The 288358-nt window shown below is 40.1% G+C and overlaps 5 protein-coding genes across 7 annotated transcripts; 1 reads left to right on the top strand and 4 right to left on the bottom strand.

Annotated features, from left to right (window-relative positions):
- Positions 1-91558: 91558 nt before the first annotated feature.
- Positions 91559-207111, bottom strand: DCHS2 (dachsous cadherin-related 2). 3 transcript variants are annotated; one of them, XM_065837872.2, is made up of 20 exons: positions 205175-207111; positions 163403-163594; positions 153134-153365; positions 136313-136549; positions 133906-134925; positions 132291-132478; positions 131716-131815; positions 125342-125499; positions 123921-124761; positions 122749-122988; positions 117602-117736; positions 117148-117357; positions 115050-115907; positions 109371-109481; positions 106556-106767; positions 104899-105050; positions 102117-102247; positions 100326-100612; positions 97272-97410; positions 91559-95265 (listed from the first exon to the last, which is right to left on the bottom strand). In XM_065837872.2, the coding sequence occupies exons 1-20, from the start codon at positions 206993-206995 to the stop codon at positions 92636-92638; spliced, it is 9894 nt and encodes a 3297-aa protein (XP_065693944.2). In that variant the 5' UTR covers positions 206996-207111; the 3' UTR covers positions 91559-92635. The 3 variants fall into 3 exon arrangements, with proteins under 3 accessions (XP_065693944.2, XP_071663874.1, XP_071663875.1); XM_071807773.1 differs by having other exon boundaries at positions 132360-132478; XM_071807774.1 differs by lacking the exons at positions 91559-95265; positions 97272-97410 and adding an exon at positions 97789-97911.
- A 21472-nt stretch (positions 207112-228583) lies between these two features.
- Positions 228584-247026, bottom strand: PLRG1 (pleiotropic regulator 1). Its single transcript, XM_065837094.2, has 15 exons — positions 246884-247026; positions 244532-244638; positions 244159-244301; positions 243030-243083; positions 242295-242388; positions 241863-241944; positions 241565-241666; positions 239277-239369; positions 238787-238936; positions 238567-238668; positions 237952-238054; positions 237251-237359; positions 234827-234966; positions 232431-232624; positions 228584-231443 (listed from the first exon to the last, which is right to left on the bottom strand). Exons 1-15 carry the CDS (start codon positions 246890-246892, stop codon positions 231384-231386), a joined length of 1542 nt encoding a protein of 513 aa, XP_065693166.1. The 5' UTR covers positions 246893-247026; the 3' UTR covers positions 228584-231383.
- Positions 247027-252220: 5194 nt separating this feature from the next.
- Positions 252221-259944, top strand: FGB (fibrinogen beta chain). The gene is made up of 8 exons (XM_065837609.2): positions 252221-252373; positions 253959-254162; positions 255439-255622; positions 256195-256422; positions 257050-257163; positions 257710-257832; positions 258018-258303; positions 259318-259944. Exons 1-8 carry the CDS (start codon positions 252299-252301, stop codon positions 259544-259546), a joined length of 1443 nt encoding a protein of 480 aa, XP_065693681.1. The 5' UTR covers positions 252221-252298; the 3' UTR covers positions 259547-259944.
- A 1843-nt stretch (positions 259945-261787) lies between these two features.
- FGA (fibrinogen alpha chain) lies at positions 261788-268611 on the bottom strand. Its single transcript, XM_065837385.2, has 6 exons — positions 268459-268611; positions 266555-266683; positions 265307-265490; positions 264859-265004; positions 263024-264104; positions 261788-262643 (listed from the first exon to the last, which is right to left on the bottom strand). Exons 1-6 carry the CDS (start codon positions 268507-268509, stop codon positions 261934-261936), a joined length of 2301 nt encoding a protein of 766 aa, XP_065693457.1. The 5' UTR covers positions 268510-268611; the 3' UTR covers positions 261788-261933.
- A 7312-nt stretch (positions 268612-275923) lies between these two features.
- Positions 275924-282186, bottom strand: FGG (fibrinogen gamma chain). The gene is made up of 10 exons (XM_065837888.2): positions 282030-282186; positions 281900-281944; positions 281257-281440; positions 281056-281149; positions 279868-279998; positions 279069-279202; positions 278760-278944; positions 277510-277787; positions 276999-277168; positions 275924-276149 (listed from the first exon to the last, which is right to left on the bottom strand). The coding sequence occupies exons 1-10, from the start codon at positions 282102-282104 to the stop codon at positions 276135-276137; spliced, it is 1311 nt and encodes a 436-aa protein (XP_065693960.2). The 5' UTR covers positions 282105-282186; the 3' UTR covers positions 275924-276134.
- Between the last annotated feature and the right edge of the window lie 6172 nt (positions 282187-288358).

Raw genomic sequence — 288358 nt, 5'->3', positions numbered from 1 at the left:
ACACACTTTCTTCATATTCCCCTGCTAAGTACTTATAGTTGGACTTCTCAATGAATAAGGCAACTAGGAGCTGACCATATTTATACACATATATCTTACTATCTGTATCCATAATCAGGATTTATATGGTCCGGTATATATCACAGAATCACAGAATGTTAGGGATTGGAAGGGACCTCAAAAGTTCATCTAGTTTAATCTCCCTGCTGGAGCAGGAACACCAAGATAAGGTGACAACCAATGGTAGGACAAGGGGTTATGGATTCAAACTGGAACACAGGAGATTCCACTTAAATTTGAGAAGAAACTTCTCAGTGATGGTAACAGAGCACTGGAACAGGCTGCCCAGGGGGGTTGTGGAATCTCCTTCTCCAGAGACATTCAAAACCTGCCTGGACACATTCCTGTGTAGCCTCATCTAGGTGTTCCTGCTCCACTAGGGTGTTTGGACTAGATGATCTTTTGAGGTCCCTTCCAATCCCTAAGATTATGTGGTTCTGTGATTCCTTCCCTCCTTCTCTGCTTCCCTTCTTCCCTTTTTTTTTGTCTTTCCTTCCATCCTCCTGTCCCTTCTCCTCTCTTTGGTCTGTCCTCCATAAATAAGACTGAAGATGACATATCACTCTTATGCTATGGACCAGATCCAAGCATGTGGACAGACAGCTCAAAATTTGGCCAATGTGGTCACTTGATAAACAATGAAAGTTAACTGTCTGCCTGAGTCCTATAAAATGTGGATGTCAGACACTCAGCCATAGGATGACTTGAGTTGTCATTTGAAGTTGTTGCCCAAGTACCTCTTCCTGGTGCTTTTCGTGGAAAGATCTAAGGGAAATGGAAACCGTCCTGGCAGGAACAGGGCCTCTGGGTGCCTCTGAACCCCTCTGCTCCTCTGCCCCCTCCACTCTCATCAACTCTTCTTCTGTGACCCCAGCACAGCCCTACCAGGGCTGGTCACCAACGCCTTCCCAGCTGGAGTTGCTGGTGGCTCCACAACAGGAAGGGCACTGTTAGACATGTATGGAGGGATCTACGTAGTTTTCTTGGCAAGGCAGTTTGAGGACAAAATTTTTGTGTGGTCTTGGAACCTCAGATGTGGATGGTTCCAACTGGATGCTGTTAGGCAAGGGTGTGGCTGAGAAAGATCATTACATACCATTCAATATGCTTTTATTTTAACTGAAATACTGAGCGTTAAAGATTTTTGAATGTGTGGAAGTTCTTCTTGGTAGTCTAGTTGCACTGTGAATTTTCACATCAACAACAAGCAATGTGTTGCTCTCAGAAACCCTCTGGGGATCAGAGGTGGGATTAGTTTGCGCTCTGATCTCCTTTGATTGGTATTTATGACTCAAATGAGGGGGTGCTTTTGAAATAAAGCTCTTAGGTCTCATTTTGTCACAGTGACAGTATTGATAGCTGTCTAGGCATTTGTATTTGCCATATGTTTTTCTCTTTTGCTCTAGCACTAGAGTTTTGAGGGGTCACTGGGTTTGGCACACATGCTTTTTCACTTGACTATGTCTTTGACTATTAGGGATTTCTAAATCCTAAAATAATTTGAAGAGGTACACGTAGGTTCAACTATTAATATTGAAATATTTGGAACAATAATAATAATAATAATAACAACTGGCGATTCCTTTCTTCATGATGTTTTTCTAGTTAATATGACTGGCTTTTCAGGAACCATAGTCCTCAATCCTGTAAAGAGAGGCAGTGCTGGGAAAAGTCCTGTGCAGTTTGGGGTTTTCACCAAGAGGTGGTGCTAACAATTTCCACAGTCAGAATAACATCCTTGTAAAATCTATGTAATCTATTTGCAACCGAAATGAAAGGTTTTATGTGGGTATGTGTGCTTATGCAGTAGTACGGGGTCCTTCTATTTATAAGCTGTGTAATTGTATGTTTAGTCATTTTTCGCTGTAGGAAAGCCACACTATAATGTGTAATTATAACCTTGGTAAGTGTAACACCATTAAAGTTACAATAAGTGGTGTGCACAGCAGAGCAATGATAGAGTGATGACAGAGTGACATGCTATAACCAGCACGGCATAATTAAGAGGAGTCTTCTTGTTCCTGCTGTTAAAAAGGCTGTTCCCTGTACCAGCAAACTTTTCATTCCCTGGGAGAAAGGAAATGGTGCGAAGACTCACAGAAGGTCTATCTGTGTCCTTAGTGGTGACATGTGCTGGACATTTACCCAAAGGCTGTCAAGAACCCAGAGGCATCAGGGTGCTGGAGGGAGCAAAGCCTCAGGAGATCCTGGCAGCCTTTGGGGCAACAGCACTGACCATGCCATGGGTAGACCTTGCTGAGGTGTTCATACAAACCGAGCCCTCCCTGAACACCGAGCACACACCTTATCCTTGGTGGACAGGAGGATGTGCCAGCCAGAGGGCTGTACCAGCACGTCCCTCCAGTGCAGAAAAAAGCCGTTTTCACAACCTGGTCTGGGGCTTGTTGACTGTTGCAGGTGCAGATAGCTGGCCCCCTCTTTGCCCCCCTGTTCTCCCAAAGACCAGAGAAGTAAAGCAGGAGGTGCTCACCAGTGCAGGATGCTGTGGTGGGCGGTGTGGTGGGGGCAGTGGAGGACTCACTGAAGCTCCGTGTCGTGGGGCTGGTGGCTTAGATGGGGAAGCAGCATTGACTGGCGAACTGCTGGAGGCTTCCCTCAAAATTTCCTGTAAGTGGAAACAACTACCAATCTTGTTGCAAAAAACAGCCTCGGGGAACACAAACTTTGCCCAAGGAAGCATAAGCTTTGCCTGACTTCTTTAATAACAGTACCAGCAGCGAATCCCAGGCTCATATCTATGCTGGGCTGTTTCCACTCCTCTGGTACCTGTGAGGTGCTCTTGGCCCAGTCTGAAGTGAGTACCGATTGGCATCACTGAGGAAATGAAAAATCTTAGTGTGGGTATATGGCATAAACTACACCACAAATTGAATTAAACTCTCAGAAAATTCTACCGGAGAGCTGTGGACAGTGTTTTACCAATTAAATCCCAGCCTTGCAAGCACTTTTATATAGGATTGCAGAAGACAGCTTTATGTTCTTATGGCATTTCTGATGGAGGCAAGTCCCAGGGTTGGTTCGGGGTAGCTGGTCCAGTGGTTCTGTTTTTGCTTTGGTAGGAGTACATCGCTAATCTGCAAGCTGTTGACAATCTTCTCAGTGATGCTTTTTTTCCATGTTTGTGTTTTGTATTTTCTGGCTGAGTTAGTCCATATCTTGTAAACTTTCTTATTGTGCTTCATACTCATTGCAATGACATCTACTGTGGAAGGGAGAGAGAAAGCTTATTAACCGCAGGCTCGCCTCCTGCTGCCTGCAGTCAGAGACAGCCTGGGACAACACTTTCAGCAGATGTTTCTGCTTTATAGATCAATGGAAACTTCACAGAGATATTTCCCTCTTCAGTCCAAAAAAAAAGAGCCAAGAAGTCTGAGATCCAGTAACTTTGTGCTGGACATCAAGAATTTTATTTGGTTTGTTATTTTTTTTATACACACACAAACTAGCTACCAGAAAGTTGTCTTTAACATTGCTTTAAATGGCATCTCTTACAGGAATAAAGCTGCTATCAATTTGTGGAGAGTGGTCTTACTGCCTTTGTCTGCGCATGAAGCATCAGTGTGGGCTAGAACCCAGCAGAGATGGGCACACGCAAGATGCAAACCATCAGCCCTTGTCATGGGGTGGTATCTTCTGGTTTTGAGTCTCCATGGACTCTGGAACAAATCCTTATTTCAAAGGACAAAAGAGAAATGTGTTATTATATTCAAACAAAGGGGAGGAAATGCAAATTATCTTCTTGCTTTCTCAAGGAGGGGTTGACTGAGGAAGAAGGGATATAGAGAGGAATGGAAAGGGAAAGCTTAACATCTGTGCCCACTCATGAGTCCACAGGAGTGGGAACACACGACCCCTTTCTCAGCACAACACTTCTGTCTGCTATGGCTTTGGGTGCGGTTACTCCCATGCTACAAATTTCCCTCAAAGCAACTGTAAGCAAGAAATAAACATGTTTACTGTTTTGACCAAGGGGGCTCATATGTGGTTTCAGATCACCCATGTGAAACCAGTGTAACCCTCCAGGACTCCTTTTTGTCTCATACTGTGCTGTTTGTGTAAAGAAAAACAGTTGTGATTGGAGGAACTGTTTCATTTGTGTGTGTGTGTGTGTGCATGTGCTGCCAGAGTGGTGGCATTGGTGGAAAACAAACTTTCATACATTCTGTTCTTGTGTGAAAGAGACATGGATGCCTTTTGGCTCTTCAAATGTCTGTAGGAAACTGCAAATTCTGGGACACATCTTTCAGTGAAAGAAACCTCAACTATGCTGAAACTTCAACTGATATTTCAGTGATGGAAACATCAACTATCCTTTCAAAGTGGACTTAAGTTAGTGGGAGTATTTTTTGTAGCAGCAAGTAAGATAGTAGACTTCCAGTGACTGCCTGCCATAAAGGAGTTGGAGTTTTCCTCTGACTGGATCAGGCCAGATTTGGAGACATATTCCTTTAATGTTTAGGGATTTGCATATTTAGTGGGATTTCTGCATGAAGAAACAGCTGTGCTGTTTGTGGGTATCACCTTTTCTCAGAGGGCATCTCTCTTTTAAATGTATTGTAGCCTTCCCTTAGGGAGAACGGAAAGATGCAAGTAGACTCCAGAAGTATCGGCACTGACTGCGCAATGACAAAGGTTGCCTACAATTCAGTTGACATTTCTGTGTTGGTCAAAAAGCCTTGAGGTCTTGAAGTTTATGACAGCTGATTTTTGGTTTTTAGTGCTCAGCTTTTAAATGCCCACTGTTGTGTAACAGTGGTCAGCTCAACTAGGTCATGGCACAGACTTGTAAATGTGCAGTTCCCTACCTTGTCCTTTCCCAGCTAAGCTTCATTATACTGATGACATTTAGCAGCAGCACTGAGATTAGAAAGGATATGAGAAGCTTATAATTTGCTTGTTAATCAAGGTAACCATGATCATCCAATTTACTTCTGAGGTTCTGGCTACTCCTGTCTTCAAAGAGCAGTCCCATGGGCATCAGGCAGAAGCATCAGGCTGGTCTGTGATGTGGGGAGCCTAAGCTGCTGCAGGTATCCTTTTTGTTCAAAAATATCATAGACACACTTGTCATCTTCCTCCTGCCTTGGTTCTGGACAAACCACTTGCAATCCTGTCCAACTGGGATGGTTATTTCACACACTTGCGGAATTGCCTCTGATTTGCTGTGTGGACAGGTACCTTCAGCATCACGTCCAGTACTCGAGAGCAGCTTTCAGGATGCTGTATTGTGTTTTATATTTGGCTTCTCTTCAAATATTTCTTCATGCACCAGCAAATCCCTGATGCCCCTGAACTCACTTTCTAATAGTATAGGCATTCTCGGTTTCTCATTTCTTTTCAAAAAATATCTGCAGCTGACAGCCCCTATGTCCCTCTTGTTATTCTGTAATTTAGAAGTACCAAATATAGATCTGATTACCACTCTCCCTTCTTTGCCAATAGGTGTTTTATTACATTGATAGCATCGCTTTTCAGTCTGGTACATTAGTATGAAGTGGACCTGCAGCTGTTTGGGACGTCACTGCAATCTGTTTAAAACTCCAGATCACTGGTGCAGTCTGAGGTCATGTACTCTTACATGAAGCATGCCATGTTTAGTACGTATAGGGCACAGAGCAGCCCCTTGTTCAGTGGTGCTGTCTCCTGCTAAGCCTCTCTGCGGGAATTAGTGTTGTTTTGCTCTACGAGGAGACATTCATCCCCTGTATACTCTGTGCCAGGAGGTGGGATTGGGCTCTTCTTCTGCAGGTGAAGATCTAGAAGTGGGTCAGTTTCCAGGGCTGGGGCTTGAGGGGGAGAAGCAGGATAAGCCCCTTGTCCCCATGAAAGTTGGTAACAACAGAGCATCTGAAAGATGCTTCTATCCCTGTCTTATTGGGGAGGAAAGGGCAATTTTCTTTATAACGTGGAGATCAGCTCTCTCTTGCCTTGCCTTGTACTGTATCCTGTGCAGGATGAGAGACAGCTGTTCCCTTCACCAGAGGCCACTGCAATGTCATCCAACTCTCGTCTTTGCACTGTTGTATTTCAGACTATTGCTCTAGAGGCTGTGTTTCTGACTGTGATCTCTCTGCTAGGTTTTCATTTGACATGCAAATGCTCTCCCTTAATAGCAACAACAGCAAAAATCTCTGTTGTTCCCAAGGCAAGTTTGCCATGCTCCTTTTAGCAGTGGCAGTAGGTGGTGTAATGTTCTTCCCAGCTATTGTGAGCCTCTAGTAGATGGAGACATGAAATCGTTGATACTCAAGATATCATGGTCAAAACCTTGTTCTACGTTGCAACATACTGATGTTTTTATTACCATCTGTGAGACCTAAACTCGTGCTCTTAGGAGGACCTCACCAATACCCCGCATGGAAGAGTCCAAGGGCTTCTCAGTGTTTACTCACTGTCTTTGCAGCTCAGGGCTGAACTTTCTCAATACAGTCCTCTGATTAACTGCCTCATAACTTTTAAGGAGATTGGCGTTTTATGGTCCTATATGCACTGCGAGGGCAAAAATCATGGACTCCACACAATCCAATGTGAATTCAAGCGAAGCCGTTTATTGCTTGTTACAATTCTCCTTAAGTATGTTTTTGACCTGTCCACGCATCAGAAGGCTGTATATAATTGGACAATAGCTACCGTTCACGTGCTGCAAACTAACAAGTGATTGGATTTTACAAATCTGCATGAGCTCTAGTGCTAAACAAAAAGTATCTATAAAATTGCTGACTTGCTGACTCTTCTTTTCTTCACTTGCTCACGGCTGCACAAAGTCATGTAAGGCACGTAGGCTGCTCGACTTTTGCTCTCTTGCTGTACACATAGACCTCAGAGGCCTGTTCAGTTCAGTTCCCTACAATGTCCATTAACTTCAAGAAAATCCCTCAAATCTCCCACAATGCACAGACATGCTTTCAGGCCCTCAGGTTGAGTAGCTAGATTAAGAATAAATTTCCTTTTCTTATTCAGTATTTTGAGGGGTGCTTGTCATTTTTGTACCCATCTCTGCTGGTGTACATAGAGTGGTGATGGTCTTAATGCCGGTATCTTTCTGCCTATTTTGCTGTGTTCATTTTTCTCCTAGAAATGTTACTTCTATTACACACAAAGTGTATTTTTATTTTTTTCAGCTTTAGGGCAGTACTCTGCTTTTTTTTTCAGTCTTGTACAGAGCTTCTACCTCTGCTATTTTACCTCTCATCAAAACTTTGTTTATGTAAACCTTTGCACACTTTACACCATCAAAAATGTAATGCACTAATTCAAATCATCAAAGCCATTGGACTTCTAGTCCCCATGGAGAAGAGATATATTCTTCTTTGTTAAATGAGTACAAATGTGTGCTCCATTTCTATAGTGGTACCTGCCAAAACCTTATATCAAGCACAGTAAAAACATTTGGCATCAACTACCTCCCCAAAGACTTCTTCCCATGGAGGGGAAAATTCCATTTTTCTGTGTTACATTCTTTCAATAATGTACATAAATGAAGCTTTTTAAGGTTTGGCTACATTTCTTCTCAGCAAGGACTATACACTCACAGCTTCTTTCTCTCTGCTTCCTTGCTTTTCCTTCCTCGATTTGGGAAGACCTGCATTTTAGCCATTAACACCCTGTTTCCTGTGGTTTTCCTTGTGATGTTAACATTACTCTTTCTGGCACTTGTCTAGTCTAGAGCTTGGACATTCCAAGGAAAGCTTATGATGGATCCAGCCTCTTTTTCCAAATGCTATCTGTCTACTTCCTTTCTGTTACATGCCACTGAAAAGGTATCTCCATGTACAGTTCCTCCTGGATTCAGGCTGTGTGCCTCTTTGACCTGAATGTCTTCAAATGGGGTCTGTGGATCTCTAAGGTGGCCAGAGCATCATGAACTTCAGTCTTGGTGGATGCTGGGATCCCCAAGAGTCATCCTGTGGGACTCCAGTCCCAACCTGACAGCTTGATAGCAGCTCAGATACCTAAACCCACAAACGAGCATTTGCAAAGGGGCAGAGCTGCCAGCTACATCTTAAAAAGTATGGACAAAATAGGACTGAGCATCTTCAACTAGGATTGCGCTCCTGGCTCCATCACTGACAGTTGTTCATCTTTGAATATGACACTGCCTATACCATGGCTCTGCTGCCTTATCCATAAAATGAATGTAACAATCTTAATCCTCTTTGTAAATCACTCTCAGACTCAATACAGAAGAGCTGTGGCACTGCAAAGTTGACTGAAATGGCTGTGTTATTTTTGCTTCTTACAGGCCTGAGCTAACTGAAGCACTAGTTGGACAACAGGAGAAATAACTGGGTCGGGAGCTACATTTATGAACGACGGCAGGGTCATATTACTCACTGCGAATGATTTGTCTGACAAAGACATATAGTTTACATAATTTTCTTAAAACAACATACGGTAAATATTGCAGTCTGCTGAATAATTTGAGAGATGAGTCAATGGGATTTGGTTAAGATCCAATAACTTTTGAATTATTGAATTCCTTACTCCCAGACAGTTACTTGAACAGCGCCAGCTGCCAAGCAAGTAGGTTCCCACTCACTCCAACTGGAAGTTTCTTTCACAAAGTGGGGCTGAGAACTGGCTCAACATGGTCAACAGAAATTTGGCCCTTCAAGGGTCATGGGCTACTTGGCTGCTGTTGCAGATGTTCCCTCATCAAATCTTACCTGTTGCAGTAAAATTTGTTTTGAAAAATGGGGGCTTGTGATAAAACCTTTCTTTTTGCTCTAGATAGCCTAGTGACTCTTGGACTGATCTTTGTGTGATGTTAAAGCTCGAGCATTACACAATAACCTTTGCTCACACGAACATTTCTGCGCACACTGGACTTCTGTGAAAAGCATGCCAGTTAGCCTTCATAGGGCATTATTCTGGATTTAATTTAACACACTTGAAAACTTCCAGACCCTGTGTTTGTTGGTTTCTGGATGCTCCCTGCCTTCTGGTCAAATAAACCTTTGTGGCATAAATAGTGGTCAATAGTATCTGTTTGAATGAAGAGGTTTAATAGTTTCTGCATGTTATTCTTTCATTCATAGTCAGAAAAAAAGCTCCTGTATCTCGTGGGGATGATGACAGCCACTCCTCTCTGCTGGTTCTTTCTTTCACCATTGGATTTTGCAAGATGAATCGGGTCAGTGCACTGAGTGGTCATCTGGTTTCTGCAGGACCTGCTAGAAGGGGCTTAGAAGAGTGCAGTCACTGGGAGGCATGACCTTGCTGAAGGGCTGCTCAAGACATGGCTCTGCATCCTCTTTTGCTTCTTTGGAGAAGCCACTGAAAAGTGGGACTTACTATGTCTTGCCCACCAAAAGCCCCTTTGATCATGATCAGACCTGCCCTTCCCTCCTACTCAACAGATCAGAGCTGTTCTTTCACCTGCCGGGTTGAGTTGCATTGTACAACACTCAGAGCTTGAGGCACATCCACCAAATCTTTTCCTTCACATCAATTTCATTATTATTACCTTCCTATTTGCATTGCCCTTCCAGGCAGCCGGAGAGGCAGAGATGCTGCTCCTTCCCAGAGAAGGACAGGTTGAACTCTCATGATTTCCCTGGACTGGCTGAGTGGGGCCAAGCACATGTGACAGGAGGAGAAAGGAGCATGGGATGAGGAGGAGACTGAACCTCTGAGGGAAAGAACAAAGCAGTCGGATAGCAGGGAAAGAGAGAGAGACTGAAGAAAAATAAAGAAGTTAAGTTTTGGAAGAAAAGGGGGAAACAGCTTCTTAAATGCAACTAGCAAGGGTGAAGACTCTGGTTTCTCCCCCAGATCTCCCATTGGCTGTGTGTATGCTGTGGAAGAAATTCCTTCATGACCCTGGTCTTCAGTTTTTAGACTTTTGTACTATTTTTTACTTCTCCAGGGTAAATAACAGGACACAGTTTATTATCCAGCATTTAAAGTTAGAGAGGACAGGACGCACAGGGAATCATGGGCTCCTTGCACTTTTAATGTCCTACACACTTACTCACAGATTTACAGTGAAAATGATGGCATTCAGTGGTGCCCTGGGCATGAAATACAGCGTCTTAACTCAGCGCTGAAATTACTGCCCTTAAGTGAATGCTAACCATGTGCCCAGACAAAAGGAATGTATTTGCTTGGTCAGTAAGCATCTTTTTATGGTCATTAAAATAATTTTATTTCCATTTTGTCCTCATCAGGCAGATTTTTTTTAGTCAATACTGTGGCTGTCACAGGCTGCGCCATTTTATTCTTCACCATACTCTGTGCTATTGTGCTGGAGATCTTCTTAGTGTTGCTTGAGGACAGACCCAGGCACAGGGCATGGAAAAGCTCAGTTGCGCATGGTCACTGCTTTACTGGCACTGTAGTACCCTCAGCAACCCATTTAGAAAGCTTAGAGCTGATTTTGCATTTTTTGGCCTTGATCTCTGGCACTAAAGTGAATTGGGATAATTCAGAGTTCACACCCAACTCCCGGAGGAGTTGGTTTAAAAATACATGTAATGTGAGTTTTAAAATAAGTTCTTTTGATTGGAAGTATTTGGAAATGTTCCTCTCCACTGGTTTTAAAAGGTGTCATGTTTTTATGAATGCTGAGACATTGATTAATAAAATTCCGAAAGCATTAACTCAATTGAGTAAACTCCAACTTTTCCTTTTTTTATGATTAAGATTCGTGAAAATGAATGCAATAAGAAAAAAAATCCCAGCAGCTCTGTTAAACTGTATCCTCAGCAGTCTCCTTCCTGATAGCCCTACCAGATGTTTTACAATGTTAGACACAGGGCCGTTAGCTCTTCTCTCAGGGGAAGGCCGAGTAAAGCCTTGGCTCAGCACCACGAGACTTCAGCTTGTGACCCGGTATCTCAGGCATGTTGTACACTAGCTTGTACCCTGGCAAGGGGCTGGACGGTTTAGTCTTCCGACTTTTAAGACACCTCAGGGAGAAGCAAGTTTTTGGCTTGCTACCCTTGGTTGCCCTCTTCCAGCCTGTTAGGGGTAGCTTATGGGAGGTGATGCTCAGGTCCACCTTCTCCACTGCATGCCCTGGGGTGGACCTGGGAGTGGTTTGGGAGGATGATGGATGCAGACTCTGGATCTACCCACACACGACCACCTCACATGCAAGGATGGCCATGGCCACCCAGTGTTGGGAGACCCACCAAGGGAGACCCCTTTCTCTTGAGACTGAGATTCTGGTTTTGCTCTTCCCAAGTCTGCCATGAAATACAACCTCTGAATGGTGCAGGAGAGGTTGCAACCCTTTTTTATGTGGAAGAGATGAGGGGGGCTGAGGCCTAGAGAAGGCAGAGGCAGGGGCTGTTCCTGCACCCAGCTGCTGACCGGCTGGCCAGGGAAGGATTTATTGCCCTGGCTGCATTTGGGATGCAGACCACTCAGAACAGCCATCCATCTTACACGTCAGAGAGAGCTGCCATGGGAGATTCATTTGTAAGCTGGCCTACCTTCTTCCTGAAGTTTCTTTCTCCTTTATACTGCAAAGGCTAATATATTGCTCAAATTAAAGCAGGCCTGGGGACTGAAGACAGAGCTGGTTATTGAGTGGAATAGACTGATGAGGAGTGGGTAATATATTTAAAGACTGTGTAGGAGCCACTAGGGATGATATAGTCTGATTTATTTGATTTAGCATAATTTATAGTACACTAGACTATGTTGTGATTCTTTGGGATTTTTATCAGGAAATTTGCATTCAATACTTAAGGATCTCTGGGCAGAAACACTCTTGTTCTTTTATTATTTTGGTTTTAAACATATCATGTACCACAGAAGAATTTATAAGTGTATAAAGGGTTTTAATAAGTTCAGATGGCAAAACAAAAGAAGTTCGAAAGCTAAGATCGGCAAGGGAGGATGATTTCTGCTTCACCCTTTCCCAGGAGCATGGGTGGACTTCGTTAGAAAAAGGCAGTGCTGTATCTACATTAATTCTCCTTTTTTTTTTTGTCTTTAGGACACAGCCAGCCTTGGTACAGTTGCCAATATGCAGAGGCCAGTGGGTCAGCTGGTGTGAATTAGCACTGAGCATCTCTGCATTTACTAAAAACCACAGATCTGATCTGTTGTGTACCTTCTTCCTTTCTGAAATGGTTCCTGATTTTAGGGCTGGAATTTTACCTAGTGAAATAGATAATAGTCCATTTTTTGGATGTTCTAAGCATGATTTTTCCATCACACACACACAAAAAAGTGTTTTGTAAATTAGTCCTCTAATAATTTCGTCCTTTTCAGAGACCATTCCTAAAAGGAAATACTTCAAGTGAAACTGGGGCTGTTGTAAGAGTAGAAGTGGCTTCAGCACAAGACTGGGGCTCTGAGCACATCATCAGGGGAGACTAAATTTTTTTTTTTTTTTTCCTGGGAGTTTAAATCTTCTCCATATACAGAGAAAGAGAGGGGAGAGGTCCCCAGTCTGTGCCCTACTGAGATACTTCGTGATGTACTGGACATCTCAGCAGATGCCACATCCAAAACATCTTAAATGTTCATAAAGGACTCTCAGTCTTAAATCTGTGAAATATCACAGTTTCAGCTGCTCTGCTGGACCTTCCACAGTGTGATTTATTTGTAGGTATGCTCCACATTTTTGAGGTTTCTATCCTGTTAAACCATAGCAGGCTGCAGCCCTCAAGCCTTCAGCCTAAAGGTGTTCAGTTGGGAAGGTTTGAATCCCTGGTGATCTGCAAACTGCAACGCTATTTAAAACCTTTGTTGACAGTCAAGCACATTGAGTGTTTAAAGTTTTAATAGGCTTAGAATTAATTCTGGAGTCAACCAACATCTGCGTACATCCGTAATTTACAAGCGCCTCTTACTTGGTTGGTTTAGTAAATTGCACCTAAGAGTGTTTTTGAAACTTTGGCAGCTCCATGTAGAGTTTCATGATTCATGTGTGCCTTTGCCAGCTGCTTCGGTTCTTTTCTTTTTGTTTCTTTATTTTTTTCTTTGCCCCTTTTCCCTGTTGGAAGACGTTCTTAAATACTTAATTCAGGGCTAGGGTTTGGAATGCACTTTAACACACACCTTTTCTGTGCCAAAACCCTTTACACACTCTATTAAGCACAACTTTTCACATACTAATATACTTATTTGTGAAATGGCTTTCAAAGCCTGTGTAGATGGCAGAAGGCAAAGCACGATGGGCCAAGTCCACTTGTGGAAGAGCTCTGCCCCTTTCTCACAGCTTACACCCCTGCTACATGCGGGCAGGGCTTGCTCCCCTGCAACTTCTCTCTTCTGCAATGCCAGCAGTGCAGGCAGAGCAGCCACATGCCATTTTGAGGAGAAAAGCGATGGGTTGGGAGCTGCAGGAGGGACTGTGGAGGGGAAGGCGTGGGTGGGTGTGCACCAGGAGTAGTGGGTCCCCAAGGTACCAGTGGGTGACTGACTTCTGGCCAGGGACATTTCCTTCAGCTGGGAGGGTCCTATTGAGAAAATACAGGACAGCTGCCTGGAGGCAGCCGGAGAACATGGAACCTTCCAAAAAATCCTCTTCGTGCTTTTGTCCTGGACAGCCCTTAGGAGCCGGGCTGGGAGGCGCTGGGCCACTTTATTGTAAATAGAAGAGTTAGTCTTTGTTGCATGTATGAACCTTTTAGTTTCTGGCAGCTCTTGTCAAAATAATCCTGTTTTCCTCAAAACATGTGAGCATTTCTGGGCTCTCAAGAAAGCTGAGTGCCTGACAAACTCAGCACTTGTCTCTTCAGGCAGCTAGAGGTGGCGGGGGCACAACTGCGACGCTGGCTGCATTAGCGGCTCTCATAACTTCCCTTGTTATTTTTATTGTCTCAGCCTCCAGAGTGCTTTGATTAGGTTGGAATCCTAGCTTTTGTATTTATTTATTTTTTTAAAGAGCAAGTTTCTAGCTCTTGTGGCTGTGGAAAAACTAGCTTGCAAACATGCAATGTATTTTGGATGTGCTAAAATCAGAAAGAGAACAAAGAGACCCCAGCTGGGACTGCAGTTCCAGGACATGTTTTTAAACTCTGGATTTTATCTCTGCCTTGCAATAGCTTCAGTCGCATTATTATCCTTTTAGCAGAGGTGTGAGGCCATGACACAGCTTCCCCAGGGTGACAGTGCAGGGCTGCAAGTCAAGAACTTGTTCGAGGTGTCCTCACAGCGTGCTGCGCTGCTGCTGCCTCACACAGGCATTTCCCAGGAGCTGGGCTGCTGCAGGCATCAGTCACATCAGTGACAGCTGTTGACAGAAGACCAAAAAGTTAGAAAGGGAGTTGTTTGCCTCTCATAGCAACTCAGCTTGCTTTCACTTCATGTTTTCACCCCAAACCTCGTAATGTTGCATTTTCAGTGTAAGTTTTGATACCTTCAGCTTTGTTGTGTGGTAGTCACACGCTTGCAAGACCCGATGTGACTATGAAACTCCATAAAATCTGCCTTTTTCCACCTGCATTTGTCTGAGAGCTCATGTCCTCTCTCCCTCTTAGATGTGACCCCTTTCTGAAAGGGTGGAGCCTTTGGTAAATCTCATGACAATTAACATGAAAAGAGACATTCTGGACAAGTTAAGCTGTAGGAACTGCACTGTGACAAACCAGTCAGATTTGAGTTGCAGAGCCATGAATTGTCAACAGCTTGTGGTCTGCTGACACTTAGATTTGGTTTATGTTATTCCTATGGCAAAATAGGAGTGGCTGATGCTCTTCTACTTACGCTGGTTGTTTTGACTCAGGCAGACTGCTCTTCTGGCTGATAAAAGAGAATTTAAGATGAACGGAGACAGAGTAAGAAGTTGAAAAAGAAACAGTAGAGACAGTCCCATGGTAAAAAATTACTAACTCACAAAGGGTAAATTTGAGCAGGTTTATATTTATCTGTCTGATATTTATCTGTCTGACACATGGTTGATAAAAGAACTGGGGTCTACTCTGTCACTACAAGTATTTTATTATTATTAATAACTATTTGTTAACTCTGGCATCTACAATATGCCAGGCACTGCGCAAAAACCAAGGAAAGCATACTGTCTCCTCAGAGAGCTTATACTAATCTATTCTATTGCAACAATATTTTTTTTAATACTGCATATAAATCATTCTTCTAGCAGTATTTAGTACAGAGGTTTACACTTCCCCATTCATGTTTTCATGGCAAACAAATTTACTCCAGTAAAAACACTATGCAGTTCAATCCAGCTATATTGTATGCAGTTTCTTCCAGGAAAACCATTAGAAACCATCGCTGCAGAGAGGCCCTTAGCACAGTTAACTTTGAAATCTGCCTAAGCATCATTAACTTTAATGGCCCTGAGCACATGCTTCAAACTAAGCATGTGCTGAAGCGCTCTCCTGAATGTGTAAACCTTCGGAGAAATTGAAATTCCCAAGGGTTCCCTATGGATGTGGGTATCACATTGTCACAAGGGGCTGTGCTCAGATGCCTCATCAGGCATCATGACCTGACCCTCCCATTCAGGACCATTTTCCTGTCTAAGGGATACTAAATACTCCATTAATCCCAGGAGCCTTTAGCGATGGTGGACTCTGTTTTGCTGTGTGGAAAAGTGTCATAGTACTGATCCTCATGTAGGAGAAGTGACTCCTAAGAGAGTAGGTGAAATTGTGATGGGCCAATAGCAATGGATAAAGATTAAAAAAAAAAAAATCTTCATGGAGTCTGACTAGAACTAAAACTGTAGTTAAATAAAGGCATATAATGAAATAGAAACAAGAAAAGTGCAAAAAATAAAAATAAAAAAATTATGTGTGCTAAATGAACAGTATTATCCAGCCTACAGGGGAGAATAACTGAAAAAAGATAGCATGAAATAACTGAAAAAATATAATAATGCCTAACGAGGTTCTTTGGGGACTATTTATATAAACTGCATGAACGATTTGATTCAAAAGGGAGTTTTGCCCACATTCAGAATTGTGTCAGTTTTAGTCTTATTTATGTAACACCTGAGGCCAGCTTGCACCCACTGTTGAACTGCCAAGAAGCACTGGCAGTGCCTGATGGTACCTTCCTGCCTCTTCGGGAATCACAAACCAGCACTTGCCTGATGGCAAAGGCCTTTTGATTCTCCAATGGGTTGCTGCCCTAAGATTGCCCCATGTAGCCTGCATCTTTTGTAAGCCTCTGTGGAGTCGGAGCTAGAAACCTTCACAATGCAGAGAAACAGCTGAGTTCGTTTGTTCTGCTACAGGAGTGTGCTGTGGAAAATGGATGTGAAGGACATGGCAGGAGGGACCAAAATCTTTGGGATGCCACAAGCTCCTCACCACATTTCACAGGGCTTCACCCTGAATTTCTGAAGATATACCACTCACTGTAGGGATTTTTTCCATTCCCCTGAAGTACCAGACCTTATATCTTTAGAATAAGTTTGAGTGGACTTTGGCTATTCAGAAGAGGGAACACAGGCAGCAATTAGGAACTGTTCCTTAGGAAACCAGCTATGCTGTGCTGGACATTACTGAGAAATAATCTACAAAAGCCAAGCCATAGCAGAGACTCTCTTTAAGGTTTATGACTGACTATTTTGCTGACTGATGCTTGTGAAATAAGTCAGGTTGGCACAAACAGTTCATGAAAGACTTTATGGAATGCATGAAAACCCTGAGAAGAGAAAGGCTGCTGCAAGACTGTGGGTGGGACACATGGGTGAATAAGTAGATTTTTTTCCCCTCAGATCTGATTGTTTTCATGTAAATATGCACACACATAGTTATAGGTAACACCACTTGTAGAAAAGAGGTGTGTGAGGGCAACCACATTCATTTTTTGTGAATCTGTCTAGAGGCAAAAGGCTTCAGCAAAGTCCTAGAATACCCAAATGGTTACATTATGAATATCCTTTGTTTTTAAGAAAGCTCAGTGAAAATCACCTATTTTTTTTTTTTTTTTAGAACATGCCACCATAAAAAGGAAATCTTCCACACATTAGTCAGTCATGGCATGGTTTTGTAGAATGTTTTAACCTGTGCGACATGAAGAAGAGTGTGGTGCATGTCCTCAAACAGCTCTATGTGTAAAATTTTTTACCAAACAAGCAAGAAAAATGGTTTATTTAGAAGCACTAAATGACAAGACAGAGAACTGGAAACCAATAAGAAAGAAGGGAGCAATAAAATATAGGGCAGCCAAATGACTGTGGCTTGATATATCTTGTCTCAGCTTTTCTTTGATTTTTCCCAAAATAAGTTGGCAGTGACAACAGAAAGGCTGTGAACAATGTAACAATATGATGTACTCGTGCCAAAATGTAAATACAAAAGAAATGTTCTAAAATGCCCTGTATCAAATTATCTACAAGAAGCAGAAAAAGATGCATCACATTTTCAGTTCTTTGGAAACACAAGATAAAATCAAATGCAGAACTTGAGAGCTTATCTTTACATGGGTACAAATTCCTTATTAAAATTTTGATCCCATTTAGAGAATGCAAGTGACAACTTTGATGATGATGTAACAGATGGGGTACCTGAGTGATGAGTAAAAGAAAAAACCCTCCAAAACTCAGAATGTGCCTCACACATCTCTTTCTCAACAACTGAGGATATGAATGAGGATGTATTGACTTTTTAATGAATTTTGAGTTCCACAAATAGAAACCTTTTAGGATCAAGATATTAGGTGAACATGCAATATGACATTTTTATCTGTCTCTCAGATAAGGGTCTTAATGCAAGAGGTTCCAGCCCACTCAGATGGACAATAACTCTTCACTAACCCTGGATTAACACAGGCACTAGAAAGAATATGTAGGGAGGAGAAAGTAGTCTTGAGCCAAAGGCCTACCCTATGTGCCTATATGTTAAGCATAGCAGTATAAAGAGCCTCACCTACCTCTCCTTTCCTAATGCAATCTGTTTTCACAGTAAAACAAATGTCTCATTTGTATTATTTTCTTACAACATATCATAAAATTGTTATATTTTTCAAAAACATTTCCAGTGAAAGCCAATGAATAGGTCTGCAGAGCTTCCTCAGCTCTGAGTCTGTTGAATATGAGTTCAGCCCAGCCGGCCTGGAAAATGTGAAGTTTATTCCCAAATTAATGTCTGGGGACTCATGGCTTAAGCAGTCGGCGTCTGTTCCAGGAAGGCTTAGGGTCACAGTTCTTAAAATTGCTGGGTGCTTCCTAAGTTAGGTGGGTGTACTAGACACTTATTTGAAACATGAGAGGTTGTTTTGTTTTCAGATGGAGGTTGAAAGTTTTACCTTCATTTTATCCCAGCATTGCTCCTCAGTCTTCTCTGGCCTATGGCTAAAGTAACGAGTCAGTTCGCAGGCAAAATCTTTTTTCCCGACAAGACCATGGGCCTTAGTCCCTATTCAAGTACTGTCTTTTGCTCTTGTCAGCCAAAGCATATATTGTAATACTGAAGCAAATGTTTAATGTTTAGTACATAACTCTCTGTGGTCACCCTGTGTTCTTCAACAAAATTCACTTCGCTGCTCTTGTTTTCCTAGGTAAAAGCAAATTAAGGAATCAGATAAATGATTGTATGTGTGTGATGTTGAACTATAAGAGGCAAGTCAAATGCTCTGCTTTTTGCTCATGTAAACTCAATCTGAGGCTTTTAGGAAACAGTGGCTTGACAAAAAGATGAAGTAATCTAAGAATGCTTTGATGGTCCTCTCTTCTACCTCTAGTCCTTAGTTTTTGCAGCCTGATCTTAGTCTTTTAGTGGTTACAATTGTATGAGCAATATGCCTAGGTCAGTCCATAAGATTAAGAAAACATTACCTATAAAATGTATACCTGAGTTATTTTTATTAGTTTCCCAACTCAGCAGAAACTGTTAGATTTTGTACAATGTACTCCCACAGAAAAGGGATATCATGATATGCTCTGATGCACAAGTGTAGGAGGCTGTAATTTACGTGAAATACATTTATTGGGATCATCCAGTTTTACTTTATGAGAAAGCTGATGGTCTTGAAATAACCCTTGCTGACCTTTCTTTTCTTAAGGTCGTATAGATAGACACCTGGCAGAGGCTCATCCCCAGTGAAGCCAATAACATTAACCCTGAGCAGTCCAAATCATGACTGAGTCAACTCATTCTCTTTAGCAAAAAAAAGAGTAAAGCACAATTTCCTAGTTGCCAGTATTTCAAGGACTACATGAAATAATTCTGTTTTCAGTAAATATCAAGGCCAGGCTGATGGCAAGGCCTCCACTCCAAAGACCCTTTGTGCAAATAAAAGCACATTATCTTGGTAAAGTTAATCACTATTTCATTGTGAATAAGGGCCTGGCAGTCTGCTCCTAAATTAAAAACTAGAGCCAAATCCCATTTGTTCTACACCCCCTGTGAGTTATTGCTATAATCTCTAATTGACAATGATTGTATTTTATGAATCTGTGAACAAATATTAATTTAATTTACAGTGTGTCTAGTTTTGTTAAACATCAAAGATGGTAATTTCTAAATGACATCAGCAATAATTCTGCCTTTGTTCAGGGCCATTTCTGCTGCTAGGCTCAGACTCATCACTTCAACAGGCAGCTGCCTACAGGCACCAGATGATGCCCAAGCATCCATCTTCCAGTGAAATGGATGTTTCCCTTTCCCAGGGCGAGGGGGCATCTCATTCCTCACATACCTGGGAGGAAGGTCTCTCTTCTCCTGGAGAGGGGCAGCCTCTGGAGTCACCTGCGCCATGTTGGCTTGAACCACAGTACATGGGGTTGTCCTAAAGGATAAATTCCTTCTAGAGATTCAAGGTAACGTAGGCTATCCCCTAGTCCCAGTGCAGTGCTGCTCCTCCCACTTCCCACAAATCCCTCACTGGGATCAGAGACACTGTTTTCAAATGGGCACCTTGGCTGCCTTTCCACATGTGCTACTGGAGAGGGTGCTTCACCATCCCCAGAATCTCCTTGTGGTACAGGACAGATAACTCAGCCAGCAACAACCATTTTCTCCCAAAGCACTGGGAAGCTGGAACACCCTTCTCTAGTTCTTCATTATTTTCAGCCCCAAACTTGGCTTTTCTGAATCTAACTCAGGACAATAGCCATCCTGCAATGTGTAGGAAGCTCAGAGAAATGCTGTGTGTAGATTCTGAGCTGTTTACCTGAGCAAAAATTAAAATCTCCTTCCTTTTAGGGGACCAAGGATCTGTCAAAGAAACTTCAGGATAACCTCTGTCTATCCCTTGGACACGTTTTATGCTTACAGCACATCATCCTCAGCCCATCTCTTCCCTCTACTTTCTACCTCGTGATGGACCTCCCACTCCTGCAGCTGCAGATACAATCTGAAACTGGTCAGGATGCTATTGCTTGATTTTTGTTCTTCATAAAAAAAGCCACTCGGGAGCACAAGGGACAGAACAAGACAGCACTCAGTGTCACTGGGAAAAGTGTGGGAAAGGAAGAGCCCCTTATGGCATCAAGTTAGGAGCTATGGAGACCCTGGCCAGTAAACTCCGCCCCCTCCCAGCAATGCCTCGCAAGTGTTGCGGTCATCTGCAAGTGGTGATAGAGACAAATCTTCCTCTCCACCTAAGCATCACCTTGCATCAGTGTGTAACTGCACTCAGAACGTTGCCCACACCCAAAGAGGTCTCTTTCTGTGCTGAAAATGTCTGCTGTTACACCCAGAGACTCTGGATGCAGGAAACATGCTGTCAAAATGTAATGGTCCAGCTTATGGCTTGATTGTACATTTTATCAGCTTTGAAAGGCATGACAGCTGGTGTGAACATTTGTATCAGATATCAGCATTCCAAGCTCCAAATATTTCCATGTGACTGGCTTTGGTTAAAGAAGGCACTTTTGCTGAATTTAATTAGATAAAAACACAGTTTTAGAGCAGAAATCACCCCTTCTCCTTAACAAGGAAGATGGCCTGGAGCATTGCTCTGTGCCCAAGAGTCTCCCTAGCACAACTTGCTGGCTGAGAAAACAATATGCTACATCCAGGAAAAATATGAAGGTTATATCTGTGCCTAGAAACTGTCACACTGGTATCTTCATAAATTGTACCGATATAAAAACAAAGTGCATTAATTTAATTACTTGTGTTTTCCTTGGTTAGTGCAAGATGGGTTCTAGGGGGCAATCTGAGGACCTTTTTCCTATCAGACTGTCTTGAAAAGCAGAGGCCTTGAAGCTGATCCCATCTGCACTGCAGAGATATACATACCCACTTTCTGGGCAGACCCATACCCCGAGCATCTTGGTGTGCCAACGCACCACATCCTCCTGCCACAAATCTGCAGGGAGAGCGAGCTTCCCCAGCTCTGTGCTGCTCTGCAGGCTGGTGTTGGGGTGGGAGCGGAGAAGCCCCTGCGCTGCATGGCTGGGAGGATGCTGTGCCTTTGCCAAAGACGCAGATGAGGCTTTAGTACAAGGATAGTAATGGTTTCTAACCTTTCTGCAGATCACAGAGGAGGAAGACTCTTTGCAGCTGTACATCTTAGCAGAAATGCATTTTGAAGAAAAGCAATTGCTTTTGTTTGGCATTTCCAAGAAATACATGCACTTTATATTGTGCACTGATAATGCATCCCATTTTAATGGCTGCAAGCAACTTGTGGTCTCTGGAGAGGTGGTTAACGGCTTATTAAGAGCTTGCTGATCAAACCTGTCTCGTTGTGATCAGCTGTGTGGCATGTTCCCATGGCCATGGGAAAGCCCTGCTCTCTGCTTATATAGTCTCCAAAACTCTCTTCCAGCTTGCAGCTTTAACAAATACCCTTGCCACAAGCATGCCCACTCTATTCGTAAGGGAAAGGGAACAGCAAAAGGACATGGAAATCAGGCTGCAAAAGTTGTCAGCCATTCCTTTTTTAGAGGAGATGAGACCAGAACCTGCAGAGTTTGAGTAATTCTGCCGCTGCACTTGAGTGGGAGACATTTGCAGTGGAGGTATGTATGAACTAAAAGCCACAGCAAAATGCATCTGATGAGGGTCTGGCCCAAACACACGGAGGAAGAGGTAGGACAGATGCCCATTGTCATACTGAGCATCGTGGGAAATGGAAGTCACACCTAAGAACAAGCATCAAAAATAGTCACATTTGTGCGTGGTGACAGGCAGTGAGCTCCCAGACAGAGCTGAATTAAATGGCTGGAGATAACTGGACAAGGAAACACATGGCTGGAAAGATAGCCATCAAATTCCTCTTTCTCCTTTCTCTGGCACTTTGTTCTCACTGCAAAATGTTGACAATGTTTCTTAGACAGGAGGAGTCTAGAAATGGAAAAAGTAAGTGGATAGGCCGTGGTTATGGGTTATTTTCTTTGCCCAACAGGGGAGTATTGTATAACGGAATTTTGTTCAAGTATCAGTTTTATTCTTAAAATAGTTATTATTCTTCATACTCCATATGAAACAAGAGCTAACATACTTCTGGATAACAGGCTTTGAATAACTATTTTAAAAAGTAAAAAATTAAAATTATTATTAATTAAATTTATTTGAAATTAATTTAGACTAAATTAAAATTAAATAGAGTGTAAAAGGAAAGTTAAAACCCCCTTTTTCACTTGTATTTGGGCAAAATAGGCATCTCTGGACCCAGGGATTCTGAGTACAAAATCTGTTCTCTGCTCTCTGACAAATGTGCTTCAAAACTGGAAACAGACAGGTGTATTTTGAGTACAGGGACCAGATTCCTGTATCAGGTGTAATCTAACACTGCTGGCTTGTCATGTTGCTCAGAGTCAGAATGATACCCACTGGGAGATTGAGAGTCTATCTCTAAATGACATGTCCATGAGCTGATGCAAACCTAGGGTCAGCAGCGGCAATGTATAATACAACAACCATCTGTGTGTCTCAGTGCTCCTGTATAAAGACAAGACCACTGTGTTTCAAGAAACATAAAAGTCCTGAAAGGAGAGAGATCCTGTTTTGTTACACTTCAGAAAATTACAAGAACTCTACATCTAAAGCCAAAAACTAAGCGGCTAAATTCCCAGATCAATCTTTCACATTTTATTTTCTGTGGTTTTGTTTGTTGTTTGTGGGTTTATTTTGTTTTTTTTCCTTGCGTGGGGACCGAAATATTATCAAAAAAGCGTCTCTCAAAGTGATTTCGATATGTTCTGCTGTCTTGAGAAAAGATATATAAACCTGAGAAAAATGCTGGAGGGAGGGGACAAAGTAGCTTTGAAAGATTGTGGTTATTCACAGGCAGGTTGTGTAGCAGTGGCAATGTGCTTCATTCTATGCAAGACAGAGGGTTTAAATAGCCCTTTCTCCAAATATATTACCAGTATAGAACCCAGGATGTTGGACCTAATTCAGTTTTCATTCATCCTACCCCAGTTGAAACAACTTTTGGAAATTTAGTGTGAGAACGGTTTTGAAGAATAGGTAAGAAGTTAAAGGATAGATGATGGAGATGGCAGCATCCATGAGAAGAGGATCAGGTGGCCAGAGTACTCCATCATCTTTATGCCTCAGAAAAGTTCGTCTGTTTTTCGCTGAGTTTTGAGTGAAAATGGAATTCTGTGGTATTTTGTTTTCTTTGGGCCACCTTCCCCTGTATATTACCCCAGCAAAATAAACAAGTGCAAGGAGTTATAGCTTTGATTTTTGAGGTGGATATATGTGAAATACATTGAGTCAGGAGGGCTATGCTAACCTTATGTAATGTTGCATGTATGTCACGTAGACAGATGACCATGAACAGGAAAATGCAATCAATCATGCTGGTGCTTTCTTCCTAGCCCTCCTTCATGTGCCTACACCAGAAAACCATTGATATGCACACATGTATAAACAAAAGTTGGCATATTTCTATTGCTTTTGTATTTTTTTTCAGATCCTTCTGTAACACAAGGGGTAATACTTGCCTCTCATTGTTTTAAGTGGCAATAATCCACTTGCTAAGTGGGAAAACTACAAGGCAAAAGGTTTTAATTTAAAATCCCAACACAGAAAACAGATTACTGCAGAAAAAAAAAAAAAAGAAGAAAAAAAACAAACACAAAGTTCTGATATCCAAGTTATTATAAGAAGAACCCTTTTTTTAAAAATTAGTTGCTTGATAAAGTGAGAGGCTAATAGCAGTGACCTTCAATCAAGGTTAATTTAGGCACAGTTTGTGTAGACTGCCCTGGAAAGCTTTACCAGAGTATTTGATTCTTCACCTCTCTATCACTCCTTGCCAATGCAGCTGGCTACATTACAGCCCACTTTGTGCTGTGGAGCCCAGAAGTGGCCAGCTCACCCTCCACGGTGGCTTTAGCACAAGATCCTGAAAAAATTACCTGCCTAAGGAAACCCATCAGCTCTAAAAGGACTAATCACTGATCTAAATGTTTTCAAAATGAGGATCTGCTTCAGCTCCCAAAGTTACTTCCTGATGCATCAATCGTGGTCCAACTAAACTGCATTAAACAAAAACTATTAATGTATATCCTAAAACCACTACTAGAATACAATGATTTGGGTCTAGTTTACTTGGCAAGCTACAGACACAACTTGTCTTTCAGGCATTGTGGATGCACATTTTCTGGAGCTGGGCAGTGTGTGCTGGCACAACAGTATATGAATTCTGGAGATCTGGGAGCACAAGCGGAAGGTTGGTTACACAAGCAGATGCCTCAAGCAGGGCTGCAAAATCGTTTAAATGAAACCAATACTGTGCCACATGAAAGTTTAAACTATTGTTCATGACAATGCTCTTCCATCGGGCAAAGAAATTAAATTATTCCCAAAGACTTCTAAGGAAAAGAAATGAAAGGGTTCCTGTGAAAGAGCTCCCTCCTTAGAAGTTTCTTACTGGTTTCTGTAGCCACTTTGAGCAGCTGTACTGTTATTAAATGACAATGCAATTCCTTTACTGGCCATGGTTTCAACACTTGGGTAGTTGAGGTTGTACAGCTCTGGGATTGTTGGCAAGGTAAGCGGTGAGATGCATTTGCCCATGGGTTATGCACAGTTCTGTGCTGTTGGGACATTGCGCTGTGAGCTCTTTCCACCTCTGTCTCATCTGCATGGACACCAAGCAGCACCATCGCAGGTGCTATTGGTGACACCGTCTTCACCGATTGACACATGCGCCAACCACGTGAATGTCTCTCCTGAACTGAGACTCCTTTATTGTTCATTTAGCTGGATTTTCATAAAATAACCTGCTGCTTAAAATAAATAAATAAACAAATTTTTGAAAGTGTGCTTTAGGTGTAAAAAGCTGGAGTGCTGACTCTACAGCATCTGGTGACTTCTTAATTGCAACCATGCAGCACAGTGCAAGTCCTCTGAGGGAAGAGGTGACTAATAAGCTGCAGAGAGACCCTGAGTTGGTTTGGAAGTAACACTAGATTTCTGCTGTCTTCACTAGTTAACATGATATGTAAATGAGTAACACATGATATGATTTGAAGCCCTTGCTGTCTGTAGGAAACATATGCCAGCATAAGTGCTCCAGAGGAGGTGGTTTTCCTAATGAATGTGTTCTTTGTTTGAGAATGGCAGTGAAGTCCCAGTTTTCTTCTCTCATTTTGTGCAACTTGTCTAAAACAACACTTGTTCCAGGGGATGACAAATGTTTGACATTTGAATGGGATTGGCTCCAGTAGCCTGAATTTGTATTGTCACACCTTGATTTCCACACTGCAAGAAATTCTAACCCTTCTTCAGCTGCTGGAAATGGCCTTTACAGCGTATCTCAGGCCAATAAAATTCTCTAAGTCCACTGATTTGTACCAAAGCTGGAGTTAGCACAGCAGTTGTTGGAAAGAAAATTTAAGGCAGACATTTCAAACAGACGCACCATGAGTTTTACTTATGCACTGGCCTGAGGCAGCTAGGCAAGGAGATTACATTTTGACCCTGCTCAGTGCCTCTCCCCTCCCATGGATTTCTGTGAAGAAGGGCAAATGGTCAGCATCTTGGCATACCAGACCCAGAGTAAGGTATGGGCTAAGAGTAAAGCACACTATTTTTAGACATCAATTTATCAAACTGCTTTATTTAGGCTTTCTGCTGTGTGGCTCGTCTCATTGCAGTGAAAGCTATTGAACGTTCAAGTAGCAAAGCTGGGGAGGTTCTCATCACATCTTCCTGCTGGCTCCACATTTTAATTTATTGTATCTTCCATTTGTCCATGTGCACAGCCTTCTTGTGTTTCTCTTATGTGAAACATTCTCTCCCTCTGGGGAGTGGCTTTTATTGTGAAAACTGGTAGAAGAAGGAGAGAGAGACAGCCTCCAGTCATATCTACCTTGAAGGAGACAGATTGAATTTCATCTTGATTGAGCAAATTTTGAGCAAATTTCCAATTATCTAGAACTTTCTCCAGCAACTTAATCTTTTATGTCATACTCAAGTAGTTAAGAAAAACATACCACAGATCTTAGGGATCCAGTCTAAACAGCAGAAATTTCTGACGATAAAATGTTGCAACAAGATGTTTCCCAGCCAGCTTTAGAAGAAAAATTCTTAGTAAGGAGATTTTTTAAACTCGATTAAAAAGAAATAAAATAAAATTGTCCCCTGCAGAAAAAAAAAAAAAAGTGTTGTCTGTATCTTATATACAATTTTTTCATTTCAGATTAATTTCATTCAGGTGTGCTCCTGGGGAGTAATAATAGCACATCCATGGATTCTCACATTTTTTCAATGTGCTGTGAAAACATCTGCTAGTACTCATCAAACTCCTCTGTGGTTGGTTGTCCCCATTTTACAAGTTGAAGAAATTAGACAGGGAGGTTAAAGGACTTGCCCAGGACCACACAGGGAATCGGATGACAGAGTAGGTATTAGAATCATAATTTCCTGGCTCTACATCCAACTACTTTGTGCCAAGGAAAAGGCCTTTTTTCCTAATGTAACACCTTGGTTATTTGACTTTGCTCTTTCTCTCTCTTACTTCTGCTCCATTACACCTAAAATGCAATTGAAAAAAAATTCTCCCCTTCAGTGTGCAGCTTTGTCTTTAATCTGTGGTGCCAAACAGCTCAAATAAATGTTGTCACCACTCCAGAAAGAGCAAAGAGAGTTTATTTAGCTGATGTGATGGCATAGGTGGGTTTATATTGTGAAAACCTCCCAAATTTTTGGCAGGGAGATAACCTCTGAAGCCCTGATTAAACTCACTCGTGTTAATCAGGCTGGTCTGCCCAGCCTCCCAGGCAGGACAGGTGCAAAGCTGACAAAAAAAAGCACCCTAAAACTACAGTATCCCACTATGGATGTCATCCAAAACACCCACCTCAATTCCTCGTCTTTCTTTTCCCGTAGCCTTGCAGCCAAGCATGCCTCTAAATACGATTATGGTGACAAATGTTGCGATGGGGTAGCAAAAAGGTTGCTATGCCCTTCTAAATTAAGTCCCCGGAGAAGGTGTTTCTTTATGGCCCTGCTTTATGCCATGAAGAAACATTCTTTTCATATTTTACAGGTGATGTTACTTCATTTGATAGAAAGGTTGAAGGGATTTAGTATTAACACATCCTCAAGATTTTTTTTTTTAAATCAGTAACCATTGCTCTTTTATAGATGCATTTTTGATGGAGCAGCTATCACCAGTCCTGGACATCAGGTTTTGCCTTATTCTTGTCTGATTTTGTGCACTCCCTTGTTAGCTGGAGCATCCAGTAATAACTAGAGACTCGTAAATTAGATGTGGTGTGGAACAACCCTCTGGGAGTCACTGCAACTTCATTTGAGAGAGGTTTTGTAATGCAATTCCTGCTTTTTTTTTTTTCTCTCTCATAATGAACATGATGGTTCAGTTCTGGGTTGCATTGGCAAATGGACATAGATTTACAATTATCCAAACCAGCCATGCCACAAAGCTCGTGTCCAGTGTCTGGGCTATTGAGGGTCCAGCCTTGGCCGTGCAGTCCAGCCAAGGTGTTATGTCAGCCCAGCCATCCAGTGCCCACATTTACTATCATTCTCTATCCCTCAGCATAAGCAGAATCCAGCCACCATGGGGAATTTAACTCGTGTGTGGATTCAGTGCTGGTTGTAATGGTGCAGTCCATTTATGCTAACGAAAACAGCTCAACTGAGCAGAGAAACAACTCTGTGGAGACTACAGAGATGGCATCTCTTGCACTGGATTAAGTACTTGGTACATTTACAGCAGGATTTGGAAAGCTTTGATTGAGTTATCTGTAGGTTAAACACATTCACCCATTCTTAAGCTGCCTTAAACGCCTGTTACTGTTTTTCATCTAAATCACGAGCAGCCTCGCAATAGCTGAGCGGTGCAGTTGCTCTTGCATGGAAATGGATTTCTTATAATGCAGAACTCCTTTGTGCTACCTTATCTCTGACCACAAAGCTGGACTGCAACCTTCCTGTGAAATACAGAATCAGTGGTTTTTAAATTTTAAGCTTCCCAACAAGTGATTGCTTAAAAATAGTTTACTGAGTCTTTAAAATGTCACAGATAAGGCGTAATGGTCTGCTGTCCAAGGGCATGGGCTTCTCCATGGGATGGTGTCTAAGCAAACACTAATACTCGCTAATACACATTCACCCATCATTATCTATCAGCAATTGGATGAGGACATTAAAGACTGTAAACGAGATATAAGAATTTATGCCTATCACCATACTAATCTGCAAAGTTTGTGCATACTGCTGTTATAAAGTTGGCAGGAATGGAACATGGGAAATTATATGAGCAGAGATTTGTTACCACTGCATCCAGACCAGCAGAGAAGCTGTTCATTAGTGACATACTTCAGGAAAAATGTGTTCAGTATAACGGAATGGATTAGCTCAGCAATACATATTCAGCAGGGAAGAATTTCAGTAAATAAATAGTTACTTATCTTCTCTTGTACCAGGTGATATGATGTGTATCTTGTTTTTCTGCTGCTGTATCATAATCGTCAAAACAAACATTAAATGAACATGGATTAAGCTGGTTTGGTTTCTAATCACACTTTTTAAGAGGAGTGACTGGCCTTAATGGTCTGTTTATAGAATATTCTCAGGTTTTGTGTTTGCCAGAGGTGTACACAGGCAACGGAGGGGGTATAGTTTGTCTAGATGCCAACTTTTCACAAAAGAAGAGCTTCATAAATCACTTCCCTGAACTGTCAGTGCTGCTAGTAACTCCCTCTGGCGCTATACAGCTGAGGGGTTTATGTTAAGCACAGCACTCCTCTGCAGCCAGAGGAGTCCTGCTTTCATTTATTTTTCTTTCCTAATTACCTACAGTGAGGGAAAGCTAGGCCAATCTGAGGAATTTTTTAAAGAACATTGGATGATCAAAAACTGCATCAGGTCCCTTCAACTAATTGTGCACAGTAGCCTGCATTGCTGCTAGAGTCAGGTTGGCATCACTTACTCCTTCCTGAGCATCATGGTAATGAGCATTCTGTGCTGACTTTAAAAAAAATAAAAAAGTGCTTTTGAAAAAGAAACAAGAGTGTCTGGACCCAAAGTCATATAGCTAACGCAGACATATAGACAATGCACACAAAAGCTTCCCATTGTCAGATGAGAAGAACATGGACCATAAATTCTCTGTCCTTAGCTTACAGCTTACACACAGATGGTTTTGATTACAGCAGATATTGTGTGAAAATTAACTTCAGCTTGTGCCTGAGTGGAGGAGCAATTATAGAAAGGGGTTCAGGAGGTGAAGGCTATTTTAAGACTTCTGTACATAAACCAAAATCTTTGTCTATAGCAAGGTGGCATAGTAGACTTAGAGGTGCAGATTGCATGCACAGAGGGGTTAAGGAAAATATCTAGTTTTGCACAGCCACCTTGTTTGTAGATGTGGCCTTTCAAATAGCTTCTGTTCGTGGTTTTCATCTGCTTCAACCCATTGTTGTGCCAGGTGTCACATGGCACAAAAAATTTCCCTGCTGAATATCAGGCAAGGAAATTAAATGAGATTAAAGTGCTTGTCTCATCTTACATGCTGCTGTTCTTTCCTGCACTGATGTGCAAAGAGAAGATGGTGTAGAGTGGCCCTTTCTCCTGGCCATGGTGAAGAAACCCAGGAGAGGTTTCTCCGTACAGGCAGATGGCAGTGACATTTGCACCCAGCTGATGTACAGGACAGTACGACACATCTCCCCAGAGCTAAAGGGCCTCATTTAGGTACATAAAGGTGCATGCATGTTCCAGGTGGTATTTCAGGGAGCTGGAGCCACCAGGACTTCCCTACCAGCTGCCTGCTCACAGAGGATCATATGTGTGTTGACGTTTGAGGTTGATGGGGGACAGCTGCTCCTACTGCCTTGGTTGCTTCTCCCTTTGCCCCCAAATATTAAATCTACCATGGCTGGGCTTCAGCCACCTCTTCCAACAAGATAACACAAGTTCCCTTGGACTCACCAGGGTGGTTGATAGGATGTGGAGGCCCAGCTGTCTGAGCCGACCACCACTGAGCCACCAGGCACGTTGGGCAGCTCTTTGCCTTCCCCTGTAGAACGTTCGTTTTGGGAACTGCTGCTCAGCATATGTCTCCAGCTGTTGTAGGGAAATCTTCTATAAACCTAAATATGTCGGGGACAGAGAAAAGCATCTCACAGCAGGTTGGTGCTTGCAGCATAGGTAGCTTCCAGCAACCACTCTAGTAGCCCAGAAGAGGAGAGACAGTGCTTCCGTCTTCAGAGAGCATAGTTTCACAGACATCTGAGTTTTATTCTGCCTTTTGTACTTATTTCTACTTTTCCCAGAATTTACAGACAGAGCTATCTTCTATTTAAGATTTGGTATATTCAGATTTATTTAGACACATTTTTCTGCTTTTTGAAACTCCCCAGTTAACCAGTTCAACTTCACTATACTTGAACATTTGCTTTCAATAAGAAAAAATGGTGATTAAATCAGTGGCCTGGCCAAATCTAGTAAGTTTTTTTCTGGCAATACCTTTAATGAGTCACATTTATTAATTTTTTCCCCCTACCTTACTTGTGTAACAGATTTTCAGATATTAACATCAAGAAAGGCAATATTTGGCCTGTCATATAAGAAAAGTAAAAACAAACCAGCACAATTCCTTTTGTAGTTCTGAATCTCATGCTCTCTTAATACCTATGAAAGGACCATTTTGTAAAATATAAATTTGGAGCTAAGTTCTAAAGCATGCTGGTTTATATACGATTATGTACAAGCATGTATGTGCTTATATATACACATGCATTTTTTAATGTGTATATTGTAATCAAATGACCACTGACCCATGCAGTCTTTTTATTTTTGGCAGGTCTTTACTCTCTTTTTTAAACTCTCTCTCTCAGGGGATTGTTCTTTAACGTAATTATGCTGAACTGACAATCTCTTTGTGGTATTTTGAAAAAGAGTCAACATTTTTAAGCCTTCATACATTACAAGTCTGTATTTTTTGGCTTCAAATTAAAATGACATTTGATTGTGTTTTAAAATACTATAGCTAGATAAATCAATTACACCAGAAAATCCAGAAGAAACAAACAATAAAAATAATAACAAATATCAGCTGCCACCTCAGCCCAAGCTCACGTATTATAATTTAAATCTGTATTATGTCAAGCAGATGTATAATTTTAGGAAGGTGGAGGAAGAGGCCGTTACTGATGCAAATGCCAACGAAAACCATAGGCATTTGTCCTGGGAGCGTACAGTTCCCATGGAAGGCAGGAGGGTGAGGGAAGCCCCCCTTGCCCAGCTGGGAGGAGGTCTCTGGGTTTAGCATCTCTGTGTGGCTGGTGCAGGACGCTGGGCACATTGCCCTAGAGGAGGAAGGCGCAGCACAGCGCTGTTGTGAAAGCCAGAAGAGCAGTGCGTATTGCCCGATCGGCTGCATCTCAGCTCTGGTGGGACCACCCTCTGCGCTGAGAAGGTGGTCAGGTTTCCACCACGGCTCTGTCCTTAACTTCTCAGGTAGAGCCAGCAATAGTGTCAATTAGTTCCACTTCTGGTTCTGGTTTTGTGATATTTGCTTCTGCTAATGGAAACTGGATTCACACTATCAATTTATTTCTTATTCTGTGGGCCACCAGCTGGTAATGGTATGACTTGTGTTTACTGCTGACCTAGGCTGGATGCAAAAGAGTGACTTAGACATAAATGGTTCCATCTCCCATTCCCAGACCCTTGAGCCATTATTTCCTTCTGCCCTACCAAGCAATGCGCTGGTTTTAATAAAATATATTGCCATTGATTTTAATATTTATATGCTTGAACCATTTAAAAATCTATTCACATTAGTTTGGCTAGGCAAAAATAGCCCAAAGACAGCACCCACTGCCAACATTTTCTTTGGTTACTGCTACCAAGATTTCCCATTTCATTGGATGACTGAATTACAGAATATTTATTCCTTATTAATTGTGAGCGTAGTGCCATTAAGACTGCCAAGTAACAGTATAGCCAATATAACTCCTACTTACTTTATAAAGACAAACATTAAAGTCATCACTTACTTTGTGGGTAAAAAGGGGAAAAATGCAGGAGCATACCAGATGAACCGCAGACGTTGTGCTCTTCAGCATTTGCCCCAAAATGCCTCATTGCTATAAACACTGTCAGCTGCGAAATCCACCTGGTTACTGTGGATCCTGATGTCCTGGCTGCACAGGGGAGGCAGTGGCTGTGTGTGCCAAAGATAAAATGCTGCTGTGGTGAAGCTGCCTGTGACCCACGATATATGAGGATACACCTCCTGGTCTCATGCCACCAGACTTGTTTATTCCTGTACCTAAAACTACACTTAAAGCCACATCAGGGCCACTTGCTTTTGTGGACTAGACTGTGTTGGTGTCATAGGTTATTTTGACTTTTAAAAATCATGTCTGTCGTACATTTTTCCCCTATGTGGGAGATAGACGTTGGGAAAGCTCGTTCCAGTTGCATATAAAACCAAATGGTTGCACTGGAATTTCTTATGGGACAGAAAGTCTCATGTTCAAGAGAGTCTAAGCAACATGAAGCACAGCATGGTGCTTAAAGAGGAATGGGCAGCCTTTCCTCAGGAACTGTTTTCCAAGGTAGGGTAGCTGGGACTCTGGGACTCTGACAGACAGTAGCTCATCATTAAAATACTGGTTTGCAAAGACAGAGTAAGATGGAATATTTCTCCTTGCTCCCCACCCCAGATTTCCTGGAAAAGGATGAGGAATCTGTAGTGATTGACTGGATGCTTTGGATGCCCTTCTGAGAAGTGCACAGCACACCCTTTCCAGCAGGATGAGCAACAGTGCATTAGCAGAGGGTGCTGCAGCAGGATATTCTGCTGCCTGCTTAGTCTTGGAAAAATGCATATGTCTAGAAATGAGGTCTGAGACTGGGGCTTCAGGGCAGGCAAATGTTGTCCTGGCATGAAGACAAGCCTTTCCATTATCAGCATGCATTTTTCACACATTTGAACTACCTGATCATTTCTCAGTTTAAACAGTGTTCTGCATATTAATTAAAGGAAAAGTGTGTTTTCTCATTTATCTCATTATAAACTTTTACAGAGTGACCATCAGTGAATTGTTGTGTGTACTTTGGCACATATTTCCTTTAAGCTTCAGTAAAACCTACTCACACACATTAACAGTATACACACAGGCATGAATCACTATTAATCTTTCCTCAGGGGAAGGAGTTTATGGGGTCCCAGCTGTACAGGGCTTGATGCTAAGATGCAAGTTCTTGTTCTTGTGGAGCCACCTGCGAATTTCTGAACCCAAAGGGCTGCCTTTGCTCATCAAGGCAATAAAATATACTCTTGTTCTTGCTGGCGTGAGAGGTTTTGAGAATCACAGTCCCGATGACGTAAGGGGTTTCAGCACAGAGTGCGATACTGTGTCCAGCTCCTACAGAGCAAGGGCAGTGAGGTCCTGCCTGTTGACTCCATGTGAGCCAGGCACTGGAAGGAGGCCCTGGGAGGAAAGGGAAGGAGAACCCAGCGGTCACCCAATAGCAGGGATGTTGTTAATGTAAATACATAAATCTTTGTTGCTTAACTGACAGTGGTTTAGCTGGAAAAAGATTCAGACAGCCTGACCCTAAAACACGAGGGTCTGTGGTTGGAGATAAAGGAACCAGGTTTAAGTCATGGTGCTTGTGTGGGATAACATCCACAGCTACCTCAGCACAGCTCTGAAACAGCTGAAGCAGCAGTGAGCCAGCCTTCATTCCTCTGACTCCCCCTGGATGAGAGCATGACCAGCTGGAAGTGGTCATTTACATTCTTTTGCTTCTCTCCTCCCTCCACCCTGAGAAGCCCCTTAATGCTTGTCTGGTAGCACAAATGGCTATAAAAGCTTCTCTATAAAGGGTAACTGAGAAATTCCCTGGACTTTGAGGAAACCAATGTCTGAATGCAGATTTCAGCCCAGCAGGCACCCTGCCCACATAAATGTCTCCTCAACAGACTGATGCATTGGACTGCTTTGCTTGGACAGGCAAGTATCTATGTTATACAACTTCTAAAATGGGATCTACAATTGGTTTTTAAAACACATTTAATAACATGCTGTATGATGAAAAAGTAACAGTTATATGAATTAGCCAGCTTGCTGGCACTAAATGAATACTTCCACTAGACTTTAATAATGTTCTATGGGACAATAACCTCACAGCTGCCTTTTCAAAGTGATTAAAGAAAAAGTGAAGGACATGAAGGTACGGCCATACGTATTCAATGACACTTATTAAACCTGTCTTAGAGCAGCTTCTCTCTGCCTTGGGTTGGGGCAGGTTGCCAGCAGCGGGGAGGCAGCATGGGGGCTTGCTCTTCCCTGTCTGTGGCCCACTGATGGAGCCAGCTGAAATTCAGCAATTGCCTTCCCCCTTGCCTACAAGCCCCAAAACAGGGGAAGCAGCGAGGTGGCTGATCACCAGCTTCGTGCAGTCCCTGCATGTGCTGCCAAAGGAGCCTCAGAGGGAAAATAAGTGTCTCGCATGGAAAAGGGTCCAGTTGCAAATTACCTTGCTCGCAGGATGCAGAAATCTGGGAAGCTTTGTAGCGGGCAGCCCCTCTGGGGCAGAGCTGGTCCTCCTGGAGACTGGCCGACAAAGCCTCATTGTGCCATAAGTGAGGAAGCGAGGACATGGCTGCACTTTGGCTGGGACAGGTCATCTCTCTGGACACATTTGCTTCAGCTGCTTTTGGATGATCCTGGAGCAGAAGGATAAGGCTTTTTAAAATACAGGTCATATAAAAATATTTATGTGGATCTATGTAAGGGGTACTATAAAAAGTGTATTTTTTCAGTGGGTATTTGAAAATAAATCTGCATTTTGTGTAGTTTGCAAGCCTCCATTACGTCAAACATTTGGGGTTTTTTTGCGACTTCTTCCAAGACAGACAATTAAAAATAAGAGAGAGACTAGTGACACAAAGTTGCTATTTAAAAGAAACATTTTGTGACTAAATAAATGGAAAAAATCAGAACCCAACTTCCCTGGGCCAAGGAAAATGGTAATGTGCTTACAATGTATATTGTGCTTACAGTATATATTGTCATAACCGTAATACAAGGTTCCCCCATTAAAGCCAGGCTCATTTATAATGAGTCTTGCCTTTTGCCTAGGTCAGAGGGAGATGGGGAGAACTCTGCTCAGCAGAGAGCAATAACATTACCACAGAGGCAGCAGTTTTTGTGGGGAGAGAAGAAACTAATTTTTAGAGAACTATATCCTTGGAAATGTATATGTAGGTCATCAGGGCCAAAGTAACCTTAGAGGTTTAGCTGAAAAATGTTAGAGAGTAGAAAATTTTGTAAGATGACTTCCAACACCCATGTGGAAATGCTTCTCCATTTCAGAGTAGTGAGTATAAAACCTAAGCACTTCAGACTTTATCACGTCCTGTGGCTCTTATCCAGACGGAGGAGGAGGAAAGGGAAGATGAAGGAAAATGAAACATGAGGAAAGAGTCACCAAGAGCTGAGCAGGGTTTGAAGTGGGTGTCACTGGAGGATCTTCCTTTCTGTTGGTTGTAGTCAGCCTGTTTCTTAAGGGACAGAGGTGCCCTGAGTGGACTCTGGTGGACAAACTGGCTTTATGAACCTCTGTAAGGATTCAGTTTGTTTAATACGGTAATGTTGAAATAATCAGAGGATTCTGCAAGAATTTTTCTGGTGTGAAATGTCACCAAAATTGATCTTATTTTGAGAATTCCACTGTTGTCATTTCCCACTGTGGCTGATGAGAAATGCTTGCGAAACTATGTGCTGCTTAAGAGAGCTTCTCTTTCTCAATCCCTTTGTCAAAGCAAACAAAGCAAAGTCTTCAGACTGGGATTTTTTTTGGGTTGGTTTGGTTTGATTTGGTTTTACACAGACATCTCTGGTGGGCAGAACCTGTCCTAGGTGCAAGAACAGCCTTGGGGCTCCCCAGAGGACTGAGCATCCCAGCGCTAGGCTGTGGCACACAGCTATGGCTGCTGTTGGAGAATGGCTTGGAAATGGGGGACGTGGGTCTGCAGAGCGGTTGTGTGAGCAGAGCCTATTCTGAGGACTTTAGCATAAGTAGCAAAACTAGACCGCAGTGGGAACCGCTGACTGTTTCAGTAAAATCAGCAAAATCACTGAGACCTTGGCAGAGTTTCACAAACAGCTTTCAAGAGCACAAGAACGTAGAATAAGCATAGCTAGCAACTGCAAGTAGGAGGACCATGCAAATGTACTGTTAGAGCTTAAGCCAATTAGTAGGTGACAGGTATGCATAATTATCGTGAACTGTATAAGTATATGCTATTCGGGCTAATAAATCGAACTATGCTTTATCACTCATATTGAGTCGACCTGCGTGTTCCTCTGCCACTCAAAGGATGCCAAAACCATTCTGAGATGTGCAGTGAAACTGCTCTTCCCCGACACTGCGAGGTGCACCTCTCCCTCGCAGGGAAAGCAAAACATAGGAGTGACAGAATGGATCTTACAGGCAAGTCGTTCAGCGTTTATTAACCTCTCAGCTGTGGTGGGGCCATGATAGTGAAAAAGACCAGCTGTTTGGGGGGTTAATAGCAGTTCTTCAATGGATGGTGAATTGTACTGAGTCCTATCATAAACGTTTTCTCACAAGGAACTCATTACCACAAAGCTAAGACTTTTAAGTGAATGTTTAAGTCACTACATAATCATTCTCAATATGATATCAGAAAGTACAATATACATTGTTAATGTTATTCCTGTGCAGTAAAACTCTGTGAAGTGTGTGGCTAAGGTACAAACCCCAACAAAGATGCATTCAGATGAAGAACTCATCTGAAAGTCACCGAAGTCAGATATGCAGTGCTTGGGAATATGCTGGGAAATTGTTTTTACATTCCATGACTGCCATTAGTTTCTGAAATGTGTTGTGCTCTTTTTTCTCTTGTGGTCACAACATTTCAGAAACAAGTGTGAAACAGCAGACAATTAGGTTTTGCCACTTAAAAACTAAAACTGCTCTGTAAGCAATCATGTCTGGGAGGCTGGAAAGGATGGATGGAAGATAAACACTTATAGAGAAATACAGCTCTGCACATTAAAGGTGACAGTTCCTCAGGCTGGTGAAAATTATTTGGGTCAAACAGAGAACGTGCTTTGTAGATCCCATCACCTACCTCACTTCTGTCTGTGCAATGGGACTATAAGTGACAGTGCTGTATGTAGCAATCAGGGTGGTCTGGAGGCTTGTTAAAGTGTCTCTCACATTTTTCTGCATTGCCATGTGAGGAAAAAGGGGCTTAAACCTGGACAGCTTTGGCACAGGATGCTGAAGTCAAGGAGACGGCAGCAAAGCTGTAGGTAGAGAGAGGTTTGCTCACCCACCGTCGCAGCTGGGGTAGACATGGGTGCTGCTGGTTCTGCCGATGATCCCAGGGCAGACAAGGCTCTCTGGCAGCCGCATCCATGAGGCATCCCTCACTGTGATCAGAGACAGCAATTGAAGTTGAAATCTACAGAATTAGGTGTTGCGTCCTCTTTGCTGGTCCGTCTTGAGACCTGTTAGGCTGCCTAGAGCCTGACTGGCCTTTAGAATAGCAAGGAGAAGAATAAGTCAGATTTGTCAATTAGTAATAACGGTTGAACTGCTTTGATCCACAATTCATTGAAGAATAACAGTAAAAGTATAGACAAGTAACTGACTTCTAACATGTAAATGCTACAACCTAAAACTAAATATCAATTTGAAGAGATGGTTTGCACCTAATTACTTTGTAAGTAACATGATACAACATCTCTTAAAGGCCTTGTATAAGACTGAATTTTATTTTAACTGTAATACATAAGGCAAGATTTAACTGCTGGCTTACAAGAACTAATAAGCATCTAAAGGAAGCTATCTTAAAATGTCAATATGAGCCTGGCTGAAAAGAAATGCCTTGTCTCTAGCCATCTGTTACGCACTGGAGTTAAACAGACACACAAGTGTTCTTTCTTGGAAGCCATCTGCACAAATATTGATTGAGTAATTTCATAAAATTTCGATTTAGTAATCTACCAGTTGACGAGGTGATAGTGCACAGTGTAGGTCTGAGTTCCCTGACATTTCTACTGCAGCTAAAACAACATTGATGTGCATTTCTTTTGCCATTAGCATTATTGCAAAAGGAGACACTGGAATCAAGTCCAACATAACCCATTGAGAGACTCTGTAAAATATTTTCCTATTAACATCAGAATAAAAAATAATGTGGTATTCCAGAAAACTGAATGGCACTTGCATTCCATAATCTTCATCAGATCAGCTTGCATGGGGTTTTGTTTTTCCTTTGTGGGGTTTGAGGCTGTTTATATTAATTCCATCCAGTTTTATTTTAATTAGTTTAAAATTCTAGGGGCTCAAGATCATCATGGTGTTTAAAAGACTGGGTTTCAACAGCCGTCAGCAGTGGCTTTTTCATCCCCCAACTATTTAAGAGCTTCAAACTTTTTTCATTTTTCCTCCCTCCAGATACTGCCCCTTGCCACGGTGACTCGTGCCTGCATGATCCCTGTGTGGCAGGCAGCTGCCTGCAGCAAACCAGCGCTGGGGCAGCAGCCGCAGGACATGCACCCGTGGCAGCCCATCCATCCACCATCTCCCTCTGGCCCCACGAACCCTGCAGAGCCCTTGTCCTGCCTCTTGCCATAGAAATGGATTTTTCCAGGGATGAGCTATCCCACTCTGGATCCACGACACTTTCCAGTTTCATCCCTTAGTGCCTTAAAGAGGTACCACATTTCCAAGTGAGTTTTGGAGGTATTTTCCATTCCATCCTCTCATCACCAGTTCCCACAAGACTTCTTCAGTTAGAAAATGGATCTTATCTATGAGTATAGAATCATAGAAACATTTAGGTTGGAAAAGACCTTAAAGATCACTGAGTCCAACTGCAAACCTAACACAAGTCTACCACTAAACCATGTCTGTAAGAGTAGAAGTGACTCGTGAACACTATTTTAGATGTTGTTCCTCTCTTGGGTTCAGAATGTGTTGAATCCTGTGGGCCACTTCACAGCTCATTCATAAGCAGTAGAGATAAGAGCAAGGAGACTGCACCATGGGACTGGTATGATCAGAGAGTTATGTAATCTCAAGCAGAGAAAATGTAGGGGAGACACGACTACCTGTAAAAACTTGTTGCCAAAAGGAGTGGGATGAACTCTTCTCTGTGTCCATTGTAGATCAGACACAAAAGGACGGGTTGTCACTTCAGCAGCGGTGACTTAACAGAGGCATCTTACCAGAAAGAGTAGTGAGTCGTGCAATAAATTGCTCAAGAAATGTTTTCAGCCCTCAGCACCAGGGGATTTAGAGAAAAGTTAGATGAACCATGAAGACATTAGGTATAGGCGACCATGCTTGGGATGGGGAAAGTGCCTCCAGATGCCCTTCCCAGCCCTCCTTGCAGGGGATTCTTGCTGCTGTATGTAATCCCACTTCAGCTGGGCTTGCCAGCCATCCTGCACATGAATGGAAACATCTGTCTGTCTGTCACCCTTATATAGCTGCTGAATACATATTAAGTGAATGCATATGCATACCTACGTAGCATATATTTCACAGTTCAGTTATAAGACAATCTTCAAACTTAAAGCTCCCAAATTGTTCACAAAGGAAACATCTTAGAGTATGAGGTGAAAAGAAATATCACTTGTACGTGCCATGGCTCATACACTATCAGCTGTAAAAGCACTGATCTTCTAGGTTTTAAGCTATAAGGTTTATCACACTGTGGCTTTGTTTAATAGGAAATAAAATGATATGAGGAACAAAATGGGAAAACAAAAAAAAACCCTGCACCACAAACAAACCAAAACCAAAACAAGCAAACAAAATAATCAGTTCAAGTGAAGACTTTGGAAAACATTGTCATTTTATGAATTATTCCAGTGCCGTGCTCATAGCTGAATCTTAGCTGATGGAAAGAAACCCAATCTGCTCTTTATACAAACACCAGAGGAAATCGGAATCTGACCTTGTCTCAACCCTGTTTCACCATTTGCCTCTCCTGGGAATCTGGGATCAGCCCAATGTTATCTGTCGAACAATGCTCCTGTGTCAGCTCCCAGGCCCAGGCATCCAAGCAAAGCTCCTTTGCATAGGAGGGAACGGGAAGCTTATTTTGAGGAGAAATGAGCTGTTCTGAGGACAAACATCCACCCAAATTAAATTAACCATTAGCCTAGAAACAAGATCACACAATCCTCAGCTGAAATGCAGCATTGGGGCCATTCATTCCCCACAAAGTTCTCCTCAGTGCTGTAGGGCATTTTCTCGGGATGAACCTCGGTCTCCAGTGGTTCAGCAGAAGAAATGGGAAGAGAAGCTTTGAGGAGGAAACCTGAAATCATGGGGGTCCTGAGAAACACATGAGGATGCAGCAGTGAAGGGATGAGGTACCAGGATGAAACTCAAAGTGAATTTGAGGTTCATCCACTTGGAGGATTGTCAGTAAGCCACGCCAGGGCTGCACTGTTTTTCTAATTAACCACAATATGAAGCAGAAGCCTGGCTGCCAGGAGCCAAGCTGTTCTAGTCCTGCTTACCCCAGATGCACCATGTAGGGCCCAAATGCAGCTGTTCCAGACTTTCAGAGCCCTTCTACAATCAGGGTCCCATTTCCAGTTGTGATAACTACATTGTACAGCTCTTCAGGAAAAATATTTCAACCTGTCAGCCTCAGTTCAGTGATGTTCTAAATTTATATCACTGACAAATTCATTTATATATATTGAAAAATGAAATGATAAGCAGCTGAGGTTCACCAAGCCATGAGAAAGCAAATGCTCAGCTATGTTGCTTTACTGTAAAATGTTTCACATAATGCATTTTCAATAAAATATTTATAAGTGAAAACACATGATTTCTGTTTTTTCAGTTAATAGAACGAGTGAAATGTTCTCTTAACCCACCTTTTTAGGTCTCTCTTCAGGAAACCTCTGTAGATGGTCACATTAGGATAGCTTTTTCTTTAGTTGAAATTAGAAGAGAAAAAACCACAGTTACCTGTACCATCATCTTAAAAATTAATAAATAAACCCCCCAGTCCATTGGGAGGTAATAATCTTAATATGTGATATGAAACACACTGGCATTTCAACCAAATGGTTAAATGTTAGCAGCCACTTAGGACTGACCTCGCTATTGCAGAGCTCCAGGTGAAATGCTCACAGGGGAGAAAGGTGACTCCAGCAGCCAAAGCATCCTGTGTTTTCCAGCAACCCTGGGTCAGCCTGACTTTACAAGAAATGGCCTTTTGGAAAAGCGGATGACAGTCGGCCTTGTGGCATTTTGCTCACAGCTTGTCCTATGGAGCCTCTGTGGAAACTTCAAGTTTCCGCGTGCTCAGCAGTGCAGCTCCAGTCCCCGACAGATGTTTGCAGCCCTCAGAGGACACGCAATAGGAAACCACGGCAAACGCTGCCCTGAAATGGCATTTTTCCTCGAGACTCATCCTTCACCGCTGCCTCTCCCATGGGGAGGAAGCCTCCGAGGGGAAGAGCACTGACTTACGAAAACTGCTTGGCAAGGGTCCAGTAAGTCTTATTCCCGCTTGTATTAATGAAGCTGTCAGTGGTCTCTCTGTGTCACAGCCTCCTTCAGCCACCTGGGTTTTACTGTGCCCAGGGGAAAGCTCCAAACAGGTGCTGGTGTTTGCTGTGCCCCTCCAGAAATGCACTTCTGTGGTCCTGGGAGACATGTTTGTTGGTCCGTAATGGAGTGTGCTATCCATCCCTTTGATCCAGTAATAAGTATCCCTTTGTCACAGAGGAAACCACCTCTGATCAGATTTTTCATGTGCAAGAAACACTGAATCCACAAAGCAGTAGCTAAAGTCTATGCTCTAATAACTACCATAGCTGCCTTTAAACAGAACTCAAGTCACCAGGGAACGTGGGCTAATTTGCTGTAATTCATTTAATATGTTTAGTCTGAGCGACATAATTTCAGCCCAATAGATGTCTGAGAGATCCCTCATCAATGTTAATTGGGAGAGGGTTATGGCAGTGCCTAAAATACCCCTGGCTGTGGGGTACAGGGCTTTGCTGGCTTCCCCCAGGCAGGGCACAGCCCTCTTTTGGGGCAGCCCTGCAGCACCCCAGCTGGGTGGCTGCCCCCCACTCCTGCTGCTCTCAGACATGCAGTCTTCACTGCCTTGTCTTTTTCCTCCTTTTATTTATTTATTTATTTTTTTTTTAAAGCAAATAAACCAGATTGGTTTAGGTCTGGAAAACCCTACACGGGATCCACCTGAGTCATTGCATGACCCTCATGTACCACTTCATAAGCCACACACCAATTTGCATGCAAGAGCTCGCCGTGTGTTGTTTCCCTCTGAATGCATTGATGGTGGCCTTCAAATATCATTGTACTTCTGGACAACCAGGAAGATCTGGACCTCAGGAGTGAGGAATTTCCTTGTGCAGACAGATGAGTTAAGACAGATACAAGATATCATAACCCTGTCTAATTTATTTTGAAGTATGTACATTCCTGAAGAAGGATATTAGATGGCAATAGCAATGAGAGTTTAATAGCTCACAGATGATGCGCACACACACACTTTGCGAGCTCCAGAAGACAGCTGTAGCTCAGTCCCCAGCTTATGCCCCTCACTCTTTGCTTTCCTCAGCCACTGTTCCAAGTGTGTAAAGATGCTGAGTCCTGTGTCGGTTAAATGAACTTACAGCTGGGTGGATAAAAAATAACTCATTATTATTTTTTTATCTGTTGTTTTGGCTATGTCGTATAACTCCAGACCCTATTCTTTGTGTCTCAGGTATACAAAATTGTCAGTAATGGTGTTCATGAGAACCTGATCCCAGAGTTTCACCTGCTCAGGGTTTACAGAATCAGGGTGGTTTTGAGAAATTTCTATTGTATAAAAAAACTACTAGAAACTCCATTTCATAGGTGTTTACATTGGTTTGACATGGGCTTAGCCCCACTGAATTCAGTGATGCCTTTTTATTAATTCCACCCTTGCTGGGTGAGATCAGCTCAGCCCATTAGATCTCCAGGCAGATATGTAAATCTGTAAATATGTAAATCTGAGAGGTAGTATATAGGCACACCAAGACTCTTTTTTTTTTTTTTTTTTTTGCCATCCACAATAACAATCAAAAAGTCTACAAGCAATCATTACCCTGTTCAAAACTATAGCAGTGGTAGTTGACTTGCTTACAATTGCCTGCCAATATCTAACAGAATGCTACAGCTGCCTCCTCAAGAGCAGGTCGCAGTGCTTTGCTGCAATCCTTCTTGGACACCCACACAGCAGAGAGAAACCCAGCCTTCCCATCCCAGTTGCTTCCCACAACTCCCAGAGACATTACCTTGGTAAGAAGGAGCACACACAAACCTGATCCTGACTGCCATTCCTGAGTGACCTGTGCTGCTAACACAGAAACAAACTACCCTCCCTCCTACCCAACATGCTGGGTCTAATAAATGCTTTGATTACAACTTCATTTAGCATGCATCTCTTATTCTAGGTCCACAAAGGTAATCATATCTGACAAAAAAACAGCCAAAAACCTCAAAATCGAGTCCTGCTGACACTGATCAGACTGACAGAGAAGGCATTAAAAACACAAAACCAAACCCCACAACATTAAAAGCTATCGTAATATACAAAGACAAATATAAAATACTGCTTCCAGACAACCATATTTAGCTTTTAAATTAACAGTGGTGTCACATGGGGTGCTGAGGTGGCGAGGCAACTCACCCACCTTTCTGCATCAGAGCAGGTTTCTCTGTGTTTGCAAAGTGGGAAAGTCCAGCTCCTCTCTGGGTCTGACTCTGTGTAGTAAATTGCATTAAAAAAGATTCCTCCTGAGTGAGTGGAGATTTTGCTTGAGTGAGGACTGCAAGATTTGGGCCAAAGCTTCCCTGGCCCGTCCGCAAATTGCTGAAAAATTTCATGCTGTAGGTGCATAGGAAATTAAAAAGCATTCATACTGATGAACACACAACATACCACGCAAATCATATAAAACCCTTCGACAATGCCTGCATAAGGCCCAGTGCCTGCTCCCCTTCAGCACCCATTTAAATCTTTGGTTTTAAGTCTTACAAACCATCTTCAGTCCTGGAATCCCTTGCTGACAACATAACTCCAAGGGAAGAACTTCAGCGGAATCCAAATTTCAGTCACAGGTATGCACCTTTTTTCCTCTCTCTTTTTTTTTTTTTTCATTTCCTTTTAGACGGTACCTTGTGAAAGGACACCTGGAGTATTGTCACAACAGACATTTCAAAACTTCAAAACTTGCAAAAATTGGACTTTATGCTCAGTGTTCAATAGTTAGAGGTAGAAAGGGTCTGTGCAGCAACATTTTGTAGCAGCTGTTTTCATTCTGCGTCTGGATATAATTACTTTTATGGGAAGAATATACAAGGTTCACACACTTTCAGCATCTTTGTAAGCTTCGTTCATAGTCTATAAACAAACACAAATCTCTGAATTGGGCTCTGTACACATTTCTGGCAAAAATCAGAGATCAATATGTCCATTTCCTTCCTCACTTCAATCAAAAGTACATTTTGAAAGGGCGAGATTCACTATCCTTAGTGAGCATAAAATTAAACTATTAAAAAGACAACTTCCACTCTTTGCTTTAAAAAAAATAGCCAATGCATGAAATAGTTTCCTTTGCTATTTCTTTCAATTCAGTATTCACTCTGTATTTGAAGGGTGCATGTCAGTTAATAGAGACTACAGGTTACATTTTAATTCAGTCTCTGCCATGTCTGAAAAGCTTCTGGGTCCAAAATTCACAGACCTGAATGCACTAGTCTAGGAAGAATGCTCCAGCAAAGAAGGGAGCAAGCAAATGCAGAATTGCAAGCAGAGATTTTCTGGGTCAAAGCTTAAAGCAGCTGTGACTGGAAATTTGACCAAGAATAAGGGGTATCATCACCAACCTTGAAATGTAATAGCAAGAATGTGACATTGTTGTGCTGTTCATTTTTCATAAAATTCCTCATGTGGAAGTATCTGGCATGCTCAAGAGAAACATGGGGATTCTAACTGTGGTTTCCACTCATTTATTAGGTGCCTTTGCTCAGGTGATGTCTAGAGCTGGATCATTTCTTACATCCTCAAGAATGGATGGAACTTACTTGTTGCCAGTAATAATAAATGGATGGGTTTGGTAGCTCATAAAAATAAAGTCAAGCCTGGAGAGGCTGGTGAAGCAGCCTGACAAATCTTTTGAACAGCAAAATGAACATCAGCTCAAGTACTAGGGAGGTGGCTGTTTCAGATTCTGAAAATGCTGACTTTCTCTCTTTTTTTTTGACAGTGACATACAACCAAAAGGTTTTCCTGAGACAGCAAAACAATAAAGGAAATTTTAGGCAGAATATTAGGAAAAATGTCCTAATGGTGAAATCTATTAGTTTGTGGCATACCCACCCCATGGAAATGATAGAGGGAAGCCTAATTGCTTGAACCATTTAAAACTGGATTGAAGAAAACGCTGGAAAATATACGGCGAATGAAGAACTACCTTCCACTGGCAGATCTCTGATTTCTGTAATTCTTCAAAAAAATACCACTGGTGTAATTTTGGGAATGATGGACTGCTGCAGTTTGAGTGCCAAGGCTTCAAAACATCAGACCAGTTGCATCCAAAGGCAACCGGTAAGGCACATGGGCCACATTCGGTTCACGTGGACTTGTCCTGCTCCAATCGTGGGAGTCACTCTGGAGCCGAGACCAGACCCTGCACCTGGGAACTGGGCTAACCAGCAGCATTTGTCAGCCTCCACACGCACTGGGTACCTCCACCTCACCCAGGTGGGTACCACGTACATGGCACGACAGCAGAGAAGTTCAGAGCCTCACGATCAGAGTTGTTAGAGGTTTGAGATGGCTTTTGCTTCTTTTGAAATCTGGGATTTTGGGTTGTGCTTTGATTTGGGTTTAGGCTTTTTAGCTCTATCTGGATCTGAAGGACTTGTACAACTGTTCACCTAATGCACCGGAGGAGGACACCTTTCCTGAACTGGTAATAAAACCTAAGGCTAGCTGGAGCTTCCAGACTGGAGAAACCTCCATTGAAAATGCCCTGCTACTCGTACCCTGAACCTTGGAAAGTCCCGGTGTCCCATGTCAGCAGAAGAATTTTCCCAACTAGCAAAGAGACGAACTCCCCGTGAACACTGGGAAAGAGCAAAGACCACAAAGGAAATGCGCTTCCTGATGGAAAATTTGGGGTTGGGTGCAGATTATATTGGGAAGAAAGCAAACAGTCCAGACAAACTGTGGGTACTGCCATGGCTGTCCTACGCCAATCCGATAGCACAGGTGATGGTTACTGCTGAGGAAACCAACGGAAGAAGGGGAAAAAATGAACCGAGCAATTCCAGAAAACCTACTGTTCATTTTTTTTTTTTTAAAAAAAAAGCATCTTTAAAAAAACTATGACACCCAATCACATTATTGCTTTCACAGACAACCTATATAGCTTATGCAAACCTAGGCCTGTCTGTTCCCCTGTGGAATAAAAATAGGGAATGAGAAAGACAGGCACATTTTATTCTGAAGGTTTCAAGACTGACAGTCAGTTTGGGGTGTCTGCTAGTTTCCAATCCACTAGTTAGTTCTCCACGTCATCTCTGTGACCCATCACTGTCACCCCGAATAACAGTGCCTTCAGCCTGCAAAAAGTGCCTTGGGGTTTTCACTAGCAAAAATGAAGGAAGCACAAAAATATTTTCAATCAGTACTGGAACAAACTTCACATTGCACAGCTGCAGTGTAAGTGCTGTACCCCAGAGACCCTTGAGAATTTGATTAAGGTATATGGAAACTTAACTCATGTTTTATGAACATTTTTGTGATACATTTTTAAAGGGACAGTGTGTATTTCCATCACATGGAAGAAATGAAGGCTGTTATTTTGACAGGAATAATATGTTTCTAACATGCAGCAGTTTGGACAACAGCTGAAGAAGCAGCACAAGAACTGGGGTGTTAGCTGCAGCAGGGAACTCTGTTTGGTGGGAGAGCACCATAAGCCGTGGTAGAAATCACAGTGATTCCATTTTTTATTTTTAAAAAGAATGATCAGGAGGAGCAGAAGAGGTTTAAGGAGGAAGGACATGGCTTCCCAGGCCACCATGAGGAATGGCTGCTTGGCTGGTGGGAGCAAAGACAAGTTCTTGGCAGTGGCACATCCTGCACCCGCTGGCAAAAGCCCATCTGAAAAAATGTGATGTGCTCTGAGACAGATAATAGCACCCAAGAGGGATGTGGTCTGACCCATCTGCCCATAAACTAGCCTTTGGGCTGACATCTTATCAGCATGGGGGGAATAAATTAATAAATGTGCAAACACATAAAAGCACATTGGGATAACTAATAGCAAAGCTGGGTAATGCTTAGCAGAGCACACACTCCTTCAGGCCATACTGTGGGCTGTGAGAACTGCCAGCATGTGCTCCACCAGTCCCAGAAAGCAGGGAGCATGCAAAACCTGCCTTCCTGCAGACTCTGACATTTCTGCAGTCTGTAACCATGGAACTCGCAGGATGATCCAGTAAGGAGTACAGACTCTGTCCTGCCTTGTACCTGACCCCCAGGGAAGGCAGGGGAGCCACTAGGGATTTACACCCCTGGTGACAGCAGGATAAACCCCATTGTTTGCAGAAAGATGGTTATACTGTGGAAGTCCTGCTTTTCTAAAACACCATTATCGCAGTAGGAACCCTCTCCATCTGTTTTTATGTAAATAATTTCAGTGTATGATTTATGTAATAGATTTTGTTTGAATAAGTTTTCACCAGCGAGATGAGGATAAAGATTTTCTTTTATATTACACAGCTGGTTTTACTTCTTCCTAGCATCCGATACTTCTATTATTCCTACACACATTCCTTTACTACAGGAGATTTATTACTTACAGTAATCTTGCGTGGTGTGAATTTCTTATAGCTCATTCATGTGACTACTCTAGACTGGAGATAGAATGAAAATTAAGAGATCTAAATCTGGTAAATATTATGGGATGGCTTGTCAGGAGTCAGGCCTGTTGTCTCTTTCACAGTATCCAACATTTTATGCACATCACTCAAAGAATTAACTAGCTAGTTAATTAAAATAGAGCAGTAGAATCAAATTATTTCATGCATCAAAAGCCCTCAGAGGAATTGAAAATAGTGAGGTTTCAGAGACAAAGGCTGTTTTTATTACACAGCCAGACAAGGACCCTTAAGCCAACAGGTGCTAATGCAAATCATAAATAACAATAAAAATTGCATGAGCAGTTTTGGAAAATGCATTGATGCTGAGCACAAAGCTGCATGGATCTAGCTGAGAAATTGTTTGAGTACAGCAAAATTTTGTTAGGTGACTGAACCAATAGCAAATTTGGCTGGATTTCCTGGGTCATTTGAGTCCAAAGAAGAGAAGATAGGAGAAGGGATATTATGTACATTCAGATAATTTTGTTTTGGCAATTTCAGAATGAAACCTTTTCATGCTTTTGTTTTGAAGCAATGTAACTTCTAGAAATGTTATTTGGTTTAAACAATGAAAGTAGAAATGATCAGAAGAGCAAATAAAACATCTTTGCCATAGTACGTGATATTTCATGTAGTTCAAACCACATGCACATGGTCTGTGACATTTGATCACTTCCTTGGCTGAGCAGCTCTTTGCACATCCCTGTGCAGAGCATCCAAGTTTACTGACAGAAGTTGTACAGGTTCGAGTTGCATATACTGATCATTCTTTGTCTTATACTAAATTACTACCCCTCCATCTAGAGGGATAACCCCGCAATATTTCATTGCCTGACTTAAGAGTCTATTTGGTATGTATCGAAATAATAGCATTTGTAAATGAACTGTGTGAAAGGCAAGGGGGGAAATGTTGAGTAAGCATTGCAGAGCTACAGCAGCAGGACAGGACCATTTAAAACATACTTTAGAGATTAAGCAGTGTAAGCAATTTCTAGGTATCACCTGCATTGATCTCTTTACAAATAAGCAACAGCAGTGAGATAGACAGCTAGAGAGGAAGGCATGACATAGGAATCTCTTTTCATTTCAGTCCCAGACCTGGCTGTGCAAGGGATGAATTAAACAGCGGGAAAGAGAGCGGCTGGGGATAACAAACTAATGCTCTCTTGCTGAAAGATGGAGCCCATGGAGCCTGTCTGTGTCCATTTCACATGTAATGGCAGGGGAGGAAACTGCCACTCACTCCACCCCTGGAAGCCTCTGGACTTGTTGCTGTGTATAACCTTATTGCAGGCCAGGGTAAAAACCTGTCTTCAAAAGCCCTGACCCTACATTGGTCTGGAGAACAAGATCTGGCAGCTTGATCTGATCCTACTCCTACTCACAGGGCACAGGGTCACTGAGCATCATATGGTGTGCAGCTCCCTTTCCACTTTGAGCTATCGTGGAAGCAGTATCAGATCTTACTTAAATCCTCTCCATGTGTGTGGTATGGAGGGGACAGAAAGTGTGGAGCTGACACTGGACCTCAAAAGCCGAGGGCTGAAATAGTCTGAGTAGAAACAGTTTTTCCTCAATTCACTCTTTCGTTTTCTGTGAAAGGATTAAACTACACGCTACTAACCTGGTCCTCATAGAGTAAAAGGTGTAGAGTAAAATAAAATACAAGCAATGTCAGAGAGAAAAAAGAGATGTAGAAATTGTTTCTGGGCAGTGTGTGTAAGCTTTGCCTGATAAAAAGCCTTGCTTGCTACACTGGATTTCTATATAGACATATTGGGTGTGCCTTCAGTTTTCAATGCTTTAAAAAAATGAGCAGGCAATTACTAATACATTTTATCCTGATTAAAAAGTAATAGGATTGCTCTTTTTTTTGTGTATGTGTGAGAGATGGAGCTAAGCTTGCCATTTCTTTTTGTTTTCTGTATTTACAGCCTCTAAAAATGGAGGACTTCGACATCAAAGCAGCCACTGGAGACCAGTGGATCAATGCATATGTGGATTTGCCTAAAGAATTATTGCACTCTTGCCATAAGGCTAGCATCAAGTTATGTTGGACATAAAACAAGGGAAGTAAAATGACTTTGTTAACTTATTGTATATGTTTCATTATTGTACAACTCCCCTGCAGTGGGGAACATTTTTAATCTCAGCTGCTATCAGCTATTACAGTGTAAAGGTGGAAGAAAAATATGCAGGTCTTCCTGAAGTCTCCTTTGAGTTAGGAAAATAAATCAGAGTATGTCTGTTTTTTTAAGAATTTCTTTTGTTCCATGTCTGTCCTCAGTACTACTGTAAGAACACTGTGTTTTCTTCAAACTGTTGTTCTGTCCATCACATTTGTCGCAGTTCTTATTGGTCTGCTTCAGTTCTACAGGCTGGTCAATAACCGTTGACTGCACGTATTCAATAGCTGGTACTCAAAATTCAGCCTATTCTCACTTCATCCTCTAAGCGTTAAGAGCTCCACACTCCAAATCAGAGGGCAGAGGAAGCAAGGTGCTCCTCAAAACAAGATGATATTAATAACTTTCAGTACAAGATTATGTTAATAACTTTCAGTAATAACCTTTTCAAACCTAGGAGCAAGGCAGCATGGGCTGGAGCACCATCTGCTGGCATCCTCTCTGCTGACTACTTGCATCGGGGCACTGCATGTTTTGGTTGCTGCCACACATCCCTGGGCACCATAGCTTATTGCCCCCAGGGGACACAGTGGCCAGACCCAGGCCTGGAGAATCCATCCGATGGCAGCTGCTGCAGTTTGTCTCTGCTGGAGGGGTGAGCACCTCAGCAAAACCAGCTGCTCATTACAGCACGATCGCTTTCCCAAACTCAACATTTTTTGCTTTCTGGGTGCCGCTGACCTTGCCTAAAGCCTTCCCTGAGCAGAGGGGAATAGATTTTTGCAAGGCTGATTGGCTGCCAGGGGAATTAAATATGTTTATTTTTTCTCTGCACATTACCGTAAGTACTCTGCCTGTAAAGCATCCTTTCACTGTCTGTCTTTTCAAGTGTCAGAGGACATTCGCATATGTTCCCTTTCCCCACATTTGCTGCTGCAAGCTCAGTTCACATACAGATTTCTTGCCACAGGCATTCCAGAGAGGACAGAAGAGCCCAGGCAGCTGTGGAGAAATCCTGGCTCGCATGGAGGTCTCCACAACTTGGAGCATCCACAGGCGCCAAAAGCAACTTTTTGCATCGTCATATTTTATATTTAATAGTCACTGGATAAAATACACAAACACTAGAGAGAGTGCAGAGGAGAAACCAGCAAGAATGGTCTCAAAAATGTGACCTCTGAGAAAAGGCCAAGCAAACTGAGGCTGCTCAGGACACCCTTGAGATGCAAAGACCAAGAAATGGGAAAGCATAATAATTACCCCACTGTGCCGCAAGGAGAAGCCATATGTTGTTCTCAGTGTCCCTTGGAATAGGACAAGGTGTAGAGGGTTCAGCTTACCATGAAAAAGGTTCAGATTGGACATTTTGGAGACCTTCCAACAGGACAGATAGTACAGCAATATTTTGAGTTGTGTGTGGGGTCTCTATGGCCACGGCCAAGTAATCCTTTTCTCAAGAATGAAGGAGGTATAACCGACCTTTTTCCAAGTTAGAGAGGTGGATCTTTAAAGTTTTTTGCAGCTGTGTAAGCCTTGGTCTCCTGGGAGGAAACTCATGCATCCCTGGTGCAGCCTTCCCAGGAGGAAACGCATCTGTCCTCTCAGGGGCACAACCTGGGTGTCTGAAGAATAACAGAGAAGCTATGGGTGAAGTTATGGAGCAGATGAAAGTGGTTGTCCAGAATTACACGTTCAAAATTAGACAGAAATAATGCCCACATTCTACTGTAGCTTCTTAAACATTTTTTTTCTCCCATTTTGGAGCTGAAGTTTAGTCCTCCCTAGCACAGTCTTATGAATAGTGTTAATGAAGACCAGGCCAATGTCTAAGCACACTCAGTATCTCCTAACATTTTAGAGCCAGTTGTATTATTATGCATTATTCCTGTATATATTCTCAACCTTATTAGCTAAATCTGGTTAGAGAAAAATCAGGGGCCATTTTAGACCAACAGGCAGACAGAAAACTTGCCATGTTAGAGTAGACAATAAGGACTCTGTCTGTGTAAAATTGAGAATTCCCATGGTCAATGACTATATGTGGGAGGAAGGGGAAAGCAAGGAAATTTTTAAGAAAAGATAGCAGACTAAATGCAAGACTAAGTTTCAAATGTTTCCAAATCTCTGTCACTAGCATCAGTGCACTTAATAGAAATCATGTTAATATGTAAATGTTTTCAATTCAGCTATTATCTTCTCATATTTTATTTGTTTATTTAGTCATGGCATTAACAGTAAAAATATCTTTTTAGTACAGTGCCTTTGGGGATATTGAAGAAAGTTCCTTTATTATTTCAGGCAGCTCCTGAGAATAGTGTACATGTTTTATATAGATGCAGTAGATCAGGAAAAGTATTCCCTCACAAGCCATAGAAATCCAGCATTTTGCACTCCTGCAAAGGGATAACAGAAGAAAATTATGAAAGACACAGATCAGCAAGCTAGGAAAAAATCCTACAGTCAAGCAACACAGAGAGCCACATACTCAAGCCTCTTTTAAATCAGATCTTCCTAATTTGTCTTCTAGAACACAGTATGCAACTCACACAAACTTATGCTCTCACCTTCTTTGGGTATAAGTCTGGAAGAAAAATGTAGAGTTCAGCTCTGGATTTCACTCTCTGTGCAAAACTCCATGTATGCCTGAAATGCCTCAAATGTGTCTCTGGATGAGGGTTGAATTTTATTCTGCATTTTAATGTGCATTTGGTGGTGAGTGAATAAAACTTGTGGAGTTGTACTCTGAACACACGTTTTTAAAGGTGTCATCTATTTGAAACTGACCTGACTGCTGTAGAGGTAGTTTAAGCCAGCTGGTGAGGACCATGAATATGTTGCATGTGGCTGATCTGCTCACACACATCAGAGAATTCATTATACAATTCTACTGATACGTGTACAAGAAAGAAATGGAAGCTTCTCCAAAGTCTTTTATGTACATCTATGTGTAGACAGATACAAACAAAACATGGATGAACTTAGTGATCATCAAAATGGCAGCATGAGAAAGCTCCTTTGTTGTGACTGTACGCAACATTGAGGCATCTTTTTTCAGAATAAGGAAAGACTCTGATCATGAATAACTTACTGAAAGCATACGAGCCGGCTCATTATGCATTTCAGTACCATGAAAGAAGACCAAGTTTTGTGAAAAAAAAAAATCACACTGTGTCTTACCATTATCTGGATCCTGCCAATACACAGGGTACATGGCTGAGTGGAGACAAGCACTGAGTGTAAAATTTGTTACAGAAGCTCGTGCCCTGAGATAGCATTAGTCTCCTAGTTGTCCGGACTACATCAACACTGCAATGAAAACAAACCAAACGCTTAAGAGGCCACAAATGCCACATTCTCTCTGCTGTGTTGATGAAACTTTTAATTACAAAATGAGTGAAGCTAGTTAAACTCCATAAAACTGTTGATTGTGTTGGCCTAACACAATTACAGTCATTGTGGACACATAGCTTTCTGCTAGATCTTTCCCCTTTCTCTTAAGCATATTGCTCCAAAAACATGGAAGAACTGAATTTTGAAACTCCTCAAAACATAGTTTGCATCAGTGGTTTTGTGATGCTAACAGCCAAGATTAATAAACTGTTTAGGTGTGTTGGTATTCTTCACTGGCTACAGAGAGGTATGAAATGAACCCAGTTTCTGGTGTAGCCTTGGGAACCGGAGAAACTGAGTGTATTGGAAGAAATCCATACCTGTGCACTGGAAAAGTGAGAAATCTATCTCTGAAAGCACACTTACAAATTTGCTAGCTGTTGAATGAGATCAATACATAAAATGGATCACATTAATTTTTTGTGCAATTATGTCATCCCTAAAATGTGTTGAGCTCTACATGTCTTGAACTCCAGATTTTACACTTGCTTATGTAATTTTTCTGCATGATTTTGTAGCTGCAGTGTCCATCAGTGAACTCACCTTCAAGTATGCTAATACTGTGAGTCTTAAATTCATAATTTACGAAAATAAAACACTGCAGGAATGTGAAATAAATATGTGTGAATAAAAATACTCCCCAACAGGAGCTGCATGGATTTTAAGGGAGTTACACCAAGAATGCTTCTGACCAATTATTTGATACTAACAGCCACTAGATGCTAAGGAAAGTAACTCATTAATTACTTCTACATGAGTTCTCACAGAAATGTCTGTTGTATTTTATTTCTATTCTGCACAGCTGAGCAAAGAGGGATGCCATGTAGTATACTGTATTACATGTTAGCAAGGCAAGACATTGGCTGTACCAAGCATGGGGAAGGCAGAGCCACTATTATTTTTGAGTCAGCTAAATATGTTTTGATGTTTCTGAAATAAGACAGCAGCACAAACCCTGAGAAAGCCAGGCACCTGACAAAAAGTGATGCTTAGAATCTATTCCAACAGTAATGGCTGAATTTCCACAGGGATAACAGACAAGGCTCCCATAGGCTACATCTACAATAGTCAATTAAGCAGTGCCAGGAAACATACTGTTGTAGCAGTTCCTATCAGTTCTCTGAAACAGTTCCTGGGCATTGTGGAGATAGATTGCTATCTCCACACTGCCCTTGGTGGGCCCATACTTACCAATATGCATCTTACAACAGATGTGTAGTTCTTGCTTTAAGTGCTCCCATAATGATGAAAAGAGCCTGAGATCTGGAGAAGAGGACCTTCTTAGGAGTTCCTCCCATGTTCTCTGCAGTCTTGTGTTGTGGACACCCTTGGAAAAGTGAAATTTTCTGAATCAGAGGGCAAAGACCTAGCTTCCATCAGTGCATCCAGCACTCCTGCCCACTCACCCCACCGTGCCTGGCAGCTTCCTTCAACAAGTTTTTCAGGTGCTGGGGAGTGAGAGCTGCATGTGTCAATGCAATAGGAGCATTACTCATTGAGGCTGTGTCCGCTTCCCTGGAAGCAGCTGGTGACCCTGTCTGAGAAACTGAGAGTGGACAGAAATGCTGTAGCCACTCCTATGGTGAGTGGACAGTGCATAATCCACCATCTTTTCTTGCTCCACTTCTCTGGGGTGAGCTGACAAGCTGTAGGGTGCCCCAGGACTGTATTCGCCTCAGAGCTCCCAGGTAAGGGGTTGTGCCACCTTCTGCTGGGGAGTCAGAGGACACCAGAGGGAGGGTAGCTGCTGATCACTTGGCCACCACCAGCACAAGGCTAAGGACCTCAGTGCCAGAACAAAACTATCTCCAATCACTACATCTGATTCCCCACTTGCTCGCACACATGCTGAATCACAAGTTGCTCCAAGAAGTCAAAAGACAGCACAATAAACAGAGCCAAGAATCAGACCAAATAGGATTGAGATCTCAAAATACCTTAGTTATATGAGTAGCCTATAAAGAGTCTCTTTCAACTGTGGCCTCATACCATCAATGTTTGGTTGTCACAATCAGCATCTTTTGTTTTGCTCCACCATATGTATTGGCTGTGAGTGGCTTTTTTTCTCCCTTAAAAGCAATCAGCACAAGTTGAAGGCATCTCAGGCACCTGCTGAAGTCCAAACAACCATTTAAATTACATGGGGAAGGCTTAGCTACCTCCACACCCCTAGCTAAGTTGTGCTGTTTAGTCCCAGAACCTTCCAAAGCATGGAAACACCAAATGCAGCTGAAAGGCCCCGCCGGGCTAGAAAATAACCAAAACCGCTACCCATTTCCTGTCCATGCAGATTTCTTTTGGTGGCCTCCACTAGTTTCTTTTCAGGTTTAATCACAACTGTAAAGACTATCTGTTTATCCAGCTCAGAACTCAACTAATGGACTGGATGTGCTTAACGACATGGGTGTGGGTCGTGTTCTCCAGACACTCTCTATCAGCCTGAGCATCACAGCTGAGTGGTCAGTCTCTGCCAGACATCAGCATGCTAACATGAGCATGATGATGTAAGTCAAGTAAAACCAATCACATCACATAAGGTCCAGTAAAATCACATGGGAATCAAATACTGGTTTTTTATTCACTTATAAAAGTAATTCAAGGTTAAGCCTGCTTGGTGTCTTTTTTAATCAGTCAGACCTAAGAGGCCCTTTCCTAAAATCAGATTGATTTTTCTTCTTAGGAATTATAGATTTAGATATATATATGTGTACAACTGTATGTTTATATACATATGTTTCATATTTAATGATAGATTGACAGCTATAAATTGTTGCACTTAGTTAAGGTGGTACTTCCGGTCTCCTGGCTCTTCATATCTGCACCTGCTTCATGCTGATTATGTTTCGGGTATATTTACAAACCTCAGTTGGGATTCTGCATGTCATTGAGCTCATTTTCACATTTATTCGATCTCACTGACAGTGCCTATACATTGAGGTTCACAGGACCTTTTGTCTTGCGAACACAGCTAAAACCTGTTGGTTTGTGTGAGGTTTTTTTGTTTCGTTTTGTTTGTTTGTTTTTTCCCCAAGGTCCGTGTTTCTGTGTCACCTGAAGTTCCTAACTGGCTTCATGTTTAAAATATAATTTGACTGTGCAGTTTATTTCTACTGAATACCAGTTTGCCATAGCTCAGGGCCCTTGAAACCCCTGTTAAATCATGGCTTAGCTGCGTTTCTGTTTTCCCAATGCAACTACACAGAATAGCAGTACCTATGGCAAAGCACCCACTGCAGCAGGCAGCTACATGAGGCTAACTGGAGTATTTTAGTGACGAATCTTGGGGCCAGCCCCTCATCAGCTAAATCCACACTCCTTTGTTGGTGCTGTTTTGTAGGAACCTGGTACTATTAGTGTCTCTCCAAGTTCAACGAAACAGCTCATCAATGGGGAACCCACCAGCCCTGCTTTGCAAGTGAAAGGCTCATCATGAAGTCTTTCAATATCAGCAGGCTATTTAAAAATGGAATTTGTGGCACTCTGTAAGAGACTTCTGTAATTTCTATTAGGCTTTCTTTGGAATGGGCTATCTGAGAAAAGAACAGTTTTGGAAAATAAAGGCTTTATCTACTTATTAGCAAGTCAATAAAAGCCATGAAGACTCCAGACTTCTGCTTTGGCTTTATGTGCATTAACAGGCCAAACAACCTAGCTTCATTTGAAACTGGTTTCAAATTACTTGCAGATGGCTGGATGTAGATGAAAGACTGCATAAAGGTGTTCCTTATTCTATTCTCTACTCCCTAGACTATTGGGCTATGTGCTGACACTTGGATGCTTGTTTTACAATATCATTTGACATGTGGGATTTATGTGTCAAAATTTCGTTTAAAGCCAAGAAAATGTCAACTAGCGAGCACAGAGAAGCAGCAAAAGACTGTGCTTTTCAAGATAGAAGTCAGTGAGTTGGACACTGCCAAGTCTCAACCCTGTACCAAGCACACACAGACAAAAATTTGACCCAACTGCCAGCAAACTAAGATTCCTTTGGTGTGTTCTGCTGAGATTCCATTACTGCCTTTATCATTAAGAAAATAATGTAATAAAATGAGACCTTTTCCCTGAATGCATTAATAAAGATAACTTGTTGGTCAAGCTCCAAAACCACTGGAGCCACATTTAATTTACTGCTTTTATGGATTTAGGATTTGGTTTGCTGCTATGTTCAGTCCACTGCAGCAATATAATTGGAAATTGTAATGGCATGCTTAAAAGAAAAGGTTCACAATCTATCACTGAAGCTTTAAAATGCCTTGTGCAGACATCCACAATTAAATGCTACCAAAAATGGGCATTTCACGTGGTTTCACCAGGGCTCACCAGAAGGGAAAAAGAGGAATATCCACATAATCACCAGTATAACTTTATGTACTAGTCACCTTAAAGCAGTTTGGGGAAGAAAACTGCTAAAACAGTTTTTAAGAGCTTGCAACCCCATTCTGCTGCTCCTCCTATTAACAGTGTCTGTGCATTACTTCATGGAATATCAGATGGCATACAGCTTTATTTCCAATCAATAAAAATAATAATGAGTTATGTGAAGGTTTTTTGTTCATGCGTAGTTCAGGGAGTGGAGACTTTGCCATCACCAATACATAAAGCACTGAGAAAACCAGAACACCTGTGGGGCACAGGACCATGGGCCTGTCACATCAAGACAGGGAAAAAGGTGGTACAAAAGCCCTGTATCCCACTAATCTCCGCACAAGAAGAGCCCTGCTTCTTAACGGTTCCAACAGCTGCATTATTTGGGCTTGCTGTTGCATCATGATGCAGGACAAATGGGAAATTGAGTATTTGGTTGTTTGAAATGTCCCTTACCTCTAAAGGATATTATTCTTCAGAGTGAGGTTTGAAAGATTAGACAAAAACTAGGGTGGCTTCAGCTCACAGGCAAAAGATGGGCTCAAGCTATCCTCCAGAGGACATGTGCGTTTCTTTCTTCCCTTCTCCTCCTCCTGGGGCAGCTGGACCCTCCTCTTTCTCCTGCTTAGGCTTTAGGACGTGATAGCAGAAGCCCACTCTCCACAACACTGAGCAGGCTCCTGTTCACATGGCCATGATGTGATCTGGCCCTGGGTGAAAACAAATAAAAGATCCTGATAGAGAGAGAACACCAAACCCACTCACTTCTTTTGGATTAAGATTGTGGGTTTCAGTAAAAAATATCTGACAAATCTTTTAAATTGTCCTAGGAAACATACCTGTCTCTTTACTTTGGGGAGGGAAGGAAGGCATTTGTCATCCTAATTTTACCATGAGGATTGATTAAATGCTTTGTAGGTTGTGCTGGAAGAAGGCATTCTTAACCCAGGTGACAAAAAAGGCCTTATTCAGAAAACGTGGCTTGTACAGAGTCTTACTCTAGCTGTAAAATTAAACACATGTATTGTTTTTTATTTGTGTTCAGGAGTTTCCATTTGTGCAGCTTTTGCCAGAAGACCAAAGAGGTCTGTGACGTGTAATTTACTGCTCAGTGACTTTAAAGATGAATGTTTGGATTCTCATTGATATTTGATTTTTATTGTTCATTTCATTACTGGGGAGGTTTCCACATGTAGCTTTATATAAACTCAGTCTGGTTTTGTGTTCTGTCCTCAGGATATAGCATGTCTTGCTTCACTAAGAGTTTGGAAACAAATGTTCTAGGATTTTTTTGTTTGGTTTGCTCTTCTTCCTCTCTACAGTTCATGCTTATACTTTCTATTAATTCCTTGCTGAGAGTAATTTCTTTATTATTGGGATTTCTGACAGTGATTTTGGGAGCCCTCATCTTTGTGGACCTGATGAGACAGGCTCCCTCTAGCAGCCACACTTCTGCATGTCCTAAAACCTACCTGAAGCCTCCATCATGGGCCCAGCATGGCGAGCAGCAAACGGGTGAGACCCTGAACAGCCTAATCCCACCAGGGCCCTTTCTGCCAGTTCAGCTTTATCACCATACATGTGCCATGAATTCCACTGTGGCCAAAGTGGCTTTTCGGAAACTCTGAGGATGGAAGTCCAAAAAAAGTGCTGAGACACATAAAGTGGGGCTTGAATCAAGTTTAGAAAGTTAATTCCAAGACACTAATCCTGACTGATCATGCTCAGCAAGCAGCTGATGTACCTGGGAGCACCAGGACCTGGATGTCCCATCAATAAGGACTGAGCATGGTCCTCCTGCCCACACCAGGAGCACCCACAAGCTTTGGCAGCTCATCAAGCTTAAGCCAAGTTAAGGCCCACTAATAAGGCCTTTTGGAGGGTCACTCCACTAGCTACCCAAAGGCATGCACAATAGGTGATGTCAGAATAGGCTTTTTCAGCAAATACAGCAGCAAAGCTCTTGGAAGGTGGATAGGGGAGGCAATACCTCTTTGCACGACATCCAAATGGTTGTAATGCTCTGCCAAGGAGCAAACAAATCCACTTCGTTTTCTCCTCCCTGCGGAGGCCTTACAGCTCACCAGGTTGCCCTGACTGTATTTCACCTGGGTGCCTAATCAAACAAACCATTCATGAAATAAGAGCTGACTGAGCAATATTTCAAACCCTGCAAGTCCACATACAATAGAAGTTGTTCTAAAATTATTTGCCAAATTAGATCAAGCGAGCCAGAAGCACTGACTCCGAGCCAGAACCCTCAATGCAAGTTTGAAAGTTGAAATAAAACTTTAAGAGCTCTTGAAAGAACAGATGATGGAAATGGCATTCGCCTTTATTACATAAACGTAATTCATAATCCCAGTGGTAGGAATGCTCATGCCTTTTGATTGATTACAGCGATTTCTTTGTGAAAGCAAAAAGATCTCTGGACCTGAGGACACTACAAAGAGCAAAGGAAACATTCTGTAATCATGGCTTTGACTAAGAAAAGCAATCAGGTATATGATCTACTTTAAGTACCTGCTTAAGTGCTTCTCTGTGCAGGGTTGTGCTTAAGTCAATGTGTTGTTATTTTAAATAACCTTTGTCTCACCTTGTTCTTAATGAACACATTCTGTTTCTGCATCACTTGATATTTAAGAAGAATAGTTTTCCAGAAATGCTAAAAACATTTTCAAAGAGTTATCATTAACGTTTCTTACCTGCCATTTATAAAGCATACAAGAACTCTCTAAAAATTAACCCTGACTTCAGTATGTCTGACATCCTACACAAAAAACATCTTTCTTCCAACACAACAACTGTGAAGACCAGGGCATTTTCAACCAATACTAACCTCTAGTTAATTTTTTCTCATCTTCCTACCCATTGTCTTGTATCATGGAAAGGCTGTTGCAGGCACAAGTACCTGTCTCATTCAGTGGGTATTCCACCACGGCATATGAACTACCACTTATTTATGTCTCTGTTTACAGAAAGTGGGATTTATCTGTTGTGACACACACACAAATAGCACCAAGGGCCAAAAGGACATCTACCAAAGTCTACACTACAATGTAATCACATTGCACCCCTCACTGATCCTTCTCACAGGCACCTGGTGCAGCGCACACAGTCCTTCAGGCCATCATCATTCAGCAAAGCACTTATGCACTCCCGTGACTTTAGGCATATGATTAGTCCCATCTATGTTTACAACAAATAACATACTTACTCTCACTGCCTCTGCAGTGGATAGGGGAGAGGAGAGATATGATTTTAGCGGATCCATATATATTTGGAATAGGTAAAACAGTATCTTATGCCCACATGTTGTGCAGTTCTCTAACATTGCGAACCTCTTGAATTCTTAGAAACAGGTAACTTAGCAACGAGCATATTCCTCTCCAAGAATTAGATGCTCACTAGGCCTGAGATTTTAAAAATACAGAATCCTTTAGTTAGTCTTGTATAAGAAATGCAGTGATTTCTATGCTTAAGTGGATTTTCCTTGAAGTTTCACGTAGAAGAAGAATTCGTCATTGCTCTTTTGGACTTCTAAGTACCTGCAACTAAAGTCTTCAAAACAAAGTGCCATGTAGAAACACAAGCAGAGTGGTTTCAGTGTTATTTCCACGGGCACTAGCAGTAAATCAAACTTAACATTCAGATAACTAAGAGGTTTGCATGACTACAAGCATGTTTTCAGATTTAGTAGTTTATCTCTAGTAGTTGCTCCACGCTTGTTGCTTCGGCTACATTCCCACCCTGGTGATCACAACATGGGGTTGATTGCCAGCATCTGACAGATCACTCTCTGCCAAAAAAAACCAAACCAACAAACAAAAAAACCCCACCAACAAACAACAAAACAAAACAAATAAAATCCACACACTGAAAAAACACCCACAAACACCCAAAAAACCCACCAGCAAACACACAAAAACACACACACAAAAACCCAGGAAGTGCAAGGGGAAGAGAGAAAGGAATATAATTGCTCAAATATGAGCTGTACTAGGAAATTACTTTTTTTCTCAAGTAATATACATTGGAATCTCAAGTAAATGGAGTGTATAATTTTTTGTGAAATGGACAGAGTTAACACAGAAACAAGCACTCAGAAACACAAAACAGCACATGCACATATGCATGTGTGTGTGTGTTTTACTCACACACACAGAGAAACTGTGATTCCTTTTATCCAGTTAATTGTATGTCTTTCCCTAACATCTTACTTTCTGTACTTTCAAAGCCTTATTTTTTAATTAAAAACACTTTTTTTTTTTTTTTATGACAAAGTCACAGCAGACTTGTGGTAGGCTGCTGGAGTGCAGTTACCCAGTTCCACAGCACCAGTCTTTTTACTTTTTGGATGGTAGTCTCAGACTCCAGATGCCAATGTACTGAGGCTAATTTTTTCCATCAGCAACATGTAGCTATTTGGCAGGCTTCTCTAGCATTTTTGCTGGCTGCCTCAGAGTGGTTATATGGCAGTGTTCTCCACATATTGCCTGGGAAACTGATTTACCTGGGTGGTATTTTAATCCATGTTTTGCCTTAACCATATGTTTTATGCAATGGTTTCCTACTAATAAACATGCCTATCTTCTTATTAGATTTCCACAAAGCTATATTTTTATTTGTAGTCGGAATCCTATGCTTAAACGTTCTTTTGCGATTCACAGGCTCTTGTGGTCACAAATCCAGGCTACAAGGATTACTGCACCCCGTGGTTGGAGAGCAGTGGACTTGTGCAATTAATTCTCCTCAGTTCACCATCTAAATTGAGAGAGACAGAGGGGTAATTATTTAAGACTGATCCCAATTTCAAATTGCATTTCTTTGTTTCATCACCAGAATACTTCCCTTCTCAGTGTTACTTCCAGTTGATTAAAACAGTCTATGTGATTCAAAACTTCTAGAACAAACTCATTTCCAGGTGAAAAACTACTGATGTATTTTTTCTAATTAGTTTAGTGAACGTTTATTAAAAAGTGTTCTTTATTGTATGTTTTTCGTTCTTTTTTTTTTTTTTTCTGACCAAAAGTGTTCATGGAATTCTATATGAATTTACTTGCAATTGACTTGTCTTGAAGCTTCATTTTTTTATCCAAAACATGTATTTAACTTCATATGATACCACAAAGCTGATATAAAAAGAAAATACTGGTGCTAACTTCATTTATATACGTACACATACACGGGTATATGTATGCAATAAGGTGCCCAACATCCATAGCTGAAAATACAAAATGCCTAAGCTGACTGACATAAAACTGGAGCTCAGTAAAGGCAAGTAGAGGGCACAGGTCAGTGGGGACTAAGGCAAAGTTGCAAGGAGGATCACGGCTCTCAATGCCCATGTGGCACTGGATGAATGGGAGAGATCTGCACCTAGGGATGCTTAGGTTAGATAGCAAGAAAAATGTTGTCACAACATAGTTACTAATAATTAAACTCTCACAGTCTGTGGAGGATGGAGATACTCAAGCTCAGACCCAAGAAGTGCCTGTTGGAAAAGGAAGTGCCTGTAAGACAAGGAAGGGAGCCAGGAGGCCTGCGTGATTGAATAGGGATCTGTTGGGTATGCTCAAGCAGAAGAGGCGAGTTTACAGGTCATGGAAGCATGGGCTGGCCATTTGGGAGGAATATGAGGCTGCTGTTAGAGGATGTAGGAAGACAGCTAGGATAGCCAAGGCCTCCTTAGAACTACAGTTGGCGAAAGGGGTCAAGGACAGCAAAAAGAACTTTTTCAAATACATAGCAGATAAAACTAATATCAGAGGCAATGTAGGCCCACTGATGAATGGGGTAGGTGCCCTGGTGGCAGAAGATACAGAGAAGGCAGAATTACTGAATGCCTTCTTTGTCTCTGTCTACTCTGCTGGAGGCTGTCCTGGGGAACCCTGTACCCCTGAGACCCTGGATGAAGCCAGGTCAGTGGAGGAGTTTGCTTTAGTTGATGAGGACTGGGTTAAGGAGCAATTAAGCAATCTGGGCATCCATAAATCCATGGGTCTAGATGGGATGCATCCGCTGGTGCTGAGGGAACCAGCTGAACTCCTTGCTAGACCGCTCTCCATCATCTTTGCCAAGTCTTGGGAAACGGGAGAGCTGCCTGAGGATTGGAGGAAAGCAAATGTCACTCCAGTCTTCAAAAAGGGCAAGAAGGAGGACCTGGGTAATTATAGACCAGTCAGCCTCACCTCTGTCCCTGGGAAAGTAATGGAACTGCTTATCCTTGGTGCCATTTCAAGGCATATCAAGGATAAGAGGGTTATTAGGGGCAGTCAGGATGGCTTTATGAAGGGTAAGTCATGCTTGACCAATCTCATAGCCTTTTATGAGAATGTAACAAGGTGGATGGATGATGGCAGAGCGGTGGATGTGGTCTACCTTGACTTCAGTAAAGCCTTTGACACAGTCTCCCACAACATCCTCACAGCTAAGTTGAGGACGTGTGGTCTAGACAATAGAGTAGTGAGGTGGGTTGCAAATTGGCTTAAGGAGAGAAGCCAGAGAGTGGTAGTCAATGGTGCGGAGTCCAGTTGGAGGCCAGTATCTAGTGGAGTGCCTCAGGGGTCAGTACTGGGGCCAATATTATTCAATATATTCATTAATGATTTAGACGAGGGAATTGAGTGTACTATCAGCAAGTTTGCTGATGACACCAAGCTGGGAGGAGTGGCTGGCACGCCAGAAGGCTGTGCTGCCATCCAGCGGGACCTGGACAGGCTGGAGAGTTGGGCGGGGAATAACCTGATGAAATTTAACAAGGGAAAGTGTAGAGTCCTGTATCTGGGCAGGAACAACCCCAGGTTCCAGTATAGGTTGGGAAATTACATATTAGAGAGCAGTGTAGGGGAAAGGGACCTGGGGGTCCTGCTGGACAACGGGATGACCATGAGCCAGCACTGTGCCCTTGTGGCCAGGAAGGCCAATGGCATCCTTGGGTATATTACAAGGGGGGTGGTTAGTAGATCGAGAGAGGTTCTCCTTCCCATCTACTCTGCCCTGGTGAGACCCCATCTGGAATATTGTGTCCAGTTCTGAGCCCCTCAGTTCAAGAAGGACAGGGAACTACTGGAGAGAGTCCAGCGTAGGGCAACAAAGATGATTAAGGGAGTGGAGCACCTCCCTCATGAAGAAAGGCTGAGGGAGCTGGGTCTCTTTAGTTTGGAGAAGAGGAGACTGAGGGGTGACCTTATTAATGGTTATAAATATATAAAGGGTGAGTGCCACGAGGATGGAGCCAGGCTCTTCTCGGTGGCAAACAATGATAGGACAAGGGGTAATGGGATCAAGCTGGAACACAAGAGGTTCCACTTAAATTAGAGAAAAAACTTCTTCTCAGTGAGGGTGACAGAGCACTGGAACAGGCTGCCCAGGGAGGTTGTGAAGTCTCCTTCCCTGGAGACATTCAAAACCCGCCTGGAGATGTTCCTGTGCGACCTCACCTAGGCGTTCCTGCTCCAGCAGGGGGATTGGACTAGATGATCTTTTGAGGTCCCTTCCAATCCCAGACATACTGTGATACTGTGAAAAGGTTTGGGTATGGCTGATGCTGCACAACAATAGGGAAGAGCATCTGGGTGGTCCATGAGCCCACACTCCACGCCCAGCTCTGTGAGCCTGGGATTCCAGGTTTGCTCTCCTGGCTGTCCTCACCTCTTTCTTTCACCAGAATTTGCCTCTCTTGCAAGTGAGAGACAATAGGCCATTGCTTACATCCCCTACAAAGAAAACATCAGGTGCTTTCCAGGGAATGATGAAGTATGTTCTCTCCTCACAGGAAGCCAATGGTGTGCAGCTGTTCAGCTGAAACACTGGACATCTTTCCCACAAGCTGAGTCATGATGATTAAGCCTTCTGGTCTGTACGTTAAACCTTCACATTTTAATTAGGGGTTCATGAGTAGGGCTGTTTTCTTTGGAAGGGGAAGGATGTCATTGTAATTTTTTCCCTCTGGTGCTAACTACTTTCGGGAAAGTCCCCCCATGGAGCTGAATTTGCTTTTGAGTGAGGATAAGCATCCCCTGGAGAACATGTATTCTGGGGAACAAGGTGTCCCGTGGCTGTGGGGTGCGTGATTTGGGGCAGGTGGATAGCCACGGGGTGGTGGGTGGCTCTCCCCACCGCCCATGATGGGAAGTGCTGCCTTTTTACTGCCTGTGCACTGTTCCAAGCAAACAGGAGGTCTCCTGCCTGCCCCTGCAGAAACAGGTAGTTCCATACATCTGTACCCTGCAGGTGCAGAAAGTGTCAGGTAAAAGCACCTGTGACTGGGTATTAACATGCGCTCAGACCCCTCTGTGACCCTACAGAGAGATGGCACTGCTGGGTCAGCTTTACATTCTGTGATGGGCTCTCTCCACATGAGAAACAGGTTCTTCATGTCAGGACTTTCCCTCCTCTGCATTTTTTCTGCAATCCCAGCTGGTTTCAGTGCTGTCAGAGCCTTCACAAGAGCCATGCCTGCCTCCCCTGGAGCTGGTGACAAGCCACATGAATGACCACAAGAACATTTTGTCTCATTACGATGCCTGGAGCCTTCCTCCTCCCCACCCGAAAGCACAGTCTTACCCAGAGCTGGAGAATGGAGATGAAGCATTAAAACACATTTAGCTCTGTGCCAGTGAAAAAAACAAAACAAAACAAAACAAAAACCCCAAAAGTAGAAAGCAATATTTTTTTTTTTGTAGAAAGTGGCAAACAATATTTTTTTTTTGTAGGACTGAGTATATCAGGATTACAAGAAATACCTCTTGAGCTTTCTCTGAAGAGAGAGATTTCATATCCATCCCTGACATGGTAGCCCATAATGTCCATCTCCTCACCAATGTACCACAGTAGGAAATAAGCTGATGACTGGAACAGTCTGCAATTTTTATTTTAAATTCATGGAGGGCAGGTCCTCTTTACGAGACCTGGGGTCTACAGCTTCCTCACAAGGGGATGAGGAAGGGGAGGTGCCAAACTCTTCTCTTTAGTGACCAATGACAAAATCCAAGGGACAGGAGTTGGACTCAATGATCCTTGTGGGTCCCTTCCAACTCAGGACATTCTATGATTCTATGAAGTCTCCCTCTTGCCTTCACAGGTGATTGAATTTAATGTGCTGGACTGTGCCCAAGTGTTGCCAAATCACCTGCAGGTTGCTGCCTCCTTGCTGGAGCTGGAGCCCCTATGGAAGAGTTGGCACTGCCAGGGCTCCCACCTCAAAACCAGGACAGCTGGTCCCTCCATTTATCAGTTTCACAAGGAGCCTGCCACCAGCTTTAGGCACCTACATGCTCCTGCAAATCTGGCTCCTCTGCCAAATACAGCTTCTCCATAAGGGATGAAACATCATTTTCTTCCTTAACAGCAGAGTTCAAGAAACCTCATCCCTGCATCAAATGTGATATTACAAAACCTGGTATGATTTATGAACAATTATATATCATTCTCAGCCTGACCTCCAGGGCTACTTAGCAGTCTCAATTACCATTTAACTCATTTGAGTCACCCCATTCTCCAATACCTTTGCTGCAGATGTATTGTCTTACAGAAGATAAATTTACAGCTGGAGACCCAAGGGTTAAATTGCGTAGGGTGTGAGTGTAAGAGAAAACAATGGAGACCTAAAGAAGCCATGGTTTGATGTGAGCCTTTACCTTGCACTGGTATTCTTGGGTCATCAAGAAATGCATGCTCTGTTGCATGCTCTGTTGATGATGCTATTTGTCCCACCAAGTGTTTCTTCTTGGCCAGTGACAAGTCACAGCCTGTGACATAAATCCCAGTGCTTTTTTATCACTGAGTGCTGCCATGTGAAAGATAAAACTTACTGCTCTCCCCATGTTGCTGTCAGCCCCTTCCTCCTCAGCAGCTTGTCGCATGCCATTCACAGATTACACAGCTTTCATCTATCCAGTAGTGGTCACCTGTCTGCTGTGATTTCACATGCTTATGGCTGTAAATCACAGGGAAGACTCAACACCACTCACCCCCTTGATGCAGCCAACCATCATCCTGTGCCAAAACCACTGAGGGCCACTGGGAGCAGGAAGATCCAGCACTTACAGTGAGCAGCAACACCGGTGTTGCGATGCTGTCATGTTACGTTCAAACTCAAGGCTGCAGCTTCTCATGCTCTTAGCCAGTAAAAGTTTGACAACTGCCTGTGTACCGGCTGGGCTCCAACACCACAGGGCTTCAGCTTTCGAAGAGCAGCAGCAGTAGAAAGGAAATACAAAGATATTTGAGAGAGCAGTGTGACAGGCAGAGGGCTTTGCTCAAGGGTGGCAGTGCCTCATCCTTCATTTTCACTACATTATCTGTCACAGATGTCCGCAGACTACTGCTTCTTGGACTCCTGTAAGATCAGGCTCCCAATAGGAGAGACCAGATGCAGGTCTTTAACTGAGGGAGAGAAATCAATTACCATGATAGATGAGTTGTAGCAGTGGGAGGTGAAGAAAAGAGAAACAGCCAGTGAGCTCCCCTACAGCACACAGCAAGTCCATGTGAAGCAGCTGTAGCTTCCCTTTGGGAGGTATTTCCAGCTACATGAAGCATCCATGGCCAGCAGAGCCAAAGTCTACCACCAGCCAAGCGTGGTTCCAGGAGCATCTCCTGCCTGACTCACAAGCTTCTGAAAATATGGCCTTGAGGAGTTCATACTGGTTTTCATGTAGTTATATGGCTTGATGCTTAGAAAGCAGTCATCCATCAGCAAGGAAAAACAGTAGTGAAGAAAATATTTCTTCCCCTTTGATAAATCTGCTGAATTTCTAAAGAATTGTTTTCATTCATGGGTAAAATTAAAAAATAATAGCACTGAGTGCATCACATCTTAGATGTTCGACTTGAGAGGCTCCAACAGTGTTGGGTCTTCAGAAAGCATTAAGCAGTAACCTTCTGAAAATGAACCTTTTCTCAAGTTATTCAGTATAAGTACCTACGAAATTTTGATGCCTAAAAAACAGTTTACTTTTAAAAATGTTTTTTATAACCCAGGAATATTTCAGCTATAATTTTGATGTACCAATATTCAACCAATCAAATTCTGCTGGATATTTGTACATATAGTAATTGACAAGATCATTACTTTCTTACCTCTTATTAAGCTAATGTCAATATTCAGTTGCTTGCATAGAACAAGACTAATTATTATTTTAGGTATAAAATAGCTTTAAAAATATATTAAAACCCCCTGTTTATCTCCTGTAATTTCTGTCTAGCAGATTTGAAACACAGCACTTTTTCAATATCAAGGAAATTACTATATCTAAGGTGGTTTCTCAGTGCTCAATGAGAAAAAGAGGCCTTTGCAGATATGAAAAGCGGCCCTGGGTTAGATGATGGAGTTTCAATGCCCTTGTTTAATTTGCAATCATACACAAACTTGACAGTAAACAACCTCGGCAAATAATGAACGTTTGATGTAGAGCATTTTTTACTAGGGACAAGGAGAATGAAAGTCAAGATGAATACATTGCTTCAGTTTCACAGACAATGTAAATTAGAAACAGGTTGTATACATTCTGTTTTAGCTTAGAGAATAGTATGTTTTCATTGTCTGAAAAACTAGATTTATTTTCAGTAACACTCAGACCCTATTTTTCTTCCTCCTACTGATCTTCCCCAAATTTTCACAAGTAGGGAGTAGGGTTCTTAAATATGGTAAATTAATTTTGTTACTTAGTTGGCTGTGAGACAACAAACAATAACTTTCTTGCTGTTAATGGATAGCTACAGAAAAGATGCAATGGGTCACCCCAGACAGCTCAGATCAATCTTTTTGCATTTAACATTTGTTTTGAAAATACAACTTTGCAAGTGATTGATGTGAGGAAGAATAGCTACAGACTCTTTTCTGCCATATTGGCTAGAAGTGTCTGTTTAACACCTAACAGATTGATTTCAATGTTTGGTGACTTTGTCAGGGCAGTTTCTCCTGCATACTGGTCCCAGCCTAGATCCAAAGGTACCTAAAAGACACTACAGAGAGAGTGACAGTTTATGGTATTTTCAGGGTTAAGAAAGAAGCGGAAGCCCCACTTCTATTCCTGCTGTCACATCTGACTGTTGAGTGACTTCAGGTCACTTCTCCTTGTCTCCCTGTCCTTTCCCCTCCTGCAGGAGAGAACAAAGAGCATCACCACTCTCCTTGCTCAATGGCTGCCTAGTGCCAGCCCAAGAGGCCTTGCTTGGCCCCTCCATGTCGCACACTAAAGCAACTACACCAGCACATTGCAAGAGAACACAAAAACAAAGATGCAAAATACTCCCTAGATGAGCCAAAGCAGATCAAACCTGCAAAGTAACAACTACGTTCGTAGAATAAGAAAGAAAAGGCTGCAGCATAAGTACCCCCACAGATGTAAAATATGCATGGGAAAGAATACCACAGCTCAGTAAAGCCAGAGGAGAAAAGCCCAGTGGGAAGAGCACAGGAGCAGTAGGGAAGGGCTGACCTGGAAGAGGAGGAGGGTGGGGAGCAAACCCTGGAAAAAGAGAAAAAAGATAAAGAACAGATGGTGGTGAATAAATAAAGCCAGAAACCTACTGAGGATTATAAAACATTTTTATATAAACATCAGTAGAGGAAAGAACACATAAGACTGGTAGAGTAGTATTTATTAACTCACAGTCTATGCATTTTATGGTGCCCATCTGATTGGCAGGTGTATGAGCCCAGTTTCCCATGGAGAAAACTCACTCTTCAGGTGTGCTGCTGCATCTGGAGGGAGGTGTTTTGTAGTTGTTTTAACGTGGGCTTTTGCCTACATCCACAGGCTGTGATTTTGCTCAGAATCCTCCCAAATGCTGTAGGGAAAGAAACTGCCAACAGCAGTTCAATTTGCAGGTAGCACCAGGGGACTCTCTGCCAAGTCTCTGTAAAAAAGGGTGTTTTCCCAGTTCTTCAGGGAGGTGACTGTGGATGCCTCACATGGGACATTCAAGTTAGAGGACTGAATTGTCTGGAAAAAAAAATGTTTGGGGAAAGCTTCAGCTCTCCGATACTGGAAAATATTCTTGTTCTGGATAAAACCAGAGGAAACAGGTCATCCCTGGTATGCCAAACATCTCTACAACTGAGATGATGTGCTAATAGTTGCCTCATCTAATAGTTATTATTTATGAAACTGCAAAAATGTATTTTTCCTGAAGCAACAAAAGTGAGACACATGGAAGGGTAATAAAACCCCAAAGGCTAAATATGAAATGGATAACATTTAATGATAAAGGATAAGTTGCCAAGTTATATCTGACTAAACTGGATACATCCTATTTCTTTTTAGCTATAATCCCCTCTAGCAGGGGGACTGTGCTAGGGGACTATCACAGGGGACCAACAATACCTGTTTAAAATGAGAAAACAGTTTTTGCAGTAAACATAAACTAACTGAGAGGAACTTCATTCACCTCTGCCCCCTCTGAGATGGCAGGGATTTTTCTTGGGCACTGACATTAACTCTTTAATTTGCCTGGGTACATATCCTTAGCATGTGTGACCAGCTTTATTGGATTAATCTATTATTTAAGGAAAGAATGAAATGTCTTTCATTGAATTTACACTTTTCAATTGACCCAGACTTGTGATATTGTATATGCTTTCCTCTATGTCACCCATCAGACATGCTAGGAAAGTCCTGCATGGGGCAGGTGGGAGGTGCAGTCCCATTTAGCCTCACAAACAGCCTCAGCAACTTTCTAAAGCATCTCAACCCCACGGCACGACCGTTCACCACAGGCTGTATTTTCTCAAAGACGGGACATTTTTGCAAGGTTTCTTACATCACGCTGATGTGTGGAATTCCTAGTGCTTTTCCTCAAATGCTGTAGAAAATCTTTCTGCAAATACCAGATCTCTTCCAGGCTTGTGTGCAATTTGGAAATGCTGTACACATCTGTGTGTTTGTCATCTGGAGGTGAGAGGAAGGCATTGCAAAGGCCTCTTTTGGCAATGTCAGGATGTTTTTTGCATCAGTTAACATGGGCTTCCCACAAATAGAGACACTAAACCTTTAGCACCACAGCCACAGCTGCCTTATTTCTTGAAAGTTTTTGACAATAAAACACTAAAGTGTTTGTTAATGTCTGCAGTGCATAAACTGCTGATCTAATGCTTTATGTTTTAAATCAAGTTGACACTTTTATCAGTCTTAATAATTCATTTGTGGTTGTACAGAAATATTCCCAAACATACACATCACCCCAAACAATTAATTCTGAATGCCATGAAGAGAAAGGAAAGCCTTTTCCCACACAGTGCATAATTAAATGGTGAAATGCATTGTCCTTACCTTATGGAAACCAGAAGTTTAAAGGAATTAAAAAATAGATTAGAGCAGTTAACAGAAAACAGGTTAGTGCAGTGCTTTCAAACACAATTTTTGCTCATACAGCTTGCAGCTTACCATGTGTCACGGTGGATAGCAGTGCCCCAGTGGACCATACTGTGCTGGTTCTGGTACTCTTGTCCCAGGCATCTGCTGTTGGCCACAGCTGGGGCAGGATATGAGACAGTTCCTATGACCTTCGCCACCTTCCTTGGGAGATGTGCATGCAGCAAGCCTTCCTGCAGCTGCCTCTGGAGCAAAGCTAGGAGACTCTGGGAAGACATCACCAAGGCGTTTGAGTTGTGTCCTTGGGAGCAGATGCCCTTTGCTCTTTCTTCTGGTGATATGTGTTCCGGCTCCAGTACCATCACACAGTAAGACTGGGCTAAATGTGCACATGGGTGCAAGGAAAACAAGAGTCTTTGCAAAACCAGATACCTTCCACTCTGGGACTATTGATGAATGTTTATGCTCACAGCACTGACTGTTCATTAGCAGAAGTTGTCATTTTTTCATCTGAGATCACTTAGCTGAAGTGTTTTGCCAGTAAATTTTTGGCACCCCTCTTTGCAAGGAATGCCAGACACAGCAAACTGCTCTCTAGTTGCTGCATCTACACTTTAAAATAAATGACAGTTCCATTCTGTTCATTTTTAAAGAGACATTGATGTATCTGGCAGTTCCTTAAGAGATGCCTCTGTGCTCAAACTGAAGCCACATCTGAAGAAATAGCAGGCTGGAGATGCAATATTTCTTTTTGCTCTTCCTCCTTAATCTAAATACCTTCAGCCTGAAATGACAAATACTAGACTTTACCATCTCCTTTATCTCTTTATGTGTAATAAAGAGGAAACATATTTCCAAAAATGACATTTTTATTGTGAAATAACCTATTGCTTTTTAAAATACTGTTTTAATTTTCTCTCTGTTTTCTCAAACTCTTCATAGCCTACTCAAACTAACTTTGAGTTTTCTAATGCTGCCCATAGTTAAAAAATTAATATGAGCACACTGTATTTAAAATTACTAAAATCCACCGGGGTCTTTCCACAATCTCTGACTTGTCTTTCAAGGAGAACCTGGTTGAAAAGAGCAGGAGGGGGAACAACTATAAGGGGACAACCAGTGGTTGACAGGAGGCTTGGAGACAAGTTTTGTGAATGGCAGTTCTGAAGGCAGGGAAGATGGAGTTTTGCTGGGTTTCCTCAAGGAAGCCACTCTCTATGCTTGCTTGATTTCTTCCAGGCCCTTGTGACTGAGCCATCACACAATGCAGTTGCGTGTGCTGGTCTCCAATGTTGCATCTGTGCTGGTGACTCAGAGATTGGAATTCAACCTTTTAATGTAGCTGGGATTTGATTGATCAACACGGTGGAAGACTGAGGCCTAAATAAACTCTAATCCAGCATTCAGAGCTAAGAGCCAGCTGAAGGACTTGAACATAGGCCCAATGTGCTCCCTATATGGGAAAGGCAAGCAGCCACACACTGTATTCCAAACCATCCTGTTAAATGGTCACATACCTATATATCCTACTAGACTCTATGGAAACAAACAAAACCAGAATGAAAATGTAGAAATCTTACAGATCAGTAGATGTACTCTGAGCTTTTGAAAATGAGACCACTTGGGTTAAACTGGGTTAACTTCATAATTTTGGTGGAGCAGGGAGGGAACTTTAGCCTTAAACTCTTTGGTTTATTATTGTATCTAAGCTCTTGTTTACATTTTTGATGATATGGAGCAGACATGCTCAAGAGGGAATATTGTTCTCTGGTGGGGTCTTTACATGGTTTTGTATAACAGAGTAAAGATTTTACTTAGTTTGTTTAAATTGTTCTGTTAACTGGAGAAGGGTGACATTTTTTTGGAAGAAAAGCTTTTCCTCCAAAAAAATGTTTATTTAAGTCAACCAAAATTATTTGTGATTTGGCTGATATTTATTGGCCAAAATAATTAAACTTTCAAACATTTCAGAAGTTTAAATGTTTTGATTTGTCATTAACTTGAACTGTTTTGCTTCCTGTTTTACTAAGGACTTTTTAAAAATAAAAATGCTCTTATTCAGCTCTCCATTAAATCCATTTTTGGTGGTGGTGAGGATTTTACAATGACTTAATTCATTTAATCTTCTTCACTACTTCCTCCAGTTTAGGGAGCTATCTATCAAAACCAAAAGCTTATTGTCTTAGCACCTCTGCCATTCAGGCAGTCAGGGATAACGATTTGTCCTGCTTCCTGCAATTCAAAAATGCCTTCCTAGTGAGACTTGCTGCTTCAAAGCATTAACACTCCTTAATCCAGCTGATCCACAAATGGGGAGTTCTGAGGCAAAGTGACAATGCTCAAAATGTTCAAGGAGCTTATGATCATTGCATGTGCACTATGCTCCAAACCCGGGTGCACAATTTCCTAGGTTTTCCTACAGTTTGGTCTGTTTTTATTTACATGAAACTGTTTGTGTGTTGAGAGCATCTATTATTTCATTAAATATCTCACATGGGAAGTTATTCTTCTTAGTGTCCTCTTGGCTCTACTTCTCATGCCAGAATAGGCAGCCTCTGTCTTGTGAAATGAGGTCATGCTGTTGCCTCCTCCTAGAGCGTCAGTGTTTAAAGTCAGCAGTTACCTTGGAGGTAAAGGCCCTAGTCAGCAGTTTAGAAGGTCAGGCTCACTCTCATAAACCCTTTCTCATGTGACCAAATCTGGATTTGTTGGGTGCTCAGCAGTACAACTTCAGCAGAGGGAAATGACTGGCACTTAACAATGCTGTTATCACTCTCAGGGCTCACCTCTAAACTCGATTTATATTCAACGTATTATTGAATAACGAGTGCCAGAAAAAGATAGAGTTTGCACAGCACTGTGCCAAGTACAAACATGCAAAAGTCTTCACACTACATAATATCTCCTTGATTACTGACGCAAGGCTGAAGGTTCAGCTCACCTTTTTTAGCCAGAAGGTTGTACAGGAAACCTGAGTTAATCCATTAACCACCATGATTCCCAGCTCTTTCCTTGGATTGCCGAATACTCTGACAAATGTTGCCAACATTGTGATAAGACAGAGTGCCATACCGCAGTGGAAACTGTCTGACTGAGCCCCTTTTGTTGTAATACATCCCTTTACTACTTTTCATTCATTGGTCTCTAGGTTAACTGGAACTTAAATTTTCAGGTCATTGATAAAAGGTAGTTTCCTACATTGGTCCAAGATCTGATCCTGTACATTTCATTGAATAGGTCATACAGATTTTACATTCTTCTTGTGTCAAAAACCAACACGTAGCATGAAAAAAACTCAAGCAAAATACCAGGAAACTCACATGGCTACAGCAGTCATTAGCAAGTAAATTCACAGCCTCATGACAGCTCTATCACATTAAATTGACAAGATCTCTTTTCCCTTACATCAAGTCTCTGTCTCAGCCTTTGTGAGCTGGCATTATGTATTTTACTGCAGTTTAATTCCCTCTTGAGTCACACAACAGCTTTTCCAGCATTTTGTTCAGCGAGGCTGACAAGTTCACAGTGATGATTCTACTTGTCTCTGTTTAAACATTGACTCATTATTTATGTTTATACGAATTCCCAAGGGTGTGGGGGACCACTGCATTTAAAATCCAGCCCCTTCTCAGGTAGCTCTTCACGCACTCTTACAATCTAAGTATTGAGACCTATGGCTTAATTTACTTGACTACTGTCTTAATGGAAGGCATTTCACCATTAGCTAGCACAAAAGCACCATTTGCTTGTCTCTTCTATCAGTCAGCTCCAGTATTTGCCTGGCATGAACTTCAGTGCTAAGTCTTTCTGCTTAGCTTCATCCTCTGTGGCTAACCCAGCGGGATTAACAGCTTGAGACATTCAACAGCAAAGCCAGCTGCAAACCCAAGAACCAACTCCCAGCTCCTCATCTTCTTACAGCTACCAGAAGGCAAGACCCTTCTCCAACCATTCTGTGCAGGAGCTCACTGAGAACAAACTCAGCAAGTCCATCTAACTCTGAAGCAGTGTTCTAAAAGCACTCAGGATATTTGCAATGACAGCAACCGCAGCAGGAGGGCTAAGCCTGTGCTTCCTCCATGGAACTTGGGACAAAGTAGTAAACATTCCATCTTCTCACAGGAAGTTTCTCTTCACACTGCTGTTGTTTTGTTCGCCCAAGTTTGAGTGTACTGGATCAAAGGTTCATCTAAACCAGTAAATCTAGTTTTTCCAGAATACGTTCCCAAGATCCAGCCAGTTGCGGCTCAAGGATTTCCTGAGCCAGAAGCAATGTCTTCCTATTAAGACCCCTGGGCAGACTTTTCTTCCTCAAACTTTTGTTGGAACTTTTTAAACTTTGCATACAAACATAGGCATGTATCTTGCAAATTTTCTTGCTTTATATACATTAGTTTAGAGGACACTACATATCATTGATAAGCAAAATGATTATTAGACCAGCTCCTTAATAGGGGCCAAATGGTTACATAAGCAAAATGAATCCAATTAAAAGCCCATTTTTCTCACAACCACAGTCTTCTGAATCACTTATTGTTCAGGCTGAAGTTTTCCATGCCTAAAGAGAAGGTTTTTTTTCTTATCCTCTTCAAGTCAAAGCAAAATCTCTGCAACCTTTTTTAGGTTATGGGAGAGTGATTCTAACCAAACTTTTTCCAGAAGAACTACAGTAAAAACAGATGAAATTCGAAACCTGGCAATGACTGAGTAATCAATGAAAATTAGCGCTCCTGCATGCTTTGAAACGAATTGGCTTAATTTAGCAAAGTTGTGGCTTTTCAAAAACAGTGTATTGCATACTCATGGCTATGATGTTGCCTACAGGTGGACATACTGCAGGGATCAATGACTGCATATACTGATTTCAAAGAGATCCCTATGTTGCTACAGAACCTGTCACTCACTGAAGACACCATGTAGAAGAACAATTCTCTTTTATGGGTATGGTGTTAAAAAATATAATCCAGGGCTTGCTTTCACAAGATCTGAGTTAAGCCAGCCCTTGAACTTCCTTCAACCTCCATCAGGTGTGAGAGAGCCCTGTTCATGCTCAGACTATGGGAACAGGGTAGCAGAGGTAAAAGAGAAGGAATCAATAAACCAGCTATCTTTTCTAAGAGCACTACCGAGTCTGACAGAATCAGCTTCTCACTCATTCCTCCTGGGAAGGAAATCCTTGCAGCAGCTCAGCTTTGTGGGGGAAGGCAGTGGTCCCTTAGCAGGGAGAGACACCCCTGAGATACAAATGGTGGTGACTGGCACCCCATAAGATAGGTCCTACCTCAGATCTCTGATTTCTTGGATGAATGATTTAACTCCTCTGCAGCCAGGGAACAGGATGAGTCCTGGGGGAATGGAGGCAACTGGACATTCCTGCTGTTTCCTGTGTGCTCTGCGGGACACTGACAGTGGCTAGGTCATCTGAGTGTGACCAGTTTCTTTAGGGAGTCAAAAAAGTAGCTAATTGCTTAGCGGCACATCTCCAGAGGTACCCATTGCCTCTGTAAGGAATTCACCGATGGAGGCAAGGCAAGAACATTGGTAGGGCCAAACAATTATAAAATTGATAGGATAGTGACCAAGTTAGGCTATTTGAACTACCCCCTATGCTTTTTGGAGTGAAGATTTCGTTTAGTGGTGGCCACATCTGATTAAAGTTTGCTTGTGCTTGAATCAGTATAAGAAAATGTGGAAGACAACATCCAGCAAAGCAACAAAAAAACCCCAGCTCCAGCTTTACCCAATGATGTTTTTTAAGAGTTCTCCTGAAATATCTCCTTATACCTAGGCACCACTCATTTGCACATCTTTGTTTACTTTACATGAAAAAATGGTTCCCACAATGTCTTAAAAGGTTTCACTTCTGGAATTAACCTTCAAAGAAATTCTTATGAAGCAATATCCGCCATGTCAATTTATAGCTCTTTAAAATAAGAGTACTCTTCTGGGACTAATTTCCTTGGACAACTAATTAGAAGAGCAACCCTTTTTTGACAGAATGTATAAATGTAAGAATAAAGCAAGATAATGCCATTCTGACTCATCTGAATATTGCTGTTGTGCTTTTTTTCCTATTTTTAAAGCCTTCATAGCACTTGGACGATGCATGACAGATTACTACCTTGAATTTACGCACCACCAGGAAACACTATTATCCAGCAGGCAATACTGAAACATAGAACACTAGAAGTTATTTATATGATTTAAACTTACTGTACATTCTTTTTTTTTCTTTCCTCAAGAGCTCATCTGTTCTTCTAGTTTATTATATTTATCTGTTTTGTCCTTCATCAAAGCACACAATGCCAAGTTTTGAGCCCTTTGAGAAAATGAAGGGCACAAAAAAGGTTGGTCAGCTAGTATTCCACAGAATATTATGCAAGAACATCATGCTAGAATCACTTTTAATACTAAAAATACTATAATGGATGACCTGGGGCAGGGTTAGTTATGAAGAAAAGAAAAATTCTTAAATTCTGTAAAATCTTAGGTTATGACTGCTTTACAAACTTGAACCCTTCTGCAAAGGTGCAGCTAAAACTGAATAAAACCTGTTAATATAAATCCAAAGATAAATAATCCATGACACCTCTGATTTATTTCAAAAATGCAGAATTACTTTCAATTAATTTTGGCTGTATTCCAGACCAAAGTATAATAAGCATCCAGTACAAAATAAGCAACAACAAAAAAAATTAATGTTGAATTAATCAACCTCTAATTACCAGTGTAGGAAGGACTGGAATACTCTGAAACATCTCAACATAGGCAAGACAGACCCAAGCCAGACCCAAGAAAAGAGTCAGCTTTGAAATCCTTTGGCAACATAATACAGTTGTTTCTGTTAGAAACCCTAAATTACCTTTTCTTTTCTGGGCTCCCAATCCCACTAGTTGAGTTCTTCATTTTTGTCACTTGCCATAGAAAGACTTTGATCATGTGCTAAATGGTTTTACAGTAAGTGGGTAGGACTGCAAGTTGCAAGATACAGAATAAGGAATTTATCCTCAAGAGTCTCTCTCATTTTGGTGGGTTGCCTTTGATTCTGTAAAGACCGGATTACAACTTTAAAGTCCATCCTAGCAGTGGGTGGATCACCTCAGGAACCCATCAGAGAACAAAGTACATTCCAAAGACAGAAACTGCACGACCTGGCTTAAAACTCTGAGCTGCAATTCAGGGACTTGACCAAAAAAAGAAACCTGACACTTGGGCCAAGCCGTCCGACAACCACAGAATTTGGGAGAGCATTCAGCTTGCTTCCTTTTTAATCTGTTTGCCCAGCCTCCAGTTTTCTCCTTCTAGATCACCAGGTTTGTTCTTCAGCAGCCACTGTCAAATAAAGAGTTATTCCTTGAATCGTATTCTGTTTTGCCTAAACTTTGTGCAAATAACAGGAACCATTTAACATTTATGGGAATGTAACAGAGAAAATAATCTGGCCCTCCATTCCTTAGGGCAGCTCAAATACTGAGGATGCTTTTAAAAGTGTTGACATACTTAAAAACTGAGGAATCAGAAGACAAAAGAAGTGAGAGAAGCATTCAAAATGTCTACAATAAAAGAAAGAGAAGGAAATAAGTTAAATATGCATTTTTCCTTCAGTGAAAGCCAGCAGGGAATTCTTGAAATTCTTCGAGCTACATTGAGCTACATCTTCTAGATCTGAAACTGCACAAGGATTTAAGCACAAGCTTCCAAAGGCATTTCAACCTCTGGCAATTTCTGCTCCCACAGGCAGGCTATGTCTTTTCTTCTTCCTCCTCTATATCTTCTACAGTGTTTTCATTGAAGTTGTTTCTGACTTGTAAACCTGGTTTCTGAGTAGTGAGTTTTGTGATAATCATTAAGTGATAGGTTTATTGTGGAGGGAAGCATGAAATTACTTAATTTTTATGTTGTGAGCACTCTTCCACATATCTAAGAGAATCATCCTGTGTGAGAATTACTGCTAGAGCCCCAGGGAAGAATTGGATTCAACTGTGTTATTCCCAGATGGCTAAATTACGGTTTGATACTTACAGATATCGAAAAGAGGGAAACCTTGTGGGTGATGTCAAGAAGGAGAAAATAAGTCAGGGGGAAGAAAAAGACTGGTACTTCTCTCTCCTGTGCCCTACCACAGAAACGGGCCCTGGAATGAAGGTCATTTAGGGAAGGGAAATGTTTGTACTGTGCTTGTATTGATGCACTCAGATCAAGAGGAACACCCATAGGAAAAAAAAAAAACAATTACTCCACCAAGAATTCATTTAAACAACAACAAAACCTCTTGAGAAATTTCCTGGGAAGGAGATACTACTGTTATATTTAGGGTGTTTCCTCCTAAATTTCCACACAAAACCATCCAGATTTCAGCCACTAGTACATAACATCTGATGATTGATCCAGCCCTTGAGGCACAGATGACAATTTGCAAACTTTCAGCAGCCAGGAATCCACCTCAGAATCCAGCTGGGAGTTTCATTTGCACAGAGGACTCAGACCCCATTCCCTGCAAGCAGGGTGCCACTTTCCCCAAGTGGACTCCTCTTCCCACAAATAAACCATGAATTTCCCCTTTGGAATTGTCCTGCTCTGAAGACATCAATAAGATTAATGACCCTCTTATGTCACAAATAAGAGATATAATTAATTCAATAAAAAAGCCAGGAAGCTCTTCCTTCCTCACTGTCAATGTTAAAAAAAAGAAAAAAGTCTGTGACTGATCATGAGATACTCCCCTTTAAGTAGTGTGTTAAAAGTTCTGTAAATCCTTTTTAGAGGTTTCTAAATGCATTATTTATAAGTTCCTTCCCTCTCCCAGAATTCTTTATAGTTGGAATTGTAGCATTAATAAAGCTTGGCTTTACAGGCAGAGACAGAAATAGGAACAATAAAACTTTAAAACTTACTAAAATATTTTACAAATAAGCTGCTGTAAAATATCAGGCATCTACAGAGCACAATGTGGTGTGAAATTCTCTAAAGACCTTATTGTTGCTTCTTGGAGATGACCTGAATAACTCACAGCATCTTCAGTCAGAAATCGTGCATTTTCCAAATACAGGCTGTGGAACTTTTTCAGACCACATTCTAAAAATGTTACAATCTTTGTATATATCCACTATACATAACTTTCTTACTTCCCCATCCCTAAAATGGAGTGAGATGATTCAGTAATGCAACATTTAATAGAAAAATATGTTTTCAGTCATCTGACCACAGCTCCCTAATTTGAGTTCAATTCCCAAAACAATTTTTGGTAGGAAGAGATATTGTAGGGGGGAAACAGAAGTGGGGAAAGAGAAAAGGAAAAAGAGGTAGATTTGCAAAACTGGAAGCTTAAATAAAATGTGTCTGCCTCTGAATTTTCATGCATTATTTATTAAATGTGATAATCTCAACTGCATTTCAACATACCTTGATTAAAATTCAAACAAAACATTTTTAAATATTTGAATCCCTGGGCAAATTTTGAAACAACTCTATTGATCCAAAATTCACATCAAGAAATGGCAGTTCTAGATAGCCTAATGGATTAAACAGAGCTCTATGAGTTATCGTGCCTTTAAGAGTACTGAAGCCTGTGCCAATACTCACAATCCTGGACACCACAATCGCAGTACATTCTCTTCTGTATTTGCATTCATGTTTTATACAACTTTTTCAAACTCTAGTATTTCTTTTCTCTGTGCAAATCAAGGCAAATTCTGCCTTCATATACAACTGTGTGAAGCACTATTAATTCAAATGTGTTCAATACATCTTTCTGGTTTGTCCTACTGAAGAAACATGAAGAACCTCCAACATTAATTAGGAATGAGAAGCACTATCCAGTTCATTAGTAAGTGAATGGAATGGTGATGTTACTAAAGTCAGAGAACACACACGAGGATGAATACAGCTGAATTAAAAGCTGGGGTATTTTGCATTAAAGAATCAAATAAGAATTGGCTATAAGTGCTTCAGGTCTACGAATATTTAACTGCAATAATTTTTGGTATTTCAACATGCTGAAAAAATAAGATCTGATGAGAGCCACAAAAATTATTCAAGGACTAGAGAAAATGACTCATGGCGGGACAGTAGAAAAGGTCAATATTTTCAATAGGTTAAAAAACAAAACAAAACAAAGCAAACAAACAAACAAAAACAACAAACAAACAAACAAAAAAACCACAACCAAACCCACAACATTTAAATAGATTTGGTTACAGTGAGAAATCATATCAGAAATTCAGGTGCTCCTTAATCTAGAGTAGAACATTGTCTTATAAGAATATCAATAGCTGGAAGGTAAAGTTTGACAAATTCGTATATGAAATTAATCCAAATTCCCTCTTATAAACTGACCAAACTTTATTCAAATCAGGTTTGTTTCTGTCATTGTCCCTATCGGAAAATATTTAACAATCCAGAAAAATCTATCTGTGAAAAACAACCCAGAAAAATCTGTCTCTACCAGTGACCTTGCTCCAGCTCTGTTCTTCCCTTTTTAAAGATCACCCCTTGCTCCCTCTCAGCTAAAGCTCTCCCCACCAGACCTATCCATCTGACAATCTACTCTGCAATAAAGATATAACATTGTCACTCTAGAATTAACTCTTACTTGGCACTGTGTCAAATGTTTTTCTGAAACTGCAATACCTGAATTCCATTGAATTAGTCTATTGAGTTATCACCTCAAAGACTGCGGGGTTTGGGCAAATGAGCTACCCTGACACCCCTGCACAATACTATTGCATCTGTGTGCCATGAAGCTGATTCTAGTCCAACAGAGGTCACCATTTGAGGGTTGTGTAACTCAAACTGCTTTCCCCCTCTTTGCTAGGGAAACCCCAACATGATTTTCTAGTGGCATTCTCTCACCCCTTCCCTGATGAATTATTTAAATGCCATGCCACACCATGCTGTTGGCCATGTTAACTCCACCCACACTCTCTCAAAATCTTGGGCCAAGGACTATTCTTTCCCCTCTGTTTGAGCTCATTAATATCTTTGAGGTACATTTTCACTTTATGCATGGTCTCTTTTCCTTCCCTGCCCTTAACTATTAGCTCTGTTCTGTCATTCATCCCATGGTCAACATCATCACTAGTTTTACTGCAAATTAAGGTTAAAAATGTTTTCACTTGAGCCAGGAGAGATTTTTTTCAGGGGTCCTACTTATTTTCTTGCTTTTTATGAGCAACGAACCCTTGGGAGTTTGCCATCCTTACACTTTCCTTCTTGCAATCCTTACACTTTGTCCCCTTTAAAACACAAACAGTCTCCACTGGACAGTCCATGCCCTGTTTTCTTTGCCCTGAATAATCTTTGCTATCCAAACAGTTCCAGATAACATTCACATCTTTGGCTTGATACAATTCTAAACTTCTTCAGCGTTCAGACTGCTGGGTCCCAATGTCTTCACCACTCTATTTAGGAATGTTTGCTCTTTGAAGTCAGTAATCCAATAATTTAGCTTGCATGACACAGAAGGGAATATGATCAAAGCTATTTCGGGTAGTGTAGCTATGTCAGTATGATGTTCCACTTGAACTAATATACTTTGAATGAGTTAGCTGGAGTTAACCATGTGGCAGTACAGCCTCAGATATTCAAATCAGCCCATTCAGAACTAATTTGGTTCTCTTTGCTGGCTAGATACCGTTGTGTAGACATAATTTTTAGTTACAGACCTATTTCTTTCATTTATCTGAACAAGTTGTGTTTTTTTGTTTGTTTGTTTGTTTTAATTAAACAAAACTAACTTTTGATAGCAGATACAAGCTTGTTTTCTACAGTCAAGTCTTCCATAGTGTATTAATTACTAGTCAAAATAAAAATTAATATAGATCACCTTTTGTCATTTACTGTGTGAATACATGTTTTAGCTCTACATGGTCCTAGCATGATTGGTAATACCTGTTGACCAGCCAGGTATGTATTAACACAGAGAAACATCCCAGCAGTATAATTGCAGAAAATCCTATGTGTCCATATACATCTGTGTCTAAGCCAACCTTAGAGATTACACCAGGCTCTCTAACCAACCAAAACCAGAAAGATCTCTTTGGCTGCCTTCTCCCGGAGTGACAAGAATTCAAAACAGCTTTATTTTTGCTGTCCCTTCCCACTTCTTTACAGCCTACCACATCGGTAATGTACGGTGCTATCGCATCACCTTTTGCCTTCGGTTCTGCTCTCCCTGGACAGCACAGATTTTTTTTTTTTTTTTTTTTTAATACTCATGTTGCAGTTGTAGTTATTATACTTGAGTTTACATCGTGCATGAGCAGTTGAAGCTTCACCATGCTGCAGAGTATCTTGTTAAGAAACACACAGGAACCTCAGTTGTCCCCGTCTAACCTCATTCAATATCATACCTGACCTTTCATCACCCACTGCATCATCTACCTGATCACTATTCTTGGTGGTAACACTTCTTTCTTACCATAACAGAGTAACAGAATAGTTTAGGTCAGAAAGGACCTCTTGAAGTCTAGGATTCAACCTCCTGCTCAGAGCAGTGAGAGCTTCAACTTTATTTCAGTTTGATCAGGGCCTCATTCAGCTTTGCAGACATCCAAATCTCTTGTACATTCCCCTTGTGTCTGTGACTCCTTTCTCCCTTATCTCCTCCCCACTCACCTGATTGTTCTCTTCCATGTAACAGAACCAAGCTTGAGAAATAGTGTCCTCCATGACCTATACACTGTCATCCCCTATCCTTTTTTCCTTCTTGACAGACCAGCAGAAGTCTGTTGAAGGTCATCTAGGCTGCAAGTCTTGAAGCCTCAACCTCTCATGACTATCCTTGACAGACTCCAGCAGTTTATTTTGTTGTAAGACAGAAGGTGAGCAAAGGAAGCTTTTTTGTTTTTCACAGGTTATTTCTCACTGTCAGGTTTTTAACATGTAATTCTGTCCCTGGCAGGCAGCACAACACTGTCTCCTGGACCAGCTGAGCTGGCAGGTACTTAGTTCCTCTTAACAGGGAGTCCTTACTAACAGAGATCTGCTCCATGTCTGTATGTATCTTTGCTCTTCCTTTGAACTGCAGTTTATTCCATCTTCTCTTCTGTGTCAGACTTTCACGTCACTCTCTTTGGTCATTGCTGAGACTCACAACAGCTTAGGAGATACATGCAGTAGAAAAATGTACACACGTTTCAGAAGCATGTAATTAGCAGTCACAGAAAACACCTTAGAATCATAGAATCATTTTGGTTGGAAAAGACCCTTAAAATCATCAAGTCCACCGATTAACCTAGCACTGCCAAGTCCACCTGTAACCCATGTCCCTAAAAACCTCATCTATGTGTCTTTTAAACACCTCCAGATTATTCATAATTACTTTCTCTCTTAAAAAGAATACCCCCAAATCTATATTTTTTCTTATTTATTTGAGGCTTTTTTTTTTAATTAGGCAACTCAGTGGGTGTTGGGTTTGATTGTGTTCTACCAGTCCCCACTATTGCCACAAAGCATCACTGATTCTGCCATAAGATTGTTAAAAAACAAAAGAGCTGTAACAAAGCACTAGCAGCTCTACAAAGGACTAGCAGCTCTACATTCCCCAAAGCACTAGGTAGCAGTCTTAACTAGCACAAGATCTTCCTAAGCAGTTAATGTCTCAAGCAGGCAGATGAAGCGGATGTGCCTTTTACTCAGTCTGTTTTAAAATTCAATTATCAAGATGTCCTCTTTGCTTCATCATTTCATCTTTACACTACTTGCAGTAATCAAATTTCCTTGTTGCTCTTTGTTTCTATGATACAAACATCACAACTTAAGTCACAGAATACGTCATTAAACTGGTTTACATCCAGAAACTGTTGGTAAGAGGAGGCTTGTGTTACTAAACCCTCATTTAGATCTAATTATAATGATGGAACATACCACATTCTTTTAATAGGAAACACTCGCATTTTGGCTTCACACCTTAACTGATTAGGGATCAGAATCCACAATTTTCAGCTATTAAAACTAAGTTACGAGAAACATATGAGGGATAGAAATGGTGGACACTAGAACATTTCAAGATACCGAGGAACATTTCATCAAGATCTGGAGGAAAAGCGGGCGACTTCAAACATATAATTGATCAAGCACAGTGTATGACATTCCGCAACAATGTTACATGTAGTTTTCTGCAATTCTGCTGCCAAAGAACAGAGTAGGCTGCTGAAACTTACCCATCTCTACCCATTGAATGTGTGACCAGCCAATGCCACAAGATGCTCCATTAGTGTGACAGGTGCCAAAATTCAAAGTAAAAAAGCTACATGACTGCAGAGTTCAGCTTAAAATTGAAATAACACATGCACCTCACAAAGAATCCCACAAAAACCCGCAAAATCCCAACAATCCACACCCCCCCCAATCCCAACAAGCCACTCAACAAGCCCCAAAACCTTCCTGGCTATCTTAATGTTTAGAGTTATTTGGATCATTTTGAAGACTAATTCTACCCAGCACTTGACCTCAGGTGAAGTGCTTACAAGACAAATACAAGTAAAGAAATCCTTATCTGAAAGCACAATTATTCTGTACATTCAGCAAAAGCAGTAGCAAATCTGGCAGCAGGCTGTAGTTTACATTAAAGTAGGATGAGGAAACACTAAGTGACCTTCCCCTTACAGACCTTCTCAGGCTTCCCTAAAAGTCTCTTCAAAATAAGTACATAAAGCAAGGCTTGCATCAATCACCATGAAGTGCGGAGGAACCTCCCTTCGAAATCCTCCCCCGCCCCACCCCATGCTGGTTCTACTCTCTTTTCCAATCTCTTGATTTCCCTTCTTTTAATGCTCCTTCCTGCTGGTTTACAGCCCCACACACCAGGGAGCTAGCACTTCGCTGCCAGGGACTCTTGTTACAGTATCAGGGAGGCACACATGTTGTCCATTTCTTCCAGGTGCGTTTTTTATTCAAGTCCCACTGAAATCAGTGGAAGAAGTCTTGGGGTGTTGGATCAGAACCCAGTATTTTCAAACCCTTTGAAACTAAACGAACCCTAAGTTTGTTAAAAGGGAGATGCTGGAAATGAGTCTACACCCAGCTAGATGGGGCTTGAGACAGGAATTTCTGAGGTCAATACAAGCAAGCTTGACTTGCTACTCATTTCTTTCGGTTATGGCACCAGTTACACCATTTTAGAAACTCTTCTGAATTTCCCATTTGAAAGTTTTCAATGAAACGCACAAATAACAGCAAGGTATTCCTCCAGGTTGGACTAGTGAGTGGGCATCATCTAACCCCATCCATTCTCAAATGTCACCTGTATATAACAGCTACTGTTGGCTGAGCAGCTGGCACAATCAACAGCTCAGCTCTCATTTTCTGAGAGCTTTTCACAGTCAGTTAACATGCAGCTTTAGGGAAGGTGATCAGGATTGTTTTAAATACTCTAAGCTTCAAAGAAAGTGTTAAACTTAGTGGACAGGGTGACATGGCCCTGGCTGACAGTTTTAAGTGTAGTCTGTAGTGCAGCAATCCCTTGATTTGAACAGAATATTGAAGAGATTCAAGTTCTCTAACTGTAATGAGATTTTCAACTGATGTTTTGAATCCCATGGTGGATCACTTCAGTCCTTTACCATGACATCTGCATTGCCATGCATATGGTTTGGCACCTAATGCTTCATCTGGCACAGGACTTGTTTGGATCAGTCAAACATTTATACAGTAATGAGGCAGCAACTTTGATTTTTGTGACTATTATCTGCTAAAGGATTTGGTATTTTTTACATAGCTCAAGTAATTCATATGTGTCAAGAAACAGAACCATTTCACACTTCCAGCCTACCCTTACGCCCCTATGTATTCCTCACAGATGCTCTTCTATTAAGTTTTATATATTTCAGAAGAAAAGCATCTGCATTTTATGAGGAATAGCCCTAGCAGCAATGTAGAGTCCAAGTCTAAACCAGAAACTTTTAGATCTTCAGTTTTCCTTTCTATAAGGCCCCCTTTCTTAGGCATCTATGTTTTTTTCCAATGTTTTTAAAATGTTGTATTTATGCCGGAATTTTCAAAGCCACCAAGAGAATTTGGATGCCAGACTGCATCTCTTTTTAATGAAATCTGAACATCCAAATCTATACACATATTGAATACATGTTAGACTTTGTATACGTGCTAGAGAACAGCTAGCAGAGCTAGCAGCTATGCAACACCCAAAAGTATACTCAATTTGATTCTGTAACACCTTAGTTATTCCAACCAGATCATCTACAGGGAACTAAGCCACATATTGGTCTATGGTTGGTTCTGCTGTGCCAGATACTATGAGAAAGAACCTGCAAAGCCACTTCATTTGCAAAGGAAGTAAAATTCTAAATATAAATCTCCCAGCACAGTATATTCAATTGCGAAGTCACAACTGCCTCCTATTCCAATTATCATTTTTACAGGATTTTAGGGAACACCACCTTCCATTCTCAGCCAACCATTGTCAGTTCCCTCCCTGCAAGGATCCCCCTGTGCCCTCACCCCCAGTGGGCTGGTTTTCAAGGAGCAATGTAGTCAGCACGCACTGGAAGGAGGTCTAATCCCAATGGCCATGCACAGTTACTTACACAATACTTACAATGGCCAATTGGATTGCCAATTGGCCTTTGACTCCATGAGCTGTGGAAGTACAAAGCCACATGAGCACAATCAGCAGTCTGGTGTTAGCTAATATTCTAGTCACACTTTTTGTCAGGTCAGCGTTTTTGGCTTACAGGTCTCCGAAAGAGAGAAAAGCTTTGTCAGGAAGCTACATGTTAGTTTAAGAAAACAAGTGACATACAGAGCAGAGAACTGATGGCAACCAAATATAAATGATAGTAGGAACTGGCAGTGCAATGGACTTAGTAACAAGGGTTCATTTTTATCAGAACTATTTTTATCTAAAACTGCTTTAGAAACAAGTCCTGTCTTCAGCTGAAGATAAAGCACAAACTAAACATGGACTTCCATAGGTAACTAGTGGTTTTAGTATCATTTTCGAAAAAAGGTATATATATTTTTATAATCCGTACATGATGGATTCTCTAAAAATATTAAGGTTTTTCCTCTTCGCACAGGAATCTGCTCGAACATCAATTTAATGATACCTACTGGTAGATGGAATTTTGATATCCATTTGGTAGTGATTTACACCAGTGTTTTCAATGCTGCCAATGAGCAAATCCAGAAGGCAGGCAGCCAAAATTCCAGAAGAGACAACTGTCTTTTATTTTATAGCTTATGCCTTTTGAGCTTACTATGAGTTTCCACTAACAAGTTCTGTACCTCCTCCAAAGTGCTAAAACTGGTGTGCAGAACTGCAAAGTAACACAGCCTCTTTGAGGCAAGCTAATATTAAACTCATGGTAAATTATAGAAGCTATACTGTTTTACTTAGGGATAAAAACAGTATAGCTTAAAAGAACTATACACGATTTATTGCAGATGCTTGTTTCAATAGTTGCATTTTTAAGCTTGACTATATAAAAACCAACAATATGTCAGCTAATTTTTGTTTCCCATTTGATACAGAATGAACAAATACAAAAGAAACAAGGAAAAGATTGCTTTAACGCTTAAGAGCAGCACAAAGTATGCATCGGTTATCTCATGCACTTGATAAATAGGATGCAAGTCATACTTAATCCTTCCAGAAAGGCAATGGAAACAAGCTGCATTTGAAGGAGCAAAAAGGGCAGAAATGGATTCAGGGTTTGCTCGCTTTTCAAGCAGAACTATAGGAAGAGGGTGCACATTGGCATGAGGTCAAAATTTATTCTTCCACTGATCACCTGTTCCAAAGACGACCCCTATCAGGATAGCATGTGCTCATGGCTCCTCAGAGCAATAGCTGCCACTTGACCATGACCACCTGAAATGAAAATTACATTAGCTAAAATGTCGACTATACAAAAAAGGTAGTTCTGCATGCCAGGTGTGCCTCCTGAATCTATAACTGAACAGAACTGAACACTACAAAGAACACCTCACATTCTATTAGAAATTACTTTACAAGTCAAGACATGTAAGTCAAAAAAATCAAACAGGCTGTAGATAGCATAATGTTAACAGGTGGAAAATAATCCCTTCCCTTTTGATAAATGTTAGCCTTCTATAATAGAAAAAGTATGTAAAAGTAAGTTTTAAAACATACATTATTTGAGCAATGAATTTATACATGTTGATACCATGGCGTCACATTATAGTCGCTTTTTAGGTACAAAAATTTCTCACTGAAATGCCATTCAAAAATTGATGTTGGCCATTCAGTTGCAAAAACCAAGAAGCCAGAGCAAGTTATTTTGAAAGGTTGTGAATTAATCTTGAAATTTCAAAAACCATGTATGCAGTCTGTAGCAACATAAAATGCAAAATCAAACTCTGCCTTCCTCGGATACATGGCCAAAAAGTTTATCACACAGCCGTGAGATGGCAAATCTAATAGCTCAATTCATTCTGTAATTATGGCCTTAAACTAATACTCCATGTTCAGATATGAACTGGGAATGATTCCTCTCCTTTGCTTTCATCTCCCTAGCACAGGTTTTTGTCTGACTATAAAACTCATCTCTCAGTTTTCTTTTCCAGTAACATTTGCCTGCCCCAATGAATTCCTAAGCTACATCTCGTTTCACACTCCATGGCAGTATGAAGAACAAATGCCAGCTCTAAAAGAATCACTCTCGCATAGCAGCATGGGTACCTGTTGTATGTTAGTACAATGCAGGTGTAGCCTTAGTAACAGGATCTTATTCAAAGACAGTTTATGAGTCCAGAGGTTGCAACCAGAGAGGATCTTGACATATGTGACCAAGAAAATTACAAAAGCTGCTACACACGATGTTGTTCCCACAAGACCACTTGATCTAACAGCATTGTATGCTTTTCCTCCACTTGTTATGACCTGTACAATAAACAACTCTGTACACATCCAATTTGTAACAGATTCCCAGGCACCAATTAGACCCCTCTCTATACACCAGTTCTAATACACGTGATGCAAAAGAACAAAAGACTTGTAAACATACGCTGAAGAGAGAACAGAGTTACTCCACATGTTTTTTCACTGTATTTTATTGATCCGATACAATATACAAGCATACACAGCAGTATAGGCGTGTGTATGCATCTGGATATACATACATGCACAAAATGCCATATGTATGATACATACAACAAACAAGGCCAGATTATCTGGTCTTGCAAGAGATATTCCCAGCACAGGACCAAAGATCAGGGTGGAGGCACACAAACCCTTCAGACCTACAATACTGGCCATCCCTACTGCTGCCTGGGCATGAGGCCAGCTTCTGTAATAGGACAGAAAGACAACAGGTGTTTATTTTAGCTCTAGTAATAGAGAAAATCATTGCTTTTATCTTACCACTGGCTATTCAGTTTTCCGAGGGACCTTATGAGTCATCCATTACTATTCAGATAATCAGGAGTTGCTGGCTTTACACCAGGAGATAAATGAAAGGTGCACAGAAACTGCCAGCTGGGATTCCACAGCATGAAGATAGCTAACGAAGCCCATCAAGGAGCCATTGCAGATGATGAAACTGCACCAGGCCTAAATGGCCATTGGGACCCATGGGCTAAGATGTGGGAAGCCTAGGCAGACACTTGAGAAAGAGCTGGATAGAAATCCTTGCTTTATTCTTTGCCCAGCCCAATTCTGCCGTACTCACATATCCCTCTAGCATCCTCTTCTAATAACAACCACAATCGTGGTCAGAACCCACCAGCATGCTAATAAAGTTTTTCCACAGTAAAGAATTACTACCATTAATTTGTTATTGACATATTTATGAGGAAAAAAACCCCAGTAAAATCTTTCAAGTTGGTTATCAGGCATCTGGCTGTGTGATTTACACAGGAAACCACAGTTGTTGGGAGCTGAAAGAGGAGAAGCCTCATGGCCTTATAGTGTATTCTGGGAAGAACAAAATGGATAGTTAGCACATTTGTGGCTGGTTTATATTTTAACTTTTTCAGCTCATGGCAACAGAAAGAATACTGGTGATACATCTCTGACAGGCACATTTTGCTTGTTAACAATAACAAACTGTATTTTAAGCCATCTTTTTTCTATAAACTACTGACAGTTAGTAACCTACACCTACACCTGAATTTCTTCCTCTGTTACAAGTTCATTGCTTGGATCAATAAGACACATCTCTATCATTCTCCCACCAGACACTACTGGAGAAGCAGTAGGTGTCTGCATGGTAAGTAAAGAGAGAGAGGGAGAAAAACTAGGGGTCATGGTTGGTGGGGGGTATCCAGGACTATGGATAAGGGGAGAATGAGGGTATTTTTTAAATGCTTGCCCTGATATTACATTTGGTATTCGTGGTGGCACTGTCCTTATGCCAGGCTGAGCTACTGATGTTATCAAGGGAGGAGGGAAAACAAGAGATTTCTTCTCTGTAGGGAAGCTGTGAATATGTATATTTTCATCTCTCAGTTTTGCAATATCATTAAACACTGAAGCAAGAGGTTGAAATCGGGGTTCCCAGCTGCGCACACAGTCCCAGTTATAACAACCTCTGATAGTCTCATCAGAGATGCCAAGAGTTGCAAGTGAATCATATCCAGAGTCCTGCTTATCTGACATCAAGACATATTCTCTTGTGAGGTCTGTCATTATGTCTTTCTCTTTTACTCTGATTTTCTTAAGTGTTTGAGACAACATTTTGTTATGCACGTAGGCTGTCTCACAGGCTTCTTCTCTACCTTCTTCTTTAACGGCCTGCTCATTTTCCTTGCTTTGCACTGTAGCCATGACATCTGTTTCTCCAGACGGACAGGTGAGCTGATCAGACTCTCCTGGGATTCCTGAATCTGGCATCCACGAGCCACACTCACTCAGCACCAAGCTGGCACTCTTTCTGCAAGGACGCTCATTGATCCTTTTGATTTCCTCATCCTCTGTAGTTTCTCCTTCGGCAGAACTATGGCTACTGGAGTCTGAATGCCTGCAGAACACATCAGCATCCTTCCCTTCTCCAATTCCTGCTAAGCTCAGCCACTCTGCCATAATACGCATGGGAAGCATACTGCTCTCAGTACTTTGGATTTTCTGGCAGTCCTTATCTTTGCTGGCTGAATTCACATCACTACCTGAGGAAGATACTGCTTCTCTTTTCACACAAGAGTTCATCAGATCTTTCCGCTTGTGCCTCAGAATAAGTGCAAGAAGGCTGACCACAAGCAGCAGGAACACCATCAAGGAGACTGAACTGCTAACCGTCAGGCTGTATGCTGATACCATGGGATAACTCTCAGGAGAATTGGAAACATTTACCAAAACGCTGCATACTGTGAACTTTGACTCAATTTTGGGGCTATGAGCTCTTACCAACAATTCCAGGGTGTCATCGTTCCCTTTGCTGCCATTTTTTTTTCCATGAACAGTACGAGTTAAATAAATACTACCAGTGGTTTGATTCACATAAAAAAATGGAGAAGTTTTTAGCAGGGAGTAATGAACAACTCCATCCACTCCACCATCGCTGTCTGATGCTGTGACTCTGCCAAGCAACTGGCCTGCTTCATTCTTCTCAGGGAGATTAAAGAGATATTGATCTTGTGTAAACACTGGGTCAAATTCATCTCTCCCTTCAATATCTACCTGAACTGTAAGGGTGGCCACTGAGTCACCTTTGTCTTTTGCTTGTATTATGAGACAGTAGCTATTACGACTTTCATAGTCAAACATTTGCTTTGTATGAATATCTCCTGTCAAAGGATCAATGAAAAACATGTCGTGGTCTCCAGGAGCTTCACGATGAGCCAAACATGAAGACTGGATGGAGTAGGTTACGTGGCCATAGGAGCCTTTATCAAAATCCAGTGCATTAACAGTGCACACAAAAGAAAAGGTAGGTATATTTTCACTCACAATGCAGCTCAGGCTGGGAAACAAAAACAGTGGGGCATAATCATTGTCATCTAAGATGGTAACAAGAACAAGTGAAAAAGCCACGTTTTCTACATCAGCTCCTCCATCTGTGGCTTGGATAATCAAAGAGAATTTCATGGTATCCTCATAATCCAGCTTTTTCATCAAATCCACTGATCCTGTTTTCCCATCCAAGTGAAAATGTCCCCTGTCATTTCCAGAAACGATAGCATAAGTGATCTCTGCATTAGTGCCTGCATCACAATCAGTTGCTGAAACTTCAGTGATGTGACTACCTACAGGGACGCTTTCTTTGACACGAATATGGTATTCTGGGCTGCTAAATACTGGAGGATTATCATCAACATCCAGCACAGTTATGAGCACAGTAGCAGTTGAATTTAAGGAGGGTGTTCCACGATCAGAAGCAAGGAGGACCAAACGGTGAGAAGCAGCCACTTCCCTGTCGAGAACACTGCTCAAAACAAGACTGCCAACAAGTTTGTAGGATGTTTCTGACTCCATAACACTTGCTTCCACAGAGAATAAATTCTCAGCATTACCATCAATAATAGTGTATTCAACGTATGTGTTTTCATGTGTCCAGTCATAATCGATGGCTGAAAATGTGAGAATACTCTCTCCAATGGAGGCATCCTCACTCACGCTGAGATTGTACAGCTCCCTGGTGAACAGAGGGGCATAGTTATTTGCATCTTCTACGTGCACCTCTACAGAGGCAACTGCACTCAGAGTGGGACTGCCACCATCCGTGGCTTCTATCAGGAGCTGGATAATGGAAATCCTTTCCAGGTGAGTCACTGGTCCCACAGTGAACACCGAACCTGAAAATAAAACAGAATTAATAAAACCCCACACTCACTAAGACAAGTAAATGTGATTCCAAAAGCTGAATCTAATCTGTCATATTTGAAAATGATTCAAATGTAATGTCCACACACCCCAAAGTAACTCTAAGAAACCATAGTTAATGCTGCAAAGTCTACCCACAATGATGCAGTATCAAATACAGAGACTGCATTCAGATGAGCAAGAACTTCTCTTTCTCATAGCAGGCTGAACATACCAACTGCAGAAAACAAAAGGCAAAATAAAGCTAAGGGAATTTAGGCTCCTTATTAAAGGTGCTATGCTGTGCAAGTTCATTACTGAAAGTCGTTAGTTCTCATGTTTTGCTTGTGCCCTGATTTTGGCTGGGATACAGTTAGTTCTTTTTCCTAGTAGCTGTGTTTTGCATTTAGTGTGATAAGAAGGTTGATAATACACTGATGTTTTGGTTGTTGCCAAACAATGTTTATATCAAGTCAAGGACTTTTAGCCAGAAGGCTGTAGGTGCACAAGAAGCTGGAGGGAGCATAGTTAGGACAGCTGATCCAGGCTGGCCAAAGAGGTGTTCTATACCATATGATGTCACGCTCAGTAAATAAACTGGTGCTGGTCAGGGGGCAAATACTGCTGCTTGGGAAATGACTGGCTATTGGTGTCGTGGGCAGCGAGCAACTGCATTGTGCATTACTTGTTCTGTATAGACTATTGTTTTTATTATGTTATCTTCCTTTGATGTTCTATTAATCTGTTCTTATCTCAACCCATGGGATTTTTTCCTTCCCCCTCTTTCAACTCTCTGCCCTGTCCCACTTGTGGGGTGTGAGTGAGCAGCTGTGTGGTCCTAGTTGCCAGCTGGGGTTAAAGTAGAACAGCTTGCAATCCAGTAACAGCATTATAGGCATGTTTGCTATTTGGACAGGTTTGCCAGTAAGTTATATAAACACGTTTCATTCAAATTGCTTATCTAAACATGGGAGTTGGACCAGATGATTTTTAAAGGTCCCTTCCAGCCCAAACCATTCTGACTCTTATTTTAATAAGCCATCTACTTCTACTTCACTCTTCACAGTGTATAGCTAAGCACCACAGAGTCAACACTGTGTGACAGTTTTCTGACCACAGTTGAAATCAACCGTTAACCACAGACAGGTTGGTGAATACAGAGCAACAAATGGGTAAAACAGAAAACAGCTTTAACTGGATGAGACGTTAATATTTTCAGTGTTTGTAGTTGCCATCACCCAAACAACACAGTGTTCAAAATTTCACCTCTCATAAACACCCAGCAACAGCAAACAAATCATAGGAAGTTGCTCACTGAACAATAGTTGCATATAATTTTTGCAGTATCTAGTAATCTCTGAGGCTGGTATTAGCAAAAATTGTATGTACACATGTGTACAGAGTGACACACACACAGTTTTCAATCTCACAGAGTGCTGGAACATTAGGCCAGAAAATTTAAAATGGTAAATCTCTTAACTATCTAAGAAAATTATGAACTTTGGAAAGAGTGTTCTCAATTTGGAAAACTTTTAAATTCCATTTAGGACTATAGGATAATGTAAGCTCCATAAATAAGCAACCTTACAAACATACTGCCCACGCTGTAGAGAAGCTCCACTATGATAGGTTCAACTTCTACTAAAAAATAATAAGTATAAACTTCAATTGAATGAAACCTAATACATGAGCTGAAATGTTATGAAACAATGCAAAGCATACAGCAACTTCTCTATTAAATCATGCTAGAGAAGTAGCACCTATAGGATGTTGTGACTACCTGCCTTGTGCGTGGTTCAAGAATAAACTGGGAACTCCAGTTTTTCACGCTTTCAGTTCTTCAGTGATAGTGACAGATTTAGCCAAAACATATAGTGGACTTTAGTCACCAAAGATTTCGAGAATTCAAGTGATCACTGTCAACAGGTGAGGAAGTGCAATATGACACTTGAATTTACACTGAAAAAGCTGAAATGAACAACAATGCTTACAGACTCACCATTCTTGTGATCAACAGCAAATCCCTCAGAGGGAGAGAGGATTTTGTAGGAAACCATTCCATTACGCTCAGAATCCCTATCCACAGCAGAAACGGTCAGAACAGTGGAATCCATAGAAATGAGTTCTGGCATGCTCACCTAACATATAAACCATATAAACCAAAATTACAGGTTTGAAAGAGCTTAATAAAAGATTTTTAACATAAAAAATACCATACCTTCATTTATTATAACTGGGGAAAGAGAACGAAAGAACGAAAGAAGAAAAAAACAAAACAAAAAAAAAACCCAAAACAAACAAAACAAAACAAACACACCAAACACAGTTCCCAGCTTTGGAAAAAGTTTCACCTAGTCATTTTTTTCTGGGACAAAACCATAAAGAGTTGAGCTACTGAAAATGATGCATACAATACAGCTGAAATTAATAGTAAAGTTTATACTGTAGTAAAACCCATCTAGTTCTACATCTAGTGGTAGTTCATTATGACAATGAGTTCATGAATCATTGAATCTCTTTTTTCAATGGTATACTAATGGAAGGAATACCTACAATGGACTGCAACTAAAATTGGCTTTTCTCCTTGCTTTCAGAAACACCTTGATTTTCATACACGGAATACAGTCTGCAGTCCCCATCTGGAATATATGATTGAATATTAAAAAAAAACCCAACACATGTATGTTGAAAATTCCAGTACTAGATCACTTAATCATCACTGGATTATTCCTAGAATTCAGTTTTTCAAATGCTCCCTGTTTTCTTCATATAATCTAGGAAACCATGAAAGTCCTTTCCCTTCTTAAGAGTTCCATTATTTGAACTCCAGATACAGTATTTCTGTGACCAAAGTTTCCTTTCACCTTATAAATCCAATTTCAAATGAACAGTATGATGCAGCAGCTACCTTTGTCATAACTTTAAGTGTTAGTTTAAATCACTTTAACAGAAGGATTATATGTATATAATAGCCATATATATATATATGTATATACATGAAAATATACATGAAAAGTATGAACACGAAAACATATGAGAAGATAATAAGAGGGTAAAAACTACACAATTATGAATAGGGAATTACACATATCATCAACTGAAAAGACGCGGTGTATCTTACTGTCCAGGGAACACATCAAAACATCAGGATTGTGGAGAGAGAAGCTCAGCTGTTTACATCAGCAGTCAATAGAGCTATACTGTTTTGCATCAGTTAATGACCCTGCCTGTAATGTCTGCTTTGATCTACAAAAAAATTCCTAGCACTTGCACAAGTAAGTACTGGCCTAAACTATTCTTCAAAATCAGATACATATGAGAGTTGAGGAAATCTTAAGGTGAGGTCTAAAAAATCATTTGAGCATTAACAGTGCTTTTTTTTATCTTCTTCAGAACTTAGATTTAGGAGTTTAAGTGAGCAATTTACACAAATGCTTACAACTCGGGCACCTGAAAGTTTCAAGGGTGCCTACAGTCTGTCTTGTAGTTTTCCAACTGACTAAACTGCTGCACCTGTACACTCTCAGAAGCTGAAATTTCTTTACTAAACCAAATGTTAAGACTTATTTCTTGACTCAACCTGTCTGAGATCTATAAATGAAGCATTATTAAATATAAGCCTTCTGTGGTGACTCATATTTTTGGCTCTGAGTATATCCACCACACACACAAAAGCATCCAGTCAAGCAAATAGCCCAGTTCACAGCATTGCAGAATGGCTGAAGCTGGCAGGCACCTCTGGAGATTATCTTGTCCAACCCTTGCTCAGACCAGGATCACCTAGAGCAGGGTGAGTTTTGAACATCTTCAGGGCTGGAAACTACACCACCTCTCTGGGCAACTTGCCCCAGTGCTCAGTCACTGTTAGAGTTTTTTGAAAAAAGGTTTTCCTGATGTTTAAACAGAATTTCATGTATTTCAGTTTGTGCCCACTGCCTCTTGCCCTGTCACTGGACACCACAGAGGAGAGTCTGGCTCTGTCTTCTTTACTCCCTCCACCAGTATGTACACACATTGGTATGATCCACCCTGAGCCTACTCTTCTCCAGGCTGAACTATGCATGCTCCAGGCTCTCTTGTGCCTCAGCCCAAGTCCTAAGGAAACAATTCCTCTGGGCAGCCTCACCTTTCCTGTGGCAGCCTTATGGAACCTAACTTCACCTTGAGCTCCAGGGTTTATCGCTCTCTGAACCCTAACCCTAACACCAAGCCATTTCATGTGCTGAGCCTTAGCCCAAGCCCCACAGCCTTAGGGCTGATGAAGCCAGGGAAAACCCTTTTAGTTGCCTACCCTTGAGAGCCTTATGTGCCATATGCTCCAGTTCCTTTAATCAACTTAGTGGCCCATGGTTATCTACAGTAGCAAAACTAGCTTTGTTTTAAAACATTGTTGGACAACTTGACTTCAACAGTCTAGCAGTTCAGATGCTTGTCCAGAAGTCTAAAAGCTACAGTCTATATCCTCCTCAGTCTAGTAGAGGACGTTGAGGAGGCCAAAACTTGTATCTCCCACTCCCTAGATGAGTGCCATTGCTATAAGGCATGGTGACACATTACAAACTATATGCATATAACCTACCATGGGGGCATTTGCTACACACCTCTGTGGAGCTGTATGACTGAAAATGAAGAAATTCATGCCATAGTAATGGGTCCAGAATAAATGTACCAATTTGTTTACTATTGTCTCAGAAGAAGGAACTTCCGAATACTACACTCTGCTCTCCAAACCTTGTTTGGATTATATCCAGTAACTCCTAATGATGAATGCATGGTGTATAGAGTGCAACTATCATTCACACCACTTTCCTTCTGAAGTCAGAAACAATAAACATGAAAACCGAACATTCCCTCAGTCTTTTTAGTAGAACTCCTGGGAAGGGGCTGGGGTTTCCCAGAAGAGCCTTGCTCTTTCTGCTCAGCAGTAGTTTGCAGAGACCTTCCTTCTCAGTGCTCAAATGCATTTTTTAGACAAATATAAACAAGCACTCCTACTACTTATCAGCATACATGGAAAGACATCTTGTTTGTTGTCCATTTGCCATGTTCTCACCTGATACAAATCCTGAGTAAACACTGGTGGATTATCATTGATGTCCACAACATGGATAGTGAGTTCTGCTTCTGTTTGATGTAAAGAATCTGAAACTATGATTCTCAGCTTATACACAGCAGTTTCTTCAAAATCTAATGGTTTCACCACTGTGACCACACCCGTGTGCTGATCAATGGCAAATGTCATTCCAGGGCTATTTTCATAAATAAAACCAAATTGTAGTGCTGGCCTGGAGTCCTCATCACTTGCTGACACCTGAGTCACTACAAAACCAGGTACGGCATCTGTAACAATAATTGTCAAAATAAGTCATAGCTAAAAGATGATGTTACAGTTTCTGAAGATTTTGCCAATTTTGTAAAATTTAATCATAAATATATGTAATCTTTCAGTATTAGCTTTTGCTGTATTTTGACTTTGTATTTAAGAACAAGAGCAATATCCAGAAATGCTATGGAAAGAGTAGTGGATTTCTTCAAATGCATCTGCTTTATCACAATTTTAATTCAGGTTTTCTTTAGACTTTCCCAGATTCAATGTAGCCATAACTGCTTCTTCACCAGTAACAGGAACTTCCATAGTTTTTCACATGCATTTAGGTGACATGAATTTATTGAACGGTGTCAAACCTCCACACAAATATTTAACTGAGGCATCAGAGTTCCCTGGTCTTTGTGGAGCCAGTGATTGCAATTCTGAAGCTTTTCCAAAGGAGGAGAAGGCCACTAGAGAGAGATGAGACAACTAACCAGATGTACATGGCACAAAAATCTTTAGAGCTCAAGGTGTAGTCCTGTGAGACTGAGAAACTGGATACAGACAGCTTTTGCCATGTGCCAAATTGACAGTACCAGGGATTGCAAACAAACCTATCAGTGACCATCTAACAAAGTCTGGAGCTAACAGAAACTAAACTATTTGCATGCCTTGGGCATTAAGCCTCAAACATGTGGGGTAAAGTCCTCAAGCAAATATTATTAAACAAAATACAAAAACGTAAATAAGTAGGCAGTAGTTTACAGCTGCTGTGCATCTATGACTCCTGTACTTGCCATTACCAGTGGAAGCTAAATTTAGGAAAGGCTAAAAAAAATATCACTAGAAACACAGCCTTGATATCTTTTGTTAATAGGAGTACTGGAATTTCAGCACCAAAATTTTCATAAACGTTCATCTGTATATCTTAACGCATCACATATATGATGCCTGTATTTGAAAATGCTGGGCTTAAGATTCAAGGTCTTCAAATATTAAGCTTATGTCACATAATATACTAGATGTACACTGGGTTGAGAACTCAGGAGGTCCTGGGTCCTCCTCTTCATGATCATCAACTGGATCAAGCTACAGAGCATTTTAAAGCTTCATTCAAATTTACAGAAATTCATTCTTTCATCCCAATGAAGTTCAAGATGTCTCATTTCTAGCAATGCTGGTTTTAACACCAACTATGTTTATTGGAGAAGAGCAGAAATTGAAGACATTTGAAGAATATGACAATGCAGTCCAAAATGAACAGAATATAGATGGATTTCTGTAGAATTTGTTTTCCTTTTTCTGAATTGCTTATGGTTTTGCTCCAAACTATTCTTAAACACAATGTCTGAACATAATAATAATAATACCTCTGAGAACAAAAGCACATCACAATTTACTTTGATATTTCAGTATTAATTCAATCCATTATCCTTTCTACTAGAGTCTCTTGATTACACAAATCACCAAAAGCAATATTGCTGTTTGACAAATCCTAGTCTTAACAAAACTCAGCTGTACTATCACACTTACTTTCTGGGACGTCCACTTCACCTAGTGGATGGACAACTGGAGCGTTGTCATTAACATCTAACACTTGTATCTTCACAATACTTGTAGCAGAAAGTCTGGGGTTTCCTTTATCAGCAGCTTGTACAACCAACCTGCAATTAAAGAAGCAGTAACTGTCACAGGGTTATCCACCAATGTTGTAAGCGGGGGAAAAATTACAAACAAAAAAAGATTAGCCCTCTTGCTCCTCATTGCAACTCTTAAATTCCATCTTACTTTCTGTAAAGTTGACTTGAGGGGGTTTTTTGTGTCTTGCAGGAAAAATGTGTAGAAGATTATAGGTCACAACAAAATCACACAAAGTATTCATCTGTATCCATTTCACCTCATTTCATACCAAATGTAGGTGGTTAAATTCACTAGCAAGACTCTTTCAAATAAGACACACATTTCTCCAGTTGGTGATTCAGAGCAGGAATCAAATCTTCAGTTGTCCTTTGGAGGAGCCTGACACTCCTCATTGTTTATAAAGGGACAACAGGAATGTGAAAATTGGGTAATACGAAAACATCCAAGCTAATACTCAGCCAGAACATCTGCAAAGATATAGAATAGCCTCGCTATTATATTGTAAGTGATGAAGTGAAAAACCTGAATACATGCACCATTTGACAATAGCAAAGTTCCCACTGATTTTAGTGGGCCTAGAATCTCACTGTCAAATTAAGAGAGTTTGCCTGTATGCTTCCATTTTACACCTGTAAAGAAAACAGTAAGTAACAATCTGATAAGCGCAGATAAAATGATGTTTACTCTCTGTGTGAACTAGCTCTAAAAAAAGGAACAAACCAAAAAAAACCCACCATCAACCTGTGCAAAAGGACGTACAAGTCAGAGCCTGGTATCTCAATTAAATGTCTTCTGTACTAACGACCATTTGCATGTCACATCATATTTTTTGGGTCTCCCTGCATATCTTTTGAGTGCTTTATTTCTCCCTCCTCCTTCTAAGTCATGATTTCTGTTTAAAGTGTCAAACAGGTATTATTTCCTATATGTTCACATGACAATATGGAATACCAAGGCTGTAACCCAAGCTGCATATCGCAACATTTCCATTCCTGAACCACACCAGCTCTGCTCTGAATGTCCTTGAGGTTTCTCACACTGACAGAATATGTAACTTGAATTGTAGACTAGTATTCAATTGATGACCATGTGTAATTCCATATAGAAAGTGTATTTTTGCTAGAATGAATATTGGTAAGGTATACATATGGAAATATTTTACTAAAAATAATCACTTTCTAAGGTTTCAGGAAAAAAAAAATTATCATAAAAACATCTCAGCCAAGGCATTAAAACCAGGGTTCTGTCAATACTTTCATTATAACTCCTATTATAAAAGACTTGGAGCTTCTGGGGATGAATATTTCCCATTTAGACAAAACAAACAACTTGCAAATTTGAAAGAAGCAATGGTAACATTTTGAAATTAAACGGGAAAATAGTTTTGAAAGGTTCTTTTGCTATTCATTTTTAATCTAACAATGTACATATTAACATATTAATAAAGAGAAGGAACATGAAGCTTCAGATTCCTCAAAAAACCTGTCAATTTAAAATGCTAAGCTCCCACATAAATACAGAAATAAATCAGGTTCCCAGTAAAAGACAAGAGAATTATTACATGTTCAATGCTTCATTTAGAGTAAACACCCTTTCTTTGAAGGATTTATTGCAGGTATTCTTTTAAAAGTAATAGCTACAAATAAAATGTATTACACTACTTAAATGACTAAAAATCACAACTGATGTTTTTGATTCAGTGAAAAACTAAAAAATAAACTCCTGGTCTATATATTAAGTTAAACCAAAGTATTTCCTTCAGGATACTATTATCAAATTACACTGATATTTTTTAAAACATCATATTTAGTTGATAATTACGATGTGGCTTTCTAAAAGTTATTCTGGTTCATAAGAATTGTGATTGGATGTTTAAAACTTTGAGGCCCCGGAGGACAGTAAAACTTGCAAATACTTTAACTGATGCCACAACCATATGGGGAATACAAAAAAAAAAAAGGTAATTTCTACTGTCTACTGACACATATACAGAAATCGATTTTCTGTAGAGACTGCAGTACATAAAAAGGGTGTATTAATGAATCCTTATACTATTATTTTTCTCTCCAAGGCATGATTTTTTGCTTTCTAATTCCAGTTATGTCATGACTGTAAAGATAAACTGCCATCTCCATTTGGTCATATTTACTCCCAGTTTCTTGGAAAACAGGAAGAAACCTAATACTTAGTACAAGACAGCTTAAAGCTGCTTCTGTAAGGTGTTTCCATCTATATCAGATTATGGAGAAGAAAATTTGAACTGTATTCTAATTAAAGAACAGAACACATCCCTGTTTCTTGGATTTGGTTTGAGTGCTTTCTCTGTGTTTTTATGTATTTATAAAAAATTATTCCAGAGAGGGAATGGTCATGCAGTTGTTCATAAACTAAAATCTAGGAACTTGTCATCATTTCTATAGAGAATCGGCATGCTCACTTATATCACTAAGTGTTGACATTGACTAAACAAGACTATATTTCTTCCACTGAATTTGAGAAGTATGCAAGAATCCATAGCACAAATGGGAAGCTTTAGTGATATCCTCAGTGCTGTCTGGCTTGCGCCCAGGCTCTGTTGGGTGACAGGTATCAACAGAAAACTACAAAATACACAACACGATGAATCTCAATGTGAACAAAAGAATACATTTTTATAAGAACCTTGCATACAAACCTGTAAGATGAAGTGTCTTCATGATCTAGGACTGTAGTAGTTGCTAAAATCCCTCTTGCTGAATCAATTAGAAATGCTGCTTTTTCATTACCAGATACAATTGAGTATTCAGTTTCTCCATTTAGCCCAGCGTCAAGGTCAGTTGCCAATACCTGTTTGGGAGCAAAACTGAAGCTTAATTCAAAATGGCAGAATGCAATTTCAGAAAGAAAAACTTTACACAACAATCATCTATTTCTGGTTACTTTCATTTCAACTGCACAGATTTAACCAAATAATCATATTGGTGCCCAACATGATGTCATGTGAGGTCACAAAATCTGCTCATGAATCACAATAGGATGCACATGAATTTTTTCCCTGAGTAATCTGAAATTCAGCTACATAAAGCACAGGGGGTGAATGTAATAATTTTATACTGCTTGCATTGCTATAAGGTTGCTGTTAGAATGCTGTCTCTGTTTAGTGCATAAGAATGCACTTTCTCAGTGGTTCAGGACTGTCCCTTCAAGTATTACTGTTATATTCCATCAGAAACAGGATAAAATAATGATTTTTAAGTTTGCAGAGCTGTCCTTTCATGGATAGTTAATTAATTCATTTTTTAAATACAAATGAGAAAATGTAAAAAAGGACGAGGCAAGCTGTAAAACCAACAGAATAGATAACATTCAACAGCAGTGAGCAGGCTTCTCAAAGACTCCTCTGACTCTTTCAAGAGTTTTCTTCATATTTTTCTGGTTGCTGAACAAGCATTATAATGAGTACAGGATCCAAACCATAGCAGAGGTGACTAGTCAGATTGAATAAAGGAAACATAACAGAACATATTCTGTCATAAAATTTTGACTACACATCTAGGTTGACTGCCTTTTGATTCTTCTCCATTCCTGGACATATGTTTCTCTAAACACAAGGTCCATCAGTTTCTAATCAGTTTGCCCTGGAGGCATTTGTAGCTTTCCATTTATTTATTCTCTAGAGAAGGAATATTTTTAGTACCTAACATTACCCTCACTGTGACCTGACTTGCAATGCAAGAACATGTACTAAGGAAATTATGTGTTCTTCTAGTCCAACTGATGTCTTCTTTTGCTCTAACATGCCCAGCTGGAAACACTTTTGGAGAATGGATCCATTCAGAGGAAGAAGTGTTTGCACATTTAAATTGAGAAAAGCTGCTCTTCAGGCATCAGACTTTAAATTGAACGCTTGGGTTTTATTCTACTAGTCTAATGAGTTAAAGTATTTTTTTTTCAATTGCTATAGCCCTTTCAGTAGATGCATTAATGCAAGACCCAGGCTATATTATAACCAGTATCACAGCTTTGAAAGGTATTTTTCAACTGCTTGAAGAGAGAAACAGAAAAGAAAAAAAATTTAAATAAAAAAAGTTCAGCTGCACAACTATTAAGAAAATAAAGAATTACCTTTCAACTTAAAAAACCTGAATGAAAGATCTAAAATGAAGTCCCAAAATAAAATCATTGAATATTTTAGATACCCAAGCAAAGTAGTAACAACATCAAGAACCACAGTCTCAGTCTTTAAGAGACAGTGGTGCAGAAGAGACGCAGCAAGACTGTAGTCACAAACAGATCAACTAAACTTCTTTTTAGCTATAGCACTGGGCTTGGGAAGATATATTTCCACTTACCTGTATGATGTCTCTTTTAGGACTTTGGCCTTCCCATACTGATGCTTTGTAATAGCTTTGCTCAAATTTAGGTACATTGTCATTCACATCTTGAATCACAACTGTCACTTCACAGAGAGCTGAATTCAAGCTATTTTCAGCCAAAACCGAAAGATGTATTTTATTCTTAACTTCATAATCAAGAGACTTTGGCTCTTTTACCATGATTGTACCTGGTTTATTAAACAAAATAATGAATTAAATCAAGATGGGACTTATGTCTAAACCATGTCCCTTAGTGCCATATCTACACGTTTTTCAAATACCTCCAAGGATGGCAACTAAACCACTTCCCTGGGCAGCCTGTTCCAATGCCTGACAGCCCTTTCAGTGAAGAATTTTTTCCTAATATCCAACCTAAACCTCCCTGGTGCAACTTGAGGCCATTTCCTCTTCTCCTATCACTTGCTACTTGGGAGAAGAGATCAACACCCTCCATGCTACAGTCTCCTTTCGGGCAGTTGTAGAGAGTGATAAGGTCTCCTCTCAGCCTTCATTACATCTAAACACTAAACACAGTATGCTTGTATACATTCGTATGTTAATTTCATATTGAATTGAAATTCAGTTTCACAGGGATTTTTCAGTAATTATGTCATTAATGTCTATATCCCAAACCTGTGACAGGATAAGAACCCAGGTACTGTGGCTCTCCAAGCTAATGTTTTTTAGTTTTTATTTTCTAAGATAAGCAGCAATTATTGGCTATTGTTTATGGATCTGCTCAGTATTCAGGAATTGCATCTGGAACATAAAGACTTCAAAGCTGTCAGGTGGTCCCTCTTCAGTACAACACTTAAAAATGATCATATTCTGCATACAGAAAAAGCAAAATAGACATTGGCAGAAGGAATACACTTCAAAATGACAGAGAGCAACTGAAAGATTCTATTAATAGTGTAGAGTGGAGCAAATAATCAAGTTTGAGATATGCCACCTGAAGGAACAAGTTAAAGAAACATAGTTGCTCATTCTAGAGAAGTGCACACAAGGATGAAACAGGGTAACAGGGTAGCAAGTCTTTTAATATGAAGAGTTTTTTTGCCTTTGTCTGATGTCTATTGTTGTTAAATTAAGAAGTAATAAGTTTAAATTGTTTCAACAAACATTCAGATAAATATTAATTAAAACCAGCTACCAAGACTTGTACAGCCTATTGAGAGGATTTAAAGAATCCCTATCACTGGAGGTTTTAAGAACTTGACAGACAATCTTCCGTAAGATTTAAGCACAGCTGATTCTCCTTCTGTGTCAAAGGACAGACTAGTTCATGTCTTCAGATCACTTCCTACTATACTTCATATGATTCTACAATACAATAAATCCCCCTAGAATGGGAGAAAATCTTCTCCAAAAGGGAGTTAATTAACATCTATGCTTGAAAAGACAAGTAAAGCAGACCTTTTGCTGTTTAGAATAACTAAGATAGGAAGGGCACCAATATAGCTCAAAATACTTCTGTTGTAGAAACCATGAGTAGGGAGTTACTGGTGTCAAAATTAATGCTGAGGTAAGAACTTATCTTAAAAAGTCCTGAAAGGCTGCACTTCAATTAACGTTTTCTAAGAAACAGAAAAAAGGTTCCAGAAGAAAGGAAACGGAACCACAATGATTCAAACTATTTCAAAAGACTTGTGATATCCACTGCGATAGCATTTCCACTATCATTTGTGAAGAGACTGCTTATCAGACTCTTAAAAACATAATGTAACCATTTTTCAGCCTGGCTTGATTGAAAAAATAAAACGAAAATCGGAAAATTCCCTTTGATTTTTTTTTTTTTTTTTTCATCAGAGGTGATATTGGAGAAGATTCACTTTCTTGGGCATAAACTTCTCTGGGTCTAAGATGTTCTTTACGAATCATCTTTCTAGCTTTATTTCAGTGAAATAAGGATGACTTGGAAATCAAGTGTATGTACTTTAATCCTCATCTAAACAAAGAAAAATAATTTTAACTGTCCATCAGCATCAAACGTGATAGCTTCACAGGAGCACACCACTTGATGTCTAGAGACATCAGAGTAATCAGTGATTAAAGCCTCCAGGAACTCAGGGAGAAAGACATTTGTTAAGAGTACAGGTTATTTACACTAATTCTGAGGGAAACTGCTCACACTGTCTGTGCCATCCCAGAAAGCCCACAGCTGTTGTGAGGGCAAACTCTTTTGTTGCAGATGTTTAGGGAGGCAACTAGAGTAGCTGTGCTCCCTTACACGTCTGAGGTGAGAGCACGTAAATGCACACGGGGAATGTGCTGTGCTCCTGCCATCAGAAGTTCCTGACTGAAGAACAGGTGAAAACAGACCAGCTGCAGAATACAAACACAATTGCAAAAAAAAAAAATTTGACTTTCAGACTGTTCAAGGTTTGCTGAAACAAAGAGCATTAAACTTAAAAAGGGTCTAATGCTTCCTACATAAGGAGTGTCTTGAATTTTTGGGCAACTTTAGGATAGGAAACAAGATGGAGTCACAGCTTGGATCACAAAGCAGTAGTTTATCAAGTCCAAACACCTAGTGATAAATAGTTAATCAGAACCAAGCATTTTAAACAAGTATACTGGTGTTCAATTTCTTTCCACATCAAGTTTACAATAGTGGAGGTCTCTCCACTTCCCTGTTTTTACTAATGATTTATTCATTGTAACAGGAGAGTAATGCTCTAAGATATCTACTTCCTGTTCTTGTGGTAGGAACTTGCTATATTTTAGAGAACACACTCTTTAAGCTATGCACAGACACTTGAAAAAAAAAAAAGTATTTATAAAAATGTACCTGTAATGGAGTGTATGGAGAATATACTTTCCTTGTCACTGAGGATGCTGTATTTTATGTTTTCTCCTGTAAATTTGCGTTCATAAGCATCTACAGTTAGAAGTGATGTACCTATGGAAGGAATAAGACATTTTTATCATGTCCACTTTAGAATGTTCACATGTAAGGCACTATCTATCCCTCCTTGCCTAATAAATTACTCATCTGATCACAACTTCATCACCTGCCTAAACAAAAAGACGAGTTTGAACTTCTGCTAATTACAAACTCTTGTGTACTACTGGAACTACCTCTTAACTGACATCATATATATTCCTTTTGTTCAGGTCATGCTATCTTTGGTCACTTAAATCTCACCTTTTCATGAATTCTTCTAAGGAAAACAGTCCTTTTTTTGTGCATCATAGGAATGGATGTTAGCCTCGAATCACCATAAAGAGTTTATTTTTCCTTCATTTATCTGAATTCAATCGGAATTTTTGAACAATATCTTAAATGTTTTTAAAAGTTTTAATTAGCCATCTTCTGACAAAGAGAATGAAAATATGAAACTGCATGCATAGTTATGTGTAAATTCAAGCACAATCCAAATTCAAATAAAAGAGTAATGATTTAATATAAAATACAAGATACATGAAATAAAAATCCTTTTAGAAATAGGATTATAGGAAAAATGTGGAACTGAATACATTATTCTGGTCAGAATCATAATGTTTAACAAAAATGTTTAAAAAGCATTATCAAGATTTTCAAATAATTTTTTTTTCACGTGAGTTATTAAATTGTTCAGCATATATGGCAATTGATTTTAATGGATTTTAACTATTTCATTTAATTGCAATTGATTCTATGCAATTGTGATGGAGTGAGGTTATTGTGCAGCCTGAACTCTTCAAAACAGCATTACAGACAACTAGCTACTTTATTATATTAGAAAGAGCAGGCTGTTCACACTCAGTGTTTTGGATGTCGGAGGAAAGAACTTTAGTGTAAAAATGTGAGAAAATATTACCCTTACAACTATCCGCTACCTTTTTTATTTTAGCATTGTTACTTATTATTTTTTTTTAAATGGGAAATTTTGTTTTATATGGTTTGTCATTTGCTCCTAAAATCCGACTGTCAAAAGCAAAAGTATGCCAATTTTGACAAATGCAATTTTATGTATCAGTCAATATATTTAGATTTACTAGAAAAGTTCTAGAAGTAAGATCCAACTGTCCAAAAGATAAAGACCGATATGAATGCTGATTTAGTTTTTTTTAGGAACTAAAATAGGGGGTTGTAGGCTGAATTTTCATTGCTGAGCAACTTTGATTTACTATGAAAACCTGCAAGTGCAATAATTCATAGCATCCTCAGAGCAGAGCCAAAGATAAGAAAAGAATTCAAGGTCTGAAGAATGACACTAATTATCTTCTAGTGCTGTTAGCAGTCTTTTCGCTTGTTTGCTTGCATGTTTAATAAGAAAAACTACCAGAAATAAAGGAAGCAGCAGCACTTCTACTGAAATTCCTATTTTTCAGGAGTTAATTTTTGCTCTGGATCCTCAAATCCTAATCATTTAAGTTTCCTATTTTTCATGTAGTTAAAATTCTTTACACCTTTTTTTGGGCAGAGAACAAAGTTTATCTGTTTTTGATACCTTTCACAGAAAATGGCTCCTTCAAATAGTGAATTTTTAGTTAATTGTCAAAAAATAATTATCGAACTCTGAGGTCTATTGTGACACAAACAGACCCTTCATAGGTAAATAGCAAGATCATAACGATCTGCTGGAGCTCGTAATTTCATGTATGCGTGATTCAAATACTGCTTTAAGCAGAGCTCATAACATTTAACACTTAAACTGGAGAAAATTAATAGAAAGGTAGCTTTCTGGCTGCAAAGCACACTGAAATTGGCAGCACAAGGATGAGATCATCACTGAAGCTAGCGGAAAGAAGGAGGGAGATTGGGATCATAGCCGAAAGCAGTCAGATTGGCTTGAAACACTATGCAATCAACTTCTGAATTAGCTATGAATATTGAAGGAAGTTAAGAATGATCTAAAATGTTTATATTTAGAGGTTTTTTTTCAGTTTAAACAGAGGCAACCTGATTGCATTTGAAAGTAGCTCAAAATGCTTTAAAATAGCCTACACACCAACCTTTACATTATGCCTGGTGACTTGAAACTGAAGCACGGCAGCACGGACAGTATTTGCCTGCGTGGCCGAATAGGTTGAAAAACATGCACATAGCATACACAGCAGAATTGAGCTACTGCATTGCTATAGTGATTATTTTCATTATTTTTCTTCTCTCTTCAGTACTCAGTATAATAGCCTCTTTCCCCCCTTTGTCATCTAGCCCCCGTTCATCCTTGGCATTGTTTCTTGAGACCTCTTAATTGCTCATGAAAGAAAAAGCTAACTGAGCAGAAAGAGTAAGAGATGATTTACAGAAAAAGAGACTACATATTTTATATCTAGTAGGAAAAAAAACGGAGGAGTCAACAAGTTTTGCTGGTGAATCTGTCTCCAAGGAAGTGCTATGCAAACAACCACTCAAGTGAAAGCTTGGTGAATAATGAAGGTTTCCTACCCTCTAGAGGCCATAGTGACTTGATTATTTATTGACTGCCTTCTAAGTGCCTGTTGTAATACAGTTTATAATATTTAAAGACATTAAATATTCAACATGAAACAAAAACTAGAAGAATGGGGTTTTCTGAAGGTCATCAAATTTGGAGGTCCAAGACTTAAAGAAAATCTCACCACAAGGACAAATTCCTGAGGCATTTACCCAATGGACGAGTTTAGACTAAGTCAAAACTAAGGACCCTTGGCTTTGTCTTTTGTCATTTATACTATCCAGATTTTTGATTCTTTAAAAATAAACTTAGATTTTTCCCACTCTATTAGTTAAGGTAGAAAAAAACTAGGAGGAAAAGCCACATTTATTAATACCAGTTCTACAAATAATCAGAATGTAATGTAAATCTCCCCTGGACTGAATACACTGGTACCATTCATATTTGCAGGGGTCCCAGGATCACATATATCCTCTAAGCCAGCATCTATGAGAGTTTTAATTATAATCATGCTTTTTTTCCCCCTGAAATGTGGATATATGATATTTATTTATGCTTATATAAATAAGAAAATACTACAAACAGAGCCTAAATGGTATCAGTATTTAGTAAAATCTCTCATACTCTTAAAAGAATTCGATCTTCTGAGCAAATAGACTTTTATTAAATACACAAACTAACATTTTGGGACTAAACCATCCTGTTTACATTGAAGCTTTGCTAAATTTCTTTAGTCAAAACAATTTAAATCTAGTCTTATTTATATTTTCTATAGATTTAATGGGAGAACGTGTGACTACAGCATTCTGATACCAAAGAATCGGTGCATTTCTGTAATTTCAGGATGGATTATCTGGCCTGATCCAGGAATATATCCACTCTTAGGAAAATTTAGGATCAGAGCAGTTTATCTATTTCTGTAAAGCCTCAATTTTTATTTTCTTTCCTTAAATCTAAAAAAATATCTTCCCTGTTTTTTTCTTAACTAGAAAGAAATATTAATGCAGGTTAATCCTATCTCTTCTGAAAAGACCAAAACCCCAGGGCCTCGACCTCACTTCCCTGGGAAGCCTGACAGAGAGGTTCTCATGACACTTTATGAAAATACAAGCCTGTTGCAGCAAGGGAGAGACAAAACTGGGATCCCCGAGCTCGCCTCTGGAACAACCCTGGTCACTTCACCTTCTGGATCGAGGGCCCTGTACATTTCCACAATTGACTCTCAATGGGCAGATCAATAAAAAGACAGAAAATGAGAAATTAGCACACATTGCTGTGACATCCGAACTGTATCTTCTGGAAGCAGCAATTCCCCCAGGGCAGACTCTCCTTTGCAAAGTGACACACAATTAATTATTGTACAGTGCTGACTCTAGTAAAATAGGACTAGGAGGCCTTGGGGTATCTGTGACTCACATTGACAGAAAATATCAGTTTTATGGTGTCCAAAACTACTTGTAAATCCTGGTCAAACGAACTTCTTATCCCATGGTTTCCATACTCAGAGTGCTCAGCATTGAGCAAAAGGGAAATAAATGCTCCTCTGCCTGAGAAGACCTGAATCTACACCTTTCATATTTCAGGAAAGTGTTTTAACCACCAAGCTATTGCATGCTCCACTATTCTCTCTTGGAAGCCTTCCACTTTTTCCAAAATCCCACATGTTTTTTAACAGACACTGAGACAGAACGATCATCTAGCTTGGTGGTTTAATCACTCATCACAAATTTTTAAAATAGCCTGAAACCAAAATACTTCAGCCATGTTTAAAAAATAAAGTAAAAAAAAAAAAAATAAAATTTTCACCTTATTGTATACTTTCAATCTGTTAACTGAAACATCCGTAATACTCACAGCACCATCTTTATGTTAAGCCAAAACTTTGGTGTGTAGTCCTGACTAGGCACAGAGAAAGGAACAGCTGAGTAACCACAGCAGTAATTACCACAACAGCCATCTTCTCTCTTAGTTTTCTATTCTGTTTGTAATTATCCAAGAATATTGATTCGTTTTCCAAAATTATTAACACATTTCTGTTTTACCGATTCCTAATCAAATACATAGGCTGTTACTCAAGATCTAAGAATTCACTAGTCTCATAATACCCTTAGGATACAAAGGAACACTGCTTTCATTTTACTGAAATTTGAACTATAAAGAGGATAAATTACTTGTTCAAGGTGAACCTCACAAGACTATGTTCGAATCAAGAATACAGTGCAGGTCAGATCTCTAAATATGTCTGGTCAATTGTGCAGCAGATTAGTGGGCAGAAAAATGTAGAAGGCACTCCCCTCCGCTCTCATTAGGATGAACCTATCCCCTGGAGCAGGAAAAGGTACTTACTGTATTGAATTGGCAGGAGATACAACTACAAACACTCTCTGCATGATAAATACTAGAGCAGTAATTCTCATTATTATACACAACAAAAATAAATAAATCTGAAAGCACCTTGTGATTAAGCTGGTTTGTCTGTTAGTAGGATTCAGTAGCACACGCTCTACCTAAAGATACACTGCAGAAGCCCATCCAAGCGGCAACGCACCATAGCCTCTGAACTTCTCACCCCTTCATCCCATGCTACCCTCTATTCTCCTTCTTCCATGAAGTCCAAAACTTCAGTAAGGTTTTAGACTGTCTCTCAAAGCTATTTCAGGTCATTAAGCATTTTGCAAAAACAAGACATGTCATGTTGCACCACTCATCTGAGCTTGTGTGTGTTGACAAATGAAATTATGAGTAAACACTTTCCACCCATCTTTAAAGTAATTTTGCAAGAAGTGCTCAGGGTGTCCCAGGCTGAGGGATGGAAACACACTACCTTTGACAAAGGACCTTTCTGTTTAATGTGAGCAACACTCTTGTATGTGGGCAGCAAACTCAAGAGCCAGCCAATGTCGCCAGCTAACAGAGCATGCTTCTTTTTCACTCTGGTGCACTGGAAAAGGGCAGGTGGGTAGGTATTTGCTTCATCCAAATTAACTTTTGCCTGCTATTGCACAGGGATAAGGTTTCCCTACACTATTAATTACAATTACCATTCCAAAAGGAAGGGAGATGATTGGCAACTGCAAGAACACAAATTGGGATTTGATGCTCACCTGCTGCGCTGTTCTCAGGCACACTTGCTTCATACAGGCTCTGGCTGAATGAAATCTCCTCCTCTTGCTCCTCAGTAAAGATAACAACCACAGCTGTGGCTGTTCGAGGTGGGATACCTTGATCTGAAGCCATTATTAGCAGCTGGGTACTGAAGTCCTTGGAAGCCAAGGGCTCCTGAAGAATGATGTCACCTGTCTTCACATCCATCTGAAATACAGTTTCTGCTGACATCAAACTAAAAACAACAGCTCCATTTGGCCCCAGATCCATGTCCTCTGCTCTCACAGTGGCTACTGTCTCATTCACAGTGGTTTCAGCACGCACAAAGGCCCTGATAGGATTCTGAAAAAAAATGGGATCATTGTCATTGACATCATCAACATGCACCACAACCCTGACAGTGGTGCTTCTTGGTAAATGGGTGCTAGAGTCACTAGCCACAGCCCTAAATGTGTAGTGGGACTTGGTCTCCCGGTCCAGTGCCTTTGTAGTAACTATAGATCCCGTTACATTGTCGATAGCAAATGCTCCAAAGGTGTCATCAATGAGGGAGTATGTAACTTCACCATTCAGGCCATCATCTTTGTCAGAAGCAAAGAGGTCCAGGATGGCTGAGCCTTCCTCAAGGTCTTCTCTCACAGAGATTTGATACTGGGTCTTTGCAAACAACGGGTTGTGGTCATTTTCATCCAAGACTGTTAGATAGAGTTGTGCAGTGGAGCTTCTCGAGGGGCTGCCTAGGTCATGGCACTCAATTACAAGAGTGAAATTGCTGACATCTTCTCTGTCTAAGCTACGAGTGACCAGCAGTTTTCCTGAAGTGTTATTTAGTGCGAAGTATTCTCCAACATTTCCACCTTTCGAACACATCAAAAAAAAAAAGACAAAACAATTGCTTTTGATGAAAGAATCCCTTGCAAATATCAATATGTTAATTCCAATAACATGATCCAATTGCTCATACAGCTGGTGTGCTCGTGTGCCTTTCGCATATTTTATTCATCTTATACAAATTAAAACCTGCATTTCATTTAAATCAGTGGGTGGCAATGACAGTAAATACAGAATGTCATATCAACTTACAGAGTGGCTGTTTTGCCAAATGCATGTCTTTTTTCCCAAAGCAGCACACCTTATAAAATCTCCTGCAACTACACTGCTGCACAAGTGACCTCTTCCCAACCTTAGTTACAAATTCCAGAAAGCTATAAAGCATTGCTGACAATTGTAACTACTGGTTCCTTGTTCTTTTCTACAAACCTGTCTCTTGGAAGTGTATAGTTGTGCAAGGTCTACATTGGTGGGTGTGGGGAGGGAGAAGGTAAATATGAAGCAGTTGGCAGAAAAGTCAGCATTTTTAGTAACAATTAATGGCATACATGCTTTACAACATGTAGAAAGACCAAAAGTAATTGAATTAAAGATCATAAGAGATCATGAAATTAACACCAAGAAAACATAAAGGTATTCATAACTGTTCAAAGAAAAATGTGTTAGCTGTTACCACAGTAGCTATCTGCCTACATTTGAGCTATTGCTGAGAGCCACAAACCAAAGTAAGCACAGCGTACTTGTATTTGTGCAAAGATATTACAGGAGGCTTTGAACAGCTGCAGAGCTTACATTGGCACAGTAGACGTGGGGAGAGTCTGGCAATCTGAGAACCAAGTATGACATTACTAATTGCTGGGTGAAAGAAGCTCTCATGAAATAAAACTTAATAAATACAATTAAGTAAATAAAATTTGATTAATTCTTGTACTTATTTTTAAGGGTATATGCATATTCAGAATTTCCACAAGTTATTATAACAAGGAACAAAACTATGCCTTTGCAATGAATGCCTCCTTCCAGTACTGGTAGCTTTTTGTTTTTCTTTTCTGTACTACTTCAAATTCAGAAAGCAGACTGAAAGTATGCCTGGAAAGTACTTATTAATGCTAACAAAGGGATGAAAGATTTTTTTTCAACATGAAAGAAGCACGTGGACAAGACAGCAACTAGAGAGGCCTGGTAAAATCAAGGCTAGTCTAAAACCTGGATACTGCTGTCTATGTACTTCCTGATCTATACTAATAAAATTGGAATGTAACTTACTAATTATTTTGTATCTTAGAGCTCCATTATCACCAGCATCCATATCCACAGCTCGAGTAATGTAAACAATAGAAGGCTGTTGGTTCTCTGGAATACGGATCTCAGAGGTGGGAAGAAGAAACATGGGAGAGTGATCATTTTCATCCAGCACTTTGCAGATAATTGTCACCATGCTTGACAGTGATGGGGCTCCACTATCCCGAACCAAAACTATAATTAAAAAAAGGAAGTAAATTGTATACAACAGTTGTAGGTGCAACGATGGATACTTCTTAATAATATCAGAATAGCAGAGTTATTTCTGCTATGCAAAAAGCACATGCTCTTCTGTTCCTGAAAATCTTACCACTCCCATCTAATTCACATGGCATTAAAAAAGGTAAGCTTGATAGTAACATCACACCCATTCTCACTTCACATTTTACAGGCACTCATAGCTATTTCATACTGTTACCTTTAATACTGAAAACGTCCTGGGTTTCCCTGTCCAATGATGTGGTTGTTACAACTTCTCCACTGTCCGAGTTCATCCTGAATTTCTCATACCCCGTTCCCGGTAAAATTTCATACCGAAGCAAGGAATTCAGTCCTTCAAAGCAAAATGGAAGTCTTAGTAAAACACAGCCACTCTCCTCACATTCAGGTCTCTTGTCTTCTCCCCACCACCCTAGGAAATAGCTTACGGATGAAATAGCTATTTTTAATGGAGAGAGTAACTGCTTCTTCATTAGCACAAAAGTCTTGCCCAGCTGCTACTTTGTGCCTAAGTTTTCCAGCCACTCCTAGTGACTCCAGCGGCATTTCTTGTTGGTCAGGGCATGTCTCCAAACAAGCTAACACATCAACATGGTGCAAGAAAGCATTAACTTAGATTGTGGAATCCATGCATTTGTCTTCTGCCCTCCCTGTCACAGTCAGTTTATTTCTCAACAGGCTGTCAGGCAGAGTACCGGGAGCCAATGCAAGTATCTCTGTACAGTACAACACTGAGTAGTATAAGCATTCAGAGAAAATATCCACTTCTTAGGATGCTCACCAGTTCTAAATATTTGTACTGCTGAGCAGGCAGGTGCCTAAGTCCCATCGAGACACACAAGGTATGTATCTCCTAGTTGTCTTCAACAGAAAAGCTAATTTGGTGAACATTCCCAGAGCAAATCTCAGGCCTTTTAGAGAGCTCTCACTTGTAGCCAGTCTCTGAAGAGACACTGTTTGGTTTTACAAAGTCGTGCAAGATTTCCAAGGAGCAAGGCTAAAGATTTTCCCTCCTTCAAAGTTTTTCTGAATGCAAATTCCATCCAGTTCCTAATTAGACCTATCATCTCTATACAGTACAGGAATATTAGTCTTCCTGTCTTTCTGTAGAAAATAGTAGGCTAAAACTGTACAGGTCTTCAAAAACCTTTATTTCAGAGTTGCTTGTCTGAATTGAACAAGAAATGGGACTCCACATTCTTACCTATCATGGTCATAATTTCTTTCATATTTTTTCTGGTTTCAGCACCCTCCTGAGGGAAGTAAAATGTAATCTCCATCACATTCATATTATTAACTTTAATGAGTTTTATCCTACATCATACTTGAAGGGCTTATACTATCAGGCTCTTTTTTTTTTTTTTTTTTTATGTTTTTTTAAGTTTCATTTAAGCATTCTGTTTTTTTCAACCAACAATCAGTCTTTTAGTAGCATAGGGACAGTTAGTGCACCTGGAAAGCTCCAGTACTCCTAGTCATACTAAAACAGCTGTTCAGAGTTAAACACTGCCTATTTGTTCTCATCTCCTGCAGTAACAAACCGGACAATCTGCACTGGAGTTGGTGGGGAATCACCAGTTCAAGAGAAGAAACAGAGTCTACAGTTTTTAGCACCCGTGACTTCCTTTGTTTGCCTTCGAATAGTTTCACTAAATAGTTGACAACTACTGATATTTGATTAAAATAATTATTACTGTAAAGGCATTTACTTCTAAACTGAGTCAAAAGATGGACATATTGGTACAATGCACAAGGAAAATTAATTACAGAAATCCTTCTGTCTTTCCAGAAGAAAGAAGAAAAATCACAGCAGTAATCAAAGAGAATGTCTTGAAAATGTAAGGCTCCGACATACACTATGTGATCCGTCCATATTTGATACCATTCAACTACATTTTAAAAAGTATTCACAGCTGTCTGCATTTATCTATCCTTAATCACCAGTATGCTACAGATGGAAAAAAAGACCCATGACACCACAGGGCTGATGTTAACTATTAGCCTTTGGTCTCCTGCAACTGAACTGCTTCAACCCAGGACCTTCACTGGCAGATTTCACGATGGACATTATTCACAAACAGTGCTGAAAAGCCATGTGGGTACCATCCAAGTTGACTATTCACACATTACTGAAATTAAAACTTTTAACCCTTAAAGCACACAGATATGTCACACCTTAATTACATTTCTTTCCCAAGTACTTACTGCCTCCTTGCTCATATCCAGCTGCTAGGAGCACGCACCTAGCAGCAGGAGAAAGTTGCATACCCTCGCCAAGAGAAGAATGATGAACCTACGCATTCACCAGGCACAGCAGCTGACGCATTTTCACTTGATCCATCCTGTTGGTTAATTATTCAGTAGTGCTAGTCACATTTTGGGTGCTGAAATTACAAACTGAAATGAGAAACTATTTCTCCTGTGCATTATGAGCTGAAAGAGGAGTTAAGGCCCTTCCTTTCCACAGGCAAGTGGAAGGGACCCCTTCCCCCACAGACTGAACAGCAGGATGGCTGTTTGCTACCTGAGCTGCAGCCAGGGAAAAGCTTCAGCCCATTTCTCCTGTCCCAATCACAGCACCAGCAGCCCCATCCTCCCAGGTGCTGCCACGGCTTCTCTAAAGCAGCATGCATGGCATTACACTATGAACATGTCTACTACCAACACTGGCAAATAAGCAATGGGAAAAGACGTCTCCCTGTGCCAAATCTAGGCTCAAGTCTCATTTTCATAATACTAGTGTCGCTAAGACCATGATAAGCCAAGAATAAGCAAGACAAAATGTCCAGTGAATGGCAGTAAGCCCTGTCTCATAACTCTAAGTCAGGGGTCCCTATTAACCTGAGAGTTTTCTCCTGAGGCTCCAGACATAACTGCTGAACCACAGACATGCACATCAGCTAAAAGCAGACCTTGACAACTGATAGTTCAGTTCATTCAGATCTTCTGCCAAGACACATCTCAAGGCAGACCCCTGACCCATCTTAAACACTCTGCAGGTATCTGCTTTCTTGTGCATTTGTTCCCACCATTTATTTATATTACATGTGTCTTTACACTTGTATTTACTTGTACTGCACTGTCAGATGTCGGCCTTGGAGTGGATGGAGAGCTCACACTATGTAAGAGGACTCTGAGAAAACAAGGCAACAGAGAGATGCAGTAAGTGCAGCTCTTGTAATGTGCTGGAGGGAGTCTGCCAAACAAGAAGGTTCATGGATATCCACAAGGAAGGAAAATCCATTACAAGCAAAAATTTAAGCAGTGATTAAAAAAAAAAAAAAATTAAAAAGACTTTTTGAACTGGAAGCAAGCTTAAAGCTTGGGTCAGACACAAAGAAGGTGGATGGTTGCTTGCTTTCTCTCTTTGCAGAAAATGAAGTAGAAAGACAAATAAAACAAAAAGTTGATGATTGCTCCAATCGTCAGTAAAAATGATTCCTCCCTGTGGTCAGTCAGGGAACATACGAAGTGGATGGGAGGAAAGTCCTCCACTGAGATGATGCAAATATTATTGGGATGTGAACTGCAGTTTAAAGAGCAAATAAAAATAATGTAAAAAATGTTATGTAAAAAATAAAAAACATCATGAGCGGAGTAATCTTATTCAAAAATTCCGTTCCAAAAATGTAACAAAAGTGAGTATCATTATATTTATATTACTCCTATATAAATCCTATTTTCTTACATTATGAGCATCACTTCCGTAACATGCATATGATACGGGGCCAAATAATGAAAATGTGAGAAAAAGACCAAACAGAAGGACTGTGGTTACTGGAAAATGTACCTAAAAAAAAAAAAAAAAAAAGGCAGGAAGGAACCATCAGCCACAATACTGCTCCAGCCCCAAGTGTCCACACAGGCAGGTGCATACTGAGCCACCCAAGTGCACTTGGAATGCTCTTCCGCACCACCCTGCCAAGTCACCTCTGCTCCCTCCTCCAAACGGCTCCCAAAACTTCCCTTCTGCTGTACTTCCCACAAGACGTGCAGCAAATAAATATTAGGGATGGAGAAAGGAGGGAGAGGTATTCAAGAAAATACCCACTTAATTATCTATTATCTTGGAATGTTTTACTTCAAATTCTGCCTTTTTTTCATAGTGTGATCCACAAAGGAAAGAAAACAATTGCAATAGTGAGGTAGGTACAGAGCTGGAATGTAATATTGCTCATGTGTCATGAAGATTTTCATAGACAGGGCTACCCACACATTCCTAATTTCTAAATACTTTACAAATTTGTGGAGAAATGGCTCTTCCACATAGCACCTCTATTGAGCTGCATATTTCACATAAGCCTTTTGTAACCAATACTTGCTCTACATTAAAATGGCAAATTTTACTGTATACAGAACATGATTTTGCTAACAATACCTATTTTTTGAAAGCATAACCTTAAACAATTCTAAAGATGCACAGGAAGTGAACCCATGGTAAAGATAAAGTCATTTAGAGAGCTGACACAAACTTTGGATTAATTTGTAGCAGTATCTCCATATTTAATTCTCTTTCCAGATTTTGTCTTTATTGCAGACCACAGACTCTGTGTAACTGCTTGATGTTACAACAGCTGAAGGTAAGATTCTCTCCAGCACACAGGCTACCTGTAACATCATATGCATTTTAGATATTTAAAAAGAAAAGGTAGCTGGAGAACTGGAGGGAATTTTTTGTTGCCTAGCAAAGACAAAGATAAGTCCTTGACTGTGATTCATAGAGCATGTGAGCCACCCCCCCTAATTCATCCATTCTGCCTATGTTTGAAAAGCAGTGCATCAACATTTTTATGTACATAAAATCGTATTTGAAATCTCAAGCGGCTTCCATGATCCCTTCACAGCTCAACTAGCTGGAAAATCTGGGATGACAGTGCCGCTGTCTGGTCGGAACAGATTAGTGCGTATTTGCTGATTCTGTTACAAATCCAGGCCCCTTGCCTAGTGAACTGTTTTAAAACTATTTTAAATGCTCCGACTGAGAACAACAGAATGTTAAAATATTAAAGTTAACTGCGTTGAGCTTTGTCTGCTGATTTATAACCAGAGTACATCTTCATCACATGAAGACTAGACTACACTGAGCTACTCTGCATCATCCAAGCACACATTTTACATTTAATGTACCAGTCAAAGATGAAACTAGGCCAGCACACAAGTCAGAATAACTCCAAGCCCTGAATAAAGGTTGAAAGTCTGATCTAACAGCCATGTTTTGGGACTCAAAACTCATATCTTACCTTGGGGAAAGTACCAATGGCTGTACACACAAGCACAGCAGGTAGCAAGATTTGATCGGTCTACTATGATCCGCAAAGAAATTAATAGTGAAAGGCCAGAAATCACCTGCATCTCTGTCCACAGCTTCCACCTTTACAACAAACTCCCCTGGATCTCGGTTTTCATGGACTGCAGTCTTGTAAAGTTGCTTCAGAAATATTGGGGTCTCATCATTCACATCAAGAACAAGGATAGTTAGAACCTGCGTGGCAGAGAGAGCTGGGCTGCCGTCATCAAGAGCCATCACTGTCAAAATGTAGCGCTCCTGAATCTCACGGTCCAGAAGCTGAGTTGTAGTTAAGAGTCCTATTATAAAGAAAGAAGGTATTAAAAGAAGTATTCTGCTCCTAGTTGTTCCAGCATTCACAGCTTCAATGTAGCATCACCGTGCATGCTGTGCCACTGCTGCAAGACTTCCAGACTTCAGTCAACCATCATTAGTGATATCCTTTAGAGTGCTAGCTGGCCCAGAAATACTCATTTTGACATCAAGGGAAATTGTTATTCATGGATTATTCAAGTGCAGTCCAGAGATTCCTTTTTATTTAACTTTGAGCTTAACTTTTAAACTTTATTCAACTTCATTTCAATTAAATATTTGTCTTTTCTTTTTTTTTGCATAGAAGTTATGCAATTAGGAACTCAGCAGTATCACATAATGGATTCAAAATCAGAATAAGAACCAGAAAATATTGCAATTACTAGGATGAGCTTTGCACTTGTGTGCAGATGGTATAATAGTTACAGAACTCATTCAGGAACCAGAGGGTTTCAGAGTGCTGAAGAATTACATTCATCAGCACCCTGAGTCCCCACTGAGTATGTTCACCCAACACTGTAATGCACATTCCTTGATCGTGACTTCACCTTTCTTTGTACATAAACATAACAATGTATCTGTGTGCACATGCTTTAAGTATGCACCATGCAAAAATCAGAATGAAGTATTTCACTGCACACACTTTCTTCACCCATTCCATAACATGCTGTTGGAAGGTAATCCAGTACATCTGTATAACACAGTAGAGTAATGCAGAACTTTCTGAGCTGACTTTCACTGAGCTTGCCTACTGCATGCAGTACTGTCACACTCATGTGGTACTTTCTCTGAGGTAACCAGCCCTGAGGATGGTAAATCATCTGGGCAGAATATCATCATAATGTGGTACTTCAGTATTGCATTGTATGTCCATGAGAAGCACACCACAAGAAACTCCAGAGAACAGAAGTTACAGTACCTGTGATTTTATCCAATACAAATGCTTTGTTTTCATTGCCTGAAATAATGTGGTATGTAACTTGACCACTTCTTCCCTCATCAGGATCCTTTGCAACTACGCGATGCACAAGGAAGCCCACCTCCACATCCTCCATGACACAGGAAAGAGGCGAAGATGTAAAACTGGGACTGTTGTCATTGGTATCCAAAATAACAATTTTCACAGTCAGGGAGTCAAGCCTGCGATCAGTCAGATTTATTGCCTGGTCTGTGGCAGACACTGTAAGGATCACAGAGCGAGTAATCTCCCTGTCTAGTGGCAATGCTGTGGTCAAGGTGCCATACGAAGGGTGAATAAGAAAGGGATTTTCACCCACGTTACTCGTTTCCAGGGAATATTCTATTTTGCTGTTCAGAAAACTGCCATCTCCATCTTTTGCATTGAATGTGTAAACCAGAGTGCCAACAGGTACATTTTCCTCTATGCCAATCACTATGAAGTCATCTCGAAAACATGGAGAATGGTCATTCTGATCTTCTACATCAATACTTAGGAAGACAGTGTTATTTTGTGGAGGATTATTATTGTAATCCTTTATAATAACTTGCAAAAGGAAATGTGAAGCTGTTTCATAGTCAAGTTCTTTGGAAAGAAAAAGGTCTCCTGTCAAGCTATCTATTTCAAAATGAACATCATCATCATCTTTAGCAATACTGAAATGCAGTTTCCTCTTAGTTGTGAGATGATTATCAGGCCACTTCAGAGAACTCAACACTTGCGCAGGTTTCAAATTTTCAGGTATGACAAAGTGCTTGAAATCATGAGAGAAGACAGATCTCCTGTTGGTAAGTGGGATTATCTGCAACAAAAGCACAGAGACTGCAATGTTTCTCCATTTTTATCATGAATAGTGCAATGAAAATTGTTTTCCTTAATTGCGAATTTAATAATTTATTATTTGTGACTATATTTATCCTAAGTTTGCCTCAAATACAGCTATCTTTCCAGAGGGTTACAGAGACAGAATTTAGAAAAAAGAATAACACAGTGGAGGAAAAAAAAAAAAAAAAAGAGTACTTTGAGAGATATTTCAGCTTCTTTCTCCCTCACTTTCAGTCCCTCCTGATATTTGCTTTTCATTCTGGCTATGTGGATGTTTTCTTTTCCAGTGTTCATAATGACCTCTTAGTAAAGCATTAACATCATCTATTTGCCAGACAACCCAGAATGCTGTTGTGTATTCTTGGCAAATCAAAATGAGTCCACCTTCTGATTTCCGCCCTCAACAGAAAAATAACTAAAGAACATGAGACAAAGTGTTTGTAATTTTGAACTTCTTCCATTCTTCAGTTTATTTCCCTAGCTTTTCTCCAAATTGTTTTTTCAAATGAACTAAGCTTATAGTATATTTTTTCTATCTGTACAAAATAAAAAAGTACCTGGATGTAAACAGTAGCATGTCCTTGAAGTGAAGGCATCCCCTGGTCCCTGGCTGTGACCATCATTCTGTAGTCTGATCTCTCAGCATGTGACAGAGACCGGGTTGTTCTTAACTCCCCACTGACAGCATCAATCTGGAAGCATCCTATATCCTCTTCTGTGGGTAAAAGCAGCTAAGTTATTGCAGACCTCTTCAGCTGGCCCCCATAGTACTGAACATTGTAGTTAACAGTAAGAAAGAATAAGACCCAAAGGAAAGGGAACCTGCTGAACTCATTTGAACCTTTCTGACTCATGTGATTTACCTTTTCTTCCTTCATCAAGTACATAGTTACTACAAACCACTTACTCTGGATTTAGAAAGCTAAAGCGAGAAACGCTATGGAGTATGAAATCAGCTGCTCACTTCTGTACTGACGTTGCTCATATCAATTCTGTGTGCATCAGAAGAGCAGCAGCAGCCACCTCAGGATTGCTACTCCTGTCTCCAACACAAGTGGGCAGGCAGGGCCAGAGAAAAAAAATAAGTCTTAGTCTCCAAACTAGCATGAAGGGTCACATAAGTGATGCTGGGCACACAGCTGGTTCTTGTCCCTCATAGACTATGGGTCAGCACAGAGCCCAATCTATCCCTAAAACTGCACAACTGTAGTGATGCTGCCTGTCCTACCTGTGCTTTGAAGTGGAAGCTAACTCAGGGCATAGCTAAAAATCTTATGGTAAGTTGTAGCAGAGTAAAATGTGAATATTGGAAATTATGTTTTCATCCTTCAACAAGGACTGGGTGCATTCTAGTAACAAGCAAGTTCTAGTTAATATTACTACTAGTAATATTATACGGTATTATCATATTATACTTATTCTCGAGTAGCAAAGAAAAATTCTACCACAGAAGATTAAGTAACTTATTTGTGATTTCTCCTCCATTTTCAAGGAATGCTATACAAACTACTCTCCAATACTACACAGTATACGTTACTACATATGGAAAATCAAATTTGTCATAACTACTTGTCTCTTAAAACAGTATGTAAACAACTTTTTTTCTACATGAATTTTAATAAGGTGTGCTAGTGGGTTAAACAAAGTCATGCAGCGTAACGGCTGCTATTATAATAGGGAACTGTGGTAAAAATAAATTCAGTGCAGATGTAGTACATAAAACATCCATAAAGAACTATATTTCCATAGGCATCTAAGTGAGCATGAAGCTGTTTATGTTCTATAAACCTGCACATGTAAATTAGCTAGCTGCACATGTAGATGTTCATTTTTGTACCCAATTACCTTACCTATAACCGTAAAATATTTTCACCTGTAGAATTTGAACAAACATTGAGCAGACTAGTCAGAAAAATGAGTTTTCACAATCAACAAATAGGAGGTTTTTTCCAATATTGTTCTGCTATTTTTGACTGTCTATAGGTTTCTAATGTTCCATGAGTCCCTTATGGGTTGACTCTTGCAGTCTGGAACGTAACAAGGAAATTGCTAACAAAAGGAAACAATAGGTAAAGACAATTACATTGAATGAGACAGTCCTACATTCTGCATTTTTCATTATAGTTTCAAAATATTAATGCTGCTCTATTACTACTTTCTTAAATAGGTTTGGTTACTTTCCTGGTTGAGGTCCCAATAGCATGTCCACATTCACAGATATGTTATTTTGTTCCATATAATGTTTCATGACACAAAATCCCAGAGACAGAGGAGATATGAAAAACAGAACACATAATGTGAATTGCATGCATATATTTTGCTAAAACTGACTTTTAAATTAACCGATAGGGAGAACTAAGAAGAAAAATGGTAAAGAGAAGTGTACAAAAACTATTCCCTTAATTTTTCTACCAAAATGGGGCTACAGTTACCAAACTGAACCAAAAATTTAAAAATATTTTAAAAAAAAATCAGAGAACAAAAATATTGCAAGTACATAATTGCAATCTGAGCAGGAGGCTATGAGGATTCACCCTCACTTGCTTAGTCAGTACGTCTTAGCATAAAGAACGACACTTGTTTTTCTGTTTCAAGTAGCAGAATGTAGCTAAGTTCAACAGAAAAAGGTGTCACTCCACAGAGCTTCTGAAGGGTTGAAGTGTATTTGATAGGAGAAAGGAATGGTCAAAATCTACATTTTTAAAAAAATTAAAGAGAGCTGGTCAGAAAATAAATTACCAATAGCATTATTCACTAGAGACTACAATTCAACTAAAATTCAAATATTGCACGAAATGGTCAGTTTTCTGTGTGTCTTGGTGGTGATAAAAGTCATTGAAAAGTCTAATAATGTTGGAAAGAGATACTATATAAAACTAGAACCTCTTGGGACTTCCATTTTGAAAGTGTGTCTCATTATTATATTTTCATCTGGTACCGCACTATGAAGACAGAAAAATTGAAATTCCCATTTTTCTGGTATTTTATCAGCCTATTTTTTAATTTATTCATGGGCAATTTCAAAATGTAGTAATTTGATTCCAAATCAGAAAAAAAACTTCAAGAAAAAAAAACTTCTTAAATTGATTTCTTTTCATCTACAGACACGCTAATCAAACTTTTACAATATATTTTGTAGCTAAAGCAATTCCTTCCATTTGTGAATTTCAAAAGCATACCTAAAGACAGATTTTGCTTTTCAACTGATTTAGGAGGTGACATGTACTAAGAGAAGAGACAGACCACCTTTGAATATTTTGCCCAAGGTTACCAAGGGCACACGGATGTGAGTGATAGCTTGCTCACTTTCTATAATAAATACACTCCAATCCTCCTCCTCATTCTTTTGGAAGTCCAAAGTGAGGAATAAGGGAAAAGATTGTTCTAAGTTTTACACCTAAAAGGCATGTCAGTCGTCGCTCTAAAAGCTTGTGCCCCCCGCACTTCTATAAACTTTTACTCAGCTTTCAGCTTCCTAAGTCCACTGTATTAGGCAACTGCTGCTTATATCATACACCCCAAAGATGTCCCTTTTTGTAGGAAGAGAAAAGGAAGAAAGTATAAGAGACATGGATAAGAAATAAGGAAATTGAGAAGAACAGATGAAGCATGGAAAAGAAAAAATCTTAAATCTCAATAACTAGACTCTAATGGCTCCAGCCTCTTCTTGTGCTTGCAACCCTAACCTCATCTTTTAATAAACAGATACCCCTTTTCACTTAAATTTTCCACCTGTGCATTGACCAATCAGTTGACTAGGCTATAATTTTTATTAAGTTCTCCAAAGCCCAGGCACTTTCTCAACTCTGTGCTCTCAAAAATAATCACAGAAACTGCAGGTTTGGACAAAAAGGATGAGATGAGAAACCCCAGGCAACATCTGGCTGTGAACTTTAGCAGAACATTCAGGCCTTTCAGGGACTGCCATTCAGGCAAACAGCCCAGAAAGCAGACAGAAAATTAACACTAGAGTTTTCTCAGATATCTGTGACCTCAGTATGCAGTGATAGTTAGCTACATATTTTTACCTAATTTCCTGTAGAACTGATCTTTCCTAAGTTTTAAAATACATAGCGCCTTGGACATCACATGCTCCTTTGAGATGAAAGAAAAGTTGTTTCAGGTATCAGAAAAGAGGAAGGCAGTGCCATGGCTCCCAAAGAGCCTGAACATCACAGGGTTGCTGCAGAAACACAGCCCTCTGCATGTCCAGGAATGCTCCCTGCATGCTGCTTGCAAATCACCCAGGAGAACAAGTACTTGCCCACAGACAAACACGCAACACTTGCCAATTTGTGTGTGTTAGCAGCATAAAATAGGCTTCTCCTACCACTCTGGTAGTCAAGTGTTAATGTATCAGCAGAATTGGTCCAAATGTAACTGTAAAAGCCTCTGCTTTGCCATTGCCAGTCTTAACACGTAAAGCAATAGCTTATGACACACTATAGATGCAGGCTAATTTTTGTTACAAATGTTATCCTGTAACCTACCAATAATCATAGAGAAGGGCAGGTAAATCACTACGCGATTGCCAGCATCACTGAGGGACAGTAAACATAGCTGAGATTCACCTCCCTCTGAATTTGGTTACTCTTTCAGTGATAACACAAAAGTGGAGGTATGGCTATATTATCATGCACTTCCATACACGTGAACGTTTTCCTGGGAAGAAGGAAGGGCATTTTGAAGGAAGCACTTTTCCTCTGGAGGCTAAAATTCATCTGTTCTGTAAATCTCTTAGTTCTTTTACAGATTTTTCCTTATATAATTTGTTGGCATTTGTCATTAGCCCTCTTGCATCCCTTGATATATTGCTGCTATATTGGCAATTCTTTAAGGTCTCAAGAATATTGAAAATTACCCAGTGACACTTAAAACGTGAACAGCTGACACTGACACTCATATCACTTATTCCTGTGGCAGTCCTTCATCTGCTGAAAAGAGCACCAGTCTGAATGAAGTCCTCCAATTAACCTGATGTCTTTGTGTTTAACAAATGTGGCTGTAAATCAGATAATATTTCTTCTTCATATTTCAGTACTGAACAATGTCCCAGAACTAGAAAAGACTATTTTAAATATAAACCAGGCAAGAACTTCACCACGAAACAGAAGACCAGATGTCAAAGGCTGTGAGCCAACTAACAACAACAACATCAACAACAAGAATTAGTATCAGAGAAGCTCAGCTGTTTCTGGATTTGTTTATCAGGAAAATATCTAGTCCCAAGACTAGGAGGGCTCTTTTAGTGGTTTTTTTGCTGCTGTTTTCAATCTTATTGTTCTTTCTAGAGACAGCATTAGCAAGACCAGTCATACTTTGTGTTCCTAGCCATTTTTATAATTTGAACTCTTACTTACTCCCTGTGGGGCCCTACAGTGAAGCCAGTAAGAGAATCCAATGTGCTCTTTGAAGGAAGGGGATATAGTCAGATATACAGACAGACAGAGACCCCTGAACAACACTTCCCATGTTGCCTGGCAATCACCCTTCAAACAAAAGGTGATTCTTAAGGGAATGTGCAAAATCTTATTATTCACAATGAGAAGTCTACTATCCTCTCCAATTACTTCTGAAGAGGCAGTCACTTGTATCCAAATCAAAGCAATAAAAGTATGGCCATAAACTGACCCTACAGTCTTTTATTATCTACATACATTTCACCTGCAAAATTTTCAATGAAGTTGTCGAATGTCTCCTTTTTTTTAAGCATCTCTTGGTGGAAGAGAGCAGAATTAGTTATCTTGCCCTTGTGGATGTGAATCTTAAAGTCCTTCTATTATCCCACAGAAGTCAAGAGGATACATAAAGACACAGTATAACATAACACATGGGAATCTTTTGGTAATTTCAGCCTTGGCGAGAGGAGGTTTCAGATTCCCTTGCTCTTTAAGAGTGAGGAGTAATGCAGCTTTGCAGTATTTTGTCCTTTACCCTGCAGTGACAAATAATTGTAGTAAGTTTAAACCAACCGAGTTCATATTTCATCTCTACCTACACGGGAAAGAACACCTGAGGAAACGTACTGAGCAGATGGAAATACTGGAAATATTTTCTTGCTCTGATGAAACAGTATGCATTATGTGCAAATTACCATAGTCTATGAATACTAATCTTAAAACATACTGATTACATTAAAAAATAGTTATGTTCTCATCTCATCTTGCTGTTTTGAACTAATAATAAATTAAAGTAAGAGGAACATATTTTCCTTACTGGTCACAGAAAGGGTTCTCTCTTGTGTGAAAGTATAGCAAGTAATGTTTGGCAAAACCAGGTCACATCTATATCTCTTGCCAACATTAATGTCCCATTCCACTCATGTTCTAATTTGGGACTACTGTGTTATTTGGCTGCAAACAAACCTGGATACTACAGCATACCCTAGAAGTGAACCAGTACATGCAGGAATTACGGGGAAAACTAAAGAGAAGTGTTTTTATGCAGCTACTGTATCAGGCTAACCCACTGCTAAACAAAGGATGAAACATGAACTAAAAACCAGAAGTCTCATTGTTTGCCCAGATTATCTGCTGATCCTTCTGATCCCTGTCTCAGACTGTCATGAACTGTTCTTTTAGCAGGAACATTTTCAATTGGTCATGGGAAAAGAGAGATCATCTTTCTTTTAGGATGTTAAACTGACTGAAACACTAAACTGTACAGTAGAAGATCACGGTCCTAAAATTTTCTGAGTGCTGTTTGAACACTCTCTGGCTGGCCACACAAGAAACCAAACCCCAGGGAATATGGAGCAGAGGGGGCACAGAGGAAGGTAGCTGTTCGTGCCTCCTCAGATGCTTCAAAAGACACATAAATGATTCTGATTCTAACAGATAGAAAATAGACATAAAATATTATATGTATACATAGAACCTCTAAAATTCTAATTATTTCAATGTATCTTACGAATTACACTTTAAATTCTTACCTGATTCTATTGAATATAATACAACACCGTTGCTTCCAGAATCAAAGTCTTTTGCAAAAAGAGTGGTAATGACCGTCCCTGATGGCTGCCCTTCCAAAACCTGTCATCAAGTAGATTATAAATAATTTGCAAATATACATGGATAACAGCGAGACTCAAAATAAGTTCCTTCCCATGACACGAGTTTAGCTGTTGCGCTACTTTCCATTTCAGTTATATTCATAGTCAGTACAAAGAGCTTTTCAGGAAATGGTTAAACAATATAGTCCTAGAAATCCTCTGTTATGGTATGCATATAATGTTAATTCAAAAATCTTTAGTAGAGCAGACTCAGAGGTCAGAAATTAAAAGAGATTCTACTGCATACATAAAATTATACACGTATGTCCTTTACATCTAACAGTATACAAGTCAGAGAAATGTAATCATTTGGTAAGTGGTGAAAGTCTCTGCTATACCCAAGTCTAAATTAAGAATGGGTTACATTTCTGTTTCGGTGCCGTACCATCCCTGCTTCACAGCATGGGGGGTTTGGGCTCCTGCCCCACGGCAGAGCACCCGCTGGCAGCACCCACCTTTAGCTGCAGCTCCTGCCCAGGCACCACCCCAGGGAAGGTGGGTCTATTATCATTGAGGTCCCTCACCGTGATGTACACGGCTGCTGTGGTGTTAAGCCGCGGTGACCCATGGTCGGTCACTAGCACGGTCAGCTGGTGGTGAGCTTGTTTTTCATGGTCTAGTGCAACCCAGTTTATGATTTCACCTGATGGACAAAGAAAATGAGTGAGAAAGGAAGTTAGGTATTTGCTATATGCTAGCACTCACCTTACTACATGCAATTATACAGTTAATTTAACATGCAATAATGACACGTCTTCTGATACACCCTACTGCTGACATCAAAACCTGACTTTTCCAAGCTCCATTCCATATAAACATTCTGTCAATCACAGTTTGCACTTGTACTTTAGCAGCACAATACACCTTTTACCGTACAGCAGATGCCCCAGAGCAAAGGTCTAAAATAGTATGAACCAACACGCTGACCTTTCAGAGAAATCCATCTGGCCTTTTCTTTACCACACTTCAGGACAGTTAAAATATGAGCACAGGGTTCTAACTGCTGACACACCACCTTTATTATGTCACTGCGTTAGGAAATTCTCAATGCATTGTATGTACATTGATCAGGAAGCCTTATGTCTCCTATACATTCTGGTAAACCCAGTGAATAAATCTGACCCAATCTCCTCTCCACCTGCTCCACCATACTAAATATCACTGTAGATTTGTGGTTGACCCAAGTCCTTTACACAGAAAACCACATATTATTTTAAGATCTTCCTGGTTAAGTCCTAGTACTCTGTTTGATTTAAACTTCCATAAATGCACTCAACAGGAACTTGCTTTGAAATGACAGTTTTATTTTGAGACTCATATAGACAAATTCTCAGAGAGCTTATTCACTCTTCAGGAGGACAGGACATCTAGACACAGGGATTTTAAACAGCAGACCTTTGCTCACTATGTATCATTTTGATAAACCAGATTATTTACAGTGCCTGTGTTCCTCACAGGATTCCCCTCCCTGGGCTCTCCATGCTGTGTGCTGTGGTGTTATACTGTCTGGACACAGTATCTATTACTCAAGGCATTTACGATTCACTGCAGAATACCTGCTGTGCCTTAAAAAAATTCCGTCAGCCAATTTGATTTCTGTGGTGCTATGAACATGAACTCAGTTTTGACGTAACTTACGGAAGTTTTCACAAATGTTTTAAATCACTGTAACTGTCATATGTCAAATATACCTTTAAAGTTATTTATTGCTGATTTGTACTTTTCAACTGTACTTGATCAAAGGCAATTAAGTTCCTCTGATGAGCTATTGAAACCATAACTTAAGACTCCTTATTTTAATTTGTTACAGTCAAACACTGAAACTTACGACCAAGTGAGCAGAATGAAGTAATGAAAAAAATCAGATCCTAAGCGTTAGTTCATTCTTCATGAACATGTACTAGATGTATTTCGTTCCCCAAAATGTGAGCCTCTAAATTGGAACATTCACCATATCAACCCAAGAGATTTACAGCAGTTCCTGAAAGCTTTACACTTTACTTCCATTCCCTCAGGGAAAGTTGCTTTCCAAAAGCAATATTAGGCAGATTACAAATCATAAAGTGCTACCTGTGTTGGAATTCATCTTGAAATACTTTCCATCAGACAAGAGGAAATAGGAAAGTTGTCCATTTCTTCCTGAGTCTTTGTCAACAGCCGTAATGGTGCCAACCACACCACTGGGAATCGGATTTTCCTCTACTTCAAAGAAGTAGTTTTCATGCGTAAACATAGGAGAATTGTCATTTTCATCCAGGACGTTAACTATTACCAATGTACTTGCATTTTGCCTGAGGTTTTCATCCTCAAAGGTGCTGACTACAGCTCTAAAACTTAGTATCTGTGCACATTCATAGTTCAAATGTTTCCGAAGATAAATCCAGCCAGTATCAGAACTGATTCCAAATGCAACGGAATCTGTGCTAGGCTCTATGGAATATTTCAGCTTGGAGGTAATGCTGTGTGGATCAAGTGAATGGGCTTGAACCTGAAGGATTCCAGCACCTGGAGAGGTAGCTTCACTGATTTCTACTTGATACACCAAGTTTTGAAAAAACAAAGAAGGGTCCACCTTCTGCTCTTCAATAATTACTGTCAATATCAACAAAGAAGTCAGAGGAGGACTTCCACAGTCCTCAGCTTCTATGTGTAGAGTATATTCCTGCTGCTTATCCGCAAACACTGTCCTACTGAGGCTTACCACGCCAAGGCTTGGATCAATGCTAAATGCACTTGACTGCTTGTTTGCAATACTATATTTGATTGCTCCATTTAGGCCACTGTCTTTATCTTCTGCATGAGCAATGTAGACAGCAGTGCCAGGAGGCTGGGTGTGTGAAATAGTTAACTTATCAGATTTGGTAAGAAATACAGGAGGATTGTCATTAACATCAATCACAGATATATTGACCTGGGTGCTGCTGTAGACAGAGGAGTTACCCAACTGTGACTGCACGGTGAGCACCACAACAGACTGAGTTTCATGGTCAAGCTGTTTTTTGGTGCGGATGATACCAAACTGGGGGTCAATAGAGAATATTCCATGTGGATCACCAGAGGAAATTCTGTAAGAAACCACTTGCAAAGAATCTAGAAATGGAAATAACAAAAAACATAAAAACATATGAAAGTGATAACATGAAGGTTGGTAAGAACATCTGTGAAGAATGCATGCTGTCAGATTCAGTGGAATAAATGTAAGCTACACAGATGTTTGACTTTCTTCGGCTTTTTATGCTTTCTTCTTCCCATCCCTGGAGCCCCTCAGTAAAAAACAATACTGCACAGGCTTGATCTGACTGGAAACAGTTTGTACACTTGTGCACCATTTGATTTTAATCTCACTGGTATGATCAAACTCTATAAAGAAAACAGTACAATAGCCTCTTGTTTTTCCCTGAACGAAAACATAGAAAGAACACTCCTTTAAGTTAGTCTTATGGGAGTAATTTCACTACACACGGGCATTCACTGTAAGAAGGAATGAATCAAGAACGTAATTCTGTTGAACTTACTGTTCGTGGATGACCATTGCTATAACCCTTACACACACAAAAGCTATCTAAAGGTTCAGGCTTATCACCAAGCTGCTCCACAGGTGCTGCCTCACCCTGAGGACAGTGGTCAACATACTGTCCTTCCAAGAAGAAAACTGGAGGACCTTACTAATTAAACTTATATAAATCTCTTCCTCTATCACCTTACTTGTATAGATCCCTCATCAAGCTGGTACGTGGATTCACGGGTCACACTGCTCTGCATAGGAACCAAATATATATGGCTCTCAGGACCAGGTCTTTTATGACTGAAGCCTGGCAGGAGCTAACCCATTTTCCTCTAAAATGATAAAGAAAATGAATGGGTCAAATACATTTTCAAAAGGTCCCATAAACATTCATCTGGACTTCACCACTTCATCTAGCAAAATGTGAGGGTTTTGGTTTTCTTCGTTTGTTTTTGTTTGGGGTTTTGTTTTGTTTTGTTTTGTTTTGTTTTGAGGAGAGGAGGGATTGTTTGGGGTTTTTTTCTGTGTGTGTGGTAGCACTTCATATAGATTCTCTGAAGCTTCTAAATACTCTGCTCATGAGTACTGCTCTGAGATTTGTTTTGCATGGCTAATGCTTTACCACAAGCCACACAATCACACAGACCCTTCCTTGCACTTCAACAACATGCTTCTCATCTCCCGATTTACAATTAAAGAAATCCACCTGGAAAAAAATAGAGGCAGTTGCTAATCCCTATGGACCACCAAGGAGAGATTACCACAAATCTCCATCTGTTCTAAAGAGCATCCTGATACAGCAGTAATTACACCAGTTGCTGTAAATACCAACAGTAAATACTATTTAATGCTTGACAGACTGAATAAATAATACGAAAGTTTTTTAAAAAATACAAAAATTATCTGCAGATGTTTCCAGTTAATGGTCACAATAAAAATGTAATGTAATCTCTGACTGAGTGTGCAACTTACTTGGAGGCTCTCTGGCCTTTATAGTGCCGATCAGACTGTCTTCAGGTGCGTTTTCAGGAACAGAAAAAGTATACCGGGATCTCTCAAATATTGCAGGGGCTGAAGTCATCTGAAGGATGTTTACTGTGATGGCTGTGTTGGTGGCAGAGGGAAGGCCACCCCCATCCCATGCAGAAACAGTCAAGAAGACCGCAGAACACGCCAGGTGGCCTAGAGCTGAGATCAGGTAAATAATTCCTGAAAGTATATAGAACAGTCCCCAAATAAAACATCCACACAAACAGGGTTGAAGTCCCAAAATACAAATCTTAAGAGCAATGGGCTCTGTGGAAAGTACTTGGGAAACAATCACCTCTTGTCTGATAACAAGTTTCTGATAAAATACCCATTAATAATAAATTACAAGGTCTGTTGAATTTGCAAGATGCTAACAATTAGAATTTATATAAACTATAAAAAATAAGTAATTATTTGAAAAGAAAATGCAATTATCTGTCCAGAAATACAGCACTTTGGATGTGCCTTCCTCAAGATAAATACGTTTTGATCCTTTAATTCTGATGAACGAGACTAGCTGTCTCCAAATACATTCTCTTCTGACTGCTAAAATAAGTTTTTAGTAATATCAGATAATTACATCCAATTTTAAAATACTCTGTATATTATTACAGAAAACCACATCTAACAATTATTACCTAAGATGGTAGTATGGATAGAAAGAATGAACGTGTCAGAATCCTGTCCCATCTTCTTCTGCAGTAAAAAGTTGCATGAAGTTCAAAGAAAGCTTTGTTTGAGTGAAGACTTCAGTCTCAGCCATGAGAATTCCATCCAAACCATAGCTCTCTATAGGATATTCATAATGATCCACAAAAATTATCCAAATCTGATACTTGTTAATTGTTCCGTTAGAGACAGTTAGGCATTCATTGTCCTTTACAAGCAAATTAAGGATTTATAAATTAAGATATAAACCCATAAAGAAATCATTAACCTTTAGAACACTCTGAAATGTCTCATCTAGATGAAGTGAACATGAATACTTAAAAAATCGGGGGAGCACACTAAATTATAGAGCAATATAGCAGATCATGGTATGTTTGTTACTTCATAAATTGCGTAATTAAATTATAATCTGAGGCACACAGTCGAAGATCAGGTGCTTTCAGCCAGGTAAAAGATGGAATAAGGAAACATAATTACATCCTAGAGAGCATTAATACTGTTTTGTCTTATCCTTTCCAGCATCTTCCCAACAACACTTTCGCTCACTCTGAGATGACAAAAATCCCTCAATATTCTAAGACCCTTTGGTGGTCACAGATTTTGCAACACATAGAGAGCTATTTTTAAAGTAAGATTTTCAAAACAAAAATGAAGACAAAACGTAACAAAATGCAAGAAAATTCCTCTTAGCAATAACTGAGTTTAATTTAAGATACACTAAATGCTAAAATTACAGTGAGCTAAGTAGTAAGGTTGTAGTAAACTCAAGTGATTCAACTAAGAGGGACAACTCTCTACATACCAACAAATATTTTTTTAAGAAGGTACCTGCAATTTTTTGTAGAAGCTGGTAAACATACAAAACTTCTAGTAGCTCAGTAAAATCAAACCTTTAAACTTTGAGCTACCTTTGTAATTTTCTGGCTCTCAAGGCAGGTTTAGCAGTGATGATGCTCGGCATTCAAATCAGACATCTAGTGGTCCTATTTGTTAGGGTAAAAATTACTTTAACTTAAGTGCCTTTACAGAATCAGTGGATGATTCAACTACAATCTATATTCTCAAAATTTAGTGTGAAGCCACAACTCTAATTTGCTACAATGCGTTTTTAAGGAAAATACATAAAATCAAATGTGCATGCAGTATATTGCCGGGACATTATAATAACAAACTGTGTCTTGATATGCTTAAAATGCATTCGAAGCACCTTCATGATCAAGGAATAATGTGTTTCACTAACAAAGGACTCTTATTCTGGTGTGACAAACCACAGTAAGAACTCACAAGAGATACAGATGGATTCAGAATGCATTGCTGATCCAGTTCCTATATCTATAACTGATGCGCCTCCAAGAATCAAACTTATTTTGTCCATTATTTTCTCATCTTCTGATGACTGGGTTTTATGATTAGCTAGACAGCTCAACAAAGTAGGCTTCCAAGGACATAAACTTTTGGCATTTCCTGAGGTAATGTGAGTAACCATAGCTTGAAGGAAAAAGCGGTTTAATATTTTTTTTCCCCCAGAGGTTAAACATATAAACATGGATTTTAAACACTGTGGCTGTCAAATTCAATGAAACCAGTCAATGGACTGGATTTTACCAACTTGTCCAATTAGGTATTTTTCTATTAGCAAGGCCAAAAATATTCTTATTTTGGATACTTCAAGATGTATGTGAAGAGTGGGAAAACTTCTACAGAAAAGCACCATGTTGAAATTTTTACTCGTAAAGCAATACATCTCTCAGAACATCCCTTAGCAAAGGCTGAAGCAAATAGCGCTCCACTCCAGGAACACTGAAGACCTGGTGGAACACAAGTATTTCAGAACCAAAATTTCTTCTCTGCTGACCTAGACGGATTACAGCACAGTCCATGCGAGTTCAGCTACAGAAAGAAGACAGAAAAGAAAACGGATAAAATATTTTGCTTTCTCTCTTCATTCTTTTGCTGTGTCCTAGGGAGGGAAGGGAATAGGCAAGCACATCTTGCCAACTCAGTCCTTGCAGGACCAAGGGCACCCTGAGAACAGTGGCATATTCCAAGTAAAAAGTGTATGTCTTCCATATGGTTCTTTCCAGCCTCAAAACTGTAGTATGCAGGAAATTTTATAACCCATTCTGTTTATAACACATTCTGTTTCTTTCAGCATTTGTACGACTGGGCATTAGCTTTGCATATGGTGATACATAATCTATACAGACATTTGAGACAGCTCTACCATATGCTGGGGAACATGCCACATTAGGCTCTATTATGCCACCATATGACAGGAAAGAAGCTGTAGAAATAAGCAGCCTCTGGGATCCTACTTCCTATATGTTAGGTAAAAACACCAGACTGTGACTAAAATGGACAGTCATGACCACTTGGATCAAAAGTAACTGTCATCACACCTCAGAGCAGGTTGGCTAGCTGTATTTGGTCTGCTGAAACGTGATGCAGGAAATATTCCAGTGCTACATCGCACAGGCAGAAACATGTGGCTAACTGCAAGAAGCACATGGCAGGAACTAGCTGTGCAAGTCACACATACAGTATGCAAAACCCAAGAGAGGTATGCCTTGCTCAGTAATAGGCTGAAAATGAGGCACAGTTTTCCCTTCTTTCCTGTTCTGTTAATTAAAAAATGACACTGGTTTATTATTGTTATTACCATAGTCATTTGTAGCCTGCAATTTGTGGCTTCAGAGAATTTAAAAGACAATTAGGTTGTTGTAGTACAGAGTATATTCTTCCATTATGAAAAACAGTTTCTAGAAACACTAATGATCGAAAGGGAATAATGAGATGGCTCCTCTGTGAGGAACATTTTATCTAGACCTAAGCTCCCGGCAGGCGACCACAGAGACACAAGTGTGATTCTACTTTAAGTCACTGCATGAAAAATGCCACCTTCCTCCTTGCTCCCCATATACATGGACAGTCTCATTTGTTGCAGTTAATAACATTTAATTTCCATTTTAAAAAGAATAATTGTATAGAGTACTGCAGTGCCTTGAAGATTTTACCTCTGGTTATTTCTCATTCTGCAGGAGAGCAAGCTAGAATCAATTGTTTCACAGGTGAAGAATCACATAATTACATATCAGATGAAGCATTAACACCCAGCCTTATTTACACCTTCGCAATCCTATTTTCTTGGCTAGACATACATTGTTGTAACTGACTGCAGATCCAACCTTTATAAATCAAAACCGTGATCCAAAGACTGCCTATCATGGTTCATATCCACATTTTTGACAGAAACTGCAATGTTGGTTGCACAACAGCAACTGCCAGCACAGGTTCGAGTTTGGGAAGAGCTCTGCACAAGCGCAGGTCGTTCAGCACAGCCACGTTGGGAGTTACAGATCTTTTGCTGCAGAACAATCTGTGCTTACTGGCTAGTGGAAATTGTTACAATGGTTTCTGAGATTCAATACTTGTTCTCTATTTTGTGTCTATCAACAACAAAAGGTTAAATGACCCCAGTGTTGTCACGGAAGGTGCAAATGCATTAATGAAAGACAGGATTCTGTGGCACCCACCATTTTCTGGCAATGACAAAATTTCTCATGGGCTTGATTTTGCTGCTCCCACTTTTGTGAAGATGCACTCTACGAGTAGGTTAGTTGCTAAGTGCTTTTTCTCAGGAGTTAAAAATGTGAGATCAGCCCACATATAATGATTCTTTTAAAGCGTTTCTGATCTTCTCAATGATCCTGTGTTCAGTTCTAACATTACTACAGCATAGATCACCAAGCTAGGTTCACTCACCAAACCCACATTTTGTACGGCAGAAATAACACTGGTTATCCCAATTGGATTTCCACACATACCTCTATGCTGACTACTTTGCAAATGCATCTGTTTTTTCCACAGTGTCTTCATGTAAGCAAAACAAAAAACAGCCCTATATTTACAGACATCCATAGGTAAACAAAACATTTTGCACCAGCCAAGCACTGCAAAGGCAAAGATATAAATCAGGACACACAACTTCAAGAATGAAGTCTGGATTGCTGTGTACTCATTTAAGTAGCTTCCAATATTTTTTCATTGTTCATGAAATAAAAAGACAACTTTAGAACACAACAAGAGGAAGAAAACCAGCAACAATGTTCTCTAAGACCACGAAACTGAACACCCTAACAGCTTTAAATGATGGCAGTATTTCTTCAAATATCCTTGGGTGGGTCAGCTGGCATGACCTGACACACAGCTCAGACAGTGAGCAGATGGCAAAAGGGTACGGATAAGTCCATCACCGCAATTCACCCTCAAAGCTGCCCACTGGGCCTGCTGTTTAATACTGCACAGGTCAGTGCTGACCCACCAACCTGCTCAGAGTGTGTCTCACCCAACCGAGCACCTCAGCTTCTCACTGCACAGACACACAGACACAGAGACAGCTTTGCTTTTTATGTGCTTTTGAGGTGTCAGAAAAACATTCAGAATGAGCACAGACAGGGTGATGTGCCAAGAGGTGAATACAGTTATACATTAACATTAAAACCAGCATTGTTCTAGGGAAGAATGAAAGTGGCATTTCTATTTAACTTTATCTGACTAATATTAGCAGTGCATTTAGGTTCCAGTTTTAGCAATATACCTGTATTTAAAATGCAGCTTTTTTTTAGCAAAACTGCATTCTTGACAGTAACCATAACAACACTGTGCAAAATACACTGTTTGAAGAGCTGGTTTAATAACTCTCAGGGGAAAGTAAAGAATTAATGAGGAATTGTGTTGTTATTTACAGTCTATCTGCTGTACTATGCACAGTTTCAGTTTATAGAAGAAGGCTTCAAAAAGCTTAATCTTGATGGCAGAAACTCTGTTTTGAGTTCCAGTGAATAAGAGGACTGTTCCAAGTTTTACAGTATTCAGTATTTTAATGTTTTGTAGTAAATAACTGATTCAACTTGTATCAATCTCCTGTCTACATTTGTGCTATACAAAAGCCTCATACCCCTCCCCTGTTGAATGCTTTCAATAGTGACCCCTCTCTAGCAGATTCTTGTGCTAAACTCAGAGTTTGCCTCCTAAAAAGGAAATACAAATAAAATAGCCTAGCATCTACAACAATTCTTATTTAAATATGCTGTGTTTAATCACAAGACTTTGCTTAGTATATGAAAGTTTATTCCAGAGCACTTCAGCTAAATCAGGATGGTAACCTGTAACATAAGGAACCAATATCTGGATCTTTAAGGTAATACACACAGTTTTAAAACTGCAGCTCTGCCAGAAGCACAATGTTACTATTTTAAATACTACAGGTTACAGAAAATTTTTCTGAGCTAGGAAGTGTTCGTCAGCATACAAAATATGAATTTCTAATTAGGGTGGTTCCATTATTCACAAGCAGAATATCTACCTGAGTATCAGCCTCTAATGTTGGACAAGAGGGGGAATGAGTCTAGCATTAGAAGGCTTTTGTATATTCTAGGCTCAGTTTTCTGTTACACAAGTGCTTTTGAGACAAAGTCATGCAATGAGATGCAATTTTTTTTGTTTCTGGAGGGCACAGTCCACTAGTTTAGGCTAGTCCCCTGTGCTTAGAGGCAGCTTTAACCTATTTGCTACCTGAACACCACCAAAAATTTAAATTCTCTAATTTTTTTAAAAATGGTTTTAATTACAGGCAATATTAATATTTTACTAGTGCTTTTCATGCATGGTTCAAGGTTTACTACAAAACAAGTTAGCATGACTGTTGTGTATTTTGTAACGAAAAACTTACTTATAAAGCATCCTCTGTAAACGTCCACAGATGCTGGACAACCCTAAAACAATGCTTATGAATCCCACGAAAAATTGCAGACAAATAAACAAACTTTGTAATGCTTTTTTTCCAATGGTTTTCAGAAGCTGAGAGTTTAAAGAAGGCAACATTTTTATAGCAGCAGGTCTACCAATTAATACAATTGTATTTTAAAAGTTTGGTTGCTTATTGATTTCACAAGGGATGATGAACCCCTAAGGAAAAGGTATGCAACACTAAGAGCCCATCGAAGAAAGGTCGCAGACCTATTCAGAGCTTTCCAAACCTCCACATTGGTTCTAGAAGGAGTATTTCATTGAACAACCTCTCAAGGAAGGGTGAGCAAAGCAAGCTGAACGTGCCCCCGCCAGCTACAAGCCAGACAGCAGCACTCAGAATACGCTGCCAGCAGCAGAATGGCCTCACGCTTCCCATTTAGCAAGAAGCAGCAATGCTTTAGCTGTCGAGCCGCCAGTACATGCGGCTATTCTGAGCAGGGCAGCTGCTCCACTTTGCCCAAAATGCTTGAAGAAATATTAATAGGGGGGAAAAAAAAAAGTTCTACAACTTCAACTTTAATCAGACGATTACAACGCCCACCAGAAGGCAAACAGATCCAAAGTTGCTCAAAGCAAAGGAAGAACTCAACTGAGTCTTTCCAGTGACCACAGCAACTGCTAAACTGTCAGGTATTTCAGTTCCTCACTTACTTTGTGAATCTATTGCTTCATTTCCTTTAATTTTAATGGTCAAGTCAAATGAAACATTTTGCTTGATCCTTTTCCTCCCATTTAAAGTTTCAACATAAACCCCCCTCAAATTGTCGGCAGATTTCTATTTGCTACATATTCTTCAGAATACTGTCAAATTTAACATTCAGCTCCTCAAAAACTCTCATTTTCTACAGTATATATTAAAAGAAAACTGGATGTACTGAACCAACTGATTGTCACGTTAATCCATTGCTGTCTCACTATTTCAAGTTTCTACAGACCTCACAGGACAGGACTAGGGTTTGGGGTTTTTTTTGCTTAGTACAACACTAATGTTAGTACAACAAAGGTTTTATGAATCACCATAGGATATTGAAACTAAACTCAATACAGAACAAACAAGTATTACTTTCATGTAGCTTTCTCTATATTGTACTACTACATGTTTAAATAATTTTTCTCTAACAGGTGAAAAAAAAAAACAGCGAATTTGTCAGTAAAGCAGCATATAACGGGAGAGACAATTTGCTACTGCAGGGAGCTTTTTCTCTAGTTCTGGTTTGTTTTATTTCCTTTAATCTGACATATTAGTAACTCAGAGTATGTATAAAACACAAGCTTTTAAAAAACCCACAGCAAAAATCAAAGCATACACGAAGAAGTGGGAAGGACTCTGGCCTGGAGAACTGCTGTATTTCCAAAGACAAAGGCAGAGCCTTCCCCACACAATCCACACAGTTCCTGCATGGCTGCACCATCCCACCGGATCACCTTTGCTTGCTTAGCTTATTGACGTTTTCCAAAACACCTTTTTAATCAAGGACCTTTTCAACCAAGCTGCCAGCCTGCAGATCCAAAAATAGCTCAAGGTGCAACATGGTAACAAAACTTGACTGCCGTGGTAACCAGAGATGATATTTCCTTGAAGTCACTGTACCAAAAGATGCATGTTACCAGCACAGATCCAGAATGGAGCCTAACAGAAGCCAATTAAGATATATTTGCAGTTCATATATTAAGAGCATAATGAAATATTCCAGATGCTCATCTTAATCCTCATGAACAGATTTTCTATTACATAGACTCCCCTACTATGTTCATTTTAACAGTCCAACCACATGAAGGCAATTCGCCAATGTTATCTGCTCTGTTTGTGTGACCTTAGGTTAACTGAGAACACTTTGTACGTTAAGTACATCTGTACTTCAGACCCATACAGTCTCTATAAACGAAAAGTGTTGATTGTCCTCCAAAACAGGAGGTCTGTGCATAATTTCTTCCTTTTCTCCATTTTTCTTGTTATCAGCCCACATCATTTGTGCAATGCCATGGGAGTTTGATCTTTGCCTCATCTGGTGGGATGCGCTGTTTCTGAGATCTGACATTGACTTAGCTATAAGAAAGGCTGGAATATTTTTGTAAATACTTTGCATCCTATCATGTACAATTAATCTCAAGTACACACATCACCCCACTGCTGCATGGTTGAGTTTTTGGCACATAGTTTGTAGGAATTCTTGTCTTTGTAGATGGTTGATTCTATTGGACTTCATTCACGAAAGGAAAAAGAGACACATACATTAAGAGGTGGCACAGCGGATGTTTTTCATGCTGTTCTGCAACACAGCTTTATTTCAGGGCCAAAATCTGCACACTCACACTTAGTATAGCAAATTTTGTGAGCTTTAAGGAGAATATACTGTTTCCTGTGTTCTTTACATCAGATTTCTCATTAGGTGAGATCTCAGTGAAGGTAAATGTCCACAAATTACTTAGTGAAAACTTAGTGAGTTAAACCAATGTCTCGCACATATTCCTCTGATTTTAAATATGTTGAATATCGTATCAATTTCACCAGAAAGATCAGGAAAAGAGTAGCTGAAGAAACTGCAGTTTCAAAAAAAAAAAAAAAGCCTCAAAATGTTCCAAAATAAAACACTCCTAATTTTAAATGTTATTTATGTGAACCTCTTCATATGTTTAGCAAATGTACTACATGCTGTATGAAAATGCCAAAAGTAGTTTAAAAATAAACTATATTTTCCTACAATACTATATGAAAACATCATTAATCATCATAAAAAATGGACTTGTTTTCTTTAAAAAGGATGCATCCCCTTTTACTTTGATGGATATTACAATCTGCTATGTATTAAACATTGTATAATACATGGAGTTAAGCAGACTTTGTATTTTTTTTCCAAAAAAAGAAATTTTGGTATTTCAGCATTTGTTTTCAACCTGTATTGTAATAAAAATAAAGCAAAACTTTTTCGTGCAATGAAAATCTCCTAAGATGTGACTGTTAAACAATAACATTTCCATTTTCTTCAATAAAACAAAACTTGTCAACATCCTTAATTGGAATGAATCTATTCTGGTGCTCTGAACCGAATAAAAAATTCATTTTAAGTCAGTTTGACATTAAATTGCATTTACATATGGTGCCATAGTACAGTAATGGAAGTTGTACAGCACTAAATTGTACACTGCCAAAACGAAAAACATATATCAGTGGAGGGACTGTTCTGCACAAGCTCTACACTTAAGCCCTCTTTTTGGCTTTTACCAGGCACTATTAAAGAGGCAAGATGATGGATTTAAATCTGACGTTTGGTTGATTAAATTAATAATTCTTATATTCTTAAGTTTGTGTGTCCTTCAGGTGTATTCCTCCTTCTATTCTTCTCTAACGGACTAAGCTCCTAGATCGCCCTACATCTCATACAGGACATTTTAGTCACATAATGCCTTATGCTATTCAGTTAAAAAGAAATCAGAATGCATCTTAAAGGAAATGATTTAATTTTTTAGCAAGTCAAAGTTTTCTCCAAAGAACAGTCATTTTGCAGAAGCTGTATTTTTGTCCTGAAAACAAATTTTCAATGCTAAACTACTGAGCCTTGTAACAAGGCTTGTCTGTTGTACTCTAATATGTATGATATTATGACAAAAGGTTGATGCAAGCACCTTCAAGTCAATGAAAAGATCTCAAAATTCCTCATTGTCTTGGGTTTGTGTGGCAAGGTTTTGGTAGTGGGGAAACTACAGAGGTGGCCTCTGTGAGAAGCTGCTAGAAGCTTCCCCGATGTTCAATAGAGCAAATGCCAGCCTGTTCCAAGACAGACCTGCCTCTGGCCAAGGCCAAGCCCATCAGCAATGGTGGTAGCACCTCTGTGACAATGTAGTTAAGAAGAGAAAAAAACTGCTGCACAAGAGCAGCCAGAGAGAGGGGTAAGAATATGTGAGAGAAACAATTCTGCAGACACTGAGGTCAGTGCAAAAGGAGGGGCAGGAGCTGGACATCCAGTTGCTGGAACAGAGATTCCCTGCATCCTGTGGTGCAGACCATGGTGAGGTCGGCTGTCGCCCTGCAGCCCACAGATATCCATAGTAGAGCAGATACCCCCCTGTGTCCAGAGGGCACCACACTGGAGCAGGTGAAGGATGCTGTGACTATGTGTGAAGCCAACATTGGAGCAGGCTTCTGGCAGGATCTGTGGACCCATGGAGAGAGGAGTCCACACTGGAGCAGGTTTGCTGGCAGGATCTGTGACCCCATGGGGGACCCAGGCTGGAGCAGTCTGTGCCAGAAGGACTGCACCCTATGGAAGGGACCCATGCTGGAGCAGTTTGCCAAGAAGTCCAGACTGTTAGAAGGACCCATACTGGAGAAGTTCATGACTGTCTCCCATGGGTGGGACTCCACACTGGAACAGGGGAACAGAGTGAGGAGAAAGGAGTGGTAGAGACAATGTGCTGACCACCAGTGACCACAACCTGCATTCTCTGTCCCTCCCTGGGTAAGGAGGTATAGAAATTAAGCCCAGGAAAAAGAGAAGGGGGTGGGGGAAAGTATTTTAAGATTTGGGTGTATTTCTCAATACCTTACTCTGATTCAATGGGCATTAAATTAATTTAAATTAATTTCCCTAAGTTGAGTCTGTTTTGCAGGTCACGGCAAATGGTAGGTGATTTCCCTAGTCCTTATCTCAACCCATGAGCCTTTTGTTATATTTTCGTCCCACGTCCAGCTGAGGAGGGAAGTGACAGAGCAGCTTGGTGGGCACCTTGCCTAGCACACTCACAGCAACATTCTCAGTAAAATATAATACAAAGGAGGAAGGTCATAGCCTCTGGTTTAGGCAACTAATTTAGATTCACAGAAACACAAACCTAAATATCTCATATAGAAACAGAAAGAAACAGAGAGGCTCTGTTAAATGCTTATCACAGTATGTTTGGGATTGGAAGGGACCTCGAAAGATCATCTAGTCCAATCCCCCTGCTGGAGCAGGAACGCCTAGGTGAGGTCGCACAGGAACATGTCCAGGCGGGCTTTGAATGTCTCCAGGGAAGGAGACTCCACAACCTCCCTGGGCAGCCTGTTCCAGTGCTCTGTCACCCTCACTGAGAAGAAGTTTCTTCTCAAATTTAAGTGGAACCTCTTGTGTTCCAGCTTGATCCCATTACCCCTTGTCCTATCATTGTTTGCCACTGAGAAGAGCCTGGCTCCATCCTCGTGGCACTCACCCTTTATATATTTATAAACATTAATAAGGACTCCATTAATCAGTCTCCTCTCCTCCAAACTAAAGAGACCCAGCTCCCTTAGCCTTTCTTCATAAGGGAGGTGCTCCACTCCCTTAATCATCTTTGTTGCCCTGCGCTGGACCCTCTCCAGCAGTTCCCTGTCCTTCTTGAACTGAGGGGCCCAGAACTGGACACAATATTGCAGATGGGGTCTCACCAGGGTGGAGTAGAGGGGAAGGAGGACCTCTCTTGACCTACTGACCATCCCCCTTGTAATACACCCGAGGATGCCATTGGCCTTCCTGGCCACAAGGGCACAGTGCTGGCTCATGGTCATCCCGTTGTCCAGCAGGACCCCCAGGTCCCTTTCCCCTACACTGCTCTCTAATATGTAATTTCCCAACCTATACGGGAACCTGGGGTTGTTCCTGCCCAGACGCAGGATTCTACACTTTCCCTTGTTAAATTTCATCAGGTTATTCCCCACCCAACTCTCCACCCTGTCCAGGTCCCGCTGGATGGCAGCACAGCCTTCTGGAGTGTCAGCCACTCCTCCCAGCTTGGTGTCATCAGCAAACTTGCTGATAGTACACTCAATTCCCTCGTCCAAATCATTAATGAATATATTGAATAATATTGGCCCCAGTACTGACCCCTGAGGCACTCCACTAGATACTGGCCTCCAACTAGACTCCGCACCATTGACTACCACTCTCTGGCTTTTCTCCTTAAGCCAATTTGCAACCCACCTCACTACTCTATTGTCTAGACCACACCTCCTCAATTTAGCTGTGAGGATGCTGTGAGAGACTGTGTCAAAGGCTTTACTGAAGTCAAGGTAGACCACATCCACCACCCTGCCATCATCCATCCACCTTGTTACATTCTCATAAAAGGCTATGAGGTTGGTCAAGCATGACTTACCCTTGGTAAAGCCATGCTGACTGCTCCTAATGACCCTCTTATCCCTGATATGCCTTGAGATGACACCAAGGATAAGCTGTTCCATTACTTTCCCAGGGACAGAGGTGAGGCTGACTGGTCTATAATTACCCAGATCCTCCTTCTTGCCCTTTTTGAAGACTGGAGTGACATTTGCTTTCCTCCAATCCTCGTGCTGTAATGTACACTGTGTGAATGCTACTTTCTCTACATCTTTTTCATACTAGGTTTAAATCAGTAATACCTTCAAATAAAAATAAATCAATGGTTGATGCCTTTTAATTACCCTTCATGAGAGTTTTCTCTGTACGCAATGACTAGCTAGGGGATTTGTTCTAAGAACATGAACAGACCATTTACCTGATGAAGTCACACTGACCCAAAATAATTTTCAAAGACTAATATTAATTTTGTTGATTTGAAACAGCTTCCTTGAACCAGGGTTACAGTGAGCTGATAACCATCTTTTTATCCAGCTCTCAAGAAGAGTGTCACTAAGATAAATGGACAAATGAATCATATGCCCTTGAGTGAAAGACAATATTAATGCTTGTATCATAATGAAAGTTTAGAAGTTCAGTTGTTAATTCCAAAGTCTTAAAGTTAAGCACTGCATAGGTTTTCTGCCACACTTGTGATTGTATCCTGTGACTTACATTTTTAATTACCTGCTCGGCCATAACTCTAAATACACTGTTTTTCAGATAGCTTGCTAGGTAACGATGGGCAAATAACCAAACACAGCTCAAACAGATTCTTAGCCCGAAGAACTCTTCAACGTGCTCTATTCTAATCAGTTCATGAGTGTTGTTCATAGATCATGCATGGATCAGATATCTACAAAAGGAAACATAATGAAGCCAAGATGTTGTTTACACCAACACTAGAAACAAATGATAGCAAGAGTCACGAACTAGCAGAGGAACTGGTTTACAGTTCCCTATCCATACATTTTTCTAGTTACACAGTTCTTACAGTGGTTTTTCTTGTGGACAGTCTATCATCAATCAAATGAAAAATACTTTGTTTCCATTTTTTCTCAAAAGGAAACGCAATAAATTTTTATTTACGAGTATAAGGACATATCACAAACAATATGCAGTGTCTAAAATCTAAAATAGCAAACAAATACCACTAATAAAGACTTATTTAGAATTCGAAAGACTTTTAATGGAATATCCATCTGCTCAATGAAAGGCTCTTCCTTCCCACTCCCACTGAATTTAGCTATACAAGACATCCACATGGCACAGTGCTTGAAACAAAGAATGGAGCCTCTTCAAGGAGCTTGGATGTGGCTCAATCTCATACATATGCATCAAAACCATCATTGATATATTCTATACAGTTAGTGGCTGACCAGCTGGTATGATATCCTGCCTCGTGAACACAGCTCATTATGCAAAGCTAAAAGCTTTCTTGATAAATCCGTACAATTGCTTTAACAAAGCAACAGCCAGAAGCAAGCCACAGCAGTGAAGAACTCAGGTTACAGTTTTTGTTTTATTATTTTATCCTTTACTCTTTTAAAAATGAATTAGGGAATGGGAGAAAAAAGTGAATCTTCAGTGACTATTCTAAGTGCCACACTCCAAAAGCACCCTCAAAGAACACTACAATGAGATAAATTTTCAAATATGCAATCTAGATGGCATAAAATAGAAATTACATATACTATGCACCACAGTGCATATAATTTTGATATATTGTAGTGTAATGTGATTGTTAGCTGCGAATTAAAATCTCATTATACTGAAAATATCTCTGTCCACTTCTACATACAATGCTGAGAGCTATAATAAACACAGTAAGTCAAAGATTTCCATTTATTATTTCTAAATGCTCTATCAGTGACAAAAATTAACAATTGAAAAAATAAAGCTTTTCAGGGAGGCAAATTCATGGAAGACTCCAACACCACTGCAGTGCCTCCTTTTAGGTCCTCTAATAGTGAAAACAGCAGATAAAACAGAATAACCCATACTGCAAACTGGAAAACTGCAGAACACATCAGTAGCAGACTGTACATCCACAAGATCATAAAATCAAAGACCAAAACTGTAATATAATCTTGTTTGGTTTATGGGTTTGGGGATCTACCTCCTGAAGAATTCCTATTTCTTCTCACGTTTGTCCATTGCCATCTGCTCACAAAATGCAGCCCACGTAACTAAAGTCCCTCACATAACCTTTGGCAAGACACATTTAGATTAGGCCATATATCAAGGCATATGAAGACACCTTTAGCACAACAAAAACTCCTAACAAGAAGGGGAAGAGCTCAAATCTCTGTGCCTTAACAGTGAGATACTTGTTCTATATTCCTGTGAACAATGAACAGCTTTCACAGCTATTTAAACCACAGTGATTGCCAATTTGTCACATAGAAATTTTGCAGTTTTAATGTTTATTTTGTTTGCAATGTCTATTTTTGCCAAGAGTCTAAAAATCATTCTGCTTGCCAGTGACTGAGCATAAGAACTACTGTAGGTAGATGTGGAAGAATATAAAAGGAAAAAGTGCATTCTTCAGAAAAAAAAAAAAGCACACATCATTAATATTAATAAGCTAAAATTAGACACAGTCTGACCTCGTGCATTACCCAGGAGATCTGATTAAGTGCAATCAGATTCCAAGCACTATAATGTTGGGAATAGTGTCTCTGACCTAAATGCTGTTCTCATCATGAAATGTCAGCAATAATGATCTCAAGCACCTTCACCATGCATTTGGTCTGCCTTTGATAAAATACCATGACAGATCTGCAAGATAATGGTAACTTATAAACTTATATGGCCTTCATGATTAAGCATGACATTTTTCCTATACAAAGTGCCAAAACTGGAAAAAAAGGCCAAAAGGTCACACTCTGAGAAAGAAGCATTTCAGAAGACAAGACTAGTCCAAAGCCAGTGCTGCTGGTGTGATCCGCAGGGGCTCTCCTGATGAGCCTGCTGAGGCACTTTCAAAATGACCAGTTAAATGAGTGTGGAGATCCAGCTCCCTAATTATTGATCGACCTATATATTTTTGGCATTAGTTATGCCCCAGAGAATCTGATTTGACAGGCAGTTAAAAGTCCACAGTTAAATAAATTCTGAAATAGCCAAGACAAGCACACCGACTTCCTAAGAAGATTAGCTTCTTCTGTTCATCATAATATTTTGGGGACTGTTTAAGAAAGTGAAAATAGGCACCATTTGAAAGAACAAAGCCTTGCAATGGTTCACGTGCCAAGCAGCTAATATATACACATGTATAACAATAAAAAAAAAAAAATCTGAAAACATATATGCCATGACCATCAGGAAGCATAGCCATTGATCAGGATACATTTATATGCAAGGGCTGGCTCTCAAGTAAAATGGTAGCTGCAGTTCACTTAACCACTCTCTGAAAGACACCATGTGCATTTGTAGAGACACTGCTCATCTTCTTTTTAAGGTTAGAAAATGGACTACAGGGACTGCTTTGTGGTCATGGGAAAAGTAATTCAATTTGTGAGATTCAACCTGTCTTCAGAAAAATTCACCCAGACTTGTTTTTGCCATAATTGTTTTCTTGCTCCCATCGTCACTCCCTCATTGAGCCTCTCTCCAGAGACCAGATGGACAAAAAGTCATATCAGGAGGAACAAGGCAGAAAAAATCACTTACAAAGCTAATCACTGAGTCAAACAGGGAGGCAGCTGGACATTGTAAGACTGTGGGCAGAACGGGGACTTATTTTAGCATAGTGTGGGGAGCAAGATTAGGACAGAAACAAAGAGAGAAAATGAAAGGACAAGCATCTTGAAGGGTCTTTCATTGTTCCTCAAGAGTAAGACCTAAACATTTCAGGAATTCAGATATTATTGTAAAAAAAATAATGTTTTTATTATTTCTTCTAACGATTAATAGATTTATGGCTGAAAATAGTGGGTAAGGAGCATACTGCTTGTCCTGTATTGTACTGGCGGGTACTAGTTTGCCCATTCTCCTGTTTAATCCAAGAAAAGCAAAAGCTTCATGTTAAACCTAAATCCTCCATGTTCCTCTAGAATCATTTTCCAGCAGAATCTAAGTTTCAACTGTATGACATGACTCCAAATTAAAAAAGCCTTGCAAAGGAAAATGTATAATTATAGCCTTTCTGAATCATAGACTCATAAATTACCTGTAGATGTATCCACTGTGAAAAAAGAAGAAAATTCTCCTGGGATCAGTTCATATGTGACAACACCATATATTCCTGAATCTCTGTCTGTGGCAACAACATTGATGATCTCTGTTCCTGGCTGTGTGTGTCTGCTGATGCTTGTCACATAGATGGCTTGTTCAAAAACAGGTTGATTATCATTAATATCTTCTATCTCGATGCGAACAAAAGCTTGTGCACTCAGCCCCCCCTGTGGGAAAAAATCAGAGAAAAACAAAAAACAACCACACAACAAGGTCAGTTTTAAAAGTGTACACAACAGAATGATGCACATCTGGCTTCAGCCCATCATTAGGAAATGGAACATGCTTCAAGAATACTGAACAATGAAAACTGTTAAAAGCAACTTAGAGTATCTGTAATACCCCAAAATGCTGCATTTAGGCAATCTACATGCTCAGAACAACTCCAGTGGGCTGACTCCACACAGAAAGAAGTTCAACTTCTTATGACAGTGAGGCCTGAACACAAAGTTATTTTTGTTAATAGTAATGGCCACTACACATGTAAAATTTGTGCTAGTCTAACTTTTACTGTAATCACCCAAACACCACTTACTCTTTCACAGATGAAAGTCAAGGCTTTCTGCACCAGAAACACATGCCCATCAGGTGACTGTGGTGCTCCAGTAAAGCAGGAATAACTTCTTTCTATCTATGAATCTTTCAGATTGATGTGAAGTATGACCACTGTAACAGCAAATATGAGGCTTTTTGAACTATTGATCAAGGGCACAGGCTGAGAGCAGAGCAGTGCAGGACAGCCAAAACCCGACCTGTCAGGCTGCTGTCTGGCAGATGTACCCTCAGTTATCACTCTGGCAAGTTTAAGCACTTCTTTTCACACAGTGTGTGTGTCTACAGGTGTATGTGTACATAGAAAGTGTGTGTGAATGTGTGTGTGTGTGTGTGTGTGTATGCAGGTATGCACATGTGCATATGTCTGCATACCCACACCATCACTTTGGGCACACAGAGACAGAACAATACCAAAGATGACTGAAGCACACAGCTGAAGCAATTTGTTCATGTAAAATTTATGACTGATTACATAATTTTATTTCCAGGACATTTGTGATTTTGCAGGGAAAGAGGTCTCACCATGCCTTCTAGAGAGCATGGCTCAACCTTTCTGCTCATTTGCTTTCCCTACGCAAAAAGCTGGGAAGAGAGCCAGGTGGTGGTGGTGGTTTCAGCACCGTACCTCCTTGCAAGCCCAGCCAGCCCCTGCACTGCTCTCCTTACGGTTGAAGCTCCTGCTACAGGTGCCCATCAAGAGCCCACTGAAACATCATGTGGGCAGCCACAGCACCGCTTTTAGCCTTTCCCTGCAGCAAAACTGTAGAAGAGAGGAGCAACTGCAAGCTGGCTTACAAACTACGCTACAGCAAAATCATCATTTGCCATTAATTGAATTTTGAATTTTGCAATAATCTGGAAAAAAGACAATTCTGTGCGTGCAGAAGTGTAGACCCCACAGGGCCCTGAAGTGAAACAAATGGCAATTTACTTTTCAGAAGCTCTGCTTTGTACTGTGGCTGGACTCCATCAGTTTAGAGGGGTTCATATTTCCAGTGTTATTTTACAGCTGTAATAACCACAGACATTTTTAAAATAAAGCAGCTTTTGCTAAATGCTGGGGCACTTAGGTGTACAGTAGAGGCGCAAAGCAGAACACGTGTGTGTAGCCTGCACACGCTGTATGCAGGACATTAAGATATAGACAGAAGAAGAATCCCGCGCTATTCAAAGTCCCACAGGGAGCACCATGCTTGTACCAATTAGTCACTTACAGAAACCACTGACACAGAGATGTTGGTACGTACATGAGACAAGCTATGCTGAGCAAGTCCAAACTTAATTTTGCAGTCACTGTATCTATGATATAAAAAATAACTAGGCTGCATATTTCTGCAAACTAACTGTTCATGTCAGTTATTTTTAAACCTGACCTTCATGAAACTATCCAGTGATTCAGACTGGATACTACTCATTTAGACTTGCTGTGCAGCCTGGCTGTTTTCCTGAAACTATTTTTGATGATTTGCTTATTATATCCACAAGGTCAGACTTATGTCTGGGCAAAAAATACTATCAGCGTTCTCTTCCACATTTCCATAGGGATTTTTGCTTTGTTCTATTCTGTTCTTTTCTTCCTTGTAGTAATGTTACCTTTGTTTGGTAGCAGTGAAATTCCCACAAAAGCTCAGGCATTGTGCATCTATGTTTCACCTCAGACCAAGACATCTAGCCCACATCCTCCTGCTGTGCTTGGGTTTTCTTCTGAAGAAAACAAGGCAAGGCATGTTTCCAGGGCTTACCCAGCTGCAGAGGCAATCAGCAGCCAGGATACGGGCCTGGGGGCCAGGACTGCAAAGGGCACTGTGCTATCATGAGTCTCAAACTACTGAGGCAGTCATGAAACTGTGCTGATACACTGTCACTGCCAACACCCCAACCCTGCCTCAGGGTGAGCCCCTTCCCCAACACCTTTGTTTCCACAGGAAGGAAATCCCTGCACATGAGCTAAGAGAGCCCTATGTGCTCTGTTCATGTCCACTGTCAGAAGATACTCTGTGGCCCCACAGCACCCAGGTACTTCAGGACAGGAATCAGAAACAACATTTTTAAGAGAAGAGGGCCAAGGAAGAACTGAGGTCAAGAATAAAAAGCATCTAAAAAGAGGCAAAGTTTGGAAGAACATGAAAACAAGCTGCAAAAACTCATAAGAACTTGTGTTAAATTACTTCTTCCAAGTTTCATTATTGCTAAACATTAAAAAACAACAACAAAACAAAACAAACAAACAAAAAAACCCCACACCACTGTCGAGTCAATTTGTATTTATCCTACGGAGTTACGGAAAGATTGCAAAGTCTTTGGAAATTGATTAATTCTTAGCATATAGGGGAAGCAAGTTGGAGACCTACTAACTACTTAATCTCTCAGAAGGCAGACCAAATTTTATGATGGAGACAGATCCTTCTTTTCCTAAAGAAGCAGTTTATTCCCTCACACACAAGTCAAGTACAATATTAACTTATTAACTTATTATATTAACTGGTTATGACCCAGATCTTGCTCTGGCTATGAAAAATTTTACGTATCATCCCAAGTGAGAAAGCATAAACTGCTTCTATTTCTAACCACATGGATGTATTTCACCTACTCAGAAACAAGCACAACATAGCAGATCTTCTGAAATATGAAGGCTGGTTTAAACAAGTCTGTTACTGACAGAAAACTACATTTGTCAAAATATCTTAAAAGCTACAGAAAGCCACAGTTGTTAATTTTGAAATCCCTTTTCTCAAATGTTCAAATATTTTTAATTATTGTTGTGCTGCTTGATGTAACAAAACATCACAATTACAATGGTTTCTTTGTCAGAATCCTGAGTTGTGTGCCCCATGGAACAAAAAGGGGACATAAGAAACTACCACCAAGTCAAAATGACCACAAGTAATATTTACTGTACTCTAGCAGGACCAACTTTGTCTGAAAATATAAAGCTACTAGTACACCTCTCTATCACGTCTCAAAAAAAAAAAAAAAAAAAATCCTTCCTTTGGCAGGAGAGATTTTTCATAAATGGTGCTACTTTGAACAGCAGTATTTCTTCATCTTGATGCTGTAAAAGGCTTAAGAATCCATCAAGATTCCCACTCCAGACTCCAACATTTTTGTCAGTGAATTATGCTGTCAAATTTTTGTTCCAAACTGAATGGTGATATACAGGATCCATGACATGAAGACTTCTTTTATTTTTTTTTTCGTTAAACCTAAAAGATATGTCTCCTTGAAGTCACAATGCTGTCAAAATGGAGAGACATTGCCAATTATTTCAAAAGCCTTAACTTCTTCAGAAGCTCAAGTACTTATCTATAGGTTTCAATGGCTTCAGCATAAAAGACAGTTGGACAAGAAGTGTGGTTTACCAAAAAGTAAGAGATGAAGAACAAAGTGATTTTCTATGCAGAAAGGGAGTAAGAGAGTCACTAAGGCTTCAGTGTTATCAGTTCTTCAGATTCTAAATAAATACCAATCTATGCAACTAGAAGAGTTTACATGTTTAATGAATGATTGTTTAAAGATGAGTAGTAACATAAAAGATGGTAATGCCATACTCTGCATTGACAGGCAGTTCCATAATCTGCTGCAAGTGATGTAAGTAGAAGGAGTTCAGAACACACTAAAAATTCCACCAAAAATGTATCATTGCACTTCAGCTGTGAAGCCCAACCCTGGTCTCCTCTTTCCATGAGAAAACTTCCACTTAGAATCTCATCAGGTCAAACTGGGAATTATGCAGTGGTTTTTTTGTGGTTTTGTGGGAGTTTTTTGTTTGTTGTTTGGTTGGTTGGTGGTTTGTTTTTTTTTTTTTGGTTATTTGGGGTTTTTTGTTTGTTGGTTTTGTTGTTTTGGTTTGGGTTCTTTTTGTTTTGGTTGGTTGGTTTTGGTGTTTTGTGGTTTTTTTCTAAACAAAAAGGAAACACATCTTCTTGAAAAAAAAATACTATTCAGCTGAACTGTTTAGCTACTTGTCCCTCAGTATGACAAAGCTCCTATTCTGAGCAGACCTTTAAGGTCATTACATGGAATTACATACAAAATACATGTTTTTTAATAAACCCAGGCATAGTACTGGAGTCAATACCATGAGCCAGCTTTAGCCAAGTGTCCTGTGACAGTGACATCAGTTTATTCACAATACATAAAGCTAAAGCTCAGCCTTTTATCTCTTTTTAAGTTTTTTGGCATATGTGCACTTCAATTGCCTATGCAAGCAATTCTCGAAGCATTTATATTGAATTTTGAATGACTGCTTCATAACAAGAAGTAGTAACACCTATCTGTGCAAGGAAGCACATAATCCTGAGTAAACTCTGTGAATGATAATCTTGAGCATACAGTACAGATGTGATGACAACCCACTATATAACTGTGCCTTCATATTTAGCAGATGCGCTTGTATATGCAAGTAGATGTGACTTGTGATCTACTTTAAAGTACTATATTTAAATTTCTTAGATTTTTATTTTAGTTTCTACAAATGCATCTGATTTTGAAGTATTCAGTGTATTTAAAAAAAAAATTTGAAAAAGAAAAAGCACAAATTTTCCAGAAAAACATAAAAATACTCAAGATTCACAAAGTTAGAAAGCTAGAGAAGATGGCAATTAAAAGTCTTATTAGGTTAATACTAATCAACTGGCAATGAAAAGAAGCATCCTTTTATCTTTTACAGAGAATTTTAGGTCTTCAGGTGTTCAGCTGCTACATAATAATTGCAAAAGGTTCAATACGCCTACACAACCAACCTCGGTCGCAGCAGACACCTCGTAAGCCCTTGCAGCGCTTATGAGATCTCTAGAGCCCTGTCTGAACCCAAGTACTGGACATGTTCTGTAGCTCTGTGCCACTGTGTCACTGTCCGCCAGCAGGTTGTAACCAGAGGACAGGAAAGGCACAGCCCAGATTAGCAGATGAACATATGGAATGGCTTCCCTCAACCCTGCACACCCAGGTCAAACAGTCAGGTCTGCCCAAGAGCTGCAGAGCCAAGGCAGGCTGCATGCCCTTCTGTTCATCTACATCATGCCTTGACAGAAATGGTTTTGTCCTGTGACATGTACACCCTTTCCCTTGGAGCAAATATGGCCCAAAGTCAGCAGATTGTAGTCCAGGAAAAGGCGAACAGATGGGTGGGGGAAGAGAGAAGCACCACTACAGTGGGCATGACAGCAGGTAGAGGCTTCCTAGAGCCAACCAGTTAGGATGCAAGACATCTTCAAGACACCCTGAAGCATCTTCAACCCTGACAACATCTAAAAGCCATCACTGTAGTCCAGAATAAAAAGAAAACTCAAACAAACAAACATCCCCAGCCCTCGTCTTCTCTCTCACAATGCGTCCAACAGAAGAAAAAAAAAAAAAAGCTGTGGGCCATGAACACATTTAGAACGTACCTGACCACTACATGCTAGTGAATCCTGAGATTCGCTGAAACCAGAGCCAGATGGGGGAAAACCAGGTAAAATGAAAAGGTACTGTGGGCAGAGATTTTCAAACAAGTCCACCACCATTCAAACCATCATTAAGGACAATCTTATGACAGCACTCCAGAGCCTCACTTGAAGAAAACAAAACCAAGCCAGTCCACTCTGCAAAGGGAAAAGGCAAGAAAAACCACACAAACCAAATCTCAAACCCTTGGGCTCTCCGTAGGATATAGAGACGTGGTGTGTGTCACCCGTTACAGTGTGGGGGACAAAAAGTGGAAGAGAGCTCTGCCATGCTCTGCAGTTTTCAAAACTTCTTTCTACACTGATGAAGAAAGTCAGTACACTGATACGTGCACTGTGTTACCTAGACAGATCTTTGTTGCTGGAGTTGGTCCATGTCTGGCTGCAGCACTCACAAGCACAGGTCATTCTGTCTTCCTCAGCTTTTCAAGAAAACTCTGTGGGCCAGCTCTTCCCAGAGTCAAGGCTGGACACTCCTGAATGCCTCTCATTGTGCACCAACCCCAAGATTGTGCAACTTTGAGATTATGGCTTTGAACATCAGACAACTGTTTTCTGTAAGCACATAGTACACATTTTGCTAAACAGAATTTAAATTAGCATTATTCCAATTAAATATCTCTAGATTGTGACAAGTTTTCTCTAACAGCTGCAGGCATTACTGTTCATTTGGTTGAAAGACAGAGAGAGGTGATGGGCATCATAAAAAATGCAAATGAATAAACAAAAAAGATTCAATTATGCATGATACATAGCAATAAAATTTGCCACTGTACAGCAGAAAAAATGTGAGTTGTTACAAAAAAAAAAAAAGGTTTCATATATGAAGATTAATTCACATTAAGACTTTTTAAGGCAGAAGAATAAAACAAGCATAAATTTACATATGTAGTGTTCTGGAGACCCCGAGAGAACAGGGAAAACACATATAATGGAGTGTCCATTTCAGTCACATCGTGAAAGCAAACGAATAAAAAAAGTCAAACAGAAGAATTAAAACCTATCAGACCAAATTCCATATATTCAAAACCAAAAAGTAGTAGTGTTTGTGAATGTTCTCCAAGCAACATACCTTCAACTGATTTTTTTTTTTTTTGAGACAAAAAAATTTACCATTTTAACATCATTGTAAGACATTTTCAGCTGATTGTAAATTCAAAGACCTCTCTAAATGCCTACTGAAACTGTCTTTGATGTGTTGAAAGTGCAGAATTACAGCTGCTGTGACTATGGGCAAGGTCTGAATAGAGGGTGTCCCAGGCATAGCTGGCATTTCAATCACTGGAGGGTCACCCTCACTAATGGAAGAGCTCTCGGCCTGCCACAGTCCAGACACATGACCGAGGGAGAAGGTCAGATGCAGATGCTGTGGGGTTCAGTCCACACACTTTTTTTTATAAACCTAGGTACATGATTTCTTTTCACATAAAAGCATTTCAAGGAGCAGTTCCAAATACATATGCCAAGTGACTTTGGGACTGCAATCAGCGCTCCCTGCCAGTTGAAAAGGCTAATACATGATGATCAGTCTTGTCCCCACTTAATCAGTGAAGAGTGCTCCCACAAGCTCTCACAAGATGTTTATTTAACGTCAGTTTAACAGAATCTGTTTTCCACTTGTCTCTCCACGGGTTCTTGTGTGCAACTGCAGTTCTCTCATTACTCTTTTTACATAGTGTGTAAAAAATCAATGAGCTCCAAAACCATGTAATGGAGAAGCAATGAACAGGTGGAGGAAACTGATAGTTTTGCTGTAAGATAAAATGAGCACCACCCGGAAAATACTTTCTTTTCCTCCTCATTTCTGATTAACTTTGTTATTTTCTTTCCTTTCTGTCTCTCGCCCTCCCCTTTGTCAACAGTGACCCTTTGCTCTTCCTCTGTCTTTTTTGTATGCTTTTCTCTCCTGGTCACATCTTCTACTTTGAAATCCACACCTAACATATTTAATCCATCAAAATCATCAGCAGAATGCCAGGAGATAAAATATCCCACTACAATTCTGCCGTAAAAGTGGAAAGTGGCTAAACATAAGTTCACGTATACTGAAAATTGTAATGAACATGGAATTTAGGTGCTTTAATATTTAGGTATTGTATGAGCTAATTTTTAGAAGATAAATCAATGGCATCTACAAAGTGCTGAATTCTAATAAAAAGATCAATGGAATCCCCTTCACTATTACTGGACTTCAGAAAACACAAGGTCCCTCAAAGAAGATAAATCACAGACCAATTTAAAAAGTAAATACTCTATAGTTTCAATGCATTGGCATTTTCCTTTAACTTTTGACATAAGATTTATCACTAGAGCAATAATTTAACCAAAAAAAATGCATCAGCCTTTTTTCATGTGAACCTATTTTCAAAACAATCTTCTCAGCCGGACTGAATACCTAAGAAACTTGTCAGAATTTCACTGCTATTGTGCAGCTCTCACTTAGCCTTTTTTAATAAGACTAACCTTGATATTCCAGATACATGTATGCGTTCTTTACATTTATACAGCTTCAAACCATGTATATGAGAGAAAAAAAATGAAGTGATGAACTATAGTAGAATACATAATTTTCTGCTGTTATACATCGTAATACTGACTGCTCTATTCTTCGAGACTTTGAAATGTGTACTCAGGTGTATGTTACAAAATTTTGCCTAGAAAGGAATTTTGAAGACAGAAATCACAAATCAGAGAAGCTCCGAAATGGGCACATAGACTTACTTCTGCTGGAGATGTTACATATGCTAACCTAACAAAAAGACTTACATTCTTAAATGATCAGATGTTCAAATCAGATAGAGCCAGGAAACAAATACACAAACAGAAAAAAAATCTTATATAATTGTTTATCCTCAAAAGAAAAATATGGGGAAGGCACACTGCTAAAGGCACTGTAGCTTCTTAAACACTGAATAGTGACAGCTAAAGTAAAAAGCAGAAGAATTGCTTAACAAATATCCAAATTCAAAGGCATACCAATATATCCTCAACAACTACATTCTCAAAATTAATACCAAGCATAAACAGCAGCTATGTAAGTTCATCTACATATGAATATGGAAGTCATAGTTCATCAAGGTTCTTCAGTGTATGGTAACAAAAAGCACATTTTTATGAAAAATACAGTATTTCTAGCACAATTGCATTCCTTTTTTAATTTATATTAGATGTGCTGAGGACAATATCCTAAATGCAAGCTTAATATCCAAAGTATGAAATGAAGACCTAAATAGTCTAAAATAATTCAATTTCAATGTTTTTCAGCTCAAAATGTCCTGCAAAATGTGACCTGAATAACATGAATCTGTAAGTTTAAAAAAGTGTCCTTGAGTTAATTTTAAACATTTGCAACCAGCCAGTAACCTTTTTCTTCAGCCTCTTCACAGTTCACTACTAAAACTGAAGAAAGTTAAGAAAAGTTCCAGCTGGTCTTTTTCTGGGCCTCTCATTACAAATATCCTTTGGATACTTTCATAACACAATGAAACCAGGAATTATTTTCTTCCAGTCCTGTTCAGGAGTCTGGCTACCAAAATTTTGTGTTACATGGCAACCAGTAGACCAAGCATCTGCACCCAGAGATGTTATTTTCCCACCGCAACGAACATCTCCTCACCATCCTTGCCAAACAGAGATCTGAAATGGATTATTTCAGGCCCATGAAACTTCCCTGCCCTCACTCTCCTGTGAATATCTGCTTCCTAGCACCAGCTCCTCCTGTAAAGTGGGAAAACTTAAAGACATGCTGCAGCAGGGAGGCTGTACCCAGCCACAGCAGCAATGGCATTCAGCTACCTGGAAAGGATGAGGAAACTTAGGGAAACCACTGGCATCCCAGAAGCCAGACAGTTCTAGCACAAGTTGGTGGTTTATTACTGCTGCCAACATCTCAAAAGCAGGGAGCAGAGGTAAACCTGCAGTCACAAGTTCCAAGAGGGGGAAGAAAATCAGCAGGGACTAACATGTCCTAAAAATGGTTTTCAACAACTTGTTTAGGAGTGATTTTGGATTTCACAGCCAGTTTCACCAATTATGGTCAAAGTTTATGCTTCGTGAAATATCACATCCTGCTCTCTAGGGGTAAGAAATTTTACTCAAAATCATGCAATTTTCACATACTCCATTAACGTTTAAAAGTATACAGCACATTCAAATTTGCAAATGCATTCGCAAATCTGAAAGCATGGAAGGACGGAACTTACCCCATCTGTAGCTTTTACTAAGAGATCGTAAGTGGTTGGATCTCCTTCTCTGTCAATGTCTTGAGACACACAGATCTGACCAGTGCGTGGGTCAATCTGGAAGGCTTTAGATTTTTCATAATAATGGAATCCATCATAAAGAGAATACTCAATTTCACCAAACTGGTCGGCATCTGCATCTGTTGCTTTAACCTGCAGGGAAACAATGGAGGTAAAAAAAGAAACCAGCAAAACCATTACTCATTAATTCAAAAAAATCACAGACACTTTGTTTTAAAGTTACCTGTTTGTGTTTTAGAAGCAAATGTGCATACACACAATAAATACAACCACACCTTGCTAACTAAGCTGTCTATCTGCAGTTCGTAAAATAATGACTCAGCTACTGATTACTGCAACAAGCATATAAGACTGATTACACCTTATCTGTAAAAGTACTTGTTTATCTGTCAATAATTACCCCCATCAAGTGGACTTCCCGTGACTGGATGAGCCACATTAGTAGTCCATACTTTAAGCTACTTTCCCTTTTTGTTATTTTTACCAGTGAAGGTAGGTCTTATGAAAACCACATCACATGTAGATCAGAAAAGTGCTGCAATACATTCTTACCTAATATATTTTCTAGAAGATTCCCCAGAGCTGAACTTCATACTTCATTTGACAGAGGGCTTGGTGCCACAGTGATCCATAAAAGTTGAGGACTGGAGGGGGTTTTAATCTCCAGTCATCTCTCCAAAGAGCCAGAGCCCTACCAGCACAACTAAACATGACTGTCGCATGCAGAGCACAAAGCAAGAGATGCACAGACTGCAGTAAGTTCTTGTAGGAGATTTAATTACTTTGTCAGTGTAGTCTTGCACGTAGCTATAACTGCTGAATGACAAACAAGCCTAACATCTTTTCTTTTTAGCTATATTAAGTACATCTAAAAAGCCGCATGAATGCTGCTGTAAATCCCAAACAAATGTTGTAAATAAGTACTTTAAAGAAAGACTTCCTTCGGAGAGAGATTCCTCTGCAACCACATGGCATCATCTGTGAAATATATATATCTATAAAATATATATATATATACACACATATATATAAATACATATATATATATATATATATATATATATATACACATATATACTAAGTCCTGCTGACAAGGAAAATCAGCAGCAGGAGAAAACCTAAATGGGTGATGGGTAGAGGCTGGAGCAGGGCAATGGTAGCCATGGGGCAGGGGGTCCTGATCCTGGGCACAAAATGCCTATTTCCAAACAGAAACACATGCACTCCTCCCTTCTTTCCAGCTATGCTTGGTCTTCTTGTGTTACCAATGGACGAGGCTAGACCATGTGCTAGAGGTATACAAGATGCTTTCAGAAGTCTGTGACTTTCAACATGCCACATCACTTTCCCTCAGCTGGGTTTTAAAGGACTCACAAGGCATAGCACCAAAAGTAGGGTGTCAATGCTTTTCAGCTGAAGGTGTGATTCAGGCAGTGACTAGTCTATAAAGCATTAAAAAAACCCCAATAATTTAAAAACATCAGGTGAATTTAAGTTTAACACCGAACACTCTTGAAAGTTTTTTTTTCTAACGCTAAACACCTTTCTTTTGATGCATGGGGAGTGGGAAGAAATCAACATACCCTTTAAAATATTATAAGAAATGTTTAGTATAGCAATAGGTTTTGCCATTATTGTATACATGTGCCTTGTGAGAAGACGCTGAGGGAACTGGGCTTGTTTAGCCTAGAGAAGAGAAGGTTTCAGGGGATTTAACACCCACACCCCAGTGTGAAGAGGATGTTACTGGAAAGACAGCATCAGGCACTCTCCTCAGGTGCAGAGCAAAATTCTTGTTCTTTGGACAAGGGGTAGATTGGTTAAATAAGTATTTTATAAACAGAACAGTTTTCTACATTGCATCTTCAATTTTATTGCCCTATGATCTCCGGTAACAAAACATTTTGTACCAGGTTTGGATCTTCTTTGGAATGTTCCATTGTGGAGGTTTTGACTTAAATTTACAAACATCTTGGAAGAATATAATTTTTAAAAATACGTATACATAAATAGAGCCAGTTTTTTAGTTCTCTAATTTGTCATTATTGGAGATACTTAAAGGATTTCTCCTCTTCATTTGGTTTAATTTTCTACTTTGATGATAAATCCTGTGTTTTCCATCAGCCTACCTGTGCAAGTACAATGCCTGAAGACCTTAATGGAGCTTTGGAAAGCTTATTATTGTAAAGCCTGAGAGTCACAACTGGCAGGAGTTCACAGAGAAGACCCATGCCAGCCATCACCTGCACCTGGCCCAGGCTGGAAAGGTGAAACCCACAGCCATCAACCTCACACAGGCAAAAGCAGAAGTCTGCACACAACAGACAGTACTGATAAATGTCTGGCATGGTTTTAGGCACAGTTTCAAGGAAGACCAAGCAGGACAGGCCAGGGACATTTCCTAGCAATAAGTTTGGATGAGATCATCCTGGTTTGGGGTTATAAAAAATTTTTGCTGCATGGACACAAGCTGTGCCAGGTCATTTGGCCTTAGGGCCCCAGGACAACCCTTGGCTGCTTCTCCTACTAGTACAAACGTGGCCCTGAGGACCAGTCAGTTTAATCACACACTCACTTCTTTGCCCACATAGGAATTGTTTTGGCATTAAGGTACTGAACTGGGACTGAATTAAAACCAAATGAATGAAAACATAGCTTGGGAAGGCTGAAAAGCATAGAGTGGGGAAAGGGAAATGATGTAAAAAGTACCAAGGCAAATTATAAAGCTAAAACTTACTCTAGACGAGCTATTTCCATCAGAATTTTAAAAAGACAATAACAGTCCAAAAGATACACGTTATTTCAGGGTTGGTGGGTGGTTTTTTGTTTGTTTTGTTTGGTTCTTTTTTTGTTGTTCTTGTTTTGGGTTTTTTGCTTGTTGCAGTTTTATTCTTTGTTTTTAAGTGCCCTCTGGACTCCATTTCTGCATGGATGCTTGTGATTTGCTTTCTTTCAGAAGTGGTATCACTGTGACTGTAATTGCACCGCATCCTCCAGTGCATCTTTCCCCCTCCAAAATGGTTTCTCACAGCACTGAAGACCATTATACCAGAGTTTCTGGTGCTGCAAACAGAAAGCTCCTCCACGGGAGCCCTGTGGTCACAGAGCCCTTCACACTCCTTTCACACCCTTGCAGTTTGCATCTTGTAGCTGCAGCACAGGGTGCAATGTGCAGCCACTCCTGACCCCAGTCCAACCACTCATTCTAAGTAAGTTAAACGCAAAATGCACACTCAGCTTCAGCAGAACAAAGATCTGGTCGTAAAAATGCTTTACAGCTGTATATAAATCAAGTCTACATCACATGTAGACTACATCACCAGCCTTGTAATTTATAATTTCTACCATAAAAAGTAATAAAAATATAAGCTTACTATGCTCTCAGTACTCTGCCACCATGATGCTATGGAACAGTAATTCACTTGGCTCATACAAGAAAATTATTTCAATTTATTTCTTCTGCCTGAAATCTAATGCAGGTGATAATACTGAAAGGTTTTGTCTCCCTGTGTCTACCTGCAGTTGCACGTTTAAATGCTAAAAATCTATGTCTGCAGTGGAGACAGAGTGATTAATTGTGGATGTGAAATTTGAGGGTATTGTTAAAATTTTAGCCTATTATGTTTAGCAACTTGTTCTCTTTCTTGTAAATTAAGCAGTCCTCAGACTTTGAACAGCACATGCAAAGGCATAAGGAATGATGAATTTAAATAAAAATTCCTCAGTTCAAAACAACAGAAATTCTAAGGTCTAATTGTGATCAACTTAAATTACTTTAATAACCTCTCAGGTAGGAGAACTTAGTGACATCAACTTCTGCATTTATAGAAATGCTCTCTTTCTCCCTGTTCAAGTCCTTCACATCCACTCAATTTCTATCCACTTAATAGGCCTTTTTTTTTCATCACTCAGCAATTTTGCCCATGGAATCTTCAATCTGAAGAGGGAAGAATCTGGAATTAAAAGTGAATGAAAAATTTAGTGTACCAGCAATTAACTATTATCAATGCAAGCTGATTTAAAAAGGGGACCCCAGTGAAAACATGCTAACAGATTCAAGTTTTCAGATACAGATGAAAGGAACAGGTTACTACAGATTTCAGGAATTCAAGCACATGGTAGTCACGGTGCAAAACACATCAGGTTATGATAACGTACTGTGCTAGTACGAGTCCTACAGAGTATTAGAGCAGTTAAGCGCCTGAGAGCTCTGAATTACAGCAGTCCAAACAGAAGGAAATGAAGGCAGCAGCAGAAATTTTCACAGCAGATTGATCAAGAGTGTTGTATGTCAGCAATATCATGAAGGCGATAGAGCTGAAAGGATTTATATGCCTTGGAGATGCAGAAGGCAAGAGAGTACCGAGCTTGCAGTTCTGAGAGTTCTTGCTGCCTCTGTTCTGAGAGGCTGAATATGAGATTGGGATCTAGGAGAAAAGAAAGAGGGTAAAAAAGAAGAGTTATGCTCGCAAAGCCCTTCTCATTCTTTCACTAAACATGTTTTCAATATACTAATTTAAAGATACGTGTTATTGAGTGTAAACTTGGGAATAAGGAAAGACAGGACAAGAAACATGTTTAAAAGCCAGTCAAAGTCATGGTATGGACAGCTACTGGCTGGACTTCTCCTGTCACTCATGCTTTTTGTAGCCTACATCCTTTAGTCTGTTTGTACACTGCTTAGAGTGCAAACACGTCAAAGTTTCTTCTGTTCTGCTGACACTACAAATAAAGTAATAAGTGGTCATAATGAAGACATCATCTCAGGAGAAGGAAAAAAAGGGGAACCTAAAGAAATGTTATGGAGAAAAATGGGAAAAATAAAAATAAAGCAAAGCTGATCCATCAATATGATGCTTAAACAAACAGATATTGATGCATGAGAAGAATAAATGGTAGAAACAGTAGACTCCAAGCATTATAAGGACAGAAAAGGACAGAGAGATAGACACTTAAAGAAACATTAAAACAGTGTTGGAAGTGCAGAAATCACCTTTATTTGCATTTGGAAAGAGGGACTAATCTCAGAGAAAAGAAAATAAAGGGAATGACTATGTAATTAAGGATCATTAATCTCACCTACATGTACACTTCAATTCTATAACACATGTGAGGTTTGAATGAAGAAAAAAAAAATGCTGGCACTTACATAGGATGGAACAGAAACATCTTGTTTAGTGTTATGCTTTAAGTGTGGACATACTTTACAGCTAACAGAAAGCAAACATTTGGCAGATCCTAAGCTGGTTCAATTCTCTTCAGTGGAACTATAACAACTCACAGCAATGGGCAACCCCTTCACATATTTTACAGACATGAAACAATATTATCAAGAAATAAAAAATAATATTATAAATAATTATATCAGCTCCTAAAGCCCAGACTGTTTTAAACACTGATTCATTTTCAGAGAAAAGTCCCCATTTTTATTTGTTTGTTTCGACTGCCTCAGAATCCTCAAGCATATATTTAACTGCCATCCTACTCTTTCAACGGACTAAAATAAAGTTTCTGTCTATTGATTTAGATTTCTTTATAACAACAGAATATATTTTGAAGAGCAAATATTTTAAACTGTATGCAAAACGGGAGAAATTACCTGTGAACACAAAACCACACCAGAAAATGTAATCTTACTAACTGTGCAGGTCAAAAATTTAGGACCATGCACTTTGCATCCTATATGACGACCACTTCTAGGATTTAGAGGATGCAGCCTTAAAGTTCACTGCTTTGCAAAGCTGAGTTTCACATGTGGGTAACCCAAATTAATTTTATGGCTTTCAGATCAACAGATTAAAAGTAGACTACAAAGGGAAAGAGCAGGCAGTTTGGCCAAATAAATCATGACAGTGGTCCTCTCTGATAGCAATGAAATGAGACTGAAAATATTAAATCAATTTTTCATGGCTTAAGAATTGTTCCCATACCACATATTTTGTCACATTTACTTCATTTGATTTCAACCAGCAAGATATAGCCTTCATAGCTCATAAAATCTGTTCAGGGGACCCTTAATGTCAGAGTGTAAAATAGAGTTTTACTTTGTGCGTAAAAAGGGTGTTTAATTCTTTCAGTGTTACTGATACTGTGAAAAGCAAGTTAACTGCCAGCAATCAGTTTTAAAGCAAATGAGAATGTAGGTTAAATTAAAACACACTCCTCTACTTCAAAATATTCAGCATCAAAATGTAAGACAGGACACAGCAGATAGAGACATAGGGAAACCAGCAGGAAACTGAAACGGTTCAACGATAGAGTTATGCTGCTGCTGAGTGGTATAAGCATGGTCCTGTCCTTCAGACACCCTCAACCCAAAATCCAATATCCTTTCAATTAAAGCATTGATGGACACCAGGCCAGTTCACGGTGGTATGGCAATGCCCAATGGCAGACCCTTACCAGAGGACTGCTGCAATTCCACATGCAGGCAACCCAAATGCCACAAGAACGGCTGACCGCCAGCATTTTGCAATAAATCTGCCACACCAGACCTTTGTGCCTGGCTGCAGGGAAGGAGAGGAGCAGCCTGATTGATGGCAGGCTGTCAGTAAAATGAGGCTGTAGAAGTACTGGCAACGGAATTACTGGTACCGAATACTTACATTCTCAAGACAGGGTCATTTGGGTGTAACTGTGCCTGTGAGATTGAGATTAGCACATGAGCTGCCAGAAACACACATCATCAGATGTCTAATTCAGTGCCCTTACTTAGAATCCTATTTGGCAAGAAAACAGCACACAAAATACAAATCGACTATTGTCACCGTCACAGCTGCCTGAGGTGAGGTGAACAAAAATGCTCATGCCAAATCCGAAGAGAGTCTTAATAAATACATTACTTCTCAGGGTTTTTATCTGTCTGTCTCAACATGCTTGATCACCGCCCATCTCCCTGGTGCCACAGGTTTAATGCACTGGAAGAGGAATAAAGCTTCAAACCTACTTGCTTACATCCTAAAGGCATGAGCCTTTATTTCAAGAACGATTTGCCTGAGGACTTACCATCTTGTCCTTGAACAACAATTTGCAAGTGACAACAAAGAAAGTCCTGCTCCTCATCCTCAAACTAGGCCCTATCTGGAAAGCTGCAAACCAAAATCATATGTGGAATTTAAGCTGAACATTCAACTGGCATTGCTACTCACTTTGCTAACCACCAGAGATACCACATACTCAAAAACAAACAAACAAACAAAGCATAGCAAAATCCTTAGTCACTGTCCTTGCTCTGATGCAAAATGTCTTCACTGTGCTAGGCAGGTCAATGGACCTGACATCAATCTTTCCGCATTCTTTTCACCTCCTGTAGCACAGAAACTACCACAGCTGAACAGCCTACACTGAGCATTACACAGACACGACCTTGCAAACCTCTTCTGCAGCAGATCCTGGTTCCTCCATGTCACTCCCATAACTGTCATCAGTTTTCCAAAGATGCTCATAACTGCTTCATTCAAGTCTCATCAGGAATATTCATTAATTAAATCTCAACAGCCTTCTAATTAAAAATACAGAAACCATAACCAGCAATGGCATTCAGGCTCCTTAGAAAATACATGGGTAGGTTAGTCCCAGAACAACATCACCTAGAAAACGAGGAACGCTGTAGCCATGCCACTCCATTTGGAGAGGAAGAGACGCTAATCACTGCTCCTTGTTCCTTCTGTGCTCACCACCTTGGAGATGAACAGAAGAAAACAAAACAAACCTCCCACCCCTCTAACATAAAGGCCCAGAAGATGACTCACTTTTTTTCAGTTGAGTTCCCTACAATTCACTAGAGTAAGAACTGAAAAAGTGAGAATTCAACTCCTCTTCCTTAGCTAGAAGGTGCAAAATAATTTATGACAATGAACAAACCTCAAATAAAAATATTGACAAATCTTTGATTTACTGTTTTCAGTTAGTCTATAGAAAGCAAGGAGGATTAAAATCACTGCAGGAGAAAACAGCATAAGTACATTACAGCATCATGCTTTCATTCTGAAAAACAGACATCATCCAGCAAGCCAAGTCCAGATGCGAGAAGAATGGGGCATTTTAGTCCATATAGCAATCTGCAATTCCTGCTCTGGTTTTAGCTAGAGCCCTAATTCACTTAATTTAAACCCAAAAGTTCCTGAATGTCTTCAGTTTTGTTGCTACCTCTCTCACAAAATGGCACAAGCAGCTAAATCCCATTGGTGCTACCAAGGACTCAGAAGTGTGGGAGGCAGGCCCAACTTGGAAGGCGTGCCTTCATCACATCAGCAGGATCTGGACCAGTACAAAATATAGTTGTTGATGTCTGAATCAATAGCAAGAAGTAGTGTTGCTAATGCCTACCTGTTATATGGTAGAGTAGTGGCTATACAGCATTCTTTGGGAGCAGGAAGCTCAGGTTCCAGCACCAAAAATGTCTGCTATAAGGACCATCAACTCCATCAGTCTATTTGGTCTAATTGGCTTCCTTCTTATCATGCAAGTATAACCAAATAGAACAAAATTTATTTTTATTGCCCATGTAAACTGGATGAAAAGAAATTTCAAGAGAACCTGTATCTGAGGAAGGAAAACCAATTTTCATAGCAACCAGCAAATATTTGCAGGACTAAAGTCTAATTTAATCATCAAAGTCAAGACTCCTACTTTTCAGTAAAAGCAGCTTCATTCATTCATTAATGCTGCTCACATACTCTGCAATAACTTTAGATTTTATAACACGCTAAAGCCTTGCTATGCACTGCTAAGAGTTTAAGTACAAATCCAATTTTATTCAATAATTTTAGTAAGTTACAGAGCTCCGAGTATCTCTGCCAAGCAACAGCAAAGTACAAAAATTTCCCTATTCTGTGTTAATTGCATAAAGCAAGGAGTCATGGATTTAATAATCTAGAATATCTATCACACAAATGAAGAAATATTTTGTAAAGAACATGTTATTTAAATCATCTTGCACTGGAGCATGTTTTAACTTTCAGTGGCAGGATTCATTTTAAAATGATATTTAAAAAGATGATTTAGAAAGCAATGACTCGAGGTAACAGCTGTCTTGTTCCTTAAAACATTTTTCCCATTTGAATACCTTGCTATGAACAATAAATTTATAGTATGACTTATTGGCAGTATCTGTTATTACATTAATTAAAATAACTCAATTTTTTGCTTAGATAAATCAACATAATTACTATATTTATAAAGCTGTAATGTGATACACCTAGCTAGCTGAGCCTAAATGATTAATACATATCCAGAATGCAGAGTAAGTGCGTGACCTTAAAACTGAACACTAATGATAAAAAGATACATATGTATTGTATATATACTCATGTCTCTAATAGATAGATTACAGGAGGATGCTGCAAGGGAGAGAAAGAAGTGCAGAAGTGAATAAGCAACCTTGCACCCGGTTGCCCCTTCCTTTGTGGCGTGCAGGTTTGTGCAACTGGACTTCAAGTCAGATCAGGGAGATGATCCAGACAAAGCTCATCATAAAAACTACATTATTGGTGCAACATTAGATTTCAGCCAGGTCAGTTCCTGAGGCAGCTGACCCCAGGGCAAATGGTAATGGCAGGAAAGCGCAGTCTGGGTATAGCCTAAAAGCTCTTTCAGAAGCAGCATGGATTTAAGACAGGCTGAAACTGCACACTTACGCATGTTTGCGCAAACATTTTCCAAGTCCCAAAACCAGTCTCAGCTGCTAATGCCTGCCCACAAACCACAATGCTGCAACCAATACTCCTGGTTAGACTGATACAACTATTTATGGAACCACGTTGTGAACAAGATCACTAAGAGCAGAGCTTAAATCCTCCACTTAAAGAAACAGAAAACAGCATAAAACCCAAGAACCTTTATTTGTATTTAGCCAGGTTATTTCAAAAATTTTTTCCCTAGTTCACTTTAGAGTCACACTAGCAAGATTAAACAAGCAGCCAAGGTAGAAATCTCTTAAATTGATTTTGCTGTCAGAGAAAAAGATTTGTTATAGTATCTTTACAGTAAACAAAGACCATAAGTAGGCTGCCTAAATTTCAACTTACAAATACACTTGTAAACTGCTGCACTCATTGGAAAAATGTGGTGGATTAACATATCTGAAAGGATAGCGTGGAAGGCCAGTTGGAGGGCTGCTGTCACTGGAGGAGTAACCTTTGAGATATCATTACTGGCCCTAGCAGAAGGCTGCCTCAGAAAATGTACAGCTTTGCTTGAGCCCAGAGAAGGTCGCAGAGAGGGTCCACCCAGAGACCACTCCCTCCCATTAGAGCAGTGGCTGTTCTATGCTTTGCATGCAGATGTTTTCTGAAGCAGTGAGTTGACTGGTCACCACCTTCCCATAAATCAGGAAGGAGTCCTCCACAAAAAAATCCCAAAAAACAAACAAACAAAAACCACAAACAAACAAACAAACAAACAAACAGAAAAACACACACATCAGCTTTTGACCTGCTGTTCCAGTTTGTTCATTTCTTCAGATAGTGGTGGGCTTCCTTCTACCCATACTTCTGTTACAATTCTTTATCCTGTTTCCTGAGTCAATGAGTTAAATGCCAATAAATTTGTTTGATTTACATACTTTCATCTACACACCATTGAAAAACAGGTGTTTTGTTTGCATCCATTAAGAATCAGGTTTTGTAGTGGCTATAGCAGATGGTATTAATACCAATGCAGGTCAGATAACAACAATATAATTATTATCATCACCCTATTATTTTTTGGTTTTTGTTTGGATCAGCATAGTGATGTTCAACAGCACCACTTCAAAATGTGTTTTACAGGACACATCAGCATAGACAGGCAAAGGTTGCCTAACACTGATTTTGAATGCTTATTCAAGTAGTCTGCCAAATATTAAGAAATATCAAATGCCTTTCACTGTTCAGACCACTGCTGGAGCCTGACTATCCTCCCATGTCCTTCTGCAGCTAGGACAAGAGAAAAGATCAGCTTCTGTTCCAGCTCCTGGCTCTCCAAGATGCTGACTTCATCCTTTTGTTGAAGGAGTCTGACAACACTTAGAATCAAAGGTTGGTTTGTTTGTTGAGGAGGGGGGTTGTTTGGGTTTTTCTTTTCTTAAGGCATTATTGTGCCAACAGAAGTCACAGAACTTTGCAAATCCCACAGGGAATGACCTGCTGGTTGTGGCATCTGAATCTCTTCAGAAAGTTGGCACCTACTGCCATGTCCTCTTGTGAATACACGTTGATGTGCTTACATGCAATATCACACTGTTAATAACATCTTCTAATCTTCAATGAGCACCTTAGCTTGGCTCTCAGAAATATGGCCTCAACTACTTTCAGTTATGCCCTGTAAAGCTGTGTCCCTAAGCATTAAAAAGAAGAATAAACTCCCTCCTAAGGAAAGCATATATTTTGTGTAACTGGAGTCTTATAAATCAGAGCCAATTTATATTTGGAAGTAAGCAGATGAGGGCTCTTTTAGCTCATTTCTGCTTTTATGGAAAATTTAAAACATGGCCAAACTCACAGCTTGAATAATGTATTCATAGCACTTTAAAAAAATATTTTCTTATTTCATTCATTGTAGACAAAAAATTAGCAGGGGATCTATATATCTCCTAATGATTGGTGCAGAAATGAAGCATGACACAAAGTATAGAGACATTTCTCCTCTCCTTCCTTCTAAGTCAATTTTTCATATACATCCCAATTTTGTTTCCTAACTCTCCAACACGGCATGTCTACATTTCTAGCTATTTTTGCTCTATACAAGTCTCACATTCACACAATTTAGAGGCCAGCAGACTACAATGTGCAACAATAAGCAATCATCAGAAAGATCAAAAGGCACAGAACACGCAAAATCTTAACCTCAACAGCATGACACAAAGCAAAATCTGGGATACTGTCTAACAAAAAAGAAGCCTTCAGTTCTTTATTGGGTCTGAAATACAAAACCCATCGAGTGCACAAGAAATGTGTGTAACTAGACCAGCAATTTCTTCAATTTAAGTTAGCTATATATTTTACAAATACGACTCAGATGGTCCAGCTTTGAATATGCAGAGATGGCAAAGCCATTCTCAAAAAGTTAAAGTTCACCACCTATGATCCATGATGTCTAAGCAACAATATGCAGAAGCACCATGAAGTCACTGCTACTCTAAAGTTAATATAAGCTGTTCTAAGGATAGAGCTTTTAAACATCCTCAATATCTAAACCAGACCTTACTATAAATTACTTCCTGCTCCCAAACTACAGTTCCTAATTAGTATTATAAGAATTATACTTACTATGCATACAATGAAAACTCTGTCCAGTAAAGGGCTAGTAAATTTAGCTGATACATATTATCATGCCAACTAAGCCTAATATCGATACTGAAAACAATTGTGTACACACACTTTTCACAAGCTACAGTTCTTCAAATGAACACAGTAACATCTGGGTCATTAACTACACCATCTCAGAATTACAGGGCCAGAAGTATATCCATCCCCTTTGCAGACAAGGCTGAATGTCTGAGTGAACAAATTTTAATTAGTAAAAGCAACAGATGGATTAAGTTCCAGGAAGGAAATGAGAAGGGCTGACAGGGTATAAATTGGCCAAATCAATGATACAGACAGACGCATCCCTTTTTTTTATCTGATAAGGAATTCTGCCACAAACAGGACACTGGAGTTCTACATTGTTCCTATACTTCTTGCACAGCAGAAGTCAGAGCTGTTTTGAAGTGCGAGATGATGAAAACCAGATGCTTAGGTCCATTTGCTCAGCTCCAGAATTCTCTGAAGTCTTTTGCTTTCTCTTAGGAAAAGGAAATACTCTGTTCTGGGGACCGGTTCTGAACATTTTGGATATAGCCCCTTCAGTGATCAAAGCAGCTAACTGGAAAAAATTTCAGCTTCAGTGATCAGAAGAGCAAGACGCAGCTGGCAAATAGAGGGATTCTTCAGTATCTGCTTTGCAGAAACAAAAATTAAAAACATAGCAACTCCAAAAAGAAGTGTATGTCCAACTTGGTGTATGCAGAATTTGCACATCCATATGTTTAGAGAGGATTGAGGCCTCCCTGAATATTCAGACAGTATGTCTCTAACACTAAATCACTTTATCACATGTGTTACTTTTAGAGGATTCATTGCCTATTTCCTCATTACTTTTTTTTCCTCGAACTAATGGATAAGACCATTTGTAGCATGATATTTAAACTATAAACAGACCAGATATTCTTATTAAGCCAAAGGGATCCCTGCAGTTTTGTCACACCTACGTGCTAAATTTGTAGCTCTTTAATTTTAATTGTTGTGTAATGTTCCTCCATTTTCTGGAGAAACTAAAAAGACACATTAGGATAGGAAACTGCTGAATAATGAGATTTTGCTCTCAATTGCTTCATTCTCTCATACATACTATTGGTACCTGTCCATTATGCTAGTTAATCTCAGGTGCCTTTATTGAGCTTTTCACCACCTGGCCAAAAAAATAGCTTGTTTTTCCCAACCTCTACCATGTCATTTCATCCCTATCCCTGGTTCTGTCCTTTCCCATATCCCCACAGAGAGTGACAACTCCCCCTCACCAGCAGCTATACAGCAGACACATAGCAACAGTCTTTTCATTTAACAATTCAAACAAACAGTTTCTTACAGAGACCTGGCTCCTGTTAAACTACACAAATGGGAATGACAGCAGCTACAATTTCGCAACAGAGCAATAATATTTCAGCCACACAAGAGACACTGGAGACCATAGAGTAGAGAGATGGGGATATCTGGGTTACAGTGTGTGCTCTTTCCACTTTGCACCACTGGTTTCCACTTTGCTTGTAAATACACCAGCATATTTTATTCTCAAGATGTTGTTCCAATGGACAGAAACAGAGCTTGTTTCCTAGTTCGTCCTGCCACATTATAACCTCCTTTTTTTTTTTCCTTCCTTGTTCTCCAAGTGAAACTGAAGCATTTGCAGGAACTCTATATAAAGATATAAAACTTCCAGACTGCGCAGAACAAGTGAGTTTTTAGTCCAGGACCTTGTTCCTAGACAATGACTAATGCCAGAGCCTGAAGAGTAAGATGCAAGAATCCCACAGTCAATAAAACTCCTCTCTTCCCCTCTCCTTTCTCCTTCTCCCCCAAGAAGGATTCAACAGAAGTTTAATAGTTAAATAGGATAATAACCAAAGTTTAGGGTTTCATTCTTTCCCAAACTTTTCTGAATGGACTGTCTCGTGTTATGTGCATAGATGTCCAAGCTTTATTCAAAGGTGTTAAACTATTAACCAAGACAAGCCATGGCTACAGATTTTCTAGTCAGGAAGAATTTTATCTCATCATTTTTTAATATATATCTTTTCCTTTTTAATAGAGTACTTTATGTTGTTAGACAAGGAGTGAAAAGCTCCTAATATCTACTCCAAACTATTCATTATTTCATAATTCCTCTACTGTATCCCTTTGTTCATTTGCTGGCCAAGATAAACAATACCGATCTTTATTCTCTATTTCCTATTGCTCAAATAGGAAATATTTGACATCAGTCACGGCTTGAGCTGAGAAGCTGGGCTAATGGATCTGCAGACTCTCATCATTCAGCACTAAAACAAACCATTCCCTTGACTGAGTATGAAGCTGGTATTGGTCAGCACTGTAGAAAAGGGAAACCTCAGCCTCTGACAGTGTCCTAGAAAATGGTGGAGCAGTGCCAGTAAAGATCTTTCTCCACTGATGATGATCTAGTAATCCTTGATGTCCATACATGCTGCCATCCATGGGGACTGCAGTAAGGTCTCCTGAACCTGTGGGAACACTGGTAATAACTAATCATTGCTAATGATCACTTACTCATGGAAGGTGAAATGGCATTAAGTGATCTTTCAAAGAAGAGACTCCAATCAATGTGCCAGAGTCCTCCACCAAGAAGAAAGACAGAGCTGATTGCTCTCTCTTCTTGACATCTTTATCATCATGGTAGCTGACATCAACAGACATCACTGTGGCATACCTCCATACCAACTTTTGGCATTTAGATTCACTTCACCATAAAGTATGGAACTCACTTAACTGGCAGATGCAATAATGGTGCACAGAGCAGGACAGCAATCAAGTGGTAGAAAGGTTAAAGAACATAAATTGACATTAGGGAATAATGGAAGAACATATGTGGCCTAAAGCAAATACAGAACCTGTGCAGCTCTGAGTAACAAATTAAGCAGAGAAGTGATATGGTGAGGGGAGGCGTGCAGTTGGAGGAAAACCTATGTCTTATGTGGAAAAGTTAAAATTAAAACCTGACATTTTAAAAAAGTCAGTTCCAAGGGAAAAAACATGCACCATGAATACACATGTGCCACCATCAAAGAAGAAGACTTTTCAGAAAGAGGTGAAAACTAAGAATGAAAAGAGAGGAGAGCAATCTTGACAGGAAAAAAGCAGGAAAATGGCATTTCTAAATGTGATTCTTATAAGGTGTTAAAAAAGACACCTCAGAGATTTATGAAATAATCAATTATGCTGAGAGTGAAGGGGATTGGTGGGAAAGCACCTGCTCTACCACAAAAGTAAGTGTAGTCCATCTGGCCTACCAGCCCCACACATCCACACTTTGAGAAGTCTGTACACTTCAGCAATCAAACGCTATGTTTTGCAGACACAGTTTTTTGTGACAGGATACAGAAACATGATCTCCACACAGCCACCATGCTCTTTTCAGATTCACAGCTCTGTCATCTGAGCTGCTTTCACATCTGTAACCTAATGCTCCAGCAGCCCGGCCAGAACGTACATCTGGCAGCGTCATGCATGTTGCATCCACCAGGAGCACAGGTGGGAGTATGTTTTGAAGCAAATGCAGAATGGATTGGAAGTACCTCTAGAATTAAGGGAACACAGTGACCATGTAAGTAGCAGCCGCAGCTCATGAACAGTGAGCTGTCTTTAATAATCCTTGGTAGAGCTACTTTATCATTAACACACATTAACAGCCTACATGGAAAAAAAGAAACTGCTCCTTGACAGCAGCTGAGCTAAACAGGATTGCCACACAGCAGAGGATGCTTGCCAAGTACTTGATTATAATAATTATCTGCTAGGCTGTGCAATATACTTTAAAAGATTTGTAAGCAAGGTAAAGAGATTTATAGAAAAAATAAACAACAACAAAAATTATACTTTGTGCTCTTTTTAAAGGGCAAAACATTATTTGAAGTTGCAATGCATTCTCCATCTGCCAGAGAAGCAGTCTCCAAAGGCACTGTAAGATGGAACAGTGAGATTTACATTTATTTTCTCTCACTAGGGACAATTTAAAATGGTTTCTCTGTGTCTGAAAACTGTCCATAGAAACGATGCTATTCTTTACTCACAAAAGATTGCCATTATCAGGAGAAAATACCAGGCAAATAAATGCACTGCTTCCTACATGCACTACTGCTACTATACTTTGTAATATAAAATCCAGGCTGACAAATTAAGGCAAGGAACTTCCTAAAGCTCTTGCCTAGTTGTGCTAGGAATGCACAATTACAGCTAATGGAAGTTAACTGTATCGACTCCTGCAAACTATTTAAGCAGTCCCCAGTAAAGCCAAAGGTGACAGATTCATTAGTTAAACGTAACTAATTCTTTAAAAGACCCTTCACATTACCTCCTGATTCTTCTGTCACTTTTCCAATGCCAACATCATGGTCACATTTTCTGAAGCCTTCCCCTTTTCCCTTCTCCTCCTCTAGAGGATTCTGTTTACTTCTCCATGATTAGCCACACTAGTTAAAGACTAAAGGTTCGTAACGCTGGCTGCGCAACTCCCAGTGATAACACCAGTGCTCTGTACACACACAGTTGTTCATGAACCAGCTGTCAAGTTTAAATCTGCTGGAGCACCGTGTGTCGTATGTTCGTGCAGTTAGAATGGACAACAATACAGGCAAGTACTGAGAGCCAGCTCATCTGTTCTGTCATTAACTGAATTTACCTTTCTTATAATTAGAAATAATGGTGAGAGGGCTCCGTTGCCTCATCCTAAGAGTTACAGTGGGATTTTTGGGTCACCAACAGTTCCTGCCTCTGCTGTGTAATAGCAGGATCACAGCACATGTCATACTATACTTGGCCTGGAAAGACGCAACTAAAGAGTAGCTAAAATAATGTTTCCTTTCATTTCAGGCTAAAATCTAGCATGAGAATTTAAAAAAAAAAAAAAGTTGTGTGTTTTTTGTTTTTGTTTTTTTTTTTAAATAAGGTTTTTTTCCCTCCGAGTTATTTTCTAACCTCTTATATAATTTCCTATACAATTATAAAAAACTACTCTATATGGCAGGTCAAAAAGCTGGAACTGCAAAGTGTTCCTCTACTAAATCTGTACCATTTTACCTTATTTTCTGTAAAAGAGTACTTACTTCCATTCAGTTTGATAGGCATCTTCTATAGGCACTGCTTAAGAAGCTAGGGAATGCATCAGAATCAGGAGCTGCTTAGTCATACTTTGCAGGACTAACCAAGACTTGAATTATTATAGTTGGTGATAATCAACACAAGCTATATCAACCCACAGACTAAGCACTATGAAACACAATGGTGTGCAGTTTCATTTATAAAAGCAGAAAAGGAGCAAAGGGGAAACTCAGCACAAAATTCTGGGAAAATGAGATGATCAGAGAAATCCAGGTTTTCAGCCTTCAGAGAATGCAACAGATACACATTGTGGGTACCAAGTGGTACAGGTCTTTGTACTAAAGCTGCCCTCAACACTAACACCATGCTGCCTACAGTGTCAGGCTTTTCACACCCCACAATACAAAGATCCATTTCCACCAAATTAGAGTAATTCACCCGTCATAAAAAATAACATGAATTTCCATGATAATTTCGGAGCCAAAAAATACTCTTTCTGAAGTCGTTATGGTTCCTCCATCTCAGCCTACTAGCAAGAAGAAAAGGAAAAATAAAAGAGAGGCCCCTCCAGTTCAAGGGAAAAAGGAAGTTTAGTAACCTAAATTAATTACACTAGAAAGACAATTTTAAAGCAAAAGAACAGAATACACTGAACAACTCAAAACGGCAAATTCCGTTCAAATTTTGCTACTTTGTAAATAACCAAAACAATTGAAGGAAAGAAAACACTTTCCCAAAGACAACAAAAATACGTTGCTACTAAGTATTGACAATGTTTTGCAATAAAGGCATAAGGACAAATTATGGGAAGCCTGGAACAATCAGGTGTTTTGGACTAGAACTTCATGAGAAAACTTCCAGGCAGCTGCTGGCAGGCGTGACTGCTGCTATGGATGATAACATCATAGACAAAGAGCCCTGTCCACAGCTCAGGCTACCAATCCCCAAACAGCGAAAGCAACAGGGGAAAAAATGCATTGCAGGAATTAAACAAGCTGTAGGATTCACACATTAAGTGTAAAAACTCCCTTCTGAAACTCAATTGTATAGTTATTTATCTCTGGACTTCCAGCAATAAAAGCTAAGAGTGTATGTCAAGAGTGGATGGGATAATTTCATAACTGAAGTGAGAAATGTCTCTTGCTGCAAAATGCAGTGGTTCAAAGCCTTTTCAAGCAAGTAAAACTAGCACAGAACTCAAGAGAAGAATGAAATCCTTAATGAATACCCACTTAACATATCAGTGTGTCTGTCAGAGTGATCTCACCTTGAAAACAAACTCCTTAATACATAAAGCAAGAACTAAATGATAACAAATAACTCAAACTATCAAGTGTAAAAAAGCACAGTTTTTAGTGAATAAATCCTGTGGTGAGTGTGTTTGCAGTATGTCTGTCTGTTTTACATGCAGCTCCTCTGCATTCTTTGAAGAATTAGCGCTACTGATGTTAACTTCAAACATCATCTGACTTCATCCATGGGCAAACTGGTCATTGATAAACACTTTGGTAATCTTTAAAAGCTTCTCATCTTCACATGTTACCAGTAACAGTTAGGAAAGTAAGCCATTTCTGCTGGTTTGCAGATAACAAGCATCTATAGTTTTGTACTTTGAACCAGTGAAAAATCAGAAAAACCTACAGCGAGATACAGATTAGTTTGCCTAGTGTTTGCTTAGTTCTGCAGTGAAACAGCGTATTTCTACACCACTGTAAAGTATGAATAGTACTAGATCCATTCTACTGCATGCAAAAATGGCTCATTACGTGGACTTCATCTCCATACGAAGCTGTTGCAGCTGTCTCACATTAATATGGTTAAACACATAAATAGTTACTATGTAGATGTAAAGTTACAAATGTTGAATTAATTTCAAGCTAGTATATAGTTGATATAAGCCCTTTTTTTTCACTAAGCATCAGAATCCCATAAATCTCAGCTACTGTTGAGGTCTCAGTCCTTATTTTCTTTGGCTGGATAATATCTAAGCAGATCTATTTTCCCTCTTTTTCAGGCTTTAATTACTCAGTAAAGTAACTATTATTATTTTGTCTATTAGGTTAACCTGTCCACAATTACATACTACTTTTATCAAATTTGTAAGGTCACACAGAAGTCATTTTGTGTGCGACCAGATAATGTCATGTGAACAACTGCATTTGGACCTTTTAATGTAAACAAGTGTAATGAGACTTTATGAATGTTGTGGGAAAGTCTCAGATATTTCCTTAAGATACATTTGGTTCCCATAAAAGCCCCAAACTAACAGCACTGGCAAAATGAAAACCCTTATCTCCTCTGACAGTACGAGTTCCTGTTGATGTGCCTCAGCATCAATCACAAAGGAAGACACTTTTCGTACAGAGATTTCACTACCTGTAAACTTTTGGTCTTTTTTTGCTTGGCTGCTAAAAGGAACAGCTTCTTTCACAATTGTTTCTGTGACAAAGACAAATTAAGCAGCAGTAACCAGCCTAAGACATTTGGTCACATTACTGAAGGCTAAGAAGGAGCAAAGAGCAAGAATATTCATTAGTAAAATGCTACAAAGCTGTTCTTAACCATCTGGGGTTGTAGGATACAGAAAAACATAAATTCTTCCTTGTTTTTCAGTTATGTCATATTCCCTTTTAAAACTCTTTTGAGAAGGGTGTCCTTTGAAGCACACCATATTTGGCTCTCCATTTATTCAGCTTCTCTATTTACTTACCATTTGTAATATTACCTCCCAGTTCCTGAGAAAGCCCAATAGGAGACTTGACAAGAATTGCCTCCAAGTCTATGCAGAAACTGCCAAGAAGTGGGATTCTTCCCAGCTGGGGATGCTACTGCCATAAACACCTCATAGGGGTTATGGTGCTTGTGCTGAGCTGGTTTCAGACCTCTTTTCGGAAAATCATAAAACATCCCCGCTCTTCCTCTCCACAAAACCATTAGGGAAAAATTAAATATAATGGCTTATGTACTGCTAAAATCCCTCTCTGCTATCAAAAATAAGAGCAATATTTCCTAGGTATCCAACATGTAAGATTTGTATGTGGATACTAGACAGCTCGCTGAACCTTAGCAATCCTAAAGTGGTGCTGGTGAAAAAGAGTTGTTAAAAAAATCCTGCCGCATTTCAAGTATCACCCCTATCAAATGTAATTAGGCTACCTGTTTTGGTATTCATCTGAATTTACCATTCTTCCCAAACATTCAGAAGGCCAGAGCAGTTCAGAGGGTTCCATTCTTGCCACAGTTGGACTTAACTGCAATGATCACAAGTTTTTCTAACTTTAGGCCTCAAAACTTCAACTGCAATGGAGCAGATAACTGAACACACCACAGCTTCAAATCCCAGAAAGGATCCAACCAGACTGAAAGACAGCAAGGCAGTTGCTCAGCAGGCACAGTCACTCAGCATACCTCCTCTCAGGTTTTTTCTTCTTTCACTAACTCTCCATGAAAGAACAGGTCAAATTCAAGGCTCCCATCCTTTTCTTTAAACCTCTTCACTGGAATTGGCTCACCACAGGAGAAACTGCTTTTCTAAAGTTTCAAGTTACATGTTCAAATGCTTTTTTCCAGCATGGACACAAAGAATTTGGAGATAATTTCCAGAGGGGATGAGGAGAACAACAAGTCTTAGCTTTATCAAAACAGAAGTCAAAACCCATTTCCTTAAACTACAGCGTGTTTCAAAAATTTGGACCCAATTTCAAAGCAGTATTATCTCAAATTGGGTCCATCTTTTTGAAACAACCTGTACTCTTCTGACAGTAACAGCTAGAACGCTAGAACAAAATCCACACACTCACACCAGCCCCCACCAAGTAAGCAGTACTTGGTCAGCTCCATCAAAACGAAGGAGAAAGAAACATATCTGTCTTCCCTGAGGCAAACAAAAGAACCATGGCCAAAGATGCCACTGGTTTCTGAAAGAGACAGATGTCTAGAAGTTCTGTCCTGGAACAAAATTAATTTCCTTCCAGATGATGACAGAACTTCCCATCTTCTTAGCCAAGCAATACACCCTGAAGTAGCCATTCAGTGGAAAGAATCTACAGTTGTGGTTCAGTCAGGTCCCACATTGCAAGGATGGAGGCTCCCAGAAGCACTGACCGATTCTGTAGAGTCTGAAGGACACTCAGGTCCAACACAGGTATGTAAACAAGGAGAGGGAAAAGAAATAATAGAATCACTGAAGGAGAATTACTGCTAAAGAAAGAATTGCTGTTATTAGGGGCTTAAAGAAAAAGTGTTGCTGACATCCATTACAGGAACAAGGAGATCTGATGCAATGTTGAGGAGAAGTAGGAGAATTCTCACATTTTCAACATTATTTATCCTACTCCATCTACCTATGAAGTTCATGTCTTTTTACTGACAGACATAAAAAGTGTCTTCATATTATTACTTCACTACACAGCAGGTCAGAAGCACATCTTTTCGATCTAGCCATTCCAACAAGCTAAGCATTTATGTGACTATTAAATTAAAATCTCACAAGGATGTATCATGAAAACAGTATTTTTATAGTGTTATTACTAAACATGCTTAAGAGAAATAGATTTTTTTTTCTTACGCTTACAAAAACCCAGTACATTGACAAGTTTTATAAATTAGACTTAATGAGCTCCTTTTCCAGTCATCAATGTCACACGGAAGTGTCTCATTTTACAGTTTAATAACTTCTTTGTGTATGCCATCTGGCAGTGCCAAGCTTCCAGTCCAAGGGTATGAATAAAGAGGTGGGGCCACAGCTGTATCTTTCTCCATAAAGACTTTCTGCTCTGGAGAAGCAGCATGTCAGCTACACTGGATGCTTTTGCCATAGAGGATAATGCATGCATAATTCCTTCCTTACTGCATTTGCCACACTTCTAGTGCCAGCATGGAAAAAAACACTCTTTATGCATTATTTCAAATTCTGCCCTGTGGAGTTTTCTTCCCTGCAAGAATTTCACCTTTGCTTTTGTCAGGGAGCCTCAAGAGCAAATTCACTTGTGAAAACAACCCTACTGTCACCTACTCTTCTACACATCTATCCAAACTCTACAGTCAGAGCTGAGGACAAGCAGCCATGGAAACAACCATCACCTGGGCACAGAGAATAATATCCAAGCAAGTGGAAGGCATTAGGGTATTTTCAAGCAGGATAATGAACACAAGTCTCCTGGAAGCATATGAGCCTTCTCAAGAGAAACTAATAGCAGCTGTTAAATTTCTCATTCTCCTTCGAGTCCTGATTTCACAGTCAGGAGTCTGTATCCTGTTCTACAAAGAAAAGTGGGCGGTTGGTTTCTTTTTCATGATAGGACCTGACCCGTTGCTTCTGGAGCTCCTCAGATGAGGGCAGTTGGACACACTACAGCTGCTCATCTCCGGAAGAAAGGAAATTTCATTCTGTAATAAAATACTGCCCATGGTCATTCTGAAGACATAAAACGTGTGGCTTTAAGTTTGTTTTAGGACAGTTGTTGACGAACTGTATCTGTGAGATACGTAGGCAATCTACACAGCTGGGGTGGAATTTTTCTGCAATAAAGACTCCTGGAAATTTGACAATTACTGTCATCTAAAATAATCTTGCAAAGTTTTTCAATTCCTGCTGAAATATTGCTATCAAAGAATTCAAGCTTTCATTCTTCTGTTAAACACCCTTGGACTAAGACAGTGAAATCAAGCTGCTCTTTACTATACAGGTGCATATAAAGACAGGCTACAATGAATCAGGAAGTGTGTTCAAAGTAACTTACAGGCTAGATGGCTGTATAATCAAGAGGTACTTAAGTGTCTCCATAAAGCCCTGGTTACCGGCCATTTACAAGGGCTTAAGACAGGACTAGACTGGAAGAGAGATTTTTCTTTTACCCCAAAACTTTGGATAGCATTGCCCAACAAGAGTAATCAATAGCTTCAACGGAAGACACTTACTCTCTTTTCAGGTCAGACAGTACTAAAAGGAAAAATGAAGAATGACAGCAGGAAGAAGAACAAGTGGCTGAGAAACCATCCCTTAATGCTGCTTTTAATCCCGTTTTTGCTAATTAAAGCTTTCAACTTGAGTGGACCAGGAATTCAGTTAAAGGACTGAACTCCACAATTACTGAACTAAGAGTAAAGAATCATCAAGGCCAGGAATACAGGAGAAATAGGAAGTGTATTTTGATATAAAATATAACAACCCTGACAGAACTTGAGAAGTCCAATGGTTAATAGACTAAGCTTTGACATTTGGAAAATTTTGTCAATACATGTCAGCAGTTCTCTGCAGGAATGAAACAGACTGACCACTATCTTGAGTAAGACTATTTCAGAGTTACCAATCACACTGCAAAAAGGAAAAAAAAAAAAAAAAAAAAACAGAAAACAAACAAACGCAAAAAAAAACCCCACAAACAACAGAATCTTTGGTTGACTTAATTAGAGAAAGAGAAACCCTGCCACACACCAAAAATGCATCATGACAGGACTAAATGTTCTGCATTTGTCATGTTGACGTTACTAAGTGTTCCTGACTGTTAAAGCATGAAAACGCAAATGGTGCTGCCAGGCATAAAAGCTTCTTCAATAATCTACTGCCATCTGTATTATTAAAAGCACATTTTTCATATGAGCAAGTTTTTTTAGCAGCACACAGAACAAGTCACCATCCTGGCTCATGCTATGAAAAATTCTAGCATAGTTCTATTGAGCTGCTGAATATTATAATGCTGAAGTTTAACATGAACAATTAGAAAGAAACCCCACGTAACTGAAGTCTCTTTATACACTTGGAAACATTATTGTATCAAAATCAGTCTTCACAGTTCATATATCTGTCAGTTTACTATGCTATTGCTAACAACATGAACAATTTCATGGGATAAAGCACAGTGCAGCAATATGTTCATTTTGAATGAGTGACTTTGGGAGGAAAGTATCTGTGCAGACAGAATGTATAAGACATATGTAACAAACTGAAACAGCTTCAGTTGCAAATTAAAAAAAAAAAAGTCACATGGTCAAGGGTAGAAATACCACAAACCTTGATAAAATATTAAAAAATGCAAAAATATAAACAAAATTAGTTTTTGCAGTTTGTGTAGAGGACTGGGAGGAAATCCCACTCCAATTTAAGCACTATCAATCATCCCACTCACTGCTCAGTAACGCTGCTTTACCTAAAAGCATGACTGCAGAAAAGCCTCAGTAACCCGGGCACACTCCATGTTCTGTTTTGCTGAGTTTAGAAGCCAAAAGCTTTACTCTAATCTACATATACACCAGAGCTAGACCCTGGCATAGGTAGGAATGGGAAAGGTAACTAAATATTAAATATCATTTAATTCCCTTTATTACAAACATTAGTCTCACAGAAAAAAATCAGGTGGTTTTTTCACAATTCCTACGGAAAATATTAAAGTCTAAACGTCATCAAAAGATGTGTTTTAAATATCTTCTGGACTTCTATTTTTTTTTTTTTTTTTTAAGTACCACCTCTACTAAGATGTAAAAAACTCCTAACTGTTGCTGTGCAGGCTCACCACAACCTGACATTTATATACAAAGGGGAATTTCCAATGAAATAACAAAGCTTGCGAATGGCAGAATATTTGACTACATCCACGTGGTAGCAGGCTCATTGTAATACATGGTTCTAATGATCTCTGTAGCCTAACCTGGGGATTTTAAATTGGGCATGCCTTTATCACACCTCAGTATCCTTATACCTTTCAGAGAGTATCAAAATGGCTAAATAAAGACAAAAAGATTAAAAAGACATCTACTGCTACCTTCTTAAACCCATCCATTTATAATCCCAGGGAACAACAGCATGAACCCTCATTAAGCAGAGTTCACTGGGAATGAACACACTAATAATCTCTCCTGCAGAAATTAAATCTATGAGGCAATTAACTTCCTAAAGTGTTACATCTCACTACAGCGCATGCAGCTGAGGCTGCCCCCTTTCAGATTGTTAACACCTGGACAAAGCAATCAGAGCCTGAAGTCACTCTTTGCCATTCCCAGCAAGTGCTCCTGCAGAAGCATTCCTGGAGACTTTCACATTTTCATGCCATTTCTACAACTTTGTTGTGGGTCCCTCCTGAGTCAGCCATTAATATTCAATGTCCTCTGCTTTATATTGAACTAATTAATTCAAGATAATTAAGTCAGGCTTTCAGTACTAAAGAGGCTTCTGGGGGAAATAAACCAACAGAAGTGACAGGAGAACAAACAAAGAAAACTGATATTTCACAGTTATTTTTCCTTTATGAAACAGAATCTTCCTTTGCTGTCCATGACTTTCATTTTTCTTTCAACTTTCCTTTCTTAAGTCTTATTTCTGCAAGATGAATTCCATGTTCTGGTTTTCTTATCATCAGTTCTCTGTGAAGCATCCTGGTACGCTACAGTGACTCTCAGAATAACATCACAATGTTTAAGAACACCTTCAAGAGTAGAAATGTTTTCCAAGAATAAAAAAAAATAATAATAAAGGACATTTATTTACTTTATTGCTTTCTTTGCTTTTCTCGAAGGATCAAAAAATATGTTTTATTTCCAGAGAACGTCAATGTTTCATTCAACCTGTAACACCTTGTTAATTTCATATTTAATTTGAAATAGAAAAAGCAATAAAATAAATTTTACTTTCATTCTAACTGAAAGCCTGTATTAGTCTTTCAGCTCAGACGAGACAGAGTAAGATCTGAAGCACTGAACCAGAATAAGTATAATAGAAGAGCTAACAGAAGCTATGGCTCTGGGGATGTGAACCAGAGAAGGTATCTGTAACAGCCTAATCCTGTTACTACTTATTCTGTGCTGCTGGCCTAAATGTCAAAATCATATTAATGATCCAAACATTTCACCTAAAAGAACTTCTGACTGATGGTGCTAGAGGTACTGAAAACCGAACAATTACCCAAACCCACCTAGATTAAATGAGCAAATTAATGCTTGTGGTTTCAGTTTATGAATAATTTATCACATAAAGATTATCCACATAGTCAATGCTGTACCTAGAATAGATTAATATGCTTAAAACCTACTAACTCTCTGAAGTTATAAAATCCTCCTGTGATTGTCACAAACATGCACATGTACTACATTACAGTTTGCAAGAAGGTCTACAATGTCTGCATGTATGAGGAGGACATGTACTATTCCACCAAGCTGAATAATTCTAGATGAGTTACATGCAAAAAGGTGTTAATGAAGCTCACATTTTAAACAAGATCCTATATATCAGTCTGGAGACCAGTATATTTAATGATAATCATTTGCAGCTTCATATCATTACAAAAGCACATGTGCAAATCCCTGACTTCCTAACACAACTTTCCTAGGTGAGTGTCCCTCACATTGACAATGTCCAGTTACACACACAAGGAAAACTGATACATCCTTTTGCTCTGAAAGCTTAATTGATTTCCTGGCAGTTTGTGAAACTCCATGTGAAACTCTTACAACAGCATTCATCCCCAAACTAAAACTATTTCTTTTTTCCTTTCAAGTATTGTAATCACATGCATTTGCAGCACAACTCACACAAACCTAAACCCTCTGCAGGACTTTTTTCAGAAACAATTCATCACATTCCCCTTGGACAGCTTTCCCTTCTGACCAAGAAGTCATGATAATGAATGACAAAATGCTTCTTTTTCCTGGCTACTGCTGATGGCAGCTTGATAGTCCAGTCTCACCTCTGTTCTCTGTTAAGTCTGTCTCCTTATGACTTATGACTGCTTTTATCTTCCATCACTACTTTTAGTTACTTGGGTCTTCTCCCACTGGGTACATGCAACAGCAAAGTTGTGAACAAAATTAGGCTGAATTAGAGCCACCAAAGATCTCCTACTCATACTTAAGAACTTCACAGATGCAAGAGGTATAGGACTGAGATGTTAATTCTCCCCAGTCACAGTTCATATTTCTTGCTTTTTAGGGATGCGTCTTATTTAATTCAATAATTACTAATTCTAAAAGGGATTGCATATATTCAAAATAATCAGAAGCCCAGAATTTTCTAAAGCATTTTTAAAATTAGGATGAGAAATACGACAGATGACTGCCTCTTCAGATTTTTTCTGGAGGCTTCATTAACAATTCCACCCAAGAAAAGCAGTTTTCATACTGCGCAGTGAGAATATCCACACTCACTGTGACAGTCCAGGAATCTTCCCTGTAAACAACTCATAAACTTTGTCTGACATTCGGAATTTGTTTTATAAATACTGTTTTTTCATCATGTGTAAATCTCATACACACCATTTCCAACCATACCAGCCCAACCAGACAGCATTAACAGGCCATTCAGAGTAACAATCACTTCACTGGGTAAGACTGATTAAAATCAGAAATGGGTTTTCCCGTGCTTGTCCACAAGGAGGAAGTGGAGAGAGCAGAGAATACCCAAGCAAGAAAAATTCACTAACAGTAGATAAAACATAAGCTTAAAAAGACTTGAAAGAAGAACCTAAATAGGGGCCAATCTCAGGAATTTTCAGAGAGGAGAAAGAAGATGGGGTCTTATTTAATTGGAGACACATAAGATTCACCTGAGAACAAATACGAGAAAAACTTTGTTATGAAGAAACAATGGAAGGTGCAGAAGCCAAGAAAAATTGGGCTGAATTCAAACAGTTGCTTGAAAGCTTTTTGATATCTCCAGAAGGTGCTTAGAGACCACATGGAAGTTCAGATTCCAGGGGCTTAAAGAAAGTACGGCCTAATGAAATAAATCAGCCAGTGGAATGTCCCACCAGAGGAACTCTACTAGCGACCCTGTTAACCTGTATGTTACTAAAAAACAAACAAACAAACAACAGAATGAATTCATGTGTGAGTCTACAAGCCAAGAGAAACATAGAAGGTTAGCTCTCAGAGTTAGCAGGTGAGATTTTAACAGCTGTGAAGTGTTGAAGCACTGAGCTAATGCTCAGAGGATACATTGTTTCTTGGATTTTTTTCCCCAGCATCACCTGTAATAAACCTGAGTACCTGGTATAGGCCTCCTTGGCTCCAGGGTTACATTTGAATATATACAGAGAGAATTATAATGCTCTTGGAGAAAGAGTATCACCAGGCATCATTTCTTTATGAGGAGCTTTAACATCTCAGAGACTCACAAATCAATTAAAATAATAAATCCATTGGACATGAATACTTCAGATCATGTAATTATAATGTAAGTGTAAATTAAACAGAAAAGTAACCACGTTTTAGTGCTTGCTCATAGGTCTAAAACAGGGTTTCCATTATAAGCAACTAGTAAGAATAATACCATAACATAAAATCAAAGTCTCAAAAAGTACACTTCCAGTTGTCTCCAATAAGATACAACAGACATCAGAAGTCTCCCAAGAAAAATAAATGTTTTTCAACATGGAATTTCAACAACAGAGTTTTAGAAACTGCAGGAAAACTTGTGTCCTGCAGCCGCAGGGTTCTGGAAACGTAACACGTGTTCTTGTCTAACTCCCAAGTATTGGCGTGGGTCCTTCATGCAAACAACTTCAGAGAAATATCTCTGAAAATTAAAAGCAGTCAGCCTTTCAAAAAGTGTGTTTCAACTGTTAGGTCTTTTCTCCTTCCTCAGATACAGGCACAAATGGAGATTTAAATAAATAAATAAATAAATAGATTAGTTCCATGAAAATTTAAACCCAATTTCTTTAATTGCAAAAATACAAATGTAAGAGATTTGTGGTTTGATTTTTTCAATGGAAAGAGAACAACAAAAGCAGCCTGGTATCAGAGCAAAATAATTTTAGACTGCAGCACTGCCAAAGTTATTGCTAAAGACATCAACTTCAAAGACAGCTAAAAAAAGAAAAGAAGAAACAAATTCCAGGATATGGATTTTTACTTTAATAGTAACAAAAGGGAGCAAACAAACAAACAAGAGAGGCCAAATATATGGGAGTTTGCTTTCCTTCTTTTTAAAACAAAAATGAAACACGCTCTTGGATCCTTTAAAAATTATACAAACATAAATCTAACAGATATTTTTTTAAGTTGTGACTTTGTTTTCAAATTAAACTTTGGGGGAAAATAATTATTCTACTATCACTGATGATGGCAGCACATATTGCTTTAAAATACATTACATTCAGAAGTAGTTCTTCGCTCTGGGAAAGTGAGTCACATTTGTACTGGATTTTATTTCATCCCCTTGCTCCTACAGCATCATGAATACACTGCTCTCTCTTCCCCCCAGAAACTCAAAGACACACATTAAATTAGTTGGGATTTTCAAAATCCAGAGAACCTGAAAACCCCCAAAGAACAAGTTGTGGCTGATTTCATCGCAGCTTATGTTCCTAAGCTCCCTATATGCTTGTACAACAAAAGCTTTTCTGAAAAGAGCTTTCTAGTTCCCCACTGCCTCACAACCTGTGCAACCATCCACTGGCGTGATGTCGTATAGTATTACCCTATGGTAGCATTTTACACTTACTTTGCACAGGTTTATAGAACAACACAGAGCAGAAGGCAGGCAGGAACTACCAGGTTGGGTCATTTTTAAAAACGAGTATTAGTGAATCTTATGCTACAAGTTAAACAGCCAATTTTCAATTTGAGAAATTTTTGCCCTATCCTAGTTTTGTACCATGAGCTGAAGACTGGATCCTGATGGGGCTCCAAACGTCGACTGACCCTTGGTACTAATGGCACTATAAAGCTACACTAGAGTAACTACAGCTGTAAGCACACTATGCCCCAAGAAATCTGAAATGCTTCCACCAAATTCATCTCTCAAAATGCTGTAAAAATAAACTTTATTTGCTGTCTTCCTGAGCAGCGGTAACAGTACAGCAGACAAAACAGTCAAAATGAGAACCAACCTGTTGAAAACTGAGCAAGTGATGAGGTGGTACATTCAGGTTACTGCTCCCCTTCCCCCAAATGTAACTGCAAATTTTAAAATTTAAATTCTGTGTCAATACATTCTTAAGATTAATATACTTTCTAATAGTACAGCAAAAAACCTATCTATATGGCATGCACTTATGGTACAATGTACAGCATAAGCATTAACAAAGGGATAATCCTTGTCTTAAAGAGCTTATTCTCCTCCATTTGTAAGCATCTTACGACAATTGAAAATCTTTTGAGAAGAGAACTACAGACATGCTTTACTGAGTCTGTGCCCATGCACAGGCACAGCATCAGTTCTACAGATATGTCATTATGCATCATCGTAGCGTTCCAAACTGAAATGTATCCATAAAATTAGCTAATTAATAAAAATGTATGGTATTTCTTACAGAATCAAACTGGATAAATGTCCAAGGCAATTACCTGTCAAAATATTAATAATGTATTTCTCAGTAAAAATAATTAGGTGCCTATATACCTATGGAGAATGTTTACCATATAAACCATTTGTTTACAGAAGCAGAGATAAAGGTATCAATATATCTGTGACTTTGAAAATGACCTCTGAGAAAACACAGTTTCATACAAACAACAGGTCTATTATCAACAGTCACACTGCAGAAGGACACTATGGAAAAAAGGCTTTAGTAAATCATTACTCTGGTATGGCTGGACACGAGTTCAGAATTCAAAGCAACTACAAAACATACCAGGTAAAACTGAATCTATAATTTAAAACTGTTTTTACTGGGCTTTTACACATTTGAAAACTAAAGGTCATGCAGAAGGTAATGCACCAAAGGTTGAGTGCAGTCATCTCCAGCAGTTTCTCTGACTGGTAAGATACATCCAGTTCCTTGGACACTGCATTAAATCATATGGTTTTGTTTGTAACTGTTAAAAACAAAATAAAAACAAAACAAACAAACAAAAACCCCAGGGCATATACAAGTTGTTCGTCTCACATATGTTTAGTCAGACATTAGTTTAAAAATTGCCCTTCCTGTTACCCCTTTCCCAGTGCCAGATGCAGGCACAAGCCAGTGGAAGTGGAGCAGACATAAGCATGACAACCTAATTCACTGCATGAGGGTAGTAGCTGGGGGTGGGGAGGGGAAAAGGAGACAAAAACACTTTACACAAGAGTCCCACAAGGTCATTGTAGGAGATTGAGACATCTGTCAAGGCTGGAAGTTAATACATCTGCTTTTATAATAGCAAACATTGTAAGCAAGGCAACAGTTTTATGCTTAAAACAGTGCAGCCTGTGAGTACAAGTAAATAGGCATGGCAGTATCCTGATTTTTCTTTTTAAGTAATATCCAGCAGGAAACAGAGCTAGTAAAGTCTGGCATAAATGTAATGCTGCTTTTTGTATAGTGCAAAAGATAGGAAGAGACAGAATCTCTAATGCTGTACTTTCCCTTACAGAACAAAACCCACTTCTAAACAAAGCACTACTTCAAAGCCCATAGATTTCATCCATCTAGAGTAATATATGTATCAATGGGAAGCTTGTGGAAGTGAGGAACTAGGCAGAAAAAGTGTTGCAACATAAGCATGGTTCTTCAAAACATGTTCTGCCAACTCTCCCTGTCAGATGTCTCCATGATTCTACAAGCAGGACTAAATAAGTGATCATCCCCTTGTACTTGGTACTGGTGACACCCCACCTCAAATACTGTTTTGGGCCCCTCACTACAAGTAAGACATTGAGGTGCTGGAGAATGTTCAGAGAAGGGCAGTGAAGCTGGTGAGGGGACTGGAGCACGAGTCTGATGAGGAGTGGCTGAGGGAGCTGGGGCTGTTCAGCCTGGAGAAAAGGAGGCTGTGGGGAGACCTTATCACTGTCTACAACTACCTGAAAGGAGGTTGTAGCATGGAGGGTGTTGGTCTCTTCTCCCAAGTAACAAGTGATAGGACAAGAGAAAACAGCCTCAAGTTGCGCAAGGCAAGGTTTAGATTGGATATTAGGAAAATTTTATTCCCAGAAAGTGCTGTCAGGCATTGGAACAGGCTGCCCAGGGAAGTGGTGGAGTCACCATCCATGGAGGTATTTAAAAGATGTGTAGATGTGGTGCTTAAGGACATGGTTTAGTGGTGGACTTGGCAGCGTTAGGTTTGTGGTTGGACTTGATGATCTTAAAGGTCTTTTACAACCTAAATGATTCTATGAAGAATGAAACTTTGGGTTGTACTGTCAAGTTTACCCATGCAAAGAAAACCTAGTTAAAACTTTACACTATTCAATTTAAAGGGTACAAAGTGAGGAACAGGAATTGACTTTGTACAGGGCACAATTTCATCAGCAATCCACCAACTTTAGTACACAGTCCCTGCATCTACCCTGAAAACCCTAACCAAGTAATTATCAGGAGGAACTAGCAGAGATTTTACATCCAAGCATAGCCAGCCCACACAGAGGTGCTTTACAAACATCTCTTCTGCATTAGAGTGCCTTAGCAGTTACTGTAAATGCTGATAGTTACTACATTTGGTCATGTATGTGTTAGATAGGATACAACTGTTTAATCTGCTGCAGATTTATATATACATATATAAATAAAATTATATATACAAATTTATATAAGAGAGCAGTTCAGTACAAAAAGGTAACAAGTATCTGCACATCTTCTGTTGCAATGCTATATACACCAACAATGGACATGCTCTCTGGGCATGACGTAAATCCCTTGCAATTCTACATTCATCAGAGAAGAATTATTTCATCTAAGTGCCAGTGAAAATTAAAAGCTCCTGATTCTGTACAACTTCTTATAGAGGAGCCTCAACGAGTTTAGAATTGATTGAATGAACTGTGATTTATAAGTAGTATTTTAAAAAATTATTACTTCTTCTAAAAGAAACACCCTTTCACACAGATTAGTAAACTTTCTATGTAGACTGACAGCAAGGGTACTATTTTCTAACAGATTCTAAAAAATGTGAACTTTCTTCTACTATATCACCTTTGTAAACAAGGTTTAATTTTATACTTCCACCAGTGGCACATTTCAGCATTCAGGACCAGGTATTGACCAAATCCAAAGTTTTTTTTTTTCTTTTTCTGGGTAACAGGAAATGAGATGCAGAGGTGATATAACAGATGTGTGAAATCATCTGTGTCCAGATTCAAAGCAAAGTGGTGATTGCTCACAGAGCAGGTAGCTGATGGAAACACCCCTTGCCACAGTACATTGTAGCTTGCAACATTTGGGAAAAGCTGAGAGTTAGGTAGGTTTCACTGAAAAAAATCCACTCAGGGTTACAAATACATAGAAACCCTATCTTGCTTGGGATGTCCATGAGCTGAAAATGGTTGGAGATCAAGAATCCATTATGGAATGTTTCACATATGTTTGCACTATTCTTAGACATGCATCCCAGGCATGCACTTTTAGTGTCTCTGAGAAAAGGGAGTTGGGGCTGGATGGGTTATTGGTCCAACACAATACACACACGGGCTCTTTGGTGGAACTCCTGTGCCAAGTAAGTTGTGTGACACTTTCCCCGACTGTTTTGTCAGCTGATAGCTGTGCCTCCATATTGTTGACACCTGCAGCAGGATTTGGATATATCAGTGGGACACAGAGCCCCACTCCTCACTACAGCACTGTTCATATTACTGTTTTACACTGCATGTGGAATAGGGATTGCTCAGACTATCACTAACGCACTGCAGAAGTTTCTCCAAGCTATGCTGACTGAAGGCCATAAAGCTTCTGACTAGGTTCTAAATCAAACTCATGCATTTTAAAAGATAAATGTAAACTCTGTTTATCATTTATGTTTTTTCAGCATGCAATTAGAAGTTTGTTTTCAAGAATGAATTGAGCAGGAAAGTAAAATTCTTCAACATGTCTATCTGTTTGCATAGCAAGCTGGAACTTATGAGATTCCTAACTCATGTATTTCTTAATGCTTTAAAACCTTCCAGGAAAGACTAAGGCTTCTGCTTACCTAGCAATTTATGAAAATCTATAGATGACAAACTGACATTAATATTTGATAAAAGAACAAACAGGCCATACCCAGCCATTTACAGATTACTAGTAATTTGCTCAAGTGTATTATAACACAACTGCTGAAGTCAGCTTTTTGTATAAAGGTGAACACCAGGAAAACCATTACATTTCTGAATTAGAATGCCTTCCATCTAAAAAAATAGTTCACAATCATTACTCCAGAAGGTCAGTCGCTATGACTGAACACTTGCTGGACACTTAACTGAATGTTTTTTCGTTATGCTGCATAAAACTCTACAAACTTGGCAGATAAAGGTGTTTTCAAGGACTCTATGTTTGACAATGACGCTCTGAGTAGTCTTTTAGCTAATACTTTAATACAGAGATATCTGCAATATAAAGCACATGATTAAGACTACCCAATATCATTACTCCTTTTCCACTACCCCAAAGCTAGGGATACCTCTTATTTCTTTAACAAGAATACCTTTATTATGCATGTCTCTATTCTTATCATGGCTATAGACCAAAGTGTGTAGACAATTTCGGACTTAGCCACGCAGAAGCCTTCAAACTTCTTCTCTTACCAGACCCAGTTTGCTGACGTCAATCAAAAGACCCCTGAGAACTGTGAAAAAAGGTCATTTTCTGCAGTAATTAAAAAAAATGGTTTTGTTCTCAAACTTTCACATAATTTTAAATCTCAAATAAAAGCCAAATGTTTCCATGTCAATAATGTTTTTGATGTTTCAGTGTTTCATGTTTCCTAAGTGGTGGGTTTATTTAGCAAGCAGCTGGAGATTCAGTACGTGGGCAGGGGGTGAATTACCTCCAGAGATCTGGTTTTTGTAGGTGTTGGATACTGAACGTTTAAGAGGAACTGCAAACTAAAAGCAGCAAAAGTCAAAGGCTTCCACCTCCCATTTCTCACATCCTTGCATTTTCAGGATCAGAGCTTCATACCTCTACAAAGCATCCATTTGGTGTTGGATGCTGGCACTGAAAGGACTGTGTTAAGGAACAGACTCTCATTCTTATAAACATTTAAATTATTAAACTGAATAGGTTTCCTGTTACTAAAACCTAGAAGGGCACCATAGCTAGAATCCTTAAGCAAAAGAATACGTAGAAATACTATTAATTTAAAGTTACTTAAAAATAATTATGAAAATAACATATTTTGGTTTCTGATCTTTTTTGGTTTTCTTCCATGCAACCAGTTCAGCACTGCAATCAGCAGACTATGACAGAGATTCAAAGAGACTTTTATTAACCTCTGAGTCCAGACCACCTACTTCTAAAGTTATATATTAATAGATTACAAAAAGTTGTGCATAGCCGTGAAAAGTTATTTTATAGCCACAAAGCTATTATAATCTATTGAGAATCTACTAAATGGCTACTGGAGTACAAAGGGATATTTGTTGTGAATTTAGAAAAAAAATAGTCGCTAAAAAATCATATACCTAACACAAACGATGACATTAAATGGTTTCAGACCCAGTAAAATCATAATAATATGAATTGGATGAACAAATAAATAGTATTGCATTGTAATTATAGGTTAGATGATAAATTTCATTGTGGTTCAGTCTGGGGTTTGGTCTTCCTGTTGTCAGTTCTATTAGTTTTAAAACACAGTAGCATTCTAAGTCAACAAAGTAAGTATTTTCTGCAGCTGACTTATTGAAATTGGCTGTAGTGAAGAGTAGACCTGGAAAGCTCAAGAAGCCAACAAAGGAACAGCCCGATCTCTTCTAGCTTCTTTTTGTCTTACCTCTAACTAGGAAGAGCTGGACTTTATAGATTTTTATAACTTATGTGAACCTAGTTTGCTGGTTTCATTTCTGTATTCAGTAACTGCAGTGTGGACTAAATGATCCAGAACCAAAACCATCAGAGAAAGGACTGTCCTTTTAGCTCCTTGCTTCAACATTCAGGGAAAGCAAGGAAGAAAAATGCAGTTTGCAGCCAATACAGCTACCTGCTCAGCAGCTCTATAACAGATTAGAGTCTCTAGGCTGCGACCCTTCACAGCAGGGATGCATCCTCCATGCCTTTTCTCCTCTTAGTTTTATTTTTTCTTTTGCAGAAAGCAGAGAAAAGATAGGAAAAGATGCATGTTAAAATGTCTTTTTTAGTACTGTCTTTTTCTGCAAGTGCCTCTTAAAAATGTGCATATCAAGTAAGAATGAACAAATCTCAGGTATTCTAAGCATTTTTAAAAATCCTCAAAACCCATGCATCCTGATTACATATATTATACAGATAAATTTTATTTTTTAAAACCCCACAGGTTTATTATTCCATAATTTCTGGTATACGTAGGTTAGCTTTAGGGGCTGTAAACAGAATCTTTCTTTGTTGTCATTGCATTTACAAACCTCCCACAATCTCAGCATCAGAAAGTCTGTTATTTTTAAATAAAAGGAAATGAGGAGCTCTAGCCAGTGAGTTAAAACAGCCTCCTTAATGGACCAGAAAAGTGCAAGCTGTCATAACAGTGGAATGTATATGGGTCTTTATCATTTGACAGACAACATATGTTTTTTTTTCTCTTCCTCTGTTCTGCCAGAGATTACTCTAAAGCCAATAAACACATATTTTCTAATAAACCATAGAATAAAATTAATATATAAAAAAGCCTATTGACTTGACTGTCACTAATTCATGAAAATTTATTTTCTCTTCAGGATGCAATTACAGGTAGGTAACCATTATACCTTTCATAAGAATGCATGTGCAGTATAAAATGAATGATATTTTTGCCACAGACCTTACAAGCTACAGCATACGCCCACAGTGGAAGCAAGTTTAACGCACAAGCCCCAAACATATACAGAATGTACTATACTATTTAAAACAAAATAAATATCTTCATTAAGTTCAAATATGAGTTTAGCTGCAAGCTGCCACGGTCACCACATCTCTTTCTAACTATAAGCTCTGCACAGCCCAATAAGGGAGAAATGCTCTTTCATGCAGGAGTTCCTGGAGGATATGAAACAGAACTGGGCACTTCCACCCCATCACGGTAAAAGGTTCAACACAAGGAAAACTGGTGCCAACGTGATATGCTGAATTATTTTTCTTTAGGTCAAGTTTTAGCCCACTGAGTGACAGAGACACAAATACAACATATTGCTGCTTCACCTGTAAGACTGAAAATCCTGACAAACGTCTGGCAACTCCATACTATACTAATTTGGAGACATATTATACTAAAGAGAACTGTAACAATAAATATTGAGAAGCACTGCAATCACCTAAAAAAGCTTTAAAATAAAATTTGTGATCAGATTTAAACCTATAGTAGCAAGGCAGGTCTGTGGCAAAGCTTTATTGCTTAACTCATTCATAGGATCAAGAGAATGGCTCAGAAGAGAGATGCTTTTTCATGCTACGCACTCCTAGGCCACAGAGGTGTAACCATCATAATGTGGATTTACCACTTAAAATTGCCAAGCTGACACCAAGGAGTGCACAGCTAGGACATAATCATCACCATCACTCACTAGTCCACAGGCATTTGGAATCACATTAGTCCTTGAGAATGGGATGAAAAGTATAGTAAGACAAACAGGAGAAAGCCTGAGATGCTCACACTCTTTCCTCCATCTTATCTCCTTTCTAGGTCATGCTGAAAATCTTCAGGAAACCAATTCATATTATGCTGAAAGTTCATATTAATACTGATTAAGAAAGGTCACCCATAAGGGCAGTGACCACTCAGAAATGACATAATGTACTTCTACCTGAAGAAACAGCAATGTTCATACATCTGCAAAAATCAAAGCATTACTAAAACATCTGCTGACATCATATCACACAGAGCACTTCCGCTTCTTCCACTTCTGTTACTGTGAATGGCATTGGTCTACTAATTTCTCTCCAACTCTGTTGACCCTTACCTCCCTGTGCCTTTATCTTTTTCAGTTTTACTTCTTTTTAATCATCCCATCAGTGTACCATAAATCTTAGTCTATAATGACCTGCAATAAACCAGAAGGTCAGTATCCAAAAAGAGACAGAAAAGTGATCAATGCTGTCAATGTCTTTAAAGAGTTGCTTATGTGTTTCACTGCATACCTTTGCTGTACTTTGTAATGTCCAATAACCCATTACTTTCCCATTGATTTTCCCTTTTCTTCATTTAGACTTTCTCTCATTCGTCTGCTCAGACTTCTGATCTCCACCTGTGCTATTTTCCATAGTGATGTAATTATTACATTGCCACATTTCTTTCCTATCTTAGCTGATGCAAACAAATTCCAGTTATTTTTCAGAATACAGATTCTCCCTTACTGGACAATCTTCATGGGAAGGAACAGACTTTTGTCAACACAGGAAAGGCCATACACATGCCTGGAATAAGGAAATGTTTCCGGAAGCTGCTGAAAACTCTGTGTCTCCTAAGCGCACAGTTAATTCTTCTAACCAGTGAATTCTATAGAGTAGGAGAAACCATTGAAACACAGACTTATGTGCAACGTGATCTGCGTCATAAATCTACCCCACAATATAGGCTAGATTTGTGGGGAGTAGGGGGTGAATGAAGATAACCTAAATTATTATCACACCAGGAGTAAGAGGTTTCCCAGAAGGAAAGAAATCTCCTACTATCAACACACAGTCAAGAACACAAGGGAATAAATTGCCCGGTACTGAGTGGCTGGGCAGAGCTACAAGCAAAGCACTAGGGCAGGAAGCTCTAGACACAGGATCTATAAAGCAATGGTTCATCACCAGTCAGTCCCCAAGCACAGGTGAACAGATTTTGGTGAGGCACTACTGCAAGAGCTGTTCTGCTTGCAGGTTTAGCAGACTTTCGGCTACTATGACTGTGATACAAACATAAAACAGAGCACAAATGCCAGTCTCAGTGTGATAAACAACCACAGTCCTTTCCTACTGCCCCCCAGGTTGTGAAGCAGAGGAAGTTCAGTGACATGAGCTCTTCAGTGTCTTCGCTCATTTCCAGTTCTCCAGGAGCAGCAATAACACAGTCTGTGGTTACCTCCTTTCCATGCTACTCTTAAGTTCCAGAGCCCAGTTAGAGACAGGACTACAGACCCTGAAAAATCGCTTGGCCAGACCAGGAACTATTTTCTTCATTTTTATGAAGTCACCTGCTTTTTCTGCTCATAATAAGTGCATAAAAGAAAAACAGGTGGGGAAAAAAAAAAATGGAAGAGTATAATTTTAAAAGGCAGCTATGTTTAAAGCTTAAACCTATATGGGGGTTGGACTAGAAGACCTTTAAAGGTCCCTTCCAACCCAAACTATTCTATTAAGCCTACTATACAATGCAGCATTAAACATGGACATCAATGTGATGATCCAGGATTGATTTGCATGTAGAAACATCATGGGATCCTCATCTGCTATTCCTCCTACACATGCCTCTTGTGCCTCATTCTTATTCACCTTTGGCTTTAATATCCCAGGTTTGATCATTCAGCCACAAGGACCTACTTTTTTCTTCTCTCTAAAGGGAAGGGATTATGGCAGCACAGTGACACTTCCAAAATTCAGTACACCACAGGTTATATTGACAGTACGTGACACCTTTAACAGGCTAGAAAGTCTGCGCTAATTAGTATGTCGAAACCGACAATAAAAAAAAAAAATTATAAATAAAACCACAAACACCCCTTATTTTCTTTAAAACAATTCCGGAATCCTTCAGGATGCTTCTGTCTGATTAAATAAAAAAACCCGCTATTCACTGACTCCAGCTGCGCCACCAGGCAGTGCCACCGCACCCCGACAGCCTCTGACTGTCCCGCTGCGCTTCAGCACCACGGACGCCGCCCTGAGGCCCCTCACTCCTCCCGGGAGAAGGTGAACTTTTAAAATCACCTTCTTAACTTCTTCTGGGCTTTCCTGGAGCCACCGGTGTAGGATTTTTTTTGCTGTTGTTTTAGTTTTACCCCAGGGATGGAGGAAACAGAAAGCACAGCGATTGGATTTTCTTTTCAGTTTGGGATATGAAATAAAAAGCTGTATGGGCTCAACCTTCCCAAACTTTTTATAAATTGATTTTATTAGACCTTCATGAGCTTTTATTTAAATAAATGACTCTTAGACCCAAAACACCATCAATGGCTCCTAATAAAATAAAATGACTGAGAAAACACATTGCAGCTCTTCCTAGGTCTCCTCTTTAAGCACAGTTTCCCCCCAAATTCATACAAGTTTCTGCACAAAACCTGAAACATTTGTACCTCCACATTGGATCATTTGCTGTTAATATTCTACTGGTAGAAAAGACTTTGCTCACTTCAAATGTATAAATCCTGTTATGTCCTTCCAAGCTAAAAGCAAAAAGGCTGCCTGGTAACTCCTGGCCTTGCAAAGCCTCGATTCAGCCTCATTCGCAAAGACGAAAGGGGTTGTTGGTAGAGAAGCTGAACACTTTTTCTACTAGCATTGATCAGTTTCTGCGAAGGCAGAGTGAATTGATTCTCTTCATCAGCTGAAGGCTCTGGAAATATTACAAAACCCCAAAGCACTTTTCAGTTTCAAGTCCCTCTATGTTACATCGCCTGGCCCTCTCTCTGCTTTAGTGTGGGTCACACTTGCCCCCACAGATGGGTCTTACTGATTTAACCCTAAGGACTATCTCAAGTCCTCAAAAATATCACACGCAGTTTCACTCCCTCCGGGATGTCACACTGGCTGATAACATGATTGTCTGAGAGCTTCTGTGCTCACTATCCATGCTACAAGTTTTACGGGATAAAGAATATATTTTTAAGGGCACTTGTGAAGATTACAGTATTTACGAATGCACTGATTAACTGAGCCCCACTGATTGCACTCTAGTATTCAATCAAAAGGGTAAATTGTGTCCAGTTCTGGGCCCCTCAGTTCAAGGAGGACAGGGAACTGCTTGAGAGAGTTCAGTGCAGAGCAACGAAGATGATTAAAGGAGTGGAGCATCTCCCTTAAGAGGAAAGGTTGAGGTAGCTGGGTCTCTTTAGCCTGGAGGAGACTGAGGTGTGACCTGATTAATGTATATAAATGTGCAAAGGGTGAGTGTCACGAGGGTGGAGCCAGGCTCTTCTCGGTGACAACCAATGATATGACAAGGGGCAATGGGTATAAACTGGAACACAGGAGGTTCAATTTAAATTTGAGAAGAAACAACTTCTCAGTGAGGGTGACAGAGCACTGGAACAGGCTGCCCAGGGGGTTGTGGAGTCTCCTACTCTGGAGGCATTCAAAACCCACCTGGATGCATTCCTCTGTAACCTCATCTAGGTGTTCCTGCTCCGGCAGGAGGATTGGACTAGGTGAACTTTCGAGGTCCCTTTCAATCCCTAACATTCTGTGATTCTGCGAAATAGCAGCGGCTACGCCATGAGCCGCTGTACTGACGGGGAGCAGCCCAAAGGGCAGGGGGCTGACACAGGGGCCTGTCCAGCGGCGCCTCCGCCCCTCGCCGAAGGCCCCGACCGGGCCGGCTACCCACCCACCCGCCCCCCGCGGCACAACCAGCGCACCGCCCGGTCGCCCGGGGCCGGGCCGCTCCTCACCTGCAGGGGGCAGCGGCCGGGCGGCGCGTGCTCGGGCGCGCGCCCGCGGTACACCGGCCGCTCGAAGCGGGGCTCGTTGTCGTTGGCGTCCTCCACGCGGACGCTCAGGCGGCAGGCGGTGGCGCGCGGCGGGTGCCCGCTGTCCCGCGCCACCACGCGCAGCTCCAGTACCGCCTGCCGCTCCCGGTCTAGGCGGGCGCGCGTGCTGACGGCGCCGCTCCGCGCGTCGATGTGCAGCAGGGTCAGGGCGGCCGGTTCGCCCTCCAGCGCGTACCGCACCTCGGCGTTGGGCGAGCCCGGCTCGTCGGCGTCGGAGGCGCTGACGCGGAGCACGGCGGTGCCGGGGGAGGCGGCCTCGGAGATGGCGGCGCGGTAGTGGGGCTGCGGGAAGGCGGGCGCCTCGTCGTTGAGGTCGGCGACGCGCAGCAGCAGCGGCTCCTCGGCAGAGAGCGGCGGCGCGCCGCCGTCCGTGGCCACCAGCCGCAGCTCGTAGAGGTCGCGGCTCTCACGGTCCAGCGGTCCCGCCACGCAGAGGAAGAAGACGCCGGCACCGGCAAGCCGCAGGGCGAAGGCGCCGTCGCCGCCCAGCAGGGCCAGCGCGATGCCGCCGCCGCCGCCCTCCGCACCCTCCGTCTCCTCGTCGGCGTCCGAGACGGAGACGCGTGCCACGTAGTCGCCGGTCCGCGCCCCCTCGGAGATCTGCGGGCCGCCGGTCTCGGTGAGGTAGAGCAGGCGGATGACGGGGCGGTTGTCGTTCACGTCCAGCACGGCCACGGAGACGAGGGCGCTGGAGACCTCGGGCTGGGCGCCGCTGTCCCACGCCTCCACGACCAGGCGGTGCAGGGCCCGCGCCTCGCGGTCCAGCGGGCGGCGGAGGCGCAGGACACCGCTGCGCTCCTCCACCGCGAAGTAGCCGTCGGGGTCGCTCTGCCGGCGGTTAATGGCGTAGCGCACCTCGCCGTTGGTGCCCAGGTCGGGGTCGGTGGCACGCAGGCGGCAGACAGCTGTGCCCGGCGGCGCGTCCTCCCGCAGCCGCGCCTGGTACTCGTCGAGGCTGAAGGCGGGCGCGTTGTCGTTCTCGTCCAGCACCCGCACCGACACCCGCAGGCGGCCGCGACGCCGCGGGCTGCCGCCGTCCCACGCCTCCACCACCAACCGGTGCGCGTCTGCCCGCTCGCGGTCCAGCCACCGCAGCAGCACCAGTTCCAGCGGCTCCGGCCTCCTGTAGCGCAGCTGGAAGAGTGGCGGCTCCCCCGCCGCGCCGCTCTCCTCCAGCAGCGCATAGCCTTGCGTGCCGAAGCAGCCGGCGTCGGGGTCGCGGGCGGCCGGGAGGCGGAAGGCGCTGCCGGGCGGGCTGAGCTCAGAGATGTTGAGCTGCAGGCAGTCCCGCGGGAAGCTTGGCGGGTGGTCGTTCACGTCGGTGACCGCGATGTCCACCTGAACCACCTCGCCGCGCAGCGTGGCCGCCGCGAAACTGTAGCGTGCCCGCCGCTCCCGGTCAAGCCGCCGCGCCGTGCGGATGATGCCCGTCTCCGGCTGGACGTGGAAGTCCGCCAGGACCGCCGAATCGCCGCTCCCCTCCGACAGCAGGAAGCCCCCCGGCGGCTCCGCACCCGCCGGCAGCCCCGCACGGATGTCCCCCACCAGTGTCTCGGCCGGCAGCTCCTCGTCCACCGACAGACTAAGGTTATACACCGCCGCCGAACCGCGGCCCGCCGCCCACAGCCACAGCGGCACCAGCAGCGCCAGCGCCCGCCCCATCGGGGAAACACCGCCGCCTCGCCCGCCCCGGCACCTGCCGCCTAGCAGCCGCCGCGCCATGCTCCGTCGCTAAACGGGCATCGCTGGCAGCCTGCACCGCGTCGCTCCCCGCCGCCGCCGGGCAGGTGGCTTCGCCCCGCCGCCACGGGAAGAAATCGCGTGTGTTGCCGGTGCTGGGAAGGACAAGGCTGTGCGAGGGGGCGGGGAGGGCGGCTCCCCCCCGCCGCCACCGCCCCGCGCAGCCCCCGCCCCGCCGGGCACCACCGCCCACCGCAGCGCCGCCGCCCGCCCTCCCTGTGCCCGGGGGCTGGCGGCTCCCACGCGCGGACATGTCGCGCAGGGTTTGGAGAGCGCGGCGCTGCTCAAGGGCCACGCTGAAGTTGGAGAGGTCTTTGCCGAAATTGATTTCCTCGGGGAACCACCTGGCTCAGCTGCTGATGGGGGAAAGCAGTGAGCAGCACAGGGACTGCCTGTGAATGCAGGGGCATGCCTCGTGAAGAAGAATTTAAATGAGATAGAAATCTGTGGGGATAAACGGGTTTGCTCAATTCAGCAAGGATTTTTCTCACCTTAATATTCTGGTTCTCGTTTTCCATGAAAGAGCTTGCTGCTTATCCTAGCATTAGGTTAACAAATAGTGTTCAGTGTGGCAGGGAAGCATTTACCAGAAATAAGCTTTAAGTAGAAACTTCCATCAGCCTCAGCAAGACTCAGATTTTCTTCCTTTTTCACTTTCCTGACTCACATTTCTAACTGGGACTGGTCTAAGGATGAATTAGTGTTTCTTCAGTGACACTGAGATTATACAGCATCATATAAATGCTAAGTACCAACCATCCATCTTTCCATGGAAGTTAAGTACAATACTTCAACAGTCTCTTACTATTCACACTGATCCTTTACCACGCTTAATTTCACCTTTCTGGCAAGAATCTGGCAATCGGTCAGAGAAAAGTAAATTCATGCTAGGACAGACAAGTAAAATCAGGGCAAAGACAATAAAGTAGCAGGAGGAGTTACTGTAGCTCGGTCCTCTCCTCTGAAGGAGCACTTGGGAGGGCAGCTGTTTTGCTCTTTGCCACTTTTCCAAATCGGGGAAGGACTACCCAAGTGCCAGAGCACTCATTCCCTGAGGGGGGAAAAGCTGCTGTAACAGCCCTTGATGTATCCACACAGGAGAGGAGAAGGGGAAGAGAAGTGGTTTTTCTAACACTGTTTAGAACCTAATGGTTCCACACATGCAGATAAGAGGGAGAATTAGGTTCTAAATTAAGTTTAGGGGTCATAGTGCACATGTGTGTCTGCATATATGGGAGAGGAGACACACAAGATCATATCTGCTAGATCTGACTTGCCTTCTTATGTAGACAGACAAGACTGAGCAAAAGCTAGATTTTGTCAGATCTTATTAGACACATTTTGAGAAAGTCTCTGTATATTTATATACTGTGATAATTACAAGCATAGAAGCAAGAAGGAAACACTGAGGCCCTTGCCAGTTCCATTCATACACACTGAGAAAACACATGGATCCTCCCCAAGTCACAGATGTTCAATATGGAAATGCCTGGATTCCACTGAATCACAACAAGTTTGGAAAAACAGCCATGTCTCATGCAGGCTATGCAGTCACTAAGAAAACATGTGAATCATGTTCAATCAGGCATATTCACTGAAAAACAAAAACTAAATATTCACTAAACAAAACCTGCTGTCACCAAGGTCAGCCAGTACCTAAAGAGCAAAGTTCTGTATTCAGATACAGCATGCATGAAGATAGCAAGGGAAAAAAGATGGACATAGTTATCTGTGGTTCTGGCAGTATTCATGTATTTTGTGAGACCAGGGCACTTGAGCAGTTTTATAACAAGTGAAGTCATATAAAAGCACTGCCCAACTACAGCATATTTCCAAAAATACCACATCTTTGAGATACTACAGGTGTTCTGTCTGTCTACTGTGAGCATGAGCTTTACCTTGAAAGTGTTCCTCCACCTTCTTCGTCTGCCTTCTCTGAGCATTTTCTTCTTTCCTCCATTCCCTTCTTACGCTTTTTCTTTCGCTCTCTTGTGCCATGTTCATGACCTCATTCCTTTTCTTACACAAATCCCAAACAGAAGTTTCTAAAGCTTGAGGAGATGTTTGCTGTCTCCTGGGTGTATTTAGTTACCCTGCTGTTCCCTGTCTTCTCAGTGGCATGCTGACCTACAGGAAAAAGAGAAGTGGCATCACATAAAACATGGAGGGAAGCTGCCATGGTGACATCCTGAAGAAAGTAAGGGTGAAAACTTTTAGTGCCCTAGCTACCTCCTATGTCCTCAACAGGTCACTCTCATAGTGAAGACACTTGCCAGTTCCTCAGATCTACCAAGCCATATACTGTAAAAAGTGGACAGGAGCATAACCTCGTTTGAAGGCAAGAGATGCTATTTAGAGCATGCTAAATATCAGTGTGTTCCAGTTTAGAAGGGGTTGTCTGTTTGTGAGACAGCATGCTCAGATAGCAATGATGGTTACTTCTCCAGCTGTCTTCCCATCTCTTTCCTGGAGGTGGCTGCCTCTGACTCTGGCAGGTGAAAAGCATGTGAATTCACTTTAAACCGCTGAAGTTTCCAGCCGTGCCTCTTCAGGCAGCCCTACCTGGCCATGGCTCTACTCCACTATATGCAGCAGTGAACTCTGGTGCTCCCAGAGCAGCTCCAAATGCCAATTCAGTCATTCTTGTAGCAGGGAAGCAACCTCCAGGAACTGAGCAAGGAAGGAAACCAGAAGGTGATAACTGTATCAGCTGTTCAAATTTAATCAGTCTGTATTTGTAAATCAGTATTTGCTGTGGTGTGATACCAGAGCACAAAAGATCACTGAAACAGTTATTGTTACTACAACCATGAAGATCCATCATTATGAGAGTTAATTCTACCTACAAACACTGCCTTCCCCACACAACAGCTGTGGCAGCTTAAGATGTGACCCTCCCATGCTAAAGGCATACATGGCTGAGGTGGTAAAGCAGCATGACTACTTCCTTTTCTGCAGCTTGTTGTCTTACTACAAACCATCTTCAGCAGCAGCAGCAGTTTAAGCCAAACCAGCTGACTCGGGACTGATGCAGGGTGGGAGCACTACAGGATCAATTCCAGTCCTCATTTGATGGGCAGTAGCAGCCAGCTGAGGGCAGAGAGTGCCTGAACTGCTCCAGACAGAGCTGAAGCAAATTAAAAAAAAAAAAAAAGTCTTTCAATGAAGTTATTTCCTGTGCTGTTTGAAGGCAGTATGGTTTCAGCTGCTTGTTACTGCCTTTCAGCCAGCAGCCAACATGCTTCCATTTCTGCCTACCAGGTGGTGTTCCTTGATCCTCTGGGGGTTTACTTTTAAGGACAAAGATTAGTTTAAGTAACATTGAAACAATTATTTCCATTAACCCCAGTGATTTTTTTTCCTACGCTGGATTAGAGAGATCCCATATAGATTAGCTCTCTGGCAAAACTGTGGGGTGAGGAAGCACTAGTATCTTCAACCATTGCAGCTGGATCTAAGAAAGGATGTCTGTCTACAGCCTTACTGGCTGGGGTCACCATGGATATTCAGCCTGCAATACGTGGTATATGGAGAAAGCATTAACTTTGCAGAGCATCAGGTGTTTCATTATTTATAGTTCCCCTGACACACATATATCGATTTCAGCAACACCTCTTTGAAGGAGTGTCAGCTGCACAAAAGATTTGCTTGTGACCAAATGAAGGCTGATCACAGTTACTGTAACAGAAAGCTATGTATAGGACTGGTTTCCTTATAAACAAAGTGAAGTGTAGTTAAGAATGAATTTTTTTTTTTTTTCTGGTAGCCATTCCTTCACTTTTGATCACAAACTGATCTGCAGAACTTATTTTGCTGTGGCATAGATGCTTAGCCTTCACTGATGAAGAATAATTTTGTTGCCACAATCTAACTGCAAGTAACGTACTTCAAAGGCAGGAAAGACTTTCACGCTGGTTTGAGAGCTATGAGGCTATGCTATTACTTCTTTGCTTTCACTTCAGATATACTGCAATGCCTTTGCTCTGTCCGTGGAGTGAGTGTTGCCACTGCCTTCTGCGGCCAATTATTTCAGGATCTGTCACTCAGATGTAACCAGCTAAGTAGGATTACCCAGATCAATATTCTCACATTAACTTTATTTCTATTTCACTTATCTCATATGCTGTCATCCAGGCCTAATCTTGATGCTGTGTTTTCATCTTTCAGGTCTTCATTAATCTCTGCTGTCAATCCCATTCTGTTTCCAGTTGACACCTTCCCAGCTGCAAACCCAAGCATCATATCACTTGTCAAGTTGATTGCTCTTAGCTGCCTCACAGGGAGTGGTTACATTCACCAAAAGCCTCCTCCTGACTAAACAGATGGAAAGTAGTGATGTGGTGCACATTCTCTACCCCAGGATCATGCAGAACCTCCATCCAGCTCAAATATGTTTGGATCTGCCTGGAAAATTTGAATGTGTTATTTTATCCACATTTTTTTAATCCCACTGTTCCCTGAAGGGTGAAGATACTTTTTGTTTCTGCATGATACATAACCAATCCTTTTTAATTAACAGAATTTCTGGAAAATTGAACAAAAATTATGAAAATAAATGTTAGTGGGATTAAATGAGATTCTGCTAGACAGGTGTTCCTTCAGATTTTTACACCCTATCCATTTTACATATAAGATTAGCCACAGATTTTGTTACTCTAGGATAGCAATAGGATTTATCCAGAAGTAAAAAACACTATTTTTGATTGCTGTTCACTTCCTCATGTCGTTTTCAATATATATCACAATTAACATATTATAAAGTTAGCTTTAAAGCAGAAGGAAGGCTTCTTTTTCTGCCTGTTATTCTGACAAGCTGCTGCAGGCCTGAAGCAACCCCTTTAAGATGGCCAAAAATAAACATGCAAGAGCTTTCTACTACATGGGTTTCATTTCACCTGAAGATGTCTTTTTGCCATCTGCTTGCCACTGCCAAATCCAGAGTTTAGTGGTCTCTCTAAAACTTGGAAGTGAGCTCCAGAAATCTTGATACAATATAATCCCAGGCCAGGTTTAATACTCCCTTGATGGAATACCTCCCTTGACTACTGTATTGGATTTTCCCAAAAAATGTGTGAGATTATTCAGATTATCACTTTTTGTCACATGATAAGACATCACAACCTGCAATCAGATCCAGTAGTCAAATTCTGTGTAAGAGAAGAAGAAAAAAAGACACAGAGTCAAGTAACGAAAAAGGACTAAATCTTGTCATCTGTTGTTTTTATCTGAACTACACATAATACCAAGAGTATTCAGTGACCAAACGTAGTTCCAGGAGCTCTAAATCCACAGGTAATCTTCATTTGGATGGAGCCTCTTAACTCACGGACATAAGTGCATCATTAGAGAAGTTGTTTGACATCTATGCAAGACAATATCCTAGCATTTCCTACCCTTCCAAAATCCCTCTCTGAAGCCTTGAAAAGCAAGAGATGGCTGAGAGCAAGCAAAATAAAACCGTTACAACCACATCTGAAGATATAAGAAGTCACTAAGCAGAGGATTGCTGTGAATTAGCTCTTCACAGATTTCCCTTCAGGGATGTCAGGGAGCCGACGTTAAGGTTGGCTGACACTGTACACAGTGCCACTGGTGCCAGCAAGGCAAAATACAGGAGCTGGAAGTTAAAAATCAACACAGTTCAAACTGCAAACAAGATGCAAATAGCAACAATGATTGCAACAGCACGCCACAGGACGGGATGCATTTTCTGTTGCTTATGGTCTTTAAATCAGGGTTAGTCAGCAGACGTGTTCTATCTCAGCTACAAATGACAGGGCTCGAAGCAGGAATTACCAAGTAAAACCAAGTCAGGCTAAATGATTAAAGTGTTCCTTTCTGGCTTTTACATCTATGAAAATCCAGTTTCCCAGGGCAGCTGCCCTCATTGCAGAGGAGCAGCCCACACAGTGTGCTGGAGATCTGGAAACCTGCTGCTATCACTTCATCAGTTGAAGTCCCTGCTGAGGACTCAGGCTCGTGGCACTGAGAGGAGACATGGTCGACACATAAAGCTGTATCTTAATATGCTAATCCACTATGCCAGCTGATTCCCTTGCTGGTTTGAGCTAAGTAATTATTTAAAATAGCTATAAATTGGAAAAGGGCTTTGCTTTTAAAGGTAAAATATACTGTAATCCACGTGTGAATTAAGGCCCCTGGCTATTTTCTCTCTTTCTCACACATACACCAAAAGCAACTAATTCACCAGCAGTTTTTGAGGTTTTCCACTCCTTTTCCAGATGATAATTTCATGAGGAGTTTGGATGCCTGAGTCTTGGCTGCTCTGCTCCTACTGATAATACAACAATTACATCCTAAAAAGTTTGCCTGTTTTCTTGAAGACCCTATTCAGGCAAGGCTGTAAATACACAAGAACAAAGCAATCCTCCTTATCCCAGTAGGCAAGTGCTGATTTTCAGGGCATTGTGCAGTGCAAATCATTCCTTTGGGGAGGCGACAGCTGGAGGTGCGGCTGAATGGGGTGAAACCCCCCAGAAGCTGTAGGGGAGTGAATGTTTGTGTTACCTCCTGTAGCATGTTTGGTTTTGTTGGCAGCTGGCAATAAGCTGCTGCTGGCTGATTCTGCCTATTGCATTTCAATAAGCGGTTGTAGAGCACCTAGCAACTTTTGGTTAGGCACCCATTTTTACCATGTGTGAAAACACATTTGTGCAAATCCTAATTAATGGATCGTGTTTGCTTGAAAGTATGCCAAGAATGAGTGTTGGAGACAGAAGCTGATTGCCTATTTTAATTTATGACCTAGAAGCTGCATCTAAAAGCAGTTCTGCCAGCTTCCTCCAGCCACTCCACATCTGTAGGGGGAAATCTTATTTTTATGTTGCTCTCAGTGAATTATCCAAGGTCCTCATCCTCTTTTACAGAGGTTATCTTTACAGAATCCTTGTGTGGCTGAGAAGGTTCATTTTCACCATTCCACGGAGGAACACACACAGATATTAAGTTACATGGCCACCAGATGTTTGAGATCAGAGTGGCACAGCAGTGGTTTTAAAGTTTCAAGCATGGACACCACACTATTACCCAAAGCAGTTTGTTTCCCAACATAGAATTGTCGATGAAATCTCTTTTTAAATAACTTTTCATTGGTCCTAGCCATATTCCTGAATATTTGCCTCTTTGACTATGTTATCTTCATCTGTTTATGGGTTGTAATGCTTTCATGTGTCCCTCAGCAATATATACAGAAATCAGTGTTTGTGTTTCAGAATGAACTCAGCCAAAAAGGATAGGAAGGAGAAGCTTCTCAAGCTTTTAAGTAAGACTTCAAGATAAACTTCTGTAATCTATTCAGAGGAAAAAGGAAGACTGCTAGGCATCTGTAAAAGGAAATCTCTACTTCTATACACACATACATACCTACCCTAGAACACGGCTACAGGAACAAGAAAATATCATAGGAAGCCTAAATTCATACAGCTAATTTTAGGCAAGAACTGTCTGTAGGCCTAGCTCACTATTTCAATTGCACTTGCCTGGTGTTTGTGCCTGTCTTGACCACCTGACTTCTGAATTCCCACAATAAAGGCTTTACAGCTGCTTCTTTCAAAATAACATGAAATGCATCCCTGTGCTGAACAATATCATTGGGAAAATGAAACCAGATCCCTAAACCCACTCATCAGAGTAGTTGTTTTGGGGCCAGCACAGCTGGGGATGGTCCTTCCCAATGCTGGGATGCCCCCGGCCTCAGTCATACACTGAAACTTGGTGCCAGCACTTTGGGGATTAGAGGAGTGCATCTGTTTTTAAATACATTTTTCCTAAAAAGAGTTACTAGCCTTTTTTAGTACACCATGAAAAAGAATTGCTACTATGCTTTTCAGACTTTGCCAGTAAGAAAGATACGACACTCTTAAATGGAATTGTAAAGTGTTTCACTGTGGAAATGGATGAGCAATGGACTGCATTCTGCTGGGAGCAGGTGTAACTTCCTGGAAGAGGAAGAATGTGTTTATACCAGCAAACCTGGTGATGCTCATGTCTACCAGAAACAAACCAGTACTGAGAAATATCCTAGTGAACTGAAATGCCATCTGTTCCTGTGCTGCAAAGTACTTCAGTAACTGAAAATCCAGAATACAGAGAAATAGGGCACTCTGATGACTTTGGGTTGTGCTCAGGTCATCCTTTTCCCTTCACACAAACCAGAAAAGCACCATTTGTGCAGCTGGCCTGAGGACTGGTCCCCAGAAGGGGACCAGTCCTCAGGGATGCCACAGCCACCCTGGGGCCCCCATTCTCCCACTCTCCATGGGAAGAGCTGCTGTCAGGACAACACATGTACTCCTTGCTGCCACACAGTGGCAGGGACGCTGGGCTCCACACTGTGCCCACCCTGCACGGGACATCACTCTACCTTTTAACCTCCCACCCCTGCCCACCATGTCCCTATGTCTGCACACTGCCTCTCTACTGAAAACGGGCATGACTCACAGACCACCATACAAACCCAAATAGTTATGCAGGGCGAAATGACATTGTCCCCTCAGTAAAATCTGTCTGTTTTACCTGTGGCTCCATCTTCAGTTTATTGTTGTGTGGTGGGGATAGAAGGGGAGGAGACCATCGCCCAGCAGGACTCGCTGTGGGGGCCATAAGCATTTTTCTAGGTCTGGGAGCAGTTCACAACTTCCTCGCTGATGCTAAAGAAAACAACACACATGAAAGTGCTCCTGCGAGGCTCAATATAGGGTCTCTCTCAAGGTTCAAATCTCAGTTTACACCCATAGAAAAAAAAATATTGCCAGCATGAGCTCATGACACAGTGATCTCTCTCTGAACGCTCATTTTGGCTTATGTGCTTGGAACAGCCTGATATTTTCTCTGTAGCTCAGTTGTGCAATATTTCACCTCACTCTTCATCAAGAACCAGGAGGGGTCCATATTGCAATGGAATGAAAAAAATAACAGCAGTTCTAATTTAATGTGTATTTCTTTTATAAGAGGACCTTTTAAATGACAGCCACAATTTTTATTTTCATACACAAAGAAATTCTCTATAAGACTTAAGGTTTGCGTTTTCTACTTTTCTTTTTTCCTTCTGTCATGAGAGAGCTGCCCTTAGTTGTTGACACAGACTATCAGGATTTCATTGTGTTAAACAGATTGTTGGCAGCCACTGGGAGGGTAAAATGAATTAAACTACACTGAAATAACTGTTTATACTTTTAAAAGTGGTATTTGTTTGTGAGTTCTAAAGCTCTCTACAGATGTTAATGAATGAATGAATGAATGAATGGAGCTTTACAGCTATCTTGTTGGAGGGATAAGCAGAGCGCGCACATTTCATTTCCAAGCACAGAGGACACTTCACTTGTCTGAGGTCAGACTGAATGCACCTGATCCAAAATCTACTGAAATCAATAAAAGGTTTTCCTGTGACTTCACGGCATTCTGACCCGAGACCTAAACTAGTGATAGAATGAGAAAATAATTCATGACCCTCAAAACTCTTCTAATAGCTATTAGGCTACTTTCCTTCCTTCTGTTTTAGAGCAGACTTAAACCAGAATCAGCCAAATCATGATAATTTATTATAAGGCAATATGATACAAGAGAACTTGTGTTAAAGCTTTCCAGCAAAAAAAAATCATATTGCAAGGACAAATAATAGTACTTTGTGGCCAAGATAATCTTTAGAGGAAATCAGAATAAGTTGAAATATTCCCATAGGCTTCTTTGCTTGAGCACTAAAGCCCTTATCTGAAATGCTTTATTTACTGCAACAATTTCATGCTATTTTTGTCTAGATTAATTGCCTGACAAAGCTATGGCAGAAGTACCAACTAGAAGTTAGTACTCAATAGTGTACTGTGGAAATTAAAAAGCTGGAACACTCAGAATTGCACACTGTTAGGCTGCTAAACAGATGAGCAATTAAATCTTCTTATTAATTTAAAATATACCTCTTAAATTGCATAAGTAACAGTGCTGTATTCATAACTGTAGGATCTATTTGGAAATATAGACAGCTCTCAACTATATGGCAGTAAGTTATCATGACTGGGATTTAGTCATGTGGAAGTATAGAAGATACCGAAGTTGCTCTGAAAAAACGAGCTTATTTACTTGCAAACAATACCACCCAACAAACAGCTCTACTGCTTCTGCACCTGAGCTGGGCAAAGCCCTGGGACCTTTGTGCTCTGCAACCAACAGTGTCACTGACATTTTTCTCCTACCAGTTGTGTTTATCTTCTTACACTCTAATTTACGTAGACTTTGTATTAGCTATGTTTCTTTTTCTCTGAGTGGCCACTTCTTATTCCACTTCACTGAATATTTAAACTTATCACCCTTATGGTAATTGAGGATTCCCCCAGTTGCCTGCTAACAGCAGTCTTGCAAGAGAAATGGCTTGACGTTAGCTTCACCCTCTTTCTCTCCTTGTCTAAGCTCCAGACCACTCATTCACTCCACCCAAGATGTTCTGACCAAGAGGAGAAAGTGAGTTTCCAAGTCAAACATCTCAAACAGAAAATGGCTTTCCAGCTACCCCCTTTTTCTCTCGCATTAGCAGCCTTCCAGGCCGAGGGCCAGCACTAGCTGGTGGCTGGGCCAGGAAAGGACAAGCTCCCTCGGATTGCTGGAACTTCCCAGGCCAAAACTAACACATTAAAACCAAGACAAGAGGTAGCCAAAGTAGACTGTGGAGCACAGGATCTACACCCTCACAGGGGGATAAAAGCAGCTCGTAATCTCCATGGGTATCAGTTTCTGATCATCTTTATAAAGGACATGTTGAATGAATCTGCTGCTGGGAGGTGATGAAATGACAAAACCCACCTCCAGAAGAATTTATCAGAATCTCCTGGCCAGGCAAAAAACAGAGACAACAATGACAACCAAAAAAAAAAAAAAAAAGGAAAAGTTGTCCTGGCTACTAATGCTGTCCTGAGCATTCAGAAATCCAGCCAGAATAAGACTGGAAATCCAACCAGATTTTTGGATCGGGGTCTTGGAACAACCCAAGATAGACACACTCAAAGGGCAGGATACTCTCTTTGCTTTCTCCTTGGGTTACAACCCCCAACCAGACAACATCACCTCAGTCCCCTTCAGATCCGGTTGAAGACATTTTCTTTGCATCTGTGCTCCTTTCTTAGCTAACCTCTCTGTAATGCAGCTGTTGATGGATTATACCAAAGAGAGAAATAAGATAAAGTATGTAACATTAATGTAATAAAGACTCTCCCATCCATATCTCTTTCCAAGAACCCCAGTGTAGTAAGCAACAAATGAAGACTGCTCCCCGCAAGGCTGAGAAGAACAATCCTTACGTATTCTCTACAGAGACTGTTTTAGTTCATTCATGAATTATCATAACATATAAAAACATCTAAAAAGTACTGGGTGAAACACTGGCCTGACTGAAGTCAATGGCAAATCTCCCATTTACTCTAATGAGACAGGATTTCCAAAATAAACTTTTCTGCATACGTTTCCTTGGATATACATAGCACGTATTAGGCAGATGCTCTGTATTTGCCGAATAGCTAAAGTAAGTTATTCCTTCCTCCCAAAACACTGTCTTCTCTCCCCACCAGAAAATAGACTCGGAGTAGTTTCTTCAGAAAATAATACCAAATTTTCAGGGTTTGTACCGTCTAATCTGGTTTGGCATAATTAAGTGCCCTCACTGGCTGCTGGCCCTGCCATTAATAGTAGCAGCACAGTGTGGGGCCTGTCCTTTGGTTTTCCACTGGTACGTGTCTCCGTGTCCAATTTCAAACATGGTCAATCACAAAACCAGGAATAAACTGTAAAGGGGAAAGGTTAAGGAGAGGGAGATGTATTAAAATTGCCCTCAAGACGTACAAGGACAACTACCAAAGCACCAGGGAGAGTAAGTTGAGGCAGAGAAAAATGTTCATAGAGTATGTTCAGCAACATGGCAGCAGCGTGCGACTCACCTCTCCCCACTGGCCTCTGCTCCTGTCCCCCACAGCAGTGCGACAAGACCCCAGCCAGCATTTCATCTGCTCCTGTGCACGTTCCTGTGACGTAACCTTAACTGCCTGAATTGGTGCTAATAAACCAGATGAACTGCAATGCACTGGGACACAGGCAGGCTCCTGCCAACAGCTGCCTGCGGCTGGGGCACGACAGCCAGGCAGGTACTGGGGTGACAGCCCAGGAACTGCAGCCCGTTCTCCCACGGACCCAAGTCATGGGCAGCAATGTGGAATATCTGAGGACATCGAAATGTTACAGACCACAGGTGAGCAGCTCCCCAAGAGGTGGAGATCACTGCAAAAATATGTATCTTTTCATGAAGTAGGAAGAGATTCTCTCTTGGGAGACTTTGATTTCCTACTAAATTGCTCCTCTGTGAACTCGTGCCTGGCTTTTGTCCTGCTCATCAATTCAGGTATTAAAAAGCCTCACCAGCACGCTGGGAGATGCAATTCCCTCTTAAAAAGCTAGATCTAAAGCAGCTATTCAGTGCAGGGAGTTTTTCCATGCCGAAGTTCAGAAGCCACTTCACATTAATTCATCTCTGTTGGAAGGACCAAACACTTGGGCTAATATCTCAGTCTGGGGATCTTTCCCTCTTTGAAGAAACATGGAGAAAAGGCGAGGGAACAAAAATGAGAAAATGGTTCAAACTGGAGTTTTAAACAGGTGCTTAGGCAGAACAAATATTGATCCCTTGGTTCATCACTTTCTCAGCTGGGGAAGGACACGAAAGAAGGAAACAGTACATTAATGCTGTTAGAACCTTTTAAAAGGAATGAAAACATCCCATCCCAGCACATCTAGCTTACCCTCTCTGTCTGCCTCACCTCAATTAATATTAACTGATTGTAACTGAAAATACTTTGAAAAATGAAACCACTCTGTATGGTAGAAATCAACTCCCCTGTTATTACTAGTACAGCTTCAAGGCATAAATGTGTCTGCAGAATTTGCTGCAAAGGGCTTATGACTGAAAGTACTGGCAGAGAAAAGTCATTTTAGAAAATGCAGCCATGAGGACAAGGTAACTGTTTCATTTCCCCACAGGTGTGTGTCAGGTGTATTTATTGACCTTTGGACTATGAGGCAAGACTTATCTGTTGGCTTAAATCTTCACAAAGGGGAAAAGAGGAGAAATGAAGGGCTTGATAGAAAAACCTTTGTAGTATGAAATTTGGAAGGCTTTGTCCTACGGTCCTACTTCTGTGGTGGGTTTATAGAACACGAAGAGCACATGAAAAATGTCACTTCAGTGTTATTCCTCAGTTCTCACTCTCTTGTGCACTCTGCTTTGTTTTGGTTTTTTTGTGCTTGTTTGATGTTTTTTTAACTTTCTCCTTTAAAGAAGCAAAACCCCAGAACAGATAAAGAAAATGTAGAGGTAGATGGGAAGTGAGTTTGGCAACCAGCCAAGACAGATATTTAAAAGATGATAATGCTGCTTCTTAACCACTCTTTGCTATTTTTACCTATAATCCTCTTGTCCCTGGTATGTCCAGTGTTTTGTTCCCAGCACACAGGTCAGCTGAGCTCTCCCTGAGATAGTATACAGCAAACTTGGACTTACAGGGGGAGAAAACAGCAAACCTCCTTCTCACAGTTTGTGTGCAGCACAAAGTACATGAAAACCCATTAAACTCAGTGTGCAGGTAAGCAAAGCTGGCTCGAAGGAAAGGAATGAAATAAAGAAAAAAAAGAAAAAAAAAAAAGGAAAATGAGTGAAAAGAAAACCACAAGGCAAAGAGATCAAATAATCTTCCAACAATTTAACAGACCATTGAAGGAGTGTGTTGTTTTTTCATTTAAAATGCAATATTTAAGAATAATAAGAAAGAAAGTCATCATATAAACTGAGGCAACTAATGAAAAACAAATGCATGGCTCAAAAGAGCCAGATATGGAGAAAATGCCAATGAAGAGATTTTGACAAGGCACCGAAGACTTCAGAGCAGAGTATATACAAGTAACACTTCTCTGCCTCCTCTTGTTATGGGATGCAGCAGGAAGGATCACCACACACACACTGCAACTCACAGCATTGCTGTCCTGATGCTTAATTTAAAATGAGGAAAAAAAAATAAAAGAACGTGAAATAGGAGCTGAAAGCTTCGATTCCCAAAATCTGTTTCCTTGGGAATATGTGCATGCTTTATTCTTCTACCTCGAAGTCCATCAAGCAAACTAGTTGGTTAAGTTGTGGAGTATGCTAGGTTTGGCGTAAAGATCTCACATTTTTAATGAAAGGGGAGATTGGACTGAGCTTTTTGTATGGAAGCTGTGTTATTACAGACATCAGCCACAGCCAGGTGTGTCTCAGAGGTTCACTGGAGCCAGAACTGACCTTGTGAGAATTCTAAGGCTCCAGGATTTCACTTGTGGAGTCCAAAAGATATGTTGCTCCAGAAGAAGTGCTGCAAGTCCAACATGGTGCCCATCAGCAGTGCTTCAGGAATTTGGTGGCCACAGACTGTCACTCCCAGGCGCCTGGTAGAGCTCTGCTCCCCAAGCAAGTTTGGCAAAGCCGTGGCCTGGCTGGATGTGGCACATGTTTCATTTGGCCTACTACCCCTTTCCCAGAGGGCAGAGGTAACAGATATCAGGCAGCAAACAGCCAGGCACATTTCCAAAGAGTTGACACTGCACTGCCAAAGCATTCCGTTCATGAACAAACAGAAGGCTTTGGGCATGACTAAAGGAAGGGCCAGAGCTCTGGGCTGGGAGGAGACAGATGGTCATGGATGGGCTTTTGCCCACCACCTGAGGCTGAGGATGGGAGGGGACATGGTATGCCCAGTATGAAGGAGAGCAGAATTTCACTCTGTTGCACCAGTGCCCTAATCATCCTTCGCACAGGGGGAAATCACAGCAGTACAAGGAAATTCGAAAGCACTGAAATATAATTTAAAAAGCTGAGAAATCAAATGCATTTTTGAAAGGGGCTTATCTGAGTATACCAACTTTACATCTGCTTACCAACAAAAAATGAAACTAATAACTTTTTAATCCTTTCCAGGTAAAGTCCCAGGGAACATTACTTTTACCCTTTGCTGCTTAATACTCATTTTGTTCCCCTTCTACTGAGGGAAAGAAGTGACTTTACACAAACTGCATGTGAGAAAATATAGGAAAACCTTTCAACAAAACCATGGGAGAGAAAAGATGAAAGAGTATGAGGTTTCCTGTTCTTGGCAAAGTATGTTGTCCATACGGGAAGATTTCTAAATTCTATCACATATTACTTTGGCCCTGTCTACACCAGAGAAATGCACCATGTTAAAAAAAAGAATGTGTGAACTGACATGTCTTAAAACTAGGACAGTGTGAATGCACAGTACTGCCCTGAGGTATGAATGACAACAGCTGTGGGGTTTTTTTAATGTGCTGGCTCGGTGTGGTTAATTGTCAGGTGTCTCCCACAGATAATCACCAAGGTTTTTTTTTTTTTTTTTCCACATCCAATGTGCCTCTCACCATAGATATCGGTTACCATCATAGTCATTTCAAATGAACTGCCTCAGTACAAACAAGCTGTAAGGCTTATATTTACACAACAGCATGAGGACATTTATGCTCTGGCTATTCATTTTCTTACATATCCACCTACCCCACCACCCCCTCTGATTTCTCTTTGAAGAGAATTCAGGATTTTAAAGACATGGGTGGAGGTGCAATATTCTGAGGAGCAGAAAGTTCTCCCATTTCCTCATTGTGACCATTATGGATAGTGGTTTTTTGTCTGTAATTTTTTAAAAGTAAGAGATATCATGTTATCACAAGCTTTTAAGACAGCTTAGAAGTTCTGTCCACGATTTTAAGACCTGTATTACCTGCAATACTAGATCTCTTTACTACACCATTCATAGCAGCTATTTATGGGGTTTAAGAAATTAAGAACAGTAAAAAGGACTATGTGAAACACTCGGAGAGAAGATACACATTTTCCCATCACAAGGAGGACAACCTTTCACTAGTAGATAGATTTTGGCATTCCTCTACATTTTTGCCTGCTAAGCTTCACCAATACAAAGAATTTGACAGGACAGTCTCAACTAGGTCAGTCTCAACTTACCCTAGAGTAAGCTGAGTTTAATGAACTGTTACTGAGCATGATGCTGAGAGCAGAACAGGAGGCTAAAGGAGAAGAGCCCACAGACATAATTTACTTGAATATCTTTCTGACTTCAGTTTAGGTTTCCTTGGTGTGTATCTCATTCAGTCTTTGGCTTTACCGCTTGCCTTTATTCTGCTAAGAATGTGAACATTGTTATCAGATTTTGTTATTAAAACCACAGTGGGGTGTTGATAGCAACCACCAGGGAATTTTATACTCAGTGTGTTGTATCACCAGAAGGATCACTCAAGAAAAATCAAGTGAGATGAGAAGAACTGGGAGAATGGAGGGAGAACAGTCATCTATCAACATCAGGTTGCCTATCAGGAGAGAAAATAAGATTTTATCCAGTCATTATTTTCCCATCTCCAAGAATAACTTCCCACCACAAAATGTCCCCACCACATAGTTCAGTCACCATGTTTGATGCAGCGAGGCAGAGCCACCAGGGGACCTGAAAGAGCAATTCATAGCACTGCACACTGCACCTAGACAACATGAAGCTCTACAGAACTGCTGAGCATCTCACAGGCTCCATGGGAATGCTGCTGATCGAGGAAGGCTGGGAGAAGTCTGGAGGAAAGGAAAAAAACTAAGGAATTACCAGATCATAATTAATTAGGCTGGAGATACAGCCTAGAGATAGCTTCCAATTACTTTGCACTGTTTTTCCTATTAAAGGCTACAGCTGTCAAAAAAAAAAAAAAAAAAAAACAAGCAGAAATGAAAACCTGTGTGAGAGAATACTACTTTAAAAATGCACTGCCATGGACCACAGGGCTATGTTACTGGAAAGCATGTGGACATTTTCTTCAGGGTTTGAAAATTTGAAACACACTGGGTCATTCTGTTTTAATGGCTGGAGTAAAACTGCATCATTGAGCTGGCTGCAGCATGTACCAACACCACTAAGAAACTGGATAACACTAGGAGTAGTTTTTTTTCCCCTTAGGTGATTAAAGGACATTTACAGTCTCACTTACAAATTGAAAAAATGGGTTTGCTCAGGAAGAGATATGGGCTGGATTTCACTACACCCATTTTAATTAGCAACAAGCATTTTTATCTATAATTTCATTTAGCTACCATAATGAGTTTGACTCACTAGCTACTTTTGAATTTCCTGTTAAACATTGATTTAGAGCAACATGGAATAATAAAACTCATTTGCTGGGATTTTCAGAACTAAAATAGAACAAAGTCATTAACAGAATTGATAGATTCCTGTAGGTTTGCATTGCCAAGCTTTCTTTGAAAGCAGCATGTTCATTACCATGTTGCATGGGAAGAAAATAAATTGAATGAGCAGGAAAGAATTTATATATACTTACAGGACATGAAATTTGACTCATCTGGCAGCTGAAGCCATGTTCAAGTTTTTGTATGGAATTTTTCTATTCATACTCTCTATTGCTGCTTTATTGAGAGCAGATCTCTAGTCATCAATGCAGGAAGCTCGCTCGTCAAGGGGATTTACTTGGAAATAGTTAAATCCTGTTAAGATTTGTGGTGTCTCTTCCTTGTGAAAAAAAAAATGCTGTTGGATGTGGCACAAAAGTTTTTCTGATTGCACAAGCTACGCCCCTGTTTATCTCCCAACAGCAATGCATCCCGTCAACGTGCAACTCTGCAGCTAAACTCATGTCTCATTCTTCAGCTCACCACTTGCCTGCCAGGAAGGGGCAAACTCAGTCTTGTAAGGTAATCCTTGCATTCAATCCATTGTAAAATCAGCCTCACTACCTTTTCAGCTATTCACAATGCAAACTTTGGCTTCCCTCTTCACACTTTACTCTTAAGCCTTGTTTAGAATTGTACTTGCAAGTGGTTCCTCTGTAAAAATCCCTCTTCAGCAGCAAAACCCTCCAGATTCCTCACTCCACATTGCTCTGCAATTCTTCATGTGCCAAAGAATTTTCTAAACTTGAGTTATACTTTAGAGCATGAGAGTACCAGAACATGCAGATACATACAATACCAGCACTTCTCAGGAATGCATTTATAGGTAGCTGTGACAAGAATTTCCCCACGTTTTCATTGTCACCATTGACTGCACCCACATTAGCACACTACTCTCTCCCATCCCTTCCTTTTAATCCATGCAGCATTCACCTAATCCAGAAATCTCTCTGCTCTCCTCCAGCCTGCCAGGTAAATGTATCATGTTTTCAAATATTTCCTTTCAGATGCTTTGGTCTCTTCTAGCCTTAGTTTTTCTATTGTCCTTTTCACCTCCCTGAGAGATTGCAGTTAATTACAGCTCCTTGTTATCTGGTCTCTAGGAAGTCTCCTCTCTTTTCTCTAGGTCTTGGTACTCATAATCCATGCTGATGCTGCATTGACTCTCCCTTGCTCTGGAGGGCTTAACCCTTCAGCCCTCCCCTCAGCAATGCATGAGATGGGAAAAATGGAAAAAAAAAAAAAAGGAAAAAAGATAAAAGATAAAAGAAAAAAAAAACCAACCAAACAAACAAACAAAAAAAACCCCACACTTTTGCAGCATCCAAAAGCCCAAGAGTTTTTGCTGCCACGGAAAGAGTAAAGGTGAGCTGTCTTCTTGCAAGGTCACACACTCTCCCTGAAAAACAAAGCAGAAAGGTTGCAAAATACAAGTTGGCAGAAATAAGTGTTTCACACACATATTCAAACATTACCTGCACTTCTCAAACACAAGTGTAAGGCCTGGGGTTTTTTGAAGAAAAAAAAAACAAAACAGCAACAAAAACCAATCAATAACAAATCCCCACAAAACAGCAAAAGAGTTTTCTGGGTCTGCAAGCTTTCCTCCTTTTAACTGTAGATTTCTCATCAGTGATTTCAGTCTGCCTCACCTGGAGACAAGCATTTAACTCAATTATTGTTTGCACTGCTGGGGTCTAATTTGCAGGCAAGTGTCCCAGTTAATCCATGCTTCAGATACACATCTGGCACTTATGTAATCATTGTACTAAAAAAAAAAAAAAAACAAACAACCAACCAAGCCACCTCATACCACAAGGAAAGATTAACAAAGGCCTGGTGATAACATGCACCTGAAGGAAATTTACATGTTGTTGATTTAGAAGTTCACCACTGTCCTGGTTTTGTTAAAAACCAAGTTTCTCTTTTAGTGAATTTGCCTGTCAGCTAAAGCCTTCATGTTAGCTGCATTTTCCTGGAGAACCCAACACATGTTTTGGTTAAACCTGGCAATGGAATGCAAACTTATTGATAAGCACGGATGGACATCTCGCGAGAGGGGCAACGAGAAACTGATGACCGAGAGACTGACCAACGGTGTATAACATTCCATTCACGTGAATACTTCATATAAAAGTGGGAGATCACGAGGATCTCATCCCTTTTTTCCTTCCCTTCTGCTGATGGCCAACATTAGGAGAGGACCTTGCTGGTCGTCCCTGCAAACTGAGGCCTAGTGAGAGACTGAATCCAGCTCCGGTTGGCTACAGAGTCTAATCCAGGACTTTGGGTGCTGGCTCTGCAGTTGCTGAGACTGTCAAGATTGGTTTTGTATATTTTGTATTATTTTCTCTATTCTTATTAGTAGCATTAGTAAAACATTTTTAATTTTTCCAACTCTCTTTGTCCTTCTTTTCCTCCCGATCACCTGTCCTGAGTGGGAAGGGGGAGAGGGAGGGGCAAAAGGGGAAAAAGGGGGGAGAGGAGGTTAACAATACATCTGCCAGGGTCTTACTGTCACCCCGCAATCTAAACCCTCGACAACCACTAAATATTACAAAGGTGATACTATATAGTTTCAATACAAGCAGCAACGGGAAAACAGGAAGATCTAAGGTTTGATCCTACAAATCCTCTCAAGCCAAAAATCTTTAAAAAATATTTTTAAGAGAACATTTTGAAAAAAACAAGCCCACATCTAGAAACTCCACAGTTCCCACCTAAAGCAAACCCTAAAGATGTTTTTCAAACATGTTCAAAAATATCTGATTGCTGCTTTACAGCAACTGGTAGAATATATATACTAAGTAGAGAGAAAATTCTCTTTGTTAGATTTGGTCATTTTGCTGGAAAACCTCTCATGTCATTTCCATCGTCAAAATTTGTGAATGGTTATGCTAATATTTTTCAAGTTCCTGACACATCCTAGATGTAATTACAATACTGGCTGACTTGTGATGAACTTTTTTTTTTTTTTTTTTTAAGATAAGTAAGCACTGGAAAAATGCATGTGAAAAAGTGTTCACAGAAACAATTACATTTTGCTAGCCCTGCAACCTGAGCTTCCTTACAGAGAATCACAATAGAGAAATGCAGATTTCCCTCTGTGCACCAAAATTCTTGGAAGGATCACCTTTAGACAGGTATGTCCATTCATTTTTCATCCAACTTTTTTGCCAATTTTCAGCCAACTTCAGACCTGCTAAGCACAGAAATAAATTTGCAAGACTTCAAGATGTAAAAGCCAGAAAACTGACTCTCAGCTGCTGCCATTAAAAAGCATCAGGCGGAGTCTCCCAAAGTGACAAGCTCTACCTGAACAACCACCAGTGAAATCTGTAGTTCACTGCCTGCCAAGTTTTTGAACCACAGATGAAAACCAAGTCAAAAAGCTGCTGCTTCTTCATGCAGCCTTGAAGATCATTTCAGCTGAAGACCTGTTTGCCTTCAAAGGAATTAGGTGATTCGCCAATCACACATTCTGCTTATGGAACAGTTTCCATGAAATCATATTTATGCTAGTTTCAAGTCCCGCTAATCTTGTGTTAAATTTTACAGAACAAAATTGCAGGTTGACTTTCAGCTGGTCAGGATTACTGGCATTCACTGATTTCCAAATCCTCCCCATTTTCTTAGGTGTATGTATAAAAATTTAGAAGCCTCATCTGAAGAAGAATGATGCATCTTGTGCACAAAAAAATGCACCTACCTAAATGATGTGTGAGACTGGTTTTTCCAATTGACTTGAGAAAAAAACAAACAAAACAAACCCAAACACCAAAACACCCCGCTGAATGAAATCTTGACTTCAAAAATCAGTGATAAAACTCTCCCTGATTTCATTGTGACCAGATTTTCAGTTATGTGCCACGGACAGAAATAACCCTTTAATTTGCTCCCAGTAAGACGTATCAAAAATAGTTTAACTCTTAAGCTTTTTTCCAGCCATATAGCTCCCATCCAGAACCTGTCCGAGACTTCATACTTAACTTCATAGAGGTTTCAATGTGTTTTTGGTTTTTTTTTGAGGGTTGGTTGTTTGTTTAAACACACTAGAGAAAATTCATCGACAGTTTTGCATTTGTTTTGCTAATCCCTTCACACAGATAGGAAGCTTTTCATAAAAGAGCCATCAGTACTTTCTCCATTACAGCTGATCTGCAGAAATATTTGCTACTATGGGATACAGTCATAAATTTTAATCCTAAACTACTTTAACGTTCAATATATAGGGTTTTTTGTCCTTCTTACTACAAAACCCAAAACAGAATAAAAAAAAAATACATGAAGCCATATAGCATTGAAGGTTTTATTGATGGCTAAAATGCTGTCACTTATATTGGGCATAGCACTTTAATTCTTATATAACAGGACTAAAAATAAACTGGCTATTAAAGATTTACTTCTGTAAGCCTTTAAGTTGCCAAAGACATACTGTTCCGCACAACTTTCATGCTGCCACCAAATGACAGCATTCTAGCTGCATAGCTTACATTGTATGCTTTACTGTACAGCAGTGATCTTGAAATTTATCACTTTTACCAATTACGATTTTTTGAATTATGCTGCAATCAAAAACCATTTTCTTACTTCTCTGCAATTATGTACAGTATAAAACAAAACCAAAGGCTTGTGGTAGAAATGTGTGTGATTTGATCATACACAGCAGACATCACATTTTATGAAATAAGTAACAATAATTATTTTCTGAGACTAGAGTCCCATTCAAGATTGCTTTAACTGACATTGCAGTGTGACACTTTCCAAAGGCATGGAAAATACATCCAATGGACCAGATGCTCCTCTTTTGCTTCACCTTAGGACTTCCATGGACAGATTAACGTCACTGTATATCCCACACAATCAAACCTGTGTATCACAACTCACTATCTAGGCTTACTTTGCACTAGAGAAGCGTTTAAATGAAATCTGATACTCTTCATGTGTCACATATACTACTTACAGAAGTATGTGTGATCATACATTACTGTCTAGTGGAAGAAAAAACTGCTAGAAAGGAAATGAACATGCAAATCAAGTGTTAAAGAACACAATTAAAACAAAAGAAAAAAAAAAATCACACTTAGAAGTGGGACAGCATACTATAGAGCCAAAAAAAGTAGTATTATTCCAAATAATAGTGTGCAGCCTTTAATTTGCAAACCAAATCTTTACTCAGAGCACAAAAAGAATGCCCTGGCAACAATGACCCCATGCTAACTGATTCCTGCAGAAGTCCAGGGAAGAAACACAGGCTCTGCAGGAGACTTTCTGATCTCTCTTCAAAGTGATAAACAATGGAATAAATGCAGTTTTTAAAGGTAAGTGCCAATACAGAGAAAATGTGCTAAAACTGTGAGCCAAAACTGCTAATTTCCCCTTCTCGATTCCAAATTATCAGAACAAATAGACATTAAAAAACAAACCAACCACACGACCAAGAAAAAAAAAATCCCACCCCTTTTTTCAAGTAAGTTCTTCAGCTCTAATCTGGTTTCCTACAGAGGATTTCCCTGTGAGCAAAAACATTCTGTGTAACACCAATACTTCATCAATTTCTGGAATGAAGCATTAGCAGCAGTATAAAACATACATAAGCCACAACCTGTAATTTTCCCGTTATGTTAGTTAAAATGAAAACAGCTGCAATAAAAATCTAGAAAAATTCAAATTACCATCTACATAAAAATCGTTTAACTTGCAAATACCAAGTAATCCCCTCCCTTGTTTTTGAGGACTCTTCAGACAATAGCTGTAAACCAAAATTCAGCTGTTTATGCAGCACAGACTCCCTTAAAACATTGCCAAACATTCAAATTATAAATACAAGTCCTCCTGTGCATCATAAAAGACAAGACAAATTCTCATAATATAAACAACACTTAGTTTTACTAGCTTTTTAAAGTTACATTGCAAGTAACTGTCATTTCTCCAACATAAATCCCAGATTTGGAAAAAGTCAGACTGGCAGAGAATAGTTATTGTGAACTGCTTACTATCACTCCTGGGACCATTTTCAGCATCTACCCAGCATGGCACTTGCCACCGCAGGTACCAGCAGGGCTGGCAAAGTTGCCAACAGCTGAACAGCTTGATGACTTCACTAATTTCTTCCTCTGTGAATGGAAAGCGCTTCAGAGCAGCTCAGACAGCAGAGATAAGCTGTAGCAAGGAGGATTACACGTTTACTGCTTGTTACATGACTGTTTGTAAACACAATGAAAGATTTGTCCCTTCAGGAGTACAAATTATCATTCAGAAATACTTTTTTATTTATGTTAACTTCCTTCATAAGATCATGGGGAGACAACATGGAGGCTGGAATGACTTAAAAGCTTTTCTTCTTAGAGCTCAGTTTTAAAAGTTTGCTGTACTCTGTCATCTATGCTTTGGATAACTGGAAAAAGCAAACAGGTGATTTACAAAGAAGGTCCACTTGTCTTAACCCTGTAATGACTGTGAACAATATGATCTGCAGTGGTCCTTGCTATAGAAGGTCCTGTCTGAGTAGTTACGTATGAAAGCTCTCCTAGGGAAAGAAGAGCTTTGAAGATCCATTTCATTCAATGACAGCAATAGCAGCTACACCCAGTGGCCGTATTTATAAAGCAAACTATATTATTATTATATTGTCCTGCTTCTTTCTTGATTATTACTCTGTAATTTAGTATATATACTGTTCCACTACAGTATATACTTAGCATAGGTACAGTAAGCAATACTGGTCTAAAAGTAGATGGCTTCTATGCATAAATTTGCAATTAAGTTTTGGACTCAAGCAAGGGTCTTTCAGAAAACCAGGCTCAAAGTATTTTTAGACTTACACTCAATAGATTCATATAAAAAATTAACTACACATACACACACACATCTATCCTTGTCATGAACTATACATGCTCCACAAAGTTAACAGCTGCAACTGGTTTGCTGGGATCACGCCAAAAAAAGAAAAGGAAAGAGAAATACAATTTATTATAAAACATGTTGAAATAGCAATGACTCTGTGGACTTCCTGCTCTGTTGTTCTAGGTAGAACAAAATGTGACTGAATGCTCTCCCGAAAGCCAAAACAAAATTAGAGAGTATGTTGCTGCTTCAGAATCGCTTTCTCTTGATAATTTCTGGTTTCCAGCTGACAGGATGAGTTTCTTCAGTCTAAAGGGAAAAAAGAAAAATCCCGTAAGCATTATTTTTAACTTTAAATTCAACTGTAATTAGGATTTAGTTTAAGATATTACTCACATAGTATATATACTCTACTTCATATGTAACATTATAATTACCTAATCTACTGTGTAGTTAATTTACCCAAATCAACTTTTATATCACCCCACTGTCTGAAGTACATGATAAGTCTTGTTGTGTTGGGGTTTGTTTGTTTTTTCCCCAACAAGGACAAACAACAGGTTGCCAACGGCATTTCAGAAACAACATTGCAGTGATCAAAGCCCAGGAACAGGAATTCCAGAGACAGTCCTTCCAGCAATATCTACATGAGTACAGGCAGATGCCACAGGGTCTACAGTTTGTCCAGCTGCAAAATGGATAAACAACTAAGAGTTGCTCCAAGTCTAATTAACAAAAAATCCCAAGGTTTAATAAAAAAATCTGCTATTCTTTATATTGAAGACATACTCTAATAAACTATACAATAATTTATTTAATGTCTTCTCCATTAGTAAGTGGATTCAGATTTGAGAAAAAGAGTTTGAAAATAAGTTATTTACTCTGACTTCTAAAAACTGTCAAGCAAAATGATTAATCTAGTATCTATATTCAGAAGTACAATAAATGTTTAAAATTTAATCTTTTTGCTAATTCTCATGTTTTAATCAATAAAACCACACGGTTTTCTTCTGTCTTCAAAACACAATGTACATTACTCTATTAAGATTTCTCCAAACTTTACCACAAAGAACTTTTGCAGAAGGCTTGATAAACCTGACACTTATTAGTACTATAGCAGTTAATAAGAAATCAGGAGTGCAGAAACTCGCTGCTGTCCTCTTATTATGCATAAACATTGCTTTCAAACTTCAATAAAATGGATTACACAAGTCTGTGTATGTCCCTTACTGGTATGTGTAACATTTGCTTGAAATTTTATTTCACAAAAGACATTAAAAAAACACTTTGACATACCGCAGTATCATCTTCTTTGTATACTTTTATGGTTTTATCAGCTTCAGCTGTTAGCAATCTGCTTTCTGATTGGTCAAAAACACAAGCAAATATTCCTGATTCACTGTCCAAAGAGCCTGGCTGCACAGCTGCATGTACTCTCTGGAAATTGTATCCAGTTCTCCAGTCCCAAAGATGCATAGTACCATTATCAGCTAAAACAAACAAACGAACATAGTTACTATTTTAACCAGTTAATTTCTATGAGTTTTCTAAAAACACTATCATGAACAAAATCAGGCATACATCAGCTGCAATTGTCATGTAGAGTAACTCAGTACACCCTACAATGTTTCCTATTTTCTACCAAGCTCCCTGTTTAGTAGCTCCACTAAAGCTGAATGAAGAGGCACCATCCTGTCAAACAGATTACAGATATCAGGAGTCTGTAATGGGACATGGGCTTAATGTTTGCAGAAGTTTTATTTCAAATACAGTTTAAACCACTGCCAGTATTACTGCTACCAGCATCAGCCACAGGGTATTCACAACAATCTGAAATCTCTGTTCAGAAGAATGTTCTCAAAGTAATTTTTCAGTTACAGAAAACCACCACCCCCAAAGCATTACATAGCCAAAACAGATCTATTAAAAATTTATCCACAGCTGCCAGCTAGACGAGAAATCTAGATGCTTCAGGAAGGATGTTTCTACAGGAAAATACTCCAACATAACCTCAACTTATTTTAATTCAGCATCAACTTCTTTGAAGTTGCTGTAGATAGCATGAGGATGTAAAGCAGGGGAATAAATATTCAAGTTTTATTTTTTAAAAAGCCACAAGTAATATTAATGAAACAATAGGGGGTTTTTGGTGGACAAGGAACAAGTTCTTAAAAAGCCTCAACTACTACTAACACAAAACAGTCCTACAAAGACCTTCTAGAAGTGTCTTCAAAACAACAAAGGATGAAATATTAGCCCAGTCCTGTATTTTGTCAAGTTCTTGCTCTCACTATGAATGCGCCAGTTGTTGAAGAGAGATTACCCAAATTTTAAAACCAAGGGCCTCCTTTATATGTACTTGAAAACACAACCAGGGTAAGCTGATAATATAATTAGCTATCTTCCAACTCCTGCTTAGCACATTTCCATCTCCCAAGCCTACAGGACATACAATGGGACCAAGAACACTTGGGACCAAACACATTTCAGGGTTCCACAGTGTAACTTAACTGTTACTTATCGAAAACATATCTGTATTTGTAACCAGAGCATAACAAAAAAAAGTATCTGCTTCTGCAAATTCATGGAACCCATCTTAAACTGTCTTATCATATGTGATATTGTGAATTGAGTCCCATCCTTGTTTGCAACTACCCGAAAGATTAGACTAGGAAAACGAAAAGGTGAAAACTCAGGCTCTGCAAGTTATGTGGAACAATACAGTCTAGCCTACTAATTCACTTTCCTCTGACTGCTGGAGCACTCTCAGGACCATCTCATGATTAAGCATCTGGTCTAGGACCTCAGAGATTTGGGTTTAACCTCCTGCTTTAACTCTCTTTTCCCATGCAATCTTGGACTGTTTCTCTAGAGCTCAGCTCCCAAGCCATAAAATTAGCACTTCCTTTTTCCACACTATGTACCGATTTTCTGTTTACAACAGCATCTATATTAAAAACACACTTATCATCTCCCCACTACATAGACACAATGCCTTAACAAAAAAATCTGATTTCAGCTGGGATTTCCAGAAGCTACTTTCAAAAAAGCTTGTCACTAGAATGGTCTACTTATGTACTTTGTCTTATACAAACACAGAACTCTCAGAAATATCAGAGATAATGGTTTTAGTAACATATACTTCCACCAACATATTTTTATTACAGTGCTTGGGTAACTAATATATAGAAAAATCCTACCCACATTATGAAATAAATTTTCTTACCTGAAATTATTCATGATCAGATACAGCATTTAGATTTCTCCTCCCACCCCCACAACACAGATACATGAATACAAACTAGTAGTTCAAAGACTTTGGGGGTTCATGCATCACTAACAATACTCTAATGTATCAGATGACTATTAAATTCTTGAAACTTTTGACTCAGGCTCAGGTGATGACAGAGGATGGACTCAGGAGCCTTGTGGCAGCAGCCTGCTGAGAAGAGTAAACCTCTTCCCTGCTGCCGATTAAAATCTGTTCCAAATACATTTTTGTGCATGGAGCTCAACAACATCCAAGAAAATAGAACCAACCCTACTCACTATAAAATTAAGCTGTATGCTGTAGCAGGTTTATAGCTTCAGGTAAAAGAGAGCTCAGCAAGCATCTTTGTTTAAGGACCTCTAGCCAAATATATGTGGGGGAGTGGAGACGGGAAATATGAACATGTATTTCTCATTTTTACCTCCGGAGACCAGAACACCATCAGAATTTACAGCCAGTGTGTTGATAATAGCATTGTGACCAGAGAGGTTCTGAATGAAGTTTCCATCTGGGAATTTCCACTGTTTAATATTATCTGGTGAACCAGATGCAAATGTGTAACTGAAAGAAAATAAGCACAGTATATTATAGTTCAAAATAGCCATAGCAAACATCCTTCATTGAAACTTCTGTTATATGCTAGTTGCAAAGTTACTTAACACTAAAACTGTTTTTCTGGCATTTTAACTTCACATAGAATGAAGCAATTTGATGAAGTAATGAATCACCTTGCTCTATTGTTTTCTTTCTTTCCCATAAACTACCTGAACTTTAAAAATCCTATGCTGTATAGAACGTTAATATGCAAACAAAGATGGAAAATGCACATTAATTTCCTGTCAGTTGCTATTCTAGCAAGTTTTCAGGTGTAAGGGCATCATCAGCAAAGGTATCGGAGTAGGGGGGAAAAGACACAGAACAATAAATGCAGGATTGGATAGTCCTCCAAAGCAACACAACCAAGAAAAAAGCACTGCAAAAAAGTGAACTACAAAAGATAATTTGTTTTACTGAGTTACCTTAAAATAATCAATTCCCTCATTTTAACATGTGCAAACAATTGAAGTCATTGGGATAGCACATACAAGCCACATCTAAGCAATTTGCTGTCTGTTTAATAGACTCTTCAATAACAGAACAAATTATGAAAAAAATCCGTGATCTTAAAAAATAGAAATACTGAAATATAAAAATACTAGGCTGATACTGCTTGATAAAAACCACTTCAAGTATTTTTTTGAAGAGATATGATCAATTAATCTGAAACTTGAGGGTTTTTTTTTTTCAAAATATAAGTAAAATAGAGTTTTTCTTTGCTACAGCTAACAAGTATAGCATGAAATTTTTGTAATTGTTCAGACACACAGACTGGATGAGAATTAATTCATGTCAAATACTCTCAATCTGCGCACTGAAAAAATTTCGTTTTAAAATACTGAAGGTGTAGCAGTACCATAGTTCTACGTGAAATCCCCTTCTCCATTGTTTTAATGGGGAGTTATCCAAATGGGCAACTGTTGATGCATCAAAATATAGTATCTAAATTCAGAGCACTTGCAACAACATCCACCTTCAAAGATGAAACACTCACAAGAAGTTTCTTTTCAAAACTAGTTAGACTGAAGTGTCTTGTGCAGTGAAGCCAATATTAAAAAAAATCCTTTGTAGTAATCCTTTAGCATTTATTCACACACATAACCTTTTACAAAACTACATCACTTTCTTCTAACAATGATTCAGTTACATATTCATTATTAGCCTTACAAAGCCCAGAGTCACTGATTTCTTGAGGACTGCATCAAAGGCACATACATAACTCCGTGGGGTCTAATACATTCTCAGGATTGCTAATGCGTGCCAGTGCCAACACTGTGGTAGCACGGAGCAGTGAAAGTATTTGAAAACTGATATGTACATTTTACAGCATTTTCACAGAATCACAGAATGTTAGGGATCGGAAGGGACCTCAAAAGATCATCTAGTCCAATGCCCCTGCTGGAGCAGGAACACCTAGATGAGGTTACACAGGAAAGTGTCCAGGCAGGTTTTGAATGTCTCCAGAGAAGGAGACTCCACAAGCCCCCTGGGCAGTCTGTTCCAGTGCTCTGTCACCCTCACTGAGAAAAAGTTTCTTCTCAAATTTAAGTGGAACCTCCTGTGTTCCAGTTTGAACCCATTACCCCTTGTCCTACCGTTGGTTGTCACTGAGAAGAGCCTGGTTCCATCCTTGTGACACTCACCCTTTATATATTCATAACCATTAATAAGGTCACCTCTCAGTCTCCTCTCCTCCAAACTAAAGAGACCCAGCTCCCTCAGCCTTTCTTCATAAGGGAGGTGCTCCACTCCCTTAATCATCTTTGTTGCCCTGCGCTGGACCCTCTCCAGCAGTTCCCTGACCTTCTGGAACTGAGGGGCACAGAACTGAACACAATATTCCAGATGTGGTCTCACCAGGGCAGAATAGAGGAAAAGGAGAACCTCTCTTGACCTACTAACCACCCTCCTTCTAATACACCCCAGGATGCCATTGGCCTTTCTGGCCACAAGGGCACAGTGCTGGCTCATGGTCATCCTGCTGCCCAGCAGGACCCCCAGGTCCCTTTCTGCTACACTGCTCTCTAATAGGTCATTCCCCAACTTATACTAGAACCTGGGGTTGTTCCTACCCAGACGCAATACTCTACACTTTCCCTTGTTATATTTCATTAATTTTTTCCCCACCCAAGCTCATTAGTTTTTCACATTATTATGCCCTACCATTCTAAACCATCACTCACGTTGGCTTTATGTTACAACCCAAAGTCATGAACTGTGAAAGTATAAAAGAATGAGGAAAACTTACTGTCTCGGATGTAACACTACTGCTCTTACAGATTTCTTGTGATTTGTTAAAGTAACACGCGTTTTTCCTGCCACTAAATCCCACAGCCGTATGGTAGTATCATGACTGCCTACAGTGAAAATTAAAAAATAGTAGAAACCATCATATTCATGCTATCATTGTTATTATTTTGATAGGTCAGCCAAGACTTTATATGTGAAACAGAAAAATATTCTGCTTGTTACAAAAATATTATACTAATGACACCTCAGAAGAGAAAGATGCTGAGTTATATCTGTCTTTTTACAGAGTTTGAAATTTGAGAACTAAGTAGTTACACAGCAAAGCTAGATTTTGACATAATGGGAAAGAAGATGAAATTTATATTTAACCATAGTACTAGACACTTCTTAACTGAATTGGGGGGAACTGTGAAATATCACAGAAAATGCAAGTCTCAATACATATTACAACAAAAAATGTAAACACCAGAAACTAAAGTAGTGCAGAAAAACATTCAAACAACGCATAGCTGTATTTGCTTAAACATACCATGAATAGCATGAAATAATAATTGAATGGTCTATTTTCAACAGAAAACTAATAAGAGACATTGATTAAATTAACAAAGATAACATTACGAACCTCACATAATTACCGAACAAACACATTCAGGATTAGGTTTTTCAATCACGTTACTTGAGAAGCCATGCTCACTATACCTGTAATAATCTGTGGTTCTGCAGCTTGGCATTTCACTGTTGCTACCGCATTTGTGTGTCCTGATAGTGTGTGCACACTGGCTTTCGTCCTCACATCCCAGATCTATGAATTCACAGTAAATAAGTCACAGAGGTCAATAACAGGTGCATACTCAATATATTTTAGGCATTGTCATTGATTACATGAATTCTTAACCATGGTTCCTCAGATTAAACAATGGCATTTAGGTTTTATTTTTCATCCAACAATTCGTCACACAACTGCCTCAGCTGGCCAATGTAAAGGGGAGCAGTGAGCCTGCTACTGAATTTCTAAACAAACAGATAATATAAAGTCACTTTAAAACCACACCATCTTCTAAATACTAAGTGATCCTATATATACCATGTAGTCTATCTACTAAATTGAGAAATAAAACATTCTCCTGACATGATACTGCATTTTTGTGTATTCAGGTTTCAGGTTTATCCACAATGGAAGACAAAGCTAACATAAACATATATTATTATTTTCATCTTGATTACTGTTAACTTTGGTAAGTATTCACTTTTACAAATGGAAGATGCTGAAACACACTGACATATCAAGATGTTAAAATGTAACGTTATACTTACTCGTGCTGTTGAATCTCTGCTACATGTTACCAGTACATCAATTGTTGGATGCAAGTCTAAACCATAGACAGCACTTAGATGACCATGGTAATGTCTGATAACCTAGATGAATAAAAAAATTACACACACTTTAACTGGATATTTGAAACAATGTTCTAAATGCTTTGATTTTTATTTTTGTCACCACCAATTAATTCCAATTAAACAAACTACAGCTCACCTTATTGTATTCAAGATCCCAGCATTTCACTTGTTTGTCTTCTCCACAAGAGAAGAGGTACGGACTCCTTGCACTTACTATCACCCCTCGTACAGTACTGATGTGTCCCGTCAAAGACAACTTCAATTTGCCACTAGCAAGGTCCCAAATCTGCATCAAAATAGGTATTTTGAGGTACACAGGTAAAAGCTACACAGTGATAGTCTGGGTAGACAGCCCAGATGTAATTGATACTGCTGCGTTTTAAGTTAAAAATTATAATAACACCAACATTTGCTCTCCAGTTACTACTATATAATAAATGAAATATCAAGAAGTAACACTCCACAAATCCTTTATGAGTAGGTAATAAAAGAAAAAATGTTCTGCAGTTCATTATTCTGCAGGCAGTAACTAAGAAATGGTTTCCAGGGGCTGAAGACTTTTAAAATAAGAGAACAAAAAAAATCATCCCCCCAGACTTTGTCAGTGATTTCTTCCAACCTCTTACCTTTATAGTTCTGTCAGCAGAGCCAGTGACAAACCACTGATTCCCAGGTTCTACTGCAATACATCTCACCCACCCCAGGTGACCACTGATAACCTTTAGAAAAAAACAGAAGTTTTTCTAAATCAGCAAAACTACACATATATATCTCAACATAATTATCATTCTCCATCACTGGAATTTGTTAGCATTCACCAAGAAACACATGCTTCCCAAAAAGGTGAATTGTGAAATTATATCTGAAGAGAGCCTGAATTCTACCTTAGTTAAATGAAGAGACTACTAGAAACTCATGTCACACACTAGACTTGGGGACCTTGCAGTAAAGACAGACCCTGCTCCTACAAGCACTTTTTCAAATCCTTTGAGAGTCCATAACTCTGTGGTTCAACGATTGAGGCTTTGAAGAGAAAGACTGTATTTAAGGCACAAGTTCCTTATGCTGCTGTATAGTGCTTATATAATCATAGTTAAAGAACAATTATATCAAATCATGGTTATTAAATCACATTGCCATATAATATCTACCTATAAAAACACGCCACCACCTCCTTTTCCCCAAATAAGAAGTAATATAAGTATGTGGAAACTTTCTGGCAACAAAATACTGGAGACAGATCTCACAAGGAAAGCTTGCATACAGCAGCTTTTCCATTTCTCCAATTTCTCCAAAGTCAGACAGCTAAAATCAAACCACCCAGTTGTTTTCACTGGATGTCATACTTCACGTACTATCATACAGCTCATTTAAAAAAAAACTAGAACACACAAGAAGTTCTTAGGCAGAAAAAAGGCAAAAATACTTTGGAAAGCCAAAGTGGATTCTTCTGACTAGATGAGACCATGGCCATATACATTTGAGATGGCTATCTTGATTACTTCATAGTCTAGGCCTAGAAACTGGTACTTCCAGGGCAGAAATCTAAGGACTAAGTTACCTGACCTATTTTAATTACCCATTTTTCACAAATGGCTTCAAACCAAGCTTCGGAAGACCAGTTGAAATGTAGATCTTAAGCAACAGGTAAGATGAAATCCACATCTGGTGTTCCAGCTGTGCTTCTACTTCTGAGTTGCCTGAACAAGCTTTTGTCCTGTTGTGCAAGGATTTTGACAGCAAATCTCCACTAAAGCTGCTGACACGTAGAATTAGTACAGTGACTTGAACCGTATTTAAATTCTCTCTCTGAAAAGCAAGTGCTCCTAACAAGTAGTTATTTTTCATTTGTTTACCTTCAATCTCTCATAGGTTTATTGACTTTTTTTTCAGATTAAATTTGCTTTAGATTTTATGAAGAACACATTCTAATAGTGCTGTATTTTAAAAATCTATACATCCTTTTGAGCTCATGTGTTTTTTTAAAAAACTACTTTAAGATTAGCCTTAAGATTTATGACTAATGCAGCACACAGGACTCTTCCAAAAATCTAAATGGTGCTATATTTAGATGAACAGCGCTAAAACAATACAATTCTGGTACCAGAGCATGAGATTTTTAGATATCAGGAAAGCCTGACATTACTAAGATAATGTTCACTCCTTTTCATACAAAATATGAAATTGTTTACATTTCATAGTAAGAATCAGCCCTTAGAAAAACATACATGTACACATGCAAACAGATGCACCTGAAAAGTTAAAGACATCTGAACTAATACATATGCCTAGAGATTTTCCGTTTAACTCAGTTACCCTGTCATTCACATTGCTGAATTTTTTAAAGATGATGTGAGATTTTGGGAGAAAGGCCATTATTAGTGCTTAAGAAAATTAAAAGGCAAATCAGACTAATTCAAAAACACAACTAGAAGTCAAGGAATATGAACTGCAAAGATAACTTGTGATTAAAGTTTTCAGCTTTTTTTCCCCACTTTCACAGCAAATAAAAGACGTGTGGCTGACTTAGACACTGACTACTTTTTAGAGACAATTTCATTATGTTAACATTGCTAGAATATTTCTTTAACATACTATTAGTATCAAATTCTGCACCTTGCCTTTGAGTTCCTCTACCAAATAATCTGACTAGAAAACAAAAAAACAACTCTAATTTATCATAACACAGCTAAACCTACATAAACAAAACAGTAAAATCAATAATATTCACAAAACATTTTGCTAAATGGAATGAAAAATGTTTGTAATCCAATCTTTGCTATTTAAGAAGTGAGTGTGCATATAAAACTTGTTTGTGATCACTTTTTATTTGATTATGCTGTGAGGTCTCCATATAACATAACGCATTCATTTACTTTCATATGCGTGTTTATGTCACACATCTGTAACTTACTCTGTACAGTTTCCAAGGTGGATGCCACTGAGGTTTGGGCATGGTTGGAGCCTTCTTTGCCATTAGTGCAGAATTTTTATTTCCACCAGCTTCCACCATAGCCTGTAAATTTAAAGGAAGGTTATTATCACACTTTACAACTCACCTCTTTGCCTAGAACCTAAAGCTTTCTTGCTCCGACATCTGAACAATGATTAAACGTAGTCAGACAAGAGATCTCCACACAACACACAAATGAATCCAGAAGCAATCTGGTGAACACTATGTACTGGCCACATCAGACATGCAACAAACTCACCCCAGGAGGCTGTGAACGTTCAGGTATTCCAGCATGCTTGTAAATATCACCCACACCAGCAGCTGTCCGACTTGCATCCAGCCTAGGTTGAACAAGAATGGTTGATGGATTGGCATTAGCTTTGTCTTTCACTAAGTAAGTGATAAGGTATCACTAGGTGGCATTCAGTCCAGTGCTGTATATCTCTACGGACGGAGACTCCACAACCTCTCTGGACAACCTGTTCCAGTGTCTGACCACCTCAAGGTAAAAGACAATCGCAAAGCAAGCCCCACATTTTCCTCTTGTATCTAAACAGAATTTCCCTTGTTACATCTTCTGCCCACCATCTCTCATGACAGCCAAGGAAAAAAAAAGAACAAAACACACATGTATAGAAGAATTATGCCTGACCACACTAAACAAAGTGTTAATGAGGTAACACAGCAGTACCTGGACTGAGAAGAAGGAAGTGCTACTGCTAAGGATTGTGCTGCAGATTCACTTGGCATCCTCTGGACCTTAGTATCTGCTGTTAGAGCCACACCTTGGAGTTAAAAAAAAATAAATATTAAATTAAAATAAACAAATAAAAAGCACCACAAACCAAAACCTACCGCAAAGACAATTATGTTAGAAAGAAAATCCAGATATTATCCAAACACATATATACACATACACCTGCGAACAAGGGCTCGTCACAACCCTGTAATATTAAATGCCATCATTCAATGATATCATTTTTCATGTGCAAGTCAAATCTACTGAAATTTTTATTTTGGCCCAAATCCTTTCCATTTTGATTCTACTATATATATATGTATACAATTTCTACAGCAGAAAATGGTAGGATTCTGTCATTGGAAACAAAAAAAAGCCTTAACTGGGAGCAGCAATGCTCTTTCTTTTTTTTAATTCAGTTTCAACTACTAGGGAAATCCAAACATCACAAAAACAAACACGATATTGAGAAGTATTTGCTAACTTAGATCCTTTAGTGCAGTTTATCCCAAAACACTTATCAGCCACAAAACTCCCTGCATCAGTGTTATTAAAGATTTCAATGGCATTTCTCACTACTGTCAGTTAAGGATTTATGGCGATGGGAAGCCTGCTCCAGCAAGTATGATGTCTAGTTCTTATAAGAAGGCAAAAATCCCATGCAAGCACTCAGAGAATTTTACTTACCAGGACCAGGTGGGTATGGATGAGTACCAGTTATCATATACTCAAGTTCTTCTCCTAAAGAGCAAGAGAATGACGTATTAATAACTACACATTTTATATTGCACTGCAAATGATGCACTTCAAACAGGAAATACAGGAAAAGAGAGCAGGTCATACATAGAAGTGATCACTGGTTTCTCCTGCTAATGTTCTATATTTGGACATTTCTTATTTTCACTAATTTGATTTGTTCTGGTTACCTCAGTTTTCTAAAACTCAGGAGTAAAAATAACGCTTTTAAAATGGTGACGCCACTTGTTATCAAGAGGAACTCTCTCTCAAGATAAAAATCTTCAGACTGCCAAAGATGCCTTTTGAAGCAGCCATCATGGAAAAGGATTCAAGTACACAAATAGGAGTGGTGTCTGGAACCTAAACTACTCAAGACAATTGATTGTGTGAGATATCAGAAGAGAAAAAGGTTATTTTCTTCCTAAAATAAACAACAACCAAAAAAAAAAACCCACAACAAAAAACCCACAACATCTTCTACTCTCAGAATACTTCCAAGTAAAGTACAATGGAAAAAAAATCTCAACTAAAATAAGGTAGCATTTGACATTCTTTAGAAGTTTCTATATGTGATCTACTTAATACATAGTTGATATATAACCAAACATAGGTTAAAAAAAAAAAAAAAATCTGGGGTGTTATTCAAGTTTCCTGGTTTAATAGTTGCATAGCTAAAGGAAGTCTGAAAAATATATGAAACAAAAAAAAAAAAAAAAGAGGATGTCCTTGACCATCATGAACTGGTAAAAAAGAGAATTACATTACTTCATTCTTCTAACACCTAAGTACAGCACACACTGCTACTACTATAAAAAAATCGCTTGTGTTACTAATGAGTTACTATTAAAAAAAATAAAATCACAGCATTCTATTATACCTTTGTTAAAACAAACCTTTTCCTTGTTCTGAATCACTTACCTTCTGTGCACCCTAGAAAGAAAAATATCAAACAATGAAAAATGGTATTTAGATTTCCATCTGTCTCCAATGGATCAACATTGGACCGCATTCTTCAGATTTTTCATCAGTGAGACTGTCACAAAAGAAAGGAAAAATACAGCACAACGAGTAAACTAACCTTGATTTCCAGGATACTGTTTGTGTCCATAAGGATCCCCAGTGTTTGGACTTCCTTTCTCCCTCAGGTTTTCTTTAAGAGTAGGCATATGCAACACCGAGCCATACTCTGTACGCAGCTTGACTGCCATCTTTACTTTGTGACTGTTGAAAGAGTAAAGCGTACTACTGATTAAACCCCTATTTCTGAACTGTTCTCAAGTTTTGAAATATTTTAGAGAAGGTTTTATGTGACTTACTTGACAATTCTAGTATTTTTTTTTCAAAACAACACTGTTAACTGTACAAAAACATATGAACTTCTGACTTGGATGGAGCTACCACTAACATAATCTAAAACTTTGATGCATACCAGTACTGATTGCAGTACTTACCTTTCTTCATCTAACAGGATTGGCTTGGCATTATCAGCTACAAACATATCATGGGTTCTCTTCAAAGATCTGAACACAAGCGTGTGCACAGAATGCTTTTGGACTTCCTAAAATAAAGAATATTTAAACGTATAACTAAATGAAACACTGAAAATGGAAACATAAATTGAACTGAGTAGCAATTAATACTTCAGTATTGTTAGGTGATACAGAACTATTTAGTTCACAGAAAACACAGTTATTCTTTGAAACTAAAAAAGTTTATCTGTTGATTGTTTTAATTCAGTGTTTATTCAAAATAACACTCTCTTTCTTGGAAACTGACAAGACTCTGAAAAGCAAGCCAAAAAACTTTGATCAAACTTTCTGCACTGGCATCTATATGACAAATCTGTGAGCGTGCAGGCTTCTGTGCAGTGGCACTCTACATAACCACAGCACAGTTTACTGAGACAACACTTGGGATCAAACATGACCCAACTTGTTTTCATTTTATAATTTTTGATACTAAAATTAAAACATACTTAAAATCTCATTTGAGAACTAAAAAGCAGCATTAAAAAGGTGTTAACTTACATAAAAGTTATCAACAGCACAATTCACGTTTTTATTAATATTTTCCTTCCACTGGGCAAAATAATCATTAGAAATCTCAGCCTGCTTACTTAGGTACAAAACCAAACTCTCTGCATGACTGTATTTGTTCTGTCTGTCTGTCTACAACGGCAACAAACCAGAAGCTACGTTTATAACTTTTGGCACGGGATATCCCTCATCTGCCCAGTCTCTAAGGTTCACTACACAGATGTTCTCCCTGTTAAGCTCTTCATAGGTTTTCCTGCCCTGGAAGTCATCCACTCACCAACCCATTTTGCAGTGGCTGTTACCCTCCCAACTCAGCAGTACTCACACAAAGTTATTTGCTCTCAGTGAGCTCCTGCAAGCTCCAGGTATTAAGTGGGGAAAAACAACAACAAACAAACAAACAAACAACACCAAAAACCAACAAACCCCACACCCAACAGCATTTGGAATTGGGTTAGGAATTTCATACAACTGGAGAGAGAAATAAGAATTACAGCAGGAAATTACTATCCGACAACAACAGCTGCTGAAATCACCACACGAGTAGCAGATAACACAATGCCTCCCCAACAGGGAAGAAACATCTACAAATAATTTTTGACAGATGCTGCTCTGTAAAATATGGCTAGCAGTTGTTACATTGGGCAGCAGTCTTTGTGTCTTTTTCCATGTTTCTGACAACAACACTTGCTTTTAGAAGTGCACAGTATTCACCCCACAGTAACTATCCCCCAGCCTACCAAACCAGTAGCCTTCTCCCCACCTTTACTTCCAAGCCCTCATAAGAAAACTACCATTTTCTTGACTAGCTGACAAAGCCACTAAGTCACTGGAGATCAGGCACCACAGCATCATCCCACTAGCCCACAGCACCAATTCCATATCCAGCATAAGTCTGGTAGAGCAAAGCTGCCGCATGCAGCTGACTCCTGCTCCAGACCCAGGCTGAGTACACGGACCGGCACCGCAGCCCAGGCCAGGTGGAGGCAACAGCACTCAGACAGATGGGAATCGCAGAATGTTAGGGATCGGAAGGGACCTCAAAAGATCATCTAGTCCAATCCCCCTGCCGGAGCAGGAACACCTAGATGAGGTTACACAGGAAGGTGTCCAGGCAGGTTTTGAATGTCTCCAGAGAAGGCGATTCCACAACTCCCCTGCGCAGCCTGTTCCAGTGTTCTGTCACCTTCGCTGTGATGAAGTTTCTTCTCATATTTAAGTGGAACCTCTTGTGTTCCAGTTTGTACACATTGCCCCTTGTCCTACCATTGGTTGTCACTGAGAAGAGCCTGGCTCCATCCTTGTGACACTCACCCTTTACATATTTATAAAAATTAATGAAGTCACCCCTCAGTCTCCTCTTCTCCAAGCTAAAGAGATCCTGCTCCCTCAGCCTTTCCTCATATGGAAGATGCTCCACTCCCTTAATCACCTTCTTCGCTCTGCGCTGGACTCTCTCGAGCAGTTCTCTCTCCTTCTTGAACTGAGGGGCTGCTCCTGGGCGGACTCGGCATGGGTGGGAAGGCGGTGGAACCATCGTGCTCTACCCCCCACAACGGCCCTTTCCTATCAGAGGGGAAGTGAGGGCCGAGGGTGCGGCGCCCGGCGGCCCGCGCACGGCTTTCCCCGCCGCCCCGCCCAGCCCCCTCACAGGCCCGATCCACCCCAGGCAGCGCTCTCCAGTCTCGCCCAGGGTATCCCAACGCCGAGGCAGCGAGGACGCGAGGTGCTCACGGGCGGCCCGACCCCACACCCCCCACCGCTCACCTCCACCATGGCGCCGGCAAAATCCCCCCGCCACAGCTCTCCACCGACACCTATGGAAGCTCTTCCGGCGCCTGCTCCGCGCCGCACCGGAAGTGATGCACCGCCGCGCGCGGGGGGCGGGTTAGGTAAGGGAGGGTGGACAGGGCCCACTCGTAGCCCAACGGCGGGCCGGCGGTTGTGGGTTCGATCCCCGCGGGCGCTGTCGGAGCGTGCGGTCGGACTTGGGGGGCGGTGTCCACGCGGGACACTTGGGGGCGGTCACCCTATATGGCGTCCCCGGCGACGAGAGGGCTGCAGTGACGGGTACCGACCAGAAGAGCGCAATCTTCAGCTTTCCGAAAGGCACCTGGTGCTTTACGGAATCTGGTTCAGGTGAATGAGGGAGGAGGTGGCGCCTGGGCAATGGCTCCCGCGCTGAGGGCATAAGTACGCGCTGCTCAGCATGGTGTTGTAGAAATCCTCGGTCTTTGCGATTGTTTTGGGAAGAACAGCTACAGCCTTTAAGTGCTGTGTTCTTCATAAATTCTCAAAGATAAAACCTTTTCGGAGAACCACACAAAATGAGGAGAATGTGGAAAAATACTCCCAGGACTGAAGTTCAGTCTCTAAGCAAGAGAAAACAGTGTGATATGAGATGTTAACTGTCCTATCTGGTAACTAACTGCCTTTTGGTTAAAAAAGTGTGTTTAGTTTAGGTTCACAGGATGTTAGTTTGATGAAGACTGAAGTTGTGCATGAACAAGCTGGCAACCCCTGCACCCCAAGGCAAGGCACACATTGCAAAAGGGCAGAGGTTACAGTTATTTTCAAAATTATCCTGATACTCTGACAGATTTTTCATTTGCCTTCATAAGCAGAATAACCAAAATATATGTGACAATTGCAAATAGACATCTACTTTCTTCACATACACACTCATCTGCTCTTGAGTTCAAGATGTCTTGTTCTCCTGAGTCTAAAGCTGGGATTTGATGTGCACATCTTTTGCAGACCCGCCATCACATTGCTCTTCTTCATCACTACACCAGCCACTTACTACGTCAGTCTGTGTGCCTGAGCTGTGAGCACTCTGCAAACTGATTTGGGCTAAAAATAATCCAGTGCAACATCTGTTGGTTCAAACATGTCCTCTCTGTTAGCCACAGGGTGGCATTAGCCTGGGATTATTTCTGACAGACAAATTGCCTGCTTGACATAATTACAATATCTTATTTTTTCTGGAGATGATGGATCGTTTCCGGCAGCTGTACTGGTGGTTTATATTTAGTTATTTGAGACACAGTGATAACTAGAAATATGCTCCAGGTGGCTTCCACTCCCAGTCCCTGATCTGGGGTTGAGGTGGGGCTGAGATGGCCGTTACTTCATGCCACTAATGGCAGAGGCGCATTGCCAGCTTGGTTTCAATCCTAGCCAGCCAGCCACATTTAACATGAGGACCTATTTCAGTAGTCCCACTGGTGATGCTGGGGATCCCTGTTTGGTTTCAGAGCCTTCAGTAGAGGTCAGCACAGCACCTTGAGCAGGAGCATCATCTGTCCTTGCTTAACTTGCAAGTTAGAGTGCAAACTCCACAGGGCAGTGTGTCAAAAAGGGGCAAATCTCTTGTGTCCTCCCAAGCTAGTGATGTGAGATTGAAGATACACAAGATTTTAAAAGTGATATTGGAGGCAAGGGATTTCAAACTTTTTTTTTTTTTTTTAAGTTTACACACAGCATCATGTGTATCCAGTGACTGACTGGTTGAGTGACTGGTCTATCTGATGTGTGGAAACGGCTTAAGGGCTAATCTCTGGCAACGTATAAAATATCATGATACAGTTGATTTCTGTTGTCTGTTGAAAGAAATCAGATTTTTTTATTGCCTTTTTAAAGGAATACAAATTTGAAATATGGATGTTCGTGGCAGTCTAGGAAAAAAATTCTCCATTTATATTGTGTAAGAAAACGTTACTCTTATGTGCTGTTTAATATTATTAGTAGTAGTCTTCACCCTGGCCCTGTAGTTCTCATTTTTTTACAAGTAAACATTCCCATCAGAAATTTATGATCTCAGTTAAATTCTTGATGTCCTTGTAATGCTTTAGAAAATCAGAGGACAAATTAACCTCTGTAATGATTTCATTTTTTAAAAAAGATTTTTCTAAGGTGAAATTTAGTCCCAGCACTTCAATAAATCATTTCAGCAGTATCAACTAGCATATGTACTTTATTAACTTTTTTTGTTATATGCAGCTGCTCAATGCCTTCTTGCATGTTAGCTACATCTGTGATTCTGGAAATAACAAACTATGTAATTTTCTATTTATCCTTATAAAGAAGGTGACTGATAGGTTGCATGTGCTTTTAGTGCTGTTTGAAGGCCAAAGTGAACAGCTCCACTTGTTGACATTTAAGAACTTACTTGCTCCCAGAACAAGAAGATAGCATTAATTCTCATTTATGAGAAACCTTTGTAGTAATATTTGTTACCATTAAAAGGAAGAAATGAGGATGTTCATCTCACCAGAGGTCAACATTTAAGTTTACAGTATTCTTTTCATAATAGGACACTATTACACCACTAGTTGTTTAAAAGGACATTTCAAAATCAACTGCTATTTTAAAATTTAATTTAGTAAACACTGTAGGTTGTTGTGGCCCAGGAAGGTTCTGTTCCCCCACCCTAAGACTCAGGGGCACATTCAGCTCTGAAGATCTGTGATCCAGCGACCGTGACTCGTCTGACAAGGGTTTGTGTAAAGAGGTTGCACCACTGGCACAGAGGTCGACACAACAAACATGGGGGCCAGTCAGCAAATAGTCATTCTTGAAAACACACACATCCACCTCTGCCCGTAAGTGCCTTTCAGTACAAAAATACTGTACAAAGGGATGTCCTGGAACACAATCCCGTCCATGTTGTATTATTACAGTTCCAAATAGCAGGTGCACTGTGGTGTCACCACCACGTCAAGTCCGGGAACAGCTTCTCATTAACCGTATGAGTTGGAGGAGGGACTATGAAGGAAAAAAGATGAGGTGCACTGTTTTGAAGAGAAAGCTTCATTGGTAGTATTTCTAAAAGAAATTTAAGCCATGGTTTTCGTTGTTCATAAACCTTCATTCAGTTCTTAGAAATTGTCAGCCTAACTGTAATGGTTGCAGGCACAAGAGAAAAATCACATCTCATAACCAGCATGCTAACTAATGTAGATTAAGTTCTGCTGCCAAAATGCTTTTCTACATACATAGACATTTGCAGTTCCAGATTTGGACTGTTTGTTTGTTTGTCTGTCTGTTTTCTCATAAAACTCCCCTGACAAAACCTTTGCAGCGTAGACAAGGCCTCACTTTCCAGATGAGTGGTTGCACAGTCCCTGTCCTGGGGCATCCGCTCATTTGACATGAAGCCACAAACCTGCTGTGATATGACATACATGTGTTGTTTCTGGTAAGTTCCCAGGGAGACACAACCACCCAACTCTCCTGGGGAAGCCAGTGAAGAGTATTGGAGCTGGGAGGGTCAAAGGCTGAGTTTCAAAGGGGAAATCCCATCTGCAGGCAGATGAAACCTGGGGCTTTCCCATGCTGGGACTCTGCAGCAAATTCGATGGCCCCCACACCAACTGCCATCATCCAGTCCTTGACACGCTCTGCACAGACACAGTCACTGCTTCTTCATACATGGTGAAGAGTATTTAGTGTCTGAAGAAGGACACCATAAGTTACTGCAGAACATAGTGATGGCTTCAGAATGGATTTAGGACAAATAATGTACACTTTATTAAAATTTACTTGGGCTGAGCCAGGATAATTTAAGGGTAAGTTCCTATCTCACAACTAGTGAGACCTTGTTTTAGTTCCACTGTACCATGAGCTACCTGTAAGCCCTGGGTAAGGGTTCAGCATCCCTATGTCACTTCATTATATGTAAGATGAGGGTGACCGAACTTCCATCATAGCTACATGGGGAGAAAATGGGATTTAAGGTAGGGAGATGCCCAGAATCAGTGAACACATCTTGACTAGCATCTTTAATTGGAAATAACATGTTAACAATGTCAGTTTTGGCCGTAGGCAGATTTCTTTAATGACTGTAGTGAGAACTTTGTGTTCTTCCAAATCCTATGGTGTCAGTGGTGTCCTCATGTAAGGAGTCAAATCTAGTGAAGAGCTCCATGAGCCATGCTGATTTCGGTCCAGGCTGTTTAATAATTAAATCAGTCAGGTTAAACAGTTTGCATATTTCGGGAATCGCCATTTAGTTTACAAGAAGTCTGACAACAGCACAAATACAGGAAAAAAGGCCTAAACCAAGCAATTTTAGCTGTTCCCATCTCTGTTTATCACAAAATCTCCCACTCCATCCAGCTGATCTTTGAAATGGAACCTCAGCCCATGGTTTGCATCTCTCCATGTCTTCAGACATTGACATGACTGACTTCAGAATGGTGTGCTAACCCTCAGCATATTTTATTTAATTCAGGATATTATGATAATTTATAACACACAAGAAAATCAAAGGTCATGCAGACACTGAAATGTTAAAACTCTGCTAATATGAGAGCCGTATTCTTCTAAAGCATCAGAAAGCATGTTTGAGTACTCCACTGTGATTAGAAATAACTTCATGCCGTATTGTTTTAAAATATTTAAATAATGTTCGTGACACATACACTTTATATTTTAAAAAGGAAACCAGCAAATTAATATGTAAAACTTAGTTATTTTGATCCAATGACATTTTCATATTTCTAAAGTAAGGGAATAGCATAATTTTATGCTTACAATATTAATCTGATCTTTAATTAGAGCTAAACAATGTTTTCACTAAATTATTAATATAATGAGCATAATAATTTCTTTTTTATCTTGTACTTAAAGAGACTCAAAGGCTCACATACCTATCCAGGCACCATCAGGAGTATTTAGAAGAATGTAGCAATCTGTATTATGTGAGTTTAAATAAAATTTAATATATTTCTGAAACACTGAAATTTTTAGCATGGAGTAAAAAAAAAAGATGTCACAGACTGTGACATCTAGTGATGTTTCTTTTCTTTGGATGTTCACCTTTTCAGCTGTTTTAGAAGACTTGTGATTTTTGAGAAAATAGTAAGCTTGTGTAATCTGAGCAAGAGGTACTTCTAAGGATTAAACATCTATTTGATGCCAGCATCAATAGAGGTCTCTGGGACATGTAGATAAGAGTTGTCCAGAGAAATTACTCAACAACAAATGTATGCAGGCATGCAGGAAAGAGAAAGGTTGACTATTAACAGAGATAGAGTGGTTGCTCAGAAGGGTTGGTCCTATCACTGTCAAGCTGGGAAATGAGAATTGTCGCCTATATATATCAGAACAGAGAGGACTTCTCCCTGTCAGAGCTACTGGTGGGAGAAGGTCACTGAGCTGCTTCAGCAAGCCAGCACCATGAAACTACTCCTGCTGCTCCTGCTCTGCGTTTCCTATGTTAAATCCCAAGGCGTTACTGACTATGATGATGAGGTTGTAATACTGATCATAATTAATAATGACAATAATAATGATAATAATAATAGTGGTAGTAGTAGAAACCATTAATTTCATTTAATTGTATGCATGACTTACTTGTGACTTAGCTAAGGTAGAAGGTATGATCCAGTTCATGTTCTTTTTCTACTTCAGGTGTTCAGAGAAATAACCTTTGTGTTATTTCTTCATTGTGTATAAGTGCTCAATAGTTATTTGCTGTGTTTGGATATATTTTCTTCCTATTTCTTTTATTTCTCTGTAGACAATGATGAATGTATGATGGTAAGATTAGTTATCTAGCTGAATTTATTTAAGGATATTAATTTAGCTATGTTGACATATGATGTTACAGACAATTAATTTGTCAGGTGCAAAGGAGTAAAAGTGTACAGTTGATTGTGTCCTGTCTCAAAGGCAGTAAATTTTTTTCTACAGCTTCAACAATCATTGAAAAAAATAACTGCCAGTTCATATAGCTTTACATTCAAAATGAAGAGGTAACAATTGTTAAACAAAAAAGCAAGCAATGAGGATCAATTTAAAATAACAATTTAACCTATATTTGGTTTTGTTTAAGTCAAATGTTTTAACAGAAAATACAATTTAGAATCTCAGTTTTTCATATTTTGAAAATTCCTGCAAAAATGAAATGGGTCAGGGTGATCAGAAATGAGATTATTTTCTGTTATACAATCTGTGTGTTTGTGTCTGTACATTGACTACTGCTAAGACTATGATGCTAAATCATTTTGAGCGATTTTGTGATTTGTATGCTGCCTACTTTTGAAATTACTTGAAGCCTCTCATGCTGGATCCTTACAAATTTTTGTTATTCGTAGCTAAGTCTGGGTGGGATAGGAGATGACAGAAGACTTTTATTCAGTAGTTCAAACAATTATTAATTCAGATGGTTTCATTTCAGCGAGTGCTTAGAGACCAGACCTGTTTTCCTTGCTCAGCCTAAGACTTTCCTGTTTCTGGCAGTAATGGGGAATGTATGCATCAGAAGAAGCTCTAAAAACCTACCCTGAGAGATGTTATTGAATGCTTTCTGAATTCTGTCTGTTAATAGCTGGCGTGTAACCTGAGACATGATGATGCATTTGACTGTGGTCTGATTTTCTGAGACATTACAAATTTTCCTGTAGCCCAATGAAATATTGGGGTGCTGATAACGTGATGCTGAATATTCTTCTTAGCCCAAAGAATGTCTAATGATTTTTTTTTTTTTTTTTGTATCATACTGCTTCAAGATTCCTGGTGTTTAGTGGTGCTGATCTATATAAACTTTATTCCTTTGTCAGAATGAACTATTGAAATACTGTTTTGCTTTCGTGTGAGGGCTTTTTAGTTTGTCTGTATCTAGGTAGAGGGAATGTGACTAGTCTTACAAGGGAGGTCATAGCAGTGACTTTTATATAGCGTAATATTTCCATTTTTGCTTCCTTCATTCCATTCCATGGCTTTCCACACTGTGTGAAATACTAAAGAGTACTGAACAGATGCCTCCACCCTGTGCATCACATTTTTCAATAGCAATCCCAGATTCAGAGAGTTTCCTCTCCCCCTGGCTTTGCAGGACGAGAACCCTCAGCCCGGGGCTCGAGGCCACCGACCCGTGGACAAAAGGCGGGAACCGACCCCCACACTCCGACCTGTGGCACCTCCCATCAGTGGAAGTGGGTACCAGCCCCGGCCCCCAAAGCGGGTGAAGCCGGGTGACAAGAAAGAACGCATCATCTACCCCGACGCTGGTGGCTGCAAGCATCCTCTGGATGAGCTGGTGGGTCTCTGATGCAGCTGATAGCACGCTGTCCTTTTCTTCTCGTGTACCCAAAATGGAGTTTTCTTTGCCAAATAAGGATGGTCATTCATTTAAAGCAGTGCAACTTTGCTTCTTTGTACTTGAGTTTAGTAGGACTGAATTCAGAAGAGTAATGCCACACAGTCTGTGGGATTGGTCACAGTCAGACAGCCTACGGTGAAGATGGAGAGATGAGATTTGAACCATAAGTGATGAAAGGAAGTATCTGTGGGTTAGCCTGAGCTTTCCCTGCTGCTTTGCATAGGCAACTACAAAAAAGGACAAAAAAACCTCTGCAAAAGCACTGGCTTGAATTTCAGATAATCTCAAGGAGCCCTAGGCATCAAAATAAAAAAAAAAAACAAACCAAAAAAACAAAAAACAGCTCCTGTGTCTGTCTTAAAACTTGTTTCAATCCGTAATTATAATCTACCGTCAGTAATTGCCTCAGCTCTTGCAGAAGAGTGTGCATGTACGGTGAGGTCTAGCATGCTCCTCGCTGCCCTGCGGTGGTCCATCACACTGTCCCTGCTGTGCTCTCTGCCAGAAAATGCAAGCTGCGATGGTGTGTAGAGGCATCTCAGTGTCTGAGAGCAAATTTGAGTGTGGAGGTTTCTGACAAATGAAGTCTACTAAAGCTTAATGAATGCATGATTGTGGTAGAGACCCACCACTGCCTGGGTATTTTGGGTCTCACGGGACTCCAGAATTTCCCAACTCTGTTTAAAACACTGTTGTCCTTTATGGTACAGTGCTTGTTGCAGAAGCACTACTGCTCAGCTTCTCAAGATCATAATTTTTTATTGAAAAGCTGTTGGTCATTTCATATGAGTGATATGTACAACAATGCATAGAGGACGTGGTTGATTCTCTGGGGCTGGTGAAGGAGGAAAGGGGCAGATATAAACATGCACAGGCATCAGGTAGTTCCTGACAGACTTTAATTGTAGTTCGGGTAGCTTAACACCATGGACATGGACATTTAACAGTGCAGAAAATTGAAAAGCAGAGGGCCAAGAAAGTGTGAAGAGGGAGAGCATTTCCTAAGAGCTTCAACAAAAGAGCTCCTTCCTGCCCTTCAGACTACAGCTTCTTCTTTGAAGTTGAATGTCTTGAGTCTTTATCTGGATGCCTAAATATTTGGTCTCATGTTACTGACTATTCAGTGTGTTCAGAGGTATGGTCATTCACTGGTGGGATTAGGAAGTTTTTATCTGGACTTTTACTCACAGCCCTTTTTATCTTTTTTTTTAAGGGAGTGCTGTGTCCAACTGGATGTGAGCTGCAAACTACACTGGTAAAACAGGAAAAAAATGTGAAAGCTGTTGTTCATGATCTGAAGGACAAAGTGAGCAAATTGTCTGAAACCTCTACAACTTTCTATGAATACATCACTGTTCTAGATGATAAGCTGGTAAAGAGGCAAAAACAAAGAAAAGGTATGCTATTTCTATGAATTATTGTTGTAAACAGTAGTACAGTTCTATTGGCATTGCTACCGTTATTTGTTAGTGGGACTTCCTAAAAAAAAAAAAAAATTAAAAATACAGTGGAATACTTAGCAAAGTGGTGTTCCATGACCGTGTCATCTTAAATCTTTAAAAAACTTTTCAAAAAGGCGAAGGAATTGATCTCATACTAAGGCAAGATTCATATGAAGCCTCTAAACATACGGGCTGTGTGTTCTCCCCTTACCTGCTTTCTTGTGTCCATCCAATCCCTTTATACCCACCTCCTGGCTTGGCACCATGGCTCCCTGGAATGACGGTCATTGTGGAGTATAGCACCACTGACATATCTACTAGGTAGCAAAGAAATAACTATACACATGTAACACTTTCCTGAGAATCTCTGCATAGGTTTTGCACATTGTGGAAAGATAAGCAAAATCGTTCCTCCCCACTAAGGAAAGAGGGGGCTTCCCAAATTGTGCTTACAGATTGCTCTTCATTATTTCATAGCTGCAAAATGTGTTGAAAACTAATCTGCTTTTTATCTCTTTGCTTTCTAGACAATGATGATATACTTTCTCAGTACAACACAGAAGTGGAATTGCATTATAATTATATAAAGGATAATCTGGACAATAACATCCCATCTAGTCTCAGGGTCCTTCGTGCTGTCGTGGATTCTTTACACAAAAAAATACAAAAACTGGAAAATGCCATTGCAACCCAGGTGGACTACTGCCGTTCCCCATGTGTTGTTTCCTGTAATATTCCAGTGGTTTCAGGCAAAGGTATCCATTTAACTACAAAGAGATCTCTTCTCCCATTTATATCATTGTGCAAATTGATAGATGCTTTGTTCAGTTGGTGTCAACATTCCTCAGAAACCTGTGTCTTTGATTAGGGTAGCAGAAAAGATGGAACGTGATCCTAAAAGAAAAAAAGTATTTTATGGATGCCTGTACTGGTCAGACTGGTCCTCTTACCCAGTATCAATCTTCATTAGTAGTCAGCACCATTTTAAAGAAATACATACTTCAGGGTCTTTGTAAGGTGGAGGTGGTACATTTTTGACTAGCATAGTTGTACCCTTGATTTTTTCAATCAAGAAAAGTTCTTCTTTCACAGACTTACCTAGTTCAAAAAGTAATTGGAAAATACACAGTCTTCCATCACTCAGGTTGAACTTCTAGAAATTCCTATATGCAAAAATAGAACAATGCAAGTGCACTGTTCTTTCTTCCTTGGTTCTTTCACATGATATGTCACAGGAATCAAAATGAAAGTAGAGTTTTATATATTTATATATACATATATGGATATAAAATTATTCCCTTATAATCAGCAAACTGAAGGATAAGATTATTGAAGAAGTTCAGAGCTCTTTCAGTAACAGTGTCTTTGGTTTATTTTTGCAGAATGTGAGGATATTATCAGAAAGGGAGGTGAGGTATCTGAAATGTACCTCATCCAGCCAGATCCTTTCAGCAGACCATACAGAGTATACTGTGACATGGAAACAGATAATGGAGGTTAGTGTGAAATAACTATGTTGTTAATATATTAATTTAGATGCTACAACAAAATGTAATTTTCATTTTGTACACATTAATATGGAGTTATAACTTTAGTAATTACTTGATAATTAAGTCTGACTTATTCATAAAAGTCTCGTTGGTCATCTTCAGATGCACAGTAGGGTACTTCTACAATGACAATGGAAATAAATTGCTGGGATGGGCTGGTAAATAAAACCATACTTTACTATGACTAGAATGGACAGCGTATGGGTGGGCAAGGAGGGCCTGGCTCATTTCTCTACCCCACTACAATGCACTTGACAAAAGACCAGGGCAGTCCTTCAAGTTCTGCTTTTTCCACCTTTCCTTATGAAGCAAGGAGCTACTTGATGGTGAGCAAAAATGACAAGGCTGAGCTGATAAGCAGTGAAAACACAGACCTGCTGCAAGAAAGCCATATGCTTGGTTTGTCTTGACATGAAGATAGAAGGGCTGTATCTTGACATTTCATGCTCCTTCCTTAATTGCGATTTAATCTAAATACTGTCACTTCCGCAGGCTGGACTTTGATTCAGAACCGCCAGGATGGCAGTGTCAATTTTGGAAGAGTATGGGATCAATACAAAAAAGGATTTGGAAATGTTGCGAAGAGTGGAGGGAAGAACTACTGTGATACACCAGGTAAAACACTGAGTATGAAACATGAAGAGCTCTTCTTACTCAGACTGTTTTCTTGTATTTCTTGAAGCTCTTTGATTTTTTAAAATTAATTGATCCACTTTGGCAGACCTATAGGCAAATCATAAAGTTACCTTGAAGTATATTGTGAAGTATATTTCACAGAGCTCTCACTTGTTGCTTCTCAGGTGAATATTGGCTTGGAAATGACAAGATCAGCCAGCTTACTAAAATAGGGCCCACCGAAGTTTTAATTGAAATGGAGGACTGGAATGGTGATAAAGTGTCAGCTCATTACGGAGGTTTCACCATACAGAACGAAGGAAACAAGTATCAGCTTTCAGTTAGTAACTACAAAGGCACTGCAGGCAATGCTCTAATGGAAGGAGCTTCACAGCTGCATGGAGAAAACAGGACAATGACAATTCACAATGGCATGTACTTCAGTACTTATGATAGAGACAATGATGGATGGTACGTACTTGCATTAGACGTTTAGTGCTAGAGTTAGGTTAGGTTATGGTTGGACTGGATGATCCTGAGGGTCTCTTGCAACTGAAATGATTCTATGATTTTTAAAAAATTAATTATCAGGCTGCATGTCTCTGCTTAAAACAGAACTGAATATACAATATTTCTCTGTTTTTCTGTTACCTTTCACAACAGTTCATAGTATCTTAAAATACATTTTCTCCCTGCAAGTTACCAGCCAAATATCCTCATCATTTCCTTGGTGTAGCCAAAGGCAGAATTGGCATAGCCAAGGGCAAATAAAACTATATGCTAGGCTAGTGCTGCTCCACAGCCAAGTAAGAAGCAAACGGACTAAGTTTTATTGATTCCATGAATTACGTTACTATTGACACATCAGCAGATTTGGATGCAATATATTCCTCGTCAGAGACTGAGGGTGGCAGTACCGAGGACACTGTCTTGCTTGAGTAGGAATATTGGTACTCACTTCTGTAAGACATGGGTCATGAGGAAAGAGAAAAGGCAGCATGTCCTATTTAAAAAAAAAAATAAAGTTCTGCCTACTTAGAAGACATCAGCTCAATTCTAAAGTACATAATTTATCTCTAAACTGTGTGCTGTGCCTTTACCTTAATACTTGATCACACATTCATGAATATAGGAATCATTTAGATTGGGGAAGACATACATTTGTCATTGTTTTATATCTTTAAATTGCATTGATATTGCAATCATCATTATGAACTTCAAGTAATTGTAATTATCAATTGATAAACTAAAATGACATTCCTAAAGAGATGCAGCTAAAATTTTACTTGTTTTTCTTAGCTGCTTCACCTTCCAAGTGCCCTGTGTAGCACACACTTGTGATGGTCAATCTTTTACAGAAAGATCAGAGAGGATTTTAAATGTTTATTATGGTTTGAAAATTCCAGTACTGGGGCAGGTCTAGGTACTCTGTTGATCTACTTACTGTTCATCTGTCACTATTAACACTTCATTTTCCCTCATCAGGCTAACTTCAGATCCAAGAAAACAGTGCTCCAAAGAAGATGGTGGTGGATGGTGGTACAACCGCTGCCACTCAGCCAACCCCAATGGCAGATACTACTGGGGAGGGACCTACAGCTGGGATATGGCCAAACATGGTACAGATGATGGTGTCGTATGGATGAACTGGAAGGGGTCGTGGTATTCAATGAAGAAGATGAGCATGAAAATCAGGCCATACTTCCCACATTAGCTATTGTTGAAATGTACAGAATCAGGGTTTTTCTTTTAATATTTGTACATGGTTATCTTTTTAGGCACAGTATTCAGGCTTGTGTTTGTATATGAGAACCAAATATGCATTTACAAGCATATTATGACCTGAAGTGAAAAGCCACATCAACTGTAAATCAAAATCTGGCCGATGAAAATAACCCACAAGTGTATTTTGTTCAATTTTTCTTTTGTTCATAAGACAGAAGTCACAAGTATAGAGTAACACTGATAAAAAGAAAAACAAACAAACAAAGAAACCCCAAATTGTTTCACTCTTTTACAAAGGATTTCTATACCACATTTGAAGAGGGAGAGGATTATTTTAAAATGTTTTCTAAAAATTAAATAAAAATTAAATAAAGCCTTAAAACTAAAGTTTTCTTTATGTGATTTCTAAATATTTATGCATTATCCAGGGAGAAGCAAACACATTCCACCAAAAAAGGGATGATCTCTTTCTTTTGTGTCAAAAAAGTAGTTACTACCTGTGTAACAGTTGAGAAGTGAAAATATGGTATCTAACAAATGGGTAGAATATCAGTGAGTTTAAATCCTGGGTGCTGTGTAAAATACGCCCTTTCCTGGGACCTGACTCACATACTGTGCCTCATAATATCCCTTCCACCATCCCACATCCTTTTATCATATAATAAAATACAGTATTAGAAGGCCTGGTTGGTATATCTTTCACACAGTCACAGCTGTGGGACTAGAGCAATTAGTGACTCCAGTCATATGGTAGGTGGAGATTGGGTATTCCATAAAAACTAATGGTCTAGGCTCCCTCTGCAGCCAGGAGCAGAAGTTGTCCCAAAGACAGGACTTTCCAACCCTGGTAGGCAGGATCAGCCGTCTCTCAGAGGGGACTGTCCTACCTTCCTATGCAAAAGAGGGGACCCAGATCATGAGTGGTAGACGGATTCCCATCTAAAACCTCTCATGTTGATTTAGCCTTTGGAGACCAGGAAAACAAGGAGGAGACATCATGGTGGTATCTCACTACATAAACACAAATATTCAGTATACCCACAGGCAGGCTTCCACTGAGACCAGGGAACAAAAACACAAGGTATGAAGTAGACGTGCCATTTCCAAAAACATGGACACTTCTCCACACATGCCTGTAGAGATGTCTGTGCTCTTGCACAAGCTTTCCAAAAATGTTAGACAATGACTGTGTTTGAGAAGCATGGAAAAAAAGGCTAAAAGTAAGCTGCTTTGTCAGTATTTGTTGATATTGTTAAATGGTATGAAACATACTGGCCAGTGAGATTGGAGGCAACAAAGTTTGCTCATGCTTGTTTCTCAACAGAAGAACAGAAATATTGAACAGAGTAAATAGTTGTGAAATTTTATGTCATGAGGTATAAAGGTAAATACACCCTGCTCTTGTGTAAGTGTACAACCAATATAACTGTTTTTCCATGCAGCCAGCATTTTGCTAAAAAATCCTCACCATACACTGTCAGCAAGTTGCTGATTTAAAGCCCTTATCCGTAGAAGAATCTTTGCTTGACACGTGCCGAGAAACATTCTAAAGCAAGGAAACATACTACAGCCATCCAGGTGCTCCTCATCTGTCTTGAACTGGTTACAGTCATTACCTTTTAGTGGCCACTAGGAAATCATATCTTGTTTTGGGAGTTGTATTTTAATAAGTTACCGTGAACTTTTTATTTTGAAGCCAAAGTATGCGTGGCAAACTTCCTAGAATTCATCAATGGGATGGAAACTCTACTTCTATATTTCTAAAATCAAAACTTAGGAGGTCCTTAAAAATCAGTCCTAAAATGCTTGTATCATTTGTCAAAGTGTACTCCATGTTATATTTGTGGCAACAGTGAGAAACCAAACCACTCTCAGCTCTAACTGAGAACTGGCTCCTGCCGCTGTTTTGCTCCCCTCAAAATGGAAATGAGAGGACATGGCCCAGCAGTGTGACTGTCAAAATCAAACAGACTTCCACGTTTCATATTAATGGAGGCAGAAGCTTGTGGTGAACTTGCTTCTAAACTCTTCTTAAACACTCTTAAACAAAGTAAATAATTCAAATTGTAAATATTCTGATCTCCAGTCAAGGTGTGAGCTGCCAAAAACATAGACATAGACAGAGACAAAGACATAGTCAAAGAGGTACACAAAGTTTATATAAAAAGGGTTTCAAAATCAATATTTCTTTGAAAAAGCTTGTCAGTTATAAATAAGATGAAAAAACTGGTTTTTTAATAATTATTCAGTGTTTATTTTTAAGCCACAGATGTGTCCAGTTGCCTTCAGATTCACAGGGTAATGGTACATCATGTATATATATGAAAAAAAATTTTCAACTGGTAGTCGTAAGATATATATTAAAAGCCTGTCTCTCTACAGTGTTTCTATGGGCCTGATTTTCATTCTTACAATTTTGAGGGAATAGTCAGAGGCTCTAAATGGCAGCCAGACCACACCATTTTCGATCTCATAAGGAACGTTGTACCTGGGGTCATAGTGGCCCCCCGGGTAGTAAATTCCATTGAGATTGGCTGCCTGGCAGCTGTTGTACCACCAGCCACCCCCGTACACCTCCGCACAGCTCTCCTCCCAGTGGTCCTGGTCCTGGTCAAAGGTGCTGAACCTCATCTGGGCATGGGACGTGTATTCGGAGCCCTCCTCCAGCCAGCCGGTGATCAGCGCATCCCCGGCGGTCCCTTCGTAGGAGGACACGGCAAGGGCATAGCCTTCTTCTTCAGACCCTACCTGTACAATATACTCTGCATACACAGCGTTTCCATCCCAGTCCTCTAACTCTATCCGGAGGAGAGTGTCGTTCTGAGTCAGCAAGTGTATGTTCTCATTGCCCAGCCAGAACTCTCCTCGCCCTCTGCCATCCACGCTGCCGAAACCTCTCTTGTAGTCTTGCCAGGTCCGGTTAAAATTCACTGATCCATCCATTCTCTGTTGGATCAATAGCCATCCTCCCAGAGTGGTCTCTTGGTCGCAATAAACTGACAAAACCTTATTGGATCCCGCTGGCTTGATTTTGAAAATGCCACTTTTGGCACCAGAAGTGTGTTTCTGGCGGATATCATCACAGTCTAAAAAAAAAAGTTGAGCTGGTTTGACAGGAGTTATCAGCAAAATTTAATAAAAAGTTCAGAGGAATCCAAGTACCCATAGCTCTGATGAAAATTGTTAGACATGTCTTGGACTACACTAGGTAAAATGACAGGCAACATTAAAAATAATTCAGAAAAGAAAAATTTACAGACTTCTTAATATGTGAATTGTCTATGTAATACCAAGTATTAATGAACTATTTTTTTTTTTTCTTTTTGAGGTGGCAACAAACAGACACAGTGCTTGCATCTTATCATCACACTGTTGTACTGCAGTATCTAAAACCAATGTGTCAGTTTGGTTATGGATGGAGTTTGGCTCCACTACCTCAATAACTACTTCTGTGATGCCTGTGTACCTTTCCCAGTGTTGGGTGTCCTTTGCTTCACTCCTGATGGTCTGAAGCTGCGTGCCTGAAAGTCTGGGATATCCTCTGCACTCTCATCGTGTTGCACCCCACCTAGCTGCTCAGTTATTTCACGGGTCTTTAGTGATTTGGTTTCGAAAGTGGAGCCTCCCTTGTTGAAACTAGAAGAGGCGCTGGTCACTACAGTCTTGGAGTGACTTGCACTGCCAGATGGGAATCCAGAAGGCTGAAGGTGAAGTGTTCCAAAGTCATCTTCTTCATCCTCTCTTAAGTCTGTAAATTTGCCTTTCCCCTCGTAAGTCCCTGAATGAGTGGATACTCCAGTACCTAAGTGGCTACTGCCTGTGCCAGCTGTGTGGCTGCTAGTTGAAATGCTGCTAGATCCACCAAAGGGTCTACCAGCAGTGGATGGAGAGTCAGGGGTAAAAAATGAGTCTAGCTCAGGAAATAACTTCTCTAGCTTGTGCAAGTCACCTGTCCCACTAACATGGTACGTGGTCCCTTCCCCTCCAACATTTCCTGCTCCTTGTAAAAAGGAGCAGTCTGAGCCATCAGAAGAAACCATTTTTTCAACTACTTCTTCTCTAGGGCCATCAGGGCCAGTGACAATTTTTTTGGTGGTAGTTTTGGTGCATCTACGAACAATGGAGGAGGTTTTGCCTCCCAGACTAAGGGTTCCTCTCTCATGAATAGGAGTAACTACTTTGCTGGTGTGTGAATGTCCATCCCCCCTCGATTCTGCCACGTGATACAAGCTGTCGCCTCGGGAAGGGTTTATGTCTGTTTCTGATCTTTCTAATACCGCTTGCATCTGCCTGATGTTATTAATAATGTTCAGAGCTTGCATTTCTGGCAGAGGCTTATGCTTAAAATGCTCAGGAACATATGAGTCCTTAAGTGGCCTCATTTTCAGTGTGCTCAAGGTGGTTGTTTGAAGCTCTGGGTGCAAGTTGATTGAGTTGGCTTGGGTAAGCTGCTTCTGGATGTTGTCATAACTTTCTTTGTCCACCTGGTAATCAAAACTTCTGGCACAGCTTCCTTTGCAAGCTCGCAGCTTAATATCAATGTCCACCTACATAAACAGAGAGAAATAATTTAGTTAGGGAGCTTTCCTGACCTTCTCAAGCAAGTGTATCCTTTAACTGAACTGGGGAAAGGTGGGTGCTGCCCTGGTACTTCCCGCCTACAGCTGAGCTTTTCCAAAGCTCAGTTTTGAAATCATCCCTCGTTCTATTTCCACTGTAAATATGACATGTGCAATAGCACTGTGCATGAGCTCCATGGAGAAGTACATTGTAGCATGTTCCCAATATCTGCTCCCTTTATTCTCGGGGCATAGGAGTGTCTTCCTGGTTTTGGAAGAAGTGCTGCAGAGCTGGGCACATTCCCTGGGGACTGGGACAGAAACAGGTCCTCCGAGTAGAGGGGAAGACACCGGACTTGGCCCAGAGCCTGTCATGGCCCTGCTGTGAGGTCTGCCATCCTGGGGGTACCACTGCTTTCCCCAATGATCCAAAAAAACAGATCTCTAATCCAGGGATCAAAATGGGCTTTTGAGCAAACCTGCTGCTTGTGGCAGGACTTCTGCATGCATTACCCTCAGAAGAACTGGCTGCAACCCAGGAACATGGGGTCTAACGTCGGCACTGGCTGTGGGCTGCACAGAAATCAACTCATTAGGGGATTTGCCTCTGCAGGTTAGATCCTGTCAGAGTGCCATCATGTTTTCTTCCAGAGGGAGCACTGTTTGCCATGTATGATATAATGGACAGACGCTCTTTCTGTAGCTAAGCTCTGAAAGAATTGAAATTACGTAGATAACCTACCTCCAAGCGCTTCATCTCCGCCACCTGTTCCTGGATGCTGCTCTGCAGAGCTTTAATTCTGTTCACTTGAGTGACAACTCTCTGCTTTAATGTCACAATTCTCCGCCGCAGTTCTCCTGACACGTGACCATAGTTCTCATCAATCTCTGAAACAGAAATGCATCAGAGTTACAGATGCATGTGTGATTTTCTTTCCTAAAAGAGTAGCACATTTTAAAATATGTAATTAAAACATGTAATTAAGAACATATTTCTCATAGTACTGACCAGGTAAAAATTACATTAGTTTTCACTAGTTAGCAGTTAAGAGTCTTGTTAAGAGAATGTTTAGTCTGGTTCTTGATAATAAGGTCCAGTGCAGCATATGTTTTCACTACATATTGCTTATGCACCAAAAAAAAAAAAATCATTCAGCAGCGGATAAGAAAACTGAGTGCAAGATACTCACTCTGAGCACTGTCCAGGTTTGGTTTTAGTACATTTATGGTTTCCACAATTACCCGATTGGATTTTTTATAGTTGTTTTGATTTTCTGCAAGCAACTTCTTTATTTTGTCTATTCTTTGACTATAATCTTGGTCTGTTTCATCAATCAGCCCTTGCATTCTGCAGCCTGATGGACATTTTACACCCTAAGATTGGAAGAGGGAAATAATTGTGTTAAAATCTTCATGAGTAAGCCTTTATTAAACATTATGTTTGCAGACTTTTGGCCAACACTGAAAAGTCATTAAAAAAAAATAAGGCAAGATTCTTCTCCTTGTCTCCAGATGTCCTGTCCTGTTATCCAACAATTTCATCAAGGACTTGTGTGATTTAGAACAAGCCGCCTGGGAGCTGATCTCTTACCTCCTACACCTCTGATACTGGTATGATGTCAGTCAAGTGCGTCCCTCAGAAACCTGCCATAAAGGAAGGATCAAGCAAACCCTTAATTTTCCCTCTCCTCTGTTCCACAGGGTTGAAATTATACATATATGTGTGTGTGTAAGCATATATATATTTCCCAAAGGGCTGCTGTAAGGAGAAGTTTATTGTCCAGTTTGAGCAATGATGTCAGAGCCAAACTTATTTAAGCAAAATTTTCCCCAGAAAAGCTTAATATTCTTGCAGACTAAAGCTCTTTGCCAATATTTAATTGAATAAATGTAGCATACAGGGGGGCTGAGAGGCAAGAGGCAAGAGAGACAAGTTAAGTTCATACACAAACACATTCAGTCAATCATTATTAATCTTTTACTGAATATTTTGTCAGACTTCCTAAACAGTAACTAGTGAAGTGTAAGTTATTTCTAGCTATTTCTTTTCTTTGTCACACATCTTTCTTTCCAGTGCTTTTCTTTTACCAACTCCAAAAGGGTAATTTCAAGATTCTGAAAAGAAATCCTTCTTATTTTTTTTGAGGAAGAGCATTCTTTTTTTTTCTTTTTTCTTTTTTTTTTTCCCCGATTTACTTTCTCTTCTGATTCTGCATCCCTGTGAAACTCTCCCTCTTTTTTTCTCATAATTTTTTCTTTCCTTTTTTCCCACAGGAGATCTCACCAGGCTGCCTTGACATGAAGTGTTACCTGTCCTCTCTCAGACCTAAAGCCCAACCCCATGCTGGCTGCACAGCACTCATTGTGGTGGTCCACCTGAGGTCCATGAGCACCCTCCCGACCGGCACTGCTTTCCCCCCCCAGAGCTCACTGCTCACCCAGTCATCATCCGCACAGAAGGGCCAATTCTTCTCATACTGGCAGGTGGACTGGGACATGTGCTCCACAATCCTGGGACCACGTACTCCTGCACCCTCCTTTTCAAAGGTGGTCTCTCCATCTTGTGCCTGCCAGGAGAAAAAGGGAGGAAAGCAAAACAGAGATTAACTAAATAGCTGCCAAGAGAACAGAAACGTAACTGTGATGTCCTCACTCCATGGCATAGCTGATGTGTGGAAATTACAGCCATCTGGAAAGCATCACACAGAACAGTGCAAGGATTTAATTCCTGACATTCCTTGTAAGATATGATTTTGTTTGTTTTGTTGGAATAAAGCTTTTCGTCTTTTAAAATTAATGCTGTTACGTGGGGAGCCGGTGACAGGATATAGGATGATAATGTAATTCCACAGAAATCTTGTGTTCTGTGTCTAAAAATAAAATTAACTTGACATTAGATTGCAAAAGGATAAGTTAAAACAATACTTAAAAAAAAATCCCAAACATGTTCTATTTCCATTTGCTGCAATACTACTAAATTTCTATTTTCATTCTACCACCTTCAGTTTGCACAAAACTGGTTTAAAGATATATATGAAGAAAGTACTCTCATTAGTGTTTCTTATTTTAATCACAGTTGTTAACTGTAAGCTTGCAGCACTGTTTTGCGTGGCATAAAAAGCAAGACAGCTAATAACATTGTAATAAAATTAATCATGTCAGTGGTGGATGGATTCCACTGGGCTAATGGAAAGAAATAAATATACTGAGATTTCCTTCAAACCTGGGAAGCAAAAGTGCATATATGCAAGCTAATTCTAAGTCAAACCACTGTAAGGTTTCCTACTGTGTTATTGCTCAGTAAAGCACTGGATTTTTTTTTTTTTTTTTTCCTTCTTGCTTTCTTTTTCATGAAAGAAAACCCTGTTTTAGGGCTTGAGATGTAATTAGGTCTGACTGGACTCCTTTGCACACCTTATGTCCTTTTCAAGCAGCATAATTAATGTTTCTAAAGATTAATGATTAATTATTATGATGATTAATGATTAATTCTGAGGCAGATTAATTCTGAATTTTCCTAATTCTAGTCTCTAGGGCCAGAACCTTGGTCCTGGGGAACTGTAATGTCATTACCAAAATCAGTTGGTTTGATTCATCCTGAGGGTCTGGCCCAAGTGCCTCTTACAAGTAACAAATAGAAACTTTACTTTTAGGTGATCTGTCCTCTTTCAGCATTGACAAACCAATACGACTGCCTTCGTTTTGTCACATCTGCTTTCTACAGTTTCTGTCATTTGTTGAAACATTCACACTCCTCAGAAAAACAGTCACAAAGAGACACATACAGAATCTATCACAAGATTATGGCCTGAGACCTCAATGAGAAAATAGCAAGGTTATATTAGTATAGTTGAAAATTGAGTCTATCTCCTTCATTATCTAAAAATTGATTGTTGTTTTTTCTTTTAATATGTATAATTGTATTGTATTTGTAGGTGGAAAACCCTGCCGAAGTGCCATCTAAAGGAGAGTAGAATTCACCTTAATAAATATGAAAATTCCTGACTGACTGGAGCCACTAGCTTCCAGTCGGTTTGGTTTAACAATTACAGCATCATCTATGAATCTATGCATTCCTGTTAATGTATCTGCTTTACTGCTTCTGAAGCCAGGCAGATTCAGCAAAACTAAATTAAGCAAAACTGGAGAGCGGGATACTCAAGAACTACTGATGATGGTACAGCAGTGAAGAGGCTGCAGTAAGCTGGTGCATACCTGTGTGCATTGAATTTTATGAGCTCAGTGACAGCCAAAATGTATAAATATAATGAACAAACACTAAATAAAAGCTCACTCTCCAAAACAGAAAGATATGAAAAGAATCAAATAAGCAATCTCATACCCAGGCCAAGTTGAGGCACAGCAACACACAGAGGATCTTCATTGATATCATCCTCAGGAGAATTGTGAACAGAACTCTGACTGGAAGGATGTTGTTCACCAGTCTTTTGGTGCAATTTAAACCTTGATGCGAAGTTGAGATTAATCATTATGCTCCCTTCTGTTTGGAGACAAAACATGCCAAATGTCCCCCTCCCTTAGGTGATTACCCAAGGCCTCTTGCACAAGTTCCCAATGTTATTTGCTCCAGATAAGTTTGTACAGCACTAACATGAGGGCAACATCATGTATTACAGGAAAAAAAAAAAATCCATCTAAAGCTTAGTTTCTTGTAACTGGTTGTTCAACAAAGATCTATGCAGGACCTGGTGTGATCCAGCAATACTTACCTGCTGGAAGACACACACATTTATCTCACATAATCAGAGAGTTGATATTTGGAAAAGGAAGTTTGCCCTTTCTATGTGACTGTGTTCCACTGCTGTGAAATCCACTGGCAAAGAGAGTACTGGTCTGAGAAAGGCTGATACAGATTATCTGTGACCATGTGGTGATCAACCAGAATTCGTTCCTGAGGACTGCCAGGCTCAGTTTAAATCCATTTTTGCAGCTGGACCATACTGATGTTTTATAATGCGTGATGTGTTATCCATAATGATGTCTCTTACACAAATGGTATAATTTTTTTATCAAGCAAGATTTGTTTGAAATGAATGCATAATCATGAAGACCATAGCATAGTGACACTTGAAAATGTTCCAGAAAATATGTTAAGCACAATTAAATCTTCCTAAGGAGTCCTGTCTCCCTACATGTTTGTAGAAGTGGTATGGTTTGTATGTGGCAGTTGGTGATAATGTACTGCTGCTGTAAGCTCTATAACAAACCTTACTGTGAAGTGTTGTACCTGGCTGTCAGACACACTTGAGAGATGCTGCTCATCTCAAAAGTTGCCACCACAGTGAGCAGGAATGAGCAATAATACCTTTACTTGATCAAATGTGGGCCTGATCAGTTGAAAGAATTAAAGATTTCTCTTGGCTTTTTAAAACTGCATGATATTCACAAAACTCTCCATCATCTACAGGTTACAACATCTTAAATTCTGTTTTAGAGGGACTTGTTTAAGCCTGACTCAGGCACTGTGCAATGTACTTAATTCAAAATAGCTGATTGTAGCTTTGGATCCACACCAGCAGCCTCTCAGGTTCTCTTTTATCCTCCCCTCCTGTGCTTCTCCTCTTGTTTTCTGCGTTCGGGAGGCCTGAAGGAAGGAAAACCTCCATTCTCTGTTAGACTTTTAGGGAAATGTAGTTAACAAAGATGAGGAGAAAGCTGAGGTACTTAATACCTACTTTGCCTCAGTTTTTACCAATAAGACAGGTGGCCCTCAGGACAACTCATCTCTGGAGGTGGTTGACAGAGATAGTAAGCCAAATAGACCCCTTGTATTCCAGGAGGAAATAGTTGGTGATCTACTGAGCCATCTGGATCCTCACAAGTCTATGGGACCAGATAGGATCCATCCTAGGGTGATGAGGGAGCTAGTAGAAGAACTCGCCAAGCCGCTCTCCATCATCTTCCAACAGTCCTGGCTCACTGGGGAGGTCCCATATGATTGGAAATTGGCCAATGTTACCCCAGTCCACAAAAAGGGCTGCAAAGCTGACCCTGGCAACTACAGACCTGTCAGCCTGACCTCGGTGCCTGGCAGGGTTATGGAGCAGATCATCCTGAATGGAATCACACAGCACCTTCAGGATGGACAAGGGATCAGACCTAGCCAGCATGGGTTTAGGAGGGGCAGGTCCTGTCTGACCAACCTGATCTTTTATGATCAGGTGACCCACCTGGTGGATGAGGGGAAAGCCGTGGATGTGGTCTATCTGGACTTCAGCAAGGCCTTTGACACTGTCTCCCATAATATACTCCTGCAAAAGCTGGTAGCCCGTGGCTTGGACAATTGTACTCTCTGCTGGGTTAAGAACTGGCTGGAGGACCGGGCCCAGAGAGTGCTGGTGAATGGGGCTGCATCTAGCTGGTGGCCAGTCACTAGTGGTGTCCCCCAGGGGTCAGTGTTGGGTCCAGTCCTGTTTAACATCTGTATTGACGATTTAGATGAGGGGATTGAGACCATCATCAGCAAATTTGCTGATGACACCAAGTTGGGAGGGAGTGTCAACCTGCTGGAAGGCAGGAGGGCTCTGCAGAGGGATCTGGATAGACTGGAAAAATGGGCACTTTTGCCACAACAACCCCCTGCAGTGCTACAGGCTGGGCGCAGAGTGGCTGGAGAGCAGTCAGGCAGAAAGGGTCCTGGGGGTACTAATTGACAGGAAGCTCAATATGAGCCAACAGTGTGCCCAGGTGGCCAAGAAGGCCAATGGTGTCCTGTCCTGTATCAAAAATAGCATGGTCAGCAGGACAAGGCAAGTGATCCTTCCCCTGTACTCTGCATTGGTGAGGCCACACCTGGAGTATTGTGTTCAGTTCTGGGCCCCTCAGTTCAGGAAAGGCATTGAAGTGCTGGAGCGGGTTCAGAAAAGAGCAACATGACTGGTGAAGGGACTTGAACATAAGACCTATGGGGAGAGGTTGAGGGAGCTGGGGTTGTTTAGTCTGGAGAAGAGGAGGCTTAGAGGTGACCTCATCACTCTCTATAACTACCTGAAGGGAAGTTATAGCCAGGTGGGGATTGGTCTCTTCTCCCAGGCAGTTAGCAATAGGACAAGGGGGCATGGGCTTAAACTCTGCCAGGGGAAATTTAGGCTGGATATTAGAAAGAAATTCTTTACAGAGAGAGTGGTCAGGCATTGGAATGGCCTGCCCAGGGAGGTGGTGGACTCCCTGTCCCTGGACGGTTTTAAACTGAGATTGGACATGGCGCTTAGTGCCATGATCTAGTAAATGGACTAGAGTTGGACCAAGGGTTGGACTCAATGATCTCTGAGGTCTTTTCCAACCCAGTCGATTCTGTGATTCTGTGAACACCCTCCATGTACCCCATTTCTGGCCTTGCACTTCATGCTTCTCTTACCTAGGAAAACCCTCTAAAACTTAACAGAACTTACACCCATCTCACTAACAGTGAGTCATATCCTCAGGTAGCAGAAAACGGAAGAGCTTAATAAGATGGTGCTACATTGATTTGTACCATTGATTAACACACCCTCAGGATCTGGTTTTGCATGATGAAGGGTACGTATTATATTTATGGCCTAATGTTATCTGTGCAGAGTCTGAAACAAGATGTTTTGTCTATGTTGATTCTCTGCAGCATGCTTTGTAAAGTCTTCTTTTGAACCCTGTGCAGTGCCAGTAATACTATGGTGCAACAAATCTGTTCTGATTTCAATAATAAGACAGCCCAACAAACTTCAGTGACAAATGTCCAAACAGACCACATGTTACCTTTGCTCAGTTTGAAGATCTGCCAGCCATGGCTGTGCTGTTTGGTTGATAAATATCTGTAAGGCAGCTTCTGAACTCAAAGCAGATAGTAAATATTCTCACATAACAAAATCCTCAGCTGCTAATTTCAGCAAGGGCAAGACTGGTGATGCTTCCCCAATCCAAATCCTACACAGTTTTGTTTGCTATGTTGCAGCTGTTCAGTGAAATAATTATAAAAAGCTCAGAGAACAATAAAATGCTTAAAGGAGGGGAAGAAGAGAGGAAGTCTTGCAGGAGGATTAATTATTTTACAGAACAGAGCAATATGACCCCCAAATCTACTGGGGTCCATGAAGAATCCCCTACTCAAGCCAACAAACTCTAATTTAGCCTCCACAATAGATAAAAAACTCTGCTCAAAGGTCACAACCTTAGGCCCTCTGTGCTCAGAAACACAAGAATTGCACATACAACCTTCATGGACTCACCTTGCGCATACACTCATGTGCTCTGCTTTACCACAGGTTCATATGTGATGTTCCTTCAACCAAACCCCCTCCTCCTCACATTGACCATGGATGGTGCTCTACAGGCAAGCAGTTGCCCAGAGTTGTACTGTCTTTTCATTTTACAATGGTGCTCTGCAGACTGTTTAAAGTTTCAAGGATATTCCTATGGTGCTCATCACTTAGCTGCCTCAGTGGCTTGCAAACATCAGTTCCCTGGGCACAACTTTCTTCTTTTCACAGCTGCAGAAGCCAGATGAGAACATGAAGTCAAAAAGTAGTTATTAATTTACAGGAACTGTTTTGATAGTCCTAGTCTTCAGAGCACACCATACGTGCAGATCCCACTGAGAGCGGCTATAGCTCTGTGCCTGCACTGGGGCTCAGGAGGAACATCCAGCAGCCAGCTCTGAGATGCCTGAGGATCTTGCCTCTGGTCCCACAGGAGCCAGGTGATGAGAGTAGGAATAGCACCTAATTCTGCAGAGTATCAACTGTAAGTAAGAGACAACTGTGCCCCACCTGGTCTTACTGCATACATTACAACCTATGCAACAACTAAAGCATCCTTCATAATTCAGATGTGATATCACCTCAGTTCTGGCTTTTCCTAAATTGTAAGAGCTTGATTTTGTGGTCTTCTATCTCTCCAAACATTATTTTTGTAATTTAATAGGCCTTAAAAATCAAGACCAGTAAGAGTACATCAAGTAGAAGAATTTCTGTCTTTCCTGTCATGCCAAGAGAGGATGTGACAATTTGCTGGGTGATATCCCAGGTAGAGGCTACCCGTGTAAGACTGGACACGGCAGTAGCATGTGCCAGGCCTCCTGTGACACTGACGGAAGGCACAGCTCTCTGGTGACCTTCAAATGCAGAACACTAAAGCTCTGGTTTTCCCAGCAAGGTCAGAGGAACTGGAAAAAGCTGGTAACTGATCACAAACATTAGGTTAGGTAAACTAAGAGGGGTTTCCTGCTTCATGCGAAGGGGATTGCTGGGTGAAGGTGGGGTGAAGGAGGGGCTCCTTGGGACTTCCAGTTGAGGGCTGAATTAGGGCCTGACCTTCAGCCTGTACCTTTGTTTTCATGTTGCTATCATCCAGTCACTTCTCCCTGTGTTTGTTTGAAAGGCTAAAGGCTAGATAAACTTTGGATTTAACTTTAATTAGTGATCGAAGGACAGAAATGCAGTTCGCTACTTCAGCTGCCCTGCTCTTGGCAGGTTGCCAGAGCAATAGTTGGGAAGTCTGGGATTAGGTCTGTTTTGTGCGCCCTAGGTGTGAGCCAGCCCTGGTTTGCCCAGCACTGTCCCTGTCTCCTTTCCTACCACCAGTCTCCACCACTAGGTTCCAAGCAGTACCTTCTCCTCCTTTTACCTGCTCATTCCTGTACCTCTTCTGGACACCTTGTCTTAGACTCCATTCTTCTTCAGCCCCAGCTCTCATTACTAGCCAGTCCCAGCATCTGATCCCACATTTTCCCCATGCAGTGTCCTAGACACTGAGGGACCCAGTAAGCCCTCCAGTCTGTCCACCTTATTCACCTCATTCTACCTTTATCCCCTTCCTTGTCCACTTTTTCTGGCTTTGTTTGTTTGCTTGGTTTTACTTCTTTGTTTGTGTTTGGTTGGTTGGTTTTACTTTGGAGTGAGCATACAGAAGAGAAAGTATTTCTGTTCCCAGTTCCTCTATTTTGTGCTACAGTGGTCTTTGGAAGAGTGACTGCAAGCACATGTATGAAATAAAGGCAAACTTATATCCACCAAATCCTATAACAAATTTTTATAAACTTAGAGGGAGACAGGCTCACCTAAATACAGATGACTTTCACTATAGCTATGATCTGACTGTCATGTACAATAAAGTCTCATGTAGAAAAGAGAAATATGACTTTTCAGTGTACAAAATTGGGGCATTAAGTCAAATTGCAACATATTTGTTTGCAAAAAATAATACCAAAAGTATTAACTCCCTAAGAGTCAGAAGAAACGGGAGATCTTTTCAGGCCCCTTTGATAGAGGGTTGGAAACAGCAGAAAGGAGCTCCAAAAGATATGAGTTTTGCCAGTGTTCTTTCAGAGCCCAGAGAATGTAACTGTAGGCTGGGATCCCGTAGACTCCTTGATGAATTCTGGCAGAGGACTCCTCTGAAAGATCAAGATTCTTGGGTTCAATAGTTCTGACCCTCCTGACCACTGGAGCAGACGGTTCCCTCCAAAGAGGTTAAAATTGTTTGTGAAAACTCAGGACATCAACAAATCAACTGGAAGAATAAGCCAATCTTAGTTCTGGAGAGCAACCCATAAAATGCTTTGCCTAGTGATGAACTGGGTGTGAAAGCTGCTGGTGAGCCACGCAACATGACTGGTTGCATGGGTGAAGCAGAGCTGTGCAAATATACCGGTTCAGTGGTGTGGAGAGGTTGTCCTTCACCCCAAACAATTGTTAACCCCACACTGGCCCTAGGCTTACGATGGCTTCTTCTCACCTGCTCCTGAGAAGCCAGTCTTCCTCTTAGATTTTGGCCCAAGGGTATAACTTGAACTAAGTCAAAACAACCTGAGTAACAATGACAGGGGGACAGCAGCTTATCATGCTGTGGAGGCTCAGACCCAAGGAAAGAGACCCAGCAGCCTCGCTAAAGACCTGGGCACCAAAACTGTCTTACTAGTGTAATGTCTCCCTGTCTTTAAAATAATGCATTTGAATGTGCTATTCAGAAATATCAGGTGAACTTCTGGCCTCTCACTAGTAGCTAAAAATAAAAACCAGGGTACACTTCATATTTCACTTCTTTATATACTAACTTGAAATAGATATAGATTCTAGCTCTGAGTGTATTATTTGTTGAGAAATTTATCCACAAAACTAATTTGTTTTGCTAATGCACCACTCAAATGCACTCATCAAATATTCTGAGTACATTCAGACAGCATTGCAAACTCTTTGCTCTTCTTGATCTGTGCTGTGAGTTTGCTCATGTGGATCACACGGAAAATTACTACCAGATCTAGAAAAAGAAAATTCAAGTAAAATACAATGAATTTCTGCTGCAAATTTTATCATTTTTTGGTCTCATAGTGACACTAGATACATTAATTTTATATACTTAGGAACAAAGAGGGGGTAATGGTTGTACAGTGTAATACTATGCGCTATATAGCAAATGAAACTTTTATTTTGAGAAACTTGTTAATATGCATGCTTTGGAGTAAAACATTTGTTCTTCGTCATTGATAGGATACTTCCTAACACGTCCTGATTGAAAATGCATTCATTATTTCATGGTAAGTAGCCTTCAGCAGTAAACTAGGCCTCTTTCAAGTTGGTGTGTACTTTGATCCATGTCACATATAAATTTCATTAGAAAGCAGAATGAAAACTTTTGGTAGCAAGCCATATTTTATGGAGAAATAGTTCTAACACTGGCCTCTAAACAAAGAGCAGAAACTACTGGCCTGCAACGCAGGAATGACTGAATCGAACAGGTCTGATCAGAGTAACCTTCCAAGCATCATAAAGTTTGTTTTGTTTGGCCAACAGTTGAGCACAGATAACAAGTTCAGATTTTTTGTAGTAATCAAAAATTTATTGAGAATTTGTACAGAAAATAATAACCATGTACAGAGGTAAGCACTGCTCAGGGAAGAGTCTTGGGCATTTTCCAGTCAATGGTGTTTTACAGTAAAACTGAACTGTGTAATGTCAGGTAAGTTCAGTGTCTAAGATATAAAATATTTGTTTCCCTGGTCAGACCAGTCTTTGTGAAACTTCCCCTTTACGAATCTCCAACCTAAAACAGAAAAAAAAAAAAAACAAAAAAAGAGAGAGCATTTTAATATTATTCTAAAAAAGAAGTACATAAGGCTATGATGACACGTTGATAGCATTCAAACACAGTTTTACTAGTTGGAAATTTAAAATGTAACACTTAAAAATGCATGAAGGTAAGGGATTATTTCTGATCACAAGACTATCCATTAATCTATCTGTTAAAAGAAATAGTAATGTGCAAGGTATATTAAAATCAAAGTACAAATATTTCTGTGACAAAATGGTAAACTGTATGGGGATATAGCAGAAGATTTGGCGAGGAGGTTAGTTAAATGTAAATACACTCAAGTGACTTGCACCTGTCTGTAGAAAAAGCACACACATCACACTAATTGTTTTGCTGACCTTGTGTGCTTGATGAGTAGAACCTCTGTGTTAGATAACATAGGCCTGTGAGAAACTCTAGGCACCTTATCACTATGTCTGAGATTCCTGCTTTGTTGTGAGAAAGAGCGGGAGGCTGCGCCTGCCTGAAGCCTCGAAATACAGGCGAGCTCAGCAGGCCCAGTGATCTTCGGCAGGGCTCAACTGACCAGCGCTTGCGTCCCTGCCTGTGTCACCTCTGCCTGGAAGCTTAGGTGTGGCTTCTGAGATCCCCCAGTAGAGAGGTAACTAAAATAAAACTTGCTCTTTGCAAATGCATTCGTGGTCTCTTGCTCTTCTTGTGACGTGCCTGCGTATGTGTACACATAAACAAAGCCAACTTCTCTAAGATATGGTGCCCTATTCAGTTGTCCATGCTCAGTGTTTGAAACTATACCTATGTTCTTTTGTAATTTTAAATATCTCCCCAGCCCTGTGGTCGAACCTGTTTGGTGTTGCCTAAGTTGTGCTGCTGTCCATCTACTGACAGTCTGTTGAATGGGATGATTTTCATTGCCGTTTTCTTCATGGAGTACCACCGGTCACGCCAGGTTGCCCAGATAATGCCATTGTCATATCCAGATGGACCAGCATCTTTCGATGTGTACACACCATCTAAAAAACATCGGTTAGAGCAAAACAGTTGCTTTCAAAAACGGTTGATTTGTCTATACATTTTTCTGGTACTAACGCCTCCATAGCATCCCTGAGCATGCTAACAGGCCTTGCTCACTGCCTTTCTCCCCCCAGTTTGCTTCTCTCAGGACTGATTCTCCCACTTTGGGCTGGAAAGCAGCTGTAAGTTCCTACTACTGGTGTTAACATCTATTGCAAAGAATGTGCTATGCCAGCTTTGAGAAAACCAGAGAGTAAAACATGCTCAATGGAATTGACCTATTTTTCTTTGTCACTGAAATGTGGTGTCCTGGGTCATAGGTATTTAGAAGGTACTTTACCTATATAATATTTTCCATTGAGGTGGCCAGCGTGGCATCTATTCATCCACCATCCAGATCCATCTTGCTCAGCACAGTTGCCAGCAAAGTTATCATTGTCATTATCATAGGTACTGAACCGCATGCCATTATGATAGGTAAAGGATTTGTCGCTTGGATCATCTCCAAAATCAAAGCCATCAAAGGCATCCCCGGCTTCACCACCAATGAAGTAGGCATAAGTCAGCCGATACTTGTCTTCTTCACTTCCCACTTTGAATACAGCATAGTCAGCAGTGCTGTTAACAGAGGAGAATGGTGAATATCAGCATGCTGCATTCCCAGTACATGTGCGAATGAGAAACACATAGGTGTTAGAACTGCAGAAAAAGGCATTTATGGCATCCTAGCATTTGAAAAGGAATTGGTTTTGCATGATTGTGTGCCTCAGTTCAATGACACACATCGACCAGCATTTGTGCTCCAGTGTCAGATGTATTTTCACTACTACTCTTCAGTGATGTATGAAAGATCTACATTATATAAACATGCACATGTATGTATCTCCCACATTCATAATACTTGGGCTTACTTAGATCATGAGGAAATTCTTGGTGGAAGGAAGAAGTGGATGTCTCAAGAAATAGCAAAGCTAGTAAGCCTTCCTGGAGAATGGAATATAGAATAGAATAGAATAGAATAGAATAGAATAGAATAGAATAGAATAGAATAGAGTAGAGTAGAGTAGAGTAGAGTAGAGTAGAGTAGAATAGAATAGAATAGAATAGAATAGAATAGAATAGAATAGAGCAGAATAGAATAGAATAGAATAGAATAGAATAGAATAGAATAGAATAGAACAGAACAGAAGAGAATAGAATAGAATAGAATAGAATAGAATAGAATAGAATAGAATAGAATAGAATAGAATAGAATAGAATAGAATAGAATAGAATAGAATAGTTCAATTGGAAGGGACCTAAAACCATCATGTAGTCAATAAGATGCATAAGATGTGAAGAATCTTGAAGAGAAGAAACAAATTCCTTCTGCCAACTAAACTAGGGCTGCCAGCATGTGGCCTTCAGACACGCATGTGTGCCTCGCAACAAGTCACACAGGGTGACTGCTGTCATAGTTGTGAGGTCAGGAGCCAAAACAGTGTCCTATTCATGTTAGCAGGTCTAAGGGGAAAGAGCTGTACAAACTGATGCAGCAGTAGAAGCAGTAGGTTTTAAGCTGTCATTTTCAGGAGCATCACAAGCAAATACCTTTTCTTGCCACTCCAGTCCTCCAGTTCTATTCGTAAGGTGTATGGCAGAGTGGACTGTGTAGTTATTAAATGAATCTTTTCATTGCCCAGCCAGAATTCAGTGGTGTCATCTGGAGACAGATGTCCAAATCCTTCCTTGTACTGAACCCAGTTTTTCTTGAAGTCCTCACTCCCATCCAGTCTCTGGGGAAAACAAACAAAAAAAAAACCCAAAAACCTAAATAAAAAAAAGATATGTATCTTATGTATGTAAATAAAAACTGTACTGATGCAGTAAGCTTGCTCATGGTAATAACACGTGTCATACCCTCTGTAATACAGTCCAGCCGTTGCCATATGAGTCAATCTCACAGTAGACTAGGAATGACTGCTTGGCTTTTTGAGGTTTGATAAAGTAAAGACCACTTTTTCTGGCTCCTTTATTTGCAATGTCTTGACAATCTGAAGTAAAGATATTAAAAAGATTGTTATTAATCTAGGTACAGTTCTACTCTCAGATTTATTTGATATTGTAACTTTTTTAGTGCAAGAAATGCAATTCATCTAAATATCCTTGTTGCACAGTTAGCTATTTACTCCACATACTTTAATATAATTGCCATAAAAATCCTACTGAAGGTCAAAGGACTTGTGTAACATGAGGAGGAATTTACTCTCACGTAGAGTTTTAGCAACTGAAATGTAAAATATAGTAGTTGCATTAATTTCTACATCAACAAAAAAGGCACTTTTGAAGTTAATGGAATAATAACATGTTTTTCAGATGGTTCAGCAGAAATGTGATAAGGAGTTACCTTCTGTTTGTCCTAAATCCATGGAAACTCTACTCATGTCCCTCATGTTTAGCATACATTTTGGGATAATCATATGTTGGACAAAAAAGCCAATCGAGCAAGCAATACCTCTGTTCCACCTGAATACCCTGTTTGCAGAGCATCTACCCAACACCTATATTGATCCAAGCCCTGGTTTCATAATGTGCAATCTTATATACCTCTGCAGAAATCTATGGCCCATAAGATTACAAATAACTCATCGCTGTGATGCCAGTTGGCAATATTTGTAACAGGATTAACCCTCCACCACACAAGAAGCATTTTGCACACCTCTTCCAGTTGTCTCCTGTATTTCAGCCGTGTCTCTGCATGGCTCCTGACAGTGTGACTCAAGCTGAGCAATCTTCTCTTTCAGCTGTGTGATCCTGTTGCTGTTCAATATATGTGTATCTGTCAACTGTCTGGACAGAGAGACATAAAAATGGCTTGTTGTTTCAGCTGTTTCTGAATATGTAACACACATTTCCCTGCATATGTGTCCCACCAGTGTAGCATACTGCTACATACACCCCTCTAACAGGAAGTGCCTCTGTTAGTATCAATATTTAAAGTTGAGGAAACTATATGAAGTAGGAAAGCACATGCTTAACCTTATGCAAAATGTAATCTTCTGCAAAACTTGACTCTAGTCAGTGAAACTCAAAACAGTAATTAATGTATGAATATAACTCTATGTACGCCTTCCTGTGTAACCTCATCTAGGTGTTCCTGCTCCAGCAGGGGGATTAGACTAGATGATCTTTCGAGCTTTCTTCCAATCCCTAACATTCTATGATTCTGTGTGATTCTGTGAAACTTTTCCTTTGTTCTCCTGAAGCAAATGATGCATTTGTAAAACATAAATGCTGCAAATAAACTGCTACAAGTGTCAGAATGCATAAATCATCTTTGATATAATGTTATACAAGTGGAGATTTTTGTACATTCTGGTCATAAAACATATCCTTAAGATTTAGAAAAGTTAATGATGTTTTCAGTTGTATTTTCAGTGTCAATTAACAAAAGACTACCACTGAGTTTGTATTACTTATGATTTATATCAATGTAACTGAGCTGATTTTCATGGATATATGCAGAGTGAATGATTGTACAAATATTGCACACACTCTGCATTACAGCACAAACTCATATCAATAAAATCTCCAAAGGTCGAGAAAAAGAGTTTAGAAGTAGCTGGCACAGCAAAAGAAACATAACTAAAAATATTGTCATGCTTCCTGACATTCTTATCTTGTACTTCTTGAATAATTAATGGCTTATTCAGATGAGCAGAGAATGCAATATCAGATCCTCATGATCCTTCTGTGTCTTGCTAGGCAGCTGCTAAGGACAGTGTGGGCACTATGGTCCACATGAGCACAAAAAACCTTTCTGAGGGAGCCTTAGCTGCACTTGATAAAAGGACAAAAAGAAAATTATTTGGATTGCCAAGTGATATAAAAGGTGGAAGATACGTACTGTATAGTACTTTCATGAGACAAAATAGTGTTTTCATATCTGATAATTTCTTCAATTATTTTCCTGGACTTTTGAGTCAAGCCATCAATTGAATCTGTAAAACAGACAAAGGTGTAAAATTATTGCAATTAGGCAAATCAAAAACCAATAAAACTACATAAACTACATTTTTCAGTTGTGTAGTTATCATTATATTCTCACTTGGTAGTGTCTGCTTCTCTGGAGGATAGAGGCTTTGGATGTGTTGAATCACATGTTCTACTGTTCCCGTGGAGTTAGTAATTTGCTGTAAAATTCTCTCCATTTCCTGCAGTTCCTTATCCATAGTGAGATGGTATTTATTAAAGAAATCGGCAATGCCACAGGTCGTTGGGCAGTAGCTACCCTAAAGAGGAAAGAATAAAAATTGGCAATGTCTCAGGAGAAAAAAAAAAAACAGGAGAGCAGAATATATGGGCAGGGGAACTTTCAGGCACTGATTATACAAATAACTGTGGATAAAAAGGGGAAGTGTTTGCCATTTTGTCTGCTGTATTTGAATGTACAGAGTCAGTTTAATTTCACACTGTGTGTACATACACACATATAGCATGAAAAGCATGCATGCTGTTACTTCTAGTGTCTTCTGGACATCTCCTTTTGTCAACAGTGCAGCCTTCCCTGCATTTTTACCAAGCGTACACCTCTATTAATAGATAACGTGTTTAAGCACAGTGCATTTAGTACGTATAGAAAATAACAATGAAGTTCAAATAAAGCTACAAGTGATAATGGTAGTTAATAATCAGCATAGGAAAGCTTTAATCAAGCTCTTAAGATAAAAGAAAATTGTTCAGGTACTTACAAATCGTTCATCTAATATGCAGCAGTTTTCTCTGGTAGCAATATACTGAAGAGACAAAGAAGAACATTTTCAGTTAACTTTCTCTAACAGCATTTTCTGTGCTGATGTGTTTTCTAGCACTGTCACTTACCGCCATGCTGGTGGAAAAGAGGAGGGAGAGGAGAGACCCCAGAGGAGCCCAGCTCTGTAACCTCAGCACCATCATGTCTGTCCCAGCAGGTGCTGCCGACTGCCGGGTGTGAGTCCTGCAGTCAGCAGCCGAAAATGTTCAGCCCAGCACAGGGCAGGTCCAGTTTAAGGGAGCAGGCTGGAGCTGGGGGCGGGCAGCGAGAGGTGGCGGGAAGAGGTGGAGTAGGGGCTTGAGGTGGATTCCCAGAATTTGCACTCATCTCTTACTCCTCCCATTTTCAGAACCTGCTTCCCACTTATCCGCTTGATCTCTGCTCCAGCCAGAAGGTCTCGGGGAAAGCGGGAAGGTGAGACAAGGCATGGAGATGCTACTTCTAGGAACAAGAGTGTAAGAAAATTCATACGTGGCTTCAGGATGGGGCTGGCAGAAGTTTCACTCAAATAGCACATGGAAAAGCCAAAGTAACTGTCTGAATTACATGTAACAATTACCAATAGCCCAACAATAAATAAGAATATCCTCTTTTCATCCGGTCACATCTGGTCAACCAGAAGGTTTCCCACCAAGACATGTATGGCCAGAAGCAAATCTGAGCATTTATGATGCTAAAAATCAAATTTGTGGGACACTTATGTGAGGCTGAAGTACTGTTCATGGGAGAGTCAGCTTTTCAGTAAGTGTACTGATGACCAGTGAGCCAGCTGCCAGGCTGCCAAAAATCCTTTCCAAAGGATGACCGATGCTAGAAGTTTACCTTTCCAAATCTGGCATTAATTACCTGCAAGAGTCATGCGCAGAACGTGCTTCTGTTGTCCTTACTGATACCAATAACACATGGCTCCACATTTTACATGGTCAACTCGGTTTCCTAAAGAGTGAAAATAAAGTAAATAAAACTGGGTAAAAGTCTACCTGCTCTTGTGTTTTCTACTGTTGCTTCATTAATGCGATTAACACGGACTCAGGAATCTACTACTGAATCTCCTTGCCAAGCTGCTCACAAGGTGCTTGAGATTGCTTTGCTGCTTCACTGGTTGCATGTCATGACACAGGGTCCAGAGGATCCTGGAGGTACAATTTCAGTGGCTGTGCACCACCAGGATTCCCTTAGATATGACTATATAGCATGAGTAGGTTGCTGGTATGAACTTCGTAAAATAACTGGCCCAGTTTCAACTACAGCTGTACGCTCAAGAACGCATATGAGCATGTATTGCTCATGGCACAACAGGTGAACGACACAACACAATCTAAGTATCCCTCATCCTTCAACAGGATAAAGAACACGCCCTTCCCTTTTGTCACTAACAGTAGTACATATGGGCTTGAAACTCTGTCAGAAGAATATTTGGTAACAGAATATGGAAAAATTTGGCTTGTGTTCCTAAGCAAGAATTTCAGAATGTCACAAAAGATGACAACAGTCAACACTGGCAAAAATAGCTTAGTTAATCTTGACAGAAAAAGCCTAACATTTTAGAAATAAAACATGAGAATGGCTGTAATGAAATAATTCCAATGCATACATAGAATTTCATTGTTCTAGTTAACTGGCTAATTGGGTGGGTAAAACAGATCATTATGCCTACAAATGGATTAGGAATAGGAAAACTGAATTTTCAGCGAGGTGCATGTGTTAGACAAAATTATCACTGTATAGATTTACATTCATGAAGCAATTGATATTAAACATTGCTTTAATTATTAGAAATACCTGTACACTGCACTTCTAAGTGTTACCTAGTTGTATTTCTGGTTGCAATCTCTTGTACTTCTTAGCAAATGATGTAAGTATTTAAATCTCAGGAAATTTTTGTTTGCTTTACTGATTACATGGTCATGATTTAGCCTTGAGTAGTGAATCCTTTTATATCTTTGCTTCCTTCTACGGTTTTACCTTAGAAATAACTTATTCCCGCTTTTCATTGAGTTTAAAACAATGTGCATTCTTAGTGGAATGGCTACATAGCATTTTTCCATACCCTTTTGTCTTGGTTGGTCCTGACTGCAAAATAGTTGACCCATTTACCAAACAAATGTGCTAGAGACCTAGTTGTACCCTGAGATGTGTCCAACATAATTTGACTGTGTTGATTTTCTGGCCAGTTTTTTATTTCCAGGAAGTCTGTTTGCTGATTTGGTAACAAATGAGGAATGATTTGTGTAGTGCAGACAGAAAGAAGAGTTCTCAAAGTCAGTTTACTCTTTTCTTGCAATTTATTTTTGAGTAGATGGTAAAGGTGATTCATTATTTGTTTAAAAGAGCCTCTTCAACTCAGTTTTATTAGTATTTGTGGTAAACAGCCACTGGGAGACTATCCAACACCTTCTCACCCTTTACAGTAAATCTTCCCTCAGAAATACAAATCTGAGGAAAAAAGCTTGTGCTTGTAAATTAGTTCCTGAATATCAGAGTATTCTAATGGCTACCATGGAAAAACAACTGTTTTTTAATCTTATGACTCAAACTTACATGCCTTGAGAATCTAACTTGAAAAAATCAGTCTATACCATTTCAGAAATGTTCAGTGATCCATTTTGACATTTCCGATGGGGTTTTGTTATTGTTTTAACTGAAAATGTTCAGTGGACTTGACTTGAACTTGCAATTTTTTTTCAGATACTCCAGAAGTTTATTTTCTTATGTAAAAATAAATACCAAACATAAATGTTGAAAACCCCCTAAAGAGTAAATATTGAAAAAAAAATGCCTTCTTTGCTTTGCAATCCATTATCAATATGCATTATCCCGCTTGTACTACTAGTAAGCTATACAGATTAGTGGGCAAAATCCCCTTCACTAGGTCAATCAGTGAGTGAGTGATAATTAGGATAAGAAATAGAGATGACTAAAAAGCTGTCTGGTATTGAAGTTACACTGCTGGTGTTGTGTAAAATCAATTGCTTTACAAACAGAAGCAAAAAAGTGAAAATGAAAAAAAAAAGCTTTTCAACTCATCTTTCTTTTTCTGTTTCAATATTCGAAACTTGGGCAAAAGTTAAATGGCAACGTTTTTGCCAATTGGATAGTCCACTCTGCAACAGATTTCTTCCTCACCCTTCCTGAAATGAATTGCCTGGAGGATTCCTGAGTCAGCAAAAATCAGCTCTCAGTTGCTCTGCATGGAAGAAGCTTTAATTTATTTTCACTCATGACACCAGTACAGATATTCACTGTGCTTCAGTTCAAATATAGGCTGGAAATGGTTCTGGTTCTGAGAAAAAGTATTAAATTCATGTATTTCATGTCAACTTTGGCTTTCCATTCGGGAAAGAATTCACAGGCTATTTTGCAGCATGCACAACATAGATGCAGAAAAGATACTTTAGAATGTATTCTTAAATAATGATAGGGTATTATATTTTTTAAAAATCTAAGCAGGGAAACTCCACTGATGTATTACTGCTAAAAGTAATTTCGTCTGTGACTCACGTTCTGGCAGCCATTTTTCCCAGCACTTTTTCTACAGAATACAGCAATGTAAAAGAGCCTTTGATTTCTGCAAAGAATAACCAAATTATTTTATGTACCTGATGTGTCTTATTTTGATTACAGATATTACTACTAATAAATTTTCAAAAGTATTCAACAATCGAAAAGCAAAACATCAAGGTACCTCATCATTAAAGTACTTCTGAAAATACCTCATGTCCATGAGCTAAGTGTTTAATAGTTTGAATAAGCTATAACTGTATTACTTAAAAATCCTGTTATTTTTCTTTTTGGTGCTTAATTTGATACATTTCAGACTTCACTTAAATGTCCTTCAAATCTTAAGGAATAGTAGAGAACATATCTCCTAAAAGCAACAGAAATGTGATATAAAGGAACAAAACCAATATGGTTCAGAAGATTACATATATCGTTGCTTTGTATCAACTAAGGTTTTTCTGAGTCCCAGAGCACAGGATGTTATACTTCCACATGCTAAAAAACTACTAAACTCACTACAACCCCACAAACCATGCACTGGGATCAGTTAAACATCATTTTTGAGCTTTGAGTTGTTTGTGTCTTAAATAAGGGTATTAGATGCAACATAGCAAATTCTCTGCCTTTACTGATTTACAGAGATCATTTTCAACTGTTGATTCACTTAGAAAAGGTTGGTTTTCAGACTGTCTGCAAAAGAGAGATTGCAATGTATGCTTTACCTTGAGGGCAAGAGCAGTGAACTCTGTTAAACAAAGAGATGCACTAATTTGTGGGAATGAGATAAGTAATATATTCAAATATTTGCTGAATATTTTGTAATTAGTTGAGAGAGCAGAGCCTCAATAAACAAAACAGAGCCTACTCAATAAACTAAAATATTTTTTGGTATCTGCTGATACTATAGGTTTGGCCAGGAATTTATTTCCAGTGACATTAAAGGAAACACAGCAAAAAAGTAATATATTTCACATAAAATCCTGGCCTGTTAAATACTTTTTTAAGCAACCAGAGGAAGCTTAACTGTCAGAAAAATCCTAGAAAAATCATGGAAAGTATATTTGCTTTGGAAAATCGTACTCTGCATTGTCCACCTTGACTTTCAGGATTAGCTCTGAACAATACTAATTCAGGATGATGGTAGTAGAATAATGAATTTCACATTTCCTTTACACATAATCTGTGCTCGATACTGGTGCACAAATCTGTGTACAGGGAGGGAAGCACAGGCCTATGTTTGGAACATTAATGCCACTGGCATAATAAAAGTAAATCCAAGTGTATAGGGTCACTGAAATAAACTGAATCTCAGACTGACCTACATTTGAACCATGAACAGCAAAAAACTTGGTTTTTGTTTTTTAGGTTTTTTTAAAAAAAAAAAAATAACAACTCTGTAACCTTCTCCTTTCTCTAACATAAAAATTAAAGCCAGATGGTTTGGAGTTTTTTTGCCTTCTTTCTCACAATTTATGATTAAAAATCTGGCTTATTCTTAAAAGATGTACGTTAAGCAATGGAGCCACTGGATGTGAATTCCTACCATGCGATAAGAGTTATGGAGTCTGTTATTGTTGACCCATATCCCCAATAGAGGCCACAAACACAGTCAAGTTTTTTACTAGCACCTCTGTGTATGAATTTCGCACAGGCTTGTTACTGATTGTAGGTCCTTCTGGGCTTCACTGACAACTGCACAGTGCCATCTGATGTCCTCAAAGAGCAATAAACTCTTCCTAAAATCTGTTAAGTCACGTAAAACCCCAGATCTCAAAATTACAACTTGACCATCACATAACGCTGCTTCCCAAGCCTACCTGGAAAAAGAATCTCTAAATTTCCTTCTGTTTTCATCAAAATAATCCTAACCTTGCATATGAAATGACAGGTTCTGAGCTAATTGTTGCTGCTCATGATACAGTGATAAGGATGATGAAAACTCTCCGTCTTTATTTTAAGAAAATAATTTGTCTAATCAAATGTAGGGAACAATGGACCATATAAATTACTCTTCCCACTAAAATGGATTATTTTGTTGGAGCCTCAACAAGGTTGTTAGATAGCCTACTTACTTATGGACAAGTCTAAATTGAGTAAGAAACACATTTTCTGGGGGAATTAACAGAACACGAGCTTTGATCCCTTTGTCTCTTCAGTGCAGCATTGCAGATAATAAAAACAGTCCTAAATCCTTCCCTCATGTTTTTGGCAGATAACTAATAGGTGTATCTTAATATTTTATACACATTGGATATTAATTCTCTCACACACATATAAACATCCATATGCAAATTTGCTGAAATTGTATGTAAGGCTCCGTAAGGTCCTTAAAATGGTTTCAGACGAAGCAAGACCAGCCCATCGCAGAACCATGAGCAGTTACTCTCAAAATCCATGCCACGAAAATATCTGAAAGAAGTTAAAATAATAAAGCACCTTATCGATTCCAAGGCTGTCCTAGCAATGTACACGTGTGTATTTATATAAAATGCATTTGTTCATCCAGAGTGAAATGCGCAGATCTGCCTCTCTGCATAGCGCAGGCAGCACAGGGGATGCTGGCAGAAGCAGATGACAATTTTTGGGGCCGCGGATGGTTTGGTATGTGAGGCAGGTGCGGATGGTGGTGAAATACAGCCACCTACCGACCTCTGCTTCACTTTGTTTGAGCAGCACTGCCTTCTCATGTCTAGAAATTCAGTTTCGCAGCATGAAATCTTGGCCCGACCCATTTCAGCAGGAGTTTTACTTACATTAATAGGTTATAATTATTATTTTTGTTAATGATTAACATTTATTTTGCATATGTTTAAGCACAGAAGTCAGCGAGGACTGCAGCATGTTGATTATGGAGTCTCAGCAAACTGCACTTGAATTTCACCACTGGATTTGAGCC

The sequence above is a fragment of the Patagioenas fasciata genome, chromosome 4 (genome assembly GCF_037038585.1).
Source record: "Patagioenas fasciata isolate bPatFas1 chromosome 4, bPatFas1.hap1, whole genome shotgun sequence".
Classification (NCBI taxonomy): domain Eukaryota; kingdom Metazoa; phylum Chordata; class Aves; order Columbiformes; family Columbidae; genus Patagioenas; species Patagioenas fasciata.
Note: the sequence above shows the minus strand (reverse complement) of the source record. Positions and strands in the feature narration are given on the sequence as shown.

Bases quoted from the DNA above. Each gene is read 5' to 3' on its own strand.
- DCHS2 (XM_065837872.2), bottom strand. From the start codon at position 206,995: ATGGCGCGGCGGCTGCTAGGCGGCAGGTGCCGGGGCGGGCGAGGCGGC. The intron at 136,550-153,133 runs GTAATTTATGAG...ATATACTTTCAG, and splicing joins CACAGTGGATACATCTACAG to GAATTATTTACCTGATCTCA. The intron at 95,266-97,271 runs GTGAGTCTGTAA...TTTTATTTTCAG, and splicing joins TGCTGTTGATCACAAGAATG to GTTCGGTGTTCACTGTGGGA.
- PLRG1 (XM_065837094.2), bottom strand. The intron at 242,389-243,029 runs GTAAGTAAAATT...TTTAACTCCAAG, and splicing joins TCCATACCCACCTGGTCCTG to GTGTGGCTCTAACAGCAGAT. The intron at 241,945-242,294 runs GTACTGCTGTGT...TGTTCAACCTAG, and splicing joins CTTCCTTCTTCTCAGTCCAG to GCTGGATGCAAGTCGGACAG.
- FGB (XM_065837609.2), top strand. From the start codon at position 252,299: ATGAAACTACTCCTGCTGCTCCTGCTCTGCGTTTCCTATGTTAAATCC. The intron at 256,423-257,049 runs GTATCCATTTAA...TTATTTTTGCAG, and splicing joins TCCAGTGGTTTCAGGCAAAG to AATGTGAGGATATTATCAGA. The intron at 257,164-257,709 runs GTTAGTGTGAAA...TCACTTCCGCAG, and splicing joins CATGGAAACAGATAATGGAG to GCTGGACTTTGATTCAGAAC.
- FGA (XM_065837385.2), bottom strand. From the start codon at position 268,509: ATGATATCAATGAAGATCCTCTGTGTGTTGCTGTGCCTCAACTTGGCC. The intron at 264,105-264,858 runs GTAGGTTATCTA...CTGTTTATGTAG, and splicing joins CGGAGATGAAGCGCTTGGAG to GTGGACATTGATATTAAGCT. The intron at 262,644-263,023 runs GTACACAGGCAT...TTTTTTTTTTAG, and splicing joins GACACCCAACACTGGGAAAG to ACTGTGATGATATCCGCCAG.
- FGG (XM_065837888.2), bottom strand. From the start codon at position 282,104: ATGATGGTGCTGAGGTTACAGAGCTGGGCTCCTCTGGGGTCTCTCCTC. The intron at 281,441-281,899 runs GTAAGTACCTGA...TTTCCTCTTTAG, and splicing joins GCATATTAGATGAACGATTT to GGTAGCTACTGCCCAACGAC. The intron at 281,150-281,256 runs GTGAGAATATAA...TCTGTTTTACAG, and splicing joins AGAGAAGCAGACACTACCAA to ATTCAATTGATGGCTTGACT.